The sequence below is a fragment of the Mesoplodon bidens genome, assembly GCF_964165515.1.
Source record: "Mesoplodon bidens genome assembly, chromosome: 16".
Lineage (NCBI taxonomy): Eukaryota > Metazoa > Chordata > Mammalia > Artiodactyla > Ziphiidae > Mesoplodon > Mesoplodon bidens.
Genome location: NC_138173.1, coordinates 34,492,230 through 34,780,587, shown reverse-complemented (window position 1 = coordinate 34,780,587; position 288,358 = coordinate 34,492,230). Strand labels below are relative to the sequence as shown.

The following is a 288,358-nucleotide window of genomic DNA, read 5'->3' as shown; positions in this document are numbered from 1 at the left end:
TTGGTATTGTCAGTGTTATGGATTATGGCCAATCTAAAGGCTGTGTAGTGGTATTTCATTGTTGTTTTGATTTGCATTTCCCTGATCACATATGATCTTTACCTATATTTATTTCCCATCCGTATTACCTATACTATACCTATATGTATTACCTAGACTTATTTCCCATCTGTATTTCTTCCTTGGTCAGGTGTCTGTTAAGATCTTTGGCCCATTCTTTAATTGGATTGTAGGTTTGCTTATTGTTGAGCTTTAAACGTTCTTTGTATATTTTGGATCATATTCATCAGATTTGTCTTTTGTAAATAGTTTCTTCCACTCTGACTTGTCTTCTTGAACTGTTGACATTTCTTTCACAGGGGAAAGTTTTTATTTCTTTTTAAAAAATGTTTATTTAAGTATAGTTGCTTTACAATGTTGTGTTAGTTTCAGGTATACAGCAAAGTGCATCAGTTATACATATACATATACTGACCCTTTTATAGATTATTTTCCCATATAGGCCATTACAGAGTATTGAGTAGAGTTCCCTATGCTATACAGTAGGTTCTTGTTAGTTACTATTTTATATATAGTAGTGTGTATATGTCAATCCCAATCTCTCAATTGATCCCTCCCTCCCCCACCCCACCCCCATTATCCCCTGGTAACCTTAAGTTTTTTCTACACCTGTGATTCTACTTCTCTTTTGTAACTAAGTTCATTTATACCCCTTTTTTTAGATTCCACATATAAGCAATATCATATGATATTTGCCTTTCTGTGTCTGACTTAACTTCACTCAGTATGACAATCTCTAGGTCCATCCATGTTGCTTCAAAGGGAATTATTTTGTTCTATTTTGTGGCTGAGTAATATTCCATTGTATATATGTACCACATCTCCTTTATCCATGTTTCCTACTCCTCCACCACCTTGATCCCCAATCTCCAGAATTTTTTTTAATTTTAATGAAGTTTAGCTTATCCATTATTTCTTTCATAGTGATGCATCTAAAAGTGCATCACCATTTCCAAGATTATTTAGGTTTTCTCTTGTGTTCTCTACTAGGAGATTTATAGTTCAATAGTTTTGTGTTTTCCATTCAAGTCTATGATCCATTTTGAGTTAATTTTTGTGAAGAGTGAAAGGTTGTTTTAATAACTTAAAAAAATTTTATTTTACATTGGAGTATAAGTGATTTGCTATGTTGTGTTAGTTACAGGTGTACAGCAAAGTGATTCAGTTATATATATATATATATATTTTTTTTCTCTTTCAGATTTTTTTCCCATATAAGTTATTACTGAATAATAAGTAGAGCTCCCTGTACAATACTAGGTCTTCGTTGATTATCTATTTTCTATGTATATAGTATGTATATGTTAATCCCAAACTCCCAATTTATTCTTCCTCCCCACCTTTCCCCTTTGGCAGCCATAAGTTTGTTTTCTACATCAGTGAGTCTGTTTGTAATAAGTTCATTTGTATCATGTTTTTAGATTTCACATTTAAGTGATATCATATGATATTTGTCTTTCTCTGTCTGACTTACTTCATTTAGCATGATAAACTCTAGGTCCATCCATGTTGCTGCAAATGGCATTATTTCATTATTTCATTCTTTTTTTTTGTGGTATGCAGGCCTTTCAATGCTGCAGAGCACAGGCTCTGGACATACAGGCCCAGTGGCCATGGCCTATGGGTCCAGCCGCTCTGCGGCACGTGGGATCCTCCCAGACTGAGGCAAGAACCAATGTCCCCTGCATCAGCAGGCGGACTCTCAACCACTGCACCACCAGGGAAGCCCCTTCATTCTTTTTTTAAAATAAACTTTTATTGGAGTATAGTTGCTTTACAATGTTGTGTTAGTTTCTTCTGTGCAGCAAAGTGAATCAGTTATACATATACATATATCCATTCTTTTTTAGATTTCCTTCCCATTTCAGTCACCACATAGCATTGAGTATAGTTCCCTATGCTATACACTATGTTCTCATTAGTTATCTGTTTTATACATAGTAGTGTATATATGCCAATCCCAGTCTAACGGTTCATCCTACCACCCTTCCCCCCTTGGTAACTATATGTTTGTTCTCTACATCTGTGACTCTATTTCTTCTTTGAAAATAAGTTCATCTGTACCATTTTTCTAGATTCCACATATAAGTGATACTACACAATATTTGTTTTTCTCTTTCTGACTTACTTCACTCTGTATGACAAGCCCTAGGTCCATCCACGTCTCTTCAAGTTTCACTATTTTGTTCCTATTTATGGCTGAGTAATATTACATTGTATATATGTACCGCATCTGCTTTATCCATTTCTCTTTCAATGGACATTTAGGTTGCTCCCATGTCCTGGCTATTATAAATAGTGCTGCAATGAACATCGGGGTGCATGCATCTTTCAAATTCTGGTTTTCTCTAGATATATGCTCAGGAGTGGGATTGCTGGATCATACAGCAGCTCCATTTTTAGTTTTTTAAGGAACCTCCATACCGTTCTCCATAATGGTTTTACCAATTTACATTCCCACCAACAGTGTAAGAGGATTCCCTTTTTTCCACACCCTCTCTAGCACTTACTCTTTGTAGATTTTTTTGATGATGGCCATTCTGAATGGTGTGAGATGATACCTCACTGAAGTTTTGGTTTGCATTTCTCTAATAATTAGAAATGTTGAGCATCTTTTCATGTGTTTTTTGGCCATCTGTATGCTTTACTTGGAGAAATGTCTATTTAGATCTTCTGCCCATTTTTTGACTGTGTTTTTTTGTTTGTTTGTTTGTTTTTGATATTGAGCTCCTGAGCTGTTTGTATATTTTGGAGATTAATAATCCCTTGTTGGTTGCATCTTTTGCAAATATTTTCTCCCATTCTGTGGGTGGTCTTTTCATTTTGTTTATGGTTTCCTTTGATGTGCAAAAGTTCTTGAGTTTAATTAGGTCCCATTTGTTTATTTTTTGTTTTATTTCCATTACTTTATGGATGGATCTAAAAAGATATTGCTTCAATTTATGTCAAAGAGTGTTCTGCCTATGATTTCCTCTAGTAGTCTTATCATATCCAGTCTTACATTTAGGTCTTTAATTCATTTTGAGGGTTTTTTTGTATATAATGTTAGAGAATGTTCTAATTTCATTGTTTTACGTGTAGCTGTACAGTTTTCCCAGCACCACTTATTGAAGAGACTCTTTTCGTTATATATTCTTGCCTCCTTTGTTGTAGATTAATTGATCATAGGAGTATGGGTTTATTTCTGGGCTTTCTATCCTCTTCCATTGATGTATATTTCTGTTTTTGTGCCAGTACCATACTGTTTTGATGATGGTAGCTGTGTAGTATAGTCTGAGGTCAAGGAGCATGATTCCTCCAGCTCCGTTTTACTTTCTCAAAATTGCTTTGTCTATTTGGGGTCTTTTGTATTTTCATACAATTTTTAAATTTTTTTGTTCTAGCTCTGTGAAAAGTACCATTCACTATTTGATAGGAATTACATTGAATATGTACATTGCCTTGGTTACTATAGTCATTATGACAATGTCAATTCTTCCAATCCAAGGACATGGTATATCTTTCCATCTGTTTGTGTTATCTTCTCTTTCTTTCATCAGAGTATTATAGTTTTCAAAGTACAGGTCTTTTGCCTTCTTACATTTATTCCTAGGTATTTTATTCTTTTTGATGTTATGGTAAATATGGTTGTTTCCTTAATTTCTCTTTCTGACCTTTCATTGTTAGTGTATAGAAATGCAACAGATTTATGTGTATTAATTTTATATACTGCAACTTTACCAAATTCATTAATGAGTTCTAGTACTTTTCTGGTAGCACCTTTAAGATTTTTTATGTATAGTATTGGATTGGTCAAAGGTTCATCTTTAATAATTTTTATGTATAGTACTGTATTTGTCAAATGTTCATTTGTGTTTTTCCATAAATTCTTACAGAAAACTTGAATTAACTTTTTGAAGAAGCCAATATCATGTCATCTGCAAAGAGTGACAGTTTTACGTCTTCTTTTCCAATTTAGACTCATTTCATTTCTTTTTCTTCTTTGATTGCTTTGGCTAGGACTTCAAATACTATGTTGAATAAAACTGGTGAGAATGGACATCGTTCGTTTGTTCCTGATCTTAGAGGAAATGCTTTCAGCTTTTCATAATTGAGTATGATGTTAGCTGTGCGTTTTTCATATATGGCTTTTGTTATGTTGAGGTAGGTCCCTCTATGTCCACATTCTGGAGAGTTTTTATTAAAAATCAATGCTAAATGTTGTCAAAAGCTTTTTCCACATCTGTTGAGATGATCATGTGGTTTTTATTCTTCAATTTGTTAATGTGGTGTATTACTCTGATTGATTTGAGGATATTGAAAATTCCTTGTATTCCTGGGATAAATCCAACTTAATCATGATGTATGATCCTTTTAAAGTATTATTGCTAGTATTTTGTTGAGGATTTTGCATATATGTTTATCAGTGATATTGACCTGCAATTTTCTTTTTTTGTTGTATCTGGTTTTGGCATCAGCATGATTGTGGCCTCATAGAATGAGTTTGAGATTGTTCCTTCCTCTGAAAATCTTTAGACTAGTTTCAGAAGGATAGGTATTAACTCTTATCTAAATGTTTGATAGAATTTGCCTGTGAAGCCATCTAGTTCTGAACTTTTGTTTGTTGGGTTTTTTTAATCACAGTTTCAGTTTCATCACTTGTGATTGGTGTATTCATATTTTCTGTTTATTCCTGGTTCAGAGATTTTACTTTTCTAAGAATTTGTCAATTTCTTCTAAGTTGTCCATTTTATTGGCTTATAATTGTTTGTCAAAGTCTCTAATGATTCTTTGTACTTCTGTGGTTTCCATTGTAACTTCTCCTTTTTCATTTCTAATTTTATTGATTTGAGCCCTCTCCCTTTTTTTTCTTGATAAATCTGGCTAAAGGTTTACCAATTGTTTTGTCTTTTCAAAGAACAAGTTTTTAGTTTAATTGTTCTTTTCTATTATTTTCTCATCTCTATTTCATTTATTTCTGCTCTGATCTGTATGATTTCTTTCCTTCAACTCACTTTGGGTTTTGTTTGTTCTTCTTTCTCTAGTTGCTTTAGGGGTAAGGTAAGGTTTTTATTTGAGATTTTTCTTGTTTTTCTGAGGTAAGATTTTATTGCTTTAAACTTCCCTCTTAGAACTGCTTTTTCTGCATCACATAAGGTTTGGCTCATCGTGTTTTCTTTGTCCTTTGTATCTAGGTATTTTTTTATTTCCTCTTTGATTTCTTCAGTGATCCATTGGTTGCTCAGTAGCATATTGTTTAGCCTCCACGTTTAGCTTTAGTAGCATATTGTTTGTGTGTTTTTACATTTTTTCCTTGGAGTTGACTTCTAATCTCATAGTGTTGTGGTTGGAAAAGATGTTTGATATGATTTCAATTTCCTTAAATTTACCAAGGCTTGCTTTGTGGCCCAGCATGTGATCTATCCTAGAGAATGTTCCATGTGCACTTGTAAAAGATGTGTATTCTGCTGCTTTTGGATGGAATGCTCTATAAGTATCAATTAAGTTCGTTAGGTCTAATATGTCATTTAAAGTCTGTGTTTCCTTATTGGTTTTCTCTGTGGATGAGCCATCCTTTGATGTAAATGGGGTTTTAAAGTCCCCCACTATTGTGTTACTGTCAATTTCTCCTTTTAAGGCTGTTAGCATTTGCCTAATATATTGAGATTCTCCTCTGTTGGGTGCATATATATGTATAATTGTTATATCTTCTTCTGGTATTGATATTTTGATCATTACATACTGTCCTTCTTTGTCTCTTGTAACAGACTTTATTTCAAAATCTATTCTGTCTCACATGAATATTGTTACTTCAGCTGTTTTTTGATTTCCAGTTTCACTGAATATTTTTTCTATTCCTTCACTTTCAGTTTGTGTGTGTCTCTATGTCTGAATTGGGTATCCTGAAGACAGCTTTTATATGGGTCTTGTTTTTTTATCCATTCAGCCAGTCTTAATCTTTTGGTAGGAGCATTTAATCCATTTAAATTTAAGGTAATATCCATATGTATGTTCTTATTGTCATTTTGTTCATTGTTTTGGAATTTTTCAAGGTATTTTTTCATCCTTTTTTTTTTCTTTTCCTGTGATTTGATGACTATCTTTAGCATTATGTTTGGATTCTTTTTTCTTTTTTGTATGTGTGTATCATAGATTTTTGGTTTGCAGTTACCTTAATGCTTTGGTATAACAACCTATATGTATACCTGATTGTTTCAAGTTGCTGATCTCTTAATTTCGACTTTATTTTAAATATTCTGAAAATATCCTCTCCTCTTTTCATGCTTACTGTTTTTGATATCATTTTTGTGTTGATTTTTTCCTATGTTTAGTGTATGTTTGCTTCTACCAGTGAGCTTTCCCATTTTGTATTTTTCTTGTTACTAGCTGTGGCCTCTTCTTTTCTGCCTAGAGAAGACCCTTTAGTATTTTTTGTAAAGCTAGTTTGGTGGTGCTGACTTCTTTTAACTTTTGCTTGTCTGTAAAGCCTTTTATTTCTCCATCAAATCTGAATGAGAACCTTGCTGGGTAGAGTATTCTTAATTGTAGGTTTTTCCATTTTATCACTTTTAATATATTGTGCCACTCCCTTCTGGCCTGCAGAGTTTCTGCTGAAAAATTTGCAATAACTCTATGGAGATTCCTTTGTATGTTATTTGTTGATTTTCCTTCTTGCTTTTAATAGTTTCTTTTTTCTTTAATTTTTTTCAGTTTGATTACTATGTGTCTCTGTGTGTATCTCCTTGGGTTAATACTGTATGGACTGCTCTTTGCTTCCTGGACTTGGGTGACTTTTCTTTCCCATGATAGGGACGTTTTTTAGCTATTATCTCTTCAAATGTTTTTCTCAGACACTTTCACTCTCTCTTCTCCTTCTGGGACCCCTATGATGCGAATGTTGTTGTGTTTTACTTTGTCCCAGAGGCATCTTAAACTGTCTTTGTTTCAAAGTATACTTTAAAACAAAGTCTATAATAAAAGACAAAGAAGGGTTTCATATAATAATAAGAGGATCAATTAAAAAAGATATAAGATTTGTAAATATATATACACCTAATATAGGAGCAGCTAAATATATAAAACAAAAGAAATAAATGGAGAAACTGACAATAAAACAATAATACTAGGGCATTTTAACACCATACTTACACTAATAGACACCTAATAGAGACAGAAAATCAATAAGAAAATAGTGACCTTAAATGACAGAATAGCCAGTTGAACTTAATAGATATCTACAGGACACTCCATCCAAAACAGAAGAATACACATCTTTTTCAAGTGCACATGGAATTTCCCTAGTTTAGATCACACAATAGGCCACAAAACAATCTCAACAAATTTAAGAGGATAACAATTACATCAAGCATCTTTTCCAACCACAACGGTATGAAGCTAGAAATCAATTACAACAAGAAAAATTGGAAAAACACAAACACATGGAGATTAAACAACATTCTACTAAAAAAAAACAATGGCTCTGTGAAGAAATCAAAGAAGACATTGGAAAATACTTTGAGACAAATGAAAACAAAAACACTACTTTTCAGAATCTATGGGACACAGCAAAAACAGTTCTAAGACAGAAGTTTATAACGATACTAGTTTACTTCAAGAAACAAGAAAAATCTCAAATAAATAATCTAACCTACCATCTAAAGGAATCAGAAAAAAACTTGCAAAGTCAGCAGAATGAAGAAAATATTAAAGAGCAGAAAGAAAATAAATAAAATATAGACCAAAAGAAAAAAAAAATCAGTGAAAGCAAGAGGTGGTTTTTTTGAAAAGTTAAACAAAATTGATAAGCCTTTAACCAGGTTCATTAACAAGCAAAGAGAGAGAACTAAAACAATAAAATATGACATGCAAAATGAGAAATTAAAACTGATAGTACAGAAACACAAACCATCATAAGAGAATACTATGAATACTATATGCCAACAAATTGGACAACTTAGAAGAAATGGACACACTCAAAGAAACATACAGTACTCCAAGACCACCAAATCAGGAAGAAATAGATAATTTGGGCAGATAAATTACTAGTATTGAAACTGAATCAGTAATAATAAAAAAACAACTCCCAACAAACAAAAATCCAAGATCAAAAGGCTTCACATGGAAATTCTACCAAACATATAAAGAAGAGATATTATGAGACTGGCATGCTTCTGGGTATGCTAAGAGGGCAGCTTTCTTGCCTATACTTCTCAAACTATTCTACAAACTGGAATAGGAGGGAATACTTTCAAATTCATTCTATGCAGCCACCATTACCCTGATACCAAAACCAGACAACAAAAAACAGAACAAAAATAAAAGCAAATTACATGTCAATATTACTGGTGAACATAGATTCAAAAATTCTCAACAAATTAGCAAATCAAATTCAACAACACATAAAATAACATAAAACATGATGAAATGAGATTTATTCCAGGACTGCATAGTTGTTCAATAGCCATAAATCAATTTATGTGATATACAACATTTACAAAACAAAGAATAAAAACCACATGATCATCTAATAGATGCAGAAAAAACACTTGACAAAATTCAACATCCATTCATGATAAAAACTCTCAACAAAGTGGGTATAGAGGGAACATACCTCAACATAATAAAGGTGATTTATGACAAATCCACATCTAACATCATTCTCAACTTTGAAAATCAGGAACAAGACAAGCATGCCCATTCTCAACATTTCTATTTAATATTGTTTTGGAATTCCTAGCCATAGTAATCAGACAAGAAAAAAAAAAGCCCATCCAAATTGGAAGGGAAGAAGTAAAACTATTTGTAGATGACATGATGTTTTATGGTGAAACTCTGAAGTCTCCACCAAAAAACTATTAGAACTAACAAATGAATTTGGTAAAGTTGCAGGATACAAGATTAATAAACAGTTGTATATTAATTGTACAGTCTGTTGCTTTTATATACACTAATAATGAACTAACAGAAAGATAAAGCAAGAAAACAGTACCATTAAAATCACATCAAAAAGAATAAAATACTTAGGAATAATCTTAACTAAGGAGGTAAAAGATCTGTACTTTGAAAACTCTAAGACATTGATGAAAAAAATTGAAGATGATGCTAATAAATGGAAAGATATACCATGTTTATGGATTGTAAGAATTAGTATTGTTAAAGTGTCCTTACTGCTCAAAGAAATCTATAGATTTAATGCAATCCCTATCAAAATACCCATGACATTTTTCACATAACTAGAAAAAAACAATCGCAAAATTTGTGTGGAACCACAAAACACCTGTAATAGCCAAAGCAATCTTGAGAAAGAAATATGGAGCAAGAGGAATGAGGCTCCATGACTTCAGACTCTACTACAAAGCTACAGTACTCAAAAAAGCATGGTACTTGCACAAAAACAGACATGTAGATCCACTGAACAGAATAGAGAGACAGGAAATAAACCCATGCATATATGTATTTTCACCTATGATAAAGGTTGCAAAATTATACAATTGGGAAAAGATAGTCTCTTTAATAAGCGTTGGTGGGAAAACCAAGGAGCTACATATTAAAGAATGAAATTAGAGTATTTCCTCATACCACATACAAAAATAAACTCAAAATGGATTAAAGCCCTAAATGTAAGACCTGAAAGCATAAAATTCTTACAAGAAAATGAAGACTTCACTCTTTGACATAAGTCTTAACAATATTTTTGGATCTGTCACCTCAGGCAAGGGAAACAAAAGCAAAAACAAAAAATGGAACCTAATTAAACTTAGTAGCTTTTTCACAGTGAAGGAAACCATCAACAAGATGAAAAGACAACCTACTAAATGAGAGAAGATATTTGCAAATGATATGTCTGAAAAAAGGTTAATACAAAAAAACTTTAAAAATCATATAACAATATTACAAATACAAATAACCAGATTATAAAATGGGTAAAGATCTGAATAGGCATTTTTACAAAGAAAACATACAGATGGGAAACATGAAAAGATGCTTAATATCACTAAACATTAGAAAAATGCAAATCAAAACCACAATGAAATATCACCTCATACTTGTCAGAACAGCTATCATCAAGAGAACAAATAAAAATTGCTGGTGACAATAAGGAGAAAAGGAAACCTGAGTTCATTGTTAGTGTGAATGTAAACTGGTACAGCCACTATGGAAAACATTGTTGAGGTTTCTCAGAACATTAAAAATAGAACAACCATATGATCCAGCAATCCCATTCCTGGGTTATACTCCCCCCCAAAAAAAAACACTGATTAGAAAATATATATGCACCCCAATGTTCATAAAAGTATTATTTATAATAGCCAAGATATGGAAGTAACTAAGTGTCCATCAACTGATGAATGGATAAAGAAATTGTGATAGATAGATAGATAGAGAGAGAGAGAGAGAGAGATACATATAAATATAGATATAAAGAGACATGGAGAGAGACTATTATTCACCCATAAAGAAGAATATAATCTTGCCATTTGCATTAACATGGATGGACCTAGATGGTATTAGGCTTAGTGAAGTAAGTCACACAGAGAAAGACAAATAGTATGGGTTTTCACTTCTATGTGGAATCTAAATAATCAAACAATTACATATAACAAAAACAAGAACAGACTCATAGATAGAGAACAAACTTGAGGTTATTAGTGATAAAAGGGATGTGGGGAGGGGCAAGATAGGGAAGGGGATTAAGAGATACAAAATAATAGATATAAAATAAATAAGATATAAGGAAGTAATGTACAACAAGGAATATAATGAATATTTTATAACTTTAAATGGAATATAACCTAAAAAAACATAGAATAACTATGTTGTACTTCTGAAACTAATATATCATTGTAAATCAACTATACTCCAATTTTTAAAAAAAGAGCTAGAATGGCTGAATGGATAAAAAGCAAGACCCATATACATGCTGCCTACACGAGACTCACTTCAGATCTCAAGACACTCACAGACTGAATGTGAGGGTATGGAAAAAGTCATTCCATGCAAATGGAAAAAAAAAAGAAAGCTGGGTAACAATACTTATACCAGACAAAATAGACTTTAAAACAAAGACTCTAATAAGAGGCAAAGAAGGTCATTGCATGATAAAAACAGAATCGATCCAGCAGAAAGATAAAACAATTTTAAAACAATTTTAAATATATGTACACCCAACATAGCAGCACCTAAATACAAAAAAGCAAATATTAACAAACATACAGGGAGAAATTCATAGTAATACACATATAGTAAGGGATTTGCACATCCCACTTACCTCAATGGACAGCTCATCCAGACAGAAAATCTATAAGGAAACTTGGCCTTATACAACACATTACCAGATGGAATTAAAAGATAAGTATAGAACATTCCAACCAATAGCAGCAGAATACACATTCTTTTCAAGTGTAAATAGAATATTCTCAAGGATACATCATATTCTAGGCCACAAAACAAGTCTCAATAAATTTAAGAATACAGAAGTCATGTCAGGAATTTCTTCCGACCACATGGTATGAAACTAGAAATCAACAACAAGAAAAAAACTGTAATAAATATAAACATGTGGAGGGTAAGCTATATGATACTAAACCACCTAGGGGTCACTGAAGAAACCAAAATCATACCAAAACGACCTGGAGAGAAACTAAAATGGAAACAAAAGATCCAAAACCTATGGGATTCAGCAAAACAGTTGTAAGAGAGACATTTATAGTGATACAAGCCTACCTCAGGAAACAAGAAAAATCTCAGTAAACAATCTAACCTTATACCTAAAGAAACTAAAGAAAGAACAACAAGCAAAAACCAAAGTTAGTAGAAGGAAAGCAATATAAAGATCAGAGCAAAAATAAATACAGACTAAAAAATAAAAAATAGAAAAAATCAATAAAATAAGAGCTGATTCTTTGAAAAGATATATAAAATTGATAAACTTTTACCCAGATCCATCAGAAAAAAAAAGAGAGAGAGAGGGGTCCACATAAAGAAAATCAGATATAAGGAAGGAGGAGTTACCAAAAACACCATAGAAATATAAAAGACCATAAGAGATTACTACAAATGATAAATGTCCAACCTAGAAGAAATAGACAAATTCCTATAAATGTAGTCTCCCAAGACTTAATCAGGAAGAAATACATAATGTAAACAGATTGATTACCAATAATGAAATTAAATCAGTAATTTAAAAACTCAAAAAAAGTCCAGGACCAGATGGCTTCACAGACAAATTTTATCAAATATCTAAAGAGGAGTTCACACTCATCCTTCTCAAAGTCTTCCAAAAAAACTAAAGGAAAGAACACTTCCAAATTCATTCATTCAGGTTATCATCACTCTGATATCCAAACCAAAGACACACACAGAAAAGAAAATTACAGACCAATATTACTGATGAACAATGATGAAAAAATCATCAACAAAATATTAGCAAAACTAATTCAACAATACATTAAAAGTATCATACATCATGATTAAGTGGGCTTTATCTCAGGGATGTAAAGATAGCTGCAAATAAATCAATGTGATATACCATGTTTAAAAATTGAAGAATAAAAATCATATGATCACTTCAATAGATGCAGAAAAAAATTTGATAAAATTCAACCTCCATTTATGATAAAAAGTCTCAACAATAAGTATAGAAGGAATATATCTCAAAGTAATAAAGGCTGTGACAAACATATGCAATACTCAATGGTTAAAAGCTGAAAGCATATCTTCTAAGATCAGTAACAAGAGAAGGATTCCCACCCTCACCATTTTTACTCAACATAGTATTGGAATTCCAAGCCACAACAATCAGACAAGAAAAAGAAAGAAAAGGAAAGGAATAAGTAAAACTGTCACTATTTGCATTGACATGATAACATGCATAGACAGTCCTAAAGAACCTACCAAAAAAACTATTAGAACTAATAAATTCTGTAAAGTTGTCAGATATAAAATTAATATAAAGAAAGCTACTGTGTTTCTATAAATAACTACCATCTATCAGAAAGGGAAATTAAGAAAATAATCTTATTTACAATTGTATCAAAAAGAATTTAAAAATACCTAGGAATAAATCTAAATGACCTAAAAGACCTATGCTCAGAAAACTATAAGACATTGTTGAAAGAAATTGAAGATAATACAAACAAAAGTAAAGATATACCATGCTCATGGATTAGAAGAATTAGTATTGTTAAAATGACTCTAGGGACTTCCCTTATGGTGCAGTGGTTAAGAATCTGCCTGCCAATTCAGGGGACATGGGCTCGATCCCTGGGCCAGGAAGATCCTACATGCCATGAATCAACTAAACCTGTGTGCCACAACTACTGAGCCTGCACTCTAGAGCCTGTGAGCCACAATATCTGAGCCCACATGCCACAACTACTGAAGCCTGTGAGCCTAGAGCCCGTGCACTGCAACAAAGAGAAGCCACCACAATGAGAAGCCTGTGCACTGCAATGAAGAGTAGCCCCCACTCACCACAACTAGAGAAAGCCCGTTCACAGAAACAAAGTCCCAACCAGCCAAAAAATAAATAAATAATAAATACATTTAAAAAAAAAAAGACTCTACTAGCCAAGGCAACCTACAGATTCAATTCAATCCTCATCAAAACACCAATGGTATTTTTCCTAGAACTAGAAAAAATAATTGTAAAATTCATATGGAAACACAAATAGCCAAAACAATCTTGAGAAAGAAGAATAAAGCTGGCTCTCTCATGCTCCCTGATTTTGAACTGTACTACAAAGCTATAGTCATCAAAACATTTTGATAGTGACACAAACAAAAGACACACAGATCAATGGAACAGAATAGACAGCCCAGAAATAATCCTGCACACTTGGTCAATTTACTTATGACAAAGGAGGCAAGAATATACAATGGGGAAAAGACAGCCTCTTCAATAAATGGTGTTGGGAAAAGTGGATATCTACATGTAAAAGATTCAGAATAAGCTACTTTCTTATACCATATACAAAAATAAACTCAAAATGGATTAAAGACTTAAATATGAGACCTGAAACCATAAAACTCCTAGAAGAAAACATAGGCAATATGCTCTTTGACATTGGTTCTAGCAATATTTTTTGGATATGTCTCCTCAGGCAAGGGAAACAAAAACAAAAAAAAAAAGCAAATAGGATTCATCAAACTAAAAAGGTTTTACACAGTAAAGGAAACTATCAACAAGAGTAAAAGGCCACATACTGAATGGGAGATGACATTTGCAAATGATATGTCTGATAAAGGGTTAATATCTAAAATATATAAAGAACACATATAACTCAAAGTCAAAAAGCCAAACAATCTGATTATAAAATGGGCATACACCTGAATAGAAATTTTTCCAAAGAATATATACAGATGGCCAGCAGACACGTGAAAAGATACTCAGCATCACTAATCATCAGGGCAATGCAAAAGAAAACCACAATGAGACATCACCTCACATCTGTCAGAATAGCTATCATCAAAAAGACAACAAATAACAAGTGTTGGCTAGGATGAGGAGAAAAGGAAATCCTCATGCACTATTCGTGGGATTGTAAATCTGTTTGGTCACTATGGAAAAAATTATGGAGTTTCCTCAAAAAAATTAAAAATAAAAATGTCATGTGATCCAGCAATTTCACTTGGGTATTTACTCAAAAAATCCTACTAAATTGAAAAGATATATACATGCCAATGTTCATTTCCACATTATTTACAATAGCCAAGATATGGAAGCAACATAACTGTCCATCAATAGACGAATGGAGAAAGAAGATCTGGAATACAGTGGAATATTATTCAACCATAAAAGAGAATGAAGTCTTGTCTTTTGCAAAACATGGATGTATCTAGAGGGTATTATGCTAAGTGAAATAAGTCAGACAGAGAAACACAAATACCAAATGCTTTCACTTAGATGTGGAATTGAAAAAAACAAAGGCAACAAACAAAACAAAATGAAAACACTCATAGATATAGAGGACAATCAGATGGTTGCCAGAAGGAAGGGAGTGGTGGGATGTGCAAATAAGTGAAGGGAATTAAGAGGTACAAACCTCCAGTTATATAATAAATAAGTCCCAGGGATGTATTTTACAGCATAAGGAGCATGGTTAATAATATTGCAATAACTTTGCATGGGAACAAATGGTTACTAGAATTATCATGGCGATCATTTCATAATGTATGCAAATGTCAAATCATCATGTAGTACACCTGAAACTAACTTAATATTGTACACCAACTATAATTCAATAAATAAAAGAAGTATTTGCATTGGTTAAAAGAAAGATTCTATTATGCATGAAAGAAGGGAATCAATGCTTTGGTTAACTTAATACAATCAATCGTTTTTTCTTTTTTCTCTGAGTGATGTCAGTTATTTTGGCATTTCTTGTATTCTTAAGGTTACCAATAGCTGTTACAACAGATATATATCCAAATTTCAGTGGTTTAACATAATAAAAGTGTATTTTTCCTCTCATAACAATTCAATGAGAACATTTGGCACATAACTTTCCATGTAATGATTCAGGGCAAATAATCTTTCCATGTTCTGTCTACCACATCCCCTAAGGGTCTCATGGTGTTTTGTTTACAGCTTGGGAGAAAGGGGAAGTGAAAGTAGAGAAAGCACATCTACTTCTTTATCAATTTGGCTAAGAAGTGGTACATCTCTACTCATATTCCATTTACAAGAGGGAATTTTATGTCCCTCTCCCGCCTACAAATATGCAGAGCAGAAAATGTAGTCATTTGGACAGCAGCTTCCTAGCAAATATTCTCCTTTATGGAATGGGAGCATGGATATTTACTAGACAGCTGAATGTGTCTGTCACAGTTTCCAATAGCTGGACATTTAGCCTCAGATAGACAAAATCATATGATAGTTATTGAATGAATGAATGAGTGTATTTATGCGCATGTTTACATATTTGAGGATATACGTGTTAATTAAACCTATAGAGACTACAGTGAACATCAGTTGTTTTAGTTTGTGGGATATTCCTTCCTACTGGTAATACATTTTTTATGGTTTGGCTAGAGCCACAAAACCCATGGCCAATTCAGGAACACATTGATCAGTCCTTGTGATCCAGAGTGGACTTGACCATTCCTCTGGTAGCAGTAATTGGCTCATGAACCAATCTGGGTTCTCCACAGGGTTTAGTAGCTTAGAGGATGTAAATATAGCACTGCCAGCAGCTATAATGCCCTTCATAAGAGTGTTCATTAGAAAGCCTCAGAGACCATTGGAGAAGACCTAGCCCAAAGTTATTTTATTTTCTCATCTTCATTTATCATATGTCCTTCTTACTTGTACTCTCCCTGGTATGGTTCCTAAAGAATGAGCAGCAAGAAGAGAAAAGAGCTAATTAATAATGAGGACAAGTATATAAACAATGGAGGAGAGCATGTGCAGAAGATGTTGGTCTGGTTGGCAGCAGAGAGGGCAGAGGCTTAAAGGAAGATGCTGTTGCTCAGTAATGTGTGGCCATATCAGAAAGTATTTTTAAAGTTGGAAAAATCAGTGTGAGATTTCTTCTGTGAACAGTAGGTGGACATTAAGATTTTTGAAAAAAAGTAGAAATATTGAATCATAAAACAAGTAAGAATTCTGATTCAGAACTGAAAATTGGGTAATTAGAAGATAAATCAGCCTCCTTGTGGGAAAATAAAAAATGGAATCATACAGGGTGATATCAGAGTGGGCTTGGGCTAGGAAACTGGCCTTGTATAAGAATTATAGTAACTAAAAGAATTACATATAGAGTCCCAAAGTAAGGAAAAGTCATATGCACTGAGATTTCAGGTGAAAAAATGGAGATAAGATACCACTGACTAAAACAGAAAATTTAAATGAGAATGGCAGTTTTGGAGAAATACCATCAGTTCTGTTTTAAATGTATATACTCAGAAAATGTTGAGTTTCTGAGTATAGCAAATCACACAGGAAAATTTTCCAATAGAACTAGTTATAGGGGACTTCCCTGGTGGTCCAGTGGTTAAGACTCTGCACTTCCACTGCAGGGGGCGTGGGGCAGCTAAGATCCCACATGTTGCGTGGCGTGGCCGGAAAAAAAATGAACTAGTTATAGAGCATATAGTAAGGGCTAAGAACTATGATAAGTGATTTATTTACAGATACTATCAAATTTGATTCTCACAACACTTCTTGAGGTGCTTAATGAGAAGGTTTAATGGCTTTACCTAAAGTCCCAGAACTACCAAGGGCCAGGGCTGGGAGTGAAGCCAAGACTCAGCTGTCTTCCAGGCTCATCCTCTTAATAATAACATCTCCTATTGTCCTGTCTTCCTGAAGATACTTTGGAGGAGTAACCAACATGACTCAGTGACTAACTACGTATAGGCCCTGAAGGATGTGAAACAGTCATTACTTCCAAAGTAAGGGTGTACATATGCATTTTAAAATCATTGGTACAGAGATGATTGTGTATCCTTTGAGAAGGGCATGGACAGTTCTCATGCTGTGGTAATGAAGTGAGGAATATGGAACAAAGACAAGATCTTAAGTATCCATACACACAATAAGGTCCTGCACAGATAAAAAGAAATAATAACAGGGCAGAAAAAGGAAATTCAGAGAAAGTGGAAGACTTCGAAATGGCAGGTTTTAAAGTATATAGTATCTTAGAAAGCCAGGAAGAAGAGGTTTAAAGAAGCTGGGTTTAATTACTCAGGTCTAAGGCAACAAAAAATCAAGGTACAATTGTGAAAAAATAGATTTGGCCATTATGATACCATGGGCACCTCAGTGAATGCAGTTCCTTAGTAATGTGGAGCAAGCCTGTGGCAGTGAAATAGAAAGATAAAGGTACAGAAATAGAAACAGTGGGTCTAATTCTGCCTTCACATGGATTTTTTTCTTCATCTGCTTCTGTATCATATAATCATAACTGCATATAATTTATGTTTCTACATTTGAAACTCTTATCAGAATATTCACTTCATTTAGACTTGATCCTTTGCTCACTGGTTCTCTCAATTATTCTCAGGTCATCTGTCAGCTCATAAGCATCTCCATTCTCCAAAAAGAAGAGAAATTGCTGTCTATGTTGTAAATCCCAGTGACTTAGAACATGTAGAAATCCTTTACATGGGGAAACAGTGGGAAAGATCTGTGTAGTGATAAAGGAAAGAGGACAGACTTGGTAGAACTTTTTAAAGGAATTCTGTCCTTTCCCTGCTGTTACCTGTCTGATCACAAATCACTCACAGCCAGATGGGCCTAGATTTGCATGATCTGATTTTCTGGCAAAGGCCAGACTTCTCTCACTTCTCAAAGTAAAGTATCCAGTCCTGCTGCAGAAGCAGTCCTTCTTTTAGATTTCAACATGGAATTTTTATGCTGTTTTGCTTGCTCCTCTTTGGTGTTATAAAACAGTCAAGCAAGATGAATATGGCTGGCAATTTATACTAGTAACTTGCATTGAATTGTACTTGGATGACTTATTAAATGAAGGATATGATCAATATTACATCTGTCATAAATGAAAAACTCCACTTTTGAATGGATTTAATCCATTCATTGTTTTATGAGCAGAGTGACCTCCATAGAGAATCACAAATCCAAATAATGTCACTGAGTGATGGATTTTATGTTCTCTTCTCAGACATGGCTAAAAAATGTGTGAGAGCCTTATGCAGAATGAGGGTTCCCCTTTGGCAAAACATTGAAGCACTGAAAGAATCTTTCATAGAAAAGTTTCATGAGACTATCAGGAAATGTCTTTGTTCAGCTGCAAAGATTATAAAAAGCAATGCAATAAATGGCAGATGGGTAAATATGGCCTCAGATAAACAGAACCTCTTGTTTCCTTACTAGTCCCTATGCAATCATTTAATGAAAGAGGCTAGATTTGGAAGTCTAAGGTTCCTTCACTTGGTGAATGTTGTTTAGCTCACTCACTGTGTTTTGCAACAATGCCAAGGAAATTAAAAACCATGAACGTTTCCTCATTTCCTTAACAATATTTCCTAGTATATATAATATTTTTCATTAATTTGTAATGCTAAATCTCGTTTTGATGAACTATAATATCTTCCATACAAGACACAATCCATTTTGTGTAAACTCAACTCTAAGATAAAAATGGATGACTACCATTGTAGAATTCTCTAGAACAATAGTAGTCATCCATTTTAAATTAATTTTAAATAAAATTAAAATTATTTAATTCTATAAGACCTCAATGAGATAGGTTATATTATTGTCCCATTTTTAGACAAGAAAACTGAGAAATAAATATTATTTTTTTTGTTTACATATCATCTGTGGCTGCTTTTTTTAAACTGAAGTATAGTTGATTTACAATATTGTGTTGGTTTCAGGTGTACTACAAAATGATTTGGTTATATATATATATATATATATATATATATATATATATATATATATAATTCTTTTCCATCATATTCTATTTACAAGACAGTGAATGTAGTTCGCTGTGCTATACAGTAAATCCTTGTTGTTTATCTATTTTATATATGGTAGTATGCATCTGTTAATCCCATACTCCCAATTTATCCCTTGCTCCCTTCCCCTTTGGTAACCATCAATTTGTTTTCTATGTCTGTGAGTCTGTTTCAGTTTTGTAAATAAGTTCATTTGTACTATTTTTTAGATTCCACATATAAGTGATATAATATTTGTCCTTTTCTGTCAGACTTACTTCATTTAGTATGATAATGTCTAAGTCCATTCATGTTGCTGCAAATGGCATTATTCCATTTTTTATGGCTGAATAAAGAAATATTTTTAAATTGCTTAATATCAAATAGCATGCTTCAGAACTCCAGAACTCTCACTCTTAACCATTATATATAATTCCTCATAAACCTCATAAATCACTTGTAGAAGAAAATTTCCCAGAGTGAAGATACATTATTCTACTGATTAAAAGGGCTCATCAAGTGCCCAGTACAACACATGAAAAAAATATCTCACCAAAGTTCATCTTTTTGAAATATCACAATAGGAGTGAGGGGTAGTAACTACAGATTTTAGAAAGAAAAAATATCACCTACAAAGGGATACAGAATTATATGACATAAGGTATTTTAACAGCAAGTTTCAATGCTAAAAAATGTATACCCAGCCAAACTCTTAACAAATAGATAGTAGAATGAAGACATTTACAGACAACTATGGCCTCTGAAATTTTATCTGATATGTAGCCTTTCGTAGGGAGTTCCTTGAGAGTGTACTACAGCAAAAACAAATGAGTAAGTAGAGAGGAAGAAACAGGTTTCAGGAAACCACAATTGAAACCCAAGAGAACAGTAATAGGCCATCCCAGGAAGATGTTGTGCCCCAGGCCCTGAGAATCCTGAGGCAGAACTGGATAAAATTCACTAAGGAAAAAGCTTACTCACTAAAATGTAAGAAATGATAGCATGTTTGTAAAGAAAAAAAAGAAAGAAAGAGGGTTACTTTAAGTCATTTTCTTGGGGAATGGGAGAGAATGGATATTTCAGAAAGGGAAATTAATGGTTTGATTAAGAGTATATTGGGGAGGAGATTGGTTCAAGATGGTGGAGTAGAAGGACATGCACTCACTCCCTCTTGTAAGAGAACCGTAATCACAACTAACTGCTGAACAATCAACAACAGGAAGACACTGGAACTCACCAAAAAAGAAACCCTACATCCAAAGACAAAGGACAAGCCACAATGAGATGGTAGCAGGGGCACAATCACAAAAAAATCAAATCCCATAACTGCTGGGTGGGAGGGGGGGTTGGTGACTCACAAACTGGAGAACAAATACCACAAGAGTGCACCCACTGGAGTGAAGGTACTAAGCCCCACGTCAGGCTTCCGAACATGGGGGTCTGGCAATGGGAGAAAGAATTCTTAGAGAATCAGACTTAGAAGTCTAGCAGGATTTGATTGCAGGACTTCAACAGGATTGGGGAAAACAGAGACTCCACTCTTAGAGGGCAAACACAAAGTAATGTGCACATCAGGACCTAGGGAAAGGAGCAGTGACCAGAACTATCTGCTAGTGTTGGGGGTGTCTCCTGCAGGTAGGGGGTGGCTGTGGCTCACAGTGGGGACAAGGACACTGGCAGCAGAAGTTCTGGAAAGCGATCCTTGGCATGAGCCTTCCCAGAGGCCATCATTAGCCCAACCAAAGAGGTAAGTAAGCTCCAGTGCTGGGTCACCTCAGACCTAAAAAACAACAGGGAGGGAACTCAGCCCCACCCATCAGCAGAGAAGCAGATTAAAGTTTTACTGAGCTCTGCCCTCCAGCAGTCCCTCTCATTAGGAAGCTTGAACAAGCCTCTTCGATAACCTCATCCACAAGAGGGCAGACAGCAGAAGCAAGAAGGACTTTAATTCTGCAGCGTGTGGAACGAAAACCACATTCACAGAAAGGTAGACAAAATGAAAAGGCAGAGGACTATGTACCAGATGAAAGAACAAAATAAAACCCCAGAAAAACAACTAAATGAAGTAGAGATAAGCAAACTTCCAGAGAGAGAATTCAGAATAATGATAGTGAAGATGATCCAGGACCTCAGAAAAAGAATGGAGACAAAGATTGAGAAGGTGCAAGAAATGTTTCACAAAGATGTAGAAGAATAAAAGAACAAAAAACCAGAGATGAACAATATAATAACTGAAATAAAAAATACACTAGAAGGAATCAATAGCAGAATAACTGAGGCAGAAGAACAGATAAGTGACCTGGAAGACAGAATGATGTAAATCACTGCCATGGAACAGAATAAAGGAAAAAGAATGAAAAGAAAAGAAGACAGCCTAAGAGGCCTCTGGGACAGCATGAAATGCAAAAACATTCTCATTATAGTGTTCCCAGAAGAAGAAGAGAGAGAAAAGGGGCCCAAGAAAATATATAAAGAGATTATAGTCGAAAACTTCCTTAACAAGGGAAGGGAAATAGCCACTGAAGTCCAGGAAGCACAGAGAGTTCAAGGCAGGATAAACCCAAGGAGAAACATGCCAAGATACATGGTATTCAAATTGACAAAATTAAAGACAAAGAAAAATTATTAAAGGCAAGAAGGGAAAAATGACAAATAACATACAAGGGAACTCCCATAAGGTTAACAGCTGATTTCTCAACAGAAACTCTACAAGCCAGAAAGGAGGGGCATGATATATTTAAAGTGATGACAGGGAAGACCTACAACCAAGATTACTCTATGTGGCAAAGATGTCATTCAGATTTGATGGAGAAATCAAAACCTTTACAGAAAATCAAAAGCTAAGAGAATTCAGCACCACCAAACCAGCATTACAACAAATGCTAAAGGAACTTCTCTAAGTGGGAAACACAAGAGAAGAAAAGGAACTACAGAAACAAACCCATAACAATTAAGAAAATGGTAATAGGATCATACATATTGATAATTACCCTAAATGTGAATGGATTAATTGCTCCAACCAAAAGAAAAAGGCTCACGGAATGGATACAAAAAAAAGACCCATAGGACTTCCCTGGTGGCACAGTGGTTGAGAGTCCACCTGCCGATGCAGGGGACATGGGTTTGTGCCCTGGTCTGGGAAGATCCCACATGACACAGAGCAGCTAGGCCCATGAGCCATGGCCGCTGAGCCTGTGTGTCCAGAGCCTGTGCTCCACAAAGGGAGAGACTGCAACAGTGAGAGGCCAGCATACCACACACACACAAAAAAGAGAGATCCTTATATATGCTGTCTACAAGAGACCCACTTCAGACTTAGGGACACATACAGACTGAAAGTGAGGGGATGGGAAAAGATATTCCATGCAAATGGAAATCAAAAGAAAGCTGGAGTAGCAATACTCATATCAGACAAAATGGACTTTAAAATAAAGGATGTTACAAGAGACAAGGAAGGACTCTACCCAATGATCAAGGGATCAATCCAAAAAGAAGCTATAACAATTATAAATATATATACACCCAACCCAGGAGCACCTCAAAACATAAGGCAACTGCTAACCACTATAAAAGAGGAAATTGGCAGTAACACAATAATCATGGGGGGTTTTAACACCTCACTTACACCAATCAACAGATCACCCAGACAGAAAATTAATATGGAAATGTAAGCTTTAAATGACACAATAGTCCAGATAGATTTAATTGATATTTATAAGACATTCCATTCAAAAACAGCTGACTACACTTTCTTCTCAAGTGCACATGGAACATTCTCCAGGATAGATCACATCTTGGGTCACAAATCAAGCCTCAGTAAACTTAAGAAAAGTGAAATCATATCAAGCATCTTTTCCGACCACAACACTATGAGAGTAGAAATCAATTACAGAGGAAAAAATGTAAAAAACACAAACACATGGAAGCTAAACACTACATTACTAAATAACCAAGGGACGACTGAAGAAATCAAAGAGGAAATCAAAAAAATACCTAGAGAAAAATGATAAAACATGATTATCCAAAACCTATTGGATGCAGCAAAAGCAGTTCTAAGAGGGAAGTGTATAGCAATACAATACTACCTCAAGAAACAATAAAAATCTCAAACAATCTACACTTATACCTAAAGGCACTAAAGAAAGAAGTAAAAACAAAACCCAAAGTTAGGAGAAGGAAAGAAATCATAAAGATCAGAGAAGATAAAAAAACAAAGAAAACAATAGCAAAGATCAATAAAACTAAAAGCTGGTGTTTTGAGAATATAAACAAAATTGATAAACCTTTAGCCAGACTCATCAAGAGAAAAAGGGAGAGGAATCAAACCAATAAAATTAGAAATGAAAAAGGAGAAGTTACAATGGACACCACAGAAATACAAAGCATCATAAGAGACTATGACAAGCAACTCTATGGCAGGAAAATGGAAGAAGTGGACAAATACTTAGAAAGGTATAACCTTCCAAGACTGAACCAGGAAGAAATGGAGAATATGAACAGACCAATCACAGTAATGAAATTGAAACTGTGATTAACAGTCTTCCAACAAACAGAAGACCAAAACCAGATGGCTTCACAGGTGAATTCCATCAAACATTTAGAGAAGAGTTAACACCCATGTTTCTCAAACTCGTCTAAAAAACTGCAGAGGAAAGAACATTCCCAAACTCATTCTACAAGGCCACCATCACTTTGATAACAAAACCAGACAGAGATACTACAAAAAAAGAAAATTACAGACAAATATCACTGATGAATATAGATGCAAAAAATCCTCAGGAAATACTAGAAAACAACATATTAAAAGGATTATACACCATGATCAACTGGGAGTTATCCCAGGGATGAAGGTTTCTTCAATATATGCAAATCAATCAATGTGAAAAACCATATTCACCAATTGAAGAATAAAAACCATATAATTATCTCATTAGATGCAGAAAATGCTTTTGACAAAATTCAACACCAATTTATGATAAAATCACTCCAGAAGGTGAGCATAGAGGGAAGCTACCTCAACATAATAAAGGCCATATATGACAAACCCACAGCAAACATTATTCTCAATGGTGAAAAACTGTAAGCATTTCCTCTAAGATCAGGAAAAGGACAAGGATGTCCACTCTCACCACTATTATTCAACGTACTTTTGGAAGTCCTAACCATGGCAATTAGAGAAGAAAAAAAAATAAAAGGAATACAAATTGGAAAAGAAGAAGTAAAAGTGTCATTGTTTTCAGATGACATGATATTACACATAGACAATCCTAAAGATGCCGCCAGAAAACTACTAGAGCTAATCAATGAAATGGACAATTTTTCAGGATATAAAGATAATGCACAGAAATCTCTTGCAATCCTATATGGTAACAATGAAAGATCATAAAGAGAAATTATGGAAACAATCCCATTCACCATTGCAACAAAAAGAATAAAATACCTAGGAATAAACCTACCTAAGGAGGTTAAATACCTGTACTCAGAAAACTATAAGACATTGATGAAAGAAATCAAAGATGACACAAACAGATCAAGAGATATACATGTTCTCAGATTAGAAGAAACAATATTGTGAAAATGATTATACTACACAAAGCAATCTAGAGATTCAATGCAATACCTATCAAATTACCAGTGACATTTTTCACAGAACCTGAACAAAAAATCTTAAAATTTGTATGGAGACACAAAAGACCCCGAATTGCCAAGGCAGTCTTGAGGGAGAAAAACAGAGCTGGAGGAATCAGACTCTCTGACTTCAGACTATACTACAAAGCTACAATAATAAAGACAATATAATACTGGCACAAAAACAGAAATATAAATCAATGAAACAGGATAGAAAACCCAGATATAAACCTACGCACCTATGTTCAACTAATTTATGACAAAAGAGGTAAGGATATACAATGGAAACAGACAGTCTCTTCAATAGTGGTGCTGGGAAGACTAGACAACTACATGTAAAAGAATGAAATTAGAACACTCCCTAACACCATACACAAAAATTAACTCAAAATGGATTAAAGACCTAAATGTAAGACCAGACACTATAAAACTGTTAGAGGAAAACTTAGGAAGAACACTCTTTGACATAAATCACAGCAAGATATTTTTTGATCCATCTCCTAGAGTAATGGAAACAAAAACAAAAATAAACAAATGGGACCTAATGAAACTTCAAAGCTTTTGCACAACAAAGGAAACCATAAACAAAACAAAAAGACAACCCTCAGAATGGGAGAAAATATTTGCAAATGAATCATAAGACAAACGATTAATCTCCAAGATATATAAACAGCTCATGCAGCTCAATATTAAGAAAAGCAAACAACCCAATCAAAAAATGGGCAGAAGATCTAAACAGCCATCTTTCCAAAGAAGACATACAGATGGTCAAGAGGCACATGCAGAGCTAACATCACTAATAGAGAAATGCAAATCAAAACTACAATGAGGTATCACTTCACACTGGTTAGAATGGTCATCATCAGAAAATCTACAAACGACAAATGCTGGAGAGGGTGTGGAGAAAAGGGAACCCTCTTGCACTGTTGGTGAGAATGTAAATTGATACACCCACTATGGAGAACAGTATGGAGGTTCCTTAAAAAACTAAAAATAGAATTACCATGTGACCCAACAATCCCACTACTGGGCATATACCCAGAGAAAACCATAATTCAAAGAGACACATGCACCCCAATGTTCATGCAGCACTATTTACAATAGCCAGGTCATAGAAGCAACCTAAATGTCCATCGACAGATGAATGGATAAAGAAGATGTGGTACATATGAACAATGGAATATTACTCAGCCATATAAAGGAAAGAAATTTGGTCATTTGTAGAGACGTGTATGGACAGACTGTCATACAGAGTGAAGTTAAGTCAGAAAGAGAAAAACGAATATCATATATTAATGCATATATGTGGAATCTAGGAAAATGGTACAGATGAACCGATTTTCAAGGCAGAAATAGAGACACAGATGTAGAGAACAAATGTATGTACACCAAGGGGGGACTTGGGGGGCCTGAATTGGGAAATTGGGATTGACCTATACACAGTAATATGAATAAAATAGGTAAGTAATAAGAACTAATAAGAACCTGCTGTATAAAAATAGATAAAATAAAATTTAAAGTTGAAAAAAAAAGAATCAAGAATGGGCAGAAGTAAGAAAAAGTTATTTTGAAGCAGAAGTAATTACCAGTTGAGAGAATTTTATCTTGTCCTTCTAAGATGACCATGGTAGAAATTTCTTTTACATTTCCAATTAGGTCACCCCCAAGGTAATTTTTTTCTAATCACCTTTTGCTGGTTGGAAAGGGACTTTCTTGTGGGTGATGCAGAATGAAGGAGGAGTGATGCTAAAGAGCTTTCCTTCCCTACCCCTGCCATCTTCACCCTTAACCTTGGCCCTATCGCCTAGAGGAGAAAGAGACTAGATTCCGAAACAGAATCAGCCAAAATGGCCTGGATCTAAAGTAACATTTTCTGAAAATTTCCAAGTCTATGCTCGCATTGTGAGAGGGAATTCATCAAGGAGGGATGAGGAGAGACACTGTTAATAAAGGAATCAACATTTCAATTTGGAGTAGGAGTTAGTCAAGTCAAAGTGAGCAGTGGGGAAAATTTTCCAGGAGGAGGGAATAGCTTTGTCCAGAAGTGAGGAGACCATTTCACGTTCTGATAAAGTGTTCCGTGTGACCACATTGTGAAAAATCTTAATTCATGTGAGAAAAATACACCAAAAAGAAAGAGAGCAGTTCAGAAAATCCTTGCTGGAGGAATGGACTCCTCAAACCTGAGCTATTCAACATGAAACAGTTCTGAATCCATGTCCAAACATAGGGAATTTGGATGTTCCAATATATATATATATTTTTTAATGAGAAAAGAGAACAAACACATGTGAATGGAGAAATAAAACTTTACATAAAAAATCCACAGAGCAAGAAAAATGGTGGAAAGCAAATGTGATCACACTGAGTAAAGATAGTTTCTATAGTGTTCAAACATGTTGAAGAATTAGCTATAGACTTGCAAGACCAAAGTCACATTAAGAGCATTTATGAACTATTTTCTCACTATGAAAGTCATGGATGTTGGATGTTCACATTTAACAAGGTAGGATTAGTGACCCACAGGGTGCATGTGCTGTGGCTTCATGTGGTACTTAATGGGAAGAATGTGTCCCAGGACCAGGTCAGGAAGTAAATGGCCCTTTCACAATCACAGTACATATCAAGGTAGCCAGGCCAGTAAAGAGAGACCTGAAGTGGCGTTCACTAAAATAGAGTAGATCGCTTAAATTCTGGTCAAAGTAACACTCATTTGAAGACAATAACTGCCTTTGAAATCTGAACAATGAGAGTCAAGAGACAAAACAGGATTAATTCAGGACATTTCCTGATCCATTCCAGGATTGCAACAAAAGAACTGTGTGTCTTACTCTAGTGGTGTACAAGCTGTGTGTTTTCACATAGAGGTTTTATTGCTGCTTATATTTTTTCTTATTAATCATATTCCATATATTTTGGCAGCCTGTGTACTGTGCTTTTGTTTTATATCCATGAGATGAGAGAATATTATTCAGGAAGCAAGTCAGCCATCATTTTTGACAAAATATACTCAAACATCTTATGGGAGCTCCTCCACCCTCCAGAAGGAGACACAATTGACTTTAATATCAAAGTCACAGCTGTAGGGAGTGCAGTTTTTACTAAGAGGAAGAAGTTGAGGCCTAAAGTAAAGAAGGTCAGGAGGAAGCACGTTAGGGTTTAAGGAGAACTGGAAGCGTTTGAAAAGCACATATGGGCAATGGATTTTACTGGGCTAGAAGTTTGGGGACAAACATTAGTATTAAAAAAATGGGCATTATTCTATAATTTAATTTAATTTTATGCAGAGGCATATATTCCCTGAAAATCCAAGTGGTGAGGATTCTGTGACTAGAGGCCTCAGTCATTCCTCTTTCCCTCAGGAACATTATTAACATTATTATTACTGAAATATAACCAACAAATATTTTTAAAGTATTCACTAGTTATCTATATATAATGGTCCTAGGATAGAATGTTTTTCTTTGAAATAACAGAATTTTTAAAAAGCAGAATAAAGAGCAGTTATTCCTTTTTTTTTTTTTTTTGTGGTACACAGGCCTCTCACTGTTGTGGCCTCTCCCGTTGTGGAGCACAGGCTCCAGACGTGCAGGCTCAGTGGCCATGGCTCACGGGCCCAGCCGCTCCGTGGCATGTGGGATCTTCCCGGACCAGGGCACGAACCCATGTCCCCTGCATCGGCAGCCGGACTCTCAACCACTGTGCCACCAGGGAAGCCCAAGAGCAGTTATTTCTTAAAAATAAAAAAGGGAAGATACACAAACTCTACTACATTTTTTTATTACAAATAGATTATAAATTCCTTCTACAAAATTAAGGAAGTACAGGTTAGGAAAACTGTACACAGTTTAAAATAAACTTTGAATCTCATCATACCTAGCTTTTTAATCTGCTTTTTCATTTATATTTATATATCATGAAGAGTAAAGAGTCAGATACTTGACTTCCTTTTACTCCCCCTTTTCATTTATTTCTTTCATAATCAATAAAGCTGGTTTCAGATATTTTCTCTCAATTTTTTAATTTATCAAAGCTTCAAAGGGTAGCAAGGGAAAACACTAATCTATACATAGACAATGCAAAACTAAAATAGACTGTCCTCATCTTGGCCAAGAATTAAAGCACTTAATACTGCTATGGGAAGAAAAATAGTCCTTTCTTCTGATTGAAATACTAATGTATGCAACTATCTAGTAAGAATAAAAATTCAGTAAGATGGGCTTCCCTGTTGGCGCAGTGGTTGAGAGTCTGCCTGCCGATGCAGGGGACACAGGTTTGTGCCCTGGTCCGGGAGGATCCCACATGCCGCAGAGCGGCTGGGCCCGTGAGCCATGGCCGCTGAGCCTGCACGTCTGGAGCCTGTGCTCTGCAACGGGAGAGGCCACAAAAGTGAGAGGCCCACGTACCACAAAAAAATTCAGTAAGATGACCAATAATGCTCTCTCTACTTTATATTAATACCTATTAGGCATTACAGAGGAAAAGAAGACTCAATGTCCTCTTTTTTTCCACATTCAGGTTTATGTTATTAAAATAAACAGATTACTTACAGTGGAGAATTTGTCTTGTGTTTCCAAATTCAATCTGATTTGGTAGTATTAAGCCTAGGAGCTTATTAGGAAACCTTTAAAAATAAGCTTATTCACATTTCTGCTTGAATAAAACATTATTGTGAAATAAATCTCTTAGATGTGCAATTATATTATGTACATGTCTTAAACTTTATTTTACCTATTTATTTATTTACTTACTTAAAGTATATCCTGAATGGGGTGTTACCTTCGTGGTCTAAATATTAGTGAACTGTCATAAGTAAAAGTCAGTGAGCAACCAGGACTTCTGGAATATGGACTCAATCCCTCTCACTTTAATATGTCAGCCTACAGTGCTAACATATGTGAGTATATCTGCCATTGCCCTAAGAGCATATTACAACCCCTATGCCTATCCTTCTTCCTTATTAGATTGGAAGCTCCCTGAGTATTGGGATCTTATCTTTCATGCCTTCATGTCATCTTCACTTCATATCAAAACAATGGAAGTGTAGAAAAGTTGAACAAATATTTGCTAAGTGAATTAATATATGTCATCCATTCACACCAGGTCATCAAACTACTTTTTTTGTTGACTTAGTGAGTATATGTCTTCAAACATGTCTGTTAGAAAGAATATCAACCCCTGAAAAAATGTAGCACTATTTGAAATGTTCTATTTTATCACCACTCTGTTTATCTGTTCTCAAGGACTCATGGCTAAGGCATTTTAGACAGGAAAATAGAACATACCATGAAAATGAAGATAGTTTGAGATAAAACTGACCCTCACACTTATCCCATGCAAAATCAAATTAAGCCCTCCATATCTGATCGGGTTATTGAAATGGATGGCAGATAAACCCACAGAAAGATGATACTAATAAATAAATTTTGGGCTCTCAATGACAAGGTGGGGGGAATTTGTATATTTCTCTCAATCTTTTTTCTGGTGTTTTTAGAACTTAATCTTCTATATTTGGGTCAACAAAGTTGGGAAGGGTCAACAATTCCCAAGAATAAAGGAGAAAGTAATAAGGTGGTTGTGGGGCTTTGTGGACTATAATTAAAATCCTTATTTTTTAACAGGAAAATTACTTTTACCCACATTTTTCTTTAGAGCCCTTGAACTATACTTGAATCCCTCTCTTTAATATGTAGCAATACCATGCTTTTTTTGCTAAGAAAGCTGCACTGTGCTAGTATCAAAGTTGAGATGCAAGACTGGGTTGAATATCAAAATGTGTTTCTTTGTAGACATATTGTGCCGGTTGAATCACCTATACACAAGGGAATTATTTACTTCGTTTTAATTTATTTAAAATATCTTAGAAACCATTTGATGGCAAACCATTCTCACTGAAAAGGAAATAGTGACATCTGGTGGAATATTTTTATCTAAAAGCCTAGTCATTAACATTTCTACTCCCTCAAAATAAATGTTTAAAATATACATTCTTTCCCTGGAGAACAAATGTGCCTTTGTAATGGAACTGTCATCTGCTATATATCATGATGTTACATTATGGTTCCAATACCAGTAACTAATTCCCTTCTTAAAATAAAAACATGGAGATTCTTCAGTTAATGTCCACAGCAATAAATCTTAAAAAAAAAAAAAAACCAAAAACTGATTACAAGGATTTGAGTCTTCTATCATTCTAGCCATTTGAGCAACACAATCTGAAAGTCACAAGCAAAATGATATGTACAGAGATATGTAAACATACTCGTATATATATATGTGCATATATGTGTATGTATATATTAATTATATATTATATGCTTATGTATATATTAATTATATATGTTATATTATTACATTATATTAATTATATAGTATATGTGTATATAATATGTTCATACATATATATAATTATGTATAATTATATGTACATACACATATTAATTATATATTAACATTAATTATATATTTACACTTTATAAATTTATATAAATATATATATATATATATACAATATAAAAACATAACTTCTGAGGTCAGGTAACCTGGAGAAAAGTGAAACATGCTTTTATAATGCTCAAGAGGGCTTAACCCAGACCATAATGAATTTGCAAATATTCAAATGCTTGTGTAACATATGATTTTTAAATTAATTTACAATTACATATGAATAGTGAACCATGAAGTAGTCATCAATTACAGTACTGAATGATGGTCTAGCCTGGTGCCCACATAGCAGCCACAAAGGGTAAATGTTTCCATGATTACTAATTGTACTACATGTCCTGGAATGTGAGTCATTTGTAGGTACTGTGTATTGCAAATTCTAAGTCAAATAAAGCCAAAGACCTCCTCTAGGTTACATGGTTCTTGAGAGGTAGTTTAGATCTTAGACTTGGATTCCCACAGACCTGGGTTAGAATCCTGGTTTCAAATTGGTTAAGTCATTTAATTTCTCTGTATCCCCATTAGTAAAATGTGGACAAAAGTGCAACTGAGTTGTTATAAGTATTAATGGAAAAATATATGTAAAACACTTTAACAGAGTGACTGGAAAATAATGCTTATTTGTAACAGTTATGATTACTCTTATTACTCCCTTTCTATGTCACACATTGTATAATACATTGTGTAACACAGTATGTTGTATCACATATTTATTTTTGTGTAAAAGTTTCTGACCTTAAATAAAAAGGTCAGAGCTACACAGCACTTGAGAGCTTGGAGTCTAGAGCAAAATCAGAATGTGGTTCAAATCTTGGCTCTGTCATTTACTATGTGGTCTTGGGCAAGTTACTTAATTTTTCAGTGATCCAGTTTCATCAGTTATAAATGAGGATAAAACTTTATCTTACCACATACAGTTTTATTATGAGAATTTATTGTGAGGTTTTATTGTGAGGATTAAATGTGTTTATGCATGTGAAGCTTTAGAGCACTGCCTGGCAGAAGGTAAGAGCTTTATAAATATTACCTCTTAGTATTGCATTATCTAAAATGTAATAACACAGAAAACAAAGAGAACACTTGGTCTACTATTCCAAATAATTTCAGTGGAGAAGTTGATCTAACTTTGACTCCTGAAGTACAAATAGCTCAGAAGAGAATTCCGTGGCCACTGCCACTGATCACTTCAGCTTGCTTATCCATTGATGAGTATATGTACTCAATTGAAATGTGTACTTCATTTTTCCTTCTTATGTATATATGATCTCACCTTGGGCCTAAATTATGCTCACTGTTGGGATTCAGACATCACTGGGTATCTCTGGCTGACAGGAAGAAATTTCATTGGGGTAGTATTGTGAGTTGGACCTAGATGGTAAATAGAAGCCAAATCAAAAAAGGCCTTGAGTATTAAGCTTATCTATCAAATGGGAACGTTGTAATGTATAGACTCTTGTTCTGTGTCTTTCATGTACCATTTCCTGTAATGGACATAAAGCCCTTTCTCCTGTATCACGTGGAAATGTAGAAGCTCAGGATTGGGTGAAACGAGCTCCTAATTCCAATCTGAGGCAGGAATTCTGTCAACATTCCTCTTGAGTGATTTTCTGTTCTCTGCTTGAACACCTCCAGTGACTGAGAACCATCACCTCTTGAGATATCACATTATGCCTTTTAGAAAATAATTAATGTAACTAAAGTCAAACATGAAATATTGAGCAACCCATTTATTTCCCATCTTCATCTCCAAAATCCAAGTAAAACAAGTAAAGAATTGCTTTTTTAAAATTCCACAAGAGCAAAGAGCCAGGGATGTTAATTAAAGTTTGGAAGCTGATTTGACAGAATAGAGAAATGATAAACTCAAGTCTGCAAGGCAGAAGACAAACCATGGAAAGGCTCAGTCAGGTACATCTGAAGTGTGATATGGGGCTGAAAATGAGAACTTATTGAAAGGCTGTTTAAAAAAATCAGACACCCAGATTCTCTCCCTCACCTCATAAAGCTGGAGAACTGTCCTCCCTCTCACCCAGGCATATTGAATTCCTTTCTGAAGATGTTGAACCATAAAGATTGTCAACACTTGGACACCAGGCAGAGGGGATGGTGGAGGTGAAGCACCTTCTGAAAACAAGAGGATTAAGTGTAGTTCTGTATATTGAACACTGAGCCTCTCAAAAGGCCTTCCAGCACAGTAGTCACCACCCAAATCCTTCCCCAATTTCATCTGTGGAAATTTACAAGCCCAAGAGAAATATCTCTGATACTGATACTTAAGGATCTCCCTAAGTGATCACTCTCCCAAAATGATCACCTTGTGGTGAGGTCTACCATTTGCCTAACCTCACGCACATCACAGAATTTAATTGCCTTGCTGTTGTGGATTCTGTAGTGTATCATCTAGATTCTCTCTTTAGGACTGAGATGATGCTCCTAGTTGCTGGATGTATTAGTGGCTTTTGGATCATAGCTGATTTCCTCTTAGGAAATCACCCCAAATGAAGAGAGTTGCCTTGCCCAGAGGACTAGCCCAAATCCATTGATTTGTAGATGATTACAGTCTTTCCCGGAGAACATCCCAAATCCAACAATTTGTAGATGTGAGGCAAAGAGGTCTGGCCCTCTTGCCTCAATTTAGTCCATCTCTCATGTGTTATCCCAATACTGGAGTTTTCCTTGTGTTTCCCTGATAACTGATTGAAACCATATTCCTACCCAATTTCTCTCTCTCCCCCTCAGGTGTTGATCCCAAGAAAATCCCGAGTAAACCTGCTGCACAATATATTTTCCAGGGAACCTAATCTAACAGACTCAGTCTAGAATATGAAAGGATGTCCCAGCCTTCAGATTTTAGGAAAGACTCTAACATGAAACACTGAGTCCAAATCAATGCACAGTGAGGAGGGAAAAAGGAACTTGAAGGAGAAAGGTAATGCAGAGAATATTAACACTAAATTATTCTCAAAGAGATAATACTTCATTCATAAAATGAAAAACAGGATGGTCTAAGAACAGAACTTTCAGAGAACAAAGGTGAGCTCTTGAGAATTAAAAATACAGTAATAGAAATAAAAATTTTGATAGACTGAAAGATAGAATTGTGGAACTCTTCAGAATATAGAACAAAATACAGAGAGATGGAGAGTAAGAAAGACAGCATGAGAAACTTAGATCTGGGAGGCACAGCATTTTACTAGAAAAGTAATTTTAAAAATAGAAAAGTTCTTAAAAAACTAATAGAGAACATGAGAAAATTTCTCAGAACTGAAGGCCAAGAGTTTCTAAAGTATCCACACAATCAATAAAAAAGTTCCATATAATGCAAATCTCTGAGAAGTTTCAGACTAGAAAGTATAAAGAGAATTTACTGAAAACTTTCCAGAAGGAGAGTAAACAAATAAATGCAACATATATGCAAAGGATAGTCTCAGGCTTCTTACCAACAATCCTGAAAGTTAGAAAACAATGATGAAACCCATGCCTTTCAAATTTGAGGGAGTGTAATTTCCAATCCAGAATTCTAGGCCCAGGAATATTCTTAATCAAATTTAGGAAAGAATAGGGACATTTTCAGCTGGTCAAGTTTCAAAAATTTTATTTATTATACGTGAGAAAGCTTACTAGAAAAAATGTTCCATTAAAATAGAGAAATAGAATAAGAAAGAGGAGACTGTAAAATTTAGGAAATAGGTAAATGGTATTGAAAGGACCACAGGTGCATCAAAATAGGACCCAGTGAGTTGAAGACCCCAAAGAGAACTTTGCTAAGAAAAAAGGGCACTGAAAGATTGACCAACATGTTTTACTACATTGATTGAAGCCTTGCATCTCTGATGGAGAGTTTGAGGATGAATTAATAAAAGCACCCAGGGGAAATAGCAAAAATAGGATAATCATTAATTCTAAGGAAAACAAAACATTGTATAAGACAGAAAATATCATCTTAATACTTTATGTGACTCAATCATGAGCTATTTATACAAAGTACATTCTGAATATTGATTTAACCAGAAACAGTTATTTAAATATGCTGGGAGAAGGGGAGAAGAGGGCACAAGGTGATAGAGAAATAAATTCCCATTTTCTATAGTAGAAGTCATTAGATTTAATGTTTTTAAAGCAGAATATGCATGATATTTAGAAAACAGAGGGACGTACTGGAAACATAAGTGAAAATAGTCCCTAGATGTTGCTCTAGGGAGCAAGGATTATGGTGGGGAGAGAGAAGATAACTGTTGTTTTAAATTACATGCTTTGCAGTGTTATTTGTCTCTGTAAACAGAGTGTGTTTACACTCTCTGTGTTTACACAGAGTGTGTGTGTGAATTACTTTGATAAACATTTTTTTAAATAAACATTTAAAATAAAATGTCTTTCTTGTTCTGACCTAATATCTGTCTCTCTACCTTCTGGTCCTAATTACACTCTCCGTGACTCAACATACAAAAAAATTAAGACTTTCTCTTCACCATGACTATCCTTCAAGTACTTTAAACCAGAGCTCTTATTCTTCCTTCAGTTTGCATTTATAAGGGCTAAAATCTCCCGTTTCATTCAACTGCACCTTATGTGAAAACATGTGCTTCCCTGACTTGATTGCTTTTCTCTGTACTCAATGGAGTGGTATCTGGAGCTGAGGAAGATACTCTGGAGATAAGTCTGGCTAATTTACAGCAACATTATCACTTCTTTCATTCTGTACATTATAATCCATTAAAGGCAACAAAGACCACATTAACTATCTTAGAATCCAAAACACATTAATGCTTCATAGTGAAATCTTAAAGTCTCTTCTGCACATATTATATTTAAGTCACCTATCCTACGGGTAGAATTTGCTGTTTAGATCTTTTTTTTTTTTTTTTGTCTTGGTAGAGAGCCTTATATTTACCTCTGTTAAAGTGTGACTTATTAAAGTCACCTTGTCGTCAAACTGAAAAGAAAATATATTTGGCTCTTGATCTATTCATAGATGATATTAGCTAACTCTTCCAAATTTGTGTCACATAAATGTGATAGCTGTACTTTCAATTCAGGTCTTGAATAAAAATGGCAAACACCACCAGACCTAGCAAGACTGAGCCCTTCAGCCACTGGAACACGTGTTTCAGTTTACCAACCATCTGTGTTAGTCAGCTTTAAGTTACAAGTTTTTCAACTGTTACAAGATCAGCGAATCTGGCCCAGAGCCAGATACACCAAGTAGGTAAGAGTCTTATATTTTAGCCATTTTATTAGCCCAGTCGTTAAAAAGATAAATTAATATAATTAAATGTATTACTCTTTATTCTGATACAAATTATTATGAAACAAATACAAGCAGCTACTATCATTCTTACTTCATTAGCTATTCAGACACAGAGCCGTTATTTGACTTGTCTGTTATAGTGACAGACCTGGATACAAGTTTTGATTTCGGCTCCTGACTTCAAGCCCTATTCTTTAGAAGTGTCTTGGAATATATTATTATTGCTGTTGTTGCTGTTGTTATCTTAATGTGAGTTTGTAAGCCAAAGATTTTTATCTTCATTTTCATACCCTGAAATCCCACGTAGATATAGCATAACTCAGTTCTGGAGGTCATGCCACAGATATTTACATTTTAACGCGCAAACCCTGGCCTCCCCAGGCCCAGCTATTCCCATTGCTTTCTGACAACTGACTGAAGATGCAGCTTTAAGCCTTTAGATGTTCCTAGGCAAAGAGTCTGTACTTTGACATTTGCATTTATCTCATTATGTTTGACTGGCATATTGAGATCCATAAGCTTGTGGTTAATATACTGTCAAGGATTCTTAATTAAGCTGGTTGTACAAAAAAGGCATCAGAGTCTCTTGAGAAATGTATAATCTTTGCCAGTCATTCACTTTGAATTTGCCTTGTTGCCCTGGTGGTATAATAGTAGCACTACAGGGAAGATTGGAGGCTTGACATAACAACCAAAGGCTTGTAACCTGGTTCTGCCATTTGAGTTGGGAGGCAAGGAAAACTGTCATGACAGAGAGGGGAGACATGCAGAATACCTAAGTTCATATTCCCTATGGACAAATGAAACAGAAAAACAAAATATATCACAGGCAAAGCTGCCAGTTGTCATACTCCAGGGAATTAGTGAACATTAACATGTTTACTTTTTACTTACTTTTTCCTACTAGCCTTTTCATGAAATCAGGGAAGCTGAGGCAAAAAACAAATCTCTACTGAATAAAAGCCACATATATGTGGCTGTGTGCTGTAAGACAGTGGCTCTCAAAGTTTGCTGCAGGGACAAGCAGGACCAGTATCAGCTGGCAATTTAGAAATGCAAATTCTCAAGTCCCACTCCAGAGCTATTTAATCAAAAACTTTAAGGAGAGGGCCCAGAAATGGGTGTTTTAACAAGTCACCCAGGTCACTCTGAAGCACTTCAGTTTGAGAACCACTGGTATAAAGGAACCACCCAAATTTTCCAAGGTGGGAACCTCTCAAAAGAGATGATTGAGTGATTCTGAGCAAGGTAAGGACAGCTCATGGAAAACTCTAGGCTGAGTATACTCATTTTTTCCCCTGCCTGCTTGGCCGTCGTTACATTAGCATCCCCTGTGTGGCAAAAGCCACAGGGACTACAGTGTCCATCAGATGTCCTTAGGGGTTTCCTTTAAGAAGCAGCATTCTTATAGGAGAGGCATGATGCTTTTCTCCCCATGATCCATTACCTGCCAAAGTAACTTCCACCTTTGCCTTCTGTCTTCTTTGCTCTACCTCATGATCATGAACCTTGTGAGAAAATTAATTTTGTTGACTTTGGACATTATGCATTCATGTCATTCACACCTTCCTTCCCCTTCCTGTTCAGGATTCCTCCAGGCATCCCCTTTATGGCCTGACCAGCAGGATGCTGTGATTTAAATATAGGTCATGCAATGCATAGTGCTCCACTGGGATCTAGACTGCTCTGCTTTCCTTATACCCTGTTTATTTCTAATGATCCCATTCTCAATTTTGTTCCAAACCCCTAGATGATGCTTTCCTGGCACATGATGGTTGAGACGTCTCAGCTCTGCTATGCCCACTGAGAATCTGTTAAATACAGAGAATGAGTATTGGGCTTTAGTCCAAGAAGGGTTTGGTGACATTTCCCTTAATTGTCATATATACCAAATATCCCTATGACATGCACCCCTGAACAGCAACTGCTCTACTAGGAGGCATATGAGGGTACATGCTGAAACAAATGCATTTAAATCTTTTCGATCTCTGGATTCCTAAGTTGTTTTCCTTTTGCTATTCACTCACTGTGCCTAACCTTTGCCAAACAACTGCAGAACTGTGATCTGGCCACAGGTTTTATTTGTTGCCTTTAGTCATTTTCAATTTCTTACCAGAAGCAAATATGAGAGTAAAAGTCAATGGAAAGCAGGTTTAGGTAAGCTCCATTCTGTCCATACATATTGCCAAGAATCCCTGCATGTACTTGAGGCAAGGAGGTAGTTTCTGCTTGGATTTGGAGCACCATAAATCAAATAACTATGGTTCAACCACCGCCAAGACCACTGACATAGCTCCCTCCCAGTATTTATTGCCACATGTAAGAACTTACAAATGCCAGCAAAAGTATGCTGCCTGCACCTGGCAAATTATTTCTGGTTTGTCAGAAAATCCAGGGGATGCTTTTGTTTGATGTTAGCATGGTTCAGTTATTGTTCCAGTGCCGTTTTAATGACAATCATTTCACAGCATCAGAAAAGGTGGGAATCACCAGGAGAACCTCCAGACCTCATATTGTATAATCCTTTTCTCCATAAATGCTCACTGACAAGCCTCTCTTCATATGTGCCAGCATTTAAAGATTTCAAAGACAGAGGTGACCAGTGAGTTGTTTTCATAGCTATCAGGTATAGTTAGTTGAGTTGTCATTTTACATGGGTGAGAAAATGATGTGTTTGATGAGCATTTCGTGAGTATCTAGTATATGTCAGCCACTGTGCTGGGGACAGTGGACACTGACCCTGCCCTCAGGAAGCTGACATCCTTTGGCATCATTTAGGAGTCCAAGTGGCTTTCTCCCTGCTTGTTTACCAACACACATGTAGCCCTAGATGTCTGAGTGCTTTTTAGCTGTTCTCTGTTGCACTGAGCTCTGTGGGATGGAGTTAGTTATATTGTCATTGTAGCATAGCTAGTGACAAGGTCATAGAGGATATGACCCAAGGCTGACCATTCCAATATGGTCACATGATTCTACTGGAGCCAGTCATAGTATTTCCTAAGGCTTTTTACTTGAACTAACAAGACGTAGAGGAAGATGTATAGGAAGCCATTCTGATGGCCACAAGGAGAGCCCCTGCCTGCAGAATGAAATCAAATAGAGAGACTAGCAAAACAGTAAAAGAAAAACCTAATGATAATCTCTGATTTCTAGGTTGTAGCTATATCTGAAGTTGGCTTTGTTCCTAGAATTCTAAGTTTCATGAGATAGTAATTACCATTTACCTCAAACTGGCTGTAGATTTTTTGATAGTTTCAAACTGAAAAAACAAAACCTATTTGAACGTACAACTCCAAACTATCCCACAGAGCTGTAGGAAATATAAAATCTAAGGCCAATTCTGAGCCACCTTGACTAGAATGAGGTTCGGAGGGCTGGTGGAAGAATTTATTAGTTTTATCAGAACTACATATCTAAAGAATGGAACCAATTTTCAGGTTAAATAAACTGAAAGGACATTTAGAAATGTATTCATTAATTCTTTTTTAAAAACGATTTATTTATTATTTTATTTATTTATTTATTTATTTATTTTTGGCTGCGTCGGGTCTTAGTTGCATCACGCAGGATCTTCACTGAGGCATGAGGGATCTTTCATTGCAGCGTGAAGGCTTCTCTCTAGTTGTGGTGTACGGGTTTTCTCTTCTCTAGTAGTGGCATGCAGGCTCCAGGGCATGTGGGCTCTGAAGTTATGGCACACGGATTCCACAGTGCGTTGGCTCTGTAGTTTGCAGCACACAGCCTCTCTAGTTGAGGCATGAGAGCTCAGCAGTTGTGGCACGTGGGCTTACTTGCTCTGCGGCGTGTGGGATCTTAATTCCCTGACCAGAGATCGAATCCGCGTCCCTGCATTGTAAGGTGGATTCTTTACCACTGGACGACCAGAGAAGCCCCTATTCATTAGTTCTTACACACTATGTGCTTTTTGTTTTCTGTAAATATGAAATAAGAAAGCTCTAACTCATATCCCTTGTCATGATAGTCACTGAAGAGGGAAGTGTACAATGAGTAGAAAACATGACCCTCGTTTCAAAGAGTTACTAACCTAGTTTGACAAAACTGATATAAGCATATTTCCTGTTGCTTAACTAAAACCTAAAAGAAAAGTGATCAAAGTAGCTCACTTCTATAGCCTGTTCTACTAGGACTTTTTAGAATATATGTTATGTATAGGACTACATAGGATCAACACATTTTCCCCAGTTAGACTCCAGCTGATGCTTGGATGCATTCTATGAAGGTATGTAATATGTAATATATGAGGTAATAGAAATAACACTGAACTGAGAGCCAGGAGACTTCCTGCAGATGAGTTGTTAGCCCCAAGTTTTCACGTGACTTAGGCTTATCATTTACCTGAGTTCTAATTTATTCATCTATTCAACAAGCAATTTAAACTTTATAGGTTCTAGCACTAAAAGTCAGAGATTCATTATTCAAAATATAACACCTCAGAATAAGGAATTAGAGTTGTCCCTTAAGACTATTGTTTCTTCAGTTACTCAGCCCATGTCACCACTTTGGTGAATCCCCTGAGCTCTCTAGACAGAGATATAACACATCTAAGTATTCAAGATGGTTGAAAATAAAGAATGGAAAAAGGTATGTTAGGCAAACAATAACAGTAAGCTTGTATAGGTACATTAAGAACATTATTAAACATATCATAATTTAACAAATTGTTATAAAGTACACACCTTGTATCCACCACACAGATCAAGAAAGGGAGGATTACTGGCAGGACTGGCCCCCACCTAAAACCACTGTGCATGTCTTACTAAGCACAATGCTTTCCTTCCCTCCTTGAGATATGACAGTAACTTTATGGCAAGAATGATCTTGCTATACATTATATTTTTACCATCATTGTTTTTCAACTGTATGTGAAACAGAATCATAGTACATACATTTCTTTGTGATTTGTTTCTTTAAAGTAACATTATATTTGTCGCAGCCAGCTGCAATTTGTTCACTTTCATTATCATATAATATACCATGTGTGCCAATAATTGATTTATTTTTTTCTCTTACCCTTCCTTGCCCTAGCTTTGTGACACTGGAGCTAGATCTTGCACATATTTCTTTTCTGCCAACTCACACTATATTGAGCTTTGTTAGTAGAGCACTCTGGAGAGGACCTATAGGAAGAAGAGGCTTTTTCTTCCTGGTCCTAGTGTGTTTTCTTCTTGTTTCTGTGGTTCACAGCTGCCAGCTTCATCGGGGACACCTGGTGACACTCATGTCATGCATTTCAGTGACACCTCAGTGGATGACTGTTCAGGGAATGTCACAGCACCCCTGCAGGCAGGTTCCTAATGAGTTGCACTGGCATCCCAGTTCATGGTTTCCTGTATACCAACCCTGGCCTGTCACACCTCGGCACATTTCTCTGACATGCAGTGGCCCACAGCCTCACCCTCCCCTTGAGGTGTGAACCTCATCCTTGTAGGGACCCTTCTTCAAGCTTCTTCCTTCCTTGGGTACTTTCTCTCAGCTCTAGGCTATCCCTGTATCTGCTCTTTCTATATTGGTTAGAATTCTCTTTCCCTCTCTTAGTAGTTTATCCTCTGCTACTAATTATCTCTTTTATTAAATTTTGAAATTAGTGATATGGTTTCTGTCTCCTGCCTGGTCTCTGACTGATATATTTCATACATGTAACTATTTCTTAATTGTATTAGTTTTTTTTCAAAGAACCAGCTCTTGGTTTTGGTGATCTTCATCTTTGTATATTCCTGTTCTATATCACTAATTTCTGATCTTTACTTCACTCTTTCTTCTACTTTACTTTCCTTCCCTAACGTCTGAGATGGATGCTCATTTTATTTGTTTTAATCTTCTTATTTTCTAGTATAGGTATTTAAGGCTATAAACTGCTTTCTAAGTACTACTATAGTTCCAACATGCATGTTTCTAAGATTATGCTATCATTCAGTCTAAAACATGTTATTTCCATTTTAATTTCTTTTTAACTCATAGAAGATTTAATTTCCAAATAATTGGAAATATTCTATTTCTCTTTTTGATATTAACTTTTAGATTTTGTTTCCCTTTTTATCAGTTAACAGTCCCTATATGATGCCAGTTCTTTGAAAGTGTTGATGCTTTTATGTCTCAATACATAGGAAATTCTTATTTTCTATTTCTTGAGGTGATATTATTAGGTTCATGCAAATTTTAAATTAGTATATTTTTCTGATGAATTTTATCAGTAGGAAGCGGATCTCTTTACCTCCCTTAATGTTTTGTCTAAAATCTAATTTGTCTATTATTAGTGCAGCTATAAAAGCTTTCTCTTAGTATTTGCTTAGTGTATCTTTTCCCATCCTCAGAGTTTCAACCTTCCCATATTCTTAGGCTTTGGGTGTTTCTCTTTTAAATAGTATAATTGGATTTTTTTAAAATTCATTCAGAAAATCTTTACCTTCCTTTTATTCTACTTGCATATGTATAAATACTGGTATATTTGGGTTTAAATCTATTATCTATTTGTCCTGCTTAATAAATATTCTTTTCTCTCTTCTATATTGCTTACTTTTGTATTGCTGAATATATGTAGCATTTTCCTTTCTGGTTTCAATATTTTAATGTTTATCTTAGGAATTAAAATATGCATACTTAAAACATCAACATAAAACATGTATAATCAACATTTACCTTCCTCTCAGAAAACACAAGGGCCTGAGAATATTTTACCTGCAATTTACTCTTACTCTTGACTGATATTTCAGTTTTCCACGTATTTTGACACAATAATTTTTAGCTCTCTTAGACATTATTCTGTTTTTTATATCATTGTTCATTTACATTTACCCACATATTTACACTTTTTCCTTCTTAATTTGTTTTTGCATCTCACACCTTCCATCTGGGATCACTTTAATTCTTCCTTAAACATCTTTTGAATATCCTATTGAAATAATGCTATTAATAAATTCTTTTAGCTTCATTTCTCTGAAAATATCTTTATTTTGAAAAATAGTTTTGATGGTTTTGGAATTTTAAGTGGTCAATTCTTTTCTACAGCAAATAGAAAATATCATTACACTTTCTTCCACCTTCCATTTTTACGGTTCAGTCAGATGTCAGTAGCTTAAACAGAATTTGGGTTTACTTTGGTCTCTTCAAATTTTTAAAGATTTTTTTCTCTTTTTAGTTTTATGTAATTTTATTATGGTATGACTAGGTGTGAAGTTTTTAATTTTATTGTAGTTGGAATCCTCTGGGCCACTTCACTCTGTAAATTGAAGCATTTCTTATTTCTCATTATTATATCTGCTCCTCCTTCTGTGACTCATCAAATGTTTGTTAACCTCCTTAGCGTTCCCCCCACATTTCTCCCTCTATTTCCATCGTTTTCCCTCTCGGTGTGTATACTGAGTAAATTCCTCTGATCAATTTTTCAGTTTACACATTCCCTATTTATTTATTCTATCTGCTGCTAAACACTTCCATTAAGTTTTCTTTGTTTAACTATTTATTCAGAAGTATATAAAGTAATACAGCAAGCATAATACTCACACAGGTTCAACAATTATTAGCTCACAGCCAGTCTTTCTTCATTTATATCTTTTCTCACTTCTCTCATACCCATAACATTTTTTTATACCCATAACATTTTGAAGCTATTCCCAGGTAGCATTTCACTTCATCTGTAAATATTTCAGTGTGTTTTCCAACAGAAATATTTTTTCAAAAATAATCATAGTAATATTATCACGAATTTAATTTTAAAAGTCTTTACTGTCACCAAGTATCCAGAGTTAAATTTCCTACTGTTTTATAATATCTTTTACTCTGGTGATTTTTTTGATGTTTTCCATTAAATCATTGAGCATATTTATAAGAGGTCTTTTAAAATCTTTATTAGCTAGTTTAATCATTTCTGTAATTTCTGGGCCTGTTTTTATTGACCACTTTTTCTACCATTATGGGTCTTTTTTTTTTTTTCCTGTTTCTTCACATTTCTAGTAACTTATATTAGATACCAGACATCATAAATCTTATTTTTGAATATTGGATTTTGTTGTATCTCTTTAGATTTATGGGTTTTGTTCTGGCAGGGACTTAGGGTACTTGTGAATCAGCTTGATCTTTTCTAGGGCTCTTTTTAAGTTTTTGTAAGGCCAGGTCAGAGAAGCTTTGCTCTGGCCTTTGTTTAGTCCCACTGCTAATATGTGCCCCTTTTATATCTCTACTTAGTGGCTGTATGTTCAACAAGGTCTCTCCACTCTGGCTAGTGCAAACACAAATGATTCCAAATCTTTGTGCTCAGGTTACTGTTCCTTAATAATTATTATTTTTAAGCTTTTTTTTTTTTTTGCATATTCTTTGGAGTTCCACTTTATGTATACACAGATGGGTATTAAAACAAAGACTCAGGGAAATCCCTATGCAGATTTCTGTAGCTCTTTCTCTGCATAGTTCCTTCCTCTAGGATACCTTACCGGTAAATTCTGTCTCCTCAACTCAGTAAAATTGTTGCACTCTGTTTGGGCTCCCTACCTCTGTATCAATTCAGAAATTGCCACCAGACCTACAGTTGCTGTAATTGTAGGGCTCACTACTTTTTTTTCCCTTCCTCAGATCACACAGTTCTGAACTCACCATTGTTCAGTGTCTGAAAACAGTTGCTTCATACATTTTTTTCCAGTTTTATAGTGATTTATAATGATAAGTTTAAGTCCTGTAGAAATTAATCTCTCATAATCAAAAGAAGTCTGATAATTATTTTCTTTTAACATAGAAACTATAGATGTTTTATAATCTTTGGATAATTCTAATATCTGAAATCTGCTTCTGCTCTCTATTTTCTTCTTTGGTTCTCACTTTTACTACCTTGTAGCCTTGATGTCTATTTATCTTTGGCAGAATGATCTTCACTGCATTTTTTTTTTTTAATTACATGGAGATTCCCTAAGGCCTAGGATGTATGTGTCTTCTACCAGAGGCATTTGGATGGGAATCTCCTCAAACCTGGGGCAAAAAGAAAATAAAGGGGAATATTAGTCTACTGTCATAAATTTTTAGATATAGTTTTCCTCATTTCTCCTAGTTCATTGCTTAAGTCATACTCTTCAGTGTTTGGGGAGAAAAACAAAGAGAGTTTTAATTATGGGTTGCTCTTATTTCCTCAGTGAGACCAGTCCTAGCTTAATGTGGGATAGAATCTCTTTTAAACTGTGGATAGGATCTTTTATGAAAAACAAAAACTTGAGTTTAAGCTTCTGTTTTCCTTGCCCCAAGAGGCCCAATAGTGTCACTTTCACATATCCTCAGCATAAAACAAACAACAAATGACAAATAAATGGTTTTAGTGTTCTGATATTCTGTTTACTTCACCTGATTTTCTAGGTTTAGACTTTTTCAAATATTTAATCTTTGATATGCAGTTTCCTACTAGTATATATTAAAAATACATAAATAATATATAACTAACTTGTAAAAAATAAATAATAATATAACATATTATTCCATATATATTAATATAATTATATATTAATATATAGTATATACTAATGTATATACTATATATTAATATAATATATAATATGTACTATAATATATATTAAATATGTACTATAATATATGTGATATATATGATATATATTTGGAAAGAGCGTATAATTCCACTATATCTTACTGTTTTCAGCAAGAGAAAGTAATCTAAATAATCTAATTCATCATTCCCAGAAATAGAATTCTCTCAAACCAATTACTTAAAAGCTGAAATCATGAAGGGTGAAGAAATTGTTCTTCCTTCTCAGCCTCAGTGCAAGGTGAAGTAGTGATTTTGTGTAAGCATGACTGCTCTGAAGACCACTCTTCCCATGTGGCCTGTTCTAAAGTACAGGCTTAGAGGGATAGATAGTATTATCAGCTCCATTTGATTGTAGATCTATAACCATATTCTTTTTTCATCTTATAACTGGAAGTCTGTACCTTTTTGACCACCTCTAGTCATATTCTTCAATCAGGTTTATCTATATAATAAAGCTTATATTTGACCTCCAGTTCTCTGTTTCTTATGTCTTATTTCTCAATTGCTTCCCAAACTTAGAAAAGAAGAATAGTTACCCATTCTATCCAACCCTTCCCCCTCCAAAAAAAAAAAAAACACAACAGCATATATTAAAATATATTTTTCCTTTTAATTCCTAGATAAATTTGTATGTGGAATTATGAAAAGATAGATGAAAAAGGATGATGCAAGAAAAGAGAAAAAAATTCTATGTGTTAGTCATGGTCACTGAGATGGGAAAGAGGACTAGATATTTCCTGTTTCTCCTCTGCTACCCAGAGAATAACTTGATTATCCCTACTACTAAGTCAAATGGTGCCCTGAAGATATCTCGTTTCAGTATGTGGTTTTACAGTTTGTGGGTCCTCAAGATAAGTATGTTACATTGTTTTATTACTCAGGACAACTAAAGTCATTACACACAGCAGTGTTTCCTTCTAGCACTTTTACTCAATGACTGCTCTAAACCTCACCTGTTAAATATTCATTTGAGGGAGCTCTGCATTCCTTTAACTTCTTTGGCCAGAAAATAAGAAAACATGTATGAAATAATTAAAGACAACTCAATGAGGTTAATGTAAGAATTAAAGAAAATTTCTTAGTTCTTAAATACACCTAAAATAATGAGCCACAAAATCTCTGCTTTCTATGCACTCTCCAAATCATTCTGATTTCTGGTGCCTGGGACAGGCTAAGGTCAGCCTACACTGTAACTCAATTACCAGTCCACTAGTATCAGTTATGCACGATGAGACAACAATAATATTGGATGACAAGAGAGTCTGTTGGAGTGTAAAAAAGTTAAAAGGTCAGAAAGGTAAACAGAATCAGGGCCATTGAGAACTTTATAGGTCATTAAAAGGATTTTAAAAGCCATATGCTGTCTAGGAGACAGCCAAGATAGAGATTGTAAGATGGGAGAAATATGATCTGTAGATCAAGTCCTAGTAACAACGCTGGCAGCAGCAGCATTCAAAACCATCTGCAGCCAGTTTAGCAAACAATCTGGAGTGCCACCAGGAACAAATTAAAATAGTCAGTCCTGAAAGAAATGAAAGCCTAGCATGGATGAGTGAAATGTTGCTTGCTGGAGAATGCAGAGCCTGTAGTCTTACAATATTCTAGAAACCATAAAAAGAATTTTTCACCACCAATGTAATATGGAGATTGAAAGTTAAATTGAGGGCCGTAAAAAGAAACATGCGTGGAAAAACTGCCTTTTGAGGCAATGAACATGAATCCCAATCCCATTGGTTCTGCTAGCATAATGTGCAGCTCAGTTAGGAAGGAACAAGGTTAACTCTGCCATAGTCTGTAAGGGACACTGCTCACCTGGCCAGCCTTAGAAGCACAATAATGTTGAGTTTTGGAGCCAGCAATTTGAATAATGCCCCTTGATAATACCTAAAGTGGACTTTTAGATCAGAACTATATTAAGACTGTAACTCGCTTTGTTAACACTTGCTGAGAATGAATTCACATCATTCGGTAAACATATTGATTCTTAAATAGCAAGCAAAAGCAGAAGCAAACATACATGATCACTAACATTTACTAAATGCTTACTCTATAAGCCAACACAGTTCTATGTGCTTTATATAAAGGCTAAGGTCATTCTGACATCATGAAATACTGTTATGATTTACCTGTTTCCTTTAGGCTAAGTGCTTGGTTGTCTTATAACTACTCTTCCTAACCCTTCAATGACATTGCTCAGAGAGAAAAATCCATGTCCTGTCCTTTGCAATCATTGGGGCAGAGGATTCCTTAGAATAAGTATGGGTTTCTAGCATTGCAAATTTACATGTAGAAACTGATGAGACTAAATGTGCCTGATGATAAAACATTACCAGTGAAGTGATCATCCCCATTTTACAGATAAGAAAGCCAAGGAACCATGAAATTTAGTAGCATGAACTTTAGTGCAGTGGTCCCTTAGTGTTCAGGACCTCTCTTCCCCAACCCCATGGATACCAAAATCTGTGAATGTAAGTCCCTTACATAAAATTGCCTAGTATTTGCACATAACCTATGCAAATCCTCCCTTATACTTTAAATCATCTGTATATTATTTATAATCACTAATACCATGTAAACTTTGTGTAAACAGTTGTAAATACAGTGTAAATGCTATGAAAATACTTGTCAGCACAGGGCAAACTCAAGTTTTGTTTTTGGAACTTTCTAGAAATTATTTTTATAAATATTTTTGATCCACGGTTGGTTGAATAAGGGCCAACTATGTGTTGCTGGGCCAGAATTTGAACTCTGCTGCTTTAAAATCTTATACAAATCTAAACTCATAGTGGTTCTGCATTGTCGTTGAGTTCCTCTTGAGCCAACTTCTCAACCTCTCTCTCTCTTTTTCTGTTCCCCCATGTGGATGAAAAATATTGCTTACCATATCAATAAACAAATCAAGCCATAACATTACAGCTGCCCCAGGAAGTTAGCCCTGAGGAGACTCAGGAAGAGAAAGAACAGGATACTGGCCCCAGATAGCTGAGGTGCATATCAAAGGAATGATTTCATTGAGTCCAGACTCTTGCATCTTCTCATACATAGAAAAAGAGCTAAATTCCTTAACCTGAGATATCTGGTTTTCTTTAATTAACAGTGACTCTTTTGATGTTCTGTCTACCTGGTCTTTGTTGCAAAAACTCTTATATATCCTGGCTTCTCCCTTGCCTCTACAGAGCAGTCTCTAAGAGCTATCTGAGATGCTGTGTCCCGGGCTTAACTCCTCAGTTTTGTCCACCGAATAAAACATAATTCTCAACTTTTAGGTTGTGCATTTTTTTCAGTCAGCACCCATTACTCATTGTATAAATTTAGAAACTAATGATATGCTTCAGTATCTATCTGAAATTGTTCACAATTCAGAACTTTTAAAGACAAAGCACCCTGTAGGGAGATTTAAACACCTCCAGTTCTCTGTCTCATTTCTGCAATGTTAGAACTCCTATGCTCATTCTAAGAAGTTGTCAGCTCTAGTTGCTTGCAAAGAGCCTTGTATAGCATTTTTTTCTCTCTTGGTAATGTCACTGAGGAGTTAGGGAGAGAAGTAACAGGATAAATTTGGCAGTACAAGCATACCTCATTTTATTGCACTTCACTTCATTGTATTTCACAGATACTGCATTTTTTTTTTACAAATTAAAGGTTTGTGCCAACCTTGCTTCAGCAAGTCTACTGGCACCATTTTTCCAACAGCATTTGCTCACTTAAGTCTGTGTCTCATTTTGATAATTCTCACAATATTTCACATTTATTATTTATTTCATACTTTATTATTTCACACTTTATTATTATTATATTTGTTATGGTGATGTGTAATCAGTGATCTTTGACGTTATTACTACTACTCACTGAAGGCTCAGATGATGGTTAGCATTCTTTAGCAATAAAGTATTTGTTAATTAAGGTATGCACATTTTGTTTAGGCATAATGCTATTGTGCATATAGTAGACTAGAGTATAGTGTAAACATAACTTTTATATGGACTAGGAAGTCCCAAAATTCATCTGACTTACTTTATTGCAGTGGTCTGGAACAGAACCTGCAATATTTCTGAGGTATGCCTATAATAACTTTCTATTTGAGCTCTGCCTAAAAATGTTTTATCCCATTGTATTGACTTCTTAAAAGTGTTAAGGATAATTTCTGTGTTATACTCATAAAGTCTAGCCCCCTTTACTTCAGGAAAGAGTTAAAAGTGTTGACCAGCAGCACCATCCTGGTATTTAACATTTCAGGCTCACTGTGTTGGCTTCACGTGCAGGCTTCAAAAGATCAACTATGAATCATGGGAGATTTGCAAGTGGGCTTAAACTTCCTCAGAAATAACCCTCACCCAAGCACGAATGGGCAAGGATACATTAACTACAAAATGGTAATATTTGGTTAAACCACAGCACAACCAGTGGAAAATTAGATGAATATTTGAAGGTTTTTGTTTGTTTTACCATGATTCTCAGAAGAGGACAGTAACAGGAAAAATCCATCTGCGAGGAAGCCAGATTTTATATGTAAATTCTGAGAAAGATTCAAAAGTCGGTTAAGATTTGCATATGACTTTGATATTTTAAGTAGGATGGGTGCCTTGTAAATTTGCTCTAAAATATGGTTAAGAGATTATTCTAACTTTGAAGATTACTGTTAAAACTGCATCTTGAGCCTAATTTATGATCGAGGAAGGACATTCTGATATTCTAAAAAATGTAAAGTATCAAATTTACATACAGAGATGTATTACTGACATTGATAGTAATTGATCCTGTGAATAAAGTTTACAATAGTCATGAAGCTATTTTTGTCTTTATCACCTCTTTACACATCAGACATAATATGGACTAGAATTAAGTGTTTTAATAATTAATTCAATAGAATACCACTGATGATTATTCCATTGAACTAAATACTAACTGCTCGTTCCCTAGTTTATACAAAATTTCACAGCAAAGGAAGAAACTAAGAAGTGGGATGGAAATAAACTGAAAAAAAAAAAGAGTAGAAGTCATGTATTCAAAGCTTAAATTTGCTAGGCACATCCTAAATATTTTTACATTCAGTATTCATTTGATTGACACTACACTATTAATGGCCCTTTAGAGAAGAGGACTCCAACTATAGTAGCCAATGGGCAACAGGAAATTACCACTTAAAGGCATAAAAGTAGACTGGTATTTTAATGTTCAAGTCAGTGATTTAGGATTCAGGATTTTGACATATTCTGTAGATGGCATTATTGTTTCCTGAAGGAATACCTAAATATTTATTTCAGTAATTTTTTTCAAGAAATATTTTCACATTCTCATAAATGCCAGAGATTTCATATGTAAATACACAATCATATATATGTAAATATACATATACATCTACTCTGAAAATAACTGACATTTATATTAACCATTCAAAAAGTTGGGCAAATTTGAAAACTTGTGCATATATGCTCATAGCAACATTATTGATAATAGCAAAAAATGGAAACAACTCAAAAGTTTATCAACTGATAATGGAAAAATGAAATATATGGAAAAATGAAATATAGTATGCTCATACAATAGAATATTATTCAGCAATAAAATATAATGAAGTATTGATACATGCTACATGAACCTTAGAAACATTAAGATAAGTGAAAGAATCATAGTCATATAAAAGCATGATGTATATTTCCATTTATATGAAATGTCTAGAATAAACAAATCTATGGAGACAGAAAGTAGCTTAGTGATTCCAGGTAGTAAGGAATAGGGAGTGACTACTAATGGGTATGAGGTGATAAAATATTATAAAAATAGATAGCGGTAATGGTTCCATAAGTCTGTGAATATACTAAAAAGAAACCTCTGAATTAAATACTGTAAAAAGGCAAGTTTTATGATAAGTGAATTATATCTCAATTAATTTATAAAAATATAACTATGATCACATTTAGAATAATATAAATTTGTCAATTCATGAAAGCAACATACATCAAGAGAAAATCATTGACTAGAGTCATGTGACATATAAAATTAGGACAATTTTGATGCAGTTTCAGTCTAGATGTTATTAATTTTAAGGGTAGATAACTGATTATCAAGAAAGAGAATATATGAGGCTTCCCTGGTGGTGCAGTGGTTGAGAATCTGCCTGCCAATGCAGGGGACGCGGGTTCGAGCCCTGGTCCAGGAGGATACCACATGCGGCGGAGCAACTGGGTTGGTGTGCCACAGCTGCTGAGCCTGCACTCTAGAGCCCCCGAGCCACAACTACCAAGGACCACGTGCCTGGGGTCCATGCTCCGCAATGGGAGAGGCCACCACAATGAGAAGCCCGTGCAGCGCAGCAGGAAGTGCCCCCCACTCGCTGCAACTAGAGAAAACCCGCTTGTAGCAGCGAAGACCCAATGCAGCCAAAAATTAAATAAATGAATAAATAAAATTATATAAAAAAGAAAATATGTTACCAAATCAGCTTTCATAGGCAAATAATTGCCAATCTAGCTTAAAATTTGAGAGTCACTTTAGTAAGCAATTTAAAAATATTATTTATTATCTTTAGTAAACAAAACCATTCTTTCATGGTAAATGGAGAGAAATCCACTCAATCCAAAAATTAAGCTAATATAAATATATTCTGTCTTTTATAAGAAGATGTTATTTTTACTCTCACAGGTAAATCTATTTTAAAAAGACCCAAATAATACTATCTGTGGCTCTTTAGAATAGGACATGGTACACAAGAAGAGGACTGATATTCAGCTGGTACCACTGGTATGACCATATTAGTGGTTAAAATAGTGAAATAGTCTGTACTTTCTGGTAAATATCCTCTACCTCTAGCCTCTTAGTGCCTCCCTGCCTTCCAGTTGACCTGAACCATACCCTAGATTCCAGCCTCAGATCTCTGTACAAAGCAAGTATAGGACTGAAAATCTGGTGTTCATACAGTGCAGTTGTAAATAGTCAGAATATAACACCTAATTAGAAATAATAATCTGGCAAAAACAACAGCTAATCAAAGCATAGCATTTATAGCTTATAAATTGCTTCCACACTTTTTTTTAAATTAAAGCATAGTCGATTTACAATATTATATTAGTTTCAGGTGTACAACATAATGATTCATGTAATGCAAAGTTGTTTCAACAAATGAAAATCAATCAATGTCATACATCACATTAACACAATTAAAAACAAGATCATCTCAATTGACAAAATTCAACACTGTTTCAGTCATGACATTCAGCAAACTAGGAAGAAAATTACCTCATAATACATAATAAAGGACATCTATGAAAAACCCACTGTTAACATCAAATTCTATGATGCAACTAAAGCTTTTCTTTTAAAAAACAAGAACAAGATAAGGATGCCCATGTTTGCTACCTCTATTCAACACAGTACTGAAAGTCCTAATCAGAGCAATCTGGTAAGAAAAATAAATAAAAGTAATCCAAATTGGAAAGGAAAATATGTATAAAATTATCTCTGTTTGTAGATGGAATGATCTCATAAGTACAAATACTAATGATTCCACATTTTTAAAAAAAAGCTGTTAGGGGCTTCCCTGGTGGCGCAGTGGTTGGGAGTCCACCTGCCGATGCAGGGGATGCGGTTTCATGCCCCAGTCTGGGAGGATCCCACATGCCACGGAGCGGCTGGGCCCGTGAGCCATGGCCGCTGGGCTTGCGCATCCAGAGCCTGTGCTCCACAAGGGGAGAGGCCACAACAGTGAGAGGTCCGCATATGGCAAAAAAAAAAAAAAAAAAGCTGTTAGAACTAATTTAAAAATTCATCATTCACTTATGAACATACAAAAATCAACATCAACACAATTTCATTTTTTTACATGTAGTTGTCCAGTTTTCCCAGCACTATTTATTGAAGAGACTGTCTTTCCTCCATTTAATACCACACACAAAAATAAACTCAAAATGGATTAAAGACCTAAATGTAAGACCAGACACTATAAAACTCTTAGAGGAAAACATAGGTAGAAAAATCTCTGACATAAATTGCAGCAATATCTTTTTCAATCCATCTCCCAGAGTAATTGAAATAAAAACAAAACTAAAAAAATGGGACCTAATTAAACTCAAAAGCTTTGTCACAACAAGGGAAACAAATGAAACAAAAAGACAACCCATGGAATGGGAGAAAATATTTTCAAATTAAGCAACTGATAAGGGATTAATCTCCAAAATATACAAACAGCTCATGCAGCTCAATATCAAAGAAACAAAGAGCCCAATCAAAAAATGGGCAGAAGATCTAAATAGATATTTCTCCAAAGAAGACATACAGATAGCCAAGATGCACATGAAACTGTGCTCAGCATCATTAATGATTAGAGAAAATGCAAATCAAAACTACAATGAGGTGTCACCTCACACCAATTAGAATTGTTATCATCAAAAAATCTACAAACAATAAATACTGGAGAAGGTGTGGAGAAAAGGTAACCCTTCTACACTGTTGGTGGGAATGTAAATTGGGTCAGTCACTATGGAGAACAGTATGGAGATTCCTTAAAAAACTAAAAATAGAGCTACCATATGATCCAGCAATCCCACTCCTGGGCATATATCCAGAGAAAACCATAATTTGAAAAGATACATGCACCCAAGTGTTCATTGCAGCACTATTTACAATAGCCAGGACATGGAAGCAACCTAAATGTCCATCAACTGAAGAATGGATAAATAAGATGTGTTACATATGTGCAATGGAATATTACTCAGCCATAAAAGAATGAAATAATGTCATTTGCAGCAACATGGGTGGACCTAGAGATTGTCATACTGAGTGAAGTAAGTCAGACACAGAAAGACAAATATCAAATGATACCACTTACATGTGGAATCTAAAAAAATACGGGTACAAATGAACTTATTTACAAAACAGAAGTAAAGTCATGGCTATAGAAAACAAACTTATGGATACCAGGGAATAAGGGGTGGAGGGATAAATTGGGAGATTGGGATTGACATATACCCACTACTATATATAAAATAGATAACTAATAAGAACCTACTGTATGGCACAGGGAACTCCATTCAATACTCTATAATGACCTACATGGGACTAGAATCTTAAAAAAAAGAGTGGATATATGTATATGTATAACTGACTCACTTTGCTGTACAGCAGAAGCTAAGAAACACTGTAAATTAACTATACTCCAATAAAAAATATTAGATAATAAAAAACACAAAAAATCAGTTCTGCTTCTGTACACTAACAATGAATAATCTGAAAAGGAAATTAAGAAAACAAGTCCATTTACAATAATATTGAAAATAATAAGATACTTAAGAATTAACCACGATGATGAAGACTTGTACATTGAAAACTATAAAGCATTACTGAAGGAAATTATAGAAGACAAATAAAAAGAAAAGCATCCTAGGTTTATGGATTGGAAGACAATATTGTTAAGAAACCAATGCTACCCAAAATGATCTACAGATCCACTGAAACCCTTATCAAAACCCAATGACTTTTTTTTTTGCAGAAATTGTAAAATCCATCCTAAAATTCATATGGAATATTAAGGGATCCTTAATCACCAAACCAACCTAGAAAAAGAGCAAAGCTGGATTTCAAAACTTACTACAAAGTTACAGTAATCAAAAGAGTGTGTTACAGGCATAAAGACAGACATATAGACCAATGGAATAGAATGGAGAGCTCAGAAATAAACCCTCACATTTATCTGCTTCTGTCAAAACTTCCACTCTTAGAAAATATCCCTGGGTTAAAATAGTCCATAACATTTATTTATACTTTTGGTTTACAGGATTAATACATAAAAATACATTCACGTTTTATTGGTCCAATAACTGAGTTGTGGCTATATTGCCAATAATAACCTTTCTTGTCTCAATAGCCTAGCTGGTAATGGTATACAGGGTCAGGTAGATGGGTCAGGGTTCAAATCGTGCAGAAGAGTGGGATTTATATTAACTAAGGAAGGGTTCTATAGTTAGAGAAATACACAGAGGACAAGTTGAGAAGGGCATCTCATGATGCATGCTGTGTTAATACAGGCATACCTTGGAGATATTGTAGGTTTGGTTCCAGACCACTAAATAAGTGAATATTTCAATAAAGAAAGTCACAGGTTTTTTTCAGTTTCCTAGTACATATGAAAGTAATATTTTACATTATGGTGTAGTTTATTAAGTGTGCAATAGCATTATTTCTAAAAAACAATGTGATACCTTAATTTAAAAACATTTTATTACTAAAAAAATGCTAACTGGAACTTCCCTGGTGGCACAGTGGTTAAGGATCTACCTGCCAATGCAGGGGACATGGATTCGAGCCCTGGTCCGGGAAGATCCCACATGCCGCAGAGCAACTAAGCCTGTGCACCACAACTACTGAGCCTGTGCTATAGAGCTACAACTACTGAAGCCTGTGAGCCACAACTACTGAAACCTGCGTACCTAGAGTCTGTGCTCTGCAACAAGATAAGCCACCACAATGAAAGCCTGCACACCACAACAAAGAGTAGCCCCTGCTCGCCGCAACTAGAGAAAGCCCGCGCACAGTAATGAAGACCCAACGTAGCCAAAAATAAATAAATAAATAAATAAATACATAAATGTGTTTTAAAAAATACTAACCATCATCTGAGTAATTAGCAAGTCACAGTGGTTTTGCTGGTGGAGGGTCTTGCCTGCATGTTGATGGCTGCGACTCATCAGGGTTGTGGTTGCTGAAGGTTGGGGTAGCTGTAGCAATTCCTTAAAATGAGGCAACAAGGAAGTTTGTCACATCAATTGATTCTTCCTTTCACAAACAAGTACTCTGTAGCATGCAATGACACTTGATAGCATTTTACCCACAGTAAAGTTTCTTTAAAAATTGGAGTCAATCATCTCAAACCCTGCTGCTGCTTTATCAACTAAGTTCATGTAACATTTCAAATCTTTTGTTGTCATTCCAACAATCTTCACAGCATCTTCACCAGGAGAAAATAACATCTCAAGAAACCATTTTCTTTGCTCATCCATAGGAAGCAACTCTCCGTCCATTAAAGTTTTACCATGAGATTGCAACAGTTCAGTCACATCTTCAGGCTCCATTTCTAATACTAATTCTCTTGCTATCTCCACCACATCTGCAGTTACTTCATCCACTGAAGTGCTGAACCCCTCAAAGTCATCCATGAGGGTTGGAATCAACCTCTTTCAAACTCCTGTTAATGTTGATATTTTGATCCCTTCCTAGGAATTGCAAATGTTCTTAATGGCATCTAGAATGGTGAATCTTTTCCAGATGTTTTCAACTTACTTTGTACATAACCATCAGAGGAATCACTATCTATGGGAGCTATAGCTTTACAAAATATTTACCCTAAGTAATAAGACCTTAAAGTCAAAATTACTCCTTAATCCATGGGCTTCAGAATGGATATTGTATTATCATGTATGAAAGCAACATGAATCACATTGTCCATCTCCACAAGAGCTCTTGGGTGACCCGGTGTACTGTCAATAAGCAGTAATATTTTGAAAGGAATCTTTGTTTCTGAGCAGTAGCTCTCAACAGTAGGCTTAACATATTCAGTAAACCATGTTGTAAACAAATGTGCTTTGTCTGTTCTAGTTTTAGAGCAGAGTGGATTCAGCAGAATTCTTAAGGGCTCTAGGATTTTCAGAATGGTAAATGAGCCTTGGCTTCAACTTAAAAGTCACCAGCTGCATTATGCACTACCAAGAGAGTCAACCTATCCTTTGATGCTCTGAAGCTAAGCATTGACTTCTCTCCCCTACCTATGAAAGTCCTAGATGGTATCTTCTTCCAGTATAAAGCTGTTTTGTCTACATTGAAAATCTATTAATTAGTGTAGCCACATTCACTAATTATCTTAACTAGATCTTCTGTAAAACTTGGTGCAGATTCTACATCAGCATTTGCTGCTTCCCCTTGCAGGTTTTTTTTTTTTTTTTTTTTTGCAGTATGCGGGCCTCTCACTGTTGTGGCCTCTCCCGTTGCGGAGCACAGGCTCTGGACGCGCAGGCCCAGCAGCCGTGGCTCACGGGCCCAGCCACTCCGCGACATGTGGGATCTTCCCGGATCGGGGCACGAACCCGTGTCCCCTGCATCGGCAGGCGGACTCTCAAACACTGCGCCACCAGGCAAGCCCCCCTTGCAGTTTTATGTTATGGAGATGGCCTCTTTCCTTAAACTACATGAACCAACTTCTGCTAGCTTCAAACTTTTCTTCTACAGCTTCCTCACCTCTCTCAGCATTCGTAAAATTGAAGAGTTAGGGCCTTTCTCTGGATTAGGTTTTGGCTTAAGGGAATGTTGTGGCTGGTTTGATTCTTATATCTAGACAATTAAACTCTCTCTAAATCAGCAACAAGCCTGTTTCACTTTCATATCATTCATGTGTTCACTGGAGTAGCACTTTTAATTTACTTCAAGAACTTTTCCTTGGCTAACTATTTGGTGAGGAGGCTTAGCTTTCAGCCTATCTCAGCTTTCAATATGACTTCCTAAGGCATGATTTCTAGCTTTTGATTTAAAGTGAGCGATGTGTGCCTCTTCCTTTCACTTGAACACTTAGAGGCCATTGTAGGCTTATTAACTGACATAATTTAAATGTTGTTGTGTCTCAGAAAGTGGGGAGGCCCATGGAGACGGAAAAAGATGGGGAACGGCTGGTCAGTGGAGCAGTCAGAACAAATGCATCTATTGATTGTGTGTCATTTTATGTGGCACAGTTCAAGGCACCCCAAAACAATTACAAAATAACATCAAAGATCACTGATCACAGATTACCATAACAAATATAATGAAAAAGTTTGAAATATTGCGAGAATTACCAAAATAAGACACAGAGACATGAAGTGAGTAAATGCTTTTGGAAAAATGGTGCCAATAGACTTGCCCAAAGCAGGTTTGCCACAAACCTTCAATTTGTAAAACACACAATTATCTGGGAAGTGCAGTAAAACAAGTTATCCCTATATGTCACTGGGCATTTGGTTGGATGTGGCTGGGTTGTTCCATGAGAGAGGAGTTTGAAAAGAGAAGCTTGGTGAAACACTGTAAAAAAACAGGTGGCAAACGTGTTAATATAGGCTCTTTACAAAGTGTCTTGCTTGTTTGGGAGCAATGAGATCAAGTGTTGTAACCAAGCAGGACACATCATCCCCACCCTGCCATGTCCTCCACATTGTCTGTAGAAAAACTTTAGCCTCCTAGGCCTTCCCCAAGTTCCAATGAGTAAATTTATTCAGAGAAGTGAGAAAATGCATAAGGAAAGGAAAACAGTCAAGCAAGACAAAATAATAATTGTTTTGCCAATAAACAAAGTCAAGGACCTGTAGTTCCTCCTCAAGGGCTATAGATAATATTCTGAGCCATATCCTTTGAGCTGTTTTACAGATAGTGAAACCCCCACCAGGTGGAAGAAGTTAACTGTATGCTGCCCGCAGCATGTAGACCCCAGACCAGTTGGAACCAGAAAGTTGATGGTGTTGATTCCCAATTATCTCACCACCAACCAGAAAGAAGAATGTACACAATCTGATCTTGCACCCCACAACCCCTCCTCCTTCACCCTCTCTTTAAAAACCTTTCTCTGAAAGTCTTTGGGGATTTCAGGCCTTTTAAGCACTAGCTGCCTAGACTCCTTGCTTGGTACCCTGCAATAAACCCTGCACTTTCCTTCACCACATCCAGTGTCAGTAGATTGGCTTTACTGTGCGTGGGCAAGTGAACTCAAGTTTGGTTTGGTAACAGTGTGGCTCTCTACCACTTAGTGGTTGGGTGTAGTAGCACCATAATGGGGATACTGAGCATTTAATTAACTCCCCTACAACTATCCCACATCCCAGAGTTAATAGGTGACGCTTCCCTTGAATTGTTGTTATATAGAGGTATGAGAGTTGTAGACCACAAGAAGTATGGGCTGCTATTTGGAGAGGTTTTAGTAGTTATGACTCCCACACTTACCTGTCCTCGGCTGGTGCTTACCTACTGGCTGATCCAGCCCAGCTGAATGAGGTGTCAATTTCATAATATATAAGTAATGTTTTTCCTACCTTTAAATCAGTGACCATTGGTCAGACAGCTACAAAAGAAATAAAAAATGATACTTCTCCTGTTGCTTGGCAATATGACATCTTTATTTGAAAATTCTCAGCAGAATGTGATAGAAATAGTATACTCACAAAAAGAAAAGCCAGTCTATGTTATAGTGGGCTTTGTTACTATTTCCATTCCTTTAACAAAGATAGAAGTGAAAGGTACTGGTGCTGTAAAAAGATGAGAATCTGCAACGTCCAATGTACAACTAGTCAAGATTTGGATAATGTTATAGCTATTCAAAATGGGACAGGAAAATATGAGCACAACACTGAGGTTAAAGAGCAAGTAAGGAAAACCATGAAAAGCTTAAGACAATATTTAGAAGAACCAAATGCAACACCATCACAGGTACTTTGAAGAACTCTTTGTGATATGCAGATGCTATAGGAAAGAAACTGATTAAAGAAGTAAGTAAATAGAACTCAAAATAAACATCAACCTCAAAACCTAACTTCATTGTATGGAACTGAAATTCCAGAGGAGTATAATTCCAGACACAGAGAACAATTTCTTATGCATTATTCCAGTGCTTAAGATGACAAAAGAATTCTTATTTACACAACTCATGACAATATACGACATTAAGTGCCTCATTATTCAGTGATGGCAACTTCAAGATGGCACCAATAGAGTTCACTCAGTTATTTACTACACATGCTGTAGTGTTGGGTTATACTATGCCATTGATTTACGCATTAATAATGGAAATGTGAGACGACACTTACAGATATATATATATAGATAGATATAGATATAGATATATATTTCATATATATATATTTCATATATATATATATATATATATATATATATATATATATATATATATATATATATATATATATGAAAGTTCTTGAATTTGCATGGGAAAGAAATCTTGATTTTAACTCTTCACTGTGTGTGATGAATTTCAAGATTGCAAATATGAATGCAATCTCAAATGCAATTTGACTATTCCTACCAAATGCACAACTAAAAATGCTTGTTTCACTTTTCACAATCATTTTGATGAGAAATATCTTCTTTGAGTCTAACACATGAGTGTATGACAATGGAAAGTAACACTGTACATGCGCATACACATTGTTTAGACTTCCACTTATGTCCTTGGAAGATGTAAATGAAACATTTGAGTATATAATGGAGAATGCAGAAGAAAATTTAGATGACCTGATGGATTATGTTGAGAGAGTGTATGTCCATGGAAGGTATGGCAGAGAGAGAAGACAAGAAGCTCCAAGATTTCCACCAGAAACTTGGAATGTTTATACATCAGTACTGAACAGTGATCACAAGATGAACAATGCAATGGAAGACTAGCATAGCAAATTTCAAAAGGGGATGGTAGTGCATCATCTCTTAATGTGTCCTCACATAGTTTTCCTTTGTATTGCACACTCCTGGTGTCTCTTCTTTAAAGACCACAGTCTGATTGGATTAGGGCCCCATCCATATGACCTTATTTATCCTAAATTACCTCATTAATGGCCCTATCTCCAAGTACAGTCACGTTGGGAGTTATGACTTCCACACATGAATTTTGGGAGGACACAATTCAGTTCATAACAGACTCTTACTTACCTTCACAAACCACCCCATGACACCATCTTCCCAAATTGTTGACCAAATTCTATCAAACAATTCTTATACTATCAACCTTACAAAATTACTTCTTATTTGGTAATAAAGTAACCATGATTATGTTGCCAACTAACAAGAAATTTTCAAGATAGTAAATTAGTTGAAAATACAGTGTATAGTTGTTCTCTGAGGATAAAATGCAAATTCAATCATTCAAAAAGAAAGCACAGATTGTTACACCTTTGCACAGTAACACATCCATCAGACCAGATAACTGCATATTCATGCGTCGTTTGGTCTGTCAAAGTAAAATTGTTATAACAAGACATCAATGTAGACTGCTTTGAAACTAAATACTTCATTTCAATAAATGTCTTGGCTTCTGCTATGATTCCATCTTACAATGCAATAGCATTTTATTTGATCCACATCCTATCCCTCTAATATTCTCTGTTAATTAAAGTTTAAGAACAATTGATTGATTAGATAGACAAAAAAGATGCTTCTTCAGATCCATAGATTGTACACTTCAAGCTTATTTTCAGTCTTCGTCAGTTTTTTATGTCTAGCTTTCAAAAAATGGTAGGTTGCTATCCTGTTGGTAGTGAATCATTGCTACATATTGTGCTTCATCTGAGTCACATTGACCTGAGGTTCATAGACACTGACTCACTCTTGTCACTTAGGACCTATTTAGGTTTTTTTGCCCACCCCAAATATTTAAAAATACTAAAGATATTATTCATCATATCCATTATGAAACTCTGGATTTAACAGCTGAAGTTAGCCAGTTATTTATATTAATATAGGTAGATTTTTAAAATTTACTTATTGAAAGGAATAAATACAGAAAATAATACTTTTCACAATTGACTTCTCACTATTGCAGCAAACTAAAAATATTTCTTTCTGGATGATTAAGTTTTTTGGGAAAAAATTTTAATTTTTTTAATGTGTTTATCTTATATAACTTTTACTTTGTAATAAAACCAACGTTACCACTAATAAAACATTGTTCTTTTATTAAATTTTAGAGTATTGATAACAGATGCTTGCTGATCAAATAGTTTATTCACTTGGTTCCTAGGAAATTATTTGATACTTCTGGAATGTCCTATTATCGCAGAGAAATACCTAAAAATGCATGCATTTTACAATGGTCAGCAAATTGAAGAAATTTGATAGGTAGTAATAATTATAATAAAAATAATGATTAAGATTCAAGGAAAACATGATTTTCCATATAAAAGTGGATACAATTCCTGTATTTAATCAGAAATCACTCAACATACAATTATTGAGTGCCTACTATGTGCAACTCTCAGCAATAATCTCTGAGAATAAATAGTGCATCAAACAAAACTATAGAAATAGTTAACACAAAAAGAAGGCTCTTTTCTTCTGTTTACAGATTCTTTGGAACCCTATTTGCCCACATACAACATAAATTCAATTTGCATGAGTTATAGCATAATACCTTGAGTGGGATTTTTTTTTTCCTTCAGTACTCTATGACCACCCCTAATGCAAAATTACTACTAATATCTATTTCTTTCTCATATGGTTCCATCATTGCTGGGAAATGTTAAAGACAAAGAGATCTGTTCCTTAATTCTTCTTGAGAATTCTGAAATTTGGCTCACTATTCTTCATTTACTCCTCCAGCACTTCCTAGAAGAGAAAATTAGAAGTTGTTGTCCAAAGGCAAGAATATAAAGTTAGGAAGAAGTTGTGCTCTTTCAACTCATTTTAGCTCACTGGTATTTCACATACATTAAAAAAAAAAAGAGAGAGAGAGAGAGAGACAAAGAAAAGAAAAATGATAAGAGAAAAAAAGGAAAAGAAAAACCACTGTGGTAGTCCAGTTAAAAAAGTTTGAGAACAGTCAGCTCTGTCACAGTTTTTCTTTGAGAAATTGAGATAAAGTAGGTCAAAAAGGAAAAAGTCTCTGTTCAATGTTATGTTTTGTAAATGGATTTCCCAAAGATTTTTCAGCTTTCTTATAGGAAAGAATCAGAGCTCATTGATTCAAATGGTCATCTCTGCCTATGGGATTAAAATCAGATGAACCTAGATCTTTTTCTTGACTAAAAACCTCAAAAGAAAGGAGAAGGGATACAATGGTGGTTGACTACAGATGAGAAAAAGAACTGGTTTGATTCACAGCTTTTCTGTAGTTCAATGAAGAAAATGTTCTATTATTATTCCCTGAACTCAGCGCTGTATTGTATTACCAGGCTAAAATTATCTTTAGACATGCTAATATATATATATATATATATATTTCTATTAGAATTAAAATGTTCTTTGCAATTATTTGATATCAATCTAGTTGGCTAGAATTATATACATCTATTTATCAATTTGGAAATTAATCTCAAGTAAAATAAAATAACATTAAATTATTGCTTTGTGTTGGTTGAAGTGAACAATACAAGATAATTTGAAAATGAAATGCAGAGGCTGTCTGGTGCAATTTCATACAAACTGACTTAGAGTTTTGTTTTGAATATTAGAAAACTGGCCTAAATTGGGAAGCTACAGAGCTTTCTAAGAACAATTGTGTATAGGTACATCAATTTATTATTATTGATCTTTGAAAAATAAATATGAAGCTTAACTCAGGTGATTATACATACCAAATTTGAAGTTGATAATCATAAGGGTATTTACTATGAAAACTTTGCCTCAAGACTTGGATGAGTCTCCACTGGATTTCTTCTTGTTAATATTAATCTCACTTCACAATGCCTAGAAACCCATGTCCTAAAGGAGATCTCCTTTTGGTTTTATTCCCATTTATTTTGTTAACTTACATTTTTGACAAATACTATAAATTGACTTATTATACCTTCTATAAAATGGAAACAATAACATTTGTTCTTTTCTTTGTTCCCATAGCGTATATATAAAGTGATAATATGGAGAGTTTCTATAAGTACTTCCAAAAAATTGATAAGACTTCTCCCTGGGCACAAAAGTAATCCTCCTTCAAAATAGTAAGCATAAATTGTAAAATCACCCATGATTTAACAAATATTAATTGTGCACTTTATCTCAGACAATGTGATCAATGACATAAAAATTAAGAAGGCATTGTCCCTTTTCTCAAAAATTTTTACCACCTAATAAGGTAAATAAATAAATATAAAGTGGTAAATTCTGTATCTATGGTGAGGCCCCCAAAGCATAATTGTCAGTCTAATCTGAAGGTATCAAGAAGTAACTTGGTAAGATTTGATGTTTAAATAGAGTCTTGAAGGATGATTCTTCAAGCTCAGCCACAAAAAATGAGGAGGAATTCTGTGTGCAAAGACACAGAGACATGAGCTGAGAGTGTGTGAATGTGGTGCAGTATGGCTACACATTAAATGTATGTGTGAGGATTATATGAATTAGTACTCTTTTGATTGCAAGATAAAGAAATACAGCTCAAATGAACTTAAACATATAAGGAAAATCTGTTGATTAAATAACTAAACTACAAAAAGACAAAGATAGTCTTTAAGGCAATGGGATCCAGAGACACAACTTCTATTAGGACTCAGTTTCTCCATCTTTGTCTCTAATCTCTTCTTTGTTTGTTATCTTATGGTTTGTTCCTTTTCACTATGCAGGGCTTTCTCTACAGCGTAAAGAACACAAGCACTGGGAGTTCAAGATTCACATCCTAACCTAACATAAAGAGAGAAGAAAGCTTTTTTCTTTCTTCCAGCTACAGAATGAGAATTTCCAGGGAAGGAGTAATAATAAAATAGGTCAGTGTGAGTCTTATAAAAGGGAGCAAATATAATAGCTACAACCTTATTACAGATAAGACAGGTCATAGATCATTGAGAATTCTTTATGCTATGCAAAGTTTGGTTTTCATCCTTTATCTTAAAGGGCACCTGTGAAGGGTTTTAAATAGAGGAGTAATAGATCAATTTTCTATGCTTAAATCACAGAGTATGATAGGGTAAAAAGAGGGGGCAGGGTCTTCCCTGGTGGCGCAGTGGTTGAGAGTATGTCTGCCGATGCAGGGGACAAGGGTTCGTGCCCTGGTCCGGGAAGATCCCACATGCCATGGAGCGGCTGGGTCCATACGCCATGGCTGCTGAGCCTGTGTGTCCGGAGCCTGTGCTCCACAACGGGAGAGGTCACAACAGTGAGAGGCCCGTGTACCGCAAAAAATAAAAAAAGAGAGGGAGGGCAGGATGACAGGAAGTTGTTGCCTTGATCTACATGTGAGATGATAATGGCTTGGTTTAGAATAATAGCAGTAGTAGTCTAGGAGAAATGGAGTAAATAGGAACTAGTATTCACTAGTCATAGGTGTTTGAGAAGGAAAGTTGTATGGAATGACAAGAAGATTTCTGGTTTGTGTGCTAGGTAAATAATGACACTGTTAACCAGAATGAGAACTATGCAAAGAGGAAAGAGGTTCATTTTGAATAAGTTGAGGATTATGTGAGATATCGAGGTGATGTCCAGCAGCATCTTGATTATCTAAGTCTAGAGCTCAGGAGACAAGTCAGCTAAGCTGGGAATATAAAGTTGGGGGATATTCACATAGAAATGGTAGTTGAAGTCATAGAGGAGGCTGAGGCAGGCAAGAGAATATGTAAGGTGAGAAAAGAACAAAAAACAATTGTCCCTTGATATTCATTGGGGACTCATTACAGGACCCCATGCAGATACCAAAATCTGAAGATGCTCAAGCTCTTTATACAAAATGGTGTAGTATTTGCATATAACCTACACATATCCTCCCATATACTTTAAATTATCTCTAGATTACTTATAATACCTAATACAATGTAGACGCTATGTAAATACTTGTAAACGCAAGGTAAATTTTGAGTAAATGGTTTCTGGTGCAGGGCAAATTCAAGTTTTGTTTTCTGAAACTTTCTGGAAATTTTTTTTTTTTTGATTTGTGTTTGGTTGAATCTGCAGATGTGGCAACTGAGAATACAAAGGGCATACTGCACAGAACACTACTGAATTAATGGATGACTGTGATGACTTTGTAAAGTGTCCACTTCGCTGAACTATGTTTCCTAGAATTCTCTTTTTTTGGTACATTTCCAGTTGAAGTGGACTGGTGATTCTCTTGCTAGAGATAAGGGAGCAGAATGGAAGTGACAGCTATTTTGTTTTGTGGCCAAATATGTGGAGAATATTCAATATGTTCTTGAGAAGAATATCTATTCTGCTCTTGTTGGGTGGAATATTCTATATATGTCTATTAGGTTCAATTGTCTATAGTGTTGTTCAAGTCCTCTGCTTATTGATCTTCTGTCTGATTGACCTATCCATTATTAAAAGTAGAGTATTGAAATCTATTATTTTTTACTATTTCCCTTTTCAATTCTGTCAGTGTTTACTACATATGGTTGGATGCTTTGCTATTTTGTACATAAGTGTTTATAAGCATTATGTCTTCCTAGTGAATTGATTATATATGATTATATAATGTCCTTCTTTGTATCTTGTAATGGTTTTTGACTTAAAGTTTATTTTGTCTGCTATAAGTATATCCACTCCTACTCTTATTTGGTTACCATTTGTTTGGTATATCTTTTCCCATCCTTTTACTTTCAGCCTTTGTATGCCCTTATATCTAGAGTGAGTCTCTTTTAAACAGCATATATCAATAGACCTTGTTTTTTCACTCATTCATACACTCTATGTCTTTTTTATTGGAGAGTTTAAACCTTTTATATTTGAAGTACCTGGTGATAGGAAAGAAAACTTTGTATTGTCATTTTGTTTATTGTCTTCTGTATGTTGTATAGCTATTTTGTCCCTCTTTCCTCTATTGCTGCCTTTCTTGTGTTTAATTGATTTTTTGTAAAGTCAGACTTTGATTCCTTTCTTGTTTTCTTTTGGGCATCTTCTATAGGTATTTTCTTTGTGGTTACCATCTGGATTATATAAAGCATATTATAGCTAAAACAATCTATTTTAAACTGATAACAGCTTAACTACAGTGACATAACAACTCTACTCCTTTAAATTTTCCCCACTACTTTACATTATCAAAGTCACAAATTACATCTTTTTTATCCATTAACATATTTTTATGGGTACATTTTTATGTTTTTATAATTTAAATTCTATACGTGAACTGAAAATTATGTACCACCACTACAATATTACAGGATTCTGTATTTGTCTATATATTTACCTTTACCAGGAAGATTTATATTTTCACATCCTTTTATGTTCCAGCCTAGGGTCTTTTATTTTAACTTGAAGAACTTCCTTTAGCAACTCTTGTAATGCATGCCTAGTTGTGATGAACTCCCTCAGCCTTTATCTTCGAAGTTCTTTATTTTTCCTTAATTTTTGAAGGTCAGTTTTGCCCCATATAGTATTATTGGCCGGCAGGTTTTTTCTTTCAATACTTCGACAATATCATCCCACTCCCTTCTGGCTTGTAATGTTTCTTCTGAGAAATCCTCTAATAATTTATGAGACAACCCTTATATGTAACAAGTCACTTTTATTTTGATGCTTTCAAGATTCTTTGTCTTTAATTGTGTGTCTCATGTATTTTTCCTCCTGAGTCAACTTACTGATGGGTACACTGAAAAATGAAATTCCTGGACATATAAACCCAAGAACAAGACCATACTTTCCTAATCAGTTTATTTCCCTAGGAGGCCCTATCTTAACAGCAAGCTGTGAGCTCCTTGAGAGTATCTTCCTTCCTTTTAGCTGACCTAGTTACTGCTCAGTCAATATTTGTTAAATAAGTGAATGAGTAAATGGCAAGCCAGCATCTTTAAATGATTGTTCTATAGTCCAACTCAACAATATGGATCATATTTGGAGGATTTTGAGTTTTTTGAAAGAAGAATCATTTGAAACCAAGGGAGTGTAATGAAACACAGCATAAATAATATTAATCTCTTTATTGTCTTAGAAACATTTTTCTAACATCTTGCTTTCTTTATGAAGACAATTCTCACAAAAATTGTTCAGCATTTGATAATATGGTTGCCCTGATACATTATTCTCAGAAAGAGGTGCTGAACCAGAATATGGCTTTAGCTGTTGTAGGGTGTGATGGCACCCTCTCAAAGTTCTGTGAGCTCTGATCTCCTGTGGGTTGTTCTGTAGAGTCATGGACTTAGAAGTTAGGTCCACGTTGCTGTAGATGTTCTCCTAAGTTTTCATGTGGGTGTTGAATGACTTCTATTTTTTAAAAAGTTCATTTTTTCCCCATTTTTGTCCTACACAAATAATATTGGTTGTCAATTAGTTGTCCAAAATATATCCTCCAAAGTACTCATCCTGGCTCTTCAATACAATTCAATGTAATATCAGGTAATATCAGTAATATCATTGAGTAGATAATACAACCCACTCACTAAGTGAGTTTCTTTAGGTATCATGACCACAGACAAGAGAATTTCTTATTTAACTTCTAAAAATAGTAATAGAAAACAGTGGTTTCTTGGTGATATAATCAACTTAATATCCATAATCTTCAATACAAAACCAGTATTAACTAGAATTATGAATGGATTTTCCAACTTTAGAAAAAAAATCCAGTGTACATTTTAGAAATCTTGGTCAATTTGGATTAAATGAAATTTATAGATCAGGCTATCTAACTTATCTGGTTTAGTTAGTGTATGCAAAGTAAGTTGATGCAGCTGAATGAATCACAAGCTCAAGCTAATGTTTTTTTGCATCCTTACTAATCAGACTAGGATTTCTGTTCTATGAATGTAAACACAGAAAGTTCAACAGTTTTGCTAGGGGCATGTTCCAAGTCATGGGAATTAAGTGAAAAGTCATCTTTCACTCCCTTGCTGGACTAAAAACAGACTCAATCCTTAATACTGAGTTTTAGATAATGTGGAATGTGCTGTATTCACAGAGCATATACTTTCTAAGCAACAACGAAGGTCATTATAGGATTGTCAGCCAAGTCCACAATGGTTCTTTGAATAATGAAAAGTCGTTTTGCATATTATGCCTTGGGATATTTCTTTACTTTTTTTCCCCTCCAAGAAGATTTTGTGGATTGCGATAATGCTCCACATGCTGATTTTTAGTATGAGATTTACTACTTGATGTGCCAAAGGTGATGGACAATAAAGCAGATAGCTTAAATTAATTTAGAAAGTTTGTGTTTTTCTCTAAGAGAGAAAATATTATATTACTTTAGAAGCCCTTATAAAAGATAGCAGTTGGGAAATTACATAAAACAAAGTTCTTCACTCTTAAAGTTTTAGTATGTAACAATTTTGAATAAAAAAACACAAAACATTGGTTGAGGTTTTGCATTTTAAATTTCTATTACCACAACTCCTATATACCACAAACCCATCTTGCTCTCTTAAATACATCAAAACACCAGTGATTTCTTCTTCACTGTGGTGACTATAAGGCTTCATAACATCAGCCAAAAGAATTTCATGTGAAAATACTCCTCAGCTCCAAATCTGTACAATAGCTTTAGAAAACCTATTTCACTCAAATAATTGTGCGACAACTAAGAAATACTGGAATGTGATTCTCTTCTAATTACTATAACTTTACGTTTTTGTCCAGTTTTCTGATATTCTGGGTATTTGGCTGTTCATTGAACATGGTAACTCTGCCTAAGGTCACCCAGGGCATTTGAAAACCACAGTATTCATTTGTTCATTATTTTATTCGTTCAACCATTGAACAAATGTTTATTGGACTCATCTTCAAGCTAATCACTGTACTAGCGAACATATCTTTTCCCAAATGCTCCAGGTGTTATTCCTGGGAGGTCTCATCTCCCTCTGACACAAGTGATTCCCTCAGTTTTGCCCAAATCATGCTTCTCTGGCATTCTCAACAGCAGTAAGCCCAAGGATACATGGATAGTTGCTGCTTTCCAGTGGCAATGGATTTTATTATCACTATTAATATATTGCTCACCCAATTGCCCTTCCAGATCCCAAAATATTGCCCACAACTGAACAAAAAGGCATTCCCCTTATCTAAAGAAATCTGTGAAGTCTTATGTATTCACTGTGCCCAATTATCCCATGAAGCCAACAATGTGTCCAACAGAAGTTAGACCCTCTCCCTTCCCCAGCTTCAAAAAGACACTTGGCTAACACTCCAACTTACACCAGAAGAAACAACAGCAAACAGCTATTGCCCTCCTGGGATGGAACTGCCACTGTTGAGATACAAACACAGAAAGTAAAACTTCTGCCCTTGAGGGGCTCAAAGCTTAGCTCAGTCATTGCTGTGTTACCACTGCCCTTGCTTTATACCCTCTCACATATCTAGGTCTAGAGCTTCCTGATGCTCTGACTGGTACTCCCACTTGAGTCTTTTTAGCTCAGCTGATCACTGGAATTTGAACACTTTATCCCAAAGTTCTCTTTGGGTAGCAGATCTGATCTCAGACACTTTGGCACCCAGATTGGCAATACAGAATAGATGGACCCATGTGCAGTCGGCCAAGAGAGATACCTGCATGCCTGGCACCAAGGTACCTGGGTTAATGGCACGCTTGTCATGGGCTCTAGGAGTGGCACATAACCCCTAAGCCTTACTAGGCTGAGGACGGGTCACCTGTATCATTCTTCTTTTCCACTTATTCAGTACCTATCAGGACTCAGGCTTAGTCCCAGGAATTTAGCATTCATTAGTACTAATCTCCACGAACAAATTCTTCAACAACATAGGTACAAATAAGCTTTTGTCACCCAAGGACACAAAGCCAAAATTCCAACCTCTTTAGCTTTCTGGTTGTGGTACTAATTCCCTGATGGAATTGATGTGCTACCTTGAAACTAGCCCATTCGGCTGGTACTTGTGTAATCTGCCTGGTTCTTACCAATTCCTTTCTCTAAGACAGAAACCTCTTCCTTAATACCCCAAGACATTCTCAAAGACCCTTATATTTGACAGCTTTTATTTGGACAGACTCTATGGGTCCTGATGTTGCAGTTTACCTGGCTGAAAATATCTCCATCATCTGACTGCTGCTGACTTCACCCACCAGGTCTAACTCCTTGGATGATGATGATGATATGAGTGACATGGGAAACCACTAGTTTTCAAAGTATCAGACTCTATATAGGGCCCTTGCATTTAGTAGGTAATTTATTGATCACAAAAATTCTATGATATGGACATTGTCATTTCTGATTTATGAATGAGGCCCAGAAAGTTTAAGCCATTTGACCAAGTTCTGTGACTAGAAACTGGATTCAAACTCACTGTGGTACTCCAAAATCCATATTCTGACCCTTAGGAAATATTATAATATAGGGCTCCATTTAGAGGATCAATCTCTCTGATTTAGGATGACCCATCAGCCTGATTCTCCTGGAACTATCCTGGTTTTAACTGAGAAGTGCCTTTTTTTCTCCAAGGAAACCCCTCAGTCTTGGAAAAGCCAGTACTATTGGCCCCTAGCCTGTGTTAGAAGCCTTAACTTTGGCTCTTCCTCTTTTTGTGTTACTACATGGTCAGGCCTGCAGTAGACCCAATGTAGCATTAGACACGTGAAGGCCACAGTAACTCCTTCCTGGTGTAACTTAGGAAAGATTAGAGGCTTCTAGCCCTCTGACCTCGAGAGTTACCCAATTCTGAGACTGTTTTGAGTTGTGTTGGTAAGGAACTAGGGGAGCATTGGGAAGCAATGTCCTTAACTCACATATTTTTTACTTTGTACTGTTGGCTTGTTTCTCAGTAGTAAACAGAAGAGACAACAATCTTCAGCTGAGCCCAGTTGTCACTCTTGGCAGTCTTAAAATCTGAACCAGTCTTTGGTGAAATGGCCTTACTTACCTTTGTTAGCCCCATTCTCTATCCCATACAAGGCTAGGTTTCTGGAATGTTTTTACCGTGGGAGCTATCTATAGCTTCAGAGCCCCCATGCTCTTGGGATGGATCATGGTTGGATTCCTCCTCAGGTGGGCAGCAGAGGCCCATTTACCATGAAGTTCCTGAAGTTTAAGCTTCAAGGTCCTGCACCTGCACGAGTCTTTTCAGAGTCCCTGAGAATGACTTCAGTAACGTATTCACATGATGGAACTTTTTTTAAATAATATTTTTCAAAAGTAAGACATTTTTTAAATAAATTTATTTTATTTATTTTATTTTTGAGTGCATTGGCTCTTCACTGCTGCATGCAGGCTTTCTCTAGTTGTGACGAGTGAACGCCACTCTTCATTGAAGTGTGTGGGCTTCTCATTGAGGTAGCCTCTCCTGCTGTGGAGCATGGGCTGTAGGTGTGTGGGCTTCAGTCATTGTTTCGTGGGCTCAGTAGTTGTGGCTCACGGGCTGTGGAATGCAGGCTCAGTAATTGTGGTGCACTGGCTCAGTTGCTCCACGATATGTGGGATCCTCCCGGACCAGGGTTTGAACCTGTGTCCCCTGCATTGGCAGGCAGATTCCCAACCACTGCGCCACCATGGAAGCCCAAAAGTAAGACATTTTAACCTCAATTTATTAAAACAGGTGTCTCTTTCCATTCCTATGACTCCTGCGTATATTGTACCTTTGATGGGTGAATTTAGCATAGCTGTGACTATATTTTAGGATCTAGCTAAGGAAAAGGCAAGCTGGGAATATGTTGTATTAAATGAAATTTAGAAGGATGTTTTAGAAAGTTTCAATAAAACAAATGGAAATTACAGATAATTGATTTGACCTTATATTTTGTCTGTTTTAAAATTTACCTATTAAATATGTTTTTTTAACTCAGATTAAAAATTAATGGAGTAAGAAACAGAATAAAAAAATATGTACAAGGAAATTAAGACAATGATTCTACAAAGAGAAATGAATTGCAGCACAACAAAAACTCACATAATACCAAAATAAGAATTATTTGTATGAGGGGATCATTTCCAAATAGAAATAATGAATAGACACTGGCTTATTTGACAATCCAATTAATGAAGATAAGTAAATCATATTAACACATTTGAAGAAAATATTTAAATTGCCTGCTGATTTAACCAATATGAGCAATGAGAAAGATAATAAAATACTCAGAATACTACAGTATAACAAGAACACCAGTGACAAATTGGTTAATGCCAATTGTCAATTCAATGGCCACTTGAAAGTGCTCAATGCACAAGAAAACTTGAAATGCCCTGAAATGAGACAGCTAATATATAAAATAAATTTTGATAGAGATTTTCACAACTTTGAAAACTATCCTAAATGTTCACATAACATTATTAATACCAAATCACAAATCTAAAGTATTTTCAAAATTACCAACACAAAAATACAATTACTCAACCATGCTAAAAGAAATAATAAATTTTCTATGTTTAAAAATTTACACTCACAGTCATCTAGAAGTTCTTGATAAAGAACAACGTTATCATTTAAAAATGCTGGAGAGAAAAGAGATGCCTAATGGAGCAAGGTCTTTTGGGTGATGTGACAGGAGGCACCAAAAGGAAGAAGAGTTGAACAGAAAGCAATGTTGCTTCTTCTGGGATTAAAGACAGGGAGGAAGGTTGGATCAGAGACAGTAAACTTGGAGGTGTGAGCAGGGCCAGCTTCAGGGGCCTGCGACTGTGTGGTGGCAGGGGCTCACCCTCACAAGGAGCCTATGTTTGCCCACTTTCAAATTCTTAATAATGTTCTCTTTGAACTTGCATCTCGTATGTGGAGTCCAATGGGACCATGAAGCACGCACATGAACTGAAAAGGTACGCCTGGCAGCTGTGCGCACCCACTCAAGTTCAAGCCCACAGACACAACAGTCAACAGGCAGCCCACTGATATGCATTAAAGCATATCAGGGAGTTATTAGAATATTTCAAAGAGTTCAGAATTTCTGGGTTTGAAAACTGCAACGCTGTCAAGCAAATGTCCATTAAATTGCCATGGTATACATTTACATTTAAAATTAAATTCAGACTTAACACAGAACTGATTTGTATGAAGAGTTAAATCTTTTAAGAAAAATTGTTCCACAAGAATCATCAGCTCTAGATGTACTAAAATTTATATTTCAAAATAATTTGTCAGAAATTCATCTCAATACTGTCATAGCCTATAAAATACTCTTAAGAGATCCCAAATTATCAAAAACTATTTGCAATCTTGCATTGGAAAAGAGCAACTGATGTTGATTTCAATTATATTGTTTGAAAATGAAGTTGCTGAAAGTAAAAATTGTGCCAAGCTAATTAATGAACTTGTAGAAAAGTGAGCCAGAATAATCTTGTGATTAGAATGTCACATTAATAAAATATTGTCAAGTATTGTATTATATACAATTATGATACCAAATATATTATTTTTATAATTTGTAAGCTTATGTTTTATTCATCTGTCACTATTACTCCTAATACATACTGCAGTTAATAAAGTATTTTTAAAGGAAAAAATTTACATAATTACTGTCATTTGAAGTGGTGATTAAAGAGTATGCAGGGAAAAAATGTTTTAAAAACATTATAGAAGTGGGATTTCCCTGGTGGTCCATTGCTTAATACTCTGTGCTTCCAATGCAGGGGGCACAAGTTTGATCCCTTGTCAGGGGACTAAGATCCTGTGTGCCTCGGGGTGTGGGAAAAAAAAAATATGGAAGTGAATCCAGAAGTTAATTAACTAAAAATAATATTTTTTTCTACGTTTGGTGGTGTTTGTGATATTTGTCAGTTTTGTTACATTTAAAAAATGTTATTTAACTTTTTTCTCAGTATAAATAAATACTTATTTTTATACCTAATTTCATAATCTTTTCCTGGATTTGAGAGGTCACTTCCCATAGTTTAAGCTCCAGATCCCACAGAGCCTAGACCTGCTTTCTTCTTACTTGCAATGCCTGAGGGCTGTAGATTCAATCAACCAGGCCAGCCTGGGCTATTTCTGTATGCAGAGTCAGACTCCATCTTACGTAACTAGAACTTCCACTTCTTTCTTCAGGCACTAGCCTGAGAATTAAAACTACTCAAAACTTTCCCATTTTAAGCACAGAAGATAGTGATTCTCCAAAACGATGTTTTGGAAGTATACTTATTAGTATACAAAAGTGTCCACCACTGCTATTTCCCCCAGTACATTTTAGAGTCTGTTTCTGAAGTTTTGGCTTAAATACTACAGAGCCCCAATAGATGTTCAATCATGTATTAATTATTTGCATGCAGTTAGAGGATTTGACAGTAAGTAAAGTTTTATAAATTTAATCAGTCTGATAGTAGAATCAGCTGGTTTTGCTTTATTTATTGTCACTATGTTACTGTAGTAGCATTACAACTGGAAAAATCTTAAATATGAGATATCAAATATACCCAAATATACTCCACCCTATCCACCTCAGACCATCTGGCCCTTCACTTAACCTAGATTCTACTCATTTATCTATAGCATCAAGGAGTCTGGCAAAACTAGATCCTATTGTATAAAAAATTGAGGTGAATTAAATGCATCATAAATCAGTTTACTTAAAATCATTTCAACCTTTTGGGGACTATCTAGTTATTTACTAATATGAACAATCAAGTTTATTTGAAACATCTACCTTATTTATTAGAAACAGCCTAGGCCCGATGACAGTGAAGTTTGTTCAAATTATGACTTATTTCAAATGTATAACTTATGTACAACTTATGATTTCAGAACAACAGAGCAATAAAATGAAAAGGGTACAAGAGCCACACCAGGAAGTGAAAGACTGAATTCCTGAGAATAAATGTTTTAGCACATGAAATTTATATCAGGAAATAAAACTAATATAAACTATTTAAAGCAGTCTTTCGTCTTAAGGCAGCTGAATTTAGACTTTGTGAACACTGGATTAGGAGTCAGTCAGAACTGGGTTTAAAAGCTATCTGACATGGCCAAGTTATTGAGTTAGCTACATCTAACTTCCCTGGTATGTAATAATAATAATACTGACCTTATAAGGATATTGAGAAAAATGTACATAATAGACACCAATAAATGGGAGATATCTTTAACCCTGTTCTAATAAAAGTTATACAATGATTTTTAAAAATAAGAGTGGTGTCTGTATTATCTATGTAAAATAACCTCCATTGTTTATTGTACTTCGTTTACCAATGTACAATTTTTAAATAATTAGGAGAAAAATTTGGATGGCAGGGAGGATCTTTCAAAATATATTTGTCAGGGAGGAATCTCAACCTTATAGGAAGGGAGGGAACAAACTTGCTACCATTCCATAGACACCGAATGTAGATGAGACAGTTTATCACTCACAGCAGAGCACACAGCAGGGACATCAGCATAGTGGTGCCAGATCCCAGGTCCCCAAGTCCTATGGGCAACAGCATGGGCCCAAATGGATACCTAGAGCCAAGGGACAAGCAGTCCTTGAGCAAGCAGCAAACAAGCCAGTCCTACTCCACGAGGGAATGAGGCCATTTTGTGGTCATCCGAACCTGCTTAGTGGCCCAAGTGGCTAACTATGAAGACTGCTCAGAATCAGGAGATGGATAAACCTTGCAGTTTATACACATGGCAAGAATATTCAGGGACACTCAGGGCCCCTGGCCAATTGCTTTCCCTGACAATGTTATTTTCAAGAAACAACAATCTTCCTTTGAAGTTAAACACTAACTGGAGATGCTATTGTTTACATAATCTAATTCTGATTCGACCTTTTTACAAATTAAAGTTTATGAAATGATGAAGAACCTTCTTCTCCTCTTCCTACCTGTCTAGAAGTTTAGACTTTAGAATTTAACTGGTATAGTATAGTATAAACTGCTCTTGTAATACAGACTGACCATTTCATTTTGGCTATTGTGTTACCCTTTCTCATCTACACATGTTTTTTTCCAGGTCAGTTTCTTCTTCCATCTTCTACTCAGCAACAGGATGATGTGGTAAATGATGATACAAAAATACAAAAGTCCAATAACAATCCACAAAGCATTAGCAGTTAAAAAACAAGTAGGTTGATTTTAGATTCTCTCATTGCCCCTTCACCTTAGTAAATTGTTGGCAAAGTTACTGTAAGTCTCAGAACAATTTTTAACTTCTACAAAACAAAAGATGAAAAAAGTATGTAAGATTATGCTAAATATCATTTAACACCATAGATTTTCAAAAGATCAACTGCCTTATATGATGTTAAATATAGTTGAATGTGGTCCCACATCTCTGCACCACTTGCCAAGTTTCCGTCGGATGTGATTTGCAACAACATATTAAACCTCCATAAATAGTCATTATAATGTAAACACTGAACACGCCTTATTGCAGCAGTGAAAGCAGCCTCTCCAAAATATATAAAACAGAAAACAAATCCTTGAATTTCATCTCAGGGCAGAAGGTGGATTTGAATTTGGAAACATGCCAAATGGTAATTTTGGGCACAAATATTTCAGACAAAGCTGATCCATTATGAGTAATAACAGCATATGTTAGTTTCTAAGTCAGTTTATGCATGCCACAGGAAGCACACCCAATTAGTATGTGAGGCCATTTACACTTCAGCAAAGTTCTGAAGAGTAAATCATAACAATGTAGGTATAATCAAATTATACCTTCTATTTTAAATATGCATAAAAATCAGACACAAAAGCAACAATACAGAGAAAAAGAGAATCTTAAATGAATTAAATCAGCAAATTAACTTCTTTTCTTTCTCCTTCTTCTTCTTTTATTATTATTATTATTATTATTATTATTATTATTATTATTATTGTTATTATTTTATTTTCACATAGCCAGCTGCTATGGCTCTTGACAGTTTCCTTTTAGCTAGCTAAACCTCAGAGGATTAAAGAAGACATTTGGCCTTTATGGTTTTCTGTGTCTGAATGTGTATGTCCTGAGGAAAAAAGGAGCTGTGCAAGAAGCTATTAAGCCCCAGTGAGCGAGCACGGATGTGGAAGATCTGAGTTATGTTCACTGAAACAGATGGCGTGTCCTAGAATTCCCTGAGCTGCCTCAGGCTTTTGCTGGTGTCAACCCTGTGGTAAATGGGTTTTCATAATGAATTTACTGTTAATTTTCACACACACACACACACACACACACACACACACACACCATTAGAATCACATTAAAGGGCTGACTAAATGCCACCAATACTCCAAGCATGACTGTCTTTTGTTCATTTGGAAGAAGCTCTGAAGAATCCAGAATCTCAAATCACTCATTCATGATAGCTTGCGGAGAATAGCAGGCCTCCCTATAAGCTGGAGAGAGACAAATACTTTTGGGGGTTCCCAAATCCCACTCACTAGAGCAGAGCTTCTATTTTTTTTCCAGATAATCACAGTAATGATCACTGCTCTCAATACCAAATATAGGGTATCTTATCAAACTAACTTGATTTTAAATTTTTGTTTAGTCATTTCTCTCTAAAATATGTTTTAGCAAATAAAGCAAAAAATCTTTGGTTGGAATAAATAATATAAATGTATTAGAGAAACACATATTCCACAGAGACTACCAACTATGTGTGGAATATCTAGAGGATACAATAGCTTAATATAAATGCTCTGAAGGTAAGTATAAAAGCAATAGGGAGAGTCACAGAGACTGACAGAAAGACAGACAGATAAGAGCATTATCAAAAGGGGACACTTGAAGTGAGATCTGTTTTTCAGAAAATAACAAAGCCACTAGTACTGTTAAAAATAATAAAAGATAGTAATCACTTCTGTTGATTGAGCACCCAATATGTTTCAAGCACTCTACTAGATGGTTTTCATACATTACCTTGTTTCTTTCTCATAAAAATGTCAAGAATAAAAGCTAAAAGCATTTGTAAATGCTTCATTCATGCCAGACTCTGTTGTCAACACCCACACCATCACCCCCAAGCCATACTGTTGTCCTTTCAATGTTTTAACACTTGAGATTTTTCTTGCAGCTGAGTTTTCCTCTTTGGAGTCCTCTTGTGTCAGCTTCACCTACCCTAAACTTGCTTTTTTGGGGGTATCTCCCTCTTCTCCATGACTTCTCACTTAAAAATCATCTCCTCTAATAAGCGTTAGGTTCCCAATTGTCTCACTCAATCCCTCCTCTCCCCGCCTCCTTCCCAATCCCTCCTCTCCCCTCTTCCTTCCAGCTGTGTTATTCTCTATCATGGTGGTGACTTGCTTAGTTCCTCAGGGCACTTTCTCAATTTGTAAGTATTTATTTGCCTTATTTTTGTCTTACTGCAGTAAAACATCTTAAGGTCAGGTTCCAGCTCCTTTTCAGTCACCAGTCAATACACAGCACATAACAAGGAATGTGGTGCATGGTTGGTACTCAATAAACATTCATTAGATGAAAGAATGTGGTAAATGCCTTGCATTAATTATCTCATTTAATGAATGATCTTCCTGTGAGCTTACGGAGGACAATATGCCCTTGCCCACACAACTAATAAATGCCTATGGTAAAATCCAAAGCCAATTCTGTAGGACTTCAGACCATGACCTTATCCATTATATGCCCATTTGACAATCTCACAGATTCATAGCATCAATTTGGGACACATTTAAGATTGTTTTGTGTTTTTTTTTTTAAATAATCTTTCACAATTTTGGCCAATACACAATCCTTTTCAGTTTTGCTTTACCACTACTGCTCTCAAGTGTTCATCAGCTACATTCAGCTTAGTAGCTCCTCAGCAACTTGGAGTAAAGTAGATCAAGAAAGGAAAAGGCAAGATGTATAGCTTCCGCAATATATAGCTCTCGCTGTATACAAGCCCAAGGAATAAAAATCTCACCCTGTTTTAATACCTCAGTATGGGTTAAAGCCACATGAAAGATAAGGGGGCTTTGTTAGATGGGGCTTTGGTTAGAACCTGAAAGGAATAATCGTTCTATTTTACTGAGGTTTCTAACTTTAAGCTACTATGATATATGTTGGGTTTTTTTTTCAAGAGAAAGCAATGAAGTTTCTATGGACTGAATTGTTTCCCCCACCGCCCCCCCCTCAATTCATATGTTGAAGCTTTAACTTCCAATGTGATGGTATTTGAAGGTGGGGCCTTTAGGAGGTTTAGGTGAGGTCTAGATGAGTTTAGACGAGGTCTTTAGAGTGGAGCCCTTATGATGGGATTTGTGCCTTTATAAAAAGAGACATCACAGAGCTTGCTTCCTCTTTCTCTCTCTGATGGTAGGCACCAAAGAAAGGCCGTGTGACGACACAGTGAGAAAGCAGACATCAAAACCCCAGAAACTAACACAGTATTGTGAAGCAATTATACTCCAATAAAGATCTATTTAAAAAAAAAGAAACAAACAAACCCAAGGAGAGAGCTCTCACCAGATACCGACCCTTCTGTCACCTTGACCTGGAACGTTCAAGCTCCAGAACTCTGATAAACAAATTCCTACTATTTAAGCCACCCAGACTGTGGTATTTTGTTATGGCAATCCAAGTTGACTGGGACAGTTTCCACTGCCAAAAGCAGAACCACATATAGTGTGACTACTTGATATTGTTTCCCATACATCATTTATTTGTGACTTTAGGTCATGTCCTTATGCTACTATCTTCCTCATAGTCATTGACCTTTGGGATATTGGGGAAATTTAAAGAAATAGAGACTACTTGCATACTGGCTTCTAAATATTTTTTTTGGTGATATAGCATGTCCCATATTTTTGGAACTGAGCATATTTCTATGCTAGGAAAAAAATTACATAAAATGTTTTCACAAAACCATTAATACACCACAGCATTGTAATATTATATCATATTTTCTCCCAATCCCATCTTTATTTAATACATATAGGAAAAATGAACATAAGAGATTCTTAAATATATCTTGTCTCCTAGATAGTCTAAGATTTTTATCTCTGAATTTGTCCTTATGCTTTGAAAACTAATGATTTCAAGCTCTATAGCTCCATAACTTTCAGAAAGTAACCCTAGGTATAAACCAATTATACAGAAGGGGAAAAAGCATAAACTAAAGCAAAATTGTGTATAAATCCAGCTAATTTTGCCCTTAGAATAAATAGATACACATGAAGATTAAAACAGAGGAGAAAATGTGGATATTCATGGAATTTTCAAAGAAGAATATTCAGATTCTTGGTCATCTTAACCAGAGTTTAAAAAGATGAACTTTGGGGAAAATTTTCTACATCGTAGCATTGCTTTAAGTATTAAATTATTATAATACTTTAAAGTATTTAAAACAGTGCTGACACAGGAGGTAATCAATAAATGATCATTTATATTTCACCCTTTAACATTTTAGACACACTCCTGTGTGGCTGAACCACACTGACTCCAATTTGTCAGCTCCACCTTCGGCCGCAGTCCTAGCCCCACCCCCTTCCACATGACTGAGCTTTAGCCTACTCATAAGTAATGTACCCAAGCCAGATAAGTTCCCTATCAATATTTACTCTGCCTTTATCTGATATGAAAACTGAAGAATGCCTTTTGCTGATGCAGATAGTGGCCATGAGACCCCTGGTGGGGGGTGCAGATGTGTCTCTCCCTAATAGTCAGATTCTACTTTTAGCTTTGACCCCTTTAGATACACCTGTACCCTTTTCAGCACAGAGTGCAGCTGCAAAATGCCTCTGGACCATCGTCAGCCCAATCCTCCTTATATTTAAGTTACCCACAATAATCTTCATAATTGCATTTTATGGAGTTGCCTGCCTCATTTTTTGGTATCAAATTTTCTTCTCACTTAGGAGGGTATTATTCAATATCTTCACCTTCCAACACTCTTATAAAATGAATCAATCAGGTGTATCTTATAACCTAGAAATACAACCAGCTCTTTATATCCTCAATTACTTTGTCACTTTCAATATTGATTTTGCCTCCTCTTAACATTGGTCAAGGTGAAGAAGAGAATAATCTCTGGACATGTTATATTGTTTTATCAACAGTGGCTTGAATTAGTTTTTTTTTTTTAATTTGTTTCTCCTTGATGTGCCTTTCCACTCATAATCATGGAAAGAAATAGGATGCTATGTGGATATCCTGACCAAAGAATTTTGCTATGAAATTCATGAGATGGGGCATGTATGGCTGTTAGCATAACTAACACCATCTTGGGCCCTTACAGTTTCTTCTGTCCTTTTACTGACTCTACTCAAGACTGTATTGTGAGTAAATCACTCTCTGTCATCAAGGGCATTGTAGTTAATATATATTGTTTGTTAATCATTAGGATCAAGTAGCCTCTATGGTCTATTAGTCCCCAAACAATGATAAAAAATTTCACTGACATATTCCCAGTGCCCACGAGACTAGTTATCAATTCATAAACTTTGACTTAGGAATGTACATTCTGTTTCCAAGCACCCACCTCCATACCCTAAGTTAACTATGAAATTATCCCAATGGCCACTTGGTAGTGTGGAGTGCAGCTGTGAATGCTTCTGGATCATTGTCTGCCTGATCTTGATCTCACTCTGTAAGTTACCCAACTGACCCATTGATTATATGGCTATGATGCTCAGTTTAGTGGGCACTTTTTGTTCCCTCTGTCCTCCAACAAGGTGAGACAACTAGTTGTTTAGGTCACAGATTGGGAAGTGGGAGTTGTCAGGTCGGGGAGAGGAGAAAATAGAGGCTGGAAGGAGGCTTATTAGTGGGGGCTGGAAGAGAAGTGAGGAAGTGTTGTTGGAGACTAGTAAGAATGCAACTGAGTTACATAGTGGCAGAACAACAGAGAATATTGTCTGCAGGAATTTGAATATAGAAAATGAATTTATGGATCTGGCTAAGGAGAGTGTCAGGTAGCACTGAAAATGCCATTTGGTTTTCGTTTTTGTTTGTAGGTGCATCTTGTAAGGTGAGGGAAAGGAGAGTTGAGTTAAGAGAGAAATGTTCAGTTTGAAAGCAGAATGTAAAGGAGATATAGAAAAGCTAAGAATTGCTTGGTTAAAATATAAAACCAATTCACATTTCCATCCTGTAGAAGATTCTCATGTAAGAGATGATCTATAAATATATATAAATATAAATATCTATTTAAATATGAAGTTATAAAACCCCTTGCTAAGATCTCAGAAAAACTAAAGGTGGTGACTAGTTGACCCCTAATCAGTCAAAGGTTTTCTAAAAATCAAGTGTGTTGTCCCACAGCAGTTTTAGATGATCAAAGTAGATAGAGATCTGTTCCAAAAAGAATTACTGGGCTTCCCTGGTGGCGCAGTGGTTGAGAGTCTGCCTGCCGATGCAGGGAACACGGGTTCATGCCCTGGTCCGGGAAGATCCCACATGCCGCGGAGCGGCTGGGCCCGTGAGCCATGGCCACTGAGCCTGCGTGTCCGGAGCCTGTGCTCTGCAACAGGAGAGGCCACAACAGTGAGAGGCCCGCATACCACAAAAAAAAAAAAAAAAAAAGAATTACTTATATCACTTTTGGGGCATGGCGTCAACCCCAATAAGATTCATGACAATTTGAAGAGAATGATATTGATGCAAACCCTGCCTCCTTGGACCAAAAGGAATGGAAACAGGAAAAAAAAGGCCTCTGGAACTTTAACTTTCTGTGAAAAATAATGCAGGCTAAGACAGCTACTCAACTGCAAAAGCAGCTATTTCTATCAAAAAGAGAAGACTTCTTAGACAGCAGAACCAAAAAGTCTGAAGCTGAAGTCAAGATCCAAGAACAATGGATTTGAGAATCACTCCCAGGCTGCAGAACTTGACCCTAATTAAGGAACTTGCCTTGCTCCCAGAGGAGGGAAAGCTGGTGACATGTACCCAATTGTTTTTCAAAATTACAAGAAAATCATGACTGCTATGTGCTTCCCACTATTAGTCTCTTTGGTTTTTTTTTCTTAAAGTTTTAAAAAATTTTAGATTCCTTTTATATTTACTGAAAAGCTGCAAAGATAATAAAGAATTCCCATATACTCCTCATCTACTTTCCCAACCTATTAACATTATACACAACCATGAAGCATTTGTCACAACTAAGGAACGAGTATTGTAATTACAATATAGTAATATAGTAATAACACTACTAATAATGAAACTCCACAGTGTTTCATTATTAAATTGTGAACATTTTCACTATTTCCCCCGCTGTCCTAATGTTCTGTTTCAGAATATTTTGCAAGATACCACAGTGCATTCAGTCATCACGACTCTTCTGTTTCCTCTGTGATGGTATCTTAGTCTTTGCATTTGATGACCTTGACAGTTTTCAGGTGTACTGCTCAGGTATTTTGAAAATGAACTGGGGGTCTTTGACCCTCTAAGTTTTTCAGGTTTTTTTTAATGGACTAGAACCAGTCGTCTCTCCAAGGAGCTCTGGTTCCTTCTATTGCTTAATAGAATTAGAAAGCAAGATGTGGGTGTTGAATATTCCCATTGCTCCATTCTTACTTTTTTCTGAATAGGAGTGTCTATTATGGTTATTCTGCCCCTGTCTTACCATTGTATACTGCGGTGTGTGCCTGGAAGATCATTTGTATTTCTAGTTCCCAGCTCTTAGAATCAAAAGAAGCTGCACCTGAGGAACTGGACCTGAGGAGCTTCACCCACACAGAGCCAGACACTGGTTATGAGATACTGGACTCAAAACCTGATGCTATAATTAGGGTGAGAATTTGGAGTCCTTAGATGTGAGTGAGCATATTTTGCATGTTGAAGGAATGTGAATAATTTGTGTGACCAGAGGTAGACTCTGATACATTGTTTGATGGTTAAAACATTATGCACATCCCTTTGCAAAGTGGCTCTGCCACTCCTCCCATCCAGAGATAAAGTCTATTTCTCCATTCCCTTAAAATTTAACTGGCCTTGTGGTGGAAGAAATGTAGTGGAAGTGACATTTTTTGAGTTCCTGAGCATAGGCCTTAAGAGCCTTGCACGTGCTGCCTTCATTCTCTTGGAATCCTATGACTTCTCTAGGCTTGTGAAGAAGCCCAGCCATCCATGTGATCCCAGGTGAACCCAGCCCTCAGCTAACTCACCAGCTGGATGCAGCAACATGAGTGAACCCAGGGGAGCCCAGCAGAATCCAGCCGACAAATAGAATCATGAGAAATGATAATTCACTATGTTTTGTAGTAGTTTGTTAAGAAGAAATGGATAATTAACACAGTACAACTGACTACTAAAAAAAGATCACGTTTCTGTTTATCCAATGTGTAAGTTCTATTTACCCAAGCAAGTCAGGGTTTTTGGTAGGCAATAAAATATAGTCAATTGTAATAGCAAGTTAATATCTTAATTTTCTCTTTTCATTTTATAGTATTTTTACTGATGATATATGGAATTAATGCTTTGCTGGAAAAGAGTTTTATCAGTAAAAATTTTGAGAATCGTCACAAATTGGCAAGGTATTTGGAGAATTGAAACTTCTGATTCCCTCTCAGATGTCATCATAGAGACACCTACTTACTCCACTTGAAACTAGAGATTAGTTCTCTGGGAGTCAAGGTTAGGACACTGCAGTGTAATTGTGACTGGAAACCGGCAGGCTTATATTGTTCCGTAGAGACAGCAACATTTTCATGAAGAAATTTCTATTTACCTCTCCAGATTTACTTCAAGTTACTGACCTTGTTTATTCTGTCCTAAACACACTGATCTTCTGAGTCCATTGAAGATAGATGCAAACCTCTTTTCCTTAGTTAATTCCTAGGTTTTTAATATCTTTACATAGTGTTAATTTGGATTGGCATCATTTCATTCATCTCTTCAACAAACACATATTAAACATAACATTTAATGAACCAGGGATACAACAATGATTACTATATAGCTGATGCCTTTAAAACGACACAAGTGAAAAGGTATCATGAAATACTGTCAGTGTAACCTTAGAGGAGGGAATAGGTAGGCATCTAATGTAAATTGGGTGAATTGTAATAAAGACTCTAACTCCATTATTTGACTACTGCTGGCGGCTTTTAAACCAAACACCTTTCTTTTCCCCTCTGCCCCACATCTGGGCAAACTTATAGGAAGGCTTGAGTGTTTCTTTCTTTGTTATGAGAGGTTCAAGAACACTTTCCCTAGCCACACCCGCTAACCACCATAAAAATCTCAAGCTAGTCTCCTTCTCTTGGTCTTTCAAATCATTTTTTTTTATGAGGGTAGGAGGCCCACCCACTATCCCCAGAAAGCTGATTATGTAAGTAACAAACATTTTCAAACCTTCCTTGTGCCTGTGTGGCACCATCATTCTCAAGCCAAATTTTGAGAGAGGGTAGCCATCTTGTCTCTAAAGAGTGATCACAAAAGAGGTGATCATGAAAGGTAGCCTGCATGATATTTGAACGGCATCTTAAACTGTGTATACTTAACATGTAAGATTATAATTCTCTTTTTACCTATTATGTCTTGCCCGGAAGTAACTAATAATAATAATTTCTTTCCTTAAAGGAAAGAAATTACTCATTCTTGTATCCATATCAACCAGCATGGTACATGGAATGTAATAGATGTTCAAATACTTTTTGAACACATGAATGGTTTTCAGACGCCAAGAGAGAGCACGAATTTAAGGTAGAGAGGGTAGTTGAGAGTATGAAAAGCAAAGAGGATAAAAAAGAAGTGTATTAAAAAGTAGCTACTGAATTTGGGAATTTAGAAGTAAATGATCATGTTTTTTCAGAATACTTTAAAGTGTGATGAGGGCAAAAGTCAGACTGCAAAGGCCAGAGATGGGCAAGTTGAGACAGTAAATGTTGACTACTGTTTTAGCAAATTGGAATAAAGATTATTCAGGCAAGACTGAAGATAAGCAGAGAGAAGAGCCAGAAAAGAAAACATGGCCAGGTGAGGAATTTTTTTTTTTTTTTTGAGGAGGGGAATAAGATAACAAAGGTTTTTTTTGTTTGTTTTTTTTTTTAAATAAACTATGGTTACATCCAGTCAAGCAAAAGAGATTAAGACACTAGAAAGAAGAGTTAATCGATAGATTTGCTGGGAAAAGCAAGATGGAAGTTTTGGATTTTAAAAAAATGAAGCTAAACTAACAAAGAAAGGTAGGGAGGAGAAAATTGCATGTGGCAGATTTGATCTTGATTAGAAGAAAGTATACAACTCAACCAAATATACTCAAACAATGTAAGTACATATGGATATGGATGTGTGTATCTTTTAGGTGGCTAGGATCAGTAGGACATTGAGGGAGAAAATGCATAGTGGCTTCCTAAAGTGGTGGAAACAAGGTTATCTGTGGAAGGCCCTGAGGAATGGGATTTAGAAGGGGAATTAAGGAAGTGGTGATGGTTTAGAACACTGGAAAGTAAGAATGGAAGAATCATTGAGCACAGAGAAGTGAAAGCATTGACAGACAGCACACAAGGCCCACCTTGTGGTAGAGACTAGGACTTTTCAGGGACACTAATCTGCAGAAATGTGACATTTTCTCAGTCTGTATATACCATAAGAATTGGGATCCAGGATCTCAAGACTATACATATTAGATTCCCCTCCATTTTCACTCAGACTGCAACTAATTTTTCTAACAATTATTATGTCCTGTTTTGGTTTATCCTCTCTCTCCCTCACATTGGTGTTAACCTGGATGGTTTGTCCTGGGCAAGTAAGGCATGGGAAGATGTGCAGAGAGTTCCCCCTCACAGCTCGTCTTGGACTTGGGTTGCAGAACATTGCTATATAACATTCAGTTTAGAACAATTTCTGATTTCTTTAAAAAGACAGAAATTAAATAAAGATTGAGATGGAGTCCAAATACATATTTTTATTAATTTTTTGGATCTTCTGAACATTTAATGCAATTAAATCAATTACCCATAGAAAGAGAATCACTTTAAAATGTGGATAAGGAATATACTAAGGCAAGAATATTCCAGAAAAATGAAACCTGAAGACATACATTCACACATCTGGCAGTTATTCATAATTGAATATTATTTTCTCTGTAGTTATGATGGTTTACATCAACCCCATTCCCAAACTAAAAGTAGCTGAGTAATATTACTGACACCATCTCTTTATCCTAGCTCCATACGTGCAGAATAAAAGATTTTAATTACAATTCACTCTGGTAGCATTACACAGGAAATTTCAATGAAAATGCTGAAAGAAAATAATCACCCATGGAGCCTTAGGCTGGAAGGGAAATCTCTCTCTCTCTTTATGAAGTGTTTCTAATAGATATGTGTGAAGAGCAGCTTGGAGGATGAGACCATTTTCTTATATGACTATATCAGTATCTTTCAGAAACGGTATAAATTTGTGAAACAAGGAGGAGACTGAAATTTTCCATGATGAAAGATATTAAATACAAAATCCCTGTCTTAGGAAATTCACACAAGAGTATATGAATAGGGATAGTATGTTTCAGATACTTTCTGACTCTGACAAACTCATATTGATCAAAAGGTATGGGGCTTCCCTGGTGGCGCAGTGGTTGAGAGTCCGCCTGCCGATGCAGGGGACACGGGTTCGTGCCCCAGTCCGGGAAGATCCCACATGCCGCAGAGCGGCTGGGCCCGTGAGCCATGGCTGCTGAGCCTGCGCGTCCGGAGCCTGTGCTTCGCAACGGGAGAGACCACAACAATGAGAGGCCCACATACCGCAAAAAAAAAAAAAAAAAAAAAAAAAAAAAAAAAAAAGGTATGGTGAATTTGACACAGTCCTTTACCATGTTATGCCCAGTTCTGGTAACTGAAGAATAGCAATGTAGATCCACTATATATCCACAACACACTGTGACTGATGCACAAGCCCAAATAAAACAAGTGGTGAACACATATGTGCCTAAGACTTAGAGTACAGGGCTTCTTTGTAATACCAGACTAAAGAAAGCCTTTGTGACAGTGATTCCAAACTTTAGTGTATAAAATGAAAGTGGATGATTTTTTTTTTTAATTCTTATCCAAAAAGTCACCCCAAAGAAATTCTGATCCACTAGGTTTTGGGTAGGGTGCTTAAATCTACATATGTAGAAAATACCCATGGTGATTCTTGTGCAGATATTATAAGGGTGACATTTTAAACAAGATTTAGGAGAGAGCTGACACCATCATTTTCTTTGTTTTAATTGATTAAGCCTCTACTCTGTTAAGTGAGACCCTCACTACTTCAATCTTTTCATTGGCAGAGTGAAGAGGAGCAATTGAAAAAAAAAAAGGTTTACACAAGGCAAGAATTGTATGTCAATTCCGTTTTTGGCAGTTACACTGCTATTCTCAAATTTTAATTCCAGAGCCAAAGCCGAAGGCATGGGTCCAAGCTCCAGGAAAAGCTGATATGTGGGAAGAACTGTGTTTGGCTTCCTAAACACCAGTTCCACCATGTCTGTGTCTTTGGAGTGAGGTGAAGGGGTGAGGGCCTGGCCACCCAGTTATGCCTGAGGCACACTGTTCAACCTGTCTCCCAAAGCCACATTGCCATTCTCATCCCTGCCCTCAGCAGCACCCTGAACTCCAAAAGAGATTTTTAACCAGCCTTTCCTCATCAAAATTCATTCTGTGCTTTGTTTTTCTCAGCCCTTGATGACCGTGTCATAAGCTTATCAGATGAACTAGTTCTTCCTAATGCTAACACAATGCATGGCAGGACTTACATGTGTTCTTCCTTTCTTATAATATTTACTCCATCCTAAATAAGTGGTTAATGCTGAGAATCTCAGGCCCCTTGGAAGACTGATGAAGTATATATTTGGACTCAGGAGACAGCTAGATATTCCTAAAATCATAGGGTTTGCCATGCCAACCAACCTCCTCCTCATCTACTCACTACCCGCCTTTATCCTCAGCCTTTCCTCCTCCCCCAAAACCATCTAGTGCCTAGGCATTGCATTCACTGCCCTCCCTTCCCCATACTCTCTCAGGCTTCATTAACCTAAGGAAAGGCACCTTTATTTAAACAATAGATCCCTTGTTACAAATTAAGAAAATAGGGAGCATGGAAGCTTGAGAACTCTGTAGCATATAAATCAAGGTGTAAAGAAGTGTAGAAATAGGGCTGTTAAATATGGAAGTTGATTTGGAAAACATATTACAGTCGAACAGAGTCTGTCTTTCTTTACTTTTCTACCCTCACAAGGCCAGAAGTTGCTTTAAAACAAAGAAGGGAAAAAAGGCAGCTCTAGAAGCAAAGGAAATAAAGATACAATTCTATTTTTTTTAATTGAAGCATTTTGTTTTTTTAATGCAACAATTGTTCTTGTTAAGTATAAATTCTTACTGGACTTATTCATTAGCCAATTTCTAAATGTGGCCATAAAAACAAGAGGCTCCAAACAGGAAAAAATACTAAATACTTTCTGTAATTAGTAGAGAGACTGGTCTTTATTATTTAGGACAGAAAGGAAATATGTTTGACCAAGATAACCCTCCTGTTGCTGGATCAATAGAAAATGAGTGAGGATTTTTACATAATGAGCACTCTGAAAGCCATAATTTCAGAGCACTTAGCTAATTTGTAGTAACCTAGTATTCTTTCCTTCTTAATAAACAAACAAAAGAAAACACAAAGAAACAAACAAAAAAGTGGAAAGCTCTCACTGCAGTTAGCATCAGGACTCTGTTCTGCACCTGTCTCTGTGACAACTGTTAGAATTAAGCATGTCTCTTGTTATTTTCTTTAACAATATGATAGTTAAGGGAAAGCTAACTAATTCAATTCTATCTTCAAAACAGGGTGGCTAATCATTAGAAACCATCACCAGAATATAATGTCTCAGCTTCTGAACAACCACTGGTATACCGCAAACCCATTCTGACCACTTCACATGTTTCATGGACAGAATTTCATCTCAGTAGCCAGGTATGGCTAATAATATCTATACTAACCTACACGTCCTAGCACTGAAATGCTTTAACCAGACAGTTCACAATTATTTCTCATGTTTTTGATGCAAAAACCTCACATTATATTAAATATAAATAAAATTCTAGTAAGCCTAATTTTCAGACATAATAAAGGAATTGTTTAATATATAAGAAATTTATAACTCCCTGCTATGGACTTGTGTCTCCCTAAAATTCATATATTGAAGCCCTAACCTCCAATGTGACTGTATGTGGAGATTGAGCATATAGGGAAGTAATGAAGGTTAAATAAGGTCATAAGGGTGAAACCCTAAGCTTATAAGTTTATAGGATCCTTTAGAAGAGGCAAGAGAGCACTCTCTTTCCAACATGTGAAGGACACACCAAGAAAGTAGCTGTCTACTACTAGCTACAAGCCAGAAAAGAAGCTCTCACCAGAAAATTGAATCAGTTGCCACCCTGATCTTTGACTTCCCAACTTACCAAACTTTGAGAAATAAATGTCTATTGCTTAAGCTCACCAGTCTGTGGTATTTTATCATAGTAGTCTGCTAAGACATTCCTGTTATCACCATTCCTGCCACCCTATCTCAGGACACAACACCCACTTTTCTGCCATACTTTCTATCTTCTTTCCTTAGTTTATTCTTATTCTTAGCACATATTATCATTTAACTTATAATAAAGGTATTTAAAGTTTATCCCATTTATTTTGTCTTCCCTTGTTAGAATGTAAGTTCCATGAGGGAAGGGATGTTTTTTCTGCTTTATTCATTGCCATACCTCCAACACCTAGAAGAGTGACTTATCTTCTTGCTCTTTGAGCAGTAACCTTTAAAATTCTGGAGAATATTGAACTCAGCCTAGAAACTCAGGAAAGACAAACAACAGTATATAAATGAAGAACCCAAACAAATTTAAAAAGTAAATTATATATTAATTAAAATTAGAACACAAAGGATTTAAACCTGGTGTAAAAGGATTGTGTAAATGTAGTGTTGCAGCAAAAAGTAACTTTATTATCCTTCCATAAATTGACATACCATACCTTACAATTTTAGGTTTAAATTTTGTAAGAACAAATTACAAAGAATATTTAATCCAGGAATTGTCAACACATTAGACTGTGGTCAGTCTAAGACAGCAAAATGTATTATTTGCTTTACAGGAGGGTAAATAATTTGAAATAATGGACACAAATCCATTTAAGCATAATAGTTACCATATTTCAGTTTATTTCCATGTAAATTTGTTGTTATATGCTGAGTCAGTGCAAAGGATTATTTAAAAGATAATTAAATGCATAGAAAAATATAAAAATATGTGTGACATATTAGATGATATGATTTTTAACTAAAAATCTTAAGATTGTGCAAGCCTCACTTAACTCCCTATTGAAAATCTGGCAACAAAATCACTGCCAAAAAGCATATTTTACATTGAATTAGACGATCATCCCCCAGAATGCAGAACATGTATTTCTAAGCATATGTATGTTCAAAAACATACTAATATATTTTGGTAACCACTAAATGTCAAACATTATCCATACAGGGTATTAACACATTAATGTTTTCATTTAAAAAGAGATATTTCTTTCCTCATTACATTACACATTTATACAGTAGAGATCTGTCACATAAATTACTGCAAAGTAATTCAAGTTAGACTTTATAACACTTGAATCATATGATCAGGGGAAAATAACCTTTAAAATGAAAGACAAATGGTAAAATTTAAGGGCATTTAATTTGCATAAATATAATGTTAACAGTCTTTTTCCTGGTTACACACTTTATGGTTAATTTATATATGTCACTCTATTAGGTCCTTAACTGGTCTTATAGGTCAGTTTTAATTTTTCCCAATTTTATTTTACCATAATAAGAAATATGAAAGTAATTTATCATATACAAAAATAAGGTAATCTCATAAAACTAATTCATCATGACTAGAAACAGTCTAGCATCAGTGCCATATTATAGTTCTTCTGTTATTAATGTCTGCTTTGAAATAAACGTTTATGTTTTAGAATCTTGTGTGCCTGAAACTCATATTCAGTTATTGAGCTCTCAAAACTCAATTCCAGGGTTTCCTACAGGTCTAGTCACTGGGATCTTAGTATGCAGGATAAGCCTTAGAACAAAGGGTTATTTATGGTACATGTTTTGGTCTTCCTTTACTTTGAATATAATAACATTTAACACCAAAGTTATTAGCTTTTAAGTTTTATCCATTAGATGTCTACTATAAACACTGAAATGCATTCAAATACATCTTCTCATACAACTAGGTGTCAGCTTTGTTAATAAAATAGAAGAAACCATCCATTGATTACCTGTAATGATTTTAACGTCATCTACAGTCCATAATCTCTAACAAATTAGAAAATGCCTACAGTACATGCATTTAATAATAAACTAAATTTGCACAGAAATACATCATTTTATACATAACAAAATATATTTCTTTCTTAACTTCCCTTGACTCATGGTTATGTGCCAATGACCAATGGATTAGCGATGGTGAATATTGTCACCATCCACCATTGGAATAATTTAATCAGAAAAGGAGAGTGAAATTCTTTCCTTTAAGGAAATTTTACTTCTAATTATTACTTCCACATTTTCTTGGAACAGTATTTGATGGGAAGAAAAGTTGGCTTCACTCATTTCAATCCAAATTAGTGATGAAAGGATTGAAGCCTCCTGTGGGACAAAAACTACCCTTTGTAGTTCATGTCAATCAGAATTGACATGGCTAAATAAGTTATGAGAATTTGAAATGTTTATTATTCCCCTTTCATTTTATTACATTGTCTGCCTAGGACTCAATGGTAAAAATAAGGGCCATGTGAATGTTTACTACACATTTGTTAGGGACCATTACATCACATGGCAGATATTAGAATTTACTCTTACAGATGTTCTCAAAAACACCTAAATTACCAGTCTTTTAATTTTGTTTTCAAACTACTTCTCAAACTCACTTTAAAGTACTTGGCTTTTTGCTAACTGGTAATTTCTAGAACAGTTAAAATACCTTAAGACTAAAGCATGCATCTACATCTATCTTTGAAAGTGAGATTTCTTCATAGGTAAATCAAATTGTTAGATAAAAATATGAAACTATATAATTGTATGTGATTGAAAATATATGTAGAAACATGAAAATAATAACTTATACAAGTTAGCCTGGCCTGTGATATTTATTTGTCAATACCCTGTTGGTTTAGTGGGTTTAAAGATAATCACTTACCTAAGCTCCCTTCTAACAAAAGAAAAAAAAAAGCATTCTAAGGAGATCTATCTGTCTATAGGGATATAGATAGGTAAATGTATTATATTATATTGACTATCTCTCTGAAATAGGAAAGTCCCAAACTACTACAGTTAATCCTATATTGGAAAAGTACAAAGCTATTCTACTGGTGATATTTTCTCTTCTAAAAATCGTATTTGTGAAAAAAACATAAAATGTTCAACTTCCACATTCTCTGGCTCCAAAAAATCTAAAGCTGAAAATGGAAATTTTATGAGGTGGGAATGTGGAAATTAGGGCTATAAGGTCTGAAGATCCTAAGCATTTCCAATATTCATAGCAAAACAGACTAATGTCAAGGACATGGTTTCACTGGGATATTATTTATGTTGAAAACATTCCTGAAGACATCCATGCATGGAAAGGTATGGAGAAGAATCGTTTCTAGTTTGTCATTTGTTTTTGTTTGACTTACTTTCTGTGAATTTCATAATCATATTGCATGAAGTAATATTTAAGCTTATTGATATTTAATGGCTTGGTTAGGAAAAATGGCACACTTGCTAAGTTGTTTTTATGTATTAGTTACAGATGATCCTGCATTTTTACAAGTGGCTTGCAAATGTTCTAAATCTCTTATCATATGACAAAGTATTTCTCACTTATACAAATGAACTACAACAAACTGAATTAACACAAAATACTCTGGTATGAAAAAAGGAAATAAATTCATGTTTACCTTTCAGTACACTAAAACTAAATGCATACTGATTTTTATAAAATAATGATACAATAACCTACAAAGTGAATTTGCTTACTAACAAAGATTAGATAGATTGTTGGCAAATCTTGAGCAGTGGTTATGTGGTTACTAAGTCACATCACACATATTTTAGTAGAGGTCATTTTTAGGATCTACACAACAAAAAATGTGAAAATACTTGAGTGTGGCCTCTTCGAGGCAGTTGCTAAAGAAAAGAGCTGTACTGCAGCAAAAGAGTCTCAGATTTCACTGTGGTCACTGAGTTTGCTCAAATTCTGAAATAGAAGGGGAAGAAATTAGCAATTGCTACTTACTTAACCCTTAAGTTGATATCATAGTCAAAGAACAGTAGTAATGGAAGCAAGCTGTCCATCCAAGATAAGAAAATGGATATTCTCTGAGGCATCAGAGTATACAAGTTTAAAGCTCCAGGTCCTAAGTCAGACTGCTGACTTTGAAACTGGCTCTACCACTTACAAATGGTATAACTTCCCTGGATCTCAGTTTCCTTATTTCTAAAAATAGGTTCAATAATAGTATCTACTTCATGAGGTCGTGGTAAATTTAGTGAAGTAACATAGGTAAAGCTCTTAGCACATTCCTGGAACATAATGAACACACAGTGAATGTTAGGTATATAACAGTAGTAGCAGCAGCAGCAGCAGCAGTAATAGTAGTAGTAGAAATGATAATAATAACAATAATGTTATTATTATTATTTTGTAAATACATACTGTTCTAATTGCACATAATAAGAATGACTCAGAGAGATAACAGATGCTGTTCTAGGGATAAGGAAAGGCCAAACAATTCAAAATCAAAGAAAAATTATGGGAACTCAAAGTTCTAGGAACAGTTCTAAAACTAACCATACAGCCCGGTATTGGAAGGTAACTTTGACACTTCAAACCATGTGAGTGTTGGGCTCTGCAAATAGTATTTCCAAAGGTGGCAGTATGAGCTTAGAGTAAAGGGTATGAGAGCAGCAAAAAGCTATAAGGCTATATTTAGAGTTTTTGCATTTGACAGAGGTGGATTCCAATTCCCAGGATAGTGGATCCTGGAAGATGCATTTATTTTTATAAGCAAACAGTTTGCACTTAATAGGTGATCACCAAATCCTCTAAGCAGTGATATTGTTGGAAGATCCAAATTATTAAACAGTTCATAACTTGTCCAAAAAAGGAATGAAAAAAATTCCTTTACTTGTAGCAGAAGACTCTGAGGAGGGGCACATTTTAATAGGTTTTTAGATGTCAGTGGGATAATAGGCTAATATTAAAAATGCAAAACCCTTGCATTCTACATTCCAATTTTCTTATAATTCTGGCATGCAAACTTGCTCAACTCACCTTATTTAAGTGGATGTTACCTATTGCAGCAGATACTGATTCAAAAAAAATTGGTTTCTCTGAATCTAGGTTTCCCCAGTATTTCATTGCTTTTATCAAGGAAGCTATAAGGAAACAGAAGTGATATAAGATTACATGGAGCAGCAGAAGGATTATGTCCAATGTTAGCCAAGGATACTCCCTTACCTGTACAATGGACTAATGATACATCCACACTCTTGTTCTTGCAGTCCGTGTAAACCTGGAAGAATTAAAATAGTACACCCACAATTAATTCAGGATAGCTGGCAGGAAGGAATAAGATGAGCTTCAGAAGGCAGAATTTCTAGTAAAGAAAAAGCCAATGTTTATGATACCACACCACCAGGGGGTGGCATTGTAACACATTCAGGCATACTCTGACACACTTCTAAAAGAGATGGTCTTAGCAAAGGAAGATGAACGCCAGCAAGGCATTTACCTTTTTTCTTTCTTTCTTTCTTTCCTTCTTTCTTTCTTTCTTTCTTTCTTTCTTTCTTTCTTTCTTTCTTTCTTTCTTTCTTTCTTTCTTTCTTTCTTTCTTTCTTTCTTCTTTTTTTTTAATAGATCTTTATTGGAGTATAATTGCTTCACAATACTGTGTTAGTTTCTGTTGTATAACAACGTGAATCGGCTATATGTATACATATATCCCCATATCCCTTCCCTCTTGCATGTCCCTCTGACCCTCTCTATCTCACCCCTCTAGGTGGTCACAAAGCACGGAGCTGATCTCCTTGTGCTATGCTTCTGCTTCCCACTAGCTATCTATTTTACATTTGGTAGTGTATATATGTCGATGCTACTCTCACTTTGCCCCAGCTTCCCCTTCCCCCTCTGTGTCCTCAAGTCAATTCTCTATGTTTATGTCTTTATTCCTGCCCTGCCACTAGGTTCATCAGTGTCATTTTTTTTTTTTAGATTCCATATATATGCGTTAACATACAGTATTTGTTTTTCTATTTCTGACTTACTTCACTTTGTATGACAGACTCTAGGTCCATCCACCTCACTACAAATAACTCAATTTCATTTCTTTTTATGGCTGAGTAATATTCCATTGTGTATATGTGTCACATCTTCTTTATCTGTTCATCTGTCGATGGACATTTAGGTTGCTTCCATGTCCTGGCATTTACCTTTTATGTAACTAAGTTTTGTTGTTTACATTTTCCATTTTATTTAATAAAAATAAAAACACCACCTTTCCTTCCCTATAAGAATGATATAAAATTGTTTTCAACTATCTTTATTGAAGGTCAAGGACCCATCTGTGAATATGATGAAATTGCTTACCTACTCTTACTTTAATATTTTACAACAATTTGTACATATTCATGGATTCTCTAAACCCCATCCATGGACAGTAAATTGAGAACCTCACTATAATCAAAGCCAAGTTTGATAGCCCAACTTCCATTTTTATGGTCCACCAAGATGAGAGATCCTGACTAATTTTTGTGGCATACTGCAGGGTCCTGCCTTCTTTAAGTCCTAGAAAATCTCAAGTAGTAACAACCTTACTGAAGTCCCTGATCTTAAATTCACCCAGACCAAAGTCAGCTGACAAAACTCAGTAAATCCAGAAGTTTTAGTAACAGTAGGATGGATTTGGTTACATAATAGTAAAGTGTCATACATATAAAATGTAGAATGCTGCGTTTACAAAACATTTTAAGAGTATGCATGATACTCCCAAAAATTTCTCTTATATTCTTCCAGCAATAAGCAGTTATCTCTATGGTAGAAGAATTGTGGTATAATAGGAGACATCACTCTGAGCATAAATAAACAAGCAAATAAACAAATAAATAATACATGGTCTGGGACTTGCTATTGAATAAATGGCTCCTGTTTTTGTAAGTTAAAATGACAATTCAAAGTGATCTGTCAGTGTTTTACTTTTTCTTAAGCTCAGTGAAGCACAAACACATTGCTATGGGTGGTTTATTGATGTTGATAAACATATTCTCTAGTTCACTAAGTAGATGTGTCCTAAGTAGAAGAATATAGAACTCACTCCATTTTCTTCAACCTATAACTCTTAGGAGAATCTTCCTTATACCAAAGTGACTAAGAAAATAATCCGGGGAGTGTTTTGGGGAAGCAGGAAGACATGCATGGCTGAAAGACTCTGTGGCTCTTTAGTCTCGACCCTAGTTCAGGGTGGCAGGAACTAAGAAATAGTATTAGTTGCAGTGATATTATTTAAGAAATGACTTTTGCAAAATGAGAACAAATAGAAGCTAGCATTATTGAGTACTTACTAACTTCTAGAAACTTTTTATATGCTTTATATACAATATGTCATTTCTAAGCTTCACAACAACTTAAAGTATTTCTACTTCCAGTTTACAAAAAAGCAAACAGATACTTAAACCCAGATCCTAGAACTAGTTATGTGGCTAATATTTGGACCTAGAATTTGTCTATATTTAAAGTTTATGGTCATAACATACATCATAATTTACTGTAACCATGATGAAATAAATTAAATAGTAGTAAGGAAACTAAAAATAACAAATTGATACAAAACTTCTGGTTTTGTATATACAGAAGGGCAAATGTCATTTTCTGCCAATTTAAAAATAAAATGCATCAGTTGACTTATTCCTTCATTATGCTGTGTAGTATTTTAAAACCATTAAGATGAATTCTTAAAAGTTTCTTTCTCCCCATGCCCAAAACCTAGATTATTTGAATTCCTCTGAATTTTCAACCTTAGATCTTAAACTCACTGACAATAAGTAACCATTTCCTCCTCTTTACTAACACTAAGTACTGATTTGCAATATCTAGAGAGGAGAGCTAATAAATACTGGAGTATATTCAAAAACAAATTTTAAATACAATTAAACAAAAAATATACATACTGACTTTTCTCAGTAAAAGGACAATCTTTGTCTAGTGTTGCTCAAAACATAATCCTTGGACAAACTACATTGTTTAAAATGAATATTCCTGGGCCAGAACCAGGACTCAGAAAACTGCATTTTTTTCCTTCCGGTTTTATTGAGTTATAATTGGCATACATCACTGTATAAGTTTAAGGTACACAGCATAAGGATTTGACATACATACATCATGAAATGATGACCACAATAAGTTTGGTGAACACCCATCATCTAATATAGATACAAAATTAAAGAAATAGAAAAAAGATATATTTCCTCTGATGAGAACTCTCAGAATTTACTCTCTCAACACCTTTCATCTATAACATACAGCAGTGCTCATTCTATTTATCATGTTGTACCTACATCCCTAGTACTTTTTATCTTATAACCAGAAGTTTGTACCTTTTAACTGCCTTCATCCAATTCCCCCTCCCCTCACCCCTTGCCTCTGGTAACCATAAATCTGATCTCTTTTTCTATGAGTTTGTTTGTTTGTTTGCTTTTGGAGTATAATTGACCAACAACACTGTGTTAGTTCCTGTTACATAACATAATGTTTCAAAATTTCTGTACATTTCAAAATGATCACTCCATCAAAAGGCTGCATCTTAAATAAGCTCCCCAGGTGATCCTTATACACATAGGTTTAACAGTGCTCTTCTAGACCTTCTCAACACAGTAAATAAAAGTGCTGAACACAAGAAGACCTGCAATGATGAGGGACTCTCTGTTTACAGTCAGGATTTATATGCAAGAAAAGTATTGAGGTTGAACCCTATGCCAATTGTGCGAAGTTTTTATGGTGAGCAACAAGAAATTAAAAGCATACTACACGTGGAAAAGGGTGATTTACCAAAAACAGCCACTAGATTTAAGGCCTAGGATATTTAAAATTCAATTCTTTTGCATACTTTATTTCTTTTTTGAATATCTACTAAATCTGAAACAAAATCCCCCCCCATTTTTACAAAATGAATAAACTGAGATCCAGACAGGTTAGACAATTCTAACACCTCCCAGAGGGTGTGATAGATCTGAGACTACACTCTGTCATATAGTAAGCTGCTTCTCTTCACATAGTCCCACCCCATCTTCACAAGAAAGCCAGACTGAAGCTGACCTTTGTATTACCTTGAGTTTGAAAGGTTGGACATTTCAAATTTAAAATATGAATGAATAGAGACAGTTACGCAACACCATGAGAAAGCAATCAAAATCTACAATGTGAGACCTCTAAGAACTACTGGTTTTAACTCTTTAAAAGTCAATGTCAAATTTTGACTTCTGGCCATGAAGCGTAATTAATATAAAGACTATCTTATCCTCTGTAAATAAGTAGACAAATGGAGAAAATATATAAATTGTTTTCCGGCAATGGGAACAGGCAGCAAAGGACTGAGTTCTCTGAAAGAAAGAAAACAAACGAGGTGAGCTCTCAGATCATCTCTGCGTTCTGCTGCAAAACAGTTTGTGGACCACGACATGATGAGGGGGCACCCAAGCAAAATGCAGCCACTTCACTGAGCTGAGAAGACAGAACTGGCATTCAGGAAGGATTGAGTGGGTGAAATTTATGGAAGAGAGTAATGGAAAGAAGGGAAATATGCAAGGAAAGAGCTCCAGAAATTGCCATAGGTTATGATTAAGTTTTTGGATGGATACAAAGCCTCACACAGCAGGAGACTCTATGAAGCCAGGGTCAGAGAACCGCTGGGGAGCAAACAGCCAAAGGCGAGGTGAACCATGTTCCACACAGCAGAAGTTAATGGAGGACTGAGGAGAACTGAGAAATAGACATTGCTTGATCCTCAAGATCCTCCCTCATATTTAGGGTATTGAGGAGAGAATAAATGGAAATAAGAAAGGGAGTACATTCCTTGTTGACATAGTATTTACTCAAAAAAAAAAAAGGAGGAAACAATTCCAGAAGTGTCTGAGTTTTACTTGAATTGGCAAAATTAGGTGTTCCATCTAACTAAATGGAGGCTTCAGTTTTAAAGAAATAAAACTTTTATTTTTTGCAACCAGGATCATGGAGACCCCGTGGAGATCATGAGGTAGAGAACACCACTGTCTGAGAGAATGGAGAAAGACCCCTACACTGTGTATTATTTCAGAGACCAGGAATGGTTTCAGGTCAGACTGTTCCCATCCACGATGTGAGAGACAACATCCTGCCATCATCAGGCCACTTGCTCATGGAGGGGACTTTTCTCCTTCTTTCTAGAAGCCTAGGAGCTGACTGCCCAGCATCTGCTATACCCATTACATCTCAAGTCTATGTTCTGTTCTAACACCCCACATGAATACCCACCTCTACTCCTCCCACTCCCTCCAGATTCACACACAGCTAGAAACTTCACGGTATCTCCTGAAAAGAAATCTACAATAGTGGGAGTAATAAAGTCTATGCCCTTTGGGGAGAATGGGTGAGATGAGTATTGAAACAAGCAGGATTAAAACCGCAGAGCTGAGAGAGAGGTTGGTGAAACTCTGTTACTAAAGGGAAGGGAAAGAATCAGTCCAAACACAAGCTGTGCAAATACCTCAACAAGCATGGAGACTCCAGAATAGTCAGAAAAGGTCAATCCACTGCAATCTAGGATTAAATAACACTTCTGATTCAGGCAGGGCTGTGTTGCTTCTTCTGTAGGAGGAACAGAGTTGAGTTAGGGAGAATTCTTAGAGATTTTTACTGTTGATATTGTTGAACATTGGGAAGATTAACGGTGGCCTCGTGTTTAACAAGGTCAATTCCAAACACTTTTAATTTTTACATTTTTCAGTTAATTACTAATTATTTTTGAACTCTTTCATTTTTGAATATTCAAATGTTATCTCAGGTAATTATTACATAACTCAGATAGGAAGATGGGCTAACTTAATTACCAGTATCATTTCACAGATAAACAAACTGAAGCTCAGCAAGTTTAGAAGATTCTGAAAGGAGACCTGGCAAGTTAGTGCCAAACACAGCCCAGAATCGAGGCCACTAGACATCCTCAAAGTTCTCTTTGCACAATATCCCACATTTCTTTCATGTGTATGCCCAGAGGTAGAGCCCTATTTTGTGGTGTCTGAAGTTTATACAATTTTCGTGTCACACTAAGGAAAAGATTCCATCTTGGACCTTGTCCCTCAGACTTAGAAGCATTCTGTGTGAGGGGCCTGAAACTTAAGCTTCATTTTGTTCATAGTAACTCTGACTCTGAATTCACCTGGTGGGAATTTTGTTTTTAATTAGGAGTTCATGACCTCTTTTTCACTAATGTCCCACGGCCACAGTTTTCTTGTGTAAAATGACATATTTCTAAACAGTGACAGGCCACCACATCTGAGGTCCCTCTAAGGAGTGATAAGGTTCTGAGAGCAAATCATGTAGGCCAAGATTCCCCCACCATTAGTAGGGAGAATTCAAATAAACTCCAATTCATTCATTATTATGAAATTCTCTGAAAATCTAAATTTTAATTGGAATACTTTTGCTATTTAAAATGTCCATGGTTTTCCTCTATAGTGGCTACAGAAAAATTGGAATATGGTTGTTTCTCAATTAGCATTGAAGGGAAGTATGAGGGAAAATGGATATTTTTAAAAACTAAGAAATGCTACAAAGTAATTTTTAATGTATTTTAAGAGTGGTATTCAAGTATAGGATTTGTTTCCAAGTTTCATCTTTAGATGTATATTCATATTTATTAATAGAAATAATAACTATAGAGCATGAGAATGTTCAAGAAATTTTTTGAAATGAAGTGAACCATACAAATGTACAAGATCCTATCCCTTTCTTCTAGGAGTTTATCCTTGAGTGTCAAGGATAATATTGGTAAATAACACATGATTAAAAATGAAAGAGAATGGAAATTTAAAAGAGGAAGAAGTCTCTTTGGAGCAATCAGGGAAGGCTTCACACAAAAGTAAGCTTGAAGGGTATGTTTACTTCCAAAAAGTAGAAACAGGATGGAGTTATAAGCATTCTAATCATATGGACAGCTTTAATTAAACACTAATGATAGTCTGAGATCTCAAAATTTTCCTGCTCCCAGTCAATCAATATTTATTGGGGGCCTACCTCATGCCAGGCACTCTAGTAGTGCCTTCTGTTTCCCTTTTTCTCCCATGAGAAGGAAGGCTGAGGGTAAGTATAGATTCAGGCTATGATACTGGCTCAAAATGGTAAATTAGAAACTCAAACAAAATGAAAAGTGACCACAACTTAACTCTTCCACTGACCACTCGGTAGTAACAATTATAATTCAATATTTGCTTAACTAAAATAGGACCTAGCCCTATTATGCCAAGGCTCTTATTTATAGATTCAGATATAATGTGTCCTGCTCACTATCAGAGATTGGAGAGAGAGTTTAAGAATACAGGAAAAATAAAAATATGTATCCTAGGCAAAGATAAACAGTGGAATGTTGATTGGTATTTCTTCCTTTTATCTCCTAGTCTCACAAACACACACACACATGCACACACATACATACACATATAGGTTGGCACTACATTAATTAGTTTAGAGATACATTTATTCCACCTTATAGAATTACAGAGGCAGTATTACTAGATCAATATTAAAAGATTTGTTAAGACATTTGGCCAATTATTTGTTTGTGATATGTATTTCCTTGCAAATTTTTTATGATTCATAAATATATTTTTATACAATTTGGAAATATTTTATTGAATTTTCAGAGTATAAGAATCTATAACAATTAAATATCAGATAAGCTTTCCTACAAAAGTTCAATAATTCACAAGATAAACATACATAAAAAATATATAATGGATTAGATATTTCCTTACAAACTTAGATATAAAAAACTTTAGTAACACTAATCGTTTGCAGTGTACCATGGAGTTCAAAATTTGAAGGGTTTGTATGCAAGTCTCCTAAATATATCTGGTTTAGAAAATAAACTGTATATGATTTTTTAAAAGACATTTCAGACCAGCTCTGTTTACATCTTTTAAGAACGTCAATAGTGTACATATCTTTTCAAGCTCTATGTTTAATGAAAACAAATTTATACCATGGATATTGGCAAGTGCAACAAATCAGTGCTTTCCCACCATCCCATGCCATAACCTCCACCCCAAGAGTTGTTTGTCAAAGACTTACCAGCACATCACTACGTAAATCTGTGTACTCTTGTTAAACAAAGAAAATCATCAGTAATGTTTAAAAATTCAATGGCTTGGATTAAATAAATAACTGAAACCTCTGACATATTTAGCAATAGATCTTAAAATGACAGTGATGTTCTACACACAGCCTGCTGTCTCCACCTCCATCTTGAGTTAAGATGCTGTGCAACTGCTTTGAGCTAGAAACTCTGGTCTGAAGGTGCTGGGTTTGAGCTCTGTGCACACTTCACCCTATAAGCCAGTGAAACTAGACTAAGTGCAAAACAAAAGAAAAAAGAAAAGTGGCCTGGAACTGTACCAGCAATATTTTCAAGGTCCTCCTGTATACAATTTGATGAGTTTGGACATATGCAAACACTCATGAAAACATCACCATGATAAAGCTGAAGGTGTCGTTACTGTGATCTGTGGGATGATTCTGCACATGAGCCGGTATTTCTCTTTCCTCTCATCAGACTTGGAGCCGTGTGGCTGGCAGGGTCTTGGTGCTCCAGCCAGGTGTCAGCTCTGTGTCTCTGAGGTGGGAGAGCTGAGTTCAGGACATTGGTCTACTGAGACCTCCCAGCTCCATGTAATATCAACCAACGAAAACTCTCACAGAAATCTCCATCTCAAACCTAAAACCCAGATCCACTCAGCAAACTGTAAGCTACAGCACTGGACAACCTATGCCAAACCACTAGCAAGACAGAAACACAAATCCACCTATTAGCAGAGAGGCTGCCTAAAATTATAATAAGGTCACAGACACTCCCAAAAAAGCCACCGGACACAGTCCTGCCCACCAGAAAGACAAGATCCAGCCACATCCACCAGAACACAGGCATTAGTACCCTCCAGCAGGAAGCCTACACAACCCACTGGACAAACCATAGCCACCAGAGGTAAAGACCACAAACAATGGGAACTATGAATGTGCAGCCTGTGGAAAGGAGACACCAAACACAGTAAGTTAATCAAAATGCAAACACAGAGAAACACACAGCAGATGAAGAAACAAGGTTAAAACACACCAGAAAAATAAATAAATAAATAAATAAATAAATAAATAAATAAATAAATGAGGAAATAGGCAGTATTCCTGAAAAAGAATTCAGTGTAATCATAGTAAAGATGATTCAAAATCTTGTAAATAGAATGAAGAAAACACAAGAAACGTTTAACAAGGACTTATAGAACTAAGAGAAAACAGAAAACAATGAACAACACAATAAATGAAATTAAAAATTCTCTAGAAGTAATCAACAGCAGAATAACTGAAGCCAAAGAATGGATAAGTGACCTGGAAGATAAAAAAAAAATGGAAATAACTATTGCAGAGCAGAATAAAGAGAAAAGAATGAAAAGAATTGAGGACAGTCTTAGAGACCTCTGGGACAACATTAAATGCACCAACATTCGAATTATAGGGTTTCCAGAAGAAAAAGAGTAAAAGAAAGACTCTGAGAAAATATTTCAAGATATTATAGTTGAAAATTTCCCTAACATGGGAAAGGAGATAGTCAATCAAGTCCAGGAGGCACAGAGAGTCCCATACAGGATAAATGCAAGGGAAAACACACCAAGACACATATTGATCAAACTATCAAAAATTAAATACAGGGCTTCCCTGGTGGTGCAGTGGTTGAGAGTCCGCCTGCCAACGCAGGGGACGTGGGTTTGTGCCCCGGTCTGGGAAGATCCCACATGCCATGGAGCGTTTGGGCCCGTGAGCCATGGCCGCTGAGCCTGCACGTCCGGAGCCTGTGCTCTGCAATGGGAGAGGCCACAACAGTGAGAGGGCCCGTGTACCACAAAATAAATAAATAAATAAATACAAAGAAAAAATATTAAAAGCAGCAAGAGCAAAAAGCAAATAACATACAGGGGAATCCCCATAAGGTTAACAGCAGACCTTACAGCAGAAACTCTGCAAGCCAGAGGGAGTGCCAGGACATATTTAAAGTGATGAAAGGGAAAAATATACAACCAAGATTACTCTACCCATCAAGGATCTCATTCAGGTTTGATGGAAAAATTAAAAGCTTTACAGACAAGCAAAAGATAAGAGAAGTCAGCACCACCAAACCAGCTTTAAAACAATTGTTAAAAGAACATTTCTAGGCAGGAAACACAAGAGAGGGAAAAGACCTACAATAACAAACCCAAAACAATTAAAAAATGGTAATAGGAATATACATATCGATAATTACCTTAAATGTAAATGGATAAAATGCTCCCACCAAAAGACAGAGGCTGGCTGAATGGACACAAAAATAAGACCCATATATATGTTGTCTACAAGAGGCCCACTTCAGACTAGGGATGCATACATCCTGAAAGCGAGGGGATGGAAAAAGATATTCCATGCAAATGGAAAATCAAAAGAAAGCTGGAGTAGCAACACTCATATCAGACAAAATAGACTTTAAAATAAAGACTATTACAAGAGACATAGCAGGACACTACATAATGATCAAGGGATCAATCCAGGAAGAAGATATAACAATTGTAAATATTTATGCACCCAACATAGAAGCACCTCAATACATAAAGCAAATGCTAACAGCCATAAAAGGGGAAATCGACAGTAACATAATCATAGTAGGGGACCTTAACACCCCACTTTCACCAATGGACAGATCATCCAAAATGCAAATAAATACGGAAACACAAGCTTTAAATGATACATTAAACAAGATGGACTTAATTGATATTTATAGGACATTCCATGCAAAAACAACAGAATATGCTTTCTTCTCACGTGCTCATGGAACATTCTCCAGGATAGATCATATCTTGGGTCACAAATCAAGCCTTGGTAAATTTAAGAAAATTGAAATTCTATCAAGTGTACTTTCTGACCACAATGCTATAAGACTAGATACCAATTACAGGAAAACATATGTAAATAATACAAACACATGGAGGCTAAACAATACACTACTCAATAACGAAGAGATCACTGAAGAAAACAAAGAGTAAATTAAAAAAAAAAAACTAGAAACAAATGACAATGAAAACAAACAGATCCAAAACCTATGGGATGCAGAAAAAGCAGTTCTAAGAGGGAAATTTATAGCATTACAATCCTACCTCAAGAAACAAGAAACATCTCAAATAAAAAAAACCTAACATTACACCTAGAGAAATTAGAGGAAGAAGAAGAACAACAACAAAAAAAAACCCCAAAGTTGGCAGAAGGAGGAAATCATAAAGAACAGATCATAAATAAATGAAAAAGAAATGAAGGAAACCATAACAAAGATCAATAAAACTAAAAGCTGGTTCTTTGGGAAGATAAATAAAATTGATAAACCATTAGCCAGACTCATCAAGAAAAAAAAAAGGGGGAGAAGACTCAAACCAATAGAATTTGAAATGAAAAAGAAGTAACAACTGACACTGCAGAAATACCAATGATTATGAGAGATTACTACAAGCAACTATATGCCAATAAAATGGACAACCTGGAAGAAGTGGACAATTATTTAGAAAAGCACCACTTCTGAGTGTGTACCAGGAAGAAATAGAAAATATGAACAGGCCAATCACAAGCACTGAAATTTAAACTGTGATTAAAAATTTTCCAACAAAAGAAAACCTAGGACAAGATGGCTTCACAGGTGAATTCTCTTAAACATTTAGAGAAGTGCTTACACTTATCCTTCTCAAATCTTCCAAAATATAGCAGAGGGAGGAACACTCCCAAACTCATTCTACAATGCCACCATCACCCTGATACCAAAACCGGACAAAGATGTCACAAAGAAAGAAAACGACAGGCAAATATCACTGATGAACATAGATGCAAAAATCCTCAAGAAAATACTAGCAAACAGAATCCAACAGCACGTTAAAAGGATGATAAACCATGATCAACTGCAGTTTATCCCAGGAATGCAATGATTCTTCACTATATGCAAATCGATCAATGTGATACACCATAGTAACAAACTGGAGGAGAAAAACCATATGATTGTCTCAGTAGATGGAGAAAAAACTTTTGACAATATTCAACACCTGTTTATAATAAAAACCTCTGGAAAGTAGGCAAAGATGGAACTTACCTCAACATAATAAAGGCCATATATGCCAAACCACAGCCAACCTTGTTCTCAAAGGTGAAAAATTGAAAACACTTCCTCCAAGATCAGGAATAAGACAAGTGTGTCCATTCTCACTACTATTATTCAACATAGTTTTGGAAGTTTTAGCCACACCCATCAGAGAAGAAAAAAGAAATAAAAGAAATCCAAAGCAGAAAAGAAGTAAAGCTGTCACTGTTTGCAGATGACATGATACTATACATAGAGAATCCTAAAGGTGATACCAGAAAACTTCTAGAGCTAATCAATGAATTTGGTAAAGTAACAGAATACAATGGTAATGTACAGAAATCTCTTGCATTCCTATACATTAATGATGAAAAATCTGAAAGATAAATTAAAGAAACGTTCCCATTTACCACTGCAACAAACAGAATAAAATACCTAGTAATAAACCTACCTAAGGAGACAAAAGACCTGTATGCAGAAAACTATAAGACACTGATGAAAGAAGTTAAGGGTGTTACAAGCAGATGGAGAGATATACTATGTCTTGGATTGGAAGAATCAACATTGCAAAAATAACTATACTACCCAAAGAAATCTACAGATTCAATGCAATCCCTATCAAAGTACCAATGGCATTTTTCACAGAACTAGAACAAAAAAATTCACAATTTGTATGGAAACACAAAAGACCCCAAATAACCAAAGCAATCTTGAGAAAACAAAAAACAAAAAACAAAAACTAAAAAATAAATGGAGCTGGAGGAATCAGGCTCCCAGAGTTCAGACTATACTACAAAGCTACAGTAATCAAGACCATATGGTACTGGCACAAAAACAGAAATATAGATCAATGGAACAGGATATAAAGTCCAGAGATAAACCCACGCACATATGCTCACCTTAGTTTTGATAAAGGAGGCAAGAATATCTAATGGAGAAAAAACAGCCTCTTAAGTAAGTGGTGCCAGGGAAACTGGACAGCTACATGTAAAATAATGCAATTAAAACACTCCCTAACAGCATACACAAAAATAAACTCAAAATGGATTAAAGACCTAAGTGAAAATCAGACACTCTAAAACTCTTAGAGGAAAACATAGGCTGAACACTGTATGACATAAATCACAGAAATATCCTTTTTGGCCCACCTCCTAGAGAAATGGATATAAAAACAAAAATAAACAAATGGGACCTAATGAAACTTAAAAGCTTTTGCACAGCAAACGAATACAAAACAAGATGAAAAGACAACCCTCAGAATGGGAGAACATTTCTGCAAATGATACAACTGACAAAGGATTAATCTTCAAGATTTACAAACAGCTCATGCAGCTCAATATCAAAAAAACATATAACCAATCCAAAACTTGACAGAACACTTAAATAGACATTTCTCCAAAGAAGGTATAAAGATTGCCAACAAACACATGAAAGGATGCTCAACATCACAAATCATCAGAGAAATGTAAATCAAAACTACAATGAGGTATCACCTCACAGCAGTCAGAATAGCCATCATCAAACTATCCAAAACAATAAATTCTGGAGAGGGTATGGAGAAAATGGAACCCTCTTGCACTGCTGGTGGGCATGTAAATTGATACAGCCACTATAGAAAACAGTATGGAGGTTCCTTAAAAAACTAAAATAGAACTACCATAAGACCCAGCAATCCAACTACTGGGCATATACCCTGAAAAAACCATAATTCAAAAAGAGTCATGTATCACAATGTTCATTGCAGCTCTATTTACAATACCAGGACATGGAAGCAACCTAAGTGTCCATTGCCCGATGAATGGATAAAGAAGATGTGGTACATATATACAATGGAATATTACTCAGCCATAAAAATAAAAATGAAATTGAGTTATTTGTATTGAGGTGGATGGACCTAGAGACTGTCATACAGAGTGAAGTCAGAAAGAGAAAAATGAAAACTGTGTGCTAACACACACACACACACACACACACACACACATATATATATATATATATATATATATATGGAATCTAACAACAATAAAAAAATGATTCTGAAGAACCTAGGGTCAGGATAGGAATAAAGATGCAGACATAGAGAATGAACTTGAGGAAACAGGGAGGAGGGAGGACAAGCTGGGATGAAGAGAGAGAGTGGCTTGGACTTATATATACTACCAAATATAAAGTAGATAGCTAGTAGGAAACAGCCGCATAGCTCAGGGAGATCAGCTCAGTTCTTTGTGGCCACCTAGGGGGTGGGATAGGGAGGGTAGGAGGGAGATGCAAGAGGGACGAGATATGTGGATATATGTACATGTATAGCTGATTCATTTTGTTATAAAGCAGAAACTAACACACCATAGTAAAGCAATTATAATCCAATAAAGATGCTTAAAAAAAGACAGTGATGATACAATTTGATAACAAAATTAATGACGTCTTTTTTTACATCTCCTTAAACAGCATTGTTCTTAACAAATGACTTATGTCTTTTATAATATATTACATATTTCAAAATAAGCTAAATCTAAAATCCTTAGTCCAAAAATTTACGTAGAAAAAGTTATCATTAATATCTAATCCCCCAGCTTATATAAATTATGAATTTTTGAGATCTTTAAGCCTTGTTCTTTATTTACTAGAAAACATAATTGTTATTGGCAATATTTAATATAATTAAATATATATATTCAATATAATCTGAAAAATATTAACAACTATTTTATTTGGAAAATGTCAATGCATTGCTTTTCCTGCAGGAGGTACATAACTTATTACCCATAACTAACTTTATGGCATGCATTCTATCATCCCCATTCCTTAGCAAACCAAACATAGCTAATCAATCATGGTAATTTTTCCACTTAGGTCAAAGAAGACCTCAGAATTTTTATCAATTCAGTGCTGCACGAAGTCACTACTAGTTCATAGGAAATTTACTTGTTGATCTAAACATAATATTCCAGTGGAAAAATTCTGTATATATTACTTGGAGAGATTGATCACTAGATCCAAATGATTAGGAAATGGTGGTTAAAAGGTACAGAAAATTATTTAAGAAATAAGTTTTTTTCTCTTTTCTATCCTATCACATTTATTTCACTTGTAACTTACACTTGCCATTCTCTGCATTTTCTTGCAATTATTTCATTATTTAAGTGATGATAGATTGTTAACTATGAAAATGTTTGGGTTTAATCGATAGAGAAACAAAAATTTTCCTTCCATTGTTTCAGTGTGCTTGCTTTGTCTTTCATTTTTACATTCAAGTTTCCCCTTTTCTGCTCCTTTAATCAAAATGCATGCACATTTTCACATCATCCAAAACAAAATAAAAGAAAAGAAAAAAATTGTGCCATGTATTCGTGGATAATCATTTAAGTAAGCTATATTAAGAGAAGCAATTCATGATATTTTTTGTAAATAAAAGACATTCTTAATGACAAAGTTACCATTTCACTCCAATGGAAATTTAAATACAATGGACATTTCTGAAATCTTTCCAAAAATAAGTGAAATTCTCTTTTACATCCTCAGTTCTGCCATTGTGATGATTTTATGGCTATATCCTTGTGTTCTAAGCTTCTAAGTAAATCAACCAATGCAATAAAAATCACATTGTTATAGAAAAGAGTAAAGTGAATGCACAGTTAATATCCTGCCTTATGCAAAATGAGGTAAGCTTGGAGCATGTACAAAGGAGACAACTAATCTGTACCCATGTGGGATGTGGTAAATGATGGGCTTTATCTACAAAAAACAACATTTCAGAAAGAAATTAACAACCAGGTGTGGGTGAGCAATTAACTCCAGACTGTGCAAGCCAGCTCTTTCCTGTGGAATATTCATTAACTCCTTTTATTAAAAAGTATTCATAGTTGCATAATTTAGGAGTGTTTCTTTTATACTTCAAAATGTTCTTGACAGTCTCTGAGTCATTCATAATTTTTTAAAAGAAGGCATTTTCTGTTGATATCAAGTAACTATTGAGAAACAGAGTTACATCTCAAACTTCTCAAGAAAACAAGGATATCAGAAATATTTAGGACAAACCAAAACACTATCTTTGGAAAACATGTGCACATATTATTGAGCATCTCTCTAATTAATTCATTCATTCAAGCAGTCAATCAATATAGAAGTATTGGGTGCTTAGTCTAAGCATTGTCCTAAGAAATACAATCAGAATGATGGACAAGAGAGATGATGGTCCTTACCCTCAATAGACTCACAACCAAGCTAGGAAACCACTCAGTTGAACTAGTAATCTGAAGTATTACAAAAGCTGGGAAAGTTATGCAGAAAGTGCTAAGGATGTACAGGATACACCTGATATTATAGACAGAATAATGACCCCCAATTATGTCCATATCTTAATCCCTAGAACCTGTGGAATATGTTGCCTTACATGGCAAAAGGAATTTTGCAGACTTGATTAAATTAAGGATCCTGAGATGAGTGGATTACCCTGGATTTTTGTGGTGAGGGAGGTCCAATGTAATTACAAGGGTTCTTATGAGAGGGAGGCAGGGGTGTCAGAGTCAGAGAGGGAGATGTGGTGATGGAAGAAGAGGTCAGAGAGATATGAAAATGCCAACACTGCTGGCTTGAAGATGGAGAAAGGGGCCATGAGCCAAGGAATGTGAATGGCCTCCAGAAATTGAAAAGGACAAGGAAGTAAAAGTGTTCTCCCCTAGAGTCTCCAGACAAAATACAGCTGGTTTGGGGAACAGGAAGTGGGGGGGGGCGTTTGAGGGAGGGGAGCTAATTTAGGTTTCAGCATTCATGATGACAGAAATCATGCCTGCTTTCTTCATCCTTGAATATACAGCATCTGTCGTTGTGCCTAGGACTCAGAAGATGCCCATTAAATACAAAAATATTTGCTGAGTGAGAAAGGACATGATAATACAGGAATGAAAGGAAGAATGGGACATGTAACCTGAGGTTTGGAGGATAGATTGAAGTTAAGCAGGTAAGAAGGTGGTGGAGGAAGACTTTCAAGATGGCAGAGGAAGAAGATGTGGAGATCACCTTCCTCCCCACAAATACATCAGAAATACATCTATATGTGGAACAACTCCTGCTGAACGCTGACAGAAGACCTCAGGCCTCCCCAAAAGCAAGAAACTCCCCTCGTACCTGGGTAGGGCAAAAGAAAAAACAAAAAACAGAGACAAAAGAAAAGGGATGGGACCTGCACCAGGGGAGAGGGAGCTATGAAGGAGGAAAGGTTTCCACACACTAGGAAGCCCCTTCAAGGGCGGAGATTGCGGGTGCCGGAGGGGGGAAGCTTCGGAGCCACGGAGGAGAGCACAGCAACAGGGGTGCGGAGGGCAAAGCAGAGAGACTCCCACACAGAGGATCCGTGCCGACCAGCACTCACCAGCCCGAGAGACTTGACTGGTCACCTGCCGGGATGGGTGGGGGCTGTGAGCCGAGGCTCAGGCTTCAGAGGTCAGATCCCAGGGAAAGGACTGCAGTTGGCTGTGTGAACACAGCCTGAAGGGAGTTAGTGAGCTATGGCTTGCCAGGAGGGAGTCTGGGAAAAGGTCTGGAACTGTCGAAGAGGCAAGAGACTTTTTCTTGCCTCTTTGTTTCCTGGTGCACGAGGAGAGGGGATTAAGAGTGCTACTTAAAGGAGCTCCAGAGACTGGCGCCAGCGGTGGCTATCAGCGTAGACCACAGAGACAGGCATGAAATGTTAAGACTGCTGCTACAGACACCAAGAAGCCTGTGTGCAAGCACAGGTCATTATCCATACCTCCCTTCCTGGGAGGCTGTGCAGCCCACCACTGCCAGGGTCCCGTGATCCCGGGACAACTTCCTCGGGAGAACACACAGCATGCATCAGGCTACTGCAACGTCACGCTGGCCTCTGCTGCCACAGGCTCGCCCTGCACTCTGTACCCTTCCCTCCCCCCAGCCTAAGTGAACCAGATTACCCTAATCAGCTGCTCCTTTAACCCTGCTCTGTCTGAGCAAAGAACAGAAGCCCTCAGGCGACCTACATGCCGAGGCAGGGCCAAATCCAAAGCTGAATCCCAGGAGCTTCTGGAACAAAGAAGAGAAAGGGAAATCTCTCCCAGGAGCCTCAGGAGCAATGGATTAAATCTCCACAGTCAACTTGATGTACCCTGCATCTCTGGAATACCGGAATAGACAATGAATCATCCCAAATTGAGGAGGTGGACTTTGGAAGCAAGGATATATATATATATACACACACACACACACACACACACACACACATATATATATATATATATATATATATATATATATATATATATATATACTTTTTCTCTTTTGGTGAGTGTGTATGCATATGCTTCTGTGTGTGATTTTGTCTGTATAGCTTTGCTTTTACCATTTGACCTAAGGTTCCATCTCTCTGTTCTCTTTTTTTTTTTTTTTTGTATAGTTGTCAACACATGTTATCATTGGTGGATTTGTTTTTTAGTTTGGTTGTTCTCTTGTTTCTTCCTTCCTTTCTTTTTTTAAATTAATTAAAACAATTCATAAATAATTATTTTGTTTTTTATTTTAATAAATTTTTAATTTACTTTACTTTAATTTAATTTTATCTTTTTCTTTCTTTCCTTCTTTTTTTCTCCCTTTTATTTTGAGCCATGTGGATGACAGGCTCTTGGTGCTCCAGCCAGGTATCAGGGATATGCCTCTGAGGTGGGACAGCCAAATTCAGGACATTAGTCCACCAGAAATCTCCCAGCTCCACATAATATCAAATGGTGAAAATCTCCCAGAGATCTCCATCTCAACGCCAAGACCCAGCTCCACTTAACGACCAGCAAGCTACAGTGATGGATACCCTATGCCAAACAAATAGCAAGACAGGAACACAACCCCACCCATTAGCAGAGAGGCTGCCTAAAACCATAATAAGGTCATAGACACCCTAAATACATACCACCAGACATGAACGTGCCCACCAGAAAGACAAGGTCCAGGCTTATCCACCAGAACACAGGCTAAAGCCCCTCCACCAGGAAGCGTACATGATCCCTGAACAAACCTTAGCCACTGGGGGCAGACATGAAAAACAACAGGAACTGTGAACCTTCAGGCTGTGAAAAGGAGACCCCAATCAGTAAGTTAAGCAAAATGAGAAGACAAAGGAACACACAGCAGATGAAGGAGCAAGGTAAAAAACAACCAGACCTAAAAAATGAAGAGAAAATAGGCAGTCTACCTGAAAAAGAATTCAGAATAATGATAGTAAAGGTGATCCAAAATATTGGAAATAGAATGGAAAAAATGCAAGAAACATTTAACAAGGACCTAGAAGAACTAAAGTGCAAACAAACAATGATGAACAACACAATAAATGAAATTAAAAATTCTCTAGAAGGGATCAATAGAAGAATAACAGGGAGAAGAACGGATAAGTGACCTGGAAGATAAATAGCTGAAAAAACTACTGCAGAGCAGAATAAAGAAAAAAGAATGAAGAGAATTGAGGATAGTCTCAGAGACTTCTGGGACAATATTAAACACACCAATGTTCGAATTATAGGGGTCCCAGAAGAAGAAGAGAAAAAGAAAGGGAAAGAGAAAATACTTGAAGAGATTATGGTTGAAAACTTCCCTAATAAGGTAAAGCAAATAGTTAATCAAGTCCAGGAAGCACAGAGAGTCCCATAAAGGATAAATCCAAGGAGAAATGCACCAAGACACATATTCATCACACTATCAAAAATTAAATACACAGAAAAACTATTAAAAGCAGCAAGGGAAAAACAACAAATAATATACAAGGGAATCCTCATAAGGTTAACAGCTCATCTTTCAGCAGAAACTATACAAGCCAGAAGGGACTGGCAGGACATATTTAAAGTGATGGAAGGGAAAAACCTACAACCAAGACTACTCTATGCAGCAAGGATCTCATTCACATTCAATGCAGAAATTAAAACCTTTAAAGAAAAGCAAAAGCTAAGAGAATTCAGCACCACCAAACCAGCTTTACAACAAATGGTAAAGTACTTCTCTAGGCAGGAGACACAACAGAAGGAAAAGACCTACAATTACAACCTCCAAAAAGTAAGAAAATGGTAATAGGAACATACATATCAGTAACTACTTTAAGAGTAAATGGAGTAAATGCTCCAACCAAAAGACATAGACTGGCTGAATGGATACAAAAACAAGACCCATATATATGCAGTCTACAAGAGGCCCACTTCAGACCTAGGGACACAGGCATCCTGAAAGTGAGGGGGTGGAAAAAGATATTCCATGCAAATGGAAATCAAAAGAAAGCTGGAGTAGCAATTCTCATATCAGACAAAATGGACTTTAAAACACAGACTATTACAAGAGAAAAGAAGGACACTGCAAAATGATCAAAGGATCAATCCAAGAAGAAGATATAACAATTGTAAATATTTATGCACCCAACATAGGAGCACCTCAATATATAAGGCAAATACTAACAGCCATAAAAGGGGAAATCGACAGTAACAGAATCATACTAGGGGAATGTAACACCCCAAATTCACCAATGGACAGATCATCCAAGATGAAAATAAATAAGGAAACACAAGCTTTAAATGATACATTAAACAAGATGAACTTAATTGATATTTATAGGACTTTCCATCCAAAAACACCACAATACACTTCTCAACTGCTCATGAAACATTCTCCAGGATACATCATACCTTGGGTCACAAATCAAGCCTTGGTAAGTTTAAGAAAATTGTAATCATATCAAGTAGCTTTTCTGACCACAACGCTATGAGACTATATATCAATTACAGGAAAATATCTGTAAAAAATACAAACACATGGAGGATAAACAATACACTACTTAATAACCAAGAGATCACTGAAGAAATCAAAGAGGAAATCAAAAAAAATCTAGAAACAAAGGAAAATGAAAACACGATGAGCCAAAACTTAAGGGATGCAGCAAAAGCAGTATTAAGAGGGAAGAGTATAGCAATACAATCCTACCTTAAGAAATAAGAAACACCTCAAATAAACCATCTAAACTTAAACCTAAAGGAATTAGAGAAAGAAGAACAAAAAAACCCCAAAGTTACCAGAAGGAAAGAAACCATAAAGATAAGATCAGAAATAAATAAAAAAGAAATGAAGGAAACTATAGCAAAGCTCAGTAAAACTAAAAGCTCTTTCTCTGAGAAGATAAACAAAATTGATAAACCATTAGCCAGACTCAGCAAGAAAAAAATGGGAGAAGACTCAAATCAATAGAATTAGCAATGAAGAAGGAGAAGTAACAACTGACACTGCAGAAATACCAAGGATCATGACAGATTACTACAAGCAAATATATGCCAATAAAATAAGCAACCTGGAAAAAATGTACAAATTCTTAGAAATACTCAACATTCCTAGACTGAACCAGGAAGAAATAGAAAATATGAACAGACCAATCACAAGAACTGAAATTGAAACTGTGATTAAAAATCTTCCAACAAACAAAGGCCCAGGACCAAATGGCTTCACAGGTGAATTCTATCAAACATTTAGAGAAGAGGTAACACCTATCCTTATAAAACTCTTCCAAAATATGGCAGACGGAGGAACACTCCCAAATACATTCCACGAGGACACCATCACCCTGACACCAAAAGCAGACAAAGATGTCACAAAAATGGAAAACTACCAACCAATATCACTGATTAACATATATGCAAAAAGCCTCAACAAAATACTAGCAAACAGAATGCAACAGCACATTAAAATGATCAAACACCATGACCAAGTGGGGTTTATCCCAGCAATGCAAGCCTTCTACAATATATGCAAATCAAGCAATGTGATACACCATATTAACAAACTGAAGGAGAAAAACCATATGATTATCTCAATAGATGCAGAGAAAGCATTCAACAAAATTCAACACCCATTTATAATAAAAACCGTTCAGAAAGTAGGCATAGTGGGAACTTACCTCAACATAATAAACGCCATATATGACAAACCCACAGCCAACATTGTCCTCAATGGTGAAAAACTGAAAACATTTCCACTAATATCAGGAACAAGATAAGGTTGCTCACTCTCACCAGTATTATTCAACATAGTTTTGGAAGTTTTAGCCACAGCAATTAGAGAAGAAAAAGAAATAAAAGGAATCCAAATTGGAAAAGAAGAAGTAAAGCTGTCACTTTGCAGATGGCATGATACTATACATAGAGAATCCTAAAGATGCTACCAGAAAACTACTAGAGCTAATCAATCAATTTGGTAAAGTAGCAGGATACAAAATTAATGCACAGAAATCTCTTTCATTCCTATAAGCTAATGATGAAAAATCTGAAGCTGAAATTAAGAATACACTCCCATTTACCATTGCTACATAAAGGATAAAATACCTAGGAATAAACCTACCTACGGAGACAAAGGACCTATATGCAGAAAATCATAAGACACTGAAGAAAGAAATTAAACGTGACACAAATAGATGGAGAAATACACCATGTTCTTGGATTGGAAACATCAACATTGTGAAAATGACTATACTACCCAAAGCAAGGTACAGATTCAATGCAATCCCCATCAAACTACCACTAGCATTTTTTACAGAACTGGGAGAAACAATTTCACAATTTGTATGGAAATACAAAAGACCCTGAGGAGACAAAGTAATCTTGAGAAAGAAAAATGGAGCTGGAGGAATCAGCACCCTGACTTCAGACTATACTACAAAGTTACAGTAATCAAGACAGTATGGTACTGGCACAAAAAACAGAAATATATATCAATGGAACAGGATATAAAGCCCAGAGATAAACTCATGCATATATGGTCAACTTATCTTTGATAATGGAGGCAAGAATATCCAATGGAGAAAAGACAGCCTCTTCAATAAGTGATGCTGGGAACACTGGATAGCTACATGTAAAAGAATGAAATTAGAACACTCCTTAATACAGTACAAAAAATAAACTCAAAATCCATTAAAGAACTAACTGTAAAGATAGACACTACCAAACTCTTAGAGGAAAACATAGGCAGAACACTCTATGACATAAATCACAGCAAGATCCCTATTGACCCACCTACTAGAGGAATGGAAATAAAAACAAAAATAAACAAATGGAACCTAATGAAACTTAAAAGCCTTTGCACAGCAATGAAAAACATGAACAAGATGAGAATACAACCCTCAGAATGGGAGAAAATATTTGCAAATGAAACAACTGACAAAGGATTAATCTCCAAAATTTACAAGCAGCTCATGTAGCTCAATATCAAAAAAACAAACAACCCAATATAAAAATGGGCAGAAGACCTAAAGAGACATTTCTCCAAAGAAGATATACAGATTGCCAACAAACATATGAAAGAATGCTCAACATCATTAATCATTATAGAAATGTAAATCAAAACTGCATTGTGATATCCTCTCACACAGGGCAGAATGGTCATAATCAAAAAATCTACAAACAATAAATGCTGGAGAGGGTGTGGGGAAGCGGGAACCCTCATACATTGTTGGTGGGAATGTAAATAGATAGAGCCACTATGGAGAACAGTATGGAAGTTCCTTAAAAAACTAAAAATAAAACTCCCATATGACCCAGCAATTCCACTACTGGGCATATACCCTGAAAAAAACCATAATTCAAAAAGAGTCATGTACCACAATGTTCATTGCAGCTCTATTTACAATAGTGAGGACATGGAAGCAACCTAAGTGTCCATCAGGAGATGAATGGATAAAGAAGATGTGGCACATATATACAATAGAATATTACTCAGCCATAAAAAAATGAAATTGAGTTATTTGTAGTGAGGTGGATGGACCTAGAGTCTGTCATACAGAGTGAAGTAAGTCAGAAAGAGAAAAACAAACACTGTATGATAACATATATATATATAGAATTTAAGAAAAAGAAAAAAAATTGTCTTGAAGAACCTAGGGACTGGACGGGAATAAAGATGCAGACCTACTAGAGAATGGGCTTGAGGACATGGGGAGTGGGAAGGGTAAGTTGGGACAAACTGAGAAGGTGGTAGTGTATATATGGACATATATACACTACCAAATGTAAAATAGATAGCTAGTGGGAAACAGTCACATGGCACATGGAGATCAGCTCGGTGCTTTGTGACCAGATAGAAGGGTGGAATAGGGAAGGTGGGAGGGAGGGAGATGCAAGAGGAAAGAGATGGGGATATAAGTATATGTATAGCTGATTCACTTTGTTATAAAGCAGAAACTAACACACCATTGTAAACCAATTATACTCCAATATACATGTTAAAAAAGAAGAGAAAAACAGGGAGAAGACTCAAAACAATAGAATTAGAAATGAAAAAGGAGAAGTAACAACTGACACTAAAGAAATGCAAAACATCATGAGAGATTACTACAAACAACTCTATGCCAATAAAATGAACAACCTGGAAGAAATGGACAAATTCTTAGAAAAGCACAACTTTCTGAGACTTAATAAGGAAAAAATAAAAAATATATAAACAGACGAAACACAGGCACTGAAATTGGGACTGTGATTTAAAATATTCCAACAAACAAAAGCCAAGGACCAGATGGCTTCACAGGTGAATTCTACCAAACATTTAAGGAAGAGCTATCACCTGTCCTTCTCAAACTCTTCCAAAGTAGAGCAGAGGGAGGAACACTCCCAAATTTAGTCTATGAGGCCACCATCATCCTCTTACCCAAACCAGAAGATGTCACAAAAAAAGAGTACTACAGTCTAATATCAGTGGTGAATATAGATGCACAAATCCTCAAAATAATAGTAACAAACAGAATCCAACAGCTCATTAATAGGATCATACACCATGATCATGTGGGGTTTATCCCAGGAATGTAAGGATTCTTCAATAAATGCAAAACAATCAATGCGATACACCATATTAACAAATTGAAGCAGAAAAAAACATATGATCATCTCAATAGATGCAGAAAAAGATTTTGACAAAATTCAACACTCATTTATGATAAAAGAAAAAAAACCTCCAGAATGTAGGTATAACGGGAACTTACCTCAACATAATAAAGGCCATATATGACAAACCCACACCCAACATGTTTCTTAATGGTGAAAGACTAAAACCATTTCCACTAAGATCAGGAAGAAAACAAGGTTGCCCACTCTCACCAGTGTTATTCAACATAATTTTGGAAGTTTTAGCAAGAGCAATCAGAGAAGTAAAAGAAATAAAAGGAATCCAAGTCAGAAAAGAAGAAATAAAGCTGTCACTGTTTGCAGATGACATGATACTATACATAGAGAATCCTAAAGATGCTACCAGAAAAATAGTAGAGGTAATTAATTGCCTTGGTAAAGTAGCAGCATACAAAATTAATGCACAGAAATCTCTTGCATTCCTCTACACTAACAATGAAAGATCAGAAAAGGAGATTAAGGAAACACTTCCATTTACCATTTCAAGAAAAAGAATAAAACACCTAGGAATAAACCTACTTAAGAAGACAAAAGACCTGTATGCAGAAAACTAGAAGACACTGATGAAAAAATTAAAGATGATACAAACAGATGGAGAGATATACCATGTATTTGGGTTGGAACAATCAACATTGTGAAAATGACTATAATACCCAAAGCAATCTACAGATTCAATTCCATCCCTATCAAACTACCAATGACATTTTTCACAGAACTAGAACAGAAAATTTCACAATTTGTATGGAAACAGAAAACACCCCAAATAGCCAAAGCAATCTTAAGAAGGAAAAACAGAGGTGGAGGAATCAGGCTCACGGACTGCTGACAATATTGCAAAGCTACAGTAATCAAGACAGTATGGTACTGGCCCCAAAACAGAAATATAGATAAATGGAACAGGATAGAAAGCCAAGAGATGAACTCATGCACATATGGTCCCCTTATCTTTGATAAATTAGGCAAGAATATCCAATGGAGAAAAGACAGCCTCTTCAACAAGTGGTGCTGGGAAAACTGGACAGCTATGTGTAAAGAATGATATTAGAAGTCTCCCTAACACCATACACAAAAATAAACTAAAAATGTATTAAAGACTTAAATGTAAGTACAGACACCATCAAACTCTTAGAGGAAAACATAGGCAGAACACTCTATGACATAAATCACAGCAAGATCTTTTTTGACCCACCTCCTAGAGAAATGGAAATAAGAACAAAAATAAACAAATGGGGCCTAATGAAAGTTAAACTCTTTTGCACAGCAAAGGAAATCATATACAAGATGAAAAGACAACTCTCAGAATGGGAGAAAATATCTGCAAATGAAGCAACTGACAAAGGATTAATCTCCAAAATTTACAAGCATCTGATGCAGCTCAATATCAAAAAAACAAACATTCCAATCCAAAATTGGGCAGAAGACCTAAATAGACATTTCTCCAAAGAAGATATACAGAATGTCAACAAACACATGAAAGGATGCTCAATGTCACTAATCATTAGAGTTAGGCAAATCAAAACTACAATGATGTATCACCTCACGCCAGTCAGAATGACCATCAACAAAAAATCTGCAAACAATAAATGCTGGAGAGAGTGTGGGGAAAAGGGAACCCTCTTGCACTGTTGGCGGGCATGTAAATTGATACAGCCACTATGGAAAACAGTATGGAGGTTCCTTAAAAAACCAAAAATAGAACTACCATGCGACCCAGCATTCCCAGTACTGTGCGTATACCCTGAGAAAACCGTAATTCAAAAAGAGTCATGTACCACAATATTCATTGCAGCACTATTTACAATAGCCAGGACATGGAAGCAACCTAAGAGTCCATCGACTGATGAATGGATAAAGATGTGGCACATGTATACAATGGAATATTACTCAGCCATAAAAAGAAACTAAATTGAGTTATTTGTAGTGAGGTAGATGGACTTAGAGATTGTCATACATAGTGAAGTAAGTAAGAAAGAGAAAAATAAATACAACGTGCTAACACATATATATGGAATCTAAAAAAAAAAAGCTCTGATGAACCTAGGGGCAGGACAGGAATAAAGATGCAAACATAGATAATGGACTTGAGGACATGGGGAGGGGGAAAGGTAAGCTGGGATAAAGTGAGAGAGTGACATGTGCTTATATATACTACCAAATATGAAATAGATAACTAGTGGGAAGCAGCCACATAGCACAGGGAGATCAGCTGGGTGCTTTGTGACCAACTAGAGGGGTGGGATATGGAAGGTCGGAGGTAGATGCAAGAGGGACTACATATGGGGATATACATATAGTATAGGTGATTCAACTTCTTGTAAAGCAGAAACTAACACACCATTGTAAAGCAAATATACACCAATAAAGATGTTTAAAAAAATAAGGTGGTGGAGATGAACATGAAAAATCACAATGCTAAGAAAGACGTTGACAGAGTGCCTCTTGGTAATGGCACAATGTGACTAAAGTGTTTTGGAACACAACATACTAAACATGTTAATGGAAGATTTCTTCACATTTGTGTTTTTTTTTCTTTCAGAGAAATATGATGACTTCCATCTTATTATTTACGTAGTTTATATGTATTTACATATTTTGATTATTCAATCCAATCTTCCTCTTCTGTAAAGATTGTTGGGAGAGGGTATTTTTTATTCTCTTTCCTCTTTCCTACTCCCTTTCCCAGCTAATATCTCCCTTTGTTTTAGTTACTTCCAGATCTCTTCAGTGGTCCCCAAAACTCATGGATGTCTCCTGATGGTCTCCCAGTATCTTAAATTCACCATCTCCTAAAATAAACTTCCCTTTCCTTTTAGCTACCCTCCTGGATTTCCTGTTTATCCCAGTTTGAGCGTTTCAAAGCTTCAAATCATCATTTGTATTGCCCTCTCTCTTCACCCAACACCTAAACAGTGCTGGTTATGTTAATTACATACTGAAATCTCTTTTAAGTCCATCCTCTATCTCCATTTTTGCAAGCCTTCAACCAAAGCAGAGGAAGATGGCGCTGTCTGTTACCTCCTTTTCCCTGTATTAGCACCAACCCACCCTTCTTGGTTGTGTTCCTGCAGACTGCATCTGGCTCAGAACTCCCAAATCCCAGCTTTAAGCACCATTTCCTGTACACATGTCTGTCTTCGACAGGGACTTGAGTTCCTCCTCTGTCCCTAACCAACTGCACAATCCTGAGCAAGTTAGTTATCTATGTCCTCAACATTTTCATCAGTAAAATGAATAGTATCCTATTACCTATTTGAAAATGGAAATATAGTTACCAACTATCTATTTCAGTTATTCAGAACAATGTCCTTTGAAAACTTGGAAATGCTATACAAATATTAGCATTGTAATTTTCATTCACTGACCTTGTGTTCATTGGACAATGAAGGATAATGCATTGGAAATTAAAAATACATTTTTTCCCTTAAAAATCTAGGTAGGAGGAAAATATGGATGAATGAAACAACTTTATAACTATGTAAGTTGATATGTGACTGAGTGAGGCATGTGGTAGTCTCTCCATGTTACTATGATTTCCATCTTACAGCTGAAGACACTGCATTCCAGGCTGCACTTGACTGTATATTCCCCTCTATGGATCTGGCTGACTTCTTTGTCTACTTGATATTGCCAAAGAGTGTGTCCCTTCAATTTACTTTACTTATCTATTAAACCTTGAAGAAAGTATAGTATTTGGATCGGCAAAAAAGTAGATTGTTCTAGAAGGGAGAATATACATAAAGGATCAGATCCAGGGACAATAAAATTAGATGTAGGGGTCATGAACTGATTCATCTGATTGGGATAGAGAACTTGTGTAATGTGTAGTAAAAGGGACATAAGTTTGAGAAAATAAGGAAGAGTTTTAGGTGTCAAGATGAGAAGTGGGCACTTGATCCTCAGAAGGGAACCTTTATAATCTCTAATGCATAAGAAGCCTTTTTTAAAAAGGTGATTTAAGATTAATGTATCATTACATCACAGAATAGAATAAAGCTGGGATGGCAACTACATCTCAGCTTGTGTGTCAACACCAACCATTTGTAGCAGCTTCTTGCAACTGCCTGTTTAGAAGATTCTCATGTTACTTTGGCTCATAGGAGGAAGTGCCTTGATTAATTAATTCTGTCTGATGTAAGCATGGGAAACTGGGTATTTTCTATCCATGGAGTAAGACAAATACTGTCTCATAGCAGAAAATAAATATGAAAGTCATACTAATTCGTTTTGAATATGATTAAGGACAGAATTAGAGTCACAGAAGTGAAAATGTAAAGGCAATAAAACCAAGAGTTATAGGTTTTACTAGTTAAATTGAGAGAGGAAACCAAGAACATGGGCAGTAAGTGAAACCTGAGGATTTAAAGCACAGGGAAGTGAGAACAGGAGGTTGTCCCTGAAAAAGAGTGAGAGATGGGAGAACCTAGGATACTTTGGAGTGTCAGAAGAGGGGAGAGAAGGAAAATACCAGAAAAAATATTCTGGTCAACCAGTCCTGGCTACTATAAAAGGGCCACTGGCTTTTAAAATTTCACAAGGACACAGCAAAGGTGACCATGCCCATCAGCTACTACTCTGTGCAAAGTGAGCCTGATCTAGTGATGTAGAGGTGAGAATGCCCTTAAAAAGTTTCCAGATTAGCAGAAAAGTGAGACCTTTAAGAAATGATCATTAAATAAGTACAATACCAGTATTATACAAGCGTCCTTTGAAAGCACAATGTAAGAGAAAGTAAATTTGCTACAAGAAGTCAGAATAGACCAGAGAAGCTAACATCTGAGCTGCATCCATGTTGATGTGGGTCATGCAATTAATTAATATATTTATATGGTATTTATTTTATTCTATTCTATATGTTATACATTTATTTAGAATACTTTACATAAAGTAATATAATAGATATTATATGTATTTATTGTAATATGTATTTATATAAACATTCCATATGTTCTTTATCCACTGTACTGTTAGTAAATATTTTAGTTGTTTCTGCATTTGGGAGAATTATAAACAAAGCTACTATGAACAATCTTGTATATGTTTCCAGGTACAAATAGTAAAAGATTCCATTTTTATTGCCTTTAGAAGAACAAAAATCAGTATGTCACCTTTTCCTGTTTTTTTTTTTAAGTTTATATAATGGAATTTGAATTTAATGTCTTCTTTCATCTTTTTATTTTTTCCCAATTAAGTTTATAAGACTCATCTAGTTTTCATTATTGTATATATATATAGTATAATAAATATATCAAATAAAAATTCAAATGTACAAATATTCCATAGTTATATATACCTGATAAATTTTTTTTTGAAATATGAGCTGATTCCAGATTTGTGTAGTTACAAAAAATACTGCGTGAACATTCTTGTTTATGTAACTTCCTAGAATGTATAACTGGGAGTGGAATTGCTGGTCATATGGTATGGTATCTTCAACTTTATATGACATTGCCCAACTGTTTTCCAAGGTGGTTGTAACAGTTAACACTCCTATTAGCACTGCAAGAAACTTTTTGTTGCTGTACATCCTCACCAATACTTGGTATTGTCAGACTTTTAAAAATATCAATTATACATATATATATAGAGAGACAGTGTTATTTATTATGAATTTAATATACATTTCCTCAATAATTATTATAAATAGCAATAGTTAATTTAAGCATATTCTCATATGTTTATTGGTATATTTGGAAATGTCTCATTTTGTGAAATGTATGTTCATGTCTCTTGCCCATTTTCCTAACAGGCCATTTGCCATTTTTACTCCTTGATATCCTGGGGAGTGCAATTCTTTCTCCATTTTATTTGTTACAGCTCTCTCCTTTTACTCTGGCTTATCTTTTTATGCTTTATATGATGCCTTTTGGTAAACAAAAGCTCTTGATAATAATCTAGTGAATTTTAATAATAATGTTTAACATTTCTTATATATATTCTCCTATATTATCTTCTACATTTATATTTGTCTACCACTCCAAGGACTTTGATCCAGCTGGTATTGATTTGGGGTATGGTATGAGATAAAGGTCTAATTTCATTCATTGTGGATACATGATTGTCTCATCATTGTATATTAACAAGACTGTCTTTTACTTACTGCTCTGCAGTGCCACATTTGTCACAAATAAAACACCAATATATGTGAGATTTTTTCCTTACTTCTATGCTCTTTACTCTGTCCTATTGATCTGTTCACTTATCTTTGAACCAGTACCACACTGCACTGATTATTAGAGTTTTATAATACATCTATACATACATAAGAGAACATGCTCTCCCACTTGTTCATATATTTCAACAGTTGTGCCTATTCTTGGCCACTTGAGTTTTTGTACAAAATTTAGAATGAGCTTGTCAATTGCCATTAAAATGTCCTATTGGAATTTTAACTGTGATTCAATTTATATCTATAAATAAATTCGAGAACTGACATCTTTTCAATATCGTACATTCTGATCAGTGAACATTGTATTTCCTTCCATTTTTACAAAAAAATACCATTAATTTGTGTTTCAGGTATTCTTAACGCCTCATAATAAAGTTTTACACCTTCATCTTTTGTAGGTTTATACATCTTAAATTCACTTCTAAAAGTTTAGGAGGATGAGAGGGAAGAAGAAGAAAAGAAGGAGGAAGGGGGAGGACAGAATAGGAGAGAGAAAAGAGAAAGAAGGAGGAAGAGAGAAAAAAGAGAGGAGGATGGAGTAGGCAAAGAGGAGTGAGATGGAGGAAGAGAGGATGGGAGGAGGGAGGAAGAGAAGGTGGAGAGAGGAGGGAGGACGTAGATTGGGAGGAGAGAGGGAGGACAGAAGTAGGAGGCAGAGAGGGAGAAGAAGGGGAAGAAGATTTCGTTCTCTGGTCTATATTCAAGTCAGAACACTTAGGGGTTTTTTTAAGCTAACTCACCATTGCAAATGCCATTGGATAGAGAATTGAACAATGTGTTTTGTTCACACTGAAATGAAAACAAATATAAAGAGAATAACATTATAAAAATTCATTTCTGTCCCTGAAAAAGAACATCAGTCTTTTCTCCATAAATAACAAAACTAGTCTCCAATAATTATTTTTCCTAGCTTTTTTTTCAGAATGATAAATACAACAAACTAAAGTAATAAAATAATTAGTTCTAAGCTTATGGTAGCTCAGTACATAATTTAAATTATCAAGTCAGACTATCTTCTTTAGAACGTTTTCTGCAAGATTAAGTTTGTTTTGATATTTGATCAGGAATTGAACATTTGTACTTGTTTTTCATTGTAGTGTATCCAATCAGAACTTAACTTCATTAACACAGCACTCTCAAAGAGAGACTGCCAACCACATATTTCATATTATACAAAAGTTAGCTGTTCGCTTAATATGATAAATTCTAGGTCCATCCATGTTGCTGCAAATGGCATTATTTTATTCTTTTTTATTTACAAAACAGAAACAGACTCATAGATATGGTAAACAAGTGTATGGTTACCAATGGGGAAAGCATGGGGGAAGGATAAATTAGGATTTGGAGATTAACATATACACACTACTATATATGAAGTATATAACCAACAAGGACCTACTGTGTAGCACAGCGAACTGTACTCAATATTTTGTAATAACCTGTAAGTGAAAAGAATCTGAAAAAAAAGATACATATGTTTGTATAACTGAATCACTTTGTTGTAACCTGAAACTAACACAATATTATAAATCAACCATACTCCAATAAAAATATTTTTTTTAAAGTTAGCTGTTCATCTGAAGCTCCATGAAAATGTTCAAGAAAAAACATTCCTGGGCTTCCCTGGTGGCGCAGTGGTTGGGAGTCTGCCTGCCGATGCAGGGGACGCGGGTTCGTGCCCCGGTCCAGGAGGATCCCACATGCCGCGGAGCGGCTGGGCCCGTGAGCCATGGCCACTGAGCCTGCGCGTCCAGAGCCTGTGCTCTGCAACGGGAGAGGCCGCGGCGGTGAGAGGCCCACGTACCGCTAAAAAAAAAAAAAAAAAAAAACATTCCTGATTTATGGAAATGCTGGGGAATGAAAATGACTGTATATCCTACAATTAAACTTCTTTGAAATTAAAAATAATTGATGCCTCTAAAATTATAACATGCTATGTACTTCTCAAAAATGTGTTATTTTTATTACTGTTAATGATGATAGCAATTGTTATTTCTTGAGTACTTACTATATACCAAGAACTTTACATTAATCATTTAATCCTCAGAATAATCCTATGAAGTTACTGATCTCATTTTTCATCTGAAAGTTGGAAAATTTCTGAATTTGGAAGACTTCTAAAGATTGAAATGGTTAAATAATTTGACCAAAGTCACAAAGCTAGTAAGAACTGAATTAAAACCTGAGCTCATGTCTTTCCACTCTGCACCTCATGCTTCAAACCTCTACATTATATTGCTTTTCCCATGAAATCAGATTTCATCTTAGAGGGTGACCACAAAGCATCTATTTTCCCTTCTTAATCCAAGTGGTTCAGCTTATATGTTTTAAGTCTGATTCTGACAGTTATCAAATAATTTTCACCAGGTTATTTTACATTTCTAAGTCTCAACCTTCCTTTTTTGTAACATTCAGGTAAAGTCAGTTACATCATGGGGCTGATGACAATTAAGTTAGATAGCCCACTTAAAGGGACTTGCCCTTGAGAGACAGTCAACAAATATGCTTCCTTTCCCTCCTCTTAAAATACCTTGTCTGAAATCTCTCCTGCAGAAGAATTTTAAATCAGATACTCCACCCTTGAGAAGGTGGAGAATGACTCCACACTCCTTAAGTACAGGCTGCACATAGTGACTTGCTTTCAAGGACTACAGCATGGAAAGGGGAAAAAAGAGTAACTTTACAGTGAAGAAACCTGACAAATACTATCTCATCCGGGTGATCAGGGTCAACATCAACAGTGATAAATCATGTTTATATTATGTACCCTTGAAACAATGTGATGAAAATGGCACTTCACCTCTATAGTTTTCCTCCTGAAGACCCATATCTCCAGTCCTACCATGAGAAAAATAAGAGATAATTCCACCAGAGGGGCATTCTACAAAATACCTGACCAGTACTACTCAAAACTGTCAAGGCCATCAAAAAAGGGAAAGTCTAAGAAACTATCACAGCCAAGAGAGCCTAAGGAGACAGGACAACTAAATGTAATGTAATATCTTGGCTGGAATTCTGGAGCAGTAAAAGGACATTAGGTAAAACTAAGTAAATCTGAATAAAGCATGGACTATAATTAATGATAATGTATGCATATTGGTTGATCGATTATAATAACTATGTCCCACTAATACAAGAAATTAATAATAGAGGAAACTCTGTGTGGTGTGGGGTATATAAGAACTCCATACTAACTTCTCAATTTTTCTCTATAAATCTAAAACTGTTCCAAAAACTAAAGTCTACTCAAAAAAAAAAAAACATTGCCTGAGCAAAAGAAAATTTTAGGTAAACAGCAGATTGAAACTTTTCTTGCAAAGTGAGGCCACAAAATGTTGATAATATTATAGTGAATATCTGTAGCCTATATAATAATGAGCATGAATCCATCAAACGCTAGCAGCCTAAGATCCTTCTAAGCTTCCGCATTCAGGGAGATATTTAATAGTGATATACAGGAAGTATAGCAGTATAATGATAGAAGTATATCATTACATAACCTAACAGGGGATCCTTTTTCAGTTTATGTTTTGAATAGGATGTAAATCTTCCTTTTCTGGAATGTTTTAAATGCCTTCCCATCACTACTATCTGTTGAAAATTCAGCTGTCAGAGAAGAGAAGATCAAGTCCCTGGCAGAGCACTCCAGTTCAAGGAACAACTGTAGACTGCTATGTTCAGCCTGATAAAGGTAGGCAAAGCTGCAGCAGAGATTAATTGATGCAGACTTGTTACTCCAAAACTGAAATTACAATAAGTGCATAGTCCTTAAAATAAGTAGATATCCTAGACAGACAGTGTGTGACAAGGACAATATGAGATGCCCAAAAGAGCATCCATGCTCAAGACTAACCTTTTAAGCATTCTGAATAAAGGTTTACCCCAGGTTCCTCTGAGAGGAGGAATTCCAGAGTGCCATCTGAATCCTTGGTGTGTCCTTTAAAATTCATAATATACAAATATACATACAATATTTGCTTTATTATCATTAGAGTAGAGCTCAGTTTCAACAAATCCTTTCTCACCATCATGAAGTTCTGAGTTAAATAATCCTTTTGGGTGCCATTATGTACCAAAAACCTAGATTCAATAAGCTCTATTTGATTTTTAGACTCAATTTTCTGAAGTCCCAAGTAGGTAAAATCATATATGTAGAACCTTCTCACAGAAGACTGTGTTAATGAGATTTGCTTCTGAGGTATACTACAAGGCAAACACATGCCAATTTGCAATTTCTGAAAACAAGTTGTAGCAACCTTAATCTTGCAGGAAAATATTCTAAGGAAAATACTATCAACTATCGATAATTTGTTATAAGAATCCTCATGTCAGGTACTCTACTAGAAATGATAAATCCCAGACACTAGTATATTATTCAATAAGTAAATTTAAATTTTGGTAAAATAAGACCACAACTTCTTGTGGGTTAATTAGGTTATTTGACACTCTAGACAGATTTTCCCACAATACTGTTACACATGGTGGTTATAAGCTTAACCTCAGCCACAAGAACCTACCTCTCTCATAATACAGTTTAACACTATGTAAGGTATAGAATGGCTTTGTGATTAAAAACAGGCCTAATATACAACTTGAACAATTAGGAATATATCTCCGCCTTTGGCGTAAGAGCAAGTTCTTCTCACCTCAAAATCACAGGTGGTAGCTCCTAATATTCCAATGAAAGTGACATCCTAAAGATCACGGTGAGGGGTAAAGAAGGTCTGGAGATATATAGACAGGGGCAGCTTCATGGGCTTTAGCCCTGTGTATAGGGCCCCATACTTAGAAGGGTCTCTCATTTGGCTTAATGCTCTGTTGTCACCATTTTGAAATTCCTAACAATTGTTGAACAAGGAACTTCACATTTTCATTTTAAACTGTGCCCAGCAAATTTCATATCTGATCTTGTATTTAGGACCTCTGTTGTGTGGATCACTATGAGGCCCAGAGGCAGAATCACAAAGCTGCAGAGACAGGAATGTGGAATTAGCTCCTGAGACACCAGAAGTGGAAGGGCCAAGGTCTCCTATGCATCTGACTGCCTGGGAGATAGTATATGCCCGAGGATACAAGAGAAAAAAGAGATCTTTGTTATCTAAAATAGTCAAGAAATGCTTCATTGAGAGGGCATTATTTGCACTCAATCAAACTAATGATACTAGTTAAGATTTTATAGTATTGAGTAGGCCAGGCACTATTCTAATTTCTTTGTGTATATTAACTCATTTAATCATCTCTAGTACTGATTAGAAAACTGAAACAGAAAAGATTAAATAACTTGTTTAGGGTCCCACCGTTCCTAAGTGGCTCACCCAGGCAGCTTAGCTCCAAAGTCCATGCTCTTAACATTGCAGAGAGCTTAAGGATTCAAATGATTACAGATAGCTCATTCACATGAACTCATCCTGATGCACATTTGATTTGTTATCTGTGTTAATTGAGATAATTTATGGAGATAAGGAATGATGGCATTTTAAAATAACGTTATAATGATGACAACAGTTTATATTTCTCTGAGTCATTTACCATATTCTCTTTTAGAGGTAGATCTAACTCTTCTTTCTCTTGGTAAAAATATCCTTTGATTTAAGTGATTTGTCTTATTTATTCTTCCCAGGGTTATAGCACTTAGTACACATGTCCATTAGATATATGCTGGATTAATGAGTAAGTGAACAACTGAACAAATGAATGAACAAAAGTGATTACCTAAAAGCTAACTACAAGAGCCAAATAAAAAGTATAATACAATATAAGGTTTTGTTCAGGAAAAGGTCTCTAAACACTTTTATAACGTATTATATTTACATGATAAAGTTTTGGGGACATAATGATATAAGGTTTTCTGTAGCATGATATTGTAATCATGAAAGAGTTGACCTTACCTTGCTGATTTCATCAAGTGGCTGGTTGCTGGCATTTTCTTTTTGGATTATGTTCATTAGATCAGTATGAAACTTCTTTACATTCAGAAAAACAAGTGGGTTGTTTATTGAGATAATTTTCACCTGCTGCAGGGTTTCCTTTTACAAGAAAAAAAAAAGGAATAGATTCAGAGTTCTGAATGAAATAAATCCTACAATGAATTGAAATCCTACAAGTCCAAATACCACTCATTTATGGAAGCAGTCTCCTGGCTGGTGTTTTCATTAAAATTTCTTTGGAGAATTTAATATACTATCATACTTCTCAGGGAAAATATGTACCTCCTCTTTATTAAGAAACATTAGTAACCATGAGATAAGTCTGCACCTTTTCAGAAAAATGGTCCTTATTCCTACTAATTCGGTTTTGGGGAGGCAACAGCCTAGACTATCCAAAGAGTATCATGAAGACTTATCCTCCTAAAAGTACCTCTTCCATTCAGTCTAGAAATTTAAAATTCCTTTACCTAGCCATCAGTATTTTTTAAAATGAAAGTATGTCCTAAAGGGTCACTGTCAGTCATTTACCTCATAATGACATAGTCTTTCTTAGGCAGGAATATAACCTTACAAGTGACTGATAGTTCTAACTGAGAAAAAGAAACCAAGAGGTATTATCAGGAAGGTAATTTCACTTTGGGCAGGCCTAGATTACATTGGATTTAGGATGTAGGCAAGACATGAGGAAATGGGGAAGGAAAAATTTCAATATAAAATGTGTCTGCTTTGGTCATTTGCCCAGGTCTTCCTGGCAATATCGTCTTCTCCATGAACTTTGGGGGAGGGATGTGTCTTAGAAACTGAGAGGATGGTAAATTCTATGAAATGATAACTCCTTACCAACTAAGTAAAGCAATATTCCTTCAGACTTGAGTACTCACATAGAGGAGGAGACACATACAGGCAGAGATAGAAAGATAAAAGAAAATATCATATATATGAATTTGGACAATTAGTTTAACCTCTCTTAGATTCCTTGTTTTTTAAAGTAGGTAATTTTTTAAAACAATTTCATCATTTAATAAGTCTGAATTCATTTTTACCACATGGTATTGTACATGGTCAGCTGTTGAAACAGATTTCTTTTAAACAGATCTTAGTTTTTAAAAAGTCATAGATACTGTGAGTTCTGTATAAACTGGTGGATAGTAAGTTAGTTCCTTTGTTTTGACTTATAAGCCTCAATTTCACCACAGAATAAAGAAGGTAGGCCAAAGAAAGCATAATTGGTCACTCATATAGAACAGTATGATTTCTATAATTTGAAGCTTTCTGAATGGACAGGTTCAAGCCTGATATAACTGTAAAAAGATTACTTAATGAAAAGACTATATGGAAATCATACAAAATGTTATTAACTTTAATCAATAGCTTAGACAGCACTATGTTACTAATTGCTATTCAAACTCAAAAACCTGTTTCTGAATCCCCACGAAGGTGGCAGGGGTACACAACCATGCCACCTTGTACTTAGGGCTTTAGGAAAGAGTCACAGACTTTAAAATAATGGCTTTAATTGTCATTTTCAGTATACCACAGGGGAAAGTGTGCTTTAATTAAATATATATACCAGTGATGCTGGTAAGGTTGAAAGTTACTCCTAATTTTGATAGCTATAAAAACTAATTTGACGGGCTTCCCTGGTGGCGCAGTGGTGGAGAGTCCGCCTGCCGATGCAGGGGACACGGGTTCGTGCCCTGGTCCGCGAAGATGCCACATGCCAGGGAGCGACTGGGCCCGTGAGCCATGGTCGCTGAGCCTGCGCGTCCGGAGCCTGTGCTCCGCAACGGGAAAAGCCACAGCAGTGAGAGGCTCGTGTACCGCAAAAAAAAAAAAAAAAAAAAAAAAAAAAAAACTAATTTGTACATGACAAGACAATGAGAGAAAAACAAGCAATTCCTTTGAAACAAACAAACAAAAAAGTTCACAGTGTTTAGTATCCAACAGTATGCATTTTATGACAATAACGTACAGATTGAGCACACTAAGTCTCCATATGCTAAAGAAAATGAGCATTGCCATTATTCATGGGCTGTACTGAATTTTTAAAAAAGATCAACTATACACTCACCCCTTACACAGGATAAACTGTCCGGGGCTGTATAGCTTTAGCACCATCACTAAAGTTGTTTGCAAAAGGAACAGAGAACAAAACAAAACAAAACATTTTTTCCTTGGAAGTGGAGAATCTTTCATTTGCTGTTATAACCAGAAAATACCATTCATTAAGTCAAAAATGGAAGAGAGGAGGCCCATAAACACTATTTGAGCAAGCTGACCAATATGCATTTCAGTTTTAAAAATGAAGGATATATAGTATATGTTACAAGTCTCAAGTAGGCAGTGTCAAAATGACATCTATTTCTTTGCTTGCTCTGTGATCATACCCCTTGGAGGTGTTATGGGTCTCATGGTATTTGGTTTCTTTTTCTCTGCAGGATTTAAAATCTGTAAAGAACACATTAGTGTTTCATCCACACTCATCATGGCACCTACATTGTCAAACCCTCCACAACAAGTGGGTGCAGAAAACAGAGTGACCAATTGTCTCTTTGCAAAAAATTTATATCTGTCTTCAACCACTTGATAGGCTCTACATATAAGATCCAAATCATACTTATGGAGAAATTTTGCAACCACTTCTGCACCAAATGTGAAGGGCATGCCTCTGTCATTTTCAACCCAGGCTAAGACATCTTTATCAGTGTCAGACCACAAAAGATCACAAAGAAGACCTTGATCTGGTACATCAATTGGTCAAATAATTCACTGAATCTGCTCCATAGACTGAAGATCCTGGTGATAAACCTCCATGACAGCAGAATATTTTCTCATCCATGATGGCTGCTATCGGTAAACAGTTAAAGCAGTCTGTGACAGTTTTCCATAGTTTAATGTTGTATCTTCTCTTACATTCATCATAAAATCCATAAATTCTATTGATGCTGGCACATTTGTAATTTCCTCTGAGAAGAAAAAAATTCTCGAGATATTTGGTTTTGTAAGGCAGTAAGAGGCAGAGAGTCTCCAATGACTGCTATCCCCTGTCCACATAGTCCCCAAGAAATAGGTAATTGCTTTCCGGCGGGAAAACACCGTACTCAAAAAGTCGAAGCAAATCATAGTATTGCCCATGGATATCACCACATATTTTGAGTGGTGCTTCAAGTTCCAGTAGGATAGGCTGACTTTGGAAGATCTCTCCGAACTTTAAGCAAAGTCCTCTGATTTCGTTCTCCTGTAGCTGGACATTCTTACCAGGTTTGGACCCTCTTACTTCCAGCAGCCATTGGATGATGTTGTCGATGTTCACTTTATGTCTTCCATTACATTCCCACCGCCAACCCTCCCGCAGCGGCAACAACTACGGCTAGTGCCTTGGGATTCACGCCTCATTTCCCACACCACCAGCACAGACATGGTGGTGGCAGCGGTGGCAGGGGCTCCCTGCTTCCTCCTTCTCTCCCCACTGGAACCACGAGGGCTAACATAGGTAAATTTTTAAGCTAGATAATTTCAAAAAGTTTTTATAGCTACACAACTGTTTAAACTCTAGAAAGTTAGAAGATTTGCTGCAAGTAAACAATTCAAGTAAGCAAAAATGCTTAAGTTACCAAATTAACTTTTAATCAAGAGGAAATCTCTTATAAGCCAAAAATAAAACAATTATTTGGCCTGTCAGGTTTAGTTATGACAAAGACCCACATCTTAAATTGACTCACTAATCACACCACATGTTTGTGCCAATATGCTTTAAGATAATATACTTTTTAAAGATAGGTATTTATTAAGGAACAGAGACTCAAATGGGGCAAGAAAAGAAATTCTCAATAGAGTTGAATTCACTGAGTGAGGAGGGGTCTTCCAAATTGAGAATGAGTGTTTCATGTGAAGAAGGGGTGGGAGCATGCATAAACAGAAGGGAGGAGTGACAGATCACCACTACTTTTGAAGTTAGCTAAAAATTCCACCTAAGAGTTCATATTCAAATCTTTCTCTGTCTTAGTGTTTTCCCTCTTAGTTTTGATACAAAACATTAAATAACTAGTGAGGTGTAATATTCTAATAAAATTAAGATTTCCATATGACAGTTATTATTCAGGTAGGTGGCTAGACTGGAACAAATCAAGTTTTAAAGACACGGAGAAATTTCAGCACTTTCATCTTCCTACAAATCCCCTCATTCACTTCCTCACATATTTAGCTTGAGAAGAAGGTATGAATTAGGTAGAATTTATTAGCCAGTGATCTTTAAACTGAAAAATACCAAACTTGAATTCTGTTTCAAAGCTAAGAATGTCAAGGCTATGGTACATGGCTCTATGGGTGGGGTGGATACACTGAGGACTTTAGAGGCCTGAGTCAGTCTGGGGCTTTGCATGAGCATTAAATTCCCATGGAAAATTTAAAGGAAGAAAAGAAAGGGATAGGAAAGGAAGGTAGCATTGGTGGAAAACTTGAGCCTGGGACACCTTCAAAGTCTTTGAATTCCAATAGCTCTCTATGAAGCAAATCTTTCCATACTTGTTAAAAAACACAAGCCATTTCCCTAGGTGTCACAGAAGGACTCCTGTTGCTACTTTCTACTTCCAGTCTACTCAGAAATACCCTGACACTGATCCTTCTGAAAGGAGGCCAGTTCTCTCTGTTCTGAGGGCAATCATGAGGTATTAAAACGAGTAAAGATGAAAAATAAAGAAAAAAAAAGTTAGTGAAACATCACAAAGCAGGTTCAAAGTAAGGCCAATTTTTTAATTGACAAAAATTCAAGTTGACATTTTCTTTCTTCACTTTAAACTTGTTTGGGTCATCCTTCAGAATAAGAAGCTACAACTCAAACATAATTGGCCTGCCTAAACATGGACTGAGTGAGACAATTTATATGTTGTTTCCTTAAAAAGGTGTCCACTGTGCAAGAAACAAATCCTAGTGACATCAATTACCCTCTGCTAATAAAACAGAGGGTCACTGATTGTGTTAACAAATACCATGACCCCACTTTGCTTTATTCCCTTCCCTATTCCCTATCTTCCTCCATCATTTTATTTGGAATAGACTATTAGTTTAGCTTGACTGCTTTATGTCAACTTAATAATGGAAAAGAGGTTCCCAAATAACTGAACTAGTCTGGACCATGATTATTCTGTGAACTTTACATCTATGAACCATGCTATCCTTTTATCTGCATGCTGACACAAGATTTCTATTGATTTGTTGCATGTTGATTGCTATATATAAGGTGGTTATACATGCCACTGAAAGTTCAAACTAATCAAAAATAGAATTTTCATTTTTAAAGTAGTAATTTATCTGCTTCTTATGATACCTTGAAACTATCTGACCTACAAAAATTATTAATTGCATGAAGGAAAAGGAAACTAAACTTACATCATCCATTTCTGTCTTCACTTTAAATTCCATTTCTTTCATATTTTTTATACTCAGAGTCTTTGCTCTAGAATTAAGGCAGATATAAAATACAATGTCATTTCCAAATTACTACATTAACCATGAAGAAATAAAAAGGATAAGCCATTTTATTTTAGCAATTAGAACATATTTAGAATGGTTTAGATGCTATATCCCATTTGTTCACAAGACACTGGTAAATGTGTATCTCTCTGGGATCCTCAGAAACAGAGACATCTAAATAGAGATTTAAAAATGTAATTTATCTCATCTGGGCTCCCAGCTACCATATCTTCAAGCCAAAGAGGTGGATTGCTAAAGAAGAGCAATAAGGGAGAAGGCTAGAAAGTATACGGTATTTAAGAAAATCTTGTTTTAGGGTAAAGGAAGTAAAGAGGGAATCAATGGCAAGATCGGACCACATAACAATGAATCTATATATAGAGACTTCATAAAGATAGAACCTATAGAGGTAAAACTTAAAATTTTAAGAATATATTATTTCACAAAGAACTTCAAGGGAAGTATGAGAAGTGAGTAGAAGCGTTATCGGATGATGAACATTGGGAAACAAAAAGAATTGATCAAAATATGGAAAGGTTTACAGATATGCACTAAAAAACAAAAAGAATGTGTTCTTTAATAAATTATCTAGAAAAAAGTAGCTAGATTAATAAAGCTTCTGAAAAATTAAATTTTTTGAGGTTATTTAACTTTTCAAATGATTACATTGTTATATGGTTTGTGTCTCATTAAATACTATATCCATTCACTTAAAAAATAGCTCTGTGATGCACTGTATAGTTGTGGGGTTAATTTATTTACTTTAATAGATTTTATATATTCTATTTTATAGTTCTGACAAAATATTTCTCCTCATTAAGACCAGTATTGTTATATATCACAGGTAGATAAAACCTTCTATATAAATAAAACATGAGAGTGTAATACTATCTATTCCACAGAAATAAAAGTAACTGGCAACAGTATATTTGCTGCTGTGTCAGAATAAACAACATTTAAATAAGATCTTACCTTGGGAAACGACCAATCACAATAGCTATGGTACACAAAACACCAAACAGCAGCCCCACATTGGCAGCAAAGCATATTGTAAATATATATGTACTGACCCATATGCCCTGAAAGAGAAACAGGAAACAAGATATGGGTCCTTTGTTTTCTCATTTTTCTCGTTATTGCTAAATTCCTCACAATCTTGTTCTCTACCATTCCTGTGATGAAATCTCTCAGCAAGAATATATTACTCAAGGAGAGGTAAACAGAAGACCAGGAACACAGCAACAAATCCAGGCCCCAGCGGACTCCCAGTGACAGAGGTTAAGGGAAAGGCAAAGGGAAAAGGAGTATTCTTTTTATATAGATGCTGCTAACCCTTAGTTCAATTCCCAACAAACTTTCTATTTAAGATCTGTAAATAGTTGGTTGATGTGCTTGGTTCAAAAACATTCCATAATTTCCTACTGTTTTCTCATTTGGTCTAATAATATTACAAACAAGTGTTTGTAGATTTTTGGTCATTCTCAGTAATATTCTCTTTTCTGGGATTGCTATAAAAAGAACTAAGGTAGTTTATTACTATTGATACATAGGACTCTCAAAGCCTATTGTTAAAATGACTGACTCTAACAGCACGACCAAAGCCACTTTTAGACCAACCACTATAAAAATATTTATACTTTTATTTCACTTCTTGTGAAATTGTGAAAGCTAAAAACTCAAGGCCAACTTAGTTCTTGGGAATATTTCAAAAGATTGCAAGAAAATTCTATTTCTCCTTTAATTGGGATTCCAACAATATTGCAGCTTTGTCTACCACCTGAAATTACAATTTGCAACAGGATACTGTATTATATTGGCAATTCTAAGTTTATTTCTGGCAAAAATAGCTTTAAAAGGAAAATAATTTGTGAAATCCAGAAAGTTATATTTTCTAAACACAAAATTCTGCATTTAGCAAATAGTAGACCAAAAAATTTTCATACTCTCTCTTTTCTCCCAAAATACCTGCATTACTTTATGCAAGTAATTCTAAGTTGATTTCTTTCTGTCCCAATAGCTGTATTACCATTTTAAAACATTTTTAACAACATAATTCAATTCCATATGCTAATGAAAGACAAATTTCTCTATAATCTGGAAACAGCACAGATTCTTGGAGGGGTATAGTTTTTATTTTTCCAGACAAGTTTGAAACAAATGTTTCTCAAAGCTATTTTATAATTTGAAATGTTTTACTTATCCTTTGTCTGTATTATTTATCTACACTGAGCTTGAGTGGTTCTTAATGTTGAGCTATTTTCAAAGCCTAAGCCCTTGGAAGCAAATGGACAGATGTTTATCTGTAAAATTCCTTTTTGATATAGAAGAAACAAACATTGGGGAATAAACAAGAAACTATATTTTAAGTGTTCTCATGTTAAGATCCATCACCTACAAATGTAATGATGTTAGCACTTATTATTACACCATCCTGTCATCTAATAGGTTAGACACTGAGATGTTTTTCCTCTATTCAGGTGAATGGAGAGTCATTTGAATCTTCTATTTGTACACAGTGTGTTTTTTCCTTCCCAACTTATTACACCAGACTTGACTGTGTACAAAATAAGGATGTAAATTTTTGATCGTTACTTCAACTTGCCACGATTGCTCTGTTTCTCACTCATCCCCTAATGCTTACTGAACATGCCTGGGTATGGCAGAATAAGACCTCACCAAAAGCTTTATAAGTCCTGTTCCTCCTGGCCAACCTCCATGATTCAATATAACATGGGGAACTGAGGATCCTGGTCCCCACCATTTAAAAAAGCAGAGAGTCTGGAGGCCATGATTCATCAGAGTGACCAAAAATGTTGGTACCTTCTGGTTCTATTTTTAAAGCGAATTTACTCTCCCACAATATCATCTATTGTAAGTTGGGCTTATAATGCTTAGTTATTTTCCATTTATAACTGAAAAAAAATATCAAATAGAAATTAGTAACATAGACAAGTAAATAGTTCCACTGGTTAGAATTAAGTCCCAACAGTATTCTGTAACAATTCCTAATAAAGGTCCAAATCCTAGATGTCATAGCTATAAGGAATTGGGTTCTTGAAACACTTTTTTTTTTAACCTTAATTTTTGCATTATGCATTCTTACTTGATCTCCTCCCTATTTGGCACTCACAGCCCCTAAACATAAGATAACCCAAAAGTTGGCCTCAAGTAGGGAACACATAAATTCTTCCTTTTGTAGAAAATTTATCAGTGTAAAACACAGTTCAGCAGCTACTCAATCACTTCACTTCTCTGCTCCATCTGTTATGCTGTTTTGATGATTGATCCATATTATTAAATTTCTGTAGGTCTTAATTCTATCTCTACTGTTCAGTTACTCAAACTCAGTTCTAAGTCCATCAGTAAGGCTTCCATTTTGGATCCCTATTTCCTCATTATCTCAAAGAGGGTTTTGATCTACAACTCAAAGTAGAATTATTATTAAACTGTAAAATATTTAAATAAATAACATTTTCTAATTTTTCTTTTTTAACATCTTTATTGGAGTATAATTTCTTTACAATGTTGTGTCAGTTTCTGCTTTATAACAAAGTGAATCAGCTATACATATACATATATCTCCATATCTCCTTCCTCTTCCCTCTCCCTCCCACCTTCCCTAACCCACCCCTTTAGGTGGTCACAAAGCGCCGAGCTGATCTCCCTGTGCTATGCAGCTGCTTCCCACTAGCTACTTATTTTACATTTGGTAGTGTATATATATCCATGGCACTGTCTCACTTCGTCCCACCTTACCCTCCCCATACCCCGTGTCCTAAAGCCCATTCTCTACATCTGTGTCTTTATTCCTGTCCTGCCCCTAGGTTCTTCAGAACCTTTTTTTTTTTTTTAGATTCCATATATATGTGTTAGCATACGGTATTTGTTTTTCTCTTTCTGACTTACTTCACTCTGTATGACAAACTCTAGGTCCATCCATCTCACTACAAAAAACTCAATTTCATTTCTTTTTATGGCCGAGTAATATTCCATGGTATATATGTGCCACATTTTCTTTCTCCATTCATCTGTGATGACTACTTACATGTTTTCTTAAACTTTAAACCTTCAAACTGCTTTACACATACATACATCTTTGGTAACTTTGCTTCATATTTAGGTATATTCTAACTATTGAGTTATCTGGACACATTCTGTCTACTGGGTGATCTAGCATATATCCACAAAAGTCTGTGCAATATTATCACTACAAATGCTTTGCCCAGATCATATTCCAATAACCCATGGCCTCTCACTGTTGAATTCCTTAACAACTAGAGATACCTGTCCACTTCAACCACAGGAGGCCATTGTCAAGCTAAACCCAACATCGCATTTAATTATCATGTACCTGCTATATCCGTGTCAACTTTCTCAAGATTATTTCCTTCCCAAACCATACTCCCTACTTACTCCAGGTTTTCAACTATTACCTCTATGTAGGAGCTTACAAATTATGAGCCATTAAAGAAGTTTCAAACAGTCTACCAAATACCTTCAAACTCAATGTGTCCAAATGCAAACTCATTAACTTCATCCCCCAAGTCCTCTTCTACTGTTCTCTTTCAGTTATAACACTAATATTCTTCAAGACACTACAATCAGAAACCTTGGAATAATATTCTTCTATTTCTCCTTTTTCATCTACTTGTCCAATCACTTCCAAGTCCTATCAATTATTAATAAAATATATCTCAAATTATACCCTCTTCTCAATTCACTGATAATGTCCTACTTTGCTATTGTTCCCTTAAACTGTTCTAACAGCCTCCTACTTAACTATCTGCTTTTGTTATCAGCATTGTAAACCATTTGTCATACTGCTGCCAGAATAACCTTTCTAAGTATAGATTTGGATATCAGATTTAGATAGTGTATTAAAATCATTTTTACTTTACTCCCCTCTATTAAACTCCACCCAAAGCAATATAAAAATGAATATATATGGAGGAAAATCCAGCTTTGATGAAACAAGAACATGGTCACACTCCTAACTATAAAATACAATGTAGAGTTGCAAAATTTGTAAGATATCAAGGACACTGGAAGCCAACAAATTTATCCTCAAAGTTTAATCAATTATAGATTTCTCCATGAATGTCACAGTTTTTAAAATTCTATACAATAATCTTCTGATAAGAGCTTTAAGTTCTAGGGGCAATAATGGACCACCAGAGAAGAAGGAAAGGTACCCGTATGGTATCTATTTGATACTATATAAAGAAGAGCAGTAAGATAAAATGCCATTTATATCACTTACAACCTAGCTTCCTAACCAAAGGAGACTGACAGAGATGAAACAAGGTGAAGAAGGTAGAGGAGACAGCTAGTATCAGATCATCAGAGAGCCTGTGATTTATGAGGCTTTATTTCAACTAGAGACAAATCTTCAGATGACACAGTTAAATCAGAGTCGTGGGATGCTCCACCTCACTTCCTACCTCCTGCCCTCCCCACATTATTTTTCAGCAAATAGCTACGTCCACTAAAGATGCATCATAACCATAAAGGAATAATCAAGGAACCTATTTATAAAAATTGGAAAAAGAAATAAAGTAACAAAATAGAGACAGAGGATAGGTTTAGGCAATAAAACCTCAGGAAAAAACTCTCAAAAATAGATATGAAGAGTCAAAGAAGAATAACTGGGAAAGAAATTGGATGGAAACAAAAATATTACAGAGATAAAAGCCATATTTAAAATTTACTAAATAGGATAATCACAATAAGAAATACATAATCAGAGATACAGTGAATAGTCCAGAGAAGCCATATGCACACACACAAACACATACATGCACACCCCAAAATAATCACGGGAAAATGTACAGATTTTAAGAAACAAATTAAATTAAAAATGCATAATTCATTAAGAGAACAGAACATATATTTTTGAAAAAAATATTCAAAGACATATTAGAAGAAAAATTCTGTATGTAATTCTTGATTCTGAGATCACAAGGATATGTCACTCTCTTAGAAATTTGATACTAACTGTTCAACCACAAGAAATATTCTGACAATATTACCAAACTTTATGAGCAAGAAAGAAACTCACTGAGCATCCATTTAGAAAAATAATCTCACATTAAATAGTAAAAAATTATGTTGACCTGTGATTTCTCTGCCTTATCCCTCAGTGTCTGAGATAATTCAAGCTTAAAACGCCTGGAGGAAAGCATTTTAGACTCAGCCAAAACCTTCCTTCTAGTATAAAAAGAAAACATGTTTTCACCATGAAGTAGCTCTGGGAATATAAAACACATGAGCCCTTCTTGGAAAACTGCTTTGTGATAACATACAAAATACAGCTAGAGGAACTGAAATAAATAACTCAGGAATGTGAAACTGTATTTTTTTAAAGACTAAAGGTAACCACCAAATGCATTTAAATAAGCTTCCATATTCTATGATTCAGTGAATGACATCATTTTCCGCCAGTGATGTTCCTAACTGAAAACTTAGGAGCCACTCCAGACTGATGCACTTCATGTGATGAATTGGTGATGAGGGATAACTAATGAAACTGCTTTAGTATTTTTCAACTCTATTCCTTCCTCTTGAATCTCAAGTGTTAGTTGTGGTCCAGGCCTTCCTCATTTATTTGCCTGAATTATTAAAGGAGTGCTTCCAATTGTTGCATACTTCATCAGTTTGATCCATCTTCCTCAAATTACTCATATGACCTTTCTAATACATAAATCTTATTCCTATTACTCCTTTCAGTGATGCCTCACTGCCTTCATGATGAAGTCTAATCTTTGCAGGACGTAAGCAGGCTCTCTCAGTCCAACCCTTTCTTAACTTTCCATCTGTTACTGCTCTCACCTTCATGCTATATGTTCTATCCATCATTTCCTTTAAAAAGCTTTCCCTGACACCTCTCCCCTTCCATTATGGTAATGTGCTCCCCCTTACGTGATTAATGAGTTCCTTAGAAATACCTTTATCATGGGGTTTTCAATAGTTTGTTAAGTAAGTTTACATCTTCTCATTTTTCTGTTCCCATGTGCCACCTCACATATATCACCTTAAAAAAGTCATTATCCTCCATCAACCTAGTTAATTTTGGTCTCTTGGACTGCCTGTTCCTTCAAGTCTCAGTTCATATTTCAGCTCTGCTGTAAGTCTTCTGTATTAACCCAGTCCAAATTAAATGTTCCAGCCTTTATTTTTCTCCAGTACTAAGTTTTTTTTTTTTTTTGCTTCCAGGTTATGATGTATCTTGCCTCATATAATAGTTACTGTTTCTGTGCCTGCATCCTGCACAAATATTAGTGTCTAAAGAAGATAAGTACTTATTTATTTATCTCTGAATTCCACATGACACCCACTATTGTACCTTGGTAGAAGCTCACTAATATTGAGACTTAAGAGGAATGTTATCTTTTTTTAACATCTTTATTGGAGTATAATTGCTTTACAATGGTGTGTTAGTTTCTGCTGTATAACAAAGTAAATCAGCTATATGTATACATATATCTCCCCATATCCTTTCCCTCCCACCCTCCCTATCCCACCCCTCTAGGTGGTCACAAAACACCGAGCTGATCTCCCTGTGTTAGGCAGCTGCTTCCCACTATTTATTTTACATTTGGTAGTGTATATATGTCAATGTTACTCTCTCACTTCGTTCCAGCTTACCCTTCCCCCTCCCCATGTCCTCAAGTCCATCCTCTATGTCTGCATCTTTATTCCTGTCCTGGCCCTAGGTTCATCAAAACCTTTTTTTCTTTTTTTTAGATTCCATATATATGTGTTATCATACGGTATTTGTTTTTCTTTTTCTGACTTACTTCACTCTGTATGACAGACTCTAGGTCCATCCACCTCACTACAAATAACTCAATTTCATTTCTTTTTATGGCTGAGTAATATTCCATTGTATATATGCGCCACATCTTCTTTATCCATTCATCTGTCGATTGACCTTTAGGTTGCTTCCATGTCCTGGCTATTGTAAATAGTGCTGCAATGAACATTGTAGTACATTACTCTTTTTAAGAGGAGTATTATTAAAGTACGTGTCAGCATAAGTAATCCTCCAAAGTCTCTCAGAGCAAAGGCTCTGAAGGAGGGAGAATACATAAATAATTGCGTTTCAATATGGTAAATGCCATAATAGAGCTAAACAGAGGCTACTCATGACATAATTTACCCATATAGGAGAGGGAGACAATTTTGGATGTCCATGCATAGAAACATTTCTCTAGAACAAGTATATTAAACATTTATGTTAGTAACATTCATATTTTATCATTGTTCAATATAATTTAATCTGTTCCTAGCAATATCCTATTAACATAATGCTCATCTCAATGTAACCCATTATAAAACAATTCATGAGACTCTTTGTATTTAGAATGAATATGGTCACTATTAATATGTTTACCCTATATTAATGCAGCATACATTTCTTAGCAATTAATGCTGGTTTTTCATATATGTTATGAATAGTCATATTTCTACTAGCTATTCTTTGATAAACTTCACTTCCAGAATCAATTCATAATGGAAACTGGGAATCCCCAAACCACTCAAGTTAGCTAGCATTTCTTTAAAAGTTCTTAAACACATCAATCAAAATTTGACAGAATTCCATTTCTGTTTCTTATAAAGACATTTTACATTTACATATTTTTATTGAGTTTGAAAAAAGATAGCTTGTAAAATGTAAGTCTCAAATGGCTAAAACTATTTTTTTGCAAATGGAACTATTAAAGTTTATTTTGTAACATGTGTTTAAGCCAAAGATATTAATTTTAGATCAAATTTCTACTTACCCAATCAATTTTATCCACATTCCAATATTTTTTTAAATCTCGAAATTGTATTAGCATTCCCTTCAGTCCCACGACAATAATACTTGCAAGAACACACTACAAATAAGAAATAAGTTGATGAAGATGCAAGATAAAGATTTTAATCTAAATTTAAAAGAATCATGGTATTTTTATGTCTTTGTCTTTGAAGTACTTACTAAAGAAAAGCAATAACCATTTAGAAGACTGAAGTAATATTCATTTTGTTTAGAACTAACCTATTATTGTACTTTAGGAATATAATAGCAACTCTAGAAAATCACAGGGTACATGTTATGGCATTCTAAAAAAAAAGGAAGAAAGAAAAAGAAAAGTAGTGAATTATAAGGGTGAATGTTATAAGGGTGAATGTCCTCTTAACTTTATAATAATTATTCACTACCTTTTGTTTGAAATCTGTTTGTTGCAAAAATTAAATATTTATATAATATATTTCTTTACAATTGTCTTGAGTATCAATTTTCTGGTTTCACCTTTATAACTCTCTTGAAAAGTGAACTTGGTTATTGGGAGATCCTCTCATGAAAGTGATCTATTCTTATTACATGAATGAAGAATTAGAACAAGAAAGGACTGACACTGTCTCTGGATCTCTGAAGACCAGGATCTTACTCACATCACTCTAGTTCCCCAGGCTTCTGAAAAGCAAGGTAAACATGTGTACTAATATTCTGAGTAACTTTTTATAACCATGCATCAAGGGTGGCAAGATGCATTTTGTTGCCTACTCTCTTGTCCAACATGCATTTTCTAAGAGCACAAATTTCATAAAATTTTTCCAAAGTCTACTTTTTATAACAGATTTCCCTGATGGTCCAGTGGTTAAGACTCTGTGCTTCCATGGCAGGGGTTGCAGGTTCAATCCCTGGTCAGTAAACTAAGGTCCAGCATGCCACATGGCACAGCCAAAAAAAAAAAAAAAAAAGAATGGTATGTACTTCTTATAACAGAGATTGCCTAGTTCCACCTTCCAAATTAATACAGAATAAATCTAATTCCACGATGTAATTTTTATACAAAAGCCTAAGAATTAGAAAACAACCATGGTACCCTCCCATATCTTCCCCATCAAATGTGGGCTCTTTCTACCTTTCCTCCATTCAGCCATTACTTATGTCACATAAGGTTTCAGATTTAGGATCATTGAGGTTGTTCTTCAAAGAAATTTTTAAAATACAATGATTCTCATTAAAAGTAAAGTTTACAAGTAAATAATAAAAAGCACTACTTACCATGGGCAGCCAGTAAAGCAAGGGTCCTATTACATAGATGACTATCAGGATGAAAATGCAAGATATTAGACAAGCCACCTGTAAAATACAAGACAGACAAAAAAGAAAGCTTGAACTTTCTTATTATTCCAAAGTTATAGGGGGAAAAAAGATAATTCTTTGTTCTTCTTGATAAGAAGAAACAAAATGTTGGCACATGATTGTTAAATTAAATAGACTGTCATCTATATTTTGTAGCTGAAGAAACCCAAATGTGAGAGCTGACAAACTGGTGCAATCAAATTAAGTCAGCAATGACAAAAAAAACAATTCTAAACAAAGAAATAGGACACTATCAACTTTTATCACACATCACAACATGGCTTTTTTGTTTGTTTGTGAAGCAAACAAATGACATTTCAGCTAAAAGTCCTTTAGCCTATAGTTGTTCAGCCTGGTCCCCCTTCTCCTAGTCGTTTCCTAGTTGTTTGGGTAATAACTGAATATGCAGCTTAGGGTTTTTCTGTGCTGATGACGAATTTCCACAGAAGCCTTTACTCTCTTCGTTGGAGTCCTTTGTTAATATGAAACAGTTATATGGGATTAAGGAAGCAGTCTCTGCAGTGAAACAGACAATTTTATTAATCCTGAAAAGTCATTAGTATTGTGTTCTAACCAACTCAACTTGTTGACAAAAGGTAATTCAAAACAGCTCACTCCTAGCTATGCTCCACTTAATGCAGAACAAATTTCACATAAGCAAATGCTTATGTCTTAATAGAAACATTTAGCCAAACCGTCAGCTTAACAAGAGGAAAGAAGTCTTTCACAGGACCAAAAAGATACCTAAAATATCTTTATGGAAAAATCAAAGGAAATAAAGCCATTAGTGTGGCTAAAAATAAATATATAAACAAATAATCAATAGCAAGAGCTGGCAAGGACTCAGAGCAACTAGAGATCTCAGACACTACTAGTGGTAATTCAATATGGTACAGCCACTTCAAAAACAGTTTGGCAGCTTCTTATGAAGTTATGTATGACCCAGAAATACCTAAGAGAAAGGAAAACATACACCTATGAAAATACTTACATGTAAATATTTATAGCAGTTTTATTCATAAATACCAAAAACTGTAAATAATTGAATTGTCCACCAATTGGTGAATAGATAAGTTTTGGGACATCCATACAATAGAATACTACTCAACAATAAAAAAGAACAGACTATTGATACATGCAACAGCATGGATGAAACTCAAGACCATTAAACTAAATGAAAGAAGCTTGATACAAGTTCCTTCCATATTTAGTGGAGCTCATCTACAGTACTCCCCAGCATATAAAGGGGGAAAAGTCCTTCTGTGGGAAATAAGTCATTAGAGAACCAAAGATTGTCCATAAAAGAAGTTATAGTACACAAAACTGTCACTAAACTGATTATTTAGGAGTAACTGGTGATTTTACATGATAATAATTTTTAAATAACAAAATATTATGCCTGTAACTCCACTAGACTGGAGAGAGCTAGTTGTCAGAAGGCAGATTACAGGATTCATTCAGATACCCGTGTGACTCAGTATATCCATGTTTATGTGGAAAGAAAAAGACACCAACCACTAAGGCGCACTTCATATCAAAAGACAATGGCATGAGGAAGACTTTCAAAGATGGTGGAGGATTAAGATGTGGAGATAACCTTCCTCCCCACAAATACATCAAAAATACATCTACATGTGGAACAACTCCTATAGAACACCTACTGAACGCTGGCAGAAGACCTCAAATTTCCAAAAAGGCAAGAATATCCCCACTTACCTGGGTAGGGCAAAAGAAAAAAGAAAAAAGAGAGACAAAGGAACCAGGATGGGACCTGCACCTCTGGGAGGAAGCTGTGAAGCAAGAAAAGTTTCCACACACTAGGAAGCCCCTTCACTGGTGGGGCAGGGGGAGCTTCAGGGTGTCAGAGGAGAGCACAACAGAGTGTGGAGAGCAAAGTGGAGAGATTCCCACACAGAGGATCGGTGCCAACCAGTGGGTGGGGGCTGGGGCTGAGGCTTGGGATTTGCAGGTCAGACCCAGGGAGAGGACTGGTGTTGGCTGCGTGAAGACAGCCTGAAAGGGGCTAGTACACCACAGCTAGCCAGGAGCGAGTCTGAGAAAAAGTCTGGACCTGCTGGAGAGGCAAGAGACCATTGTTTTGGGGTGCACAAGGAGAGGGGCTTCCTGCTCTGTGTGCCCACAGACGTCAGAGCACCGCCTAAGTGAGCTAGAGAGATGGGCGCAAGCCGCGGCTATCATCTCAGACACAAAGGCAGGCACGGACTGCTACTGCTGCTGCCACTGCCACCAAGAGTCCTGTGTGCAAGTGCAGGTCACTACCCACACCTTCCTGGGAGCCTGTCAGCACACCACTGCCAGGGTCCCATGATCCAGGGCCAACCTCCCTGGGAGAACACACAGCACACCTCAGGCTGTTGCAACCTTACACGGGTCTCTGCCACCGCAGGCATTCCCCATATCACAATTGTGACTAGCGTACCCCTCCCTCTCTTCGGCCTGAGTGAGCACGAGAGCCCTAATCAGCCGTTGCTTTAACCTTGTCTTGTCTGGGTGGGGAAGAGACACCTGAGGGCAGCCTATACACAGAGGCAGGGCCAAAACCAAAGCTGAACTGCAGGAGCTGCGCGACAGAAGAAGAGAAAGGGAGATCTCTCTGTGCAGCCTCAGAAGCAGCAGATTACATCCCCACAATTGGCTTGGTAAACCTTGCATCTGTGGAATTCCTGAATAGACAACAAGTGTTCCCAAAATTGAGACTGTGGACTTTGGGGGCAACTGTGGACATGGGGTTTAATTTCTGTGTTTGACTTATTTTTGGTTTTATGTTTATCTTAATTTAGTTTTTAGTGTTTCTTTTCATTTGTGGGTTTGTTTATTGGTTTGGTTGCTCTCTTCCTTTTTTGTTTTCTTCTCTTTTGTGAGTGTGTGTGTGTGTATGTTTCTTTGTGTGATTTGTCTGTTTAGTTTTGCTCTTAAAAAAAAATAAGCACTTATATAAATACTCAGGGATATAAAACTGGCCAGAAGGAATTTGGGGTTCATGTGATCTAGAAAATATTCAACATTAAGCTGATATCTGGTACTGAGGTGGCTTAAGCTTGTTGATCTAATTAATATAGACATGTCTTTAGAGTCATTAATATTAAGCATAATACTTTATTGTACCTAGGAATGAAATAAGACCTTATTACATCTGTTGCAAGGAAAATAACTTGATAGGATGAAATTTTAAATGTAAATGAGATAAAAGCTTTCAGATAAATGCTATAGGAATAATTATGTTCTGAAAATTATCTAAAATAGTGTCTCCAGATTTTGGTAGCTATTACTTGTCACTTGGTTTTCACTAAAAATTAAGGTTTTTAAGAGTTGGGGACTCTAATTTAAATATATAATTAAAGCTACTAAAATTTTAAAAAAATCTTTCACTATATAATAGGAAAGTGGGACATATGTTTTGAGTAAAAAGGAGTTTTATGCATGGTCAGACTGAGATTATTTTAAACTTAACTGGGTAAATGGATTTTGTTATTAAAGGTAGACTGGTGCAGGACCAGACTTAGCTCCTCTCTGCTAAGAGAACAAGTTTACTTAGAATGATGCTTTTGATAACATATTGTGTGAACTATCTTGCCGTTAACTGAGCTGTATTTGTTCTTAAATATTCTATCTGACCAAATGCTTTTTAAGAAAAAGCTTTTTGATATTTTGGATGAATTTCCTATCAAATTCTAATTAAAGTTCTTTTGACTTCAGCTAGCTTTGGGATGCTTCAGAGGGCCCCCAGAGAGCCTTCCTTATTGCATAGGTTTCACCTGTGGTGGAGCGTTGATTGGGATTTTCCCTTTTGAACTAGCCTTGGTCATTCATTCAGCTTTATCTCCGATGGGGCATTGGTTGGGGTTCTTCCCTTTTAGATTGATGGAGTATTGGTTCAGAATCTTCCTTTTTGTGGCTGAGGAACTGTGACCCCGAGAGACTGATTTGATAACAGGACTCGTGTGTGACAACACCAGGGTATCCTTCCTTGCTGCATTGGTTTTGCCTGTGGTGAAGCGTTGGTTGGGATTTTCTTCCTTTTTGGGGGGCCAGGGAACTGTGACCCTAAGGCACTTCAGAGGAAGAATATATATATATATATATATATATATATATATTAAACTGACTAGAATTGGTTGGTATGCTAAATTACATGGAAAGCACTGTCAAATGAGCAATAAGCATCCTCAGATTATATGGTATGAACAAATGTTATTAAAATAGATTTTCTAAAAATTATACAAAGTTTCTGAAATTTGCATATGTTCTGGTATAATGCTATACTTTTAGTTGTTATCTTAAAATGCTGTATGTCACAACAACTTGGATAAGCTTCTTTGCCAAGAAGAATTCTAATCAGATCTTTATCCTTGCCATTTTAAGACTTTTGTCATTCATAGACAGCTTAGGTGATGATTTGCAAAACTGCCACATCTTCAAGAAGGCTCATAAAAAGGAACTTTTTAAAACAAATATGTTTCTGATAGCCTTTAGATAATACCACTAGACTGGGTAACAAATGACAAATCTGGATGAACTGATTACTTCATCCAGATCAACAGGAATTAATTACATGGGACTGAATGAACTGGTGAATATGATTTATAACTATATGACTTTGGGAAATATACTAGCCTTAACCTTTGTTTTCCAGAAAAACCTTTTCTCTTATGTTATGACCTACAAGTTGATAAAGTATACGCTTGTAAACAAAGACGAAACATTTATCTTTTTCTCTCTACCTAATCCTGCCTCAATTTGGCTTCTCCAGTTGGCTCTCCTGTGGACTTGATGGTTTATTGTAACTGGATTACAACCAGTTATACTAAACATTGTTTTTGCTTATTCTTTGATTCCAAATTGTTTATGCTTTGTGTCTTCCTGCTGCACTATGACTTTGTCAGTGTTACTGCCTGCATTACTTATATCCTGTTTATTTTATAAGATTGTTGTCTCTTACAGTGTGTAATCAGGCCTCCAACAAAATTGATGATGGTTAAACATACTGAGGAAACAGATCACATTTATGACTTTTATAGAATAATTGTAATAGTATGATTCTAAGTATGGGAAGAAGCAATAAGGGAAAACATTTCTTGGATCATAATAGACTAGAAAGACAGAGGATTCAGAGAATCTTTAATTATCAACAGGTCCTAATCCAGAAATTAACACCTGGAGTGGCATATCAACAAGAATTTTGCCTGACCTGGGATGAGCCTCCCAGTGCTGTGGGACAAAATTTGGTCATGAAATGTCTCCCAAATACTGGTCAAATTCCAGATCAAGAGGAAGATCTGAGAAATTGAATATTTCCATTAGTCTGCCATCTTCTCAGACGCCCATCTTTCTGAATGAAGTCGCTATTCCTTGCCTCAACACCTTGTCTCCCAATTTATTGGCCTGTCGTGCGGTGAGCAGAGCAAGCTTGGACTTGGTAAAAGTATCAGCAAAATTGACTAGCTTTATAATTATCAGATACTTTCATTTTTCATTAATTCTTTCCACACATAGTTATTGAACACCTACTATGTGTTAAGTCTTGGGCTGGACACTGAGGATATGGTGAACCAAAGTAGACATGGGCTGTCTAGGAGCTGAAGTAAAGAGCAGAAGGCAGACATCAATCATATAATCACACTGATGAACACTTAATGTCCAACAGAGCTAAAGTCTCTGAAGAAAAGAACACAGTTGACCCAAAAGTGTCAGTGAGATCTGAAGGATCGGAGGAGTTAACTTAGAGGAGGCAACAACAGAGACAAAAGGAATAGACACTGGAGCCCACGAAGAAGGAGGAGCTGTGACTGGTGAGCTGAGATTGAGGTGGAGAAGAGTCCAAGATGAGGCTGTAGGGGGAAGCACTCAGTTTTGGTAACATAAAGGTCTGAATTCTAAGACCTATGCAAAACCTTTTATGGGCTCTAGGAGGAAGTAACAAGATCATATTTGTATTTTAAAAGATATCTTTCTACAGAAATACTAATAGTGTTTCTGAACAAGAAAGAATCAGTTGGTGAAATAATTGACAAATGCAAGGTGGTTCCCACTGCTACTTTGATTGGCTATTATTAGCCTAAAAGTTGAAGGGTTTTAATTCTTCTAGATTAACTTACTGGGTATAAATCTAGTACCTATGAGAGACAGAGTTATTTAATGGAGTGCTTTGTGAAGTCTTGTCACATAGAAAACTGGTTTCACAGCCTATTTAGAACAAAACTTTTAAGACTTGGCTTGCCCAGTGCCTTCTTCAAATCATGTCAGTTATCTCCACGTAAACTTAATAGTTGTAATGCCAAAATGAATACCATGGGAAAGCATCCTCGATTTGGATATGCACATTAAATCAGATTCCTTCTCTGTGCAATTTAATGGGAATTGTTGAGCAGATTAGCGACAATCTCAACAGCAGAACAGCATGAAAATACTGTGCTGCCAAGCTTTGTTTCCCTGAACCAGTGTTTTGTTAGGTACCTTTTGTTTCTTCTGAAGTCTGATGAATAGAATACCATGCAGAAATGATGAAAGGAAATCTAACACACTCATCCTTGTAAGAAACTAGGTGGAAACCACTATAGAGTCCTAGAATTTTATAGATAGAAGGGTCTCCAGAGTAAGGAATGATACTTGAGTACACTATGTATTAAACATTCAAATTTAGGTTACAAGTATGTGAGAGTTTGCAAAAATGTTTATGCCAATACACATGATGAACTTATGCTTTAAATCACGAACTGTGTAAAAATCAATCAAATTGTCATGTAAAACAATGTTGAATAAGAATTACACATCTTTGATGATGAGTTGTGGCAATAATATGTCAAATTATTATAGATTCAGAATTTGTTGCTGCTTCCCCTCTGCTCCATGGTACGTTCATCAAATTTTATTAGTTAATTTTACACAATATTTTAATGTTCATTTACCCATCTTTCTCTGGCCACTTGCCCCCAACGTCAAGAACTATATCCTTTTCAAATTTACTCTTCTACAACTGCCAAAAAGGACTTAATATAAGGTAAACTCCTAATAAATGTTTAAATTATCACATAAAATGTTTTATAAATTCTCATTCAACTCCAATTTAAAATAAATGTGAATTGTTTTATAATGGTTAGCTGTTAATGTTAATTTATTAAATTAACATATACATGAATTTTCTTGTATAGAACAGTAGTTAAGAATGCAAGATTTGGAGTAGATCTATCTGGGTTCAAATCCCAGCTCTGCCACTTACAAGCTCTGTGACTTGGATAAGTTAGTTTAACCCTATTTTCCTCAACTTTTTCATGTGGAAACCTAGCATAATAATTACACCTCCTTTATAGAGGTACCTAAAAGATTAAATTAGTTCATTTATATAAAATGTATGACATGCATATAACTCAATATATGCTTCCACCAACACCAACACCATCATCATCATCACAGAAACACCTTTATTACTACCATTGACATCTTATCAGTACCAAGCATAATAACTAGTATATAAAAGGTTCTCAAATGTCAAATTGATTTGAGTTCCTAAAAATACATAATTGCTTCTTTAAACCAAAATGTGCACAGACATCGTATTATTCATTTACATACATGTACATCTCTATAGACAGGAATGTCATTGTCAAGGACTGATTTTTCATACAGTTGTTTTCATTTTATTTAAAGGAAGTGAACAAAAATTTTAAAATTTCAAATTGACTGGTTAGATTAGCAAAAAGTACAATCAGAGACACCACTAGAGGGAGCATTTGTTCAAAGATTGACAACAATAAAGCTGCAATTAATACAGGATTTTTTTTTTTGTCTGATCGTTGAATCATTCAGCTTCTCAAGGATCTTTCCTAAGAAAGAGAAGAGATAGAATTCCTTGATACTAGTTTTAAGAAATTGAAGAAGTAAAAATATTCTCAGGACTTTAGAGAGAAGCTCATTCTTCCCACTCTCCAAGGAGAGTAAAGGCCCATCAGTTCTTTTGTCCCTGCTGAAAATAAAATTTACCTGTGTCTTTGCTCCTGTACTATATAGGACAGCGGTCCTTCCCATGGCAGCAGCACTTGGTATACAGAAGAAAAATGAAGGAATCACATTGCTGAGGCCATGGGCCAAAAATTCCTACAGTAATGATAATAGGAGAATATATCATTTCCTAATCACAATCAAATTTTAGAGACCACAGGTAAAACTTGTCATGGAATGAGACTTATTCTGTATTCTATTTCTGTTCTCTCCACTGGTCATAATTTAACCATTATTTTAAGAATAGCTAACATTTACTGAGTGCTTACAATGAGCCAGAAACTGTTCTAAGCACTTCATTGTTCAATCCTTATAACAATAACAACCTTATAGGGAAGTACAAGGTATTTATTGTATCTGTTGCCAATTTCTCCACTTTCAGGTCATTAGAATCAAGGTTTTGTTCCCACCACTCCATCAATGACCTCCACAGTGCTAAATCCAATGGTTAATTCCTACCCTACCTGGCCTAAAATTAGCATTTGACACAGTTGCTCACTTCCTCCTCCTTAAAGGCTCCTTCTAGGACCTCTCACCCTCCTGGTTTTCTCCTACCTCCTTGGCCACAACTTCTCAGTCTCCTTTGTGGTTCCTTCTCATCTAACCAATCACAGATATTGGGCCACTTCCCTCTCTACTCTTAACTACCCAAATACACGTTGACAGTCCCCAAATTTATATCTCCAGCCTAGACCACTCTTCTGAAATTCAGACTGACATAACCAACCTGCCACTCAGCATTTTCATTTGGATGGTTAACAGGTATCTCAAACTTACCTAATCAGGCTATGCTCTATATATTTCCACCCTGGTTCTCCTACATCCTTCCCTGTCTCAAGCTCCAGTTGCTTGGGTCAAAAGCTTTAGAGGTAGTCTTGACTACCCCTTTTCCCAGATGGTTTCCACATCCAATGCAGAATTTGTCCCTTTCTCATCTCCTTCACTGCTACATCCTGGTCCAAGTCATCAAGTGTCATTTGGATTATTGCAAAAACCTCCTAATGTTTTTCTGCTTCTGCTGTTGCCAGTAAATAATACAGACAAAAATCCCTGCTCTTACAGACTGGAGTTCTAATGAGGGAATGCTGACAATAAACAAGATGAATATGGAAAGTAAAGCAGAGAAGGGAGTGGAAAATTTTGGAATTTAGGATTTTAGCTTACCAAGGAAGGACTCCCTGAGAAGGGAACATTTGAATAAAGGAGGCATGCAGCTACCTGAGGGTACAAAATTCCTGGAAACAAGGACAGCAAGTACAAATGTCCTGAGCTAGAAACATGACTAGTGAACTCAAGGAAAAACAAGGCAGTAAGTGTGGCTACAACTATAAAAGAAATATGAGATCATAGAGGAAAAGGGATGGTGGCAAGGTCAGGTATGGCCTTGTAAGCCTTGGTAATAGGCTTTTAATCTGAGTACTATGGGAAGCCACTGGGAGGTTTTGAGATGAGGAAAGACATGGTCTGCATTAGGTACCATTGTATCCCTTGTTCCTAGACCAGTACCTGGTAAATAGTAGTGTTCAATACACATCTGTTGAATGAATAAATCTGCTTTTTTACAGATGACAAAACTGGGGCACAGAAACAATTTCAGAGTGAGATTTAGATATAGGTACTTTGGCATTCTAAACACTATTCCATAGCTATCTCTAGAGACCTGTGCAGAAATGTAGGGCCACAGGGCTTGAGACAAGAAACTAGCAGAGGTAGATTCAGAAACATGCTCAATAAAATCTTCATCCCTTGGTATTCTAAGAATAGACCCTTGCAACCTTTAGTTTTTTTACTAAGAAGAGTAATATTAGTGTTCTTTGTATTTTGAAATCCAAAATTTTAAGTCAGCATGCAATGATAAATACATTTAGATTCTCTCCTAAAACCAAATCATCAAGATGCCCCTCTCTAAAAAACAGAGTGAACTATAACCAATCCAAGAAAGTCAGATTTTCACCTTTCTATGAATGACTTAGATATTTTCTTTTGTTTTCTTCTACCCATTTGTGTTATACACTAAGAAAGTTGTATTTTTCATAAGTTCAACATTTTCAGGATCTGGGAGTACACCGTACAGTGATACAATAGCTATGAAGAGGTGTGGAGAGGAGTTGGGGCGTACTCCACCTGGTTGTCATCAACTGAATATTGGAATTTTTTGGCAGATCCTTGAGCAAGAGCCAGTGAGGCCACATAGCCTACAAGTGCCACTCCAAAAGCTTCAGTGATTACTGCAGAGAGGATGTTCATTGGGGGAGCTCTAGGTGGAGGAATTCTGTTGAAAGAAAGACCATATTGAACTCATCAACTTTCATGTTATTTCTGTAACAACTTGAAGTGAATTCAACTATGACAATGACTCTGAAGTTTACATAGAATACATGAAATATCCTTGAGAAAACCAAGCAACCTTGCCCTTAGAAGCCTTTTGTTTTCAACATTATTTAGCAGAAAAGCAAAATCACAAAGAACACCACAAGGACAGCTCTGTGCATCTAACTGGCATTCACTCCCAGAGAATCAGGTTATAGCACAGAAAATTTGACTCAACAAAAATTTCCTGTATCAGAACAAAAGCAAATCTGGAGCATTCTTTCATTGAATCTTCTTAAACTTTTATTTGGCTGGCATTAGAAACTGTATTTCCTGCCTTGAATACTGCAGTGCTGTATGCAAACACTAGTTTACTGTGAGCTACGATTCTTGAGCTAATCCTTAAATTTTCCATTGAGTTTATAATCTTAATTATGTTTTTTCACATGATTATTTCACAGTACACTTAACTATTGTTAAAAAAGAGACAACAGGCCCACAATGGAGTCACTTGTGCTTAGCCCCATGTAAGCAAACCAAGAATTAATACCTAATTTAAATGCAGTTTCAGCCTTTCCCAGGAATGTAACCTTAGCCAGTCAATCTAGAATTACCTGGTCAGCACTAGCGACGTAATTGCCCTTCTGTCTCACATAGGAAAGTGACCTTGCCTGAAACAATCCAATCTTTGCTAGAAACTTCCTTTACCTGCCCTTCCCCTTCTGACTATAAAAGCCTTTCATTTTGTACAGCTCTTCAGGGCTCCTTTTGATTTGCTAGATGGGTTGCTGTTCAATTAAGGAATTGTTGAACAATGTCAATAAGACCTCTAAGTGTACTCAGTTAAATTTTGTTTTTTGACTCCATGTATCACATGTTAAGAAAAATATCTATAAAGTGTCCAGCTACACTCTGTTGCAAAATACAGGACCACAGTTAGCTGTTTCTCAGTCTTAAATAACTGTTTAAAATATTTCTTCCAACTAATACACAGTCATTGTCTTTTTGAAAACCACTTGAGCCCAGTATCATTGTTTATTTATCCCTGATGATGGTTTGTGACACTTACTTCCCCTCTTTAAAAAAAAAAAAAAACACTCTGGGGCAAAAGTAGAAGAAAAAGGTAAAATAATTGATGCTGATTTAATACTGAGCATGTAAATTGAATGCTCAGCACTTTCATATTAGCAGTTTTATTTAATTCTCCCCACAATCTCCAGACCAAGTACCATTAATGCAATGTATAGAGGAGAAAACATTTTGAGAAATGTATCTAAACCACAAAATGAATTCAAGCTCAGCTCCATTTCTTATCAATGCCATATTTTTTCTATGATTCTTTAAGAAGATGGGTCTGGAAATGTTACTCAAAATAAAGAAGAATTAGACTGGATGGAGGAGAGGCATGATTTTTTTTTACCCACCCCCTCAAGTTTATCCCCAAGTCAAATTGATTTGTACAATTACAAGCCCTAAGATATATGATACATAAAAGTGCTACCATTTCAAACTATAAGAACGTTTGTTTCATAAAAAATTGAGCTTTTCTAATTATTAATAATGATAAACTAAGTTAGAGAAAAAAACAATAAACTAACTTTGAAGGTGAAAAGTAGAGAAGCCTTTAGAAAACACAAGTTGATTCCAATAATCACTATTAGCCTATATCTTTAGCATAAAGGCTAAAGACAGGATTTTTTAAATTATCTTTTTAATCTCTGAGAATTTTTCTACTGTCCCTCCATTTTAATGTAGTTAGAAGCCAAACTTTGGGACTGGAAAATAAAAATATAGAAGACTCAGCAACTCTAACTTTGTCCCAAATTTATAAATATTGGTGTATAGTACAGCCCATTAAAAGAGACAACTCCTTTCTCCCCTAAGATGACTTTATTTTATTTCAGGCTATATTTGGAACAACATTTTGTCTTTTTAGGGTGAACACTTCTTCTTGTTAATCTTCCTCTTTGTTAACTGAGGAAGGCTTCAAGACAGGTGGGGAACATGTCCTCGTCTCCACTTCCACCCTCTCTTTCACGATTGTACACCACTCATGCCTATAGGTTTGCTATTTCAGATGATGCTTGTGTATTTTTACTATGTAGGTTTGCTATTTCAGATGATGCTTGTGTATTTTTACTATGTTTTAAGTGAAATAAAAATAGTCATAGGAATATGTAAGTGGAATAGTGAAGACTATATCCTAGAGCATGACTCTAATTTGGAAATTCAATGTCTTGCTTTCTTTTTCAAATAATATTCATGTAATTTCCAAATATTTTACCTGAAGTGATGCTGTATAAAATAGTTATCAACTTCCTAAGTAATTGATAAGCAGTCTAAGGAGTTATTTTTTCTTTATTATGAACTGTTTTTTTCTATCATTGTAAAATAGAAATTAATTGGAATTTTGTCCCATAGAGAGCCTTTGAAAGAAATGAAATTCTTATCCACCTACCCCCAGTTGCTTCCTCCATCAAAAAACAAATGAAAGAAGAAAGAAAGAAGGAAAGAAAGAAAGAAAGAAGAAAGATAGAAGAAAGAAAGAAAGGAAGAAAGAAAGAAAGAAAGAAAGAAAGAAAGAAAGAAAGAAAGAAAGAAAGAAAGAAAGAAAGAAAGAAAGAAAGAAAGAAAAATTAAAAAGATTACATTACCCTTTTGGAATATGACCAACTACTTCTAATCCATATGTGTTTTCCATATTGGTACAATAACAAGTAAATGATGCAGCAATAATCTGTGTGGTTCCATTTGAAAAAAGAAAAAGAAAGTTATTCCTGGCTTCTCAAACATCTAAAAACTATTTTAAAAGTAAACATTGTTCATGTGCCCTATGATTTTCTCGAGTAATATAGCAGTGGCACAGATTTTTAAAGACTAAGAAGAATTTTAAAAATCAAAAAATCCCTCTGGAATTTGACAGCACTTAATTTGCAGTCTCAAAAAATAAATGGCATTACAATAATACAACTTTTCTTATATCCTTCCCAAATGTATCTGATTCTGAAGGGGAGCAGAACACAGACTATAGGAATGTGTGTGTGCATGCGTGCATGCTTGTGTATGTACAGATACCACAATCCAACCTAAATACTTATCTCTTGTAATATGAAGGGATGCTTTATAACACAGAACGTTTTCCCTCCACTGCAGCAACCACCTAAGAGTCTAAGATGTTGCATCAATATTCCTAATGTAGGTTAGTAATCAATGATGATTTACAGTCTCCTTGAATAATTTTGAGCTTTGCTATTTCTTGAAGTAAAATATCCTAGTTAGTAATGTGTCAGACTTGATACTTTTGAAATTACCTCCCTGGAGTCTCAGGTGCCTGACCCTCAGTTATATGATATAATGATATATAATAAGTGAAACCAAGTGTTTGCAAATATCCATGATCACCTTTAAAATGTATGTTCAGAATTCTGTTCAGCATTTGTTTTTACCAGCCATGCCACCTTAATGTTTTCCATACATTTTCACATTTTTTCATTCTTCTGATAATTTAATAGGTGCTGTAAATTTCACATGGTTATCATATCAGTTTGATATAACTATTTATATACTACACTTTTTTGTTTAAAAGAGACACACTAATTACCTATTTAAAGTACAAATTTACCATATACATGGTCAGAAAAAAGATATAACAGAATCACAGTAGCAAAATAAGGAATATCTAACAATGCCCAATAATATTATTCTGTAGGGATTTTTCCTGTGTATTTCTGTTCTCTGTGATGATATTTAACTCAATTTATAGAAGTTTTTAAAACATCGAATAGACTTAAAAAGCAAAAGAGCCTTGAGGATATTTTTTAAAGGCAGCAAAACTCCACAGGTTATACTTTAAACTTTATAAGATATTGTGCTATAATTGTATTTTCTACAGAATATAGTAGTAGTTAAAAGTTCAGACTATTAGGTTGGAATCAGAAGTATTAATGTATTCAAAAATTTCCAAGCCAATTAATACATTTTAATTGTTAATAATTTTCATGAAATATTGTGAGCTGTAAAAGAAAATACACAATAGCCACAAGATGCTGGATCCTTATTGAAAATGGAAGAATACATGGTGTTTAATACACATAGGCAATATTAAAATTAAGTAATCTAAGTCAGTAACTTGGTCTTTCAGGGTTCTAATCTGGTCATCCTCCAACTGTAGCTCTCCCCATAAAATGGGAGTTTTGTGGGGGCAAAAGGAGGTACCCAACTCAAACCTGGACTCCTCTTTCTGGACCACACCCTGAATCGTCAGGAATCTATAATTTCCTGCCTAAATGGCTCCAAGTCTACTTCCAGAATACCTTCCTCAGGTCTATACTTCCAGTGTAGCTCAAGGAAAGGCCAAGGGACAGTTGTGGGGCAAGGGTATCCACAATTATACTTATGAATCCCACTGTAGATGGGATAGACCTGAAGTAGGAAGAGAAGAGGCAGGCCAAGGGACTGGCTTTCCCCTTGCTGCCACATTCTGGCAGAACCCAAAGGATTAGGAGAATTCTCTATTTTAACCTGACTTTCAAGGTAATCACTAAGGTGTTTTAGTCAAGAGAGGAAAATAGAACCTATTTTATTTAACATTTTGATCTACAACTCTTAAGTATTTGGGCCTGTATTATTATTTTTGCCTTAGGTCTTACACATATTAGGGGCAACACTGTATAAGGAGTACCTTTTATTTTTTGTAAGGATAATTCTTACAATTTTTGTATTGAATGAACAACTGTCTTATTCAGTGTTTTATTCAGTATTGAATAAAAGAGTTCAAGATTCTTCTTCCCCAAGGTTATTTTCAATTTCTGGTTTCATGAAACATATAATCAAGCTTCCCAGGATATAATAAGTATTTCTTAATACCTATAGGACTTTGGAATAAAATATGTTTCACAGTTGTCTCCATGAAAACTACTAATAATCATAGTACCCTCCACTTGTCTGGCTTATTTGAAATACACACACATATACAAGCACACACACATTATATCGATTACATATGTTATATGTATCTCTACAAATGATACAAGGCCTAATTATGGAGAGAAGCCATCCACCTTAGTTATGCAGAAAAAAAGTCATATCCCTCAGAGACAGTTGCCAATGTGCTAGCCTTATACATTTACATAAACCTATACCATTTCAACAGAATGAAGGGATATTTCAATAGGTGAAATTATTTAGACACCACTTATCATATACATGTATATAATCCAAAGACCATTAAAAAACTAAAGCCAATTAATAATAAGTAAGTTAGTAGACTGTGGTTGGCTTAACATTTCATTTTCAATGTAATGCTTTGTTTAGTTAAGAGTTCCAATTAGAGGCACTTAATATTTCAAAATGTATTTTTTAATGCCATAAGCCTTAGGAGCAAAGTATGATTTGTTGCTTTGCCAAGTACAACAACAACAAAAAAATCTTACAGAATCAGCCCTGGCTAGTGAAAATCATGAGTATCCTTTAATAAAGCAAAATTGGGTCAATAAAAACTGTGTCAATAAATTTATCAATCATTAATGGACATTTGTCTGTTGATAATATTTCTATGCATCATACCATACAAATAAAATATCAATAGGATGTGGTATCACTTTTTGTTGCTTTAGAAGAATCATGCCAGAGATCTTTTGGGTCTCATACTTAGAAATGTCTCCTTATTTAAAATCTTAAGCTACATGTTTTCTTATTTACCTAAAAAAATACAAGCATCTGTGAAAATTGAAAACACGTCTGCCTCCTTTTTAAAATTATTGGCTCAACATATTTCCTGTCTTTACATTAATGTATAGCCACGCAAATTAGCCCTGCTTTAATGAGAGACAGGATTAGCTGTGGCTTACTTTAGACAATAATGTGAGCCTCTGCAGGTTACCCACAGCAACTGCAAGCATTGCAGGGCAGAATGCTAAATGTTGATTCATACTTACCAAGACTAAGTCAATAGGAAGAACAATTTTAATTTTCCTTTTAAACCGTTCATTCAGCTCTTTAACAAGAACAAGCACCACGATGCTCAGCAAGGATAAGAGCAGTGCTTCCAGTTGCACAGACTTGATGTTTTCAAAGACATATGCATAGATCTACAGTAATGAGGAAAAATACAAACAAAATTCAGGATCACCCACAATATATCAAAACTAAAATCTGGCCCCCAAATGAACTCAGTGATGTTTTGCAAAAAATAGCTGAAGGGGTGGGAAGTGGAAAGGTGGGGCGTAGAAGGGTAGTCAGTGCTGATATAGAGCAAGCTATAATTCATTTGCATGTAGAAAATTGCTTTGCCCTTGATTCTTCCACCAAACTCAGCGTTTGTTCCTTCCTACATAAGGACACTACTACACTTCCAGCTCCTCCCCAGACACTTATGGGTGGAGATGCTAAAACTCATTAGCTACATGCAGATTAATCATTAAGAGCAAGTGAGGGGACTATAGGATCCCTTGAACCCCACCACTCTTCTTCAAACCTCAGAATCAAAATACACACATACTTTAAATATCAATGGATACATCTGGAAGCTAATAGCTCTGTGTAAGGAGATATTTGTGTTAATCTGTATCTTCCAAATTTTCTCTTACAAAGATATATGACTTGTATAATTTTAAAGGTTTCACATAGGCCTTAAATGCTTATCTTCAAAATGTCTCAACTCCTCCTTTTCTTCGAATATGTTAAATCTGATTTTTATAAACTCATTTCTATTCATCCACAGCTGATTTATTAAGTCTAGTTTCAAGTGATAGAAACTAGTTTTTATTTTAGCATACAGACAATTCTTACAGTAGCCCAACTTGGTGGTGTTCTTTGCCCTCTCTTTTTGATATCTCAAACATAATTTGACCACAACTAAAAATATTGGATTAAAATACTATATAGACAACATATCAAAAGAATTTATATAGACTATGTTCCTAAGCGTCTCCTAAAATTCTGCTCAGTAGGTTTCCTCATTGAACCCATCTGATCCAGGGATCAGGAACATACCTGGAGTAAATGAGGTACATCAGGTTATCTAACATGGATTCTATATATTGAATATTATCATTAACACTGTAACTCTTTCAAACTAACAAAGAAAATATACTCAGTTAACATGGAGCCTTGTTGGGTGAAAGGGATTGGGGTAATGTAGAATCCAGAATCTCCTTTGTCCACACAGTTAGAAAAAATTGGTTGTGTAATCAAATACATTAAGGAATAATTAGGGGTCAGATAGCTTTACTTGTTACCCTTTTCACAGCATTCTAGTATTCCACACTACTTGGAAAGAAAATCAGGTACTACAATATTATGGTTATCTGAGATGCAGACAATAATTTTCCTCTCTGCCTAAGCTGTGGATAATAACTCTTCACAGAACTCCTATAGCAAGTGAAGAAGCAGGTTCCATTTCTCATAGTTACCCCTTACTCAAAGCCCAGGACAAAAATCCAAAATGCTACTCAAAGAAATATATTCTATAGTGGATGGAGTCAGAGGGATGTCAAGAAAATTTGGTCCAAATACACAGCTTTCTGATGATTTATTATGATCCAAAGATAAAATTGAGACTATCATTCAGATGATTTGCCAAGAATAAAACAAACATCCAAACATTTAAAAATATTTAGAGGATTATTCCTTCTGTTTTATCCATGGTATTAAAAGTATGCCATGAGAGTGCCTGTATAAGAAATCAGAGAAATGTGAAAAACTCGCAAGCCATACCAAATTTGCTGTAATGTGCATTTCTAGAACATGTGTTTGCAGTAATAAAAATAGCCACCCCAGAATGAAAGGAATGAGAAACTCTCCCCCAGGGTTTTTATTGTCTGTCTGAACTAAACTACAATTTGTAGAGCAAATTACATTGCACAAGATGCTCCAGAAGAAGATGGGGGTGGGCAGAGGCTTGTTACAACCAGCACGAAGAACACAATAGAAAAATAGGCTGATGAGGAGTTATACTAATGACTATCATGTGGACCCACATGGAGAAATCACAGCTAAAGATGGCTTGTAGGAGATGGGTGGCATTTGGAGATAGAAATAGGGACAGGGACAGGCATGTGCACACACACACACATGCATATATTTACACATGCTCATTTAATATAGGTCTAGGCCTCCTAAAGATACATTGACATTTCTCATTTCTAATATAAATCGAGTCATTTGGATATGTTATCACACACTACACTTCAGTAGATAAAAATTCCTATTGAAGATCATCATTCATTTCCCAGACCACAGAGAAACAATGATAGCTTATATGTGTATAGATAAATAAGTAAACTATTTAATCAGAACTGACCAATCTGTTTTATAAAATAGGAGTTTAGTTCAGTTTGAGACTATAATATTAGTAATTCTTTAAACTGGTCATTTAATATAACTTGACATAAATTGAAAAGTATCAATATATATAAACAAATGCATTTTGAGATATTTCAAAGAATGAAAATAGACTATCCAACATATACATATATTATTTTTTATAATTTTCTTTAGAGAGGAGACTTTTCTGAAGCACTTAATGTACATTTACACACACAAACACATTCATACACACCATTACTTATATAATATGTTTTTATCTGACTTGGACATTCTTAATACATTTTTCATTTCACTGATGGATTCTCAACTCCTAGAATAGTGTCTGGCAGATAGCAGGCACTCAATAAATACTGTTGAAAGAATAAAAGATTTGGTCTAACATAGTAATAGTAAACAATAAATCTGTAAATAGGAATAGATGTTACTTTGAATAAGCAGAATGATGGAAGAACTCACATTCCTCTTTTCTCACTATCAATACTTAGCTATATCATATGAAGGGGATTTGTAGTTATCATTTATTTATTCACTCAACATATATTTTTGATGTTCATTCTGTCTATATTTTTTAATTTTTATTTTATATTAGAGTATAGTTGATTAACAATGTTGTTAGTTTCAGATGTACAGCAAACTGATTCAGTTATACATATGCACGTATCTATTCTTTTTAATATTCATTTCCCATTTAGGTTATTACAGAATATTAAGCAGCATTCCCTATGCTATATGGTAGGTCCCTGTTGGTTATAAATTTTAAATATAACAGTGTGTATAAGTCAATCCCAACCTCCCAATCTATGCCTCCCCCTCTACCTTCCCAACTGATAACCATGAGTTCATTCTCTAATCTGTATGTTTCTGTTTTGTAAATAAGTTCATTTGAATCATTTTTTTAAGATTCCACATGTAAGTGGTATCATATGATACTTATGTTTCTCTATGAGACTTACTTCACTTAGTATGATAATCTCCAGGTACATCCATGTTGAGGCAAATGGCAATATTTTATTCTTTTTAATGGCTGAGTCATATTCCATTGTATATGTGTACCACATCTTCTTTATCTTTTCATCTATATATGGACACTTAGGTGGCTTGCATGTCTTGGCTATAGTAAACAACACTGCAATGAATATTGGGGCACATGTATCTTTGCAAACTATGGTTTTCTCTGGATACATGCCCAGGAGTGGGATTTCTGGCTTATATGGTAACTGTATTTTTAGTTTTTTTAGTTTTTTTTTAACATCTTTATTGGAGTATAATTGCTTTATCATGGTGTGTTAGTTTCTGCTTTATAACAAAGTGAATCAGTTATACATATACATATGTTCCCATAACTCTTCCCTCCTGCGTCTCCCTCTCTCTCACCCTCCCTATCCCACTCCTCTAGGTGATCACAAAGCACCGAGCTGATCTCCCTGTGCCATGCAGCTGCTTCTCACTAGCTATCTATTTTACATTTGGTAGTGTATATATATCCATGCCACTCTCTCACTTTGTCACAGCTTACCCTTCCCCCTCCCCATATCCTCAAGTCCATTCTCTACTAGGTCTGTGTCTTTATTCCCGTCTTACCCCTAGGTTCTTTATGACCTTTTTTTCCCCCTTATATTCCATATATATGTGTTAGCATACAGTATTTGTTTTTCTCTTTCTGACTTACTTCACTCTGTATGGCAGACTCTAGGTCCATCCACCTCACTACAAATAACTCAATTTCATTTCTTTTTATGGATGAGTAATATTCCATTGTATATATGTGCCACATCTTCTTTATCCATTCATCCAATGATGGACACTTAGGTTGCTTCCATCTCCTAGCTATTGTAATAGAGCTGAAATGAACATTTTGGTACATGACTCTTTTTTTTTTTTTTTTTTTTTGCCATACGCGGGCCTTTCACTGTTGTGACCTCTCCCGTTGCGGGGCATAGGTTCCGGACCCGCAGGCTCAGCAGCCATGGCTCACGGGCCTAGCCGCTCTGCAGCATGTGAGATCTTCCTGGATTGGGGCATGAACCCATGTCCCCTGCATCGGCAGGTGGACTCTCAACCACTGCGCCACCAGGGAAGCCCTGGTACATGACTCTTTTTAAATTATGGTTTTCTCAGGGTATATGCCCAGGAGTGGGATTGCTGGGTCGTATGGTAGTTCTATTTGTAGTTTTTTAAGGACCCTCCATACTGTTCTCCATAGTGGCTGTATCAATTTACACTCCCACCAACAGTGTGGGAGGGTACTTTTTTTCCCACACCCTCTCCATCATTTTTTGTTTGTAGATTTTTTGATGGTGACAATTCTGACTGGTGAGAAGGGATACCACATTGTAGTTTTGATTTGCATTTCTCTAATAATTAGTGATGTTGAGCAAGTTTTCATGTGCTTTTTAGCCATCTGTATATGTCCTTTGGAGAAATGTCTGCTTAGATCTGCCCATTTTTTGATTGGGCTTTTTGTTTTTTTGATATTGAGCTGCATGAGCTCTTTGTATATTTTGGGGATTAATCCCTTGTCGCTCTCATTGTTTACAAATATTTTCTCCCATCTGTAGGTTGTCTTTTCATTTTTTTAATGGTTTCCTTTGCTGTGCAAAAGTTTTTGAGTTTAATTAGATTCCATTTGTTTATTTTTGTTTTTATTTCCATTACTCTAGGAGACAGATCCAAAAGATATTGCAGCGATTTATCTCAAAGAATGTTCTGCCTATGTTTTCCTCTAAGAGTTTTATAATATACGGTCTTACATTTAGGTCTTTAATCCATTTTGGATATTTTTATGTATGCTGTTAAAGAATATTCTAATTGCATTTTTTTACATGCAGCTATCCAGTTTTCCAAACACCACTTATTGAAAAGACTGTGTTTCCTCCATTGTAGGGTCTTGCCTCATTTGTTGTAGATTAATTGACCATAGGTGCATTCGTATATCTCTGGGCTTTCTATCCTGTTCCATTGATCTATATTTCTGTTTTTGTGCCACTACCATACTATTTTGATGATGTAGCTTTGTAGTGGAGTCTGAAGTCAGGGAACCTGACTCCAACAGCTCCAGTTTTTTTTCTCAAGATTGCTTTGGCTATTCATGGCCTTTATGTTTCCATACAAATAGTAAAGTTTTTTTTTCTAGTACTGTGAAAAATGCCATTGGTAATTTTATAGGAATTGCATTGAATCTGTAGATAGCCTTGAGTAGTATAGTCATTTTGACAATATTGATTCTTCTAATCAAAGAACATGGTATATCTCTCCATCTGTTTGTGTCATCTTTGATTTCCTTCATAAGCATCTTAAAGTTTTGGAGTACAGGTCTTTTGCCTCCTTAGGTAGGTTTATTTCTAGGTATCTTATTCTTTTTGATATGATGGTAAATTGGATCATTTCTTTAATTTTTCTTTCTGATCTTTCATTGCCAGTGTATAGAAATACAACAAATTTATGTGTATTAATTTTGTATCCTGCAAATTTACTTTACTCATTGATGAGCTCTAGGAGATTTCTGGTAGCATTTTTAGGATTTTCTATGTATAGTATCATGTCATCTACAAACAGTGACAGTTTTACTTCTTCTTTTGCAAATTGGATTCCTTTTATTTCTTTTGCTTCGCTGATTGCCATGGCTAGGACTTCCAAAACTATGTTGAATAAAGGCAAGAGTGAACATCCTTGTCTTGTTCCTGATCTTAGAGGAAATGCTTTTAGCTTTTCACCATTGAGTATGATGTTAGCTGTGGGTTGGTCATATACGGTCTTTATTATTTTGAGGTATGTTTCCCCTATGCCCACTTTTTGGAGAGCTTTTATCATAAATCGCTGTTGAATTTTGTCAAAAGCTTTTTCTGCATCTACTGAGATGATCATATAGTGTTTATTCTTCACCGTGTTGATGTGGTGTATCACATTGATTGATTTGTGTGTAGTGAAGAATCCTTGCATCCCTGGGATAAATCACACTTGATCTTGGTGTATGATCCTTTTAATGTATTGTTGGATTCAGACTGCTAGTATTTTGTTGAGGATTTTTCTGTCTATGTTCATCAGTGCTATTGACGTGTAATTTTCTTTTCTTGTGGTATCTTTGCCTGGTTTTGGTGTCAGGGTTATGTTGGTATCATAGAATGAGTTTTGAAGTGTTCCAAACACTGAAATTTTTTGGAATAGTTTCAGAATGATAGGTGTTAACTCTTATCTAAATGCTTGATAGAATTTTCCTGTAAAGCCATCTGGTCCTGGACTTTTGTTTTTTGGAGTTTTTTTTATCACAGTTTCAATATCAGTACTTGTGATTGGTCTGTTCATATTTTCTATTTCTTCCTGGTTCAGTATTGGAAGGTTGTATCTTTCTAAGAATTTGTCCATTTCTTCTACGTTGTCTCCACTTTATTGGAATATAGTTGCTTGTAGTAGTCTGTAATGATCCTTTGTATTTCTGTGGTATCCATTACAACTTCTTTTTCATTTATAATTTTATTGATTTGAGCCCTCTCCCTTTTTACTTGATGAGTGTGGTTAAGGTTTATCATTTTTGTTTATCTTTTCAAATAACCTGCTTATAGTTTCATTGATCTTTTCTATTGTTTTGTTCATCTCTATTTCATTAATTTCTGCTCTCATCTTTATGATTTCTTTCCTCCTACTACCTCTGGGTTTTGTTTGTTCCTCTTTCTCTAGTTGCTTTAGGTGTAAGGTTAGGTTGTTTATTTCAGATTTTTGTTTCCTGAGGTAAGACTGTATTGCTGTAAACTTCCCTCTTAGAACAGCTTTTGTGAAGATGGTGGTGGGGCAGGACACAGAGTTCATGTCTCCCCACAACTAGGACACCTGTCAGACCCTGTCGGGGGACCTTGATGCCCAAAGGGATGGGAGGAACCCCCGAGTGACCAAATAGGATGTGGGGGGAGTGAGGGGGTAGGAGAAGTGGAGGCTGGACAGGACTGGTGCCCCTGAGGGGTGGCTGGGAGAGGAGGGTTTCCCACGCCTGGAGGGACCCTCAAGGGTCTCGGCGGATCACAGGGGAGCATGCCTAGCTTTACCCTGCCCAACTGCACCCCAGGAAGCCTGCAGGGCTCCAGGCTGGGTCCTCCATTCTCTGGGGCCCCCTCTGGCCTCGTGGGTCCTAGGGGCTTGGAGTGAGGGAGAAGGGGGAAGAGAAGGAGAAGCAAACAAGGAGGGGTCCTCTGGGATTGGAGGATCAGGGGAGGTGTGGAGGGCATTTTCCCCACCCTCTTGATCCCCAGGAATGCTACTGGGCTCCTGGGTCTGGTCCTGCATCCTCTGGGGCCCCCTCCAGACTCATGGGTCCTAGGAGCCTGTGAGGGAGGGAGGTGGGGGGAAGAGTAGGAGAGGCAGATGGTGGGTGGGTGACCTTCTACAACAGGAAGATCAGGGGAGGTGCAGCAGGCCTTTCACCTGCCCACACAGCCCTGAGAATCCTGCCAGACTCCCAGACTGGGTAACCTGCCCTCTGAGGCCCCCTCCAGGCCACGTTGGTCCTAGGGGTGTAGGAGGGAGCTGGGGGAGAGGAAGAGAGGCAGACGGACAGGAGCCGTCTGGGATCTGAGGATCAAGGAAGGAATGAGGGCACTTCCCACACACAGTTGGGCCCTGGAAAGCCTGCTGAGTTTTCAGGCCTGGTCCTCTGTCCTTTGAGGCCACCCCCAGCTTCAGGGTTCCTAGGGATGTAGGAGGGAGGGAGGGAGGAAAAGGAAGAGAGGTGGATGGGGGAACCCTCTGGGGCCGGGGAATCAGGAGAAGCACTGCAGGCATTTCCCCCACCCACTCAGGCCCAGTGAGTCTGCTGGGGTCCTGGACCTGGTCCTCCACCCTCCAAGGCCAGAAGCACTTCTGGACGCCTCATGCTACACTGAGCTGAAGCCCAACTCCCTAGCCCCCTTAGCCGTGTGTGTCTTAAGCATAGGCTCCGCCCACTACCTAAACCCTGCCCCTTCCTAAGCCCTGGCCCACACAGTGAAAGGCTTTTCTGGCTTTTTTTTTCTCCTCTTTTTCATTATTGTTTTTCTGTTTTATCTTCCAGTTGTTGTTTCATCTGTATTTTTATTTTTTATCTTTCTAACATATCTGTTATTTTTCTAATCTTATTTTATTTTTTACTCTTTGCTATTTTCTGCTCCTTTTTTTTCATTTTTTCTCAACCCTGCATGGCTTGAGGGATCTTCAGACATGAGCCAGGTGTTGGGCCAGAGCTCCTGCAGTGAGAGCTCTGAGTCTGAACCATTAGACTAACAGAGAACTTCAGACCACAGGGAACATTCATCAGAGTGAGGTCTCCTGGAGGTACTCATCTTGGCACTGAGACCCAGCTCTACCCAACAGGCTACACACTCCAGTGCTGGACGCCTCAGGCCAAACAACCAATAAGACAGGGACACAATCCAACCAATCAATAAAAAAATGAGATGACAAAAAAATATGTCACAGATGAAGGAGCAAGGTAAAAACCTACAAGACCAAATAAATGAAGAGGAAATGGGCAAGCTACCTGAAAAAGAATTCAGAGTAATGATAGTAAACATGATCCAGAATCTCAGAAATAGAATGGAGGTATGGGTTAAGAAAATAAAAGAAATGTTTAACAAAGATTTAGAAGAACTAAAGAACAAACAAACAGAGGCAAACAACACAATAAATGAAAACTACACTAGAAGGAATCAATAACAGAATAACTGAGGGAGAAGAACAAATAAGTGAGCTGGAAGACAGAATGGTGGAAATAACTGCTGAGGAGCAGAATAAAGAAAAAAAGAATAAAAAGAATTGAAGACAATCTCAGAGACTTCTGGGACAACAGTAAACTAACAAATATTCGAATTATAGGGGTCCCAGAAGAAGAAGAGAAAAAGAAAGGGTATGAGAAAATTTTTGAAGGGAAAATAGTGGAAAACTTCCTTAACATGGGAAAGGAAATAATCAAGGCCAGGAAGTGCAGTGAGTCCCATACAGGAAAAACCCCAGGAGAAACACACCAAAACACATATTAATATCAAACTAACAAAAATTAAATTCAAAGAAAAATATTAAAAGCAGCAAGGGAAAAGCAAAAAAAAAAAATAAGATACAAAGGAATCCCCATAAGGTTATCAGCTGAGTTTTCAGCAGAAACTCTGCAGTTCAGAAGGGAGTGGCAGGGTACACTTAAAGTGATGAAAGATAAAAAACTACAGTCAAGATTACTCTGTCCAGCAAGGATCTCATTGTGATTTGATGGAGAAATCAAAAGCTTTACAGACAAGGAAAAGCTAAGAGAATTCAGCACCACCAAACCAGTTTTCTTCTTTTTTTTTTTTTTTTTTTTTCAGTACGCGGGCCCCTCACTCTTGTGGTCTCTCCCATTGTGGAGCACAGGCTCCGGACGCACAGGCTCAGTGGCCACACCTCACGGGCCCAGCCGCTCCGCATCATGTGGGATCCTCCCGGACTGGGGCACGAACCCGCATCCCTTGCATTGGCAGGCAGACTCTCAACCACTGTGCCACCAGGAAAGCCCCAAACCAGTTATATAACAAATGCTAAAGGAACTTCTCTAGGCAGGAAACACTAGAGAAGAAAAAAACACCAAAAAACGGACCTAAAACAATTAAGAAAATGGTAATAGGAACATACATATTGATAATAACCTTGAATGAAAATGGATTAAATGTTTCAACAAAAAGACACAGACTGGCTGAATGGATAGCAAAACAAGATCCATATTTATGCTGCTTATAAGGGACCCATTTCAGACCTAGGGACACATACAGACTGAAAATGTGGGGATGGAAAAGGATATTCCATGCAAATGGAAATCAAAAGAAAGCTGGAGTAGCAATATTCATATCAGACAAAATAGACACTAAAATACTGTTACAAGAGACAAGGAAGGACACTACATAATGATCAAGGGGTCAATCCGAGAAGAAGTTATAACAAATATAAATATTTATGCACCAAACATAGGAGCACCTCAGTACATAAGGCAAATTCTAACAGCCATAAGAAGGGAAATTGACAGTAACACAATAATAGTAGGGGACTTTAACACCCTACTTACACCAATGGACAGATCACCAACACAGACATAAATGAGGAAACACAAGCTTTATATGACACAATAGAACAGATAGATTTAATTGATATTTATAGGACATTCCACCTGAAAGTGGAAGAATACACTTTCTTCTCAAGACCACATGGAACATTCTCCAGGATAGATCACACCTTGGGTCACAAATCAAGCCTCAGGAAATTTAAGAAAATGGAAATTGTATCAAGCATCTTTTCTGACCACATACTGTGAGACTGGCAATCAATTACCAGAAAAAAAAAAAACTGTAAAAAACACGAATACATGGAGGCTGAAGAGTGCACTACTAAATAACCAAGAGATCACTGAAGAAATTGAAGAAAAATTTTTAAAAAAATACATGGAAACAAATGAAAATAAAAACAAGACAACCCAAAACCTATGCAATGCAACGAAAGCAGTTCTAAGACAGAAGTTTATATCAATTCAATCTCACCTCAAGAAACAAGAAAAATCTCAAATAAACAGTTTAACCTTACACCTAAAGCAAGTAGAGAAAGAAGAAGAAAGAAAACCCAAAATCAGTAGAAGGAAAGAAATCATAAAGATCAGAACAGAAATAAATGAAATAGAAATGAAGAAAACAATAGCATAGATAAATAAAATTAAAAGTGGGTTTTTTGAGAAGATAAACAAAATTGATAAACCTTCAGCCACATTCATCAAGAAAAAAAAAAACGGAGAGGACTCAAATCAATAAAATTAGAAATGGAAAAGGAAAAATTACAACAGACAACACATAGAAATAGAAAGGATCATAAGAAACTACTACAAACAACTATATGCAAATAAAATGGACAACCTGGAAGAAATGGACAAATTCTTAGAAAGGTACAATTTTCCAAGACTGAAATGGGAAGAATTAGAAAATAAAAACAGACCTATTACAAGTATTGAAATTGAAACTGTGACTAAAAATCTTCCAACAAACAAAAGTCCAGGACCACATGGCTTCAGATGTGAATTCTATCAAACATTTAGAGAAGAGGTAACACCTATCCTCCTCAAACTCTTCCAAAAGAATTGCAGAGGGAGGAACACTTCAAAGTTGTTTCTACGAAGCTACCATCATGCTGATAGCAAAAGCAGGCAAAGATATAACAAAAAAAGAATATTATAGACTAGTAACACTGATGAACATAGATGCAAAAATCTTGAACAAAATACGAGCAAACAGAATCCAACAACACAGTAAAAGGATCATAGACCATGATGGAGTGGGGTTTATCCCAGGAATGCAAGGATTCTTCAATATACACAAATCAATCAATGTGATACATCATATTAAGAAAATGAAGAATAAAAACCATATGATCATCTCAATAGATGCAGACAAACTTTCAACAAAATTCAACCCCATTTATGATGAAAACTCTCCAGAAAATGGACATAGAGGGAACCTACCTCAACATAATAAAGGCCATATATGACAAACCCACAGCAAGTACCATTCTCAATGGTGAAAAACTGAAAGTATTTCCTCTAAGATCAGGAACAAGTCAAGGGTGTCCACTCTCACCACTATTATTCAACATAGTTTTGGAAGTCCTAGCCATGGCAATCAGAGAAGAAAAAGAAATAAAGGAATACAAGTTGGAAAAGAAGTAAAACTGTCACTGTTTGCAGATGACAGGGTACTATACATAGATAATCTTAAAGATGCCACAAGAAAACTACTAGAGCTAATTAACGAATTTGGCAAGGTTGCAGGATACAAAATTAATGCACAGAAATTTCTCACATTCCTATACACTAATAATGAAAAATCAGAAAGATAAATTAAGAAACAATCATATTTACCATTGCAACAAAAAGAATAAAAAAACCTAGGAATAAACCTACATAAGGAGGCAAAAGACCTGTATGCAGCAAACTATAAGACACTGATGAAAGAAATCAAAATGACACCAACAGGTGGAGAAATATATCATGTTCTTGGTTTGGAAGAATCAATATTGTGAAAATGACTATACTACCCAAAGCAATCTACAGATTCAGTGAAATCCCTATCAAACTACCAATAGCATTCTTCACAGAAGTAGAACAAAAAATTTCACAATTTGTATAGAAACACAAAAGACCCCAAATAGCCAAAGCAATCTTGAGGGAAAAAAACAAACAAAAAAACAGAGCTGGAGGAATCAGGCTCCCCCACTTCAAACTATACTACAAAGCTATAGTAATCAAGACAGTATAGTACTGGCACAAAAACAGAAATATAGATCAATGCAACAGGATAGAAAGCCCAGAGATAATCCCACACACTAATGGTCACCTAATTTATGACAAAGGAGGCAAGAACATACAATGGAGAAAAGACATCTTCTTCAGTAAGTGGTCCTGGGAAAACTGGACAGCTACGTGTAAAAGAATGATATTAGAACACTACCTAACACCATACACAAAAATAAACTCCAAATGGATTAAAGACCTAAATGTAAGACCGGATACTTAAAACTCTTAGAGGAAAACATAGTAAAAACACTCTGACATAAACCACAGCAAGATCTTTTTTGACCCACTTCCTATAGTAATGAAAATAAAAATAAACAAATGGGACCTAATGAACCTTGAAAGCTTTTGCTCAGCAAAGGAAACCATAAACAAGCTGAAAAGACACCCCTCAGAATGGGAGAAAATATTTGCAAATGAAGCAACAGACAAAGGATTAATCTCAAAAATATAGAAACAGCTCATGGAGCTCAATACCAAAAAAAACAAACAACCCAATCAAAAAATGGGCAGAAGACCTAAATAGACATTTCACCAAAGAAGACATACATATGGCCAAGAGGCAAATGAAAAGATGCTCAACATCACTAATTATTACAGACATGCAAATCAAAACTGCAATGAAGTATCACCTAACACTGCTCAGAATGTCCATCATCAAAAAATCTACAAACAATAAAAACTGGAAAGGGTATGGAGAAAAGGGAACCCTTTTGCACTGTTGGTGGGAATGTAAGTTGATACAGCCACTATGAAGAACATTGTGGAGGTTCCTTAAAAAACTAAAAATAGAACTACCATATGACACAGCAATCCCATTACTGGGCATAGACCCTGAGAAAACCATAATCCAAAAAAATACATGTACCACAATGTTCATTGCAGCACTATTTACAATAGCCAGGACATGGAAACAAATTAAATGTCCAACAATAGATTAATGGATGAAGATGATGTGGTACATATATACAATGGAATATTACTCAGCCATAAAAAGGAATAAAAGTGGATCATTTGTAGAGATATGGATGGACCTAGAGTCTGTCACACAGAGTGAAGTAAGCCAGAAAATAAAAACAAATATTGTATATTAATGCATATAAGTGGAATATAGAAAAATGGTACAGATAAACTTATTTGTGGGGCAGGAATAGAGATGTAGACATAGAGAATGGACATGTGGACATTGGGGGTAAAGGGAGGGTGGGATGAACTGGGATATTAGGTTTGACATAAATACACTACCATGTGTAAAATAGATAGCTAGTGGGAACCTGCTGTATAGCACAGGGAGCTCAGTTCGGTGCTCTGTGATGACCTAGGTGCGTGGGATGGGGAGGTGGGAGGGAAGTCCAAGAGAGAGGGGATATAGGTATACATATAGCTGTTTCACTTCATTGTACAGCAGAAGCTAACACAATATCATTAAGCAATTTTACTCCAATAAAAAATTAAAATTAAAATTAATAAATAAATTAATTTAAAAAATAATTGCTTTTGCTGCATTCCTTAGGTTTGGGATCATTGTGTTTTCATTGTTATTTGTCTCTAGGTATTTTTTTTATTTCTTCTTTGATTTCTTCAGTGATCCATTGGTCGTTCAGTAGCATATTGTTTATCCTCCACGTTTGTGTTTTTCTATAGTTGTTGCCTTGTAGTTGGTTTCTAACTCATAGCATTGTTGTTAGAAAAGATGCTTGATATGATTTCAATTTTATTAAATTTACCATGGCTCGCTTTCTGGCTCAACATTTGATCAATCCTGAAGAATGTTCCATGTGCACTTGAGAAGAATGTGTATTCTGCTGCTTTTGGGTGGAACGTTCTATAAATATCAATAAAGTCCATCTGGTCTAATGTGTCATTTAAGGCCTGTGTTTCCTTATTGATTTTCTGTCTGGATGATCTGTCCATTGATGAGAGTGGGGTGTTAAAGTCCCCCACTATTATTGTGTTTCTGTTGATTTCTCCTTTTATGCCTATTTTATTTGCCTTATATATTGAGGTTCTCCTATGTAGGGTGCACATATACTTACAATTGTTATATCTTCTTCTTGGATTTATCCCTTGATCACTATGTAGTGCCCTTCTTTGTCTCTTGTAACAGTCTTTATTTTAAATTCTATTTTGTCTGATAAGAGTATTGCCACTCCAGCTTTCTTTTGATTTCCCTTATCATGGAATAACTTTTTCCATCCCCACACTTTCAGTCTCTATGTGTCCCTAGATCTGAACTGGGTCTCTTGTACACAGTATATATATGGGTCTTGTTTTTGTATCCATTCAGCCAGTCTATGTCTTGGTTGGAGCATTTAATCCATTTACATTTAAGAGAATTACCGATTTTGTATATTCTTTTTTTTTTTTTTTTTTTTTTTTTGCGGTATGCGGGCTCTCACTGTTGTGGCATCTCCCGTTGTGGAGCACAGGCTCTGGATGCGCAGACTTAGCGGCCATGGCTCACGGCCCCAGCCACTTCATGGCATGTGGGATCTTCCCAGACTGGGGCACAAACCTGTGTCCCCTGCATCAGCAGGCGGACTCAACCACTGCACCACCAGGGAAGCCCCGATTTTGTATATTCTTACTGCCATTTTCTTAATTATCTTGGATTTGTTCTTGTAGGTCTTTTTCTTCCCTTCCTCTTTTGTTCTATTGTGATTTGTTAACAATTTTAGTGCTGTGTTTGGGTTCCTTTTTCTTTTTTGTGTGTGTATCTCTTGTAGATTTTTGGTTTGCAGTTAACATGAGGTTTTGATACAGTAGTCTATAAATAAACAAGATTGTTTTAAATTGCTTGTCTTTTATTTTCAAATGCACTTCCAATATCCTGCATTTGTGTTCTTCTCGTTGCACAATTGCTGGTTTTGATATATTTGTGTGTGGATGATTTCCTACCTTTACTGTATGTTTGCCTTTACTGGTGTGCTTTTCCATTTGTATTTTTCTTTTTAATAGTTGTGGCCTTTTCTTTTCCACATAGAGAAGTTCCTTTAGCATTTGTTGCAAAGCTGGTCTGGTGGTGATGGATTCTCTTAGCTTTTTCTTTTCTGTAATACTTTTGATTCTCCATCGAATCTGAATGAGAGCCTTGCTGGGTAAAGTATTTTTTGTTGTAGGTTCGTCCCTTTCATCATTTTAAATATATCATGCCACTCCTTTCTGGACTGCAGAGTTTCTGCTGAGAAATCAGCTGATGACCTTATGGGAATTCCCTTGTTTGTTATGTTGCTTTTCCCCTTGATGCTTCTAACATTTTTTCTTTGTTTCTAAGTTTTGTCAGTTTGATTACTCTGTGTCTTGACATGTTCCTCCATGGGTTTTTCCTGCCTGGGACTTTCTGTGCTTCTTGGACTTGGGTGACTGTTTCCTTTCCTATGTTTGGGAAGTTTTCATCTATTATTTCTTCAATTATTTTCTCAGGTCTTTTCTCTCTCTCTTCTCCTTCTGGGACCCCTGCCGTGCAAATGTCAGTGACTTTACTGGTTTCCCAGAGGTCTCTTAGACTGTCCTTATTTCTTTTCATTCTTTTTTTCTTTATTCTCTTCCACAACAGTGATTTCCACCATTCTGTCTTCCAGATCACTTATCCATTCTTCTGCCTCAGTTATCCTGCTATTGATTCCTTCTAATGTATTTTTCATTTCAGTTATTGTATTGTTCATCTCTGTTTGTTTGCTCTTTATTTCTTCTAGCTCTTTGTTAAACATTTCTTATATTTTCTCAATCTGTGCCTCCATTCTTCTTCCGGGATCTTGGATAACTTTACTATCATTACTCTGAATTCTTTTTTGGGTAGATTGCCTATCTCCACTTCACTTAGTTGTTCTTCTGGGGTTTTATCTTATTCCTTCATCTGGAACATATTCCTCTGCTAGCTTATTTTGTCTAACTTTCTGTGATTGTGGTTTCCTTCCCACAGGCTGCAGGACTGTAGTTCTTCTTGCTTCTGCTGTCTGTCCCTTGGTGGGTGAGGCTGTCTAACAGACTTGTGCAGACTTCCTGATGGGAGGGACATGTTTCTGCCCACTGGTTTGTGGAACTGGGTCTTGTCCCTCTGGTGAGCAGGGCTGTGTCAAGGTATATGTTTAGCAGGAAGTTGTGGGCTCAAGAAGACTTTAAACACCCTGTCTGATGATGAGTGGGGCTGTGTTGCTGCCCTGTTGGTTGTTTGGCCTGGGGTGTCCCAACACTGGAGCCTACAGGCTGTTGGGAGGGGCCCCCTCTTGGTGGAAAAATGGCAGCCTCCAGGAGTGCTCATGCCAGTGAGTACTCCACAGAACTACCACTGCCAATGTATTTGTCCATTCAGTGAGTCACATCCACCCCCTGACTCCACAGGAGACCCTCCAATTCTACCAGCTAGGTCTGAACCTGGCTCTTATGAGGTCACTGCTGTTTTCACCATGTCCTGGTGTACATGAGACCTTGTATGTGCCTTCCAAGAGTGGAGTTTCTGTTTCCCCCAGTCCTGTGGAATTCCTCCAGTCAAACCCTACTGAACTTCAAAGCCAGATTCTCTGGGGGCTCGTCCTCCCATTGCTAGACCCCCAGGTTGGGGAGCCTGATATGGGGCTCAGAACTTTCACTCCTGTGGAAGAACTTTTGTGGTATAATTATTTTCCAGTTTGTGGGTCACCCACCCAATGTGTATGGGATTTGATTTTATCACAATTATGCCCCTCCAACTGTTTCATCGTGGTTTCTCCTTTTACTTTGGATGTAGGATATTCTTTGTGTTAGGTTCCAGCATTTTTTTGTTGATGGTTGTTCAGCAGTTAGTTGTGATTTTGATGTTTCTGTAAGGAGAGGTGAGCTAACATCCTAATACTGCACCATCTTTCTGAGGTAGCCCCTGGAAACCTGGATATCCCATCAGGACATGGCTACTGCTATTTTTTGGAGAAGCAATCTCACTCAACATGTTTATTAAGGTTCTACTTGTACAAGACATTGATCTAAATTTTAAATCTATTGTTACAGTAAATCTCAAGTAATCCATCTTTGATATATGTTATTTGATCTAAATAATCAGATGTTAAATCACTCTGTTTTTATAAGAATGAAGCCAAATCCAAAGCTAAAAAAACCTCATATTCACGATTTAATTAAGAAAAAAAGGAGGTCATACCCTTTAAATAGTTTCCACGGTCATACCCATTCAATAATTTCTCATTGTACAACTGTTACTGAAGTTCTAAAGAAGGCCCTGCATAGAAACACCTGTGCCCAGAGAAAAATAGGTCTGTGTTTCACTAGAGAAACAACAAAGTGATAGTATAACCAACAAAATTTAATAAATCTGACAGTACACTACTTTATAGTAGGTACTAAGTGCTGATCTGAAATCTATGAATCTTAATTCCCAATATATGACTTTGAGTCAGTCATCGACCACAAATCCAGGAATATCTCCAGAAAAATGGTAACATTCATACATGCTTGTTATCATGTGTTCAGACTTTGGTCTGAAAACACATTTGGCATAATCTGTGCATAGACATTTGTCTAAAATCCAGTGACCTGTACCCTTATAGGAGACAGAAGAGGAGCAGACACACACACAGAGGGGAAGGCCATGTGGTGACAGAGGCACAGTTTGGTGTGATGCAGCCACAAGCCAAGGAATGCCTGGAGCTACCAGAAGCTAGAAGACAAGGAATGATTCTCCCCTAGAACCTCCAGAGCATGTGTGGCTTTGGTGCCACCTTGATTTTGGACTTCTGGCCTCTGTAAATGAGGGAATAAATTTTTGTGTGTTGTTACCATGTTTATGGTAATTTATTACAGTAGCCATAGGCTACAAACACAGTTACCAAGTAAAATGCTTCTCACTGCTGAGACCATTCAAAGAGGGTGTTATGGACTCAATTGTGTTTCCCTAAAATTCATATGTTGAAGCCCAAATCCTCAGTACCCCATAATGTGACTCATAATATTTGGAGACAGGGCCTTTAAAGAGGTAATTAAGTTAAAATGATGTTTTTAGGGTAGGCCCTAATCCAATTTGACTGGTGTCTTTATAAAAAGAAGAGCTTAAGATAGACAGAGAGACACCAGGAAAGCACATGCACAGAGGTGCTACCATGTGAAGAGGCAGGAGGGTGGTCATATACAAGCAAAGGAGAGAAGCCTCAGAGCAAACCAGCTGTACTGGCATCTTGATTTTTGACTTCCAGCATTCAGAACTGTGAGAAAATACATTTCTATTTTTTAAGCCACCCAGTCTATACAGTTTGACATGGCAGCCCTAACAATACAGAGGACAAAGGGACTCACAGCTGTTGCCTTTGGAGTTCCCTATATACCCTAGTAAATTCCTCCCTCTTCAAGTTAACAAAAATAAAAGTAACCAAGATAAAACACAAAATGAAACTAAACAGAAAGCTTTTAGTAACAGTGACTAAACAATTAGTACCATTAAGAGAGACAGCCAACTGATTAAGCACCTGTCACAGATAAATAGGCATGATGGATAGTTGTGGTAAGGATTTCAACTACAGTGCCTAACAAAGGCAGTATTTAGAATACACTTGTCAGAGCTAGAAAGACCTTAGAAATCAACCAGTTGAATGTACTCATTCTACGGATGTAGAAACCAAGGCTCCAAAGATTTGTAACTTACCTTATCCTAGGAGACTTGGCTTGTGAGTGACAGAGTCAAGACTGTGACCCTAGAGCAACACATTCATCAATGCCTCACACAGTATTCTCTTCTTTCAGTCCAGCAAACAATTTTTCCAAACTTCCCTGGTGCTTCCTTTTTCCCTTGGGATATATGGAGGGGAGATGCCACCCTTTGAAAGAGAGACTATCATGGAGCATGGAATCTTTGATTTTGTTTGTTAGTGGTGGGATTCAATGGCAACTATCTGCTTCTCAGACAAACAAGATCTACCCACCTGCTGTCTTGTGACTTTAACACCAGCAGCAGAATCATGTCAATCCAAGGGAAGCAATAATGCCTTCCAACTTTATTCTAAAAACTGTGAGAACAGGAACCATGACTGTTTTTTCTTAACATATACACATTTGGTGAAAGTATACTTGTATCTATACAGTGTATTCACCTTAGTTCCTTCTCTCCACCTAGAATGGAAAGAAATTTTTATATTATCCGTACCACAAACATATGGTGGGAGGGCAGACTGGGATGGAAATAATGGGAGAGATTGTTTAAAATTCATCACTTTCTAGAAGAGTGGGGGAACTAACACTTCCAGGCACTAGGCTAGCCAATTGTTTAAAATTCATCACTTTCTAGAAGAGTGGGGGAACTAACATTTCCAGGCACTAGGCTAGCCAACTTATATGCAGTGACTCATTTAATTATTCAATTAATATAAGGTGAGCATAATCAATTCTTCACTCTATCACATTATCTGCTTCAATTAGACTGCCTGGTTTCCTTCTTTAACACTATCTGAGCTTATCTTGTTCACCAATTTTTCTCCTCCCTTCCTACTCCACATTGCCCCTGCCTCAGCATTTCAATAAAACTCCATGAGAACAGGGATGTTATTTCTCAACTATATTCTCATCACCTATGAGGTGGTCAATTAACATCTGTTGAGTAAATCCATTATAGTGGTTCTTAAACTCTTGAATCAAGGATGCACACTAATCTTTTCCCATCCATGTGTAGATTATTCTGTTGAATATTTCTGGTTTTGAAGCCTCACATTTACTTCAACTCTCCCACTTTTCAGATGAGACTGAAGTCTGCTGTGGGCCCTGGCTTTTGTTTTTTAAGGTAGCTTTCACATCCTTGGAGCCTTTAAACATGAGCCACAATTGCCCAGGTACACTCTTTCCCTGCCCCAACTTGCTTTCAACTTGATTATATTTGTCTTTTTTTTCTTTTTATGGGTTTTTTTTTTTTTTTTTGGCCGTGCCATGCGGCATTCGGGATCTTAGTTCCCTGAGCAGGGATCAAACCCATGCTTCCTACAGTGGAAGCAACAACTGCTCAGCCAGGAAGTCCCCAACTTAATTATATTTGAATTCTACCTCTAAGCAGATCTAGATTACTGCTCAGGGACCATTAAAACCATTTATGATAATTCCAAAATTGATGTTGGTACAAGTTCTCTCTGTTCTTCAGAATTTGATGTCTCCTATAAACTTTGCCTGCATATCTTTAAACAATTTAGAATGGTTATTGTTAAGATCAAGCTCCCCTAATCCCTCTACTTCCCAAAGTAGCACACACTAATAGAAAAACAAGACTAATATTAAGTTTAAAGCTCAAACAGTCTGTGTTTTCATGAATACAAACACAACCCCAAAAGGAAGAAAAAAAATACATCATTCTATTATTCTTTACATCATTTTATATGCATATTTCTGATCAATAACTGCTTCTTACACTGGAAATTTATCCCAATAAACTACTGCTTTAAGGGATACATTAAGTCTCCAACCAAAATGTGATCTAAGGGAAGTATGGTATGTTAAACAGCTAGAGACAGCATGGGTGCACAAAACTCACTTGCACCAAACTCACAATCAAGCATGCCAAGGCCCAAGTGGCATCCAGCCATCCCTTGTTTAGAAAACCAAGTTTAATTTGAATTACTTAAGCAACTGGATTTTGTGCTGATGCATTTTTCAGTGAATTGCGGGGGATGGAGAGCTTAGCCCAAGATAATTGAATTGCTAAAATATTTGCCTTCTGATTTAGAATTTTAAAGTAACCTTTGTTACAAATTCCCATATAATTGTTTCATATACAAATTAAACCTGCCATATTTTCTCTCCCCTATATCCCTGATTGATTCAAGCTGCAGATTAACATTCCTTTTCTCTCCCCTTCAATTCATTCTGTCCATTTTTCAGGGTGTATTGAACATCCTCACAATTCACAATAGAAATATCACCATAACTTCAGAGAAAATGTGGGTTGTCATAAACTACCAAAGCATGTTCTTGATTCAGAGATCCCAGAGGGCCTGTGTCTTCAAAGTAGATTTATTCTCCACATATAAGTCTCATTTGTACATATTTAATTGTGATCTCATTCTCTATGGAAGAAAATGTTTCATTGGTTCTGATTTCCTTTTGATGTTTCTATCCCAGTTTGTTAATATTCTTGGTTCCTGCTTTGTAGCCTTCAGAGCTACCCAAACTAGAAAAATGCTTTACTTGTACTTCAGGGATGGGAGTGGGAATGAAATTGCTTTCTGGTTCTGAAACTCTCAATTTTAAAAAAGGAAATAAAAACTTTCCAAAAAAGGTAGGTGAATATATTGCCAAGCTTGCCTTGTGCTCTTGGCTTTAATGTACAGAATTATTTAGAAGAGTTCTTATATAAAGCTATGCCAGTGAAAATAGCTTTGCCAAATTTATCATAGGCTGCTACAGGCTGAGACACTGGTGCCACCTCAAAGAAATTCACATTTGCTAATATGAACTAGTAATTTTTGTTTTATTGTGCCTTTTGGGGGGAATCATCCTTTCTAATAAAAAGATACATCATCATTTCTCAGTATAAAAAATCAATTTTTGTACTGACAAGAATAATTAACATTTTCCCTGTTATTTGTGTGGGACCAGCTATCAGTCAAAAAATTTAAATTTGATAAAAAATTATATTTGGTCTCGACCTGCTATCTTCCTGCTCTCTGATTGCCTTCTCCAGAAGCTTTTAGTCTTCAAAAATTCACATAGTGAGACGTTTTCTCTAGATTTTGGTTTTACCAATTAGAGAATTTGTCTTCTAATGAGTATTAAAATAAACTTCAAAGTTATTTTTCTTTTTAAAAAAATCTCTCAAAAGGGAACCCTAGTGCACTCTTAGTGGGAATGTAGATTGGTGCAGCCACTATGGAAAACAGTATGGTGGTTTCTCAAAAAAACTAAAAATAGAGCTACCATATGATCCAGCAAGTCCACTTCTGGGTATTAATCCCCCAAAATGAAAACGCTAATTCAAAAAGATACATGTACCCCAATGTTCACAGCAATATTGTTTACAATAGTCAAGATATGGAAGCAACCTAAGTGTTAATCAATAGATGAATGAATAAAGAAGATGTGGTGTATACATATATAACATATATATATATATATATATATATATATATGTATATATATATACACAATGGAATATTACTCAGTCACACACACACACAAAAAATGAAATTTTGTCATTTGCAACAACATGGATGGATTTGGAGGGTATTATGCTAAGTGAAATAAGTCAGACAGAGAAAAACAAATACTTTATGATGCCACTTATATATGGGGTCTAAAAAATAAAGCTAAAAATATAACAAAATAGAAAAAAAATTAATTTGAGAACACAGGAATAAAATGATTTAACTGGTGAGCCAGGGTCCAAAGACAGAAGCGACTCATAATATTATTGCTTCTGCTTGTTTTACAATATACTGCAGAACTGTTTATAATTTATTAAATGGGTTTATAACTGGTTGGGGGGAGATTGAGCTGAATAGATGGAACTATTTTAAAATAAAATTAAAAACATAGCATTTCTTTACTTCTGATGACTAAGCCTCATTAATAGCAGATACTTTTTATGTTTTATAAATTTTGGACTCATCTTTATTTGTAAGTTGAAAAAAAGATATAATTTTGTTTTATTATTTAGATTTGCTTATCTGATTAACAGTCCTCTAGAGAGGAAAAGGATTAGTATCTATTACTTATATAGCACTTTTTAAAGTGCACTGACATAGAAAACAAACTTATGGTTTCCAAAGGGGAAAGAGAATGGGGGAGGGATAAATTAGGAATCTGGGATTAACAGATAAACACTACTATATATAAAACAGGTAAACAACAAAGACCTGACTATATAACACAGGGAACTATATTCAATACCTTGTAATAATCTTAATGGAAAAGAATGAAAAATAATCGCACCTGAAACAATGTAAATCAACTATAAGTCAAAAAAAAAGGATCTATTGGAAGTCTGTTCTATAATCTGAGAGGGAAGAAATGAGCATGTAACACTAAACTTATCTGATTCAAATTAATCCTTTAAAATGTTCCATGGAAGCAAGAACATCTGCCAGCCCTAAGTAACCAAAGAGATAGAGATTTTAGCTAATCAAACTAGAGAATTAGATTCTCTTAGTAGAACAGAATCAGGCATCCACCATGAAGACGCTGTAAAAACCATCACAGTGACAGATGGAAGATACCTCAATATGCAGTGACCTAAGAACAGGATAAAGCCAAAGGCTATGTTTTCTCTCAAAGTTGATCAGAAGCACTACTATTACTGAAATTAATTAATGCATATTTTGATTGGCCAATTCTGAATTGTTTTAGGAAATTTGAGTGTTCCAGCTGAGATTATTGGGAGTGGTGACTGGCTCATTGTAAAAGAGTCTCAAATAGTCTAGATGTTAATTTCTGTTCCGAGGAATATCAGTAACATATTCTTTATCCTTCATCAGCCTGAGTAGCTTTCATAAAGGATATAACAGTTTTGAAATCTTAGAAGCAGAAAAAAATCCAAAAATGTGTTAAATCACTCTCCTCTAGGTTCTTTGACCTGATGACCAAGGCCTCTATTTTGTCCTCTGTTCTATACCTCTGTGCTGAGTTCAGCTCTCCTCCTTCACATCCCACCTAAATGATCCATGGGCAAGTTCAGATTTACATTATTATCATCAGATTCTTTTTTATCCTAACTACACCAAAGCACACCTTCCAAATGTCCCAATGTGACCTATGCATGATGCAAAATCTATTTCTTAATCTAATGCTCAGATCACAATTTTTGACATTGCAATATCAGCATTAATTTTGAAACTTTGGCAAGAACCAAAGCATCATTCTTACCTAGGTGCCTAACAGTGCAGGGCTCTGAGACTTTGAAAAGCAAGAGCAACTTTTCTTTGTTTTCCATCTACACAAAGCATACCAACTTCCAAGTGAGTAATGCAAATTTAGTCAGCCATCTAACAATATTTCTAAATCTGATTACATTTCAGTATGAGAACTTACAAAAGACCCCGAAAAGTCACATTACAGTGTCTGATCTACAAGGCAAAGAAAAAGTAGCTTGCAGTTTACCTTCCAAGAAAACAAAATTTAAAAAGTCATACACAAAACACTTCAATGTAGCATTTTATTGCACATTGCCACCAGATAATGAAAGACCAAATGTTCTCGTATCTGACTATCTAGCCTCCTTTAGCACAAACAGTGAAAAGAGGAATGATTATTTGTGTAATGTGAATATGACTGAAGTGACCAACTTGTAACCTGCACTCATTTCTTTACACTGCTCATGCACAGACAAGCATGCTGTTCCCAGACAGGAGATCAGGAGAGAATCTAGTACTGATTTGGTTCTGTTGTTGCACACCTGGCATCACCAAAAGTTTTAACTCAACCAGTCACCTGATAACTTACAGCTATTTTGGTCTACTTTTGTTTGATCTGGAGCTTGGAATTATATTGTTTCCACTTGCAGTTTTAGTGTTCTTGTTTTAGTTTTATGCTTTCTTATAATGAATGAATCACTGAGCAAGATATTACCTAAATAACAAAAATTCAGAATAAGCTTCCAGCTTTGTGTTGCCAATTACTATCTATTTTAATTACTTTACCAACTAATCAGAGAAACACACAAACAAAAATGATACTGTTTTTCACATAACAAAATGGCAAATTTTAAAAATAGTAATAATCAGAGATGACAATGATGAGAGTAAATATTAATTGGTACAGCTTTTCAGATTGATATTTGGCAAAAATATTTTAATCCAGTGACTCCATAACTAGGAATTGATCTCAAAGAAATCATCAGGGATGCAAACTAGAGCATAGGAATAAAACAAATCTTCAATGAGCTGTGTATAATTGTGAAATACCACAAACCACCTCAATAACAGGACTTAGATAATTTATTACACTTCTATATATTGAGCTACTATTCAGCCATTCCTTGATTAAGAGCAAGAATATTAAGAATAGGAATACTCTCATTATAAAACATTAATGTAATTCAGTATAGAACATTACATTGTAGGAGACCAGAATATGCCACTCCAAAATAGGCCTCTTTGGTATAAGAATTATTTTTAGCTTATTTTTTTGAGAAACAACAGATACAGGGAACCTCTGAGAACAGTGTAAGTTACCCTTTCATAGAGAAATTTATATTTATATAGAAAAACTTTGTTTGCAAGGGTGACTTCCCCTCAGTACCAGGAAGAAAAAGATGACTCTAATTCACAAGAGATTCTTACCAATGGAGAAGGCACCGATTTAAATCTGCATAATAAACCTTACCCATGTTCACTGTATTTTTCATGGTCACCTTCTCATAACGTGATTCCCCCAACTCTTATTCCTTTGTTTTAACTGAAGATGGTATTTTAACCCAAATCCTAGCCACTTCTTTTGAGTCACTAATCCCGGAGTTTCTCCCATGTGTATATGAAATATACATGCTAATAAACTTGTTTGTTTTTCTCTTGTTAGTCTTTTGTTACAGGAGCCCCAGCTCCTCAAGGATAGAAGGAAAATATACTTTTCCTCCTCTACAATATAAAATTAAATGAAATGAAGTATGGTTGCTCTCAACTTCATTAACAAGACATTGATTTTCTTATAAAACTCCAATAGGGGGCTTCCCTGGTGGCACAGTGGTTGAGAGTCCGCCTGTCGATGCAGGCGACATGGGTTCGTGCCCCGGTCCGGGAAGATGCCACATGCCGCGGAGCAGCTGGGCCCGTGATCCATGGCCGCTGAGTCTGTGCATCCAGAGCCTGTGCTCCGCAACGGGAGAGGCCACAACAGGAGAGTCCCGCGTACCGCAAAATAAATAAATAAATAAATAAATAGAAACTCCAATAAGATGTGACTTCCTGAGCAGTCACAGAGGGGAATTATTAGGATAATATGTTGAAACTGGACACATGTTCCTCTCTCAGGTTCAAGTGACTTTTAATAACTGATTGTCTGCTATTGGGACTCCAGACCCCAATTTTGACCAAGCCTCTGATTTGATCTATACCAGGGTTCACAATATGGAAAGAATGTGGTAAGGTGTACTGTTGTTACACTGGGCCACAAGCCTGGTAGATGGCTTCCATTAGAAGTTAGCAACATATCTGGTCACAGAAAAATTCAAGCTATTTGTTTCCAACCATGTTCCCAAATTTTACCGTATTTAATTATTACAAAGAATTGCTCCCCAAATTAGTAGGTTTTACTAATTAGTTTCATACCCTTAATCACATTAAAAATGTCCTAAAAGATTTTATTTAAGCCCAAGTTGCTTTAAAATAGAAAAATCTCAGCATTGTAATTAACCAAATTTTACTATGTGAAACACACACCCAAAATATATGAACAAAGACATACGGAAAAACTCACATAAAAGAATCCAAGTGGTCCAGATATATATGGCATTTTCATTCCCAAGAGATATTTGACTTGTGAAGTCACGACATGGGTGGCAGCCCCAGTTGTCATCGCACTGATCACAGGCTCTGTAAGCAGGAATGTGGCACTACCCAGTTGTAGCACAAACATGGCCACCTAAGAGGACAAAGGAAGATGAAACTTCCCAAGCTTCCTAGAAGGATTAATATCTGACACATTTTCATTTTCAATACACAGACATAGGACACTGATGTGAAATGTGCTCTTTAAATTTTATATATTCAATAGCTTGAGTTTTCTTGAGAACATTACTAGTTTCCAAGATTTCCCAGATGTTTTGGGGTACAATTACAAGTGCTTCAGTTAAAGTTAACACAGTTTTTTTCTGAATATTGACTTTTTTTCTCTTTTCCTAATCATATAAGTTACAAAAAAAGGAAATATGTTCAAATCAGTTAATATATGGGGTTCTATGGGGAAAAATAAAATTTGCATTATCATATCTGTAATTTTTTAAAAATCTAGGGCTTCCCTGGTGGCGCAGTGGTTGTGAATCCAACTGCCGATGCAGGGGACACGAGTTTGTTGCCCTGAGCCAGGAAGATCCCACATGCCATGGAGTGGCTGGGCCCGTGAGCCATGGCCACTGAGCCTGCGCGTCTGGAGCCTGTGCTTCGCAACGGGAGAAGCCACAACAGTGAGAGGCCCAAGTACCGCAAAAAAAAACAAAAACAAAAATAAATAAATAAAAATCCAAAGGACATGATTCATTACTTTACACCCAGTAGGCTTAAAACTTCAAAAGCATTGAGGAGAAAAAGCCATTTCTTGAGTTTTTGCCAGGTTCTGAGAAATGGAAACCTACTGTTTTGACTAGATGCTCTATCAAGTAGCTGTAAAGGGCAAATATTAATAGGAAAACATCACGACTTATGTGTATATGGAGAAGAGCAAAAGACAGAAATAGGTTAAAGGAATATGCCTTAAGAAACCCAGGAATCAGTAGGAAAGTCATTCTCCTTAAACTTTTCCTTTCTGCTCCTAGCATCATTCTCCATTGCAAAACTATTGCATGGCCAGACAAAATAATCTCATCTGAGTAGAAGCTGTGCATTGAGTTCTGCTGGGCAAAAGATGGCAGCAAAAATCAATTCTCTTTTCTCTACTAACTACTAACATTGCAATGATTAGTGTAGAGAAAGAACTTTTAGGAGATGGCCCACTCTTTGACTGAATGCATCCATGTAAACTCAGACATAGAGATTTGCTGTTTTGAAAGTAACATTAAATTACATTCATGAATATCCACACTGGAAAATGAACACAAAGCGAGTCACGCTGATATATCCTCTTAATGTGTTAATTATAATATTTAGGTCAGGTCTTAAAATTCTTGTTGGAAAATAAGATTAACTATTAAAGAAATCAAAGGAAAGAATAACAATGAGATCTCCTTCTATCAAGAGTTCACAGTGATAAAAATGAAAAGTATAAAGTGCTATCTAAGTACCACCAGAGCATACATTGCAAAATATATAATTTCCATCATATCACAATGTCCCTTGGCCAAAAGCAGTAATACTCTAAACTTGTATTAGGGTGGAGTTTTCTGGGCTCAAATCTGAAAACTTAAGTTCTGATTCTGGCTCTACCACATCTTAGTTTTTGTGACTATAGAAAATCTGTTAAAAATTTCCAAGCTTCATGATCTATAAATAATTAGAATGATGTCTGCCCTATTGATATTGCAGAATTGTTGTAAAATGAATGTGAATTAACATATGAAAGACCTTTGAAACCTGTAAAATGTGCAACATATGCGATGTACGTTGAATGTCATAAGGTGCCGTATATATTTACCCAGCATGGAAAACTAGCTACGAGATTTCAAAATGTAGAAAAGGCCACACCATATTTTCCATTTCTGGAGAACATGAACAAATTTATCAGTGCAGAAAGAAATGTATTTGAACTGTTTACATCTATGTGTCAGTTTGTCCAATAGAAATGTCCCAAGGGAAATACCCAATAAATCAATAGTATGGGTACAGTTGGAACACACTGATTCATAGTGTGTTGATCTTCATCCTGAAAACACAATTAGTTAAGAAAAATACTGAACCATTTTTTCCCAAGTATCTTTCTACTAGTTAGTTGCAAATTATGACACTAACTCTTAAAGGCCATGAGGATGAAATTAGCATATTATTGGGGTAAGATGAACTCCAGAGAGTTGGATTTTCATTTCAGCTAAATGCAGTATACAAGCAATCCAAATCTTTGAAATTGTGAAACCTGTTTGCATATATGGAATTTTATGCATACATGGAATGTTAGAAAGTTCTTATCTGTATGACAATAAATCTTATTTTCATTTATTTTGAGAAGCAAACTCCTTTGGGACGCCTCGTATAGATCATCACCATTTTACTTTCTGGTTTTTATTTGTTTCCTACCCAGCATCTACTTAAAAGGGTTAATGATTTCTCATGTCTGAGAAACAAACATCACCTAACCTGAAGTGATACACCAACAACTTCCAGCTAACCACCATCTTCTAGTAGCAACTTCTTTGTCATTTCCACAACCTGAAAGTTACAAATGGAAGGGTATGGGAAAAATTCAAGATATAAAGAGTTCAACCCTTTCAAATGTTCAAAATATATGTACCTACCTTACAATATAAATCAAAAAGATTTAAAACGTATCCAAAGACTCAAAGTATTTTTGTAATATTCTACTCGTACAGTTTTATACTTTAAAAAAACTCTTCCCAGCAACGAATAAATTCCTAAAATGGAGAATTCTTGACTTTGGAAGTTCAACAAGCCCCTTAAGACCTCATTTCTGATACAAAATATTGTGTATGTAAAGGATGATTGCAAACATGTGAGATTTAGTCAAAGAGAAATTACTTTCTTCTGGATGACAACATTCTCCATAACCCAAAACAATGGCAGACATTTTAAGAAGGAAAAAGAGGAAGAGGAGGAGGGGGAGGGATAGGACAAGGTGGAGAAAGAGAAGAAGGAGAAATTTAAGAACTCCCCTTTCCCCAGCACCCAAATCTCAACAGTTTATTCACATCAAAATTAGGGATCTAGCATACAAAGGCTGAGGTATACAGGTTGAAGGCAGCAAGTACCTGTGCAACACAGGCTTTGTTAAGAGGTGGCCACAGATGGAACTGTTGTTCTCAAGATTTTTCTGGAATTTAAGTATGTAAAATAAGGATCCTTCTAGAATATTTCGCTTGGAGGCCTAGTGTTTAAATTTTATGCCGATGTTAAACAATTTTTAAGCTAATGACTTAATAAAGAGCTACATCAATGCCTTTTACTAATAATAGGAATGATGATAATTCTAATCTGGCTAGCTAATTCCCAAAAACTTGCCCATGCAACATTTTATGGGAAAATAAATTTCTTACAATATATTTCAGCTGTTTGTAGTAATGTTGATGTTCTGGGCTAATGCTGAAAACCTCTGACACACATTATTAAGGTTCACTAGCATGATACTATTTGGTAATGCTTTTATAAACACCATATGCTCTATATAAATTGAATGTATGTCAGATTTCAGGCCATTTTTTGCAAGTGGCCTTCAAGTAGTGAAAAAAGAAAAGAGTGCATAGCAAACAACTATACTACCTAAGTGGATGGAATATTGCATGCATTTCAGGTTTTGTCAGTTTGTCTGCAATCTGGCTCTCACATTATACCAAATCACTTATTTGTTTGTTCAGTGAATATTTATTGAATGCCTACTAGGGGCAAGACACAACATTGTTGCAGAATACAGAGATAAAGATATAGCTCACACTTTGAAAGACCTTATAAGCTGAGATGAAATGCTGATGTTGGGAGCAGGAAATGTTAATCAGGAGCATAAAGAACTGTAATGTAGGTGTTAATAGGAAGGTAAGGTCTAAGAAGCTGTTTGAGTGGGAGCTAAAAATCTAAAAGCCCTTTGTTCTCTACTGAGTATGGTATGCAGGTGTGAGGGAGAGAGCTAAATTGCTCGTGATAATAGGAGAACAACTGAGTACTGTGTAGGAATATGGCAGAAAAAACCTCTGTGTGGCAAGAGAACATGAGACAAAACTGTCAGATGGATACCTATGAAGTTATATGCTGTGGAATTCAGAATATAAAGCTCTTCTCTATACTATTCAGTAACAAAAAGGAATGGACTATCAAGCCATGCAAAGACATGGATGAATCTTAAATGAATATTGTAAGCAAATGAAGACAGTCTGGAAAGGCCACATACTGCATGATTCCATTTACATGACATTCTAGAAAAGGCAAAACTATAGAGACAGGAAGCAGATCAGTAGTTGCCAGGGGCTTGGGTGTCGAAAAGTATGTAAAAGGTGAAACATAGGGAACTTTTTAGGATGGTGAAACTATTCTGTATGATACTATAAGGGCGTATATATGACATTAAGCATTTGTCAAAACCCATGAACCTTAATGTGTGCAAATATTTAGAAAATCATTTGGAGGTCAGGAGACCCCAGGATGGAATGCAGAATGTGACAAAGAATCTAACTGATGACCAATGCATCATTTACTCTCTATATATGTTTTGCCTTTTCTAGAGTGTCATTTAAATGGACTCATACAATATACAGATTTTTCAGACTTGCTAAATGTATGAACAAACCCCACTGAAAGGAATGCAGAAAACGTACTCATGTGAATAACTCTGGAAATTGGTAAAGAATATAAAACCAAAGGCAAAAAAGAAACACTGTACTTGAGTTGATAAGGTAATTTCCCATGGGAGTAGAGGTTAACAATTCTGAAACCACTATAAATATACACCAGAATTGAAAAATCAAGTAAATGGATGGTAGTCAGTGGGAGCAAGGTTTCTCACTATTGCATAAGTTATAGACAAGCAAGGAGAGAAGGCTAGAATGATCAGTATGGGAGGGATAAGAGTTGCAGACATCAGTAGGAAACCCTGTTTAGTTTAACACAGATATAGATGGATACATTTAGAAATATATAGGTATGTTTACATACTTTTGTTGATATACACACATATATGTCCTTGCTGTGTCAGCTGAAAGGGCTTAGAAGCAAACAACACCCCTGTGGCACACCTCACACCCAGATAGTAATCTCTAATACCATGGTCCAATGAAAGAAACCAGATCTCCTTAGAAGAATGGCTGGGGATCCGGAGGAAGATGGCGGAAGAGTAAGACGCGGAGATCACCTTCCGCCCCACAGATACATCAGAAATTCATCTACACGTGGAACAACTCCTACAGAACACCTACTGAACGCTGACAGAAGACCTCAGACCCCCCAAAAGGCAAGAAACTCCCCACATACCTGGATAGGGCAAAAGAAAAAAGAATAAACAGAGACAAAAGGATAGGGATGGGACCTGCACCAGTGGGAGGGAGCCGTGAAGGAGGAAAGGTTTCCACACACTAGAAGCCCTGTGTGCCCTTCCCTCCCCTCTGCCTGAGTGAGCCAGAGCCCCCGAATCAGCGGCTCCTTTAAACCCATCCTGTCTGAGCGAAGAACAGATGCCCTCCGGCGACCTATGCGCAGAGGCGGGGCCAGGTCCAAGGCTGAGACCCGGGAGCTGTGAGAGCAGAGAAGAGACAGGGAAATCTCTCTGTGCAGCATCGGAGGCAGCGGATAAAAACTCCATGGTCCGCTTGATGTGCCCTGTGTCTGTGGAGTGCATGAATGGACAGCGAATCATCCTAAATTGAGGAGGTGGACTTTGAGGACAAGATTTAAGATTTTTTCCCCTTTTCCTCTTTTTACAACGAATTATCGCAAATTGAGGTGGACTTTGAAAGGAAGATTTCAGACTTTTTCCTCTTTTCCTCTTTTTACAACGAATTATCCCAAATTTAAGAGGTGGACTGAGAGCAAGATTTTCAATTTTTTCCCCCTGTTCTCTTTTTGTGAATGTGTATGTGTATGCTTCTGTGTGAGATTTTCTGTGTATAGCTTTGCTTCCACCATAGGTCCCAGGGTTCTATCCGTCCATTTTTTTTTTTTTTTTGGTTTGGTTTTTCAAAAATTACTTTTTAATTTTTAATAACGCAACTATGTTTTATACTTTATTCTATTTTACCTTATCTTCTCTCTTTCTTTTTTCCTACCTACCCTTCCTCCCTCCCTCCCTCGGCCCCTTTCTTTCTTTCTTTCTTTCCTTCCTCCCTCCCTCCCTCCTGTCTGTCTTTCTTTCTTTCCTTCCCGCCTCCATTCTTCCTTTCACTCTTTCTTTTTCTTCCCTTCCTCCCTCCCTCCTTTCTTTCTTTCTTTCTTTCTTTCCTTCTTCCTTTCTTTCTCTCTCTCTTTCTTTCTTCTACTAATTCTTTCTTTCTACTTTTTCTCCCGTTTATTCTGACTGGGTAGATGAAAGGCTCGTGGTGCTGCAGCCAGGAGTCAGTGCTGTGCCTCTGAAGTTGGAGAGCCAACTTCAGGCCACGGGTCCACAAGAGACCTCCCAGCTCCACATAATATCAAGTGGTGAAAATCTCCCAGAGATCTCAATCTCAACACCAGAACCCAGCTTCAGTCAACGACCAGCAAGCTACAGTGCTGGTCACCCTATGCCAAGCAACTAGCAAGACAGGAACACAAACCCACCCATTAGCAGAGAGGCTGACTAAAAACATAATAAGGCCACAGGCACCCCAAAACACACCACCAGACGTGGACCTGTCCACCAGAAAGACAAGATCGAGCCTCAACCACCAGAACACAGGCATTAGTCCCCCCCACCAGGAAGCCTACAAAACCTACTGAAACAACCTTAGCCACTGGGGACAGACACCAAAAACAACAGGAACTACGAATCTGCAGCCTGCAAAAAGGAGACCCCAAACACAGGAAGATAAGCAAAATGAGAAAACAGAAAAACACACAGCAGGAGAAGGAGCAAGATAAAAACCTACCAGACCTAACAATGAAGAGCTAATAAGCAGTCTACCTGAAAAAGAATTCAGAATAATGATAGTAAAGATGATCCAAGATTCTATTTCCATGATCCAAAATCTTGGAAATAGAATAGACAAAATGCAAGAAACAGTTAACAAGGACCTAGAAGAAATAAAGATGAATCAAGCATCGAATAAAAACACAAGAAAGGAAATGAAAAATACTCTAGATGGGATCAATAGCAGAATAACTGAGGGAGAAGAAAGGATAAGGGAGGTGGAAGATAAAACAGTGGAAATAACTGATGCAGAGCAAAATAAAGAAAAAAGAATGAAAAGAACAGAGGACAGTCTCAGAGACCTCTGGGAGAACATTAAATGCACCAACATTCGAATTATAGGAGTTCCAAAAGAAGAAGAGAAAGAGAAAGGGACTGAGAAAATATTTGAACAGATTATAGTTGAAAACTTCGCTAATATGGGAAAGGAAATAGTTAATCAAGTGCAGGAGGCACAGAGAGTCCCATACAGAATAAATCCAAGGAGAAATACGCCAAGACACATATTAATCAAACTGTCAAAAATTAAACACAAAGAAATCATATTAAAAGCAGCAAGGGAAAAACAGCAAATAACACACAAGGGAATCCCCATCAGGATAACAGCTGATCTCTCAGCAGAAACTCTACAAGCCAGAAGGGAGTAGCAGGACATAATTAAAGTGATGAAGGAGAAAAACCTGCAACCAAGATTACTCTACCCAGCAAGGATCTCATTCAGAAATGATGGAGAAATTAAAAAGTTTACAGACAAGCAAAAGCTGAGAGAGTTCAGCACCACCAAATCAGCTTTACAACAAATGCTAAAGGAACTTCTCTAGGCAAGAAACACAACAGAAGGAAAAGACCTACAATAACAAACTCAAAACAATTAAGAAAATGGGAATAGGAACATATATATTGAAATGACCTTAACTGTAAATGGATTAATGCTTCCACCAAAAGACACAGATTGGCTGAATGGATACAAAAACAAGACCCATATATATGCTGTCTACAAGAGACACACTTCAGACCTAGAGACACATACAGATTGAAAGTAAGGGGATGGAAAAAGATATTCCATGCAAATGGAAATCAAAAGAAAGCTGGAGTAGCAATTCTCATATCAGACAAAATAGACTTTAAAATAAAGACTACTAGAGGAGACAAAGAAGGACACTACATAATGATCAAGGGATCGATCCAAGAAGAAGATATAACAATTATAAATACATATGCACCCAACATAGGAGCACCTCAATACATAAGGCAAATACTAACAGCCATAAAAGGGGAAATCAGCAGTAACACAATCATAGTAGGGGACTTTAATACCCCACTTTCACCAATGGACAGATCTTCCAAAATGAAAATAAATAAGGAAACACAAGCTTTAAATGATACATTAAACAAGATGGACTTAATTGATATTTATAGGACATTCCATCCAAAACCAACAGAATACACATGTTTCTCAAGTGCTCATGGAACATTCTCCAGGATAGATCATATCTTGGGTCACAAATCAAGCCTTGGTAAATTTAAGAAAATTGAAATTGTATCAAGTATCTTTTCCGACCACAATGCTATGAGACTAGACATCAATTACAGGAAGACATCTGTAACAAATAGAAACACATAGAGGCTAAACAATACACTACTCAATAACGAAATGATCACTGAAGAAATCAAAGAGGAAATAAAAAAATACCTAGAAACAAATGACAATGGAGACACGACGACCCAAAACCTATGGGACGCAGTAAAAGCAGTTCTAAAGAGGAAGTTAATAGCAATACAAACCCACCTTAAGAAACAGGAAACATCTAGAGTAAACAACCTGACCCTGCACCTAAAGAAATTAGAGAAAGAAGAACAAAAAACCTCCAAAGTTAGTAGAAGGAAAGAAATCATAAAGACCAGATCAGAAATAAATGAAAAAGAAATGAAGGAAACGACAGCAAAGATCAATAAAATTAAAAGCTGGTTCTTTGAGAAGATAAACACAATAGACAAACCATTAGCAAGACTCAACAGGAAAACCAGGGAGAAGACTCAAATCAATAGAATTAGAAATGAAAAAGGAGAAGTAACAACTGACAGTGCAGAGATACAAAAGATCATGAGAGATTACTACAAGAAACTCTATGCCAATAAAATGCACAACCTGGAAGAAATGGAGAAATTCTTAGAAATGCACAACCTGCCAAGACTGAATCAGGAAGAAATAGAAAATATGAAGAGACCAATCACAAGCACTGAAATTGAAACTGTGATTAAAAATCTTCCAACAAACAAAAGCCTAGGACCAGATGGCTTCACAGGCGAATTCTTTGAAATATTTAGAGAAGAGCTAACACCTATCCTTCTCAAACTCTTCCAAAATATAGCACAGGGAGGAGCACTCCCAAACTCATTCTACGAGACCACCATCACCTTGATACCAAAACCAGGCGAGGATGTCACAAAGAAAGAAAACTACAGGCCAATATCACTGATGAACATAGATGCAAAATCCTTATCAAAATACTACCAAATAGAATCCACCAGCACATTAAAAGGATCATACACCCTGATCAAGTGGGGTTTATTCCAGGAATGCAAGGATTCTTCAATATATGCAAATCAATCAATGTGATACACCATGTTAACAAACTGAAGAAGAAAAACCATATGATCATCTCAACAGATGCAGAGAAAGCTTTCGACAAATTTCAACACCATTTATGATAAAAACCCTGCAGAAAGTAGGCATAGAGGGAACTTTCTGCAACATAATAAAGGCCATATATGACAAACCCACAGCCAACATCGCCCTCAATGGTGAAAAACTGAAACCATTTCCACTAAGATCAGTAACAAGACAAGGCTACCCACTCACTCTCACCACTCTTATTCAACTTAGTCTTGGAAGTTTTAGCCACAGCAATCAGAGAAGAAAAGGAAATAAAAGGAATGCAAATTGGAAAAGAAGAAGTAAAGCTGTCACTGTTTGCAGATGACATGATACTTTACATAGAGAATCCTAAAGATGCTACCAGAAACCTACTAGAGCTAATTAATGAATTTGGTAAAGTAGCATGATACAAAATTAATGCACAGAAATCTCTGGCATTCCAGTACACTAATGATGAAAAATCTGAAAGTGAAATCAAGAAAACACTCCCATGTACCATTGCAACAAAAAGAATACAATATCTAGGAATAAACCTACCTAAGGAGTCAAAAGACCTCTATGCAGAAAATTATAAGACACTGATGAAAGAAATTAAAGATGATACAAATAGATGGAGAGATATACCATGCTCCTGGATTGGAAGAATCAATATTGTGAAACTGACTCTACTACCCAAAGCAATCTACAGATTCAATGCAATCCCTATCAAACTACCACTGGCATTTTTCACAGAACTAGAACCAAAAATTTCAAAATTTGTTTGGAAAAACAAAAGACCCCGAATAGCCAAAGCAATCTTGAGAATGAAAAACGGATCTTGAGCAATCAGGCTCCCTGACTTGAGACTATACTACAAAGCTACAGTAATCAAGACAGTGTGGTACTGGCACAAAAACAGAAAGATAGATCAGTGGAACAGGATAGAAAGCCCAGAGATAAAACCACGCACATATGGTCAACTTATCTTTGATAAAGGAGGCAGGAATGTACAGTGGAGAAAGGACAGCCTCTTCAATAAGTGGTGCTGGGAAAACTGGACAGGGATATGTAAAAGTATGAGATTAGATCACTCCCTAACACCATACACAAAAATAAACTCAAAATGGATTAAAGACCTAAATGTAAGGCCAGACACTATCAAACTCTTAGAGGAAAACATAGGCGGAACACTCTATGACATAAATCACAGCAAGATCCTTTTGGACCCACCTCCTAGAGAAATGGAAATAAAAACAAAGATAAACAAATGGGACCTAATGAAACTTCACAGCTTTTGCACAGCAAAGGAAACCATAAACAAGACCAAAAGACAACCCTCAGAATGGGAGAAAATATTTGCAAATGAAGCAACTGACAAAGGATTAATCTCCAAAATTTATAAGCAGCTCATGCAGCTCAATAGCAAAAAAACAAACAACCCAATCCAAAAATGGGCAGAAGACTTAAATAGGCATTTCTCCAAAGAAGATATGCAGACTGCCAACAAACACATGAAAGAATGCTCAACATCATTAATCATTAGAGAAATGCAAATCCAAACTACAATGAGATATCATCTAACACCAGTCAGATTGGCCATCATCAAGAAATCTAGAAACAAAAAATGCTGGAGAGGGTGTGGAGAAAAGGGAACACTCTTGCACTGCTGGTGGGAATGTGAATTGGTACAGCCACTATGGAGAACAGTATGGAGGTTCCTTAAAAAACTACAAATAGAACTACCATACGATCCAGCAATCCTACTACTGGGTATATACCCTGAGAAAACCATAATTCAAAAAGAGTCATGTATCACAATGTTCATTGCAGCTCTACTTACAATAGCCAGGACATGGAAGCAACCTAAGTGTCCATCGACAGATGAATGGATAAAGAAGATGTGGCACATATATACAATGGAATATTACTCAGCCATAAAAGGAAACGAAACTGAGCTATTTGTAATGAGGTGGATAGACCTAGAGTCTGTCATACAGTGTGAAGTAAGTCAGAAAGGGAAAGAAAAATACCATATGCTAACACATATATATGGAATTTAAGAAAAAAAAATGTCATGAAAACTTGGGGTAAATTAGGAATAGAAACACAGACCTACTGGGGGTGGTCTTGGGGATTTGGGGGGGGCTGTGATGGGGCGAGGGAGAGGCATGGATATGTATACACTGCCGGGCGTGTGGTGGATGGATGGTGAGGGGTGGCTGCGTGGTGCGGGGGGATCGGCTCGGTGCTTTATGGCCACCTGGAGGCATGGGATGTGGAGGGTGGGAGGGATGGAGACGCAGGAGGGAGGGGATGTGGGAACAGATGTATATGTATGACTGATTCACTTTGTTGTAAAGCAGAGACTAATAAAAAAAAACGAAGAAGAATGGCTGATTCTCGGACTAGGGTAGGAAGTATACACTATGAGCCTAGATCACCTTGTAGTGCCAGAAAGTGAAAAAAAACTCCAAAATTAAATAACAAACAAAGAAGTAAATAAGTGGGAATATATTAAGGAGGGACATAGAAGCCAACTGAAAAAAAGCTCCCAATGTTCAAAGCTAGAACAATCTGAAGAACAACATAAAATAGTACTGAATTATAATCCAAAGGATAAAATAAATATTCTTGAATCCATACTGATATAAATGATTGATTAAATTTTAAAATGGGAGAGCTGGAAAATTACTGTTCAGAAGAATTCCAGTAATTTATGTAGATAATCCCCACTCTTTATCTTAACTCTCCTTTAACATAACTCTCACATGTTAAGAGTGGGCTGTGCATATTGACTTCTTTCCAAAAACTGCAGTATGGAAAAGTGGAAAATGAGTAACTTAGAGAAACCTCACAAACTAACACTAGTTCAACCAGGTCATCCAGGTTAACATTAAGAGTGATAAGTTATGTTGATAGTCTATACTATTAATAAGATATGATGAGAATATCACTCTGTCTCTCTCATTTTCCTCCCAAAATACCACAACCCCAGTTTAATAATAAGAAAAACATCAGACAAATCCCAATTGAGGGACATTCTAGAGAATACTGACCAGTAGTCCTCACAACTGTCAAGATCATCAAACACAAGAAATGTCTCAGACATTTTCACAGTTAAGAGGAGCCTACCGGGAGACAAGACAACCAAATGTAATGTGGTATATCAGATGGGATCCTGGAACAAAAAAAGAACATTAGGTAAAATTTAAGGAAATCTGATTACCATATATGGACTTTTCTTAACAGCAAGGTATCAATCTGATTCATCAGTTGTGACTAATACACCATGCTAATGTAGATATTAATAATAAGGGAAACTGTGGGTAGGTGGGGTATGTGGCAACTGTGTGTACTATCCTTGCAACTTTACTGAAAATCAAAAATTACTCTAAATCAATATTTGTTTAAAAAAAGAAAGAAAGAAAAGAAAAGAAAACCTCCTCTACCTCTCTCACAGAGACTTCAGGTAATTCTACATTTCTCCAACATGCATGTGTTGTTTAATATGAATTCCTGAGTTCTGCATACATGGGGACAGGGGAAAAGAGGGATTCTAGAAGCTCCAGGCAGCTGGGTTTCAGAGGCATGATATGTGTAAATAACCACACCAAGACAAGTCTGCACATATATAAAAGAGAGGAATAGAAAACGTGCCACTAGTTTTCAGAAGGAGAATGAAATACTGCTGTACAGGGATAAAATTTTATCTTGACACTTAAGGAATCCAAGAAGAAAGAAGTTATTAGAAAGAATTTCATAAAGAGGGAAGAATATGAGTATAAAGCAGGACAGCATGGGATATGCTTAGAAGACACGACGTTGTTAGTTTAGAAGAACAACTAGCCAAAAGGGAGTAATAAAAAATAAAGCAAGACATTTTGAAGTCAAAGTATGGACCACCTTAAAAGTAGTGAAAAGAGAGTTTTCCAGGTGTGAGGGACATCATTCTCCCATACATTTATTAAGCACTTAATTTTGCAAACAAGTGTGGTTCAAAACACTGGCTCAAAAATCAGAGCTGTGCTTTGGTAGGATCAATCTGATGATAAAATGTGTAACAACTAGCTGGTTTAAAATGTTAGTATGAGAAGAGTAGGAAGAGGAAAAAGGACCAAAGCAGCTAAACTGGACATAGCAGGAATGGAGAACAGATATGAGACAAATATTGGATTATCCAGTATGCAGACTTATCATATGCTTAGGAAACAAACACAAATTATTTTTATTTGATTTTTTATTGTGGAATATATCAGAAATTCACAGGGCTTAAGAATTATTTTATATGGAATTGCATGTTTGAAGGCAGCCTCATAATCTTTTCAGTTCTCAGAATTTTCTAGGAAAAAAAAAGCCTCTAAAGCAAGAGGCAGTGAGAATCAGAACTGCTAGGGATGGACAACAATTTGACTCTTCTGCCTTCCATTCTGCCCTAGCTAAAGAAAATGACAAAGATTTAAAATGGGGTGATTGGAGCATGATATTATTAGCCTTGGTGTGTGCATGTGTCTTCTTGTGAGGGATGGAGGGAGAAAATGATAAATTAGAAAAGGTAAAAATAAAATCTCAATTTAATTTGGGTTATTTGACATAGTCATACTACTAGCATTAAATTGATCTTATTCTTATACAAGTTATTCAACTCATGTTTAATCTGTACCAGCTATTAGAATTATAGAGCTCGACAGTCTCTGTTCTATAGAAACTAACAGTCCAGAGAGACATTCAAGATGGCAGAAGAGTAAGACGTGGAAATAACCTTCCTTCACACAAATACATCAGAAATACATGTACATGTAGAACAGCCCTACGGAACACATATTGATGCTGGCAGAAGACCTCAGGCTTCCCAAAAGGCAAGAAACTCCCCACATACCTGGGTAGGGCAAGAGAAAAAAAAAACAGAGACAAAAGAATAGGGATGGGACCTGTACCACTGGGAGGGAGCTGTGAAGGAGGAAAGGTTTCCACACACTAGGAAGACCCTACACTGGCAGAGACGGGGGGTGGTGGAGAAGAAGCTTTGGAGCCACATAGGAGAGCACAGCAACAGGGGTGAAGAGAGCAAAGCAGAGAGATTCCTGCACAGAGGACCAGTGCCGACCAGCACTCACCAGCCTGAGAACCTTGTCTGCTCACCTACCAGCTGGAACGGGTGGGGGCTGGGAGCTGAGGCTCGGGATTTGGAGGTCAGATCCCAGGGAGAGGACTGGGGTTGGCTGCGTGAACACAGCCAGAAGGGGATTAGTGCACCACAGCTAGCCAGGACGGAGTGAGTCCAGGAAAAAGTCTGGACGTACCTAAGAGGCAAGAGACCATTGTTTCGGGGTGCACGAGGAAAGAGGATTCAGAGCACTGCTTAAAGAAGCTCCAGAGAGAGGCGCAAGTGGCAGCTATCAGCGCAGACACCAGAGATGGGCACAAAACGCTAAGGCGGCTTCTGCAGCCAACAAGAAGACTGTGTGCAAGCACAGGTCACTATCCACACCTCCCAAGAGCCTGTGGAGCCCGCCACTGCCAGGGTCCCGTGATCCAGGGACAACTTCCCTGGGATAATACACAGCACACCTCAGTCTGTTGCAACGTCACGCTTGTCTCTCCCACCATAGGCTTGCCCCACATTCTGTACCCCTCCCTCCCCCACACCTAAGTGAGCCAGAGCCCCCTAATCAGCACCTCCTTTAACTCCGTCCTGTTTGAGCGAAGAACAGATGCCCTCAGGCGACCTACATGCTGAAGCAGGGCCAAATCCAAAGCTGAATCCCAGGAGCAGTGTGAACAAAGAAGAGAACGGGAAATCTCTCCCAGCAGCCTCAGGAGCAGTAGATTAAATCTCCACAATCAACTTCATGCCCCTGCATCTGTGGAATAACTGAATAGACAACTAATCATGCCAAAATTGAGTTGGTGGACTTTGGGAGCAACGATATATACTTTTTTTTTTTCATTCTTCTCTTTTTGTGAATGTGTATGAATATGCTTCTTTGTGTGATTTTGTCTGTATAGTTTTACTTTTACCATTTGTCCTAGGGTTCTGTCTGTCCTTTTTTTTTTTTTAGTATAGTTTTTAGTGCTTGTTATCGTTGCTGGACTTGCTTTTTGGTTTTGTTTCTCTCTTCTTTCTTTATTTTATTTTTTCTTTTTTTATTACTTTATGATTTTTTATTTTTAATAATTATTATTTATTTAAATAACTTTATTTTATTATTTTTTCTTTCTTTCTTTCTTTCTTTCATTCTTTCTTTCTTTCTCCATTTTCTTCTTAGCTGTGTGGCTGAGAGGGTCTTGGTGCTCTGGCCAAGTGTCAGTCCTGTGCATCTGAGGTGGGAGAGCTGAGTTCAGGACACTGGTCCACAAAAGACTTCCTGGCTCCATGTAATATCAAATGGTGAAAGCTCTCTGAGAGATCTCCATCTCAAGGCTAAGACCCAGCTCCACTGAACGACTAGCAAGCTACAGTGCTGGACACCCTATGCCAAACAACTAGCAAGACAGGAACACAACACCAACCATTAGCAGAGAAGATGTCTGAAATCATAAAAAGGTCAGAGACAGCCCAAAACATACCGCCAGACACGGTCCTGCCAACCAGAAAGAAAAGATCCAGCCTCATCCACCAGAACACAGGCACCAGTCCCCTCCACCAGGAAGCCTACACAACCCACTGAACCAGCATTAGCTACTGGGGCAGACACCAAAAACAACGGGAACTATGAACCTGGAAAAGGAAACCCCAAACACAGTAAGTTAAGCAAAAGGAGAAGACAGAGAAACACACAGCAGATGAAGGAGCAAGGTAAAAACACAACAGACCAAACAAATGAAGAGGAAATAGACAGTCTACTGGAAAAGGAATTCAGAGTAATGATAGTAAAGATGATCCAAAATCTTGGAAATATAATGGAAAAAATACAAGAAACGTTTAACAAGGGCCTAGAAGAATTAAAGAGCAAACAAATAATGGTGAACAACACAATAAATGAAATTTAAAATTTTCTAGAAGGAATCAATAGCAGAATACATGAAGCAGAAGAAGTGATAAGTGACCTGGAAGATAAAATAGTGGAAATAATTACCTCACAGCAGAATAAAGAAAAAAGAATGACAAGAATGGAGGACAGTCTCAGAGAGTTCTGGGACAACATTCAGTGCACCAACATTCGAATTATAGGGGTCCCAGAAGAAGAAGAGAAAAAGAAAGGCACTGAGAAAATATTTAAAGACATTATAGTTGAAAACTTCCCTAATATGGGAAAGGAAACAGTCAGTCAAAAACAGGAGGTGTAGGGAGTCCCATACAGGATAAATCCAAGGAGAAACATGCTAAACAAATATTAATCAAACTATCAAAAATTAAATATAGAGAAAAATATTAAAAGCAGCAAGGGAAAACAAGAAATAACATAAAAGGGAATCCCCATAAGGTTAACAGCTGATCTTTCAGCAGAAACTCTGAAAGCCAGAAAGGAGTGGCAGGACATATTTAAAGTGATGAAAGGGAAAAAACTACAAACAACATTACTCTAAATGGCAAGGATCTCATTCAGATTTGACAGAGAAATTAAAACATTTACAGATGAGCAAAAGCTAAGAGAATTCAGCACCACAAAATCAGCTTTATAACAAATGCTAAAGAAACTTCTCTAGGCAGGAAACACAAGAGAAGGAAAAGACCTACAATAGCAATCACAAAAAAAATTAAGAAAATGGTAATAGGAACACACATATCGATAACTACCTTAAATGTAAATGGATGAAATGCTCCAACCAAAAGACATAGACTGGCTGAATGGATACAAATACAACAAATACAACATATACAAGACCCGTATATATGCTGTCTACAAGAGACCCACTTCAGACCTAGGGACACATACATCCTGAAAGTGAGGGGATGAAAAAAGATATTCTATGCAGATTATAATCAAAAGAAAACTAGAGTAGCAATTCTCATAACAGACAAAATAGACTTTAAAATAGACTATTACAAGAGACAAAGAAGGACACTACATAATGATCAAGGGATCAATCCATGAAGAAGGTATAACAATTGTAAATATTTATGCACCCAACATAGGAGCACCTCAATACATAAGGTAAATGCTAAGAGACATAAAAGGGGAAATCAACAGTAACAATATCATAGTATAAGGGATTTTAACACCCCACTTTCACCAATGGACAGATCATCCAAAATGGAATAAGGAAACACAGCTTTAAATGATACATTAAACAAGATGGATTTAATTGATAATTATAGGACATTCCATCCAAAAACAACAGAATACACTTTCTTCTCAAGTGCTCATGGAACATTCTCCAGGATAGATCATATCTTGGGTCACAAATCAAGCCTTGGTAAATTTAAGGTAATCGAAATCATATCAATTACCTTTTCTGACGACAACGTTATGAGATTACATATGAATTACAGGAAAAAATCTGTAAAAAATACAAATGCATGGGGGCTAAACTTAACACTACTTAATAACCAAGAGAACAGTGAAGAAATCAAAGAGGAAATCAAAAAATACTTAGAAACAAATTACAATAAAAACACAATGACCCAAAATCTATGGGATATAGCAAAAGCAGTTCTAAGAGGGAAGTTTATAGCAATATGATCCTACCTCAAGAAACAAGAAACATCTCAAATAAAAAACCTAACCATACACGTAAAGTAATTACAGAAGAAGAACAAAAAAAACCCCTAAGTTAGCAGAAGGAAAGAAATCATAAAGATAAGATCAGAAATAAATGAAAAAGAAGTGAAGGAAACAATAGGAAAGATCAATAAAACTAAAAGCTGGTTCTTTGAGAAGATAAACAAAATTGATAAACCATTAGCCAAAATCATCAAGAAAAAACGGGAAAAGGCTCAAATCAATTGAATTAGAAATGAAAAAGGAGAAGTAACAACTGACACTGCAGAAATGCAAAGGATCATGAGAGATTATTACAATCAACTACATGCCAATAAAATGGATAACCTGGAAGAAATGGACAAATTCTTGGAAAAGCACAACCTTCTGAGACTGAACAAGGAAGAAATAGAAAGTATAAACATACTTATCACAAGCACTTAAATTGAGACTGTGATTTAAAAGCTTCTAAAAAAAACCCAGGGCCAGACGGCTTCTCAGGCGAATTAATGAAACATTTAGAGAAGAGCTAACACCTATCCTTCTGAAAATCTTCCAAAACATAGCAGAGTGTGGGAAACTCCCAAACTCATATTATGAGGCCAAAATCACCCTGGTACCAAAACCAGACAAAGATGTCACAAAGAAAGAGAACTACAGGCTGATATCATTTATGAACATAGAAGTAAAAATCCTCAAAAAAATACCAGCAAACAGCACATTAAAAGGATCATACATCACAATCAAGTGGAGTTTATCCCAGAAATGCAAGGATTCTTCAATATACACAAATCAATCAATGTGATATACCACATTAAAAAATTGAAGGATAAAACCATAGGATCATCTCAATAGATGGAGAAAAAGCTTTCAACAAAATTCAACACCCATTTATGATAAATACCCTCCAGAAAGTCGGCATAGAGGGAACCTACCTCCACATAATAAAAGCCATATATGACAAACCCACAGCCAATATCTTTCTCAATGGTGAAAAACTGAAACGATTCCCTCTAAGATCAGGAACAAGACAAGGGTTCCCCCTCTCACCACTATTATTCAACATAGTTTTGGAAGTTTCAGCCACAGCAATCACAGAAGAAAAAAGAATAAAATGAATCCAAATCGGGAAAAGAAGAAGTAAAGCTGTCACTGTTTGCCGGTAAAATTATACTCTACATACAGCATCCTAAAGGCTCTACCAGAAAACTACTAGAGCTAAGCAATGAATTTCGCAAAGTAGCAGGATACAAAATTAACGCACAGGAACCTCTTGCTTTCCTATACACTAATGACGAAAAATCTGAAAGAGAAATTAAGAAAACACTCCCATTTACCACTGTAATGAAAAGAATAAAATACCTAGGAATAAACCTATCTAAGGAGACAAAAGACCTGTATGCAGACAACTCTAAGACACTGATGAAAGAATTTAAAGATGATACAAACAGATGGAGAGATATGCCATGTTCTTGGATTGGAAGGATCAACATTGTGAAAATGACTATACTACCCAAAGGCATCTACAGATTCAATTCCATCCCTATCAAACTACCACTGGCATTTTTCACAGAACTAGAACAAAAACTTTCCAAATTTGTATGCAAACACAAGAGACCCAAATAGCCAAAGCAATCATGAGAAAGAAAAGTGGAGCTAGAGGAATCAGGCTTCTGGACTTCAGACTATACTACAAAGCTACAGTAATCAAGACAGTATGGTATTGGCACAAAAGCAGAAATATAGATCAATGGAAGAGAATAGAAAGGCCAGAGATAAACACACACACACACACACACACACACACACATATATATATATTTCTTTTTTTTTTTTTTTGTCTTATGCAGGCCTCTCACTGTTGTGGCCTCTCCCATTGCAGAGCACAGGATCCGGACACACAGGCCCAGTGGCCATACCTCATGGTCCCAGCCGCTCCGCGGCATGGGGAATCTTCCCAGACCAGGGCACGAACCCGTGTCCTCTGCATTGGCAGGCATACTCTCAACTACTGTGCCACCAGGGAAGCCCAGGTCACCTTATTTTTGACAAAGGTGTCAAGAATATACAATGGAGAAAAGACAGCCTCTTCAATAAGTGATGCTGGGAAAACTGGACAGCTACATGTAAAATAATGAAATTAGTACACTCTCTAATGTCATACACAAAAATAAACTCAAAATGGATTAAAGACCTTAATGTAAGGCCAGACACTATAAAATTCTTAAAGGGAAACCTAGGCAGAACTCTCTATGACATAAATCACAGCAAGATCCTTTTTGACCCAACTCCTAGAGAAATGGAAATAAAAACAAAAAGAAACAAATGGAACCAAATGAAACTTAAAAGCTTTTGCACAGCAAAGGAAACCATAAACAGGATGAAAAGACAACCCTCAGAATGGGAGAAAATATTTGCAAATGCAGCAAATAACAAAGGATTAATCTCCAAAATTTACTAGCAGTTCATGCAGCTCAATATCAATAAAACAAACAACCCAAACCAAAAATGGGCAGAAACCCTAAATAAACATTTTTCCAGAGAATATTTACAGATTGCCAATAAACACATGAAATAATGCTCAACATCACTAATCATTAGAGAAATGCAAATCAAAACTACAATGAGGTATCACCTCACACCAGTCAGAATGGCCATCATCAAAAAATCTACAAACGTTAAACGCTGGAGAGGGTGTGGAGAAAAGGGAAACATCTTCCACTGTTGGTGGGAATGTAAATTGATACAGACACTATGGAGAACAGTATGGAAGTGCCTTAACAAAACTAAAAAATAGAACTACCATACGACTCAGCATTCCCACTACTTGGCATATACCCTGAGAAAGCCATAATTCAAAAAGAGTCATGTACCACAATGTTCATTGTAGCTCTATTTACAATAGCCAGGATATGGAAGCAACTTAAGTGTCCATCAACAGATGAATGGAAAAAGAAGATGTGGCACATATTTACAATGAAATATTACTCAGCCATAAAAAGAAAGAAAATTGAGTTATTTGTAGTGAGGTGGATGGACCTAGTGTCTGTAATAGAGAGTGAAGTAAATCAGAAAGAGAAAAACAAATACCGTACTCTAACACTTACATATGGAATAATAAAAGAAAGAAAGGTTATGAAGAACCTATGGGCAGTACAGGAATAATGATGCTGACATAGAGAATGGACTTGAGGACACAGGGAGGGGGAAGGATAACCTGGGACAAAGTCAGAGAGTGGCATGGACTTATATATACTACCAACTGTAAAATAGATAGGTAGAGGGATGCAGCTGCTTAGCACAGGGAGATCAGCACAGTGTTATTCAACCACCTAGAGGGGAGGGTGAGAAGGGGATGCAAGAGGGAGGACATATGGTGATATACGTATATGTATAGCTGATTCACTTTGTCATAAAGCAGAAACTAACACACCATTGTAAAGCAATTATTCTACTATAAAGATGTTAAAAAATTGGTATTTTTAGCTATTGATTCTAAAAAAATAAAAGAAACTAACAGTCCAGAAAGGAAGGTAAATACATGGAAAATATTTTCTGGTAGATTGAGAAGTCCTGTAATGTAAGTTATGAGCAATGTTTCATAGAGAAAGTAAGGATAATCAGTTAAAACCATATTCAGAGATATCAGTGAAGGTTTGTCTGAGATGATTATATTTAAGCTGAGCCCTGAATGACATACAAGTGTTGTCATATAAATGGCGTTAGAAAGGACCTTGAAGGTCTCAAGAATGGCAAGTACACAGATGTACAGCCAAGTCCATTGCCCTACCAGACAAGTCATACCTAGCACACAGACTACTGCTACTCTTAAGGAGATAAAATGTTGGAGCGAACTAGCACAATGCCTGGCCAGAGCAGGTGCTGGACTAAATTTCTTTGCTTCCTTTCTCAGTATTAGTTTAAAAAGCTGTGTAGGGCCTCCTTGGTGGCGCAGTGGTTGAGAGTCCGCCTACCGATGCAGGGGACACAGCTTCATGCCTCAGTCTGGGAAGATCCCACATGCTGCAGAGCGGCTAGACCCCTGAGCCATACACGCTGGGCCTGCACGTCTGGAGCCTATGCTTCGCAACGGGAGAGGCCACAACAGTGAGAGGCCCGCGTACCGCAAAAAAAAAAAAAAAAAAGCTGTGTAGCATAGCACTTAAGAGACTGTATACTTGAGTCCAACTCCTACCCACCAATTCCTAACTATGATATTCTAAATAAGTCACTTAACTTTCAATATGTTCATCAGTATATTGGGAAGTATAATATTATTTATTTCATAAAATGCTGATGGGGATCAAATATATGAATACATGCAGTAAGCTTAGAACAGAGTTTGGCACATAGTAGGATAATAAATATTGTTACTGTTTTTAATATGAGGAATTTTCAATCTATAATTTTAAGGATGTTATAATCCTAAATTTATTAAGTGAATTGTTTCTTAGATTTGCCAGGTACAAACACAGCTGGAAAGATTTAGAGTAAACAGAGTAATGGCTTCCTGTCTGTAATGTTTGTGAACTAGTAAAACATCATCAAAAGGGACTTTAGATTGTCTTCCCCAGCTTTACAAAAGAATAAATTCGATTTTTCTGGAAGGAGTAAGAATGATGTGTTGAATAAGCTGGTTAAATGAGTTAACATCTTAAATCCTTTCCATACTCATGATACTATTATTTAGAAAATACAAAACAATATTTAGTACAAAATCAAAAGTAAATGGTAAATCTCTTATTGGGTCTGCAGCTGGTTTTTATCATTTGTGAAGATGTAAGACTATGTGTTTCCAGAGTGTACCAGTATGATAATAAAAGGCTCTGTCACTAAACATTCCCACCTATGCCACCCCATGCTTGTGCAACTGTTGAACAAAGGAGCCGTATATCCCCACATCCTCCAGGGCAGAAATCTTGTCCTGTGGTTGCTACAGAAAAGTAAAGCTTGGGGAAATTTCCAAAGGTAAATGGATGGGGGACAATCCCAGACTCCTCTAAGTTCTTGGAAAAAGGAATGGACAAAGTGCCCATTATGGAGAATAATAAGAGCTACAGGAAAAGAGAACAATGGTTTTTAAAGTGCCATAATTTTTAATGAGTGTTTGTTTCCCCAACAAAAATGCTTATTGATACTGTCATTTTAAATGGTTCCACCTTGGCTTGAAATTAACACCTCATTGCTATAAGCAAGCAATCAATTCCTCTCTTGGCTGCTAAGGTTTTTTGGCCAGAAAATTTTCTCTTGTTTTGAAAAGTAACAATAATAGTGCAAACTTACATCAGTAACATTAGTGTTTCTTTGTAAAATGAGACATTTAATGTATCTTATAAATAGATGACAGAAATGGAAATAAAAATATTCCCAGAGCAGTCAGTTCAGTTACAATCAGATAGTGCCTGAGTTCTACTCACAGAGGTCCCTACTGTGTTACAAAACCATTACAATAAAACTAGAAAATCAACAACAATATAGTTACACAGAGGGAAAGAAACCAGACAGAAATAATACAATGGATACATTTTTATAAATCTCTAGAAAATATAAATTAATTGATAGTGCTTAGTGGTTGATGAGAAGGGGATTTCCTAAAGGAGGGAGAAGAAGGTCAAGTGTCAGGGGAATAATTTAAGGGAGTGACAGATATTTTCATTATATTGATTGTTGTGATGGTTTCATGGGTATATCCATATATCAAAACTTACTCCAAATATGTGGAATTTATACTTTGATAAAGATGTTTTTAAAGAGCCCATAATGTAATCTACAACATAGAAACGTATCATATTACATCACTGTGGTGTAAAAGTACACTTTATACTAGGAACATAAAAGAAATAATAAGGGAGAAGAGAAATAGGAATGATTTATTTTACATGAATGACAATGAATGAGAGGTATTTGAATGCATTATGACTCACATATGTACAGTTTACCTAAAAGGTGATCAAACTACTACAAGGCAACGTCTGTTTATTTTGATGAAGGCAACCTACAGTAATGAATGAACCATTTTTTAATGCAAGAAAGATCAAGTAGACAATAATAATAATAATATTAAAGATGTAACAATATAATCAGTAAGGTAGAACTTATAGCTAGACACTAAGAGACACTTTTTCCCCCAAGTGCTCATGAAACATTCACAAAAATTTATTATATATTAGGTTATAAGGAGAGTGTTAGTAAATTAGAAAATGTAGAGCTATTACAAATAATAATCTCTGACCACAATGCAAGAACAGTAGAAATTATAGACAAAATTGAAAAAAAAAAAAGCCTCATTCTTTTGGAAATTTAAAACCCTTTTCCTAAATAATTGTTGGGTGAAAGGAGAAATATGAACTGATATCACAAAATTTCTAAAAAATATCAATATTGAAACACAATCATAATCTACAGAAAATATTTCAAGCGATGAGCATAGGAAAATTCATAGTCCTAAATATTTTAATAAATAAAAATTTTTTGTTATAATAAATAAATTGAATTCTGAGCTCAAAAACTAAAAAAATAATAAACTAAAAAATAACAAAAGGAAGGAAATAATAAAGATAAAAGCAGAGATACCAAGAGAAAAAAAAAGATCTACTATTTCAAAATCCTGTTATTTAAAAAAATAAAGAATTAACAAAAGAGACAAACCACCAGCTAACTTGTTCATGAAAAAAGGATAAAAGCACAAATATAAAAATAAGATATGACAAAGAGGAAAAATGATTAAAATAAGAGATTATTTAAAAATCATAAGAAATTAAAGACATACATACAAATGAATTTGAAAAGCTACATGAAAAGAATAGTTTTCTACAGAAATTTTCTAGCAAAATTTCAATTGCCAATTTTGACAAATTAGAGATAGAATGCTTAAACTGATCAATTTTTGTAGAAGAAATAGAGTACATTATCAAAGTCACCCCAAAGAGCACCAGGGATCAAATGATTTCAATGGGATATTCTTTAAAGGAGGATTCTACAAAACCTTCAAAGACTAGATGTTCCAAAAGTGTGACACATTGCTTAAGAGCATTGGAAAAGAATGTTAAGAAGAAAGAAAAGAATCGATAACTAGATCTGATAAAGAGAGTACAAAAATGAAAACTACACACCAATACCACTGAAGAAGAATAATGCAAAAGTACTAAATAAAATTTTAATAAACAGAATCCAAACCACAATAAGAATAAAATAGAGGTGTGGCCAAGATAGTGGAGTAGGAAAACCCTGAACTCACCTCCTCCTATGGGCACACTAATATTACAACTATTTACAGAGCAACTATCTATGAGAACAACATGAAGAGTAGCAGAAATGATGTTCCACAAACAGAGATATGAAAAGGAAACCACAATGAGATAGGTAGAAGGGGCAGATATGCAGTACAGTCAGGAACCACACCGTAGGTACAAAACTCACAAATGGGAGGACAATCACAATTGCATGGGTTCTCCCCAAGAAGTGATGGGTCCTAGTCACACATCAGGCTCCCAAGTCTGGGGGTTTTACACCAAGAAAATGAGCTCCCATAATGTCTAGCTTTAAAGACCATGAGGACTTGCATACAGGAGAGCCCAGAGAGTTGTAGGAGCATAAACTCCCTTCTTAAAGAGTGTTTGTGAAGTCTCACATGTTCCAAGTCCCAGCATGAAGGCAGTGATTTAAAATGAGTCTGGGTTGGATCCAACTGCTGATTTTTGAAAGTCTCCTAGAGAGGCAGGAGGTAACTGGGGACACAGATGCTGGAGTCAGCCATTTTTTGGAGCTTGTTCTACCACAAGGACACTGGTGCTAGCAAGTGACATTTTGAAATCTCCCCTCTAGTCTATTAGTCCTGAGGGAATACTTATCCACCAGTGGGCCAGCACCATCCTGGGCCCATGACAGCTAGCCAACTGGGAATACAGCCCTGCCCAACCGTGACACTGAACCACCCCAGGATCTCCCAAACTTCATGGCCAGGTATCCCACAACCAATACATGAAGCAGGTTCTTAAAACAACCAGGCCAGTGGCTAGGCCCACGTATGCCCTAAAAGGACCCACACAGCCCATATAGGAGGAAACCTTCAATCATATACCTCTGGTGACCAGAGAGGAGTGTGCTGCTGAGCCCCACATGAAGTCTCCTACATAGTCACTTCTCTAAGATACAGAAACATAACTGACCTAATAGGTGGAAAGAAACACAAGGATTTGGGCAAAATGAGGAGACAGAAGAGTATGTTCTATGAAAGGAGTAAGAAAAAAGCCCAGAAAAAGAACTAAACAAAGTGGAGATAAGCAATCACTTGATAAAGAGTTCAAGGTAATGATCATAAACATGCTCAATGACCTTAGGAGAAGAATGGATGAACACAGTCAGAATTTTAACAAAGAGTTGGAAAATATAAAGATAACCAAAGAGAGATGAATAATAAAATTAATTTAAAATACACTAAAAAAAATCAACAGAATATTAGATGGTACCAAAGAAATGAATTAGTGAACTGGAAGACAGGTTAGGGGAAATCACTCAAGCCAGACAGAGAAAAGAAAAAAAAGGTTTTTTAAAATAAGGAATAGAGAGAGAAAGGGGCAGAGAACTTATTTCAAGAAATAAATAAATTAGAAAATTTCCTAATCTGGGAAAGGAAACAGAAATCCAGGTCCACGAAGCGCAGAGAGCTCCAAACAAGATGAACTTTAAGAGGTTCACACTAAAACACATTATAATTAAAATGTCAAAACGTAAAGAAAGAACTTTAAAAGCAGCAAGAGAAAAGCAACTAGTTATATACAAGGGAACTACCATAGAGCTATCAGCTGACTTTTCAGCAAAAATTTTACAGTCCAGAAGGTAGTGGCATGACATATTCAAAATAATGAAAGGAAAAAAAAATCTATGACCAAGAATACTTTATCCACCAGGGATATTTTTCAGATTTGAAGGAGAGGTGAAGGGTTTTACAGACAAGCAAAAGCTAAAAGAGTTCAGTACCATTAAACTGGCTTTAAAAGAAATGAAAAAGATACTTCTCTAAGTGGAAAAGAGAAGACCACACTAGAACTAAGAAAATCACAAAAGTAAAATCTTATTGGTAAAGATAAACATATAGTAAAGACAGTAGATCAACCACTTATGAAGCTATCAGAAAGGTTAAAAGACAAAAGTAGTAAAATCCTCTATATCCACAATAAGTAGTTAAGAGATACACAAAACAAAAATATGCAAAATAAGATTTCAAAGAAATTAAGTGTGAGGGGGTATGAGTAAAAATGCAAGGTTCTTCAAATGAATTTGAACTTAAGAGATCATTAACTTGTTATATATGAACCTCATGGTAACCACAAAACAAAAACTTATAATATATACACACAATAAAGGAGAAAGGAATCCAAGAATAACACTAAATATAGTCATCAAATAACAAGGGAAGAGAGCAAAAGAAGAATAAAAAAAAAACTACAAAAATAATCAGAAAATAACAAAATTGCAATAAGTAGATAACTATCAATAATTATTTTAAAAGTTAATAGACTAAATGCTGCAGTCAAAAACCCACTTCACAGAGTGGCTGGATGGGTTAAAAAAAAAACAAGACATATATATGCTGCCTACAAAAGACTTTTCAGAAATAAAGACACCCACAAACTGAAAGTGAGGAAATGAAATGAGAAAATGAAAGTAAGTAAATGAAAATGAAAAGAAAGGTGAGGTAGCAATATTTATATGAGGAAAAATAGACTTTAAAACAAAGACTGTAATAAGACACAAAGAAGGAAATTACATAATGATAAAGGGATCAATCCAATGAGAAGATATAACAACTTTAAATATATATGCACCTAACATAGAAGCATCTAAATACAAAAAGCAAATATTAACAGAAATAAAGAGAGAAATTAACAGTAACTCAATAATAGTGAGAGACTTTAACAACCCACTTACATCAATAGACAGATCATTCAAACAGAAAATCAATAAGGAAAACTGGCCTTAGATGACACATTAGACCAGATAAACTTAATAGATACATAGAGAACATTCCATCCAAAAGCAGCAGAGTACACATTCTTTTCAAGTGCACATGGAACATTCTCCAGAATAGATCACATGCTAGACCACAAAACATGTCTCACTAAACTTAAGAAGATTGAAATCATATCAAACAGCTTTTCTGGCCACAATGGCATGAGATCAGAAATCAACAAGAAAAAAATGCAAAACCACAAACATGTGGAGGCTAAACAATATGCTACTAAAAAAACAAATTGATCACTGAGAAAATAAAAGAGGCAACCAAAAAATACCTGGACATAAAAAGGAAAAACAATGATCCAAAATCCATGGAATACCAGAAAAGTAACTATAAGAGGGAAGTTTATAGTGATAAAATCCTACCTCAGGAAACAAGGAAAATCTCAAAAACAATCTAATCTGTACATAAAGGAAGTAGAAAAAGAAGAATAAACAAAACTCAAAGTTAGTAGAAAGGAAAAAATTCATAAAGATCAGAGCAGAAATAAATGAAACAAGATAAACAAAATTGGGACAAACCTTTAGCCAGATTCACTAAGAAAAAAAGAGAGAGGGCCTAAATAAATAAAATAAATAGAAATAAAAGAGAAGATACAACCAACACCACAGAAATACAAGAGGTCATTGGAAATTACTATGAAGAATTATATGCCCATAAAATGGACAACCTAGAAGAAATCAATAAATTCTCAAAAAGTTCAATCTACCAACTCTGAATCAGGAAGAAATATAAAATATGAACTGACCAATTACCAATAATGAAATTGAATCAGTAATTAAAACAAACAAACAAATAAAGTCCAGGATCAGACCACTTCATAGGTGAAGTTTACAAAACATTTAAAAAAGAGTTAACACCTGTCCTTCCCAAACTATTCCAAAAAACTGTAGAGGAAGGAACACTTCCAAACTCATTCTATGAGGTCAGCCTTACCCTGATACAAAAACTAGGCCAAGACACCACAAAAAATGGAAATTACAGTACAGTATCACTGATTAAAAATGATGTAAAAATTCTCAACAAAATAATAGCAAACCAAAATCAACAATACAGTAAAAGGATCATATACCATGATCAAGTGGGATTTAACCCATGGATATAAGGATGGTTCAATATCCACAAATCAATCAATGTGATACACCACATTAACAAAATGAAGAATAAAAATCATATGATCATCTCAATAGATGCAGAAAAAGCTTTTCATAAAATTCAACATCCATTTTTAAAAATCTCAACAAACTGGGTATAAAAGGAACATACCTCAACATAAAAAAGACCATATACACCCAACAACTGACATCATATTCAATGGTGAAAAGCTAAAATCATTTACTATAAGATCAGAAATAATACATGGATACCCACTGTTGCCACTATTATTCAACATAGTATTGGAAGTTCTAACAACAGCAATTAGACAATAAAAAGAAGTAAATGAAACCCAAATTATAAAGGAAGAAGTTGCAAATGACATAATACTGTGTATAGAAAATCCTAAAGACACCACCAAAAACTATTAGAACTAATATAGGAATTCAGTAAAGTTACAGGATAGAAAATTAATATGCAGAAAGCTGCTGTTTGTATACACTAACAATAAACAATCAGAAAGAGAAATTAAGAAAACAATCCCATTTACAATTGCATCAAAAAAGAATAAAATACCTAAGAGTATATCTAACCAAGGTGGTAAAAGGACTGTCCCCTGAAAACTATAAGACTGATGAATGAAATTGAAGATGACACAAAAAAATTGTAAAGATAATACTGTGCTCATAGATTGTAAGAATTAATATTGTTAAAATGATCAGACTACCAAAGGCAATTTACAAATTCAGTCTTTATCAATGAATCAATGACATTTTTCAAAGAATTAGAACAAGTAATTCTAAAATTTGTATGGAAACACAAAAGACCCAGACTAGCCGAAAAATCTTGAGAAAGAAGAAGAAACCTGGAGGTATCATGCTGCCTGATTTCAAACTATATTACAAAGCTGTAATAATCAAAACAGTATTGTACTGGCACAAAAACGACACATATAGATCACTGAAACAGAATAGAGAACCCAAGACCTCACACTTATATGATTAAGTAATCTACAATGAAGGAAGGAAGACTATATAATGGGGAAAAGATAGACTCTTCAATAAATGATGTTGGGAAAATTGAACAGCTAAATACAAAAGAATCAATCTAGACTATTTTCTCACATCATATATAAAAATAAACTCAAAATGGTTTAAAGATCCAAATGTAAGACCTGAAACTATAAAACTCCTAGAAGAGAACATAGGCAGTGCATTCTTTGACGTCAGCCTTAGCAATATTTTTTTGGATGTCTCCTCAGGCAACAGAAATAAAAGCAAAAATAAACAAATGGAACTACCCCAAATTAAAAAGCTTTAGTATAGCAAAGGAAACTATCAACAAAGCAAAAAGGAAGCCTACTGATGGGAGAAGATATTTGCAAATATATGTCTGATAAGGGTTTTATATCCAAAACATATAAAGAACTCATACAACTCAATATTGATAAACAAACAACACAACTAAAAAATGGGCAGAGGACCCAAAAAGGCATTTTTCCAAAGAAGACAAACAGATGTCCAACAGACACATGAAAAGATACTCAACATCATTTATAATCAGGAAAATGCAAATCAAAACTACAATGAGATACCACCTCACACCTGTCAGAATGACTATTATCAAAAAGATAACAAATAACAAGTGTTGGCCAGGGTGTGAAAAAAGGGAATCCACATGAAATGTTGTTGGGAATATAAATTGGTGCAGCTACTGTAGAAATCATTATGGAGGGTCCCCCCAAAATTAAAAATATAATTACCATTTGATCCAGTAATTTCACTTCTGGGAATTCACTTGAAGAAAACAAAAACACTAATTCAAAAAGATATATTCACACTAATGTTCATTGTCACATTATTTGCAATAGCTAAGATATGGAAGCAACCTAAGTGTCCATCAACAGATGAATGGATAAAGAAGATCTGGTATGTATATGCAATGGAATATCACTCAGCCACAAAAGAGAATGAAATCTTGCCACTTGTCACAACATGAATGGATCTAGAGGGTTTATGCTAAGTGAAATAAGTCAGACAGAGAAAGACAAATACCTCATGATCTCACATATATGTGGAGTCTAAAAAGCAAAACAAAGAAAACAAAATAAAAACAGACTTATAGATACAGAGAGCATATGGGTAGTTGCCAGAGGAAGGCACGGTGGGAGGTAGAGAGTGAAAGAGTTTCAGGTGATTAAGAGGTACAAACCTCCAGTTATATAATAACTAAGTCACAGGGATGTGATATATAGCATAAGTAATATGGTCAATAATACTGTAACAACTTTCCATGAGACAAATGGACTAGACTAATCATGGTGATCATTTCATAATGTATACATATGTCAAATCATTATACAGTATAACTGAAACTAATTTAATATTGTACATGAACTATATTTCAATTTAAAAAAAGAATAAAATACGCCATGATCAATGGTATTTATTTGAGCAATATAATGTTGGTTCAATATTAGGGAATCCATTCATAGAATATACCACATAATAGATTTAAGAAGAAAAAAATCATATACTTGTCTCTATATATGCTGAAAAAGCCTATAACAATATTCAACACTTTTTCAGATTTCTATTCAAAACACAAAATTATAAAACAATAAACAATTTCTTAACATAATAACATATATAGACTTTATTTTTTTAAAGGCCAGCATCTTAATTGGGATGCTAATGGCATTTTGAGTAAGCTTAAGAAAAAGACAAGATTGCCCACTGTTTCCACTATTATTTAACATTATAATAGAGTATAACCTAATGCAATTGGACAAGAGAAATCAAAAATTATATGAATTTAAAGAAGTAAAAATATCTCTAGAAAATACTAGTGAATCAATGAACAATAAAATGAACTTAAATAATGAACTCAATAGGGTATCAAGATATATATAAAAATCAATAGCTTTCATAGACACAAACAATAACTAACTAGATGGCATAATGATAAAGAAAGCCTCATTTGTAGTAGCAACAAAGATGATTAAATACATAGGAATAAACTTGATAAAAAAGTACAAAACCTACGAGAGGAAACGTTCCTGAAAGACACAGAATTATGGTTGAACTAAAGGTAAGACATCCCTGTTATTGCACAGGACCACTCAACATCATAAATATGTCAGTTTAACACAATCCCAATAAAAATATCAACACACTTTTTTATGGAGCTAGACAAGGTGATGCTAAAGTTTATAAGGAAAAACAAACCTATAGGAATAGCAGGAACGTACTAAGAAATAAAAACTACAAAGGTGGATTACTGCTGCAAGATATTAAACCATACTATAAGTCTCCATCTCTAGAACAGGGTGGTACTGCCATGAGGATCTTATGTATAGACTAATAGAATAGAAAGTCCTGAGCTAGATCTAAATAAATATGGATATAATGAGGGTTTCATCTTAAAACATGGAAACAAAGATAAGCTTCTTAATAAATGTTGCTGGCATAACTGGCAATCCATGTAGAAAAAAGAGAAAGTTAGATCCATATCTCATGCCACACACAAGAATAAACTCCACACTGATCATGAAAGTAAATGTAAAAGAAAAATTATATATAAACATATATATAATAGAAAATAATTTAATAAATTAATGTGGAAAAATATGGTGAATTCCTCTGTAAACTCAGTGTAGGAAAAAGATTTCTAATGCTGACTCAAAATCTGGGGGCAAAAAAAGAAATAATTCATCAATTTGACTATATAAAATTTTTAATGGCATGGTAAAATAAAGTTAAAGAAGAACTGTCAAATTAGAAGAAAACATTTGCAGCATATGTCGCAGATAAAAGACTAATATCCATAATACATAAAGAACCCATAAAATTTGAGAGGTAAAGGACCAAAACTGTGATAGAAAAATGGGAAAGATATATGAGCAGACAATTCACAAAACTGTTATAAACTGTCTTAAACATATGAAAAAGTGTCAAACTTCTCATAATTTAAGAAACACAAATTACCCTTGTAATATAATTTCTCACCTACCTGATTGGCTAAAATTGAAAAGTCTCACAACACATTCTGTTGGTGAGGCTGAGGGAACTCTCATACATTTCCATGGGAATGCAAACTGCTACAACTCCTTTGGAAGGGAATTTGACAATATCTAACAAAGGTATATATACACTGACTTTTTGTATCCAGGAATTCCATTCTAAGACTTCACCTTGAACAGATACCATTAACATTATGAAAATTCATGTGCACATATATAGCAGCATTGTTTACAATTGCAAAATATTGGAATCAACCAAAATACTCAAATATAGATGTGTTGAATCACTATGATATATCCATATAATTAAGTATTATGCAGTAATAAAAAAGCATGAAGGACCTTTCTATGAGCTGACATGGAATGACTTCTAGGATATGTTGTAAAATAAAGTAAAATACAAAAGAATACTACCTTTCATATGACAAAATGTGGCAAATAAGAAAATACACATGTATCTTCTCATTGTGCAATAAGAAAAACTAGAAGTATAAACCTGGAATGAATGAGATGGGTTACCCCCAGAAGGTGAGTGAGACTAGGATAGAAAGGATGAGGATATCGGAGTGAAGTGTGAGGAGACTGAAATTCTCTGAGTGTGCCTTCTTTTAAAATGCCCTCTTGATATAATCATAATTAAAATCAACAAATGTCAGACTCAATTATTTTTTTAATCACAAAATTGTTACCTGGCATAACGTTTGCTATTTCTTAGGTTTCAGATTCCTGAACTAATATAGGCATATCTCATTTTATTGTACTTTGCAAATACCGTGTTTCTTTTAAAAATTGAAGATAATGTGGCAACCCTACATCAAGCAAGTCTGTGCCATTTTTACAACAGCTTTTGCTCAATTCGTCTTGCTGTGTCACATTTTGGTAATTCTCTCAATATTTCAAAAATTGTCATTATTATTATATTTGTTATGGTGATCTGTGATCAGCGATCTTTGATGTTACTGTCACAAGCCTCTGAAGGTTCAGGTGATGGTTAGCATTTTTTAAGCAATAAAGTATTAAATTAACGTATGTAATTGCTTTTCTAGACATAATACTATTTAACAATTAATAGACTATAATATGCTGTAAACATAACCTATATTTGTACTTGGAAACCAAAAACTTTGAGACTTGTTTTATTGCAATATTCACTTGAGGACCTGGATCCAAAAGATCCAACAGACCATAGGGTTTTTGTTGACAACAGACAGATGGCTTTGGAGGTCAAATAAAGTCCAGCCATTTGTTTAAAAATTGGCTAAAACATAGGTCACATGACCAGGATCAGAGCTAATGACAAAGGAAAGCAGATGCTTGATGAAGTTACAAGACAAAATATGTTAACTCTGGATCAGGTCTTACATGTAATAAAAGGCTATGAAAATCAAACTATTTTTACTATCTTTGATAATATCCTGTTTTAATCTTGTGAGTCTATGGAGTTTCATTCTGGGAAATGAGACATTTATTTTTATGTTGCTAGAATTCTGGCATTTACATTTATATTTTATTATCATTTAAATTCTTAATCCAGGAAGCAACCTAAATGCCTATTTACAGATTAATAGATAAAGAAGTTGTGGTACATATATACAATGGAATACAACTCAGCCATAAAAAGGAACAAAATTGGGTTATTTGTAGAGACGTGGATGGATCTAGAGACTGTCATACGGAGTGAAGTAAGTCAGAAAGAGAAAAACAAATATTGTATATTAATGCATATACGTGCAATATACAAAAATAGTTCAGATGAACCAGTTTGCAAGGTAGAAATAGAGACACACATGTAGAGAACAAATGTACGGAAACCAAGGGGGGAAAGTGGCAGCAGGGGGGTGGTAGTGTGATGAATTGGGAGATTGAGATTGACATATATACACTAATATGTATAAAATGGATAACTAATAAGAACCTGCTGTTTAAAAAAATAAATTAAATTAAATTCAAAAAATAAATAAATACATTCTTAATCCAAATTGTCTATATAATAACAAAATACCTGGTAATCGTTTTAAATTCACAGAAAATAGTTAAAATGAGAATAAGCAGAGGTTGCTGGATCTTATTGCTAATTATATATGCTCTTAGACTTTTAAAAAATACTATTATATACCTAAAACTACTTGCTCCATCCATGCTGAATGGAATAAGAGAAGGTCCAAACCTAAGAAAAATCATAAATTCAAAGAGAAATATGAATGGAAAACAATGGGATAATAAGAAGTAGTGATAATATCTTTGCTGTGTTAACACAGAGATTTTTATTTTAAATGAACATAAATTAAGGAAAATCTATACCAAATCTATGGCAACATATCCAAGTCTGAATCACCAGTTCACATGGCTGACTATTTCTGAGATGGACACGGATAATAGATTCATGAACGGGAGTCTCACATAGACCAAGCTAGGAGGAAAAGGCCACTAACTTTGCTTTTGCAAGTCTCAGTAATAGGCTGACATCATTCATGTCATGTTAAAAATGAATAGCAAATGTTATAAGGTACACAGGCAATAGGTTTGTATTTCATGAAAGCATAGACTCAGCCACAGAATATATCTATTGGCCTTCTAGTCTGATAATCTCCTAGGTAAAGCTACCACTCAGATGATCTGTTTTCTGAGGAACTGTGAATGCTGGAGTTCTTTGTCTTACATCCTTAATTCTTCTATCCTTTTTACATAGCTAGAAGACAATGTAACTCTAAGAATTTTAATGTTTCTTTCCCTCTAGGTTATATTTTTCTTCCTACCATACAATTACAGGCAATCATCAACTATTTTTCTCTTCTTGTAATTTACACCATCTTTGACATTGTAAATAAATACTGTAATACTGTAAAATAGAGCCTCTAGCAACCCAGAAAACAGCCACCAAGGAAGTTAATGTATACCTAAGCCAGTTTAAAATGAGAGAGTAAGCCAAAATGGCTATAAAGTAGGCAACTGTCTAATAGTACTGTCTAATAGTCAGTACTTGTCTACATTTATTTTATTTTCACTTCTGAGTTATCTAATTTTGACAACTGATTAAAAACAGTAAATTACATGGTCTGAATTTTTTTTATCTTCTAAATTTATTTATTTATTTATTTTTGTCTGTGTTGGGTCTTTGTTGCTGTGTGAGGGCTTTCTCTAGTTGCAGCGAGTGGGAGCTACCCTTCATTGCAGTGCCTGAGCTTCTCATTGTGGCGGTTTCTCTTGTTGCAGAGCATAGGCTGTAGGCGTGTGGGCTACAGTAGTTGTGGCATGTGAGCTCAGTAGTTGTGGCTTGTGGGCTCTAGAGTTCAGGCTTAGTAGTTGTGTCACATGGGGTTAGTTGCTTTGTGGCATGTGAGATCTTCCCAGGCAAGGGCTCGAACCTGTGTCCCCTGCATTGGCAAGTGGATTCTTAACCACTGAATGACCAGGGAAGCCCCCATAGTCTGATATTTTGAAGAAACAGAGAGACTAGAGCAGATCTGGCAACAACAAACATGCTTGATGCTGAAAGGGGCAAAGACTGGTACAGATCTGAATACCAAACCCTCACACCAGCAAGCTTATGGCACAAACTAAATACCATTTGTTAACTGATATAGACAGTAAAATCATAAGATATGAAAATTGGGAAGGATCCTAGCAATCTAGACATGTCTCCTTCCCATTGTAGGAATTTCTCCTACATTATCCTATGGTGATGATCTGATCCCTGTGTGAATACAAGGACTACTTCATTGCCTTACAAGGAAGCCCATTCCCTTAAAAAAAAAAAAAAAGCATTTTTTTAGGAAGTTCGTTCTTGAAAAGTCAAGAACTCCTTCCCTGTAACTTCCATTTATTGATTTTAATTCATTTATTCAACAGGCACTTATAAAGAACTACTCTATTTAATAGGCAATATTTTCATAAAGATAAAACGCATCTGCCCTTTATCCATGTAGAGAGACAAACCCATGAACAAGAATAAAAATAAAGCAACAGAGTAAGTGGCCAAGACGGGGGAGTTCGGAGACCCTGAGCTCACCTCCTCCCACAGGCACATCCCAAATTACAACTATATACAGAGCAACTATTGATGAGAAATACTGGAAGACTAGCAGAAAAGATCTTCTACAACTAAAACTATAATGGAGGAACGAAAATGAGATGAGTAGATGTGTGGAAACACAGTATAGTTGAGACTCACACCCCTAGTAGGTGACCCACAAACAGGAGGATAATTACAATTGCAGAGGTTCTCCATAAGGAGTGAGGGGTCTCAGTCCCACATCATGTTCCCTAGCCTGGAAAGAAGAGCACCAAGAATGTTTGGCTTTGAAGGTCACGGGGGCTTGTTTTGGGGAGACCCAAAGGACTGTGGAAATATAAACTCCACTCTTAAAGAGCACAAACAAAACCTCACACACTCTGGAACCTAGGGCAGAAGCAGTTATTTGAAAGAACCCTGGGTTGGACACATTTGCTAACCCTGGAGAGCCTCCTGTAGAGGCAGGAGGTAACTGGGACTCACCCTGGAGACATAAACACTAGTTGCAGCCACTTTAGGGAGCTCATTCTACCATGAGGACACTGGTGCTGACAAAGGACATTTTGGAATCCTCCCTCTAGCTTATTAGCACTGGGACCCAGCCCCACCCACCAGCCTGTAGGCACCAGTACTAAGATGCCTCAGGCCAAGCAGCTAATCAGGCAGGGACACAGTCCCTACCACCAGCAGCACTGCTGCATTAAGACCCTATGAGCCCATAGCCACCGTGGGACAGGTCCTACCCACCAGACAGCTGACACACCCATGCAACCATACTATCCTGAGGCCACACCCCCATGCCTCACAGCCAGAAATAAGAACCCAGCCCCACCCACCAGTAGACCAACATCAACTCCGGAAAACTCAGGGTCCTGAAGCCAGAGACCCTGGGACCCAGCTCTGCCCATCAGTGAGCAGGAGCCAGCCCTAGGACCCACTGAGCCCTGGCATCCATTAGTAGGCCAGTACACCAACGCCAGATACCCAGGGCCCTGCAGCCAGAGACCCTGGGAACAAGCTCCACCCACCAGTGGGCCCACACTAGCCTCAAGAACTGGCTTCAACCACCAGTGGGTGGACACCAGCCCAGGACCACCATGACCCTGCAGCTTGCAATGTCATGATGCAGCCCACTCACCAGCAGACCAATGCCAGCACTGAGACACCTTGGGCACCTCAGCCAGCCACCCCAGGAAACTGCCCCACCCATCAGAAGGTTGATACCAGTTTTGGACACCCCAGACCCCCTGCCAACAGTGTCAGGAACAGGTTCTGTCCAGCAGTGAGAAAATTCCATCTCTGGAACCCTTAGGGCCCTGTAGCCAGAGACCCCAGGACCTGGCTTCACCCACCAGTGAACTAGCACTAGCCACTGGAACCCCAGAGACAAGGCCCCACCTACCAGGAGGCTGACACCAGCTTTGGGAAACCCCAGACACTGCAGTCAGTCACGTCAGGAACTGACCCCACCCACTAGCAGGACAACACCACATCCAAGATTATTGAGCCCAAAACCACCCACCTCAGAACCCAGCTCCACATACCAGTAGGCCAGCACTAGCTCTGGGACCACCTGGGGCTTTGCAAACAGCCACATCATTAACAGGCCCTGCCCACCTGCAGCAGGCACTTTTCCTGAAAGGCAGGGCCTAGCAACCAAACTGGACAGACCACCTACAGTAGTCAGTCTGCAAAAATAGAAGGATGCATACAACTCAATAAGGGGCACACCTAACAATATATAGAACTGGTGATCAGAGAGTAGTGTGCTGCTGGGACAGATAGGACATCTCCTACAAAAAGCAACTTCTCCAAGGTCAGGAAACATAGCCAACCTACCAAATACATAGAAATAAAAATAACAAATTAGGCAAATAGAGGTAACAGAGGAATATATTCCAAATGAAGGAACAATAAAAAAAAAAAGTAAAGTGGAGATATGTAACCTCCCAAATAAAGCTTAAAGGTAATGATCATAAAGATTCTCAGACAACTCAGGAGAAGATTGGATGAAAAGAGTAAGAAGGTAGAAGATTTTTAGCAAAGAGTTAGAAAATATAAAGAAGAACCAAACAGAGATGAAGAATACAGTAACTGAAATAAAAAACACACTAGAAGGAATCAACAGTAATTAGAAGAATGGATTCGGAAGCTGGATGACAGAGCAGTGGAATTTACTGAAACTGAACAGAAAAAAGAATAAAAAGAAATGAGGACAGTTAAAGAGACCTCTGGGACAACATCAAGCATACTAACATTCATATTTTAAGGGTCCCAGAAGAAGAGAGAAAGGGGCAGAGAACTTATTTGAAGAAATAAAGGCTGAAAATATCCCTAACCTGGAAAAGGAAACAGACATCCAGGTCCAGGAAACACAGAGAGTTCCAAACAAGATGAACCAAAATAGGTTCACACAAAGGCACATTAAAATAACAATGTCAAAAATTAAACATAAAGAGAAAATATTAAAATAAGTAAGGGAAAGGAAGCAAGTTATGTAAAAGAGACTTCCCATAAGGCTATCAGCTGACTTTTTGGCAGAAATTATACAAGCCTCAGGGAGTGGCATGATAAATTAAAGTGATGAAGGAGAAAACCTTACAACCGAGAATACTCTACCTGGCAAGACTGTCATTCAGATTTGATGAAGAGATGAAAAGTTTTAAAGACAGGCAAAAACTAAAAGAGTTAAACACCACCAAAGCAGCTTTACAAGAAATGTTAAAGGGACTTCCCCAAGTGAAAAAGACCACTAGATATATAAAAATTGAGAAAGAAAAAAATCTCATTGGTTAGGGCAAATACATAATGAAGGTAGTAAATCAACCACATATAAAGCTAGTTGGGAGGTTTAAAGACCAAAGTAGTAAAATGATCTAAACCACCATAAGTAGTTAAGGGATATTTTTTTTTAATTGTAAAATATGAAACATTAAATGTGGGTTGGGGGATGCAGGACTGTTAGAATGCATTTGAACTTAAGAAATGAACAACCCCAAATAATCACATATACATATAGAGATTGCTATACATAAACTTCATAGTAACCACAAACCAAAAACCTATAATAGCTACACACTTAATAAAAGGGAAAGGAATCCGAAGGTAACACTAATCATAGTTATCAGATCACAAAGGAAGAGAACAAAAGAAGAATAAAGGAGCAAAAAACAACCACAAAACGATCAGAAAACAATTAACAAAATGGCACTAAGTAGAAAAATATTAATAATTACTTTGAAAGTCAAAGGACTGAATGCCCCAATCAAAAATCCACTCCACAAAGAGTCACTGAATGGATAAAAAAACAAGACCCATATATATGCTTTCTACAAAAGACTCATTTCAGAAATAAAGACACCTGCAAACTGAAAGTGGGTGTTGGGAAAAGTTATTCCATGCAAATGAAAATGAAAAGAAAGATGAGGTAGAAATATTTATATGAGTCAAAATAGACTTTAAAACAAAGACTGAAATAAGAGACAAAAAAGGACATTACATAACGATAAAAGGATCAATCCATGAAGATATAACAACTGTAAATATATGTGCACTCAACATAGGAACAACTAAATTACTAGAGCCAATATTAGCAGACATAAAGAAAGAAATTGACAGTAACACAATAATAGTGGGAGACTTTAACATCCCACTTAAATCAATGAATAGATCATCTAGACAGAAAATCAAAGAGTGGCCTTAAATGATGCATTATATCAAATGGACTTACTAGTCATATATAGAACGTTCTATCCAAAAGCAGATGAATATACATTCTTTTCAAGTGTACATTGAACTATATTCAGGATAGATCCCATGCTAGACCACAAAGCAAGTTTCTGTTAATTTAAGAAAACTGAAATCATTTAAAGCATCATTTCCGAACACAACATTTTGAGACTAGAAATTAATTACAAGAAAAAAACTGCAACAACACAAACTCATGGAATCTAAACAGTATGCTACTAAGCAAAGTTTAAAAATCAAAGAGGAAAAAATCAAAATTAAAATTAAAAAAAATATCAGAAGATTAATGGAAATGAAAAGACAAGGATCCAAAATTCTATGGGAAGCAGAAAAGGCAGTACTAAGAGGGGACTTTAGAGTGATACAAGCTTACCTCTGGAAACAAGAAAAATCTCAAATAAGCAACCTAACCTGATACTTAAAGGAACCAGAAAAAGAAGAGCAAACAAAACACAAAGTCAGCAGAAGGAAAAAAATTATAAAGATCAGAGAGGATATAAATTAAATGGAGACTAAAAAAAAAATTGAAATGGTCAATGAAACCAAAACCTTGTTCTTTGAAAAGATAAAGTATCATAAAAGATTACTAAGAAAAACTATATGCCAATAAAATGGACAACCAAGAAGAAATGGACAAATTCTTAGAAATGTACACTCTCCCAAGATTATACCAAGAAGAAATAGAAAATACAAAGAGACCAAATACCAGTAATGAAATTGAACCCATTAAAAAAACAAACAAACAAACAAACTACCAACAAACAAAAGTCCAGGACCAAACAGCTTCACAGGTGAATTCTAGCAAACATTTAGAGAAGAGTTAACATTTATCCCTCTCAAACTACTCCAAAAAATTGCAGAGGAAATAATGCTTTCAAACTCATTCTATACGACCAGCATCACCTTGAAACCAAAACCAAAGATAGCACACTAAAAAGAAAATGACAGGCCAATAGAACTGATGAACATAGATATAAAAATCATCAACATAATATTTATGAACCCAGTTCAACGATACAGTAAAAGGATGATACAGCATGATCAAGTGGGATTTATCCCAAGGATGTAAGGATGGCTCAATATTTGCAAATCCATTGATGTGATACACCACATAAACAAAGTGAAGAATAAAAATTGTGATCATGTCAATAGATACAGAGAAAGCTTTTCATAAAATTCAACACCCATTTTTGATCAAAACTCTCATCAAACTGGGAATAGAGGAACATACATCAACATAATAAAGACCCTATATACCCCACAGCTAACATCACATTCAATGGTGAAAAGCTGAAAGCATTTACTCTAAGATCTGAAATAAGACAAGGATGCCTACTCTCACCACTTTTATTTAACATAGCATTATAAGTCATAGTCACAACAATCAGACAAGAAAAAAGTTAGTAATTCAAATTGGAAAGAAATAAATAGAACTGTCACTGTTTGTCCATGACATAAAATACATAGAAAATCCTAATGACACCACCGAAAAACTACAAAGAATTCTGTAAAGTTCCAAGATTCAAAATTAATATACAGAAATCTGTTATATATTTCTATGCACTAACAATGAGTGATCATAAAGAGAAATTAAGAAAACAATCCCATTTACAATTGCATCAAAAAGAATAAAATACCAAGGAATAAATCTAACTAATGATGTAAAAAACCTGTACTCAGAAAACTATAAGACACTGATGAAAAAGTTGAAGATGACACAAACAGGGACTTCCCTGGTGGCACAGTGGGTAAGGTGCCACACTCCCAATGCAGGTGGGCCGGGTTCAATCCCTGGTCAGGTAACTAGATCCCACATGCATGCCACAACTGAGTTCTCATGCCACAACCAAGGAGCCCATGAACTGCAACTAAGGATCCCACCTACCACAATCAAGACCCAGTGCAACCAAATATATAATAAATAAATAATTTTTTTAAAAATGACACAACCAGATAAAAAGATATACCATGTTCATAGATTGGAATAATTAATATTGTTAAAATGACATACTATCCAAGGCAACCTACAGATTCATTGCAATCTGTATCAAAATCCCAATGGCATGCATTTTTCACAGAACTAGAGCAAATGATCCTAAAATTTATATGGAACCACAAAAGACCTCTAATACCCAAAGCAATCTTGAGAAAAAAGAACAAAGCTGGAGTTATCACACTCCCAATTTCAAACTATACTATGAAGCTACAGTATTCAAAACAGTATGTTACTGGCACAAAAACAGACACATAGATTAATGGAACAGAATAGAGAGCCCAGAAATGAACCCACACTTATATGGCCAATTAACCTACAACAAAGGAAGCAAGAATATACAATGGGGAAAAGACAGCCTCTTCAATAAATGGGGTTGGGAAAACTGGACAGCTACAAGCAAAAGAATTAAACTGGACTATTCTCTCACACTATGCACAAAAATTAACTCAAAATAGATTAAAGAGTTAAATGTAAGACCTGAAATCATAAAACTCTAGAAACAGGCATTATGTTCTTTGGTTCTGTTTTCCTTTTTTTAATTAAAAAAAAACTCAGGTAGTATGCTGTTTGACATTGGTCTTAGTAATACTTTTATTGGATATGTTTCCTCAGACAAGGGAAACAAAAGCAAAAACAAACAAATGGGATTCATCAAAGTAAAAAGTTTCGTACAGTGAAGGAATCTATGAACAAAACAAAAAAGGTCACCTACTGAATGGGAGAAGATATTGCAAACAGTATATCTGGTAATGGTTTAATGTCCCAAAAAATATAAAAAAACTCCTAGAACTCAACATCAAAAAAAAACATACAACCCAACTAAAAACTGGGTAGAGGATCTGAACGGACATTTTTCCAAAGAAGGCATACATTTGGTCAAAAGGCACATGAAAAGATGTTCAACATCATTAATCATAAGGGAAATGCAAATCAAAACCACAATGAAATATCACCTCACACCTGTCAGAATGACCATTATCAAAAAGACAACAAATAACTAGTGCTGGTGAGGACATAGAGAGAAGGGAACACTGGTGCACTATTTGTGGGAATGTAAATAAGTGCAGCCACTATGGAATACATTAGGGAGGGTCCTCAAAAAATTAAAAATAGAAATACAATATTATCCAGCACTTCTACTCCTGGGTATTTATTCAAAGAAAATGAAAACACTAATTAGAAAAGATATATGCATCTCTATGTTTATTGCAACATTATTTATAATAGCCAAGATATGGAAGCAACCTAAATGCCCATCAGTAGAAGAATGAATAAAGAAGATGTGGTCTATGTATACAATGGAATATTACTCAACCATATAAATAATGAAATCTTGCCATTTGCGACAACATGGATGGACCTAGAGGGTATTATGCTAAGTAAAATGTCAGACAGGAAAGACAAATACTGTATGATTTCAATTATATATGGAATCTAAAAAAACAAAACAATAAATAAACATAACAAAACAGAAGTAGAAATATAGAGAGAACAAATAGGTGGTTGCCAGAGAGAGGTGGGTGGGGAAAGGAAAGAAATAGGTGAAAGAAAATAGAAGTACAAACTTCCAGTTGCAAAACAAATGAGTCACAGGTATGAAATACACAGTGTGGGGAATATAGTCAATAATTATGTCATATCTTTGTATGGTGACAAATCTTAACTAGACTTATTATGGTGATTATTTTGAAATATATAGCCATATGAATCACTATATTATGTAACTATAAGATAAATAAGTACAATGTGATAAATGTAATTAATACTGCTGTATGTTATACATGGAAGTTGTTAAGAGGGTAAATCCTAAGTGTTCTCAGTACAAGAAAAAATACCTTTTTTCTATTTCTTTAATTTTGTATCTATATGAGATGATGGATGTTCATTAAACTTAAATTCCATGATGTATGTATGTCAAATCATTATGCTGTACACCTTAAGCTTATATAGTGCTGTATGTCAATTATCTCAATAAAACTGGAAGAAAAATTCAATTGGCAAGAAAAGTTTAGTTTAATAAATAAAGCACCAATTCCCTTTTCTTTGCTACTGTCTCCCTTTCTTTATTCCCAAGTTTCAGTATACTTACCTGAATCACACCTCCCAAGAAGGAAACAGCTGCAGCAACACCAATCCTTTGCATCTCAAAGTCAGATAAGCCCAGCACACTTGTGTTACTCTGTGTGGTAAGGTTCTGACTGTTCAGAGGGACAAGCCGTTCCACTGCATTAGCTGATATTAAGGATGTCAAGGCAAAGGTGCCTAAAGTGGGTAGGGGGGGATCTTCTGTTAGTAACAGACTCAAGAAACATTATTGGATTCCACCATTAAAGTTGAATCCATGTTGTAAAACCAAAACAGATCTATTAGAAGCACTCTCCTCTGCACCCCCACTATTCCACCCTTCACTCCATGGAATAAACAGAAACTCACCTTTTTTTTTTTTTTTTTTTTTTTTTTGCGGTACGCAGGCCTCTCACTGTTGTGGCCTCTCCCGTTGCGGAGCACAGGCTCTAGACGCGCAGGCTCAGCGGCCATGGCTCACGGGCTTAGCAGCTCCGTGGCATGTGGGATCTTCCCAGACCGGGGCACGAACCCGTGTCCCCTGCATCGGCAGGCGGACTCTCAACCACTGCGCCACCAGGGAAGCCTGAAACTCACCTTTTTATATACACATTTCTTCCACATACCGCCATGCCATCTACTTGCTATTCCCTCCTAGGCCATACATTTTCCTACCTCTCTGCAGACCTACATAGAGAATGTCCTCAGAACAGGGATTAAGATCATGGTGTGGATTTGAATCCAGCTCCTCCATTTATCACTATCACGATTTAGAGCACATTACTTTGAGTCTAAAACGCCTCATCCATAAAATGCAGGTAATAATCCCTATGTTTTAGAGTTTGAGGAGAATATAAATGAGATAATAAATATGAAGGCCTCAATAGGCTCGGTGGAAAATATGACTCTTTGCTGAATCTGGAGCTCATTGACTGAAATTCTTGCTCCTCCAATCTACTTATGAAAACATCCTTGTCTTTCCTGGTCTGGCTCAGATTCCATATTCAACATAGATCCATCCCAGATCCCCCAGTCCAGGTTAAATATTTCTATTCCCTGCGCTCTCATAACAGAGTACACCTTTATTATAGTATAAAAACAACATGCTGTGGCCCATAAAATGATGAAACATACCATTTCTGTCTACTGTAAATAGGTAAGTTTCAAAGGTATTTCCCAGGAATTGTCCTGGCCTCACACAAATGCAGGACCATTTTCAGTGTGTTCCCCTCTTCCTGCCAAGAGTTCTGATGCTCTTATCTTGGCACAGCATGTCTGAGAATGTAGCCACACCGGCAGGGAAATGTCATTTCCCAAAGAGAGGGTTCAGCAATTTTGGATTAAAGAAACAAATTGCAGCATGGTAAAAACATTCCCCTAACCCTTTACCTAAAGACCTTACTTTGCCCCAGGTCATAAATGACACTGTGTAAAAAAGGGCCTGCCACAAGATGTAGACATTCTCAACAAATGGCATGCAGCCTCATAGGGCAAGAGAGCCAAGTCAGACAGAAACAAGGTCTCAGTGGAAAGCCGACACAGACAATCCTTTGGTTTTACAGGATAAGCGAGGCAGTATGTGCTGTGATTCAGAATAGTATGGTGATTATGGTCTCCAATAAACCTCACCTTAAATCTCAGTACCACCATCTCGATCTCTTTATCTAAAGACAGAAAGCATTCCTCACCCAATGGGGTTGTGATGAGACTTAAATGAAATAATGTACTATATCACATATCACAATATATTTCATGTAGCTGACACCTAAAAAAGGTAATTCTTAATAAGATTAAAACCAGAATGTTATGTTATAGTCTGTTATTCAATGTTCACTGTTCCATTGAATTGATGGTATGTAAATACATAGAGCAAATTGAATAAAGTTCTCTTAGGGAGCTAAGTCATTCTCAATAAATCATCAATAAATATCAACTGTCATGATCACTGTTCTCCTCATAAAGTACTAAATTAAGAACACATCAAGGACCAAATATATATAATGATTAGAGACAAGATTCTGACATCAAGGATGGGCAATGCCAAATAAGGAATATTTGCCATAGGATCTGCCCTTGCCTTATTTTTTCAAGATATGCTACAACAGAATTTCTCAAAGTCTGATATTCCTGAAAGTAAAGAAGTGTGTATTTTGGCCTTTAAATCTAGAACATAGAGCAAAATGGTTTGTACAAAAGAACTGAGAACAGAAATGATCTAGAGTTAATTTTTGAGTTTAGGCCTAGCTTTCCTAAGATTTGAAAGAAGATAAGAAGGAATTGAATGGTAAGAGAGAACAGCCATCAGAAATGTTTTGTTGAGAAAAGAAAAGTGAGTCTCACCTGTGTGTGTCACATCCCAAGAACTTCTCTAGAGAGAGACATTGCCAGCAATGGATATGGGGTTACTTACTGTGCCAACATGGTTATGGCAGTATTGCCTCTTTTCAAAGGAGGACACTTTGCTGTCTCTGAGACAGTTGAGAACAATCAGGGATGTTGAGGCTGCTGGTGACTATATGACGGTGTTGTGAATGACATTTTACCTTCTCTCTTATTGGTCTTGCTTTGTCTTTATGTCCTCCCTACTACTCCTCTGCTCTTTCCTTCAATTTCTCAACTTTTCATTCTGGTTAGGCTTTAAACCTACTAGTGGTACCCTTAAATACAACTAAACCCATCTAGTAGCTTAAGAGTGGGTGGCAAGACCTAATAGGAAGTGAATTGGGGCCTCAGAATTGGACAAGTCTAAGTTCAAATTCCTGGTCAAGTTACCTAACCTCTCTCAGCTTGCTTATTTGTAAGATGATGATAAAATATCTAGCTACAAAATCTGGGTAGAGATTAAGTGATATTTCATATATAAAAACATCTGTCACAATTCCTACCACATTTGGTAAATAATTGTTTGCTTATTTTCTTTTGTTCTACAGAGTATTCTATTGTCTCCCTAATCTTTTCTCTAAATTAATGAACATATTTTTCTCTTTAAAACTTTTTTCTCTAATTTAGAAGATAATTATATCCTACAAATTGTCACATATGGGTTATCTTCAACAATTTTGTTTCCACTGGATTGATACCCAAGTTTCTATTCTTTTCCTTTTTATTCTAAGATATGTTCTTTGCAATTCACAAGAAGCAATCAATTATTTATTCTTTTTTAAAATATATATGTATTTTAAATTAAAATAAGAAAATTATGCTGTTAAAAATACAGCACATTTGGTGTCTTTATATTATAGCTTTTGAATTATTTGTTTTTAAAGATACCTCAAGCATTATTTATTATTGCATTTATTAATTCATTATTGCATTCTAATTACCTGAGTTGGAGGGAAAATCCCAGATAATGTGATTTTTCTTTATGAAAACAACATCAATCTCTTAATAGTAAAATGGAAGTAGGCATTCCCACACACATATATACACCAAAATAAAGTACAATAATATTATTTAAAAGAAAAATAAGTTCTCTATACTAAATGTTTGCAGAAAATTTAGGTTGGTTCCTATAATTAAGATCATAGGAAGGTCAAAAATAATTAGTTTGTATATTTCTCCTGATACATATATTATATTTAATATTATTAAATTTGTTAAATACAGAGCCTTATGCAAGTGGTAATGTGTATATATATAAATATAATACCATGAGAAAAAGGGTCACTTCTTTACTGATTACTTGTTCACATTTTATTTGGTAATGAAATGCTAGGTAATGTAAGAGATATACTAATTAGAGGGCATTGTAGATCCTAGCTTGGAAGAAACTTAAAAGATTGTTTAATCTAAATATTAATTACATGGAAAATAATTTTCAATATTTGAGTAACTAAATTTTATAGTCTTTTCCTCAGAGTGCTTATTTTCATTTCATTGTAAATTCAGAACATTTATCCTTCTCTTACAGTCTTTTTACAACTTAAAAATGAACAGAATCTTTAACAATAACCTTGGTTACATAGTAATATAGCAATAAATCACAGTATGTGTTGAGGCACAGAAAGTTAAATGTCTTGCCCTAATATTTGCTGATAATATTGACCCTAATATGTTCAGTAGTAAAGTAAGAATTACATTGGAAATATAATCAGTAACAATGATCACTTCTGAGTCCCCTTCATTAGTAATATGAGAAGCATAAGCATAGACAGAAATGATTACCTGTGGCAACATGACGTCCCATTCCAAATATGGCATAAATGATGGCAGGAAACAGAGACCCATACAAACCAAACACGGGGTGCACAGATGAGAGAATAGCAAAGGCCAGCCCTGTGAAGAAGAACCAGGGTAAGTAGGACCATCTTATAACCCTAAGATACAGTCCATTACAAAGTAGAAGGGGTATTGGTTTATTTAATGATGAAAGGAATAATGATTTCATTATTCTACTTGCTCAGTGAAAGACTGGCATCATTGTCCTAAATAACAGAAAATTCACTCATTAGCTCATATCTACATTTCAATTCTAAAACCATTCTTTTTGACCTACTACTTTTTACTTGATTACAGATATGGCTACAAGAAAACATTAGCTCAGAGTGTCTTCCTGGTAAAAGTGAGAATCATTTTCACATGTTCATTCTATTCACACAGTAGCATCTGTGAGATAGGCAGAACTAGTAGCAATACCACTGACAAATAAGAAGCCTGACGTGAAAGGTAATTAAGGCTGGGGCAAAAAGGATGCACACATTCAAAGGTGCCTCGTTGGCTGGCTAGCTGGCTGGCCTAAGATTGTGTATCCCCGTGTTGGGCCAGTGTGTGAATCCATGCATGTCTCATAACTGGACCCCAGCCTGTATTCAGGTACAATTTCTTAGAGTGAAAAAAAAATCAACTTTGTTTATTCAAAGAATAAGTAATGTGTACCTTAAAACTGTTCATTTTTGTTCTCCTTAGATACTACTGCCTGCACAGTTTGTTTGTCACAGGCACATAGAAAATTTTCCTAGACATGTCTAAATTACCACTAGCCATTTAAACGTGACCAAAATGTGCATGAGTATAAATTGATTAAAGTGATCTTGTTTGCCACTGATCCTTGGCATTAAACAGCTAGTTCTGAGGCAGGAGATAGATGGGCCCCAGGATACATATTTACAACTTGCCCACCTGTTTACATTCCTTGGGGAGAGAAAAAGATGAGCTTCAGGCTGGACACTTACAACTAGCCTCCTGTTTACATTTCCTGAGACAGGAGATAGGTGGGCTCCAGGTTAGATATTTATAACCAGCCTCCTGTTTGCACTTTGAAATAGAAATAACAACAGAACAGGGTAAATAGCTAGGCTTTGTCTCCTGAGGACACTCTAAGGTAACAGTCATGGCAGGAACAGAGAGGGGCTAAACCCTAAATGAGTAAAGATCAAGAGGTCATGCATTTCCCATCCTTGGGGCAAGGGAGACACTGCACATGTGCAGAAAGGCTCAAAAAGGAGGGGACACCACCCCATAATATGTGACGCTAAGGCCACCCCTGGGCTGAAATCCATTTTGGAAAAAAGTTGGGCATGCATATTGGGAAGCGTCCTACAGCAGGTCAGGTGTGGAAGAAGAAACCAGATAATTGGCCAAAGGTAAACAAAAACCCTGAAGAACTGCCCTATATAAGTGATTTAACCACCTCTTTACCACTCTCCTCTTTAGGGAGGAAGCCCACACCCTTTCTCTCTGGGTATGCGTCTCTGCCTTGCTTTTATCTTAACTAAACAATTTCTTTGTGTTCTATCCCACTTGTTGTGCTATGTCTCTAATAATAAACTTTGTACCTGTTTTTACAGTTTCTGCCTCCATGAGAAATGCATTTTTCATTGGGGGCGAGAGCCGAGGAAAAATAACTTCTAGACTCTAGCCCTTGATGGTCTGGTGGCTAAAGTTCCTGGTTTTCATCCAGGCTACCCAGGTTCAATTCCTTGGCAGAGAATTAAGCCACCACTCACTGCTGCCTCTCCAAGATCAGTTCAGGTAGGTTCTAATAATCCGTTCAAGTTTACACGGTTTAATGATAACCATTTGATTGAGCATAATGGACTTGACAAGCTACAAAAAGATTTGAGGAAGGAGCTGGCATTAGAACCTAGATTACTTGAACATTAGGCCAGTTAATTATTCACACTATGGAGCCTGACAATCTGGTTCCCATATCAGTACTTTTTACTGTTTAACTTTTACCATTTTAAAGTTAAGTTTAATCTCTTTAAAATAAATAAACTCTAGTTTTACATCAAATATTTTGTTTCAAGAAGTACAAGATATTTCAGTTACAATTAAAATGCATGAAAGATCTACCAATAACCAGGCCCTTCTTCAGTGTTAAAAACCTGCTTGGGTTGCTTGTTTGCTGAAAACGTATTCCTAAAAGTCTGGTGAAGACAAATAAAAAGTTGTTATAGAAGAGTCAGTGGCAGAGGCTGCTCTAGAATTTCACACAGGCAGGATGAGAGGCAGCATTCTTGCTGTTGAGAAAGGTTGTGTGAAAGTGCAGGTCTCCAAGCCAGGTTAGCATTATAAAGCTAAACTTTCCCCCACCCCAATAACAAACACCTCCTGGCATTCATTATAGTGTAAGCAACTGTGTAAGAACATTATGTGCATTAAATCAGTCATATGGAAAGCTAAAAAGCAACTTTTTCTCATCCATTTTCAGAATGAGTTACCTGATAAAAATTATCTATCAAGAGACAGAAATACAGAGTGCTTCCAAGTAAGAAAAAATGTTGCCCACATTTCAGATCACCCAGATCTACTAAATCAGTGATGGGGGGAAAGGAAAATATGCATGTGGCATATTTAACAAAAGCACCTTGGCTGAATTGCATGGACACTAAATTCTGAGAGATGTGGTAAATACCAACAGAATCAAGTTTGCCAGAAATACACTATTTGGCTACATTTCTACTCCACCTGCAACAGCAAACATAAATACAAAACTAGAAGCAGCTGGATTCTCTCCTCTTGCCTTGTGAATAGGTGCTTTTTGTTTGCTTTATTACAAAACTCATCTCTCTCTCTCTCTCTCTCTCTCTTTCTCTCTCTTTGTTCATCCCGTGAAGTCTATAAAAAATTAGTTCAAAAACAGAATTTCTTTGGATCTCATATTCCTATCAAATTAAAATAGGAACAATCATGGAAAACATTTCTAACTGCAATCTTTAAAAGATCTCTAGACCTATACATGCAAAATATCACTTCAGAAGATTTTACAAGAACGATCTCAAAGACCAGAAATCATGTAGACACTTCCTTAATCTCAAATGACACTGATACTGAGCTTTCACATTAAGCAAGTGTTGTACACTCTCAGTGAGAATCTACTTCTCTGCTAATATGACAATGAACAATGGCCAAAAGGAAGGAATGAACTAATTCAGAAATACAATGGTTTAAAATTTCAAGTACCCCTTCCATAGATAAAAACTAAAAAACCCAAACCACCCTCCCATACTCACCTCCAAAAAGGAGAGGAAACTGCATAAAGTTTTCTTTCTTTGGCTCATTTATTATTCTGGTTCATACTGTAACCAACATACATATTTTCATACAAACTAAAATATGTTAAATCCTCCAAAAATAATGAAAATACTAACTAGTTAGAGTCACTTACAAATTAGTAGAATTATCTACACTTTTCTCTATGTTTAATAAAACAGGGTGTTCAATTCAATCAGAGCAGAATTAGAACTCTCTATTACTTTGGGGGGAAATTGCTGCAAATACTGATAGGTCTTTGTATTGTTTAATCTCACTTAGATAAGAGCAAAAGCAACACAACAAACAAAAGTATAGAAGAATAAAAACAAAATGGGGGGCTTCCCTGGTGGCGCAGTGGTTGGGAATCTGCCTGCCTATGCAGGGGACACGGGTTTGAGCCCTGGTCTGGGAAGATCCCACATGCCGCGGAGCAACTAAGCCCGTGAGCCACGGCTTCTGAGCCCGCGCGTCTGGAGCCTGTGCTCCGCAATGGGAGAGGCCGCGATGGTGAGGGGCCCGGGCACAGCGATGGAGAGTGACCCCCGCTCGCTGCAACTGGAGAGGGCCCTCGCACAGAAACAAAGACTCAACACAGCCAAAAATAAATAAATAAATGAATAAATAAATAAATAAATAAATTTAAAAAAAAAAAAAGGGTATTAGGCCAAAGGGTGCCAAAAGGGGACAGAGGAGGAATGAGAGGAGAAACGGAGAGAGAGAGAGAGAGATTGATTGATTGGCGGAGAAAACCCATAATGAGATCTTTAGATAGCTGATTATTTTTAAAAATCAAAAATCATGTATCGGTAATGCAAGTCTGATATATCCACTAAGAATGGTCACTAGAAGACTTTGAAAGATGCAATTTTTAAGAAAACATGTTTTATAGGTGTGATAGCGGTTATTAAAGTAGAAGAGACTCCATATTCCCCTGTCAATATTATCAGCAGTTTCAGGGCTTATGAACACTCCCCACTTTTTGAGGGACCCTGAGTGTGAAGTTGGACATTTACCACTGGCACCCCTTGCCCCTCCAACACAGGCTACAGTGAAAATGGCTTCCCTAGACAGAGTGTCTGACCTCTGCCAAGGAAGAACACGAAAGCAGGTAGTTAGCTCACTCTGCCTCTGCACTTACGACAATCTCTTGGCTGAGATTGTTAGAAAGTGACCAATCACTGCTAGTGAGAATGAGAACTGTTTATCACAGAGATGATATTTTATATTTTAAGATACATATTTTTATTTCAGCTTCAGACCAGTGTTATTTGGATTTGTATGATAGCAATTATTTAGAAAATTAAAGAAAACTGGAACTGCAAAAGATCATGTCTAGAAATTGAATAGTGTATCTGAAGTTGTTAATTGGTGCTGGAATTACATATAGAGAGCTGCTCTATTGGGGACTTTATATTTTCTTGGCTTAGTGACCTCACTTCTTTATTGAGAGCCCAAGCAGCTAAGACTCAGAAGCACTGGTTTATTCCCCTCAAGCATGAATACAAGAACAGCAGTATTTCATAGACTGTAGCATTTAGTTATGGAGCTTCAAATACTACCCAGAAAACTACAGTTACCACAACTCAATGAAACAACTATTCCAGTAGAATTCACTGCTCCCAGAATGTCAATCCTTTTCATGAAACACCTGTGGGCTTTCTTAGGGGTTGAACTGTTCCCCACTCTGATTCATATGTTGAAATCCTAATTCCTAGCACCTCAGAATATGACCTTATTTGGAAATAGGGTCATTGCAGATGTAATTGTGTAGGATTCAGTCATCCCAGAATACAGTGGGTTTATAATCCAATATGACTGATAAAAGAATGACATGTGAATAAACATAAGCACACAGGAAGAATGCCATACAAAGATGAAGGCAGAAATCAGGATAATGATTCTGCGTGCCAAGAACACCAAAAGTTGCCAGCAAACCACCAGAAGCTAGGGGAGTCGCACATTAACAAATTCTCCCTCACAGCTCTCAGAAGAAATCAACTCTGCTCATACCTCGATTTTAGAATTCTAGCCTCCAGAACTGTAGGGCAATAAATTTCTGTTGTTTAAGTCACCCAGATTATGGTATTTTGTTACAGGACCCCTAGCAAACATACAAGTATTAGTTTTTGGAGGGAGAAGAAAGTAAGAGGTCATTCGATGCTCTGGTGTTCAATCTCACATTCTGAACAGGACTGAAACACTTATCCTTAAAAAAAATACTAAATAATATTACCAACTTTGAACTTCCAATTCATAATCCCTAAATATATATAATATCATTAAAAATTTGTATTTTGAATCATCTAAAATAACATCTATGCAATTTAGCTCCTAAATAATGAGTGTCTAGAAATTAAGTTGCTAAATGTTAAAGATAGTCTTCTGAAGACTGCTTACTCAAAACTCAGAAGTGAAAGGTAAAGTCACATTCAATCTCTATTATACATGGTACCATCAGTAGAAGTTGTGTTGGCAGGAGTCTCAAGGGCACTATTCTTAGTACTCAGCTTCTATAACTTTAAGGAAATGGAGCTTACTGAGTGTCTAAAGGCAAATGTGAGTAAATTTGGGCCAACCACATTTGGAAGAGTGGTCAGTCTTTCAAGGCTCTGTAGAACTGAGTTTCTACAAGAAGTAACTTCTTCCACAAGAAGTAATACAAGTTAATTGTCTCATTAGTTTCTCCAATTTCTAGTACACAAGAAAGAAAATAGTTGTAAAACTACTAAGAAAGCTGAACCCATGCTGACCTGCTTAAGCAAAGCTCTTACAGGCTCTTGGCCTCTGCAGCCTGCCCACATCTAACCCCACCTGCTGCTAGATCATTCAGTAGCCTTGTGTAAATTAGAAAAAGGGACCCCCTGTTAGATGATCTAACCAAGCTTATTTGTGAACAATGACTGAGGAAATGCCACTCTCCAAAAACCACTGATAGCTTCCCCCTATCTTCTACAAAAATGGGAAGCTTTGGTCAATTCTGAAAATGTTCATTTCTCAAAATCATGTTAAAGCACTGGATTCATGTTTTGGAAGTTGCCAAAGAGAAACCAAACAATGATTTTCAATTCTAAATGTTGAGCTCACAGGTGAATTACACATTTGGCTATAGTAGAAGAGGAGATATTTATTTTAAAACCAAAGATAAGATTTTTATCCTAATAAGTCAGACTACATGATAAACATAGCATTTTCCCACCAGAGTGCATCCCTGTGCACAATCACAAGCGATCTAAGCTAGATCCAGGGAAGAGTCCACCATCACTGAAGAGCTTCCTATGCATTCCTGTTCACATTTGGGAGGGGGCAGCTCAGTGGTGTGGCACCAACATCTCTAGCCCTGACCCAGCCTCTAACCAAGGTGCACACACTAGGGAAAAAGTAAAATCAGCATGGAAGTGCAGCCCCAAGCCCTCAGGCCATAGCTACCTCCCACCTCCACTTCAAACCAAGGTGGAGACTGCCATCACACTCGAGAAACCCAACTTTGCTACTGCTCTAGCCCCTCAGGCCCCAAAACCAATTGGAGAGTGATGACCACTGAGCATAGTAGAAGTCTGACTTGCACCTAGCTCTGGCTCAAGCCCTTCCAATTCCAGACCACCCACTAAGGTGGTGGCTGCCAGCACAGTGGAAGAAGAGCTCATGATCACTTCAGATACAGTTCTCCCACCAAAGACACGGGCACATGCAGACTACATAGGGATGCTCATACACAAGGATATTGGGAACATGCAGACTTCATAAGGATGCCTTCAAGATCAGGATAGGTAAGTGTTTCACATCATTTCATAGAGTCAGAGAAAGTTAAACAAATTAAGAAGACAGAAGAATATGTTTCATATGAAAAAATAAGAAAAAAGCCCTGAAGAAAACCTAATGAAACAGAGATAATTTACCTAATAAAGAGTTCAAAGCAATACTAATAAGAATGCTAACTGAACTGGGGAAAAGAACAGATTAACATAACGAGAATTTTAACAAAGAACTGGAAAATATTAAAAAGAACCAGTCAGAGCTAAAGAAAAAATAACTGAAATTAAAAATACACTGGAGGGAATTAATAGCAGATTAGGTGATACAGAAAAGTGCATAAGTAATCTGTAATACAGAATAAAGGAATTCACACAGTCAGGAAAGCAAAACAAAAAACAAATTAAAAATAATGAGGACAGTTTAAGAGACCTCTGGTACAACATCAATCATACTAACATTCACATTATAGGGGTCCCAGAAGGAGAAGAGAAAGAGAAAAGAGTTCAAAAAACATTTGATGAAATTATGACTAAAAACTGAAGAATTAAACAGATATCCAGGTACAGGAAGAACAGAGAGTCTCAAATAAGATGAAGTTAAAGAGACCCACAAAAAGATATATCATAACTAAAATGGCAAAAGGTAAAGATTTAAAGACAGCAAAAGGAAAAAAAGAGTCACATACAAGGGAAACCTCAGAAGACTATAAGCTAATTTTTCAGCAGCAACTGCAGGCCAGAAGGGAGTGGTGTAATATAATTAAAGTCCAGAAGAAAAAAAAAAAAAAGTGCAACCTAGGATACTGTCTCCAGCAAGGTTATCGATCAAAACTGAAGAAGCTATAACTTCTTAGAGAAGCAAAAAATCAAAGAGTTCATCAATACTAAATTGACCTGACAAGAAGTGTTAAAGGGTCTTCTTTAAGTGAAAAAGAAAAAGCTACAACAACAAAAAAGAAATTACAGGAGGGGGAAAATTCCACTGGTAAAGGAAAATTTAAAGACTGTGGTTCAACGATTGAAATAAGCTAGTACAAATGTTAAAGACAAAAACTGAAAAGTCAGCTATGATTACAATAAACAGTTAAGAGATCAACATGAAGATGTAAAATATGACATCAAAAACACAAAGCACTGTTGTGGGGGAGGAAAAATGTATGGAACATTTAGAATGTGTTTAAGTTAAGTAAGTATCAGTTTAAAATAAGTAGATATAGTTATAGTTCAATATATATGAACTCCATGGTAACCAGAAATCAAAAACTTACAATAGATATACAAAAACTAGAGAGAAAGGAACATAAACATAACACTAAAGAAAATCATCAAACCACAAGTGAAGATACTAAAAGAAGAAAAGAACAGAGAAGAACTACAAGAAAACAGATAACAAAATGGCAGTAAGTATATAACAAACAATCAATTTAAATGTCAATGTACTAAATGTACTAATCAAAAGACATAAGGTGGCTGATTTTATAAAACAAAACCAAAAACAGCATTCTATATGCTTCCTACAGGAGATTCACTTCAGAGCTAAGAAACACACAGACTGAAACTAAGGGGATGGAAAATGATATTCCATGCAACAGAAAATGAAAAGAAAGCTTGGGTAGCACTATTCATATCAAAGTAAACTTTAAAACAAAGTTTATAATAAAAGACAATGAAGGATATTATATAATAACAAATCAAAAAGATGGTGCAATATTCACAAACATATATGCACCTAATGTAAGAGCACGTAAATATATAAAGCAAATATTAACAGACACAAGGAGAAATTGACAGTAACACAATAATAGCAGGGGACTTTAACACCCCACATACATCAATGGGCAGATCATCCGGACAGAAAAATCAATAAGGAAAGAGTGGCCTTAAATAACACAGTAGACCAGTTGGACTTAATAGATATCTACAGTACATTCAATCCCAAAACAGCAGAATACACATTCTTTTCAAGTGCACATGGAATTTCCTCAGGATAGATCATATGATAGGCCAGAAAACATGTCTCAACAACCTTAAGAGGATAGAAATTATATCAAGCATATTTTCCAACTACAATGGTGTGAAACTAGAAATCAATTACAGAAAGAAAAATGGAAAAACACAAACATGGGGAGACTAAACAACATGCTACTAAAAAACCAATGGATCAATGAAGAAATCAAAGTGGGAACCAGAAGATACCTTGAGATGAATGAAAATGAAAACACAAATTTCTAAAGTCTACAAGACACAGTAAAAGCAGTTCTAAGAGAAGTTTATAGTGATTAATCCCTACCTCAAGAAATAAGAAAAATCTCAAATAAACAACCTAATCTACCATCTAAAGGAATTAGAAAAAGAAAAACAAAAAAAAGCCCCAAAGTAAGCAGCAAGAAGGGAATAGGAAAGATCAGAGAGGAAATAAATAGAGATGAAAAAAGCAACAGAACAAAAAATCAATGAAACCAAGAGCTGGTTTTTGAAAGGATAAACAAAATTAATAAACCTTCAGCCAGGCTCATAAGAAGAAAAGAGAGGAATTAGAAAAAGAACAAACAAGCTCAAAGTCAACAGAAGAAAGGAAATAATAAAGACCAGAGAATAAATAAATAAAATAGAGATCAAAAAGGCAATAGAATAGATCAAAGAAAATAAGAACTGGTTTTTTGAAAGGATAAACAAAATTAATAAATCTTTAGCCAGGCTCACTAAGAAGAAAAGAGAGGACCCTAATAAACAAAATAAGAAATGAAAGAGGAGAAATAACAACCAATACCACAGAGACACAAAAAACTGTAAGAGAATAATATAAACAGTTATATACCAACAAATTAGACAACCTAGAAGAAATGGTCACATTTCTAGAAACATACAACCTACGAAGACTGAATCAAGAAGAAACAGACAATCTGAACAGACTGATTACTAGAACTGAAGTTGAATTTGTAATAAAAAATTTCCAGCAAAAAAAGTGCAGGACTGGACTGCTTCACAGGGAAATTCTACCAAAATATAAAGAAGAGCAAATACATATCCTTCTCAAACTATTCAAAAAACTGAAGAGGATAGAACACTCCCAAATTCATTCTATAAGGCCCAATTACCCTGACACCAAAACCAGACACTAAAAAAGAGAAAAGAAAATTACAGGTCAATATCTTTGATGAATATAAATGCAAAAATCTTCAACAAAATGTTAGCAAACCGAATCCAACGGTATAGAAAAAGATCATAAATGATGATCAACTTGGATTTATCCCAGGGATGCAAGGATGGTTCAACATCTGCAAATCAATCAGTGTGATACATCATATTAACAAAAGGAAGGATAAATATTATGTGACCATCTCAATAGACACAGAAAGAGCATTTGACAAAAATTCAACATTGATTCATGATGAAAACTCTCATCAAAGTTGGTATAGAGAGAACATATCTCAACAAATAAGGTTATTTATGACAAACACACAGCTAACATCATACTCAATGGTGAAAAGCTAAAAGCCTTTCCTCTACTTTCAGGATAAGACAAGGATGCCCACTCTCTCACTTTTATTTAACATAGTATTGGAAGTCCTAGCCACAGAAATCAGACAAGAAAAATAAATAAAAGGTATCCAATTTGGAAGGGAAGAAGTAAAACTATCACTATTTGCAGAATGGCAGGACCCTTTATATAAAAAACCCTAAAGTCTCCACCAAAAACTACTAAAACTAATATATAAATTTAGAAAAGTTGCAGGATACAAGATTAACATACAGAAATCTGTTGCTTTTCTATACACTAATAATGAACTCACAGAAAGAGAAATTAAGAAAAAAATCCCATTTAAAATCACATCAAAAATAATAAAATACCTAGGAATACACTTAGCCAATGAGGTGAAAGACCTGTACACTGAAAACTATAAAACATGAAGGAAATTGAAGATGATAGAAAGAAATGAAAAGATATCCTGTGCTCTTGGATTGGAAGAATTAATATTGTTAAAATGGCCATACTACCTAAAGTAATTTACAGATTCAATGTAATCCATATCAAAATACCTATGACATTTTTTAAAACTAAAACAAATAATGCTAAAATTTGTATGGAACCACCAAAGACCCCAAATAGTCAAAGCAATCTTGAGAAAAAAGAACAAAGTTGGAAGTATCATGCTCCCTGACTTCAGAATATACTACAAAGACACTGTAATCAAAACAGTATGTTACTGGCACATAAACAGACACATAGATCAATGGAAGAGAATAGAGAGACCAGAAATAAAGCCACACACACATGGTCAATTAATCTATGATCAAAATATACAATGGGGAAAAGACTGTCTCTTCAAAAATTGGCAATGGAGAAAATAGACAGCTCCTGTAAAAAATGAAGTTAGAACATTTTCTCACACCATGTACAAAAATAAATTCAAAATGGATTAAAGACCTAAATGTAAGACCAGAAACCATAAAATTCCTAGAAGAACATAGGCAGCATGCTCTTTGACATAAGTCTTAGAATATTTTTTTTGGATCTGTCACTTCAGGCAAGGAAAACAAAAGTAAAAATAAACAAATGGGACCTAATTAAACTTAAAAGCTTTTGCACAGCAAAAAAAAACCATCGACAAAATGAAAAGACAACCTAATAAATGGGAGAAGATATTTACAAATATGTCTGATAAGGGGTTAATATCCAAAATATAGAAATAGGTCATACAACTCAACAATAACAAAAAATAAATAAATAAACACCCAATTTTAAAATGGACAGAAGACCTGAATAGACATTCTTCCATAGAAGACATACAGATGACCAACAGGCACATGAAAAGATATTCAACATCACTAAGCATTAGGAAAATGTAAATCAAAACAACAATGAGCTATCACCCCACACCTGTCAGAATGGCTATAGTCAAAAAACAACGAATAATAAATTTTGGTGAGGATATGGAGAAAAGGAACCTTAGTTCACTGTTAGTAGGAATGTAAATTGGTACAGCCACTATGGAAACCTATATGGAGGTTCCTTAAAAAATTAAAAATAGAACTACCATATGATCCAGCAACTTCACTCCTTGGTATATATCCAAAGAAAATTAAAACACTAATTAGAAAACATATATACACCCAATGTTCATAGCAACATTATTTTTATAGTAGCCAAGATATGGAAGCAAACTAAGTGCCCATCAACAGAAGAATATAAAAAGAAGTGGTATATATACAGAATGGAATATTACCCATTAAAAAGAATGAAATCTGGACCTAGAGGGTATTATGATTAGTGAAGTCAGTCAGATAGAGAAAGACAAATACTACATGATCTCACTTATATGTGGAATCTAAAAAATAAAATGAATAAATATAATAAAATAGAAACAGACTCATAGATACAGAGAACAAAGTAGTGGTCACCAGTGGGGAGACGGGTAGTAAGAGGGACAAGACAGGGGAAGTGGATTAAGAGATGCAAAGTACTAGATACTGTGGACAAAGAATGTTGCCTGCCATATCAGTAAACAAAAGATGTTGCAGCCATCAGGCCATCAGCCACTGCAGCTGCCGTTCCCGAAGGTGCGTCAAGGAGAAAAAATAGGACACTGGCTCTAAACAGTTAAGGTGCATATCAAAGGAATAATTTCATTAAAGCCAGACTCTTGCATCTTCCCATACATAGAAAAGTGTTAAATTCAATAGCTTGAGATGTCCTTTTTTTTGTTTTTTTTCAAAAACTCCTATATATCCTGCTCCTCCCATCCCCTTTGAAACAGTCCCTCAGAGCTATCCGAGAGGCTGTCTCCTGGGCTTTAGTCCTCAGTAAGTATGCTGAGTAAATCATAATTCTCAACTTTCAGGTTGTGCATTTTTTTTGGTCAACACTATAAAATAAATAAGATGCAAGGATATAATGTACAACACGACACGAGAAATATAACCAATATTTTATAATAACTTTAAATGGAATATAACCTATAAAAATATCAAATCATTATGTTGTACACCTGAAACTAATATAACGTTGTAAATCAACTATACTTCAATAAATAAATAAATAAATATTTTTAAAAAATCATAGCATTATCCAAAAAACACCCCCTCATTAAACGTATTTCATATGAATAAAAGTTAGCCATTGACAAAAACTTATTTCTTAGAAAGTCTGGGTGTTAGTAGTGGAAATGACAGAGTGATATCTTGAATACTGAGCATCAGAGGTATTTTTGTATGCTTCTCAGAACTTATTCTGAGCCTAGAATTGCTAAAAATTTATGCACTTAAAAGTTCTCAGGGACTTCCCTGATGGTCTGGTTAAGACTTTGCCTCCCAATGCAGGGGGGGCAGGTTTAATCCCTAGTTGGGGAACTAAGATCCCACGTTCCTCGTGGCCAAAAAATCAAAACATAAAACAGAAGCAATATCGCAACAAATTCAATAAAGACTTCTAAAAAATGGTCCACATCAAAAAAAATTTTTTTAAGTTCTCATTGCAAGGAATAAGGGCTAAGTACCAATAATTCCATAAATAAAAGAAAGAGTTTAGAATTGGAGAAAATACTAACAATGAGACCCAGCAAAAGGAAATGAAAGATTAAATCCTGTGCTGCATTCCTTAATCACTGACTTAAGGTTCATATGGAAGGCAAGGTGAACCTGAGACACTTTTCTAGGTTAACAATTAGAAAGAAGGAGGTAACTTAAGGAAATATGAAGGTATCGTGCAATTCTCTTCTCCTTCCCTCCAACTCTGCCTCCCTCTCTCTCTCCTTTTTCCTCCTAACCTTCTTCTCTTTCTCTGTTTTTAAACTAGTTTTATATTTTCTCTGATTCAAAGGAGGTGGTGGAAATATTTGGAATCTCTTAACATTGGAACAGGGGAAGATAAAAATCTTGAGTCACTACAAATGGCCTATCAGCTACACATTTCATTTCTTCTTCAAATGAAGTTATTTGTCCCAGGAATAGAGGCAAACTTGATGCATTTATAAATCTGATAATGAAAGCTAATTTTGGATATGTGCCCACACACACACATACAAAGTCAGGAGCTGCACACCATGTGGAATGCTTCTGGGCAGGTTACTGACAGACTGAACAAAGGACATTCCGTGTGCTACACAGGCCACATACTTTTAGCTCCTCCAGAGAAGTGGGCCTAGACATACCCTTACTCGATACATGGATTCTGTTTGGAAAAACCTCTGACACCTTAGAAATCAAAGTTAATTACTTACTGCTGACTCCTACATGTTGCTGAGACTATGCACTTCTCAATTCTAGATAGGGTATATAACCTTTATAGGGTAAATAACCTTATAGTGTAGACAAAAAGGACATGTGTTCCAAGTTAATCAAGTTGCCCACCATAGCTTTAGGCTAACTGAACTTTTCTTGAGTCAGATTTTACTAATAAAGTGATACATGTATAGAACTTCAAAGCCTCAGTGTTTCTGTTCTTCCTATGCTCCCATAGGATGAAATCCTTGTCTACAACATGGGAACAATGTCACTCACCTGCCTCAGTGTTTGAACAGGCCATTAGCTCCTGTTACTGTAAAATGTTTGCTATGTTTTAGCCACCCAACTCCATTCTCCCTTCTTTCATTAGCAACACACCAATTTCCTTCAAGAAGTCACTGTTTCCACCTGAAGTACATGGGCTGAGAATAAAGGAATTGACCTCTACCCCAAATCTAGACATGGCCACATGACTCAGCCCAGCCAATAAGAGGTTTGCACTCCCCTCACCATAATATCTGGTTTAGAGAAGGGCACAGGATGCATGTATGTTCAGTGAAATCTCATTATGTTTTTATTGGAATTGTTAGATGAATACATAGTTACATAAGAATTACATTGGAATGTATACCTAATGCTGTGTATTACGATACTTTATGTGCTGATTAAACATGGAAATGACCTGAATGTCCATCAGTATGAAGATGGTTAATAAATTCTGGTACAATGATGTTATGGAATATTATGCAGCTGTTAAAAAGACTGAATTAGAACCATAACCATTAATCTGGAGAGATGTCCACTATATATTGTTAGACATGACAGGTTTCAGACATATTTTTTGTGTATAATTTACATAAAAATCCAAGAACAAGGCTACTGGTGTTTCTTATATATCTTTGAAAGATATTTTTTCACCTTATACAATGAATTCATAAACCTATACAATTTTTTTGTGTGTGTGTGTGGTACATGGGCCTCTCACTGTTGTGGCCTCTCCTGTTGTGGAGCACAGGTTCCGGACGTGCAGGCTTGGCAGCCATGGCTCACGGGCCCAGCTGCTCCACGGCATGTGGGATCCTCCCAGACCGGGGCACGAACCCGTGTCCCCTGCATCAGCAGGTGGACTCTCAGCCATTGCACCACCAGGGAAGCCCTACAATTTAATTTTTGGTATAGAATTTTTAAAGCAATCTGAACATTATCATGAATGTTATAGAAGCCTTTAGAAGATTTTTTTCTAATGGAAACAAGGTAATGAAATTTCCTTTTTAAGTGATCAATGTAACAGTTATATGGAAGACACACTAGATTGGTGGAAAAAAAGAACAGTTAGGAAGTTACTGCTGATATCCAGGTAGTCGCAGTAGAGAAAAAGACACCATTTCTCAAGGAAATATAGTTCCATCATATATAAATAGATGTTACTCAGACACATTTAAAAAAACAAATCAGTTCCATTGCCCTTGGCTTTAGCAGAGAACACTTTCTTCCTAGAACATGTCAGAGCTCTAAAGTTGATTGATTAAATATGAGCAGGAAATGACAGGAACCTCCTAAAAGACAACTAAAGTCCTGGATTAAGTCACTCAAAGAGAGTGGTCAGATTAGAGTAAGATGAGCAGAAGGCTGGAGGCCTTGGTCAACATCAGAATTCAAGGAGTGAAGGAATTGTCAGATGCATAGAAAAAGAACTAGAAGAAAAGAGTATAAAAAAACCAGGGACAGGCATCTGCAGCAACTCCACAGAAATGGTATTCATGAAAAAGAGCAGAAGGGTCTGTTGAATTGATAATACAGGGCTCTGGTGACCTTAAGAAGAGCACTTCTTGGGGAATCGAGGGTGTAGGAACCAAGTGGGAGCAGTTTAAGAAATAGATATGAGTGGAGGGAGAGGAGTCAGGAAACATGAACTAGTCTTTGAAAAACCTTGTTTCTGAAGAGAAGAGAGGGAAAGGCTTGGTGCCAAATGAGGACATGGGATAAGAAAACTTGTTTGTTTATTTTTTTATTGGTTTTCAGGTAGGATAAACGAGCACAGGAGTGATCCAGGTTTTGTGAGCCCTAAATCCTATATATCGTAGGGGCTTCCTAGAAAAAAGATAAAATTACAATATAAAATTAATTACAAAGGCAATGTATTTAAAATGAGAAATCACAACAAATTATAAATTTTAAAACGCTGGCAAATTCCATGATCAAATATCCAGAAAAAAATATAATGTTTTTATTAACTATTTGCCTGATATACCTGTATAATACATTTTCCCCTTACAATTTTAGGTTGTATATTCAATGATTTTTGCAATATTTTCTATAGATAGAATAGAAAGATAATTTTGGCTTTCCTCTTGCATATCAGATATTTCTAATACATTTCAGTGCTGTTGGTGCTGCCTGTTTCTTGTAGCTCTGCAAAGGCTGTCTGACTTCATGTGGTGCAATCTGACAGCTCCTCTTTTTCTCATACTCTAGGGTTTCCCTGTTAACACTTGCTCTGGGATTCAACTGTTAATGCCCAGACTCACCTATGCAAACTCAGAGGAGCACTGAGAGGTGAGTCTTTGACCAATGAGAGAGTGAGCAGTCCATGTTTCCTCTTTTCTCCCCACTGAAAGATGGTTTGGAGGTGCAGTTGATACCTACTCAGGGGTATGCTCCAGTGATAGAGCCATCTGCCTCCCTTAGAAGCAGCCAGCCCTGTAACAGGCATTCTCTGCCCCCTGTCCCTCACTTCTGCTCTTTGGGCTTATCCTCCCTAATAATAAAGTAGTACATAAGCCCTCTGTCTCAGGCTCTAATTTCTGGGGAATCAGAGTAAAGTATATTTAAGTTCATTTTTCATATTAATAGATTAGAAAGTTTTATTTTAGCTTTATAACTAGTTAAAAATATCATGTGAAATTCAAACTGTCAAACTGAAAACCTCTATTAGAATTCTTGGTAACTATAAAATTTCAAGGCATTTCAAGTTTTCTTATGCAAAACTTAAATATTATTTGAAAATTACAGACAATTAACCAGGTCATGACAATGTCCTTTATACAGTGCCATACAATGAGCTTTATTTGATCTGCATCAAGTCAGGTTTTTGTGGCAACTTACTCTTAATCAGACCCCAAAAATATCTGCAGCCACTCCAAAGCCACCAGACATAAGAAGCATGGGGGCTTCCCTGGTGGTGCAGTGGTTGAGAGTCCACCTGCCGATGCAGGGGACACGGGTTTGTGCCCCGGTATGGGAAGATCCCACATGTCACAGAGCGGCTAGGCCCATGACCCATGGCCACTGAGCCTGCACGTCCAGAGCCTGTGCTCCACAATGGGAGAGGCCACAACAGTGAGAGGACTGCGTACCACAAAAAAAAAAAAAAAAAAAAAAAAAAAAAAAGCATGATTCAAGGGAAGTTGAGTTGGGAAAAGAGAGTACTCTTAATTTCTGTTAAAATATCTTTGGAAATTCTACAAAACTATATGACCATGTGAAGACAATTGACTTTGGAAGTGGCACATGCAAATAGAGATGAAGTACTGAACAAGATATGTATTGAGCATGTAAATATAAGTGTGCTATGTTTCATACATGAATTATCAAGGGCAATGGAAGAACGATTAGCTTCCACTTGAGAGGGGTATTTGGGAGATAATGCCCTTAAATGAGAGAATCAGCTTTTAAGAAAGGCAAACAGGATGTCTTGTGAAAATTCTGAAAGTTCAGTTATTCCCTAAGTAAGAGTGGTTCCTCCTGCTACACTGTTGGTGGGAATATAAGTTGGTACAACCACTATAGAAAACAGTATGGAGGTTCCTCAGAAAACTAAAAATAGAATTACCATATGATCCAGCAATCCCACTCCTGGGCATATACCCAGACTAAACTATAAGTTAAAAAGATACATGCACACATACATTCATAGCAGCATGATTCACGATAGCCAAGACGTGGAAACAACCTAAATATCCATCAGCAAATGAATGGATAAAGAAAATGTGATATATATATATATATATATATATATATATATATATATACACACACAATGGAATACTACTCAGTCATAAAATAATGAAATAATTCCATTTGCAGCAACATGGATGCAACTAGAGATTATCATAATAAGTGAAATAAGTCAGAAAGAGAAAGGCAAATACCATACAATATCACTTATATGTGGAATCTAAAATATGACACGAATGAACCTACCTACAAAACAGAAACAGAATTACGGACATAGAGACCAGACTGGTGGTTGCTAAGGGGGAGAGGATTGGGGGAGGGACAGAGTGGGAGGTTGGGGTTAGCAGAGGTAAACTATTATACATAGAATGGATAAACCACAAGGTCCTACTGTATAGCACAGAGAACTATATTCAATATCCTATGATAAACCATAATGGAAAAGTATATTAAAAATGTATATATGTATATAATTGAATCACTTTGTTGTAGAGCAGTAATTAACACAACGTTGTAAATCAACTATACTTTGATTAAAAAAAAAAGTGGTTCCTGTGGGTGCATTAGTAAAGGCTTGCTGTGAAGCTATCAGTGGAAGTGCAAGCCAGGGAGGAGGACACACATGGCAGTGTCAGAGGGAAAGATGACTAAGAAAGGGCCTGATTTCATGTGGTGACCAATGATGACATGAAACAGAGACAAATGTGCAAGTATATACTTAATTATACATGATATATGCCATTTTTCTGTCTCTTCTTACCATATTTATATTGGACTCTTAAGACCTCCTGATTAGAAAGAGAAAGAGACTACCATAATGGTTCCTGGTTTTCCTGGTCTTGAAGTAGGTCAATCCGAAGAACTTTTTCCTTGTCACTCTCATCTTTTAATATTTTTAATGAAAGAGATATTACTTATATATTGTCAAACTTCTAATTTTCAAAGAAATAAAAAGAAGTAATCTCTTAGCTTTAGTGTTACAATTATATAAGTAAATATCAGACCATGAATGTAAGCAGACTGGGCAGACCAGTGCAGAGAGCTGCAGTCAGGCTGGCACTCCCTTGTCACAAGATGCAGCCTTAAAGAAGGAGGCAGCTTGGCCACACAAGATGGTGCCAGGGCAATGATGATGATGCTTCTCTCTGTGCAGTGCCATCCTCTGGCAATACCCCAGTTTAATGAAAATGGTCATGGACCTATAGGATACAAATAACTATTAAAATGTTCTTTTACTCAATCATGGATATAAATGTTGGTTCATGTGCCTAGAGACCCAAACAGAATGATGCAATGAACTTAAAATGCTAATTAGGCTACATGGCATCTCTTCCCACTCCCTTTAGGATTTGTTTGTTTTCATTTGTTTCTATTTTACCTGGGTAGATGGGGCAGGAAGGAAAGGACAATGAGACAGAGATGTGTATATTCATGCAAAGACTACCTCCAGATGTTAAATGATGTCTGTCTAACAATTGACATTTGTAGTAGCTAAGATTTGGAGAGAAAGGTTCAAAGTATCCGTCCTTGGCAAATTTGGGAGGGTGCCCTTGACATTTTTTAAGAGACCTAGAATTTCTCTAATTTACTTGTTTTGAAAGATTTTTTGTGACTTCCCTGATGATGCAGTGGTTAAGAATCTGCCTGCCAATGCAGGAGACACGGGTTCGACCCCCAGTCCAGGAAGATCCCACATGCCGTGAAGCAACTAAGCCTGTGCACCACAACTACTGAGCCTGCAATCTAGAGCCCGCACGCCACAACTACTGAGCACATACACTGCAACTACTGAAGCCCACACACTCTAGGGCCCACGTCCCACAAATACTGAACTTGTGTGCTACAACTACTGAAGCCTGCACGCCTAGAGCAAGTGTCCCACAACAAGAGCAGTCACCACAATGAGAAGCCCGCACACTGCAACAAAGAGTAGCCTCTGCTCACCACAACTAGAGAAACCCAGTGTGCAGCAACAGAGACCCAATGCAGCCAAAAATTTTTAAAAAAAGAAAGATTTCTTGCAAACTGATATTTTCCACCTTCTTATCTTCCTCTTATCTTCAAGTAGCAGATTTAAAACCTAGAGGTAAAAAATATCTGCCTAGAATTATACACCTACTATGTGCCAGGCACTTGAGATAAATCAATTAACAACCCATGTAAAAATCCCCACCTCCATGGAGTTTACATCTCATGAGAAATAGAAGATGGTAACAATAATAACATTAAAATAAGTCTTTATGGAACACTTCTTTTGTACTAGATTCTGCCCTGAGTTCTTTATTTTCTTTCCTTTACTCTTCAAAGCAATTCTGTGTACTAAGTATTATTATCCCCATTGTACACATAGGAAGACTTAACCTTAGAGCAGCTAAAGCACTTGTCCAAGTGATGTATCTGGAATTCAAAAGTGAGGTATTTGACTGTTAGCCTACAAGTACTCATAAAGCTCTTACTATGTATCCAAATCCACTTATTAAATCCCATGAGAGATTTAAAGGAACATGAAATATGAACTATAAGGTCCTTGCCTAAAACAAACATTATCCAACATTAAACAATTATATGTGCAGTTTATAGAACAATCAGTGTAGTCAAAGTTTAGAGAAGATAGAGAAATTATAAGAGACATAATCACAGAAACTTTTATTGGAAGATTATAATTTAAGTGTGGGTTGAAGGATAGACAGAATTTTTACAAGTTTTTTCCACAAATTGCCCACATTCCTGAAGAGTTGTGAAGCACTTTGTTCTGGTACAACTGATTTTGTCATTAAGAATATTTTCCAGGGCTTTTTGTTGAATTTTACATTTTTCATTTCTAAGCATTATTGCTTTAATCCTGGAAACACTATTTTTCATATATACATTTTACACTGTCAACCATACCTTTCTTAAAGATCTTATCCATTGGCTTACAGAGCACCATGATGTTCATGGACCATGTCTTCTCATTCCTCTTTGCCAGCTCCTCAGCCACTTAAATATCAGTGTCTCCCAGGGCTTATTCCATTCTGATTCCTCTTTTTATTGTACACATTAATCATGATTATCCCATCCATTCCCATGACAGTAGTCATAGGATCTTAATAAATATATCTCAATAATATGCCTTCTAAACTCCAGATCCAGACATACATCAACTAGTGATCCCACAGGTGGGGGAGGAGTCAAGTTGGCAGAACAGAAGGACACAGAATTTGTCGCTTCTCACAAGTTCATCAAAAACACATTTACGAATGGAACAATTCCCACAGAGCTCCTGATGAACAGTAGCGGTAGACTTCAGACGCCTAAAAGAATGAAAGAAAGAAGAAAAAAGAAAAGAGGAATCAAAAAAAGAGATGAGCAACCCTGGTGGGAAGCTGAAGGTGAACAGAGATCCCCACATTAAAAAAGATTCCCTCATGGAGGGGAAATCAGCTGGGACAAAAGAGGAACTTCGGGGGATCAAAGGAGAATGCAACAGATGGTCTGTGGAAGGCAAGACAAGGTAAGAACTGCATGCATTATCTACACTGCAGCTCTGTGCATTCCAGCCTAAATCGTGAGTTGCCTGTTGCAAAGGGGAACTGGGTGTTGGAAAGAGGGGTTTGGAGTGCAAACTCAGGGAGAGGACAGTTCTTGGCTGTGAAAAGATAGCCCAAAGGGACAGGAGCAAGGGGCGCCACAACCAGGAAAGTCTGTGGAAAAAACATGGCACACCATAGCAAGGCATCATTGTCAAATGGTGTGCAAGGGGCGGAGCCGCCATTATAACCCTCTTCCCCACCCGCCGGCTTCTTCAGCCTCTGCGGGCATTGGGAGGGGGTCCTACCTGAGTGGGCCTGCCCGTCCCTCTGGGCAGGGTCGCCTCTGCCTGCATAGGCTCTGGGGCCCTGAGCACTACTCACCCGAAAATCTCCTTGGGAGTCAGCCCTGGGCACCCCTGCCTGGGATGAGAGTCCACCAAAGCTGGCAGGGTCAGAGGGCTTTAGCGTGGGGTTGGAAGAATGGACCCAGGGAGACAAACGCAGTTGGCTACATGGATACATGGAAGGTACAGGAGTAGGGGATGTGCAGCCAGGAATGCCCCTAGAGGAAGCAAGGTCTGCCGGGAAGGTGAGGTGCCATTGTTGAGAGGCGTGAAAGGGGCGGGGCTGACAATGTTCTCATACACCAGCTCCTGCCACTGCAACTACTGGGAGTACCCAAGTGTGCTCCAAGCAGCCACTGCTTTTGCTCCCACTCACCTGGGCAAGGATCAGATGCCTTAGGGTGGCACACACACAGAGGTGGGATTAAAACAAAAACTGAGACTAAGGGGGGTGAAACCAAGGAAGAGAAACACAAATCTTTCTAGGCAGCAGCACAAGCTGTGAATTAAATCCCCAAGGTAGTCTGGGTAAATCCTGCATTTGTGAAATACCTGAATAGACAAATGTTTCAAAATCTGAGACAAGTCTAGCCTTTGCAGCACTGGAATTTGGGCCAGATCAGTCTGAGCTGGCCCCACAGTGTCCACAGTAGGTCCAGACCTACATAGAGGTATTGGAAGTCCTCCTGGGGATGTGGATCCAGGAAAATATTCTTAATACTAATATTTCTTTGTTGGTTTGTTTCATTTTGTTCACTTGGTGGTGTTGCTGCTTTTATTATTTTTTACCCTTTATTTTTTATTTTCTACTTTTTAAAAAAATTTATCTTATGTTATTTTCTTAATATATATAATGTTTTTATTTTTATATTTTTCCTTTAATTTTTTTGTTGCTCTGTGGCTTTTGTCTTGTTTTTGCTCTTCATTTTATATATTTTCCCCTTTTTTTAAATTGCTTTAAAGTGTATATTCTACGTTTTATTTGTTTTGTTGTTGTTGATGTTGTTTGCTTGCCCCTGTTTCTGTTTTATTTTTCATTCTTTGTTTTCATTAGTATAATCCTTATTGACTGTTCTTATATCAGAATTCTCTTGTTTTGTTGTCTGTTCCCTTGTTTTTTTTTTCTTTTCTGTGTGTGTGTGTGTGTGTGTGTGTGTGTTGTGTTGCTGATGCTACTGTTTGTTTGCTGCTGTTCTTGTTATTTGCCCTGAGCTTTGTTTGTCTGTTTTTGTTTTGTTTTGTTGTTATTGTTTGGGTTTTTTGTTTTTCTTTTTTCCTTTTCTCTATTTTTTGTCAGGCCACACTGTGCAGCTTGCAGGCTCTTGGTTCCCCAACCAGGGGTCAGGCCTGGGCCTCCTGGGTGGGAACATAGAATCCAGGATGTTGGAACACCAGAGAATTCTTGGGCCCAGAGAATATTAATCAGTGTGCACATTCCTGAAGGTATCCACATCCACACGAAGACCTGACCCCACGCAACTGCCTGCAGGGTCCAGTGCTAAACACCTCACACCAAACAATCAGCAAGACAGGAACACAGCCCCACCCATCAGTAGACAAGTTGCCTAAAGTTGTACTAAGCTCTCAGACACCCCAAAACACACCACCTGACATAATCCTGCCCATCAGAAGGAAAATACTCAACTCCATCCAACAGAGTGCAGGCACCAGGCCCTCCCGCCAGGAAGCCTATACAAGCCCCTGGACCAAACTCAATCAACAGTGGTCAGTCCACAGAAACAAGAGGAACTATGACCCTACAGCCTGCAGATAGAAGACAATAAACACAATTGGTTAGACAAAATGAAATGACAGAGAAATACACTGCAGACAAAGGAGCAAGGTAAAATCCCATAAGAACAAATAAATGAAGAGGAAATAGGCAAGGTATCTGAAAAAGAATTCAGCTAATGATAATAAAGATGTTCCAAGATCTAGGAAATAGACTGGAGAAAATACAAGAAACGTTTAACAAGGACCTAGAAGAACTAAAAATCTATCAGTGATGAACAACACAATAATTGAAATGAAAAATACCCAAGAATGAATCAACAGCAGAATAACTGAGGCAGAAGAATGAATAAGTGAGCTGAAAGATAGAATGGTGGAGTTAAACAGAATAAAGAAAAAAGAATGAAAAGAATTGAGGACAGTCTCAGAGAATCTGGGACAACATCAAATGCACCAACATTAGAATTATAGGAGTTCCAAAAGAAGAAGAGAAAAAGAAAGAGACTGAGAAAATATTTCAAGAGATTAGAGTTGAAAACTTCCCTAATATGGGAAAGGAAATAGTCAATCAAGTGCAGGAAGTGCAGAGAGTTCCACACAGGATAAATCCAAGGAGAAACATGCCAAGACACATATTAATCAAGCTAACAAAAATTAAATACAAAGAGAAATATTAAAAGCAGCAAGGGAAAAGCAACAAATAACCTACAAGGGAATCCCCAAAAAGTTATCAGGTGATCTTTCAGCAGAAACTTTGCAGGCCAGAAGGGAATGGCAGGACATATTTAAAGTGATGAAAGGGATAAACCTACAACCAAGATTACTCTCCCCAGCAAGGATCTCAATCAAAATCTTTACAGACAAGCAAAAGTTAAGGGAATTCAGCACCACCAAACCAGCATTACAACAAACGCTAAAGGAACTTCTCTAGGTGGGAAACACAAGAAAAGAAAAAGACCTACAAGAATAAACCCAAAACAATTATGAAAATGGTAACAGGAATATACATATCAATAATTACCTTAAATGTGAATAGATTAAATGTTCCAACCAAAAAAAAAAAAAACAGACTGCTGAACGGATACAAAAACAAGACCCATATATATGCTGTCTACAAGAGACCTATTTCAGACCTAGGGACACATACAGACTGGAAATGGATGGGATGGAAAAATATATTCCATGATAATGGGAATCAGAAGAAAGTTGGAGTAGCAATACTCAGACAAGATAGACTTTAAAATAAAGACTATTACAAGAGACAAGGAAGGACACTACATAATGATCAAAGGATCAATCCAAGAAGATATAGCAATTGTAAATACCTATGCTCCCAACATAGGTGCACCTCAATATATAAGGCAAATGCTAACAGCCATAAAAGAAGAAATTGACAGTAACAATAATAGTGAGGGACTTTAACACCCTGCTTACACCAATGGACAGATCATCCAAACAGAAAATAAATAAGGAAAAACAAGGTTTCCTTGTGTACTTTTTTCTCAAGTGCACATGGAACATTCTCCAGGATAGATCACATCTTGGGTCACAAATCAAGCCTTGGTAAATTTTAGAAAATTGAAATCATATCAAGCATCTTTTCTGACCAAAACACTATGAGATTAGAAATCAATTACAAGAGATACCCAGGCACTCACATAGCAAATCCAAAATGAAAATTATTTATTAATTATTTATTTTGATCCCTCCCACAACAAATTCTGCTATAACAACAAAACAATATGCATTAAAAACAAAACAAACAGACAGAAATGCTGGTAGTTCCTTGTTTACTTATGCCCTGTCTCAGAAAATGGCATTGTCACCCAAATTGTCACCCAATTCAGAAACCTAGAAGTTATCAAAAATGTCATCTTCTCTTTTTCACCCTCACATTGCAGAGCACATTGATCACCTTATCTATTCCATTTAATACTGGTGGATTCTGTCTCTCCTACTGCTCTTAATGCTGCCTTTCTCTGTTCATACCACCATTTTTTTCTTTCCTTAACAGGATTTCTCCTAATTAGTCTTTCCTAACTAGTTTCTTGCCTCTGTCAAGTATGTAATGTAAGCTGCTGCCAGAGTGATTATTCTATAACACAAAGTTTTGTCACTCCTTGGTATCCTTCAAGATCCATCAATGTGCTCCATTACCCTGGAAAATAAACCCAAACACTTTTTCCATGTTACTCAAGAAGACTTTTATGATATGGACTCTGCTAACCTCTCCAGCTACAACTCACACCAAGTTAGATTATTGACAAGTATTTAAACAAGTTATGTTCTTTTATTCTTCTTAACACTGCATATTTTTCTTCTTTCTATAGTGCCCTTTATCCATGGGCTACCTGGGAAATTTGTATTAGCCTTCAAGATTCAGTTAAAGTATAATTTCCTCTTGAAACTTTCCCTGACTACCAATCTCATTCCCACTCTAGGAAGAGTTGATAATGTTATTAGTGCTATTGCTGTACCTTATACATTCTTCATTTGTACAACCTACCAAAATTATTATAATTACCTGCTCTTGTATCCAGGTCTCCAATTATATTGTGAGATCTGTTGTTAAGGAAGCTAATAAGAATTAATTCCATTTGTTAGTAAACTAGTGTACATCAAACAAAGTACTGGTATCTCTTTCATGGGGCTCCAATAAACAAAGAAAGAGGCCTAGGAATAAAATGATACATTTACCCAAAGCTATGAAGAGTATGAGAAGAAAAACAAAGGATCAAAGCAAAGAAATGTCCTGATTATCAGGTGGATGAAGGCATAAGCGAGGTTAAGTGGTCAAGAAGATTATAAAGAGGTCAGGAAATGAGGTTAATAAGCAGTGCATTGCAGAACCTAGTACCAACTCAAGGGTGCTGTATGCTAGATTTTTTAGGAGATGCTGACCACATAGAGCATGACTGGGAGCTTCAAGGCTTCTCACAGGTCCTGACTGTCTTTCCCCTTGAATACTTTAAGTAAAGTTGAACAGGAACTTTACCATGGCATATTTTATTGGTTTTTTTTGTTTTTGTTTTTGATTTTTGTTCTTTGAGGACCAAGTTTATATAGCACTCCTCTAAACCACACACTAGGCCCAGGATCAGCAGAGGATAAGAACTTTCCTCCACTCTTTACATTAACTGCTGGCTAATGTCTTCTTCCCTATTTCTCTTTGGTGCATCTTCTCACTACCTCCTATGGGCTCAGGCCCACCTACCAAAATTTGAGGCCTGCTCATGTCCTGGATAGAAAATTAGAAAAGACTATGAGATCTATCCATGCTGCTGGGTCCCTAGACTGTAATTGAAAACTTTTTACCTAGAATCCTGGAACTAATCCTGAGTTGCTCTTATACTTTGCCTGAGCTTCTGACACTTTACTTTTCAGTTTTACCTTTTGTGTTTTGGTCCCACTTGTTGACACCCAGGTGCTAAACTTTACACTCACAGGCTGAGTTTGTATGCCTTAGCTAACCTCCCTGGACCTGACCTCAATTCAACCTTCTCAGATATCTTGATTCCATCCACCTCTCTCTAGTTACAGTGCCACAACCTCAGCTCAAGTGGTAGAGCAGATGTCCTCAGACTCCTCTCCATCACCTTCCACTTCCCCCACCCAAGAGGAGGACTGCTAATAGGAGGGGTCAAAATAGAACACCGAGGAAGACAGATTTCTTGATGGGAAAGGCTATGTCCACATTTGTATGTTTTTGCACTTGTACTATTTCTTCATCCATGCTACTGATATGATAAAAAAGACCAGGGCCTGCCTCAAGGTCAGCTCTGATACATCTCTTTTCTTTCTACAAGCACATCCAAATCTTAGCTTTACAAGAAAAAAGGAAATAGCTCTTCAACCTCCGGCCTAAATTGTTTTGCTCCACTCCAGGTTTGCTAGATCTATGGTTTAAAACATTAATTCAGCTAATAAAGTAGGATACATTCCCTAAATGTTACCTGTGTATATAGTTCCCTTGAGATCCTCTCCAGAGAAAGAGTGCTTGGCAGGACTTGATTTCTTAAAATTCCATTTCATACAATACCATGTACCTTTAGGTAAGCAAATCTTGCCAATTTTGTAAGACTGTCACTTTGTTCTCTATGTTGATCCAGTTTTTACAACCAAATATTCATTTCATGTCGTTATATAGATAGGATTGTACTACTCTTCACTTTTCTTAATAAAAACACAGAAATCTTTGGCGGCTCCCTAGGTTATACAATCTACTCAGAAAGTGGCTGAAACCAATACTCTACAAACTTTCATTAAGAAAATCTTCCCACCCTTATGTACCCACACCAGAATATCTTCAAGGTTGAAATAACAAGATCATATTCTCATATACTTTTGTACAAATTTCTGAGGAAGGAAAAAATAATAAGGCCCTTGTGGGCTGGATTGTTGTCTTTTTCTTCTCTCTTTCCAAGAACATAGCAAAGGACTATTTTTTCAAGTATTTTTTAAAATAGAAATGAATAAAGAACCCTAGGAAGACAGATTAGTATTCTTGAAAACAAAATAATTAAGTGGTAGTAGGCACTTCCAAGAATTATATATAAGAAATCAAACACAAACTGTGTGGATAATGATAAAAGTTATTTCCCTCTGGCAACTGGTTTATGGTGGTCTTAGCACTGTTATTAACAAACCACAATATAATCAGCTGTCTGGTTCACAGCATCAGTGGGCTCAAGGTTAAGTGATATTACAACTGGATCTCTCAGGGTAAATTTACGTATATCCAAGAAACACAACTGTATGAAACAAAATTCCTATAGAAGTACATTCTCTTTGTTCACAGACAAGTATTGTTAATCAAAGATCATTGGTTCTAATCACTAGAGGGGTTAAGGCAAAATCCATCATGTTTTCATACTGTAGCTTATTGCACAAGTGAGATCTCACAAGAGTAAAAATAATTACCATGATCAAAAAGCTTCATGATCAGCAGACCTACAAGCTTAAATATTAGAAACATTAAGAGATTAAAAGTTTCCATGGGGAGATTAGCCACAGGAAAGCTTTACCCCATCATCTCAATTATGATTTTTTACTATCAAGAAACATTTGAGCACCTACTATGTGCCAAATGCATTGATAAGAGATAAAAGTGTTTTCTAGGACTCAGGACATTCATTGCTAAAACCAGGATGATTGGTCATCCTAGATGGTAAACAGTCCCTGCCACCAAGGAACTTATAGCTTAGAAGAAAAATCAAATATAAGTCAAAAACAAATGTGACAGAGTTAATTAAGTGGATAAGAGAGGGTACTCTGGGAAAACAAAATATAGGTATCTATCAAGCATCTTCTGAAAGCCCATAGTTCTCAACCCTAGCTGCTCATTTTACTTTATTTTTTATCATTAGTTGAGGAAGCTGAGGTGCAGAACATTAAATGATTTGCCCTAAATTCCTCAGAGATTTTGATTTAATTGGCATAGGGCTTGCTTGGGCATGGGTATATTTTGTAAGTGCTGAAAGAGATTATAATATACAGCCAAGGTTCAGAACTACAGAGCTAAACCCAGCCTGAAATGTGCTAAGATATAATCAGGTGAAGGAGGCCAGGGGAGAAAGATTATCCATTTAAGAGGAAGCAGTATGTGCAAATGTCCTGAGGCAAAACAAGCTTGATCCTTTAGAACACTAAAAGCAGTTCAGTGTAACCAGAACATAGGATGAATGTAAGGAGAGATGTACATGAGATCCAGATATTGAAGGGCCTTGAAAAAACATTTTCAGAAGTTCATGCCTGTGTAAAGAGAGAAAAGTTGGATATTTATAGTTTGCTTTTTATATAAAACAACTTGTTTTTCTGAAGGCTTTGATAGGTTTGGACAATCAAAGTGTCTTTGAGTTGAGTTTGAGAACATCCTAGTCTAGATCTGAAGAGGATGAAAAACAGGAGTGAAGCGGTATTAATGTAAAAGGATAGAGAGTGTTGGGGAATATGACAAATTGCAAAGTCCATGCCTACGTAAAGGGTGCAGGCACCGGTCAACTTCAGCCTATTGTTTCCATTCAGGAATATTAGCCCTTTGCTGTTAGATGATTAGATTTAAATAAGGAAAAAACTCTCAATTTTAAAATGAAGTCTTCTAATATTTATATGTTGTCTCCCAACATTATACAAGCCAATAAAAATGCACCTGCAGTTTCAGTTCCAGGGAAGTATTTGGAGTTCCAGGGAGCCAAGATGGAAGGGATGAGAAGGAAAACAGTAAGGGAAAGAGAGAGAGGCCAGTGAGATGCTGTGAAGCAAGGATGCTATGAAGAGTAAAATAGCAAATTAAAAAGTCATTTGCAATGGCACAGCTGAAGAAATTTACAACAAAGACACCCACTGTATCACTCAATTTTTTTGTGTAGTTTGAAAATAGATAAAAGAGGGACAAAATTATAAATGAGAAAACATTCTAACTGGCAAGAAATGAATAATGGTGACTTTTTATTAAGATAGGAGCATGGACTCAAGAGTTAGAAAGACACATTTAAACACTTCCTATGCTTTATAGAAACTGTATTACCTTGCAATACAAGCAAACTAATCAGCCTTCCTTCATCTGTAAAATATAAATAATATCAAACTCTTGATTTATTATGAATATTCAATGATATAGCGTACAGTGAATGTTTAGCACAGTTTGTGGCACATTTTAACCATTTAACAAATGTAATATCTACTATTACCAGAGAGGTTGCCACAAGGACAATGGGCATTCAGATACATTAGAGAGACATTAAAAGGAAAGAATTTATAAAACTTGAATAACTGAATATGGCTGAAGGGGGAAAAGGCAGTAAAGATCCCCACTAGACTTCTGGCATAGACAACTGAATAGATGGGGGTGACTTTCAGTATAATAAAGAATAGAGGATAAGGACTATTTTCCCCTTTTATTTCTCCCTAGCTTTTAGTAAACTCTCATACAGACATTTTACCCTGTGTCACCTCTGCCACATGGTAAAAGCTATTGTCCGTTGATGCTCAGGCCAGTATTAAAGCACATCTCTCCTTCCTCCCACACCCTAAGCTAGTGTAGCAGGGGGTATGACAGGCTCTCAAGGGAAAGAACAGGAGCTCTGGTAAAGGTACTTCTTCCCACTGGCACAGCCCTCTTCCCCTCTCAACCAGAATCTCTGGGTTTTATTTTATCAAGGAAGGTGACATGTCATCATATGATGGGGCAGCCTGAGGGGCTGTTGTGCATTGTGCTGCTCAGTTCATTCCCAGTCCCACTCAGGTTATGTCTGTTATACACAAAGCAAACTGGAGAACAGAAAGCAGTGAGGGATGAAAGATGGAGCCCAGCAGATTTACATTTCAACCCCTCTTAGCAGTACTAGAATTGAGGGCAAGTCACCCAAGGTTCTCAACCTCAAACTCCTCTTCTCATGAAAAGGACTGTAAAGTATGAAATATCTATCTTGCTGGGTTTTATAAAATTAGAGACTATTTGTGTAACACATTTAAATTGTAATAACCCTCAAATGTGTAGTTAAGGTGATTAGAAGTAACCCGACTTAAACCTAATTAACAACAACCAAAAAAGTGTTTGCACATGCAAGTGAAAAGTCAGAAGTGTACTAGCTATCATCAGTACTCAGTTTCTCTCTGCTACGCCCTTTGCTGGGTTGGCTTCATTTTCAGGCTTTGGAGGCCCAGGGAAGTTGTAGAGGCACATCATCCTTACTGTGAGTAGTCTCAGGACCAAGGAAGATGTCTTTTCCTTTCTTCCTGAAAGGTTCCACACATGTCCTAGGATCCAGAGTGATTGGACCTTTCAGGTCATTTGTATTGCCATCACCATTTTAAAATAAGAAATGACTGGTTTGTTGTGTTGTGAACGCCCTTGTGCCTAGGGGGGAAATGATCACCATTGAACTAGTCACTGGCCAGGTGTATGGAATTGTGCTAATTATCAAGATTTGAGCCACAAGTCTTCACCTGGACCAACAACTGTCTGGATGCAGCTCTCAACACTGATGCACATTAGAATATGGGACAATTTAAAAAAGAAGAAACACAATGCCTCCATGTTTGGAAACTACTCCCAGGAAAGCTGATTTAATTGTTTGTTACGCAGCCCAGGTACCAATGTTCTTTTAGGCCCCAAAGTGGTTCCAGTGGGCCCCAAACTTGAGAATCCTGGTTGAGGGATACTTATTTTACTGATCATCCTAGAGCCAAAATTAGAACCTCACCTGAACCATGTATACCAAAAATGGAAGAGGAGCTGTTCCTCAAAACAAATCCAAAGCATAATTACTAAAAGAAGCAAGGATGGATCCTAGCTGGCAAAAAGAGAAGTCTATTACTATATAGGTCACACACCTTATCTTCACAGCCACTACACATCTGTTTGTTGCAAACCTTCCCAAGTTTTCAACAGTCTAAAATGGAAGGTCATGGTTCTTCCATGTGAACAGGTCTAAATATTATAAGGAGTATTATTCTAAGTGAAGAAATATATAAATAGCCTTTTAATATATAAATCACCACTAATTTACATTTAAGAAAAAAAGGAAAGCAGAAGTGCTGAATGAAGCCTAGAGCTATGGGTAAGAGCATGTGTCATGGGATGAGGGGAAATGGAGAAGTGAAAAGCCAGCAGAGTGTGCCTAGCTCCTGTGTACATGTTTATGGAGGTCAGGGAAAGTATAATTTAGATTTATTTAGCAATACTTGGCTGCCATTTTTCCTGGAGAAAAGTTACTAGATATAATAAATCATTATAATCTCTCTACATTATAATCTACATGTTTATAGTGATTAAGGGGGTTAGGTTAGAGATATGTAGCTAAGGCTAGGATTCTTAACCCTCAGGGCTGAGACCTTGCAGGGAAAAATTCTCAGATAAGCCTTTAATTTTCAAAGTGCAGTATGCTTCAGGAATTTCCACTTATCATTCCATGTGTCACTAAGCTGCCCTCAGGAGTGCAATAAAGATCAGCTTCCACACATTTTGGTGCCAGTAATGCCACAAGTTCTACATAATTATAAGGAACATACACCCTTTGTCTGTGGCTCAGAACACTGTGGTTTGAACATCAGGCAACACTATGGCAGCATAAAATTTTCATGGTTTGGCAACAAAAATTCTAGGTGATCCCTTGGAATGCAAGTCAAAACATTCTCATATTCCTCCTCAGTGTATTAGGTACTTATATGGCAAGTCATGCATTTTAGGTCTCCACCCTGTCTCAGTGCTTGAGTTTTCCAGACTGGAAAAGAAAAGAAAATATTTCCTGCAAGTGGTCATTCAGGGTAGAATGTGAACTAAATACTCTAGAGTCATACTGCTTAACTTGCCAACCATGTTAGTGACGTGTTTAAGTCAATGACATTCTCTAGAATGTTTGTTCACCTTCAAACTACATTCTGTAGTGAGGTCCTACTAGATGTCAGTTAAAGAACATTGTGGTAGATGCCAGTTATAATGGATTTCACCTGATGTTAGTACTGAGTTCTCCCAAATGTTTTTAATATTTTAAAAGACACAAATCATTTCTAAGAAATATTTGAACATGGTGAAAGAATGTCCTAAAATTCCTTTTCCTTTTTTCTTTGAAATGAGCACACATACACATATTTATTTACCTCGGGGAGTAAATATCTACTTTGAGGACTCCTTTAGCAGTCTGGTATAGCCTATGAACCCCTTCCTAGAATACTTTCTTAACATAAATAACAGAAAATACATAGAATTATAAAGAAATGAAGTACTCACGCTCTCCCTGGCCGGGCCTAAGCCACGCCAGACTAGGGACAGACGTTCCTGCCCCTCGCCTCCTGCCACCCCAGCCCCGTCGAGGGGTGTGTGGAAGGGAGGGGTGTGGCCTCCAGCCCTGACCCTCGGTCTCCCGTCCCCTGCCTCACGGCCTCGGGGTAGCTGTGGTCCTCTGACGCAGCAGACACTCTCACTTTGTCTCCTTGGCGTGTGCCTCACCAGCGGTTCTCCCCGAGGTGCGGGTGGGGGGGTTCCCGCCTGGGGGGGTCCTGCCCCGTGCTGCGCGCCCCTATCGGTGCCTGAGCGTGCCTCTCCGGACCCTCTGTGGTGCCCCTGGAGCGCTCCAGGTCGTCCCTCAGGTGTCTGAGGCCAAGCGGTGGTGTCATTTCCCTTTCCCAGCGCGCTCCTCTGGTCCCCGCCATGGTGGTGTGTCCTGTGAGCAGCTCTCTTGGGGGGTTCAAGACGGTAAGAGAGGCGTGCCTGTCCCCCCCGCCACCTCGGTGGAGCTAGGTGCCACCTCGTCGTGGTCGTCCTCTTGCGGTGTGCCCTGGGGAGACTGACTTTGGCCGGTCGAACGCCACGTGTGCCCCTTTGTGGGGATCACAGACGGGCGTCGGGGCGATCGTGGTTGGCCAGGGCCTGCGAGAGGGGAGGCTGTCACGCTTCTCGGGCGTGCTCGCCCCCTTCAGGAGCCCGAGACCCAGCCCTGACCGTGAACGCTCCTGTGGGCCGTGCGCTTACCCATACTGCAGCAGCGCCCCCCTCCTCCGCCCAGTCAAGGACTGGCAGCTCGTGGAGCACCTCCGTGGGCCCGAAGGGAAGATGATGGGTAGGGGACGACGCGCCCTCGGTGAGAAAGCCTTCTCTAGCGATCCGAGAGGGAGCCTTGGGTACCGGACCCCCCAGCTGCTGCCCCTCCCAAGCGCAGTGGCCACTGTGGCAAGTGCCAGAGCACGTGGGCAGAACCCCTGGCCTTCCCTGGATGGGTGTGCCTGCTTGTGGTGGGGCCCAGCGCCTGCTCTTTGAAAAAGAAAAAAAGAAAAAAAAAATAGAAAGAAAAAAAATTAAAAACCAAAGAAAACTAAAAAAGCAATGAAGTATATTAGAATATATTAATGCAAGTTCACAGACCTGAAAGTTGTGCGGATTTAAGTTAAGAGCCTAGTCTTACGTATTCTCTCTTAAAGGTTTTATTCAAGAATGAGTTTAAGGCATTTCAACAAAACATGTTAGAAAGTGTCTTGGCAGGGGATACAAATTCAGGCACTCATAGGGATAGGCAGATAATAGGGATACTAGGAGGAAGGGTGGGAGCAGATGTGTGAATGGTGGAAACTGTAGCAAAATACAAAGCACATGCCCTGTCCACAGGGGGAGCCAGCAGGTTTTTACCACATGGGGACATGAGCCCCTTAGGGCCATGTATTTCCCTTTTTCAAGAGAAGCCAGGCACCTAGATTTTCATATGAACTATACAGATGGGCTAATGTTGGTTGGAGAAAAATTAAACACTGGGATGAAGGAAACACAGACAAATATTTTACCAGATTTGTCTGGTGGGCTATAAGTTTATAAATTCAGGAAAGTAAAGGAAATTGGAAGAAATTAATTACTCACATTGTTATGTAATTTTTACTATCGATATCTTTATTACATTTATTTTGAAAACATAAGAATTAATTTAAATTTAATTTCCTTCCTAGAGTGGCAGCATTTTACCATAGAACAATCAGAGGCTTCAGGAGCTAAATTGTTTATTTAATGATATGGAGAAACATTTACTGAAAACCTATGTCGATGCACCAGGTACAAGTCGGCAAAAATATAAAGATTAAGACATTCTTTCCAAAGCTTACCCATCAGTGCCTAAAGAGTTGTACCAAAAGATTACAATACAATCTGTTAAGGCCTATCATAGAGATATGTAAAAAGTACAAAGAGAGTAGGAGGTAAGAAAACATACATCTTTCCCAGGAGATTGGGAGGGATTCTCAGAGGAAAGATCTCTTTGAGTAAAACTTTGCATTAAGGGGCCCAGATTGTTAATGATCTAATAGATTATTCTGAAGAATCGGGCTTTTATCCTAGAGGAAACAGAGGGTCACTGAAGAATTCTGAACAGGGAATTAATGTTTAGATCTTTATGATCATTCCAGCTACAGTATGGAATGGCCTATAGGAGGAGATAGAGTAGAGAATGAAGACCCACAAGATGATGATTTCAGTAGGTCAGTGAACTAGGGCAGTAGCCGGGAACTAGTTTGGAAAGATATTTAAGGAATAGAAACAACAGAGCCTGGTGGTTGATTGTACACTAGATGGTAGAGTAGCAAAAGAGAGGGGAGTGTTGAGAATGACTTGAGACTCTGTGAGAGTAGTCTGGTACCAAGGTGAGAACATAGTCCCTGGAGCCAGACCACTTGGGTTAAAATCCTATCTCTTCTAACTCATTTACTGTGTGACTTTAAGCAAGTTATTTATTCTCTGTAAGCCTCAGTTTTGTATATATGTCGTGTTCTTTTGTGTCTAAAAATTACTGTTATTATTATTTATTATTATAATTCTGGTTAGGATGGTGATATTATTCAGTTTGTTTCTTTTAGAAGACTAGCATTGCATTTGGAGTGTTTTTAGGAGATTCTAGGTTTGTATAGTTGAATACATGGATCTCAGGTTGAGAAGAAAGTTTCAGTAGTACAGTGAAGGTGTTTAGAGCCTCTGATGCAGATGAAATAGCCTAAGGCATTGATTTTCAGAGAAGAAGGCCCAGGATTTGAGGCTCCAGGACACTAATGTTTAATGGGTAGATAGAGTAGGAAGCAAAATCTTCAAAGGCTCATAATAAGAGGAGGCCAGAGAGGTAGCAGAATGTAAACAGAAGAGCAGTGTCTAAAACCCAAGAGAAGAAATGGTTTTAGAAAGGCTATAGTCAACACAGAAAATACTACAGAGGAATCAATTATGATGATGACTGACAAGTGTCTATATTTAACAACTAGGAAATCTTTAATAAAGTAATTTAAAATGGCTCCTTGGTACTTGACATATAGAAAAGGCTCAAATGTTAGTTTCCTTTAACCTTAATTTTAAATGCATTTCTAGAAAAAGAAGAATTAAAAACAACTACTGGATTGAATTATATAATTTTTTGTATTTGTAGGTTAAAAACATTGAATTCAACAATATCATGTAATTCAACTATGTTGAATAACTGAAAAGCTGCTTAAAAGACTGATAGAGTAAAATCAGATCTTTGTTTCTATTGTTTACATTATGATGCAAGGGCAAAAATTACCCCTTCTTTCTTCTAATTTTTCCTAAAGAAATGGAGTTGATAATGATTGCCAATACTGTACTCACATGAATAGCAGGTAATGATATCTAAGTGCCTTCCTTACTCCATGTTCTACTGTAGTTATTTCCCTTGTGACTCTGCCTTTGAGCCTAAAAACTACAGGGGTGAAACAAAAATGCAAAGGTAATTTAAAGGAAAGGATATTCGCACCTTTCCAAAGAAATGCCTTCTATTACTAATAACATTGGTATTATGAAAAAGTCTAGTTATTTTGGCAGTGTAGAGTATAAAGCATAAAGTGTTGAGTGTTAGCTTTGGAATCAAGTCCTGACTCTACCACTTATCAGGCATGAAGTCCAGGGAAAATTATTTACTTGTCTAAGCTTCCACTTTCTCATATGGAAAATGGAGGACTGCTATCGTTTGGGATTTTGTTGGGATAGGGTAAGATAATGTATATAAGGGATTTATAACAATGCCCCTTACAACAAATGGTAGCTTATGATATTTACCCATAGTGGGTGAGCATGAGAAAGTTTGTGAGAATTGTTTTTAAAGTACTTTTAGAAGGATTAGTCTGTCCATACACCAACAAAAACCTTTAAGTTCTTTCTAGCAGTGTAGCCTTCCTTGCCCAATCACTGGGAGCCTTCCAAGAGAACCAAGAGCCAGATCCATAACTTCCAAGACACAAGGGCTGAGTAAGCTTTGTGCTTCTCATCAGTCGGGGGCTGGCTAACATATTTCTTCATAACCAGTGAAATGCATGACTCATAAAACAAAACCCCTCAATATTTATATCCAAAGAAAACCCATACAATTAACTACCAAAGACACATAAATGATAATGCTAATGATGTATCACAGGTATCTTTATCGTATCCCCAAATTTTCTCATTAACCTGATATTTAACAAAGATGAAAACTATTTAGTTTTAGAAATATATTTTTCTTTCACTTTACAATAAATTAAAGCAAAATAAGTTTATAAAATATACTGAAACTATCTGGTGAAATAGTCCTTGTAAGCTCATCACCTTAGTTTCAAAGTCCATGGTCGTGTCTCATTTCGAATTTAAAATTCAATAAATACAATCCTAAAAAATGCCTTAACCTGCTGTTTACTTTGCATTTTTATGAAAGACTACTATGCTTTGCTTTTGGCAAAATGGTCATTAAAAATATAATAGAAGACTATTCAGGGAAATGGAATCCCAGAAAGTATGATAGTATTATGGATCTTAAAGTAAAGCCACCAGTGCAGATGTTCCTAATCATACTAAAAACAGAAACACATAAACCAGTTTGTTCCAGCTACAGAATAATTCAATTAGAAAAGTGCTTATAATTTAATGGTATGAATAATAGTTCAAGCCAGGGAGGTAGTAAAACTGCAAAAAAATATAAACCTACAGAGTCTGTGCCAAGGAATATTTTACAAATTCTCAAGGCTGAAAAAATCAGTTCCTTTTCTTGATACAGGTAGAAAATTATTACTTGAACTAATTTTTTAAAATGCAATGAATATACCTTTCAGGAAAATACACATACAAAAAACACATACATGCTCATACACTGTATGCACACTAGTTACCTAAGAGCTTTCACCAAGAGAAACATCTATCTAAATCCAGAATATCATTTATAATCTGCTTTGGGAAAGTTAAAATCAGACTTCTCACCAGTTTAAATTTCGTATAGAGAAAAAAACAGCATGTAATGTGATACAGAATTAAATCGGCATGTGAAAACGTAAGCTCTAAGGACACACAGGATTCTCTCTGCAAATAATGATCTTGGCAAAGAGCCTCCTTTATGTACAGAAAGGTCTACTCCTTGCTTATAGCAACTCTCAAGACTACAAAGGTAATTGTATGCTGCTAATTAGGTTTACAAGTGACTTGTTCAAGCCAGGAGATACTTTATAGCTTGATTCAGCTTAAGTAGGAAGCTGTATCAACAAGGTCAAACTATAAAAACTCATCCTCCCACAATTACTGAAATTATTGATCTTTACTCATATAGTATGAATTTTAACATTGCAAATATATAATGCCATTAAAAATTGGTTTGATGCTTATTAGGTATCAAAAAATAGAAAAAAAAAAGACAACTAGGAAAACATTTGTATACAGATATTCAATGTGTTTATTCCCCCAAAGTTAATTAAAATACATTTTCATTAGTAGATCTTAGGTCACAATACTCTTCCAAGAAAGCAAAGTGATATCTATTCTGCATAAAACAGGAAAATCAAATGCAGTACATTACCTTGTGTCACCTGTTGAACTGCCAGCATTATCCCAGACACAGTGTCTGGAAGCAAGTTTTCTTTCAGATTGTAATGTGTTGCCCATTCCAAAATAGGTAGCCGCCTTCTACACCACTGTTTAAAGTCTTCACAATGGGGCATATGCATCTTGCTCCAGAGCACACTTTTCTTTTTTCTCTTTGCCCCTGTCATTTTCAGATTACCTCTTGTAGAAGTAAACTTCCTTAAACAAGAAAAAAATCGTTGCAGAACACCTCCTTTCAATGCCAGGCTCCAACTCGTCTGTGGTTTACAATGTCAAAGCAATCCAGGAAATAAATCAATAAAAGAAAGAGGGAGAGAGACAGCACTTAAATATATGCAGCCAGGCTGTATGTGTTATTATGGTACAGCTAATTATGCTAGATGAAAGATATAGATTAAAACCTTGAATTCTTATTTGAATGAGATGGAGAAATGGTCCCTGTTAGTATAATATTTTTCTCATCTTGGAAAAGTAATGGATTCAGTGTTAAGTTGGTGTAGAGTTCTGTTGCCAGTAATTCCCCTTATATTCACTGTAGTCTTATGCTTTGGCTTAAATCCCAGCAGCTAATGAGGTAGTTCTGGGCATGTGTTGGAAGTGGGCTGGGTTATGCTAATGAACCCAGGAAGCATTTAGCTATTCCCGTCTCTCCCTACAAGCTATGCAAAACCATAAAATTGCCAGAGAGGTTTGCCATGCGAAATGTATTCAGAGAATCTAGATTTACTTCTTGGGGAGTGTACATTTTCAATATATCAAACAACTACCAGTTCTAAAACATTCAGAAACGTAAGAGGCATTGCTAAATGTCTTTATTTATTTATTTATTTTTTGCCTGGGAGACGAGGTTTTCATTCATACAGAAACATTCAGACAGCCACTGCCCAGTCTGGGAACAGAATAGCCAGTTCTCATAAACAAACTGAAATTTAATTTCATGGGCTAAGAAAATATGCATACAATGAACAATTATTTGTGGCAACAGTTCTTTCCTGTCTCTGAATTGTTCATTCAGTTTTCTCTATTTTTCCAATTATATAATTCTCACACTCGTGCTCTTGTAATTGAAATTTCTGAGGAATGACATATGGTTCATACTACTGTTTGAAATGTCCCCAATATTTTTTTATGATTCTGGCCTCTTTTCACATGACTTTTGGGGGTTTCTCTATTTTAAAAAGGATGTTACATTTTAAAATGTAACAGTCAAGCTGTCAAAGACCTTTATTTTATGATTGTAAGGCCCAGCCCCCAGAATAAAAAGCCTGCATTTATGAGCTGTGCCATTCGAATTAAACCAAAAAGCCAATATATTAACTAAAATTGTGAAGCTAAGGAAAAGAATACCATGTATAGAGTTTGCTGGTGCCCTTTTAATGCCTATTTGTCCAGAGAGTAGAGATCAGTTTTCTGGAAGTCTGTAGAATAACGAAGTACTTGGACACATTGGCTACCTCCAAGGTTCCATGCTGTACTTTTTCCCATTGTTTATAAATTAAGGTGAAGATCTACTCTCTCAGTCTTCCAAAAATGACATCACTGGCTTTCTATCTGTGCAAAAATACCTCTCTCTTTATAAATCCAATGAATCCTAAATATGTAGTGATGTATGTACACTTTATTCACGTGTACAGAATAGAATTTGCTTTGTGCTTTTCCAATTGTTTACATATGTTACATTTATGAATGTTGTAGTATTTTAGCCCTATTCTTCTGGTGTCAGAGGTAGACTCATCAGATAAGGAAATCCACATTTAATAGAGATGTTATGTTGCTTTTTCTTCACAAATAGCAAGCTAACTTTGTTTTATATACTCTACTCATTACATAAACAAAGAAATCCAGAAGCTATATATAAACTGAATATTATTACTTTTATAATCAAAATAAAGAGTAAAGATTTTTTTTCTAAACATATCTAGGTGAAAAATTCAAATCCATGTTAATGAGAAGAATAATTGAAAGCTTAAATACTGAAATCACCAATCAGCAGCTATGATCTGTGTAATTTCAATCATGTAAAAAAAATTGTGTTGTTCAATGTTAGTAATAAAGAATTCACATGAATAGAATTTTTAGAATTGAAGATGAATCTATATAGAAATATCTAATCATATTAGTGCCAGCAATTACTCTAAAACATCCTAAGACCAGGAGGGAAAATAAATTAGTTTGATAAAATAGTTCTGTAGTCTCTCAATAAGAGAAATAAAACTCCTAAAAGTTACAGTAAATCTTTCCTAAAAATATTTTTTTAAGTATAAATCTGGAATTACAACTCCAGGTTTTCTTCCAACTCCATGTGCTTAGACATTATTTAAAACATGCCAAAATCTCACTCCAAAGCATGGTATCAAGAGTAGGATTGATTGATTATAATCAGCAATACCAAAATACCTTTGTGAAAAAATTTATTCATACCCACGAGACTCTTAGAGCACTTTACCCAGCCCATAAAATTCAAGAGTAAACATATTTATTCAAAAGTTTCAGTGGCTAAAATTAGCTTAAAGTTCAGTACTACATGTCATCTATATAAGATATCTCTTCCCAAGTGTCCAGGTAACACCTATACAAATAAAAAGTTGAACTTTTCTTCCACCTCCCATGTAGAACAACAGAAAAATTCTTTTTCCTAAAATATTTTGATCACATCCCTGGCATGTTAGAACTTCCAGTGATTTCCAATACTACACTTAAACTCATTAGCACAAGCATGTGACCCTTTCTCCACATCTCTATCCCTCCTCTAACTACATATCAAGTCTATTTAAATCGGCAAATATTTATTGATCAATCACATTTTGCTAGACTGTGGGAAATGTGATAGAAGGATGGGGAAGGGGAAGATATTGTCTATTTTCTAGGGGTTATATAATGAAGGAAAAAGAAAAAGGCAGAATAAGATAAACTAACAATCAAGTCACACAATGAGTGTTATGAGAGCTCAAAGGATAGAGAGTTGCATTCCCAGTGAGAAAAAAGGCTTCCCACCTTGCCTAGACCCTGTGTTCTAGCAGGTTAGTATACTTGCTATCTACTGCACACGGACTCTTCAGTTTATCTCTATACTAATTTCCCTAGTTCCATGGTTTTTTCCTTGTCTAAACATTTACTCAATACTTACCTCTTCCATGAAAATTTCCCTGGCTTCCCCACAGTTCTGTTCTTGCTGAACACCCAAGATTCAGGTAACCAGGCTATTCATGGGTATACAGCTATAGTCATTTTCACTGTCTATTTATTTTCTTCCTTGAAATTTATTGCATGTGATTTTAACCAGTCTGGCTCATGAGATTGTAAATTCCTTGTGAGTAGGGATTATTCACATAACTTGCTTTGCCTCTTTCCTCAGTACCTAATGGAAGGTTCTGCAGACAAAGGATCTACTTAGTAAGTATTAACATATGAATGTCCCTACTCTTGAAATTACCGAAGAGTCATTTAATCTATCTCAGCCTAGTTTCCAGACTGTGCTGCTAAAGAATCAGGAAAATAAGTAGAGATAGAAAGAGAGTTAGAGATAGTAGTGGGAAAAATAAGGAGAGATTCTGTTTTTACTTGCTCAACCTCTCCCTATTCTTTCATAATATAAGGAAAATCCTATCTTTTTCAACACGATTCCTTTTTTCTTATATTATAGAATATGAAGAATGTAGAGAGGAAAAACTAGAGTAAATGCAGAAGAAGAAAGAGATGAGACAAAAGAGAGAAAACCTCATGGACAGAAGTTTCAGAGAGAGTTTTAGAGGGTTAGTGTGTGACAGGAAAATTGCTCTGGAGCAATTATGAAAAAAGAGGGAACTGAGCCAGGGACAAATGAAGAAAAATGTTAAAGAAAAACATTTTAAGAAAAGTTATGCACTATAAACTGGATCACATTTAATAGTCTTTGAGAAACACTAGTAAAGACTGAAATTCTTCTCACATTACTTTTTATTGTGACATTATGTTTTTTGAATGTGGTCTATGTGGAGATCAGAACACCTAAAGCAGTGATTTATATTCACATTACACTTAGAAATGTAGACTCACAAATATTAGAGGGCATTAACTCCAAACTCAAGCCTACTTCAGGAAGTTGATCTACAGCATTCCTAATAAGAGGACATTGCAAAAGTTACCCATCTGAGTAGGTAAGTAGTAGCTGAAACTGAATCCATATTCTACTAAGTCATGTAACTGACATGGTGATACATCAACACAGAGGGAGCAACTTTAATTAACTCATCCACTAGATATGGTACCTTTTTCACAATTTACCTAAAATGTCATATAGGCTAGCCTAGACCTGAATCCAATCTATGTTTTAATTCTTCTAGTGATTGTAATTGACAAGCTTAGAAAAATAGCTTTTTCCAATTTTCAGACATTCTAATTGTTAGAACATTTTTTCCTATTAATAATTGAGCCAAGATCTGCTATTTAAAATACCCACTTTTGACCAAAGGACAGATAGCAGAAGCAAGAATAACTACAGTCCCACAGCCTGTGGAATGAAAACCACAATCACAGAAAGATAGACGAAATTAAAAGACAGAGGACTATGTCACAGATGAAGGAACAAGATAAAACCCCAGAAAAACAACTAAATGAAGTGGAGATAGGAAAACGTCCAGAAAAAGAATTCAGAATAACGATAGGGAGATGATCCAGGACCTCAGAAAAAGAATGGATGCAAAAATTGAGAAGATGCAAGAAATGTTTTACAAAGACTTAGAAGAATTAAAGAACAAACAGGGATGAACAATACAATAACTGAAATGAAAACTACACTAGAAGGAATCGATAGCAGAATAACTGAGGCAAAAGAATGGATAAGTGACCTGGAAGACAGAATGGTGGAAATAACTGCTACAGAACAGAATAAAGAAAAAAGAATGAAAAGAAATGAAGACAGCCTAAGAGACATCTGGGACAACATTTAATGCATCAACATTCACGTTATAGGGGTCCCAGAAGGAGGAGAGAGAGAAAGGACCCGAGAAAATATTTGAAGAGAATTATAGTTGAAAACTTCCCTAACATGGGAAAGGAAATAGCCACCCAAGTCCAGGAAGGGCAGAGTGTCCCAGGCAGCATAAACCCAAGGAGAAATGCACCAAGATACATAGTAATCAAATTGAGAAAAAATAAAGTCAAGGGGAAAATGACAAAATACATACAAGGGAACTCCTAAAAGGTAATCAGCTGATTTCTCAGCAAAAACTCTGAAAGCCAGAAGGGAGTGGTATGATGTATTTAAAGTGAAGAAAGGGAAGAACCTACAACTAAGATTACTCTACACAGCAAGGATCTCATTCAGATTCGACAGAGATATCAAAAGCTTTACAGACAAGCAAAAGCTAAAAGAATTCAGCACCACTAAACCAGCTCTAAAACAAATGCCAAAGGAACTTCTCTAAGTGAGAAACACAAGAGGAGAGAAGGACCTACAAAAACAAAACCAAAACAATTAAGAAAATGGTAATAGGATCATACATATCAATAATTACCTAAAGTACAAATGCATTAAATGCTCCAAACAAAAGACACAGACTGGCTGAACGGATACAAAAACAAGACCCGTATATATGCTGCCTACAAGAGACCCATTTCAGACCTACAGACACATACAGACTGAAAGTGAGGGGATGGAAAAATATATTCCATGCAAACAGAAATCAAAAGAAAGCTGGAGTAGCAATACTCATATCAGATAAAATAGACTTTAAAATAAAGAATGTTACAAGAGACAAGGAAGGACACTATGCAATGATCAATAAATCAATCCAAGAAGATATAACAGTCATAAATATTTATGCACCCAACATAGGAGCACCTCAATACATAAGCCGAGTGTTAACAGCCATAAAAGGTGAAATCGACAGTAACACAATAATACTGGGGGATTTTCACACCTCACTTATGCCAATGGACAGATCATCCAGACAGCAAATTAATAAGGAAACACAAGCTTTAAATGACACAATAGACCACATAGGTGTAATCAATATAAACAGGACATTCCTTCAAAAACAGCAGGTTACACTTTCTTATCAAGTGTACATGGAACATTCTCCAGGATATTTCACCTCTTGGGTCACAAATCAAGCCTCAGTAAATTTAAGAAAAGTGAAATCAAATCAAGCATCTTTTCCGACCACAACACTATAAGATTAGAAATAAATTACAGGAAAAAAATGTCAAAAACCACAAACACATGGAGGCTAAACAATACGCTACTAAAGAGCCAAGAGATCACTGAAGAAATCAAAGAGGAAGTCAAAAAATACCTAGAGACAAATGTCAATGAAAACACAGCCATCCAAAACCTATGGATGCAGCAAAAGCAGTTTTAATAGGGAAGTTTACAGCAATACAATCCTACTCAAGAAACAAGAAAAATCTCAAATAAACAATCTAACATTGCACCTAAAGGAACTAGAGAAAGAAGAACTAACAGAACCGTAAGTTAGTAGAAGGAAAGAAATCATAAAGATCAGAGCAGAAATAAATTAAATAGAAAGAAAAGAAAGCAATAGCAAAGATCAATAAAACTAAAAGGTGGCTCTTTGAGAAGATAAACAAAATTGATACACCTTTAGCCAGACTCATCAAGAAAGAAGGAGTGGACTCAAATCAATAAAATTAGAAATGAAAGAGGAGAAGTTACAACAGACACCACAGAAATACAAAACATCATAAGAGACAATTACAAGCAACTAATGCCGATAAAATAGACAACCTGGAAGAAAGGGACAAATTCTTAGAAAGGTATAACCTTCCAGAACTGAACCAGG

At 36.1% G+C, this 288,358-nt stretch overlaps 1 protein-coding gene and 1 pseudogene across 2 annotated transcripts; both read right to left on the bottom strand.

Moving 5' to 3' along the window:
* Positions 1–95,832: 95,832 nt before the first annotated feature.
* On the bottom strand, positions 95,833–281,770 carry SLC26A7 (solute carrier family 26 member 7). Its single transcript, XM_081258699.1, has 18 exons — positions 281,551–281,770; positions 242,423–242,533; positions 238,284–238,456; positions 193,036–193,200; positions 165,965–166,117; positions 162,683–162,765; positions 159,843–159,990; positions 157,701–157,814; positions 149,622–149,699; positions 148,351–148,446; positions 140,540–140,646; positions 139,484–139,550; positions 134,057–134,194; positions 128,909–128,957; positions 102,438–102,538; positions 97,163–97,217; positions 96,977–97,080; positions 95,833–95,899 (listed from the first exon to the last, which is right to left on the bottom strand). The coding sequence occupies exons 1-18, from the start codon at positions 281,741–281,743 to the stop codon at positions 95,864–95,866; spliced, it is 1,971 nt and encodes a 656-aa protein (XP_081114825.1). The 5' UTR covers positions 281,744–281,770; the 3' UTR covers positions 95,833–95,863.
* On the bottom strand, positions 136,454–138,476 carry LOC308604762 (serine/threonine-protein phosphatase PP1-gamma catalytic subunit A-like; annotated as a pseudogene). The gene is made up of 2 exons: positions 138,363–138,476; positions 136,454–137,459 (listed from the first exon to the last, which is right to left on the bottom strand). The product of its transcript is annotated as a serine/threonine-protein phosphatase PP1-gamma catalytic subunit A-like (transcript).
* Positions 281,771–288,358: the final 6,588 nt, after the last annotated feature.

Excerpts from the sequence above, each read along its gene's own strand:
- SLC26A7 (XM_081258699.1), bottom strand. The coding sequence starts at position 281,743 with ATGACAGGGGCAAAGAGAAAAAAGAAAAGTGTGCTCTGGAGCAAGATG. Across the intron at positions 242,534-281,550 it reads AGTTCAACAGGTGACACAAG|GGCTGGCCTTTGCTATTCTC; the intron begins GTAATGTACTGC and ends TCTTCTTCACAG. Across the intron at positions 102,539-128,908 it reads ATCCAATGGCATTTGCAATG|AAGAAGCAACACAGCCCTGC; the intron begins GTGAGTTAGCTT and ends TTCCTCCTACAG.